A 261,960-nucleotide genomic window follows, 5' to 3' on the forward strand; every position below is an offset into this window, starting at 1 on the left:
TTTTTAAATTTAAGTCAAGTTTTTTTGACTGAAACAACTTTTTTGATTGAAGTCATGTAATTTTACGTTTGGACCACATTTTGGCTAGGACATTTGTGTCTTTATTATTCAATCAAAAAATAAGTTGCTTCAAACAAAACAAAAAAAAAAACATTATCAAAAGAAAAATCACTTTAATCAAAAATTTTTAAAAATCAATTGTAGAAAAGTTTGAATGTGAAAAAATATTTGAGACTCAGAAATTTGCATTTGAACACTTCATTTTTCATTGAAACTGTTTTCTTTGATCGAAGCAATCTTTTTTGTGTTTGAGCCATATTATGGGTAGGACATTTGTGTCTAAATCATTCAATCCAATAAAAGTTGCTTCAATCAAAAAAACTATTTTTAATCAAAGAAAAAAACCTTTTGCAAAAATATTTTTTTTTGAAAATACTTTTTTTTTTTTTTTGAAATATATATATTTTTTATTGACGTGTCAATTTTTTTGAAAAGCAAAAAGTTTTAAACTCTTTTTTTTTTTTTTTCAACACGACTTCCGACATGTTTGAGTGGCAGGTGACTACGCCAATGGCATAAAAGCAGGAAGTAAGAATAATGGCCACCAGGGCTCCATCCAGCCATCGGACTCTGATGGAGTCCAAGCTGAAAATAGGGCACCGCTTTGGGGGTGTGACATCGTTGAGTGCCCGCGATGGTACGGTGCCCTGTCGCGGAGAACACGGGGAACTTCACCCGCTGCCCTGACGTGACGGTTGGCAATCAATATTTTTGCATTCAAAACCATTTTTTTTGATTGAAGTGACTTTTTCTTTGATTGAAGAAACTTTTTTGGGGATTGAATAATAAAGACACAAATCTACCTCCATAAGTATGCGCCATACTAACGTGCTTTTAAGAGCTAAATGGGGTGAGAGCAGCTTTTTGATGTGTTTTCAACTTGAGTTACGTCGCTAACGCTAGCTGCTGCTGGACAATTTCTAATTTTTAATCGTCTGTTATGGCTTTTAGTTTTGGTGTGCCACCCCAAGATTTTAAGCGGCCCCATCTGGCCACCCCATGACGAATTTCTGGAGGCGCCACTGCGTTTGTCGCTCAGGGAATACGCTGAGCTGTTTTTACAGCGCGACTTTCCGTCCAGGTGTCTTACAAAGACCAAGTGGCATGTGGCGGGAACGTGTTCGGCGTGGCGCCGTCCGGCCGAGTCGTCCATCGGGCAGCCGCCGCGCTGCTGAGGCGCTTCGGGTGGACGCGTGTCGGACTCGTTACGCCGCGGGTGGATTCGGAGGTAGCTTACACGTCAAAAAGCATTGCGGAGTACATACTGTAAGTGCATGAAAATAATAACAACAGAAAATTGAATTGAAAATATAACAAAAAAAGGGAAATCCTGCAATAAAAATAATTTTAAAAAAATACGGAAAAATATCTAAAATGCAAAAAATATACATGTATTTTTTGGGGGGGGGTTATAAAAAGAAAGATTCCTTGTTTTTATTTTGAAATTGTAATTTAAATATTTTTAAATGTATTTTTATCAATTTCCTATAGATTTACTTTCATTTCCTATTAATATTAGGGCTGTCAAATGATCAAAATTTTTAATCGAGTTAATTACAGCTTAAAAATTAATTAATCGTAAAAAATCGCAATTCAAACCATCTATAAAACATGCCATATTTTTCTGTATTTTTGGAATGGAAAGATAAGACACAAGACGGATATATACATTCAATATACGGTACATGAGTACTGTATTTGTTTATTATAACAATAAATCAACATGATGGCATTAACATTATTAACATTCTGTTAAAGCGATCCATGGATAGAAAGACTTGTAGTTCTTAAAAGATAAATGTTAGTACAAGTTATAGAAATGTTATCTTAAAACCCCTCTTAATGTTTTCGTTTTAATTAAATTGGTAAAATTTTTAATCAAAAAATAAACTAGTAGCCCGCCATTGTTGATGTCAATAATTACACAATGCTCATGGGTGCTGAAGCGCATAAAATCAGTCGCACCCGAGCGCCAGCAGAGGGCGACAAAACTCCAAAAAAACAAGTAAGTAGACGTTGCACTGTGCTGTCATTTTAATCTGTTTGAGCGGGGCATGTGCGTTAATTTAGTCAAATATTTTAACGTGATTAATTTTAAAAAATTATTACCGCCCGTTAACGCGATAATTTTGACAGCCCTAATTAATATTAACTTGTATGATTTTTATTCAATGTGAAAATGTTTTTCAATTTTAATTTTCGATATATTTTTTTAATATGAATACTATTTTTATATACTTACAGTGTATCACAAAAGTGAGTACATCCCTCGCATTTCTGCAGATATTTAAGTATATCTTTTGATGGGACAACACTGACAAAATGACACTTTGACACAATGAAAAGTAGTCTGTGTGCAGCTTAAAGTTCATTTATTTTCCCCTCAAAATAACTCCAAATATAGCCATTAATATCTAAACCAACGGCAACAAAAGTGAGTACACTGCATGGGAACTACGTACATCCCTAAATTTCCAAATTGAGTACTGCTTGTCATTTTCCCTCCAAAATGTCATGTGACTCGTTACAGGAGTGCTGTCAGCATTGCTGCAGAGATTGTAGAGTTGGGGGGGGGTCAGCCTATTATTGCTCAGAACATACTCCGCACTCTACATCAAATTGGTGTGCATGGTTCTCACCCCAGGAGGAAGCCTCTTCTGAAGACGGTACACAAGAAAGCCCGCAAACAGTTTGCTGAAGACATGTCAACAAAGCACAGGGATTACTGGAACCGTGTCCTATGCTCCGATGAGACGAAGATTCATTTGTTTGGTTCTGATGGTCTCGAGCATGTGTGGCGGTGACCAGGTGAGGAGTACAAAGGTAAGTGTGTCATGCCTACAGTCAAGCATGGTGGTGGGAATGTCATGGTCTGGGGCTGCATGAGTGCTGCAGGTGTTGAAGAGTTACATTCCATTGAGGGAAACATGTACTGTGAACTACTGCAGCAGAGCATGATCCCCTCCTTCCAGAAACTGGGTCGCAGGGCGGTGTTCCAGCATGACAATGACCCCAAACACACCTCCAAGATAACCACTGCTTTACTGAAGAGGCTGAGGGTAAAGGTGATGACCTGGCCGAGCATGTCTCCAGACTTGAACCCAATAGAACATCTTCCTCAAGCATAAGGTGGAGGTGCGCAAAGTCTCAAACATCCGGCAGCTCCGCAACGTCGTCGCGGAGGAGTGGAAGAGCATTGCAGTGGCAACCTCTGTTCAACTCCATGCCCAGGAGAGTAAAGGCAGTTCTGGATAATCGTGGTGGCTACACAATATATATATGGATATATACAGTGCCTTGCAAAAGTATTCGGCCCCCTTGAACCTTGCAACCTTTCGCCACATTTCAGGCTTCAAACATAAAGATAGAAAATTTGAATTTTTTGTCAAGAATCAACAACAAGTGGGACACAATCGTGAAGTGGAACAAAATTTATTGGATAATTTCAACTTTTTTAACAAATAAAAAACTGAAAAGTGGGGCGTGCAATATTATTCGGCCCCCTTGCGTTAATACTTTGTAGCGCCACCTTTTGCTCCAATTACAGCTGCAAGTCGCTTGGGGTATGTTTCTATCAGTTTTGCACATCCAGAGACTGACATTCTTGCCCATTCTTCCTTGCAAAACAGCTCCAGCTCAGTGAGGTTGGATGGAGAGTGTTTGTGAACAGCAGTCTTCAGCTCTTTCCACAGATTCTCCATTGGATTCAGGTCTGGACTTTGACTTGGCCATTCTAACACCTGGATACGTTTATTTTTCAACCATTCCATTGTAGATTTGGCTTTAGGTTTTGGATCATTGTCCTGTTGGAAGATAAATCTCCGTCCCAGTCTCAGGTCTTGTGCAGATACCAACAGGTTTTCTTCCAGAATGTTCCTGTATTTGGCTGCATTCATCTTCCCGTCAATTTTAACCATCTTCCCTGTCCCTGCTGAAGAAAAGCAGGCCCAAACCATGATGCTGCCACCACCATGTTTGAGAGTGGGGGTGGTGTGTTCAGGGTGATGAGCTGTGTTGCTTTTATGCCAAACATATCGTTTTGCATTGTGGCCAAAACGTTCCATTTTGGTTTCATCTGATCAGAGCACCTTCTTCCAAATGTTTGGTGTGTCTCCCAGGTGGCTTGTGGCAAACTTTAAACGAGACTTTTTATGGATATCTTTGAGAAATGGCTTTCTTCTTGCCACTCTTCCATAAAGGCCAGATTTGTGCAGTGTATGACTGATTGTTGTCCTATGGACAGACTCTCCCACCTCAGCTGTAGATCTCTGCAGTTCATCCAGAGTGATCATGGGCCTCTTGGCTGCATCTCTGATCAGTTTTCTCTTTCTTGTTTGAGAAGAAAGTTTGGAAGGACGGCCGGGTCTTGGTAGATTTGCAGTGGTCTGATGCTCCTTCCGTTTCAATACGATGGCTTGCACAGTGCTCCTTGAGATGTTTAAAGCTTGGGAAATCTTTTTGTATCCAAATCCGGCTTTACACTTCTCCACAACAGTATCTCGGACCTGCCTGCTGTGTTCCTTGGTTTTCATAATGCTCTCTGCACTTTAAACAGAACCCTGAGACTATCACAGAGCAGGTGCATTTATACGGAGACTTGATTACACACAGGTGGATTCTATTTATCATCATCGGTCATTTAGGACAACATTGGATCATTCAGAGATCCTCACTGAACTTCTGGAGTGAGTTTGCTGCACTGAAAATAAAGGGGCCGAATAATATTGCACGCCCCACTTTTCAGTTTTTTATTTGTTAAAAAAGTTGAAATTATCCAATAAATGTTGTTCCACTTCACGATTGTGTCCCACTTGTTGTGGATTCTTGACAAAAAAATTAAATTTCATATCTTTATGTTTGAAGCCTGAAATGTGGCGAAAGGTTGCAAGATTCAAGTGGGCCGAATACTTTTGCAAGGCACTGTATATATGTTTTTTTAAACCTGTCATGTTCAGCTGTTTGACACGGAGAATGGAAGTCTAAGTGCCCGGATAGTCTGAACAGTTTTAATGTTTCACATTGAGAGTCTGACATACTCCCATTGTGATCATTCCACATACCTCGTTTATTATGACAAAGCAGCGAACAGGACAGGGTTATGGTCGAACAGAAGAAACACAAGAGAAGAAAGAAAAGAAACACAAACAAGAAGAAGAACTACATTGAACGCCTAACTACACTAACTACTAATATGTTGGTGCTATCGTCAGCTAAATGTATTTCCGGTTGACACCAAGTGGGGGGCCTGTTGACCAGGGAAAGAGGAGGAAGGAGGTGGGGGAGTCTATAAACTAAGTGATAGAAAGGGGTAGCGTGTACACAAATCATCTCTGTGATCTAGAACCCAGTAATCATGTGAATCCCTTGTGAGTGTAAGCCCATTGGCAACCGACCCTACGCCGCTCCATCGCCAACCCCGGCACCGGGACCCGCCGCCCGAGCGCACCCAATCACATCCGGCTGCACGCGAGCCCCGCCGGGCACGCAACAGCCACGCAGACGAGCGGAGACGCCACGTGCGCGCCGACACAGGGCCACGGCCCCCACGCAGCCAGCCCAGGGAGTGAGGGTGGGGTCACGGGGGTGGGGCAGCGCAGCCCATCCCTCCCCTCACTGCCCAGCAAAGGAGCCCTCGCCCCTGGAATCCAGGATGGTCGCCTGGGCCACCCGCGCGCCCATCTACCGGCCTTCAGGGATGGCAAGAGGGGACACACCACCAACCCCACGCCCGTCCCCAATCCCGTCCACCCACCCGGGCCACGAGCCGCCGCCACAGCCCCCCAGCTGGCACGCCACGCCACGCCACGGGGCCCCCAGCGGCCCACCAAGCCCAGTGCAGGGCAGGGTCCCCCGCCGTGGCAGGCAACATCCAGCCGATACACTGCCACCCAGCCAGCAATCCGCGGCGGCGCACAGGGCAGATACCCAGTTAGAGAAGAGAGGGGAAGGTGGAGGCAGGAGAACGCCGAGGAGCCGCCGTGGGGTGACGCGAGACCGGAGCCCCGACCTCTCCCCACTCCCGCAGCCGGCAGCCCAGGCAGAGAGGAGGCCACGCCTCGGGAGCCATGCCATAGGAAAAAAAAGTGTGGGACCCACCTACCACCCTATTACTGTGGCTGCCAGGTTCCCGGCTGACAGCCATAACCCAGCACAGTGATGGAATACACAAAATATTGACAGTTGACATGTTGTACGGATGCTAATATTGACAACTTTCACTAAGGGGTGTACTCACTTTTGTTGCCATGGGTTTAGATATTAATGGAGTTATTTTGAGGGGAAAATAAATGAACTTTAAGCTGCACACAGACTACATTTCATTGCGTCAAAGTGTCATTTTGTCAGTGTTTTCCCATGAAAAGAAATACTTAAATATCTGTAGAAATGCGAGGGCTGTATGTATTCCTCCAATGCTTTATGTATACGTATTTCTTGACCATATACATTACGGCATCAAGGTTTTTTTTCTAACTGGTGAGCTGCCATTGACGGCGTTAGACGTCCAATCCATTTTTTGACCTCGTCGAGTGCCATCAATTGCACTGAAACACGAGTCAGTCCTGCCAGTTGAAATGAATTGGACATATACTATAGTTGTCAATAGGTTCAAAAGTCCTAGCTTAACTACAAGACCCCTGTAAAGTGATAACACATCGTGATTGGTTTAGATGACCGAGGACTTGATGAGTCAGATGGACGTCCGGCCGGTTTCCACGGCGACACTTCCGGATCTCGACTGCGGTGGCCTTCTGGAGATGCAGGTGCGTCTCACCTCGATGTTATTCATTTTTCAAATGTCATTTTTTTCCATGGGTAAGTGATAATCACTTCACCGAGATGTCCATTAAGGGCGCGCAAAGTACTCTCCCGTGGATCGCAGTTCGGCCCATGGGTCGCATGTTTGTTACTACTGGAGAAGAGACAATTATTCCCTAAAGATGGCCCAGATCCAAACAAGAACTATACAGAAATGTTGTCAAAATTGGATTTTAGCAAGAAACGTGGATACACAAAATGATACAGTCGGCCAGATCGGGCTCCCGGGCCGTCACTTTGATACATGTGTTCTACAGAAACGCGACGTGCGCATCATTGTCATCATCGTCGGCCTCCTTCAAGCGAATGAAGATTGGCCCGCTCAAGTATTCTGCTGCGTAAGTTGAACGTTTTTCGATGGTTGTTTGAATGGTCACGTGTCGATGGCGTGTTCAGGCTTCCAGGCTGGGAATGTTCGGCGCGCGCCATCAGTGGATCGTGGCGGGGGGACACCCGACACGGATGTCCGGGTCCCTGGTTGCCGGTTGCGCGTCCCACGATTTGACGGCGGCGGCAGACGGCGCCATCTGGCTGTCCGACACGCTTGACGGACATTCTGATACCCCGAGCATTTCTGGACGGGTAGGTGGCATTTTCGTTTTGATTAAAGTTGCGTACGTAGCGCATTTTGCCCACGCTTGGCATCAACAAAGAAGTACCGTAAAGCTCTACAGTGGTCCCCAGACTATTCCACATAGGGCCGCAGTGGGTGCAGGATTTTGCTCCAGCAAAACAAGAAGACACCTTTGCACCAATCCGGTGTCTTACAAGTGTAATCAGTTAATTGCAGTCAGGTGCTGCTTGCTTTAGCAGAAACCTCATTGGTTAAACCCTCTGTGCTTGATCGGTATGAACAAAAACCAGGACCCACAGTGGCTCTTGAGGACCGGTTTGGAGACCCCTGCTCCAGAAAGTCCATTGAAAATGGAGCAAGTTACTCAGTGTCCGCATGGTGTATTTGATGGAAATGTTGCCCTTACCAACATGGGCGCCGTGTCGCCACACTTTGCACACACATATTCTTAGGCTTCACTTCAACCACCGTGAAGTTGGCCCCTTCATCGGATGCAAATTCATATAAAATAACCCTAACCCGGGGGTCGGCAACAGGCGTCTCTCTGTAGCGCTGCCGTAGTGGCTCCCTGAAGCGTTTCAAAAATGTTTGAAAATGAAAAAAGATGAGAAACTGTAATATATTTCTTGTTTTAATATGGTCTCTGTAGGAGCACAAACATGACACAAACAATTAAAAATGTCCCGATCGATCAGGTCCAATCATGTCATTTTCACAGTATTGGGATTGGCAAAAAAATATCGGACATGCCTTTTTTTGATATATGCAGAGTAGTTTTGGCTTAAAGTAGGGCTATCCAATTTATTGCGTTAACGGCGGTAATTATTTTTTTTCGATTAATCACGTTAAATTATTAACGCATGCGCTGCATGATCCACTCAAGCATTGTCGCGTTCAATCTATAAAGACGCCGTTTTATCTATAGATAGTGCTAAAAGGTAGCGTATAATGAGTAAGAGAATTTTGACAGCCTTTGGAGCCATTTTTATGTTGCTAAAGCCTTACAATACCTCTCTCAGCAATTAAAAATAACGTGGGAGGCAATGTGGGGAAGAAAGGTAGTAGTTGATCATCTTTCCCAACGCAGAGAAGATATATTGGTGCTCCTACGCACAGTCATGGTTGCACTTCTCATCATGCATTTGGGCAGAAGTTAAATAGCTGCAGTATCATTTACTGAAAGCTCAGCAAATACACTAGATGGCAATATTTAGTCACAATATACAAAGTCACATTTATCCTTTAAGAATTACAAGTCTTTCTATCCGTGGATCCCTCTCTCACAGAATGAATGTTAATCTTGAGGATTTATTGTCATAATAAACAAATACAGTACTTATGTACCGTATGTTGAATGTATATATTCGTCCGAGTTTTATTCATTTTTTTCTTAATGCATTGCCAAAATGTATATGATCGGGAAAAATTATCGGGAATGATTGGAATTGAATCAGGAGCAAAAAAAAAAAAAAGCAATCGGATCGGGAAATATCGGGATCGGCAGATACTCAAACTAAAATGATTGGGATCAGATCGGGAGCAAAAAAACATGATCGGAACAACCCTACAAACAATCTTAATGTTTTCCAATGCTGTAAAAATGTGTAGAATAACTACAGTCCCTGACAAAAGTCTTGTCACTTATATGTTTTGTAGAAACAATTGCTAATAACCTGACTTTTAATGATTCAATTGGTTGGCTCATATGAAAGCTAAGACCCTCCCAAATGATGTTGAATGTACAAAAATAGATTTGTTTCAGTGTAAAAAGATTTATCATTTAATGAAGACATAAAGGTCCAATTTTGGCAAGACAAAAGTTTTGTCGCCTACAGAAAGTAGTGTGAAAATTCAACAAAAAAATGTACTTCAAATACAAAAATATGTTACATAGCATAAGTGAACTAAGTAGTGGTGCTGTGAGATCCAAATTTCATATTTTGTACGACTTCCATGGGCTTCGGCAAGGATTCATACAATTTATTGATGAAGTCATCAGGAACATCAAAGAAAGCAGTCTTGCATCCCTCCCTCCCTCCCTCTCAACATTCTTGGGTTTCGTCTTCCATGCTTCCTCTTTCATCCTGTTCATATCTGGTGACTGGGCCGGCCAGTCCTGGAGGATCTTGATCTTCTTTGCCTTGAGGAACTTTGAGGTAGAGATTGAAGTATGCGATGGAGCACCATCTTGCTGCAGAATGTGTCCCTTTTCCTATCCTATCTCCTATTTTTATCTTCATATCTGTTGCAATACATTCAGAGGCTTTGCTTCTGTGACAGACTACAGGTATAAAATTTTGATACATTACTGTTGCGAGGGTTCTTTGTGGCGGCCATGTTGGTAAGGGCAAAGTTCTCATCAGGTCCAGTGAGTTTATGTGTCATGTTGATGAGAATGACTTCCTACAAACAAAGGTGAGCTTTTCTCCCCCTCTATCTTAGTGTTGTGCAATTCCACAATTGGTTGCCATTGACAGCAATAGACGTCCGATCCATTTGGATGGGGAAAGGCTGGAAGCATATGATTTGTGACTCATTTAGAGGTGCCTCATCTTCTTATTCTTGACTCCGCAGACTCGCGGAGACCTTGAGCGGGCATACAGGCGAGAGGTCCGACGCCACGCGGGGAGTCAGGCCGGTGCTCTTCACGCCTACGCCTATGACGCCGTGTGGGTGGCGGCCATAGCGCTGAGTCGCCTGGCGGAGGCCCAAAAGCGCCGCCGGATACTTGAGGGAAATGTCGGCGAGGAGGACGCGATCCGGGCCTTGAGGACCGTTCTCGCGCGCACGCGCTTCCGAGGCGTCACGGTGAGGCGGGGTGAAGGGGACAAATGGAATCGGGTCACCGCCACCGCCACGTCACGTCACGATCTCTATCTCAGGGAAGCGTCTCCTTTCGGCGCGGCCGACGACTCTCCTCCATCCACGTCGTCCAGACTCAAGGTGCGTACGTCTCGCGCGGTTGCCCGTCACGTACCTTGGCGTGATTGTCGCGTCTGGCCCTCAGGTCGCGCCGGCGTGTCTGTTGGCGAGTTTGACGGCGAGACCGATCGGTTGCGACTGTCCGCGCGTCAGCTGAAGTTCATAGGTTCTTCCGCGCCCAGAGACGGCACGGAGGGCGTCGGCATTCTGGGTTACGGCATCCTGTCAACGGCGGCCGCGGTCACGGGGGGCGTCTCGCTGATCGTCCTCTGTGCCGCGCGCAGACCCTCGTCCCGGGACGCGCCGACGACGACCGCCGCAATGGCGGCCGTCCTCCTCTCCGCCGCGTCCGTCGTCGCCGCCGGTCCCGACGGAGACGTTCTCGGACGGGAGACGGCACACGCGCTCTGCTCGGTCAGTGAGCTCACGCTACATTTTCGTTGGCCCGATGTGCTTTGTTTCTTCTTTGTAAAATTGGCATCCCCCTAGCTAGTCGCTCCACGACGATGGGCGTCCACTTTGGACTTGGAAAGTCAAATGAATCCACATCAGCAGCATGTCAGTGTCTGCAAATCAACTGAACTCATTATGATGGGACGGGGTCACCGTGTTGGAGGTGGCAAGTCAACTGGAGTCTTGGATGACCATTGTTGTGTTTGCCATATTAGATGTGGCAAGTAAAAATGAACTACCGCGTGTCAGCCTCACAATGTGGCAGGTCCACTGAACTTAGATGAACGGTCATTGCGTCTGCCACATTGGAGGTGGCAAGTCAACAGGACGCTCGTCCAGCATGCTGGATGTGGCAAGTTGACATTTAATTTCCACATCCACTGAACTGAGATGAATAGTCAGCGCGTCTGCCATTTTGGATGTGGCAAGTCAATTTGACTCTAGGGTAGCCGTTTCTTGTGACTGTCATATTGGGTGTAGCAAGTCATCTGGACTCTTGGTGACTGGTGTTTGTGTTTGCCACATTGGTCGTGGAAAGTTAACTAGAAACTCGTCTTTATGTCCGTCATATTGGGTGTGGCAAGTAAAAATTAACTACCACATGTTTGCCTCATTTGATGTGGCAGGTCCACTGAACTGAGATGAACGGTCATTGCAACAAGTCAGTTGGACTTTTGGGTGACCAGTTATTGTGTCTGCCATATTGGGTGTGGCAGGTCAACTGGACTCCCAAGTGACGATCGTGGTGTCCGCCATATTGGAGGTGGCAAGTCAACGAGACACCCGTCATTAATCCGCCATATTGGATGTGGCAATTAAAAATGAACTACTGCGTGTTCGCCTCACTTCATGTGGCAGGTCCACTGAACTGAGATGAATGGTCATTGTGTCTGCCATATTGGAGGTAGCAAGTCAACAGGACTCTTGTCCGCCATACTGGATGTGGCAAGTGACAATTAATTCCCACGTCTCTGCCAAACTTGGTGTGGTAGTCCACTGAACTGAGATGACCGGTTATTGTGTCTGCCAGATTGGATGTGGCAAGTCAGCTGGACTCTTGGGTGACTGGTTATTGTGTCTGCCTTATTGTGTGTGGCAAGTCAACTGGACTCCCAAGTGAAGAGTGTTGTGTCCGCCATATTGGAGGTGGCAAGTCAATTAGACACTTGTCATTATATCCGCCATATTGGATGTCGCAAGTAAAAATGAACTACCGCGTGTCCGCCTGACATGGATGAATGATCATTGTGTCTGCCATATTGGAGGTAGCAAGTCAACAGGACTCTTGTCCGCCATACTGCATATGACCATTAATTCCCACGTCTCTGCCATACTTGATGTGGCCAGTCCACTGAACTGAGATGACCGGTTTTTGTGTCTGCCATATTGGATGTGGCAAGTCAGCTGGACTCTTGGGTGACTGGTAATTGTGTTATGCCATATTGGATGTGGCAAGTTCCCCGATATGAAAAGGATCACATCTCCGGTTTTCCATGGTCTATTGGTGTAAAATGAAAACTGGGAGAGGTTGAAAACCATTGCCAGAGGCACTTTATGTAATGTAGTTGATTTTTTACAGCACTTTAAAGACACAAAGTTTTTGATTATGCCAGACTCAGAGGGCAACATGCGACTGCAAGCTTCTGTAGGGTCATTTGACTATTTTGTTACATCTGATTGGTATTATCCCATGTCATATTTGCGGTTGTAGCTGCGCACGTGTCTGCTATGTTCGTCTCACACGCTGGCGTCGTCGTGGCTCTTGAGCTACATGTGGCGCCGCTCGGCAAGCGGAGCCGATGCCCCGGCCGCGTGGCGCCTGGCGCCACTCTTCACCTCGGCGGACATCCTCCTTCTGAGCGTATGGCTGACGGCAAACCGTTCGCAGGTGGGTCCGTCTGCCTGTGCCGACCGACGGAAACGTGACCGCTCCCTCTTTCAGATCGATCTGGCCATGCGGAGCGCATCGGAATGCCGCGGCGACGGCGCAAATGCCTGGTCGGCGGCCGTGTTCGCTTATAAGGCGCCGCTCTTGGTGTGTGCACACACAATACACACATAGACAACGTGTCGTGTACTGTGAATTTTATTCGTACCAGCATTAAGATAACTTGTGCTCACGTGTTTTTTAGGCCTGTGGCTTTTTGCTGTCCTTCCTGACGCCCGGACAAAACCACGTGGATGCGCGGCCGGCCCACGCATGCGCCGCCTGGCTGCTGTGGGCCAGCACGTGGGCAACTTCGGCGCTGCCGGCATTCGCCCCTTTACCGGAATGGCGCGCCCTCGACGCTGCAGCGCTTGCCTGCGACGTCGTCGTCATCACAGTCTTTGCCAGGCTACTCTTCGAACGTGACGGCGAGGTGAGCCAAGCCGTCGTCCTGCGGATCTGTTCCCTGGTCTTTATGACGGACGGTTTTGCGGGCAGCTCGTCGAATCGGAGGACGGCGCAGTGGAGGATGAGGAACTCCTGAAACTCAGGTGGCGCCTGGAGCGTCAAAACGCGGAGGTGAGCCCGCAGGCGGTGTCACGGGGGTGTTGAACGGAAAGTGACGTGCCTCTGCGCTCATGTAGCTGGACACGCAAAAGCAGGCGCTGTGCGCACAACTCAGCGAGGCAGAGATCGACCAGCACCGGTCAAGAAATAGCGAGGCGACGTCATCGTGTGACAACCACGACGTCAATTCTCCTGAACTGTGAGCGCACGCGTGCACACTTCCTGCTGCTTCCCTTCCGGTTAAATGTCATTTCCTGCACAGCGTAACCGCTTCCTCCTACACTTTAAACATCACTTCCTGTCAAACTATATTTCTCCTTGATTCATCGGCTGCCATTGACAGTGATAGAAGTCAAGTCTATGTGAACTCGGGATGTCGGCCATATTGGACGTGGCAAGTCAACTCAATTCTAGGGTTGCCACCTTTCAGAAATAGAAATAAGGGACGCCCCCCCCTTGCGCCCAAAGCCTTCCGTGCCAAAAAATAGGGGCATCCCCATGGAGAATTGAAAACTTTATTTTATATATATATATATATATATATATATATATATATATATAGGGCGCCACCACTGTGTGTACTCTTTTTGCTAAGCTGAGCTCGCATACCACGGTAGCGCGTCGGCTATGAACGAACACTTGACGCGCCGTCACCCAGGTGTATTTCGGAAGACAACAGGAAACAACAAGCTAGCAGATTGTAAGTCCATACAACTTTCTAACGATTTTTTAAAAAATTGAAGTTTCCTTTAAGTGCATCGTATCAACGTGCATTTTTATTTAATAATAATAATAAATAAATAAATAAATAAATAAATAAAAAATATATATATATTATATATATATATATATATAATGCAATTATATAATATTTTATTATTATTAAATGTATTAGGATCATGAAAGGTCCCACTTGGGCAGGGGGGGAAATATATATATATATCCTGTATATACATAATATAATAAAAATATATATATGGAAACACAGCACTGGCCTGCTTACTGAAATCCATGACTGCACTAATGTTAGTTACTTTATATCATAAAGTATTATTGTATTATTGTATATATACATATAGTGACTGCATCAAGATATAGTCATTTTAAAAATTTAAGTGACGGGTAAAAATAGATTCTAACCGGATTTTTATGACCCTGTCAGTCAAAATGACAGACAACGAAAAAGTCTAGCGCAACCTCTGATATATATATATATGATATATAATAAAATTTGTCAAATTTTTAATCAAAAAATAAACTAGTAGCCCGTCATTGTTGATGTCAATAATTACACTATGCTCATGGGTGCTTAAGCCCATAAAATCAGTCGCACCCAAGCGCCAGCAGAGGGCGAAAAAACTCCCAAAAACACAAGTAACAAGTTGGCATTGCACTGTGCTGTCATTTTAATTTGTTTGAGCAGGGCATGTGCGTTAATTGCGTCAAATATTTTAACATGATTAATTAAAAAAATTAATTACCGCCCGTCAACACGATAATTTTGACAGCCCTAGTTAAGACTAAGGTGAATGTGCAAAACTTGGCCTTTTGGCTGTGTTGTTGGGGTTCAGCCGGCCCAGGTCGTTGGAGCTGTGCCAGCGCGGGTCCAGCGGTTCGGCTGGTGTGATTCCGGCAATCTGGCTAGAAGGTCAGATTTCTTCATACCTTACTTTGATTAAAAAAAAAAAAGTCATCTGTAAAGTCACTGGATTACTTTTTGAGGCGTATTCATTGTTAAATTACTTAAAGTAATCTGTGACAACACTGGTGAAGGCACCATTAGACAATCGGTCACTGTGTCCTCCACATTGGATGTGGCAAGTCGAACAAATTCCCGTTTTCAGCCACACTTGATGTGGCAAGTCCACTGAATTTAGATGAACAGTCAGTATGTCTGCCATATTGGATGTGGCAAGTCAACAGGGCTCTCGAGTGACCGGTCATTGTGTCCGCCATATTGGATGTGACAAGCCAACTGAGCTCCCTTGGGCCGTGTGTCCACCATGCTTGATGTGGCAAGTGAACTGGACTTAGATGAATGTTCACTGAGTCTGCCCTGATGGAGGTGCACATCGCTTCCTGTTCAACGTCTTTTCACACGCCGCAACTTTCTGTTGTCTATCCCATTTTTTTTTTACAGTGTGCGTCGGCGTTTGTCGCTGCAGCTTCCGATCCTCCACCTTTCCTACCTTCCCGCCGTGGGCGGCGTCAGCGCCAGTAGCTCCGCCCACTTCGACGCTTAAACGCTTGTCCGACGGGCCCCGAGAGAACTCGTTTCCAAAAAGTCACGTTTGCTTGTTTTGTGAATGATGCTTTGATGTGTTTGACGTTTCAATAAATGTGTTTTTTACAATTGACATTACTTTTTACTCTTTAACTGACTGGCTGCCGTTGGCGGCCATAGATGTCTAATCCATTTGGACTGGGAGGGCTAGTTTATGTGGCTATATACATATATTTAAAGAGATTGTCAATTTATATGTTTTCATCGTTATTTGATCACGTTGTCAAGTCGCCTAGCCACAAGAGGGCGTCACTGACCGATTCCCGAGAACTGAAACAAAATTGTTTTTTTTTTTCAAAGTGGATGATACAGTAGAAACTGACACGTGCGTACATGCAAGTGTTGTTGATGGGCCGAAGATGATGCCAGAGTGAACAATTGGCTGTTTGCGCACGTGCTCATTAGCGCCGAGCTTGCTCTAATTTCTCGTTCGCCGCGGCAACATGGCCGCATTCCGAAGCTCGCTGCACGGAACTTCTTTTGTGGTGGTCCTGGCGGAGTTGGCGCACGTGACGCTCATATCATCCGGATTGCACGTTTTGGCTTCGTGACAGGAAGTTCTCATTGGCGGCCATTATGGCGCTAGACGGCCAATTCATTTGACCTTGGAAAGAGCTGGCAGTTATCGTTCCTTAAAAAAAAAATCACCATGTGTTGTAAGTCTATCCGTCCACCTTCTTCCAATTCTCTACGGTAAGTTTTTTTTTCTTAAACAGCCATGTATAATAAGGCATTTTTATTTGGGTTTTTTTTTTCCGGAAAGACCATGTATACTAGGTATTTTATGAAAAAATGTCCATATATGATTTTTTTTTTTTTAACAAACTGTTTAGAAATCACTACCATATATAGTAAGGCTTTTTTTATTTTCATATTTTATTTGAATAAAACGTGTACAGTAACTTTTTTTAACAGCCATGTATTCAACAGCTTTTTTTTTTTCTAAAAAACAAACAAAAAAAACGACTACAGTAGCGCCGTTTTTTAAATTAAAAAACAAAACCAACTACATACAGTGTAAGGCATTTCCTTATTAAATTAAACGAACATGTATAATAAAGTGTATTTTACTGGAGAAAAAAAAAACTGACCATGAAAAGAGAAACGGCCACATATACTAAGGTTTTTTTGGGGTTTTTTTTAAGACCATATAGTAAGACATTTTTCATTTATTAAAAATAAAAAATATATATAATTATTTAATATTATAGTAGTAATTAGTATTTTAGTATAAAAGTATTTTTATAATTAAAAAAAACATGTATATTGAGGGCTTTTTTTTTTATTACAAAAAAGTAATGGCTTTTTAACCCTGAAGTATGACACTGTCCCATTATTTATTTTAAAAAACACAAACCTTAACAACGAACAATGTACAGTAGGACTAAAAAAAAAAAAAAAAAAAAAAGCCATATATAGTAAGGCGTTTTTGATTTTACTGTATTTTATTGAAGGACCATGTATACTAGGTATACTTAAAAAAAAAAAAATCGACCATGTATGTTTTTTCAATATGTAAAAAACCCCAAACCATTTTGAAAGAATGACCATGTATAGTGTTTTTTCTCATAAAGGCCATGCAGTAAGGTGTTTTTTCTAAAAAAAAAAAACAACAACAAACAACAACAGTACAGTAAAGACTTGTTTTAAACAGCCATGTAAATGTAAAGTAAGGCATTTTATCTTTTTAAAAGACCATGTATACTAGGTATATTTTATTTAAAAAAAAAAAAAAAAAAAAAAAAATCGACCATGTATAATGTGTTTTTTCTTTAACAAAATCCAAAATCAAAATCACCGCCATGTATAGCAGGGCTTTTTTTTTTTTGTTATGTTAAAAAAAAACTTTTTTTAAACAGCCAGGTAAAGTAAGACTTTTTTTTAATTATTAAAAAACAAGACACGACTATCATATATACTCGTATTATTATTTTTTTTTAATTAAATAAAAACGGCCATGTAGTAAGGCATTTCTTTTATAAAAAAAAAATACCATACTAGGAGTATTTTATTTTAAAGAATGACTATGTACAGTATGGCATTATCTTATTTAAAAAATGACCTTGGATAATAATCCCGACCGTTTAAAAAGAACAACCATGATAAGTAAGGCTTAAAAATAATAACAACAAAAAAAATTAAAAAAAGGTTTTTATTGAAAAAAAGCTGTGTATAGTATTTTTATCTAAAAAAGTTTAGAAAGGCATTTAAAAAAAATGACCATGTATAATGCTATTTTTTAAACGAGAAACTAATGTGTAGGGCATTTAAATATATTTTCTTACAATGTCCAGTTGTAAAGTGTCTTGTTGATGTCTTAATGGCAGCATTTACAGCACGATGGCAAGTAAAAGGTCCTCGAACAACTGCAAAGATGATGCTTTCTCATTCAAGGGAATGGTGAAAAATACAGTTGTCCGATTCTATCGGGCAGCCGATAAAAGCATTTTTAAAATGATATTGGATAATATCGATATGTGATTTGGGCCAACAGGCATGTTGCCTTCAAAGTGAATGTAGAAGCCTCCTGCCTTTGTACACAGCACTTACACTTATTGACCATGAGATGTCTCTAAAGTAAGATGCTTGGGATTTGTGATGCGAGCAGGCCATTTGACCTGGGCATCGCATTCGATATCGGTATCGGATTTTTGGGTTTGGACAATATTGGTCAAAAAGTCATTATCGGACCATTTTTGGACAATTCTCACCGTCAAAGGCAGTTAAACACGATCACTCGGTGCCGGCTGTTCCCGTTTCTACGAATCGGACGTTTATCGTCGTCCTCGAGTCACGTCGGCCTCGTCGACGTTGTCGTCGTCCTCTGCGCCCGCAGCAGCGGCGTCTGCGTGTCGGCGTCGCGCCACGACAAATCCCGCGTCGGCGAGCCTCGCGCGCACGTCAGCGCGGCCAAACGGAGGACGCCCGGCGACGCCGACGTGACGGCCTGCCCGCACACGGTGCCCTTATAAATTGCTGTTCGCCAGCAAAATAGGCTGAGCTAGAGAAGGAACCCACCCGCGTGGCGTACAGGACGTCCGACGGAGACCCCGTGGCCACCAGATACGCCGCTGATGACAGAAGCATGATAACTTACCACAGGGGTTATGCCTCGGAATGTCAACGGACGCCGTCGGACTTACTTGGACCCCAGCACACGACCAAGATGAGCGAATACGCCAGCAGCCGCAAGTCGAGAGCTCGCAAGGACACCCGCTGCCGGTTGCCCAGGTAACCGTGCGACGTCACCACACGCCGGTAAAGCTGACGGCACTTGCCCACGAGCACCTGCGCGGGGCGGCGCAAACTCAGTCAGTGCACTTCCTGTACAGTACGGTGTACTTCCTGTTAGCTTTGTGGGTACTACCTATTTTTGGAGACTTTCTGTTCATTTTGGCACAGTTCTTGTTCATTTTGGGGCACTACGTCTTCATTTTTTGGTACTTCCTGTGTATGAAATGATACGTCTAGTTCATTTTGGGGTACTACCTTTTGTTTTCGGGACACTTCCTGTGGAATATAGGGTACTTCCTGTGCCTGTTAGCAAACTATAGTGGTATGAAAAAGTTTCTGAACCTTTTGGAATTTCTCACATTTCTGCATAAAATCACCATCAAATGTGATCTTTGTCAAAATAATCACACAGATGAAAAAAACTGTCTGCTTTAACTGGAATCACCCAAACATTTATAGGTTTTCATATTTTAATGAGGATAGTATGCAAACAATGACAGAAGGGGGAAAAATAAGTAAATGAACCATCACATTTAATATTTTGTGCCCCCCCTTTAGCAGCAATAATTTCAACCAGACGCTTCCTATAGCTGCAGATCCGTTTGGCACATCCATCTTGGCCCATTCTTCTTGGTCAGATTCCTGGGATGTCTGGCATGAATCGCTGTCTTTAGGTCACGCCATAGCAATGGGGTTCGAGTCTGGACTTTGACTTGGCCACTCCAGTATTTTGTTCTTCTGACGTTGATTTACCTCTGTGTTTTGGATCATTGTCTTGTTGCAGCATCCATTCTCTTTTTAGCTTCAACTGTCTGGCGGACAGCTTAAGATTTTCCTGCAAAACATCCTTTTGAATTCATTCTTCCATAATGATTGCCAGTTGTCCAGGCCCTCGGGAAGCAAAACATCCCCAAATCATGCCGCTCCCTCCACCATGCTTCACGGTGGCGACGAGGTGTTGATGTTCCATTTTTCCTTCACACATGACGTTGTGTGTTACTCCCAAACAATTCAACTTTGGTTTCATCAGTCCACAAAATATTTTCCAAAAACCTCTGTGGATTGTCCAAGTGCCTTTTTGCAAACAATAAATGAGCAGCAATGTTTTTTTTTTTTTAGACAGCAGTGTCTTCCTCCATGGAGTCCTCCCATGAACACCATTCTTGGCCATATAGCTGATGTGTGCACAGAGATATTGGACTGTGCCAGTGATTTCAGTAAGTCTTTAGCAGACAGTCTAGGGTTCTTTTTGACCTCTCTGAGTATTCTGCGCTGAACTCTTGGCATGATCTTTGGTGGACGGCCACTTCTTGGAAGAGAAGGAACAGTGCCAAACTTTTTCCATTTGTAGACAACTGTCGATTGATGAACATCCAGACATTTAGAGATGGTTTTGTATCCTTTCCCAATTTTATAGAAATCAACAATCCTTGATCTCAGGTCTTCAGACATCTCTTTTGACCGAGCAATGATGCACATGAGACAATGCTTCTCATCAAGACAATTATTACCAGGTGTGTGCTTTATAGTGGGCAGGGCAGCTTTAAAGTGCATGTGACACAAAAAAGCATGTTTATTTCATAATACACGCGGTATTTTATGCTCCTGAATGATATGGACCGCTTGGATGTGTGTGGAAGCGATGGTTATATTTATTTAGTTTTTTGAATCCCGCGCCATGAAAATGAGTGACTTCCGGCTTCGGTCTCGCATTGAGGAGTAGGGCGCTGTGATGTGTACGGTTGAAGGCGTCCTCTTCCCTTTCCAGCCGTACTGTTGTGTATGAGGACTAAGGATTCAGCTGATTTTGTGGATTAATACGTTTATTTTTCGCATCACGCCAGCCAAACGGCTGCAGAAAAATCTTGCCGTATGAGGGAGAGGCGTGTGCGCCTTTTTGGAGTTTCAAAAGGTTCCCATTCACCGTGGATATTGGCCAAAACAAGCCCGACTACTGTGGGACCATTGGACTTACGAGGAAGTGAGTAAACATCTTGTTTTGTATTATGTCAAATACGAATACAGCGATTACAAAGTAAACACTATAAACTTACTTTAAATAAAGGACTACTTACGTTTGATCATTGATAGGCATGTAAAAAGCTCTCCTCATGCACATTAGCGGCACGTTAGCTGCACGACAACTGCATCCGCCCTCCTCCGGGGAACGAGCTGTAAATTGCTCTCCGCCGGGTGGTTTGCCGGTCCGCGAAGACAATCGACAACCCAGTCGTCATTTCAAATAATCCGGGCTAGTTATGTGTGATTTTGCGCTTCGAAGACTTTGAAAACATCACTCGGTTCGGGTTGTCACGCCGCTTGGTTTGTTTCTCCGAAGCCGGGGAAGGGAAATGACATATGTTCGATTTAGGTGTCATAAAATATCGTACGGGAGGTGCGACATTAAAGGTGAAGTCGACAGTTTTGACCATTATGGAGAAATTTTGCCATGTCGTCCTGAATAAGTGCATTTTTATGATTTCATATTCCATTTAGCACAAGACTGTTATTTGTTATGACCATGCCATTTATTTAGCAATTGGGGAAAATACTTGGATAAAAAGAATATCCTGTAAAAATATTGAAGTAAAGAGACAGAAACAATGACATTTTGCGGCTCTCTTTGTCGCGTTTTCCTCGTTCTGAATAATTCCCCCTCAATGGGCTGAATAGTAAAACCGATGAGCCCAGTCTCCCGCTGACGTCATCCACCTGTTGGGGACGCTCGAGCCCTATAACGGTAGGCGTGGCTAACCGGCAGATTAAAAGACTAATTTCTCGTCATCTGCACTTTGCTAAATTGTTGTTTATAGTCGAATCGTATCCAAATATGATTCTAATTCAAATAATAATGCTATTTAAGACTTTTTTTATCCTGTCGTATGCTCTTTAAACCACTCATCAGTGATTGGGCACACACCTGACTTCAATTGTTTGGTAAAATTTTGTTTTAATTGCTCTTTAAGTCTCCTTAGGCAGAGGGTTCACGTACTTATTTTCCCCCTTCTGTCATTGTTTGCATGCTATCGTCATTAAAACATGAAAACCTAAAATTTTTCGGGTGGTTTTTATTTAAAGCAGACACTGTATTTTCATCTGTGTGATTTTGACTAAGATCAGATCACATTTGATGGTGATTTTATGCAGAAATGTGAGAAATTCCAAAACCTTCAGATACTTTTTCATACCACTGTACAAGTTAATTTTGAGGAACCTCCTGTGCCTTCCAGTGCCAGTGTGGAGTACTTCTAGTTAATTTTTGGGCACTTCCTTTCCACGGTGCGTTATTGTGAGTAATAGAGTACATGATAATATCATCATCATAGTGGCGCGTCGCGTAGCTTCACTCACCGAGACACCGAAGAGGGTGATGAAAAAAGCGGTGAGGAATACTGCGCCGCTGTAGGCCCGCAGCAGGCGGCACGCCGGGACGGGCGTCTCCGCGGTGACGGGAAGCGCTCCGAGGAGCGTCAGCAGACATCTGCAATCGTTATCGAGTCGTCAAGACGTCTGCGGCCGCCGCGCGTCCTTCGTCCTCACCTGTCAGCGTCGCCGCAGCCGGCCCCGCAGCCATCGATGCGGGCTCTCGCCAAGACGGGAGCCATGAGGAGAAGCGGCAGGACGCTGGGCGGGCGCGAGACGAGCTCGTCATTTTGTACGCTAATGAGCTAACGGGTCAACTCACCCAGAAAGCGACGCCGTCAGGTTAGCGCTAGGTATTGGGTGCTTGACAATCTAGCGATGAAAAGACAAAAGTCAAATCCAAACAAGATGTCTGCTAGGAATGGGCAAGCGGGTCTGACCATTGAACTCATTGGCCGCCATTGACGGCCCGAGACGTTTTTGACTCGGAGTGGCGAATAAACAAAGGTCCATTTGCCTCTCCCAGTCTATGAACATCAGCCTCTCCTCCCAATTAAAATGAAATGTATGTCTGTTGTTGCCAATGGAAGGCAACAAGTTAATTGTGGGTCACTTCTGGGACATTTACGGGTCACTTCCTGTACATTTAGGATCATTTCCTGTTGATTTTAGGACATTTTTTTTGGGCCATTGAAAATGAATGGGAAATTTGGACGTCAATGGCTGTCAATGGCATTGACTTACATTCACGTCAATGGAATCCAAGTACATTGGCATCAATAGAATCGACAAACATGGCCGTCAGTAGCATTAAACAAAGTGAATGCCATTAAAAATGAATGGGAAATTTGGACGTCCATGGCCGTCGATGGCATCGACATCCATATGCGTCAATGGAATCCAAGTAAACTGGCATCAATAGAATTGACATACAAGGCCGTCATTGGCATCTGTCTAAATTGGCCTCAATGCAATGTTAATGCCATTGGAAATGAATGGGAAATTTGGACGTCCATGGCCGTCAATGGCATCGACTTACATATGTGTCAATGGAATCCGAGTACATTGGTGTCAACAGAATCGACATATATGGCCGTCAATGGCAAGGACGTGCACAGCCCTCATTTGCAATTGTGTATTTGAGCGTCAATGCAATGTGAATGATATTGGAAATGAATGGGAAATTTGGCCGTCCATGGCCGTCTATGGCATGGACTTACATATCCAAATCCAAGTACATTGGCATTAATAGATTTGACATACATGGCCATCAATGGCATCAATGCAATGTAAATTCCATTGAAAGTGAATGGGAATTTTGGAAGTCGCATCCCATTAAAAATGAATGGGAAAGTTTTGGCAAATTTCCGGGGAACCGTAAATTTTTTCCAAATTCTGTATACAGAATTGTAGATTTTGGCCTTTTCTCAGGTCACTTCGTTGAATGAAATGTTTTTGTCAAATTTTTGTGGGACTGTATGTTTTGACAAAAACTATTGTACGCCTTGATTCCCTGAAATTTTCACTTTATTTTGGGGAATTCCGGGAACACTTCCTGTACATTTTGGATTATTTCCTGTGGACTAGGGTCACTTCCTGGATATTGGTTTGTTTTTTTCCCCCCATTGAAATTAAATGGGAACTTTTTAGTCAAATTTTGGTGGTGTTAAGATGTGTTTTTGGTAAAAACTGTATCCAACTTTTGTGCGCCTTGATTCCGGAATCACTTCCTGTACATTTTGGGGCATTCTAGGGTCATTGCCTGTACATTTTGGATCATGTTCTGTTGATTTTAGGGCATTTTTTGGTTACTTCTAGTACATTTTGGGACACTTCCTGGATATGTTTTCCCCATTGGAAATGAATGGGGTCATTGGGAAAGAATGGGAATGTTTTTGTCAAATTTTGGGGGTGGGACTTTTGGTTTTTGGCAAAACCTATACAACTTTTGTGCTTTTTTGATGTAAAAATGTAACAGAAGATACATTTTGAAATTCCAATGTTGTGAAAATGAGCCATAGTGTGCGTGACGCTACCTCAGCAGGAAGTTGGTGACGGACACATCTGAAGTTGAGCCGCAGCCGAGCGTAGGCGTTCCACACGTAGTCCAGTGTGTAGAAAAAGGACATCATGCCCACCACCTGCCACGCACATTGCGTGTTAACGCTTATTGTTTGCTGCCAAAACCTCCCAGCCTAAATGGATTGGTCGTCTATCGGCGTCCACGGCACCGAAACGTGACCATCCTTTCCACCCCAAATGGATTGGACGTATAGCACCATCATTGGTAATGAAGGAGTTTGTGTATGTAACATATATTATCGCGGACACCATGACCTGCACTTCAGTGAGTTCAGGTGGCTTGCCACATCCAATATGGTGGACATAAGGACACCTGCCACTTCACTGAGTTCAACAGACTCGCTACATCAAACTCAGGAGATACACTGACCAGGTGCTTCTGAAATTTGAGCTGAATTGCCACAGCTAATATGGCAGATACCATGATTTGACCATTCAGTGAATTCAGGTGGCTTGCCACATCCAGTATGGCCGACACAAGGACACCTGCCACTTCAGTGAGTTCAACGGACTCACTACATCAAACACAGGAGACACACTGACCTGCCACTTCAGACATTTGAGTTGAATCGCCACATCCAACATGGCAGACACTGAACTCTCGTACTCATTGCCTAACTCGCTTAACAAAGGATTACAAAAACGAATATATATCATTTAAACGGAGGGGAATACAACTCATCCCCTCTTTTGATTTTTCATGATTTTTTTGGGAAAACTATTTCTAATTAATTTTCTTATACGTTTCAGGATTTTCTCACTTTTAGCTATATTTTTCAATTTCATTTTGTTTTAGCAATTCTATGTTTTATGTACTCATGCATTCATCCAAGGTTTTATGTATATTTGTCAACTCTTTGTCTGCCATTGACGACACTAGACGTCCACAAGTGATCAATTTCTTCAATTCGCAACAGAAAGGGGTTATATTGCTGACACTATTCTGAGCGAGCAATAATGGAAATTGAGCAAAAATAACCTAGATTTCGAGCACAAAATAACTATATTGAGCGAGCAGTTAAAGATTTTAAGCGAGCAATCGTTGATTTTGAGCACAGAAAATAATATTGAGCAAAAAAAATCTACTCTGTGCCGCTCAATTCCCCCCTCCTGCTCTCGCTCCGTATCTCAACTGCTCTGCTCGTCGGGTTCTTTTCTCTGCGCGCTCGCCGCGCCGAGTTGTAGGGATGGACGGATCGATACCAAAATATCGATATTTCGATATAGTGTATTAAATTTTAGGTATCGATTCCTAAGCAGAAGTATCGATATCTGGAATTAATATATTATATGTTCTTTGTCAATTTTTGGGTGTATTTTTGTGCACACTTTTTGTACTACTTTTCCCTTTCGCATTCTACACGCACGTAATCAGTGCACACACATAAGCAGTGCACCGGCGTGTGCTCCCGTCCCCATTCACGTCCCTACCCTGTGTCCAACAGCATGCTTTTCCTCCGCCCCTCTCACGCCTAATTTCTTACTTAACCTTTTTATTATTTCTTATTCATTTATTATTATTTCTTGTGAATTTATGTTTCATAATATAATTTTTTCATGAAATGTTTTTCCATATTTTTTTATGTTACAAACAATTAAATGCTTGATTTCTTATGTTTTGTTGCTACTTATTTTTATTCTGTTAAAGGTCTGTTTCAACTATTTCAAGATCTGTATTTTTTAAATTTATTTATTTTTATTATATATTTTTTTTCAAAATCTATTTGAAAATTGTGTTAGTAAAATAAAACTCAAAAACGGAAAGTGACTATTGATTATTGGATTTGTTTTTAGTGATCTACCATTTGAGGGTGGTAACGTGCTACTATTAATTTGTTCTTTAATTAGATCAAAAATCTTTATTTAGGTAGATTAAAATTTGATCAAATACAACGTGTAGCAGGGAAATGTTCTGTGCATATGAATTTAAGGGTCATGGTTAAAGAGTGAGACTGACTAATCAGAGTTTGTTGTTGATGGATTGGTTTGTGAGTTTGAGGGAAACTGCTTTGCTCGTTATTAAAAGCTGCAGTTTTCCATTGCAAAGCATATTTGACACAAAGAGACTAAATAGTTTTTGAGTGCTTGATGTAGTTGTACATTACATATCATCAGAATGGCTGAGAACACTGCAGGATTGTCTATATATATATATATATATTAGGGCTGTCAAAATTATCGCGTTAACGCGCGGTAATTATTTTTTTAAATTAATCACGTTAAAATATTTGACGCAATTAACGCACATGTCCCGCTCAGAAAGTATTCTGCCTTTTGGTAAGTTTTACAGCAAGGCTTTTTGCGCTGTCCAACAGCGAACTCTTGTGGTCGCTTTGCGACATGGTTTATCATTTTCTTCTTTTCTTTCTTCATTATGGCTGCACGACGTCTCGGGCTGATAATGTTGTGCTTATATGATCCTTGGACAAAATTTGTCCGTAAGTATGGCTGTTGTAAAGAATTTACATATTATGTTAGTAAGCGAAATGTTATATTTTTTGTATGAGACGCTTTTTGTTTATGTTTAGTGAACCTGTATATTGTGCTAAGCTAACGTTGTTGCTAATGCAATGCTTGTGTACTTTTATTTTGTAGTTTTACCACGGTCTAAAGAGGACAATGGTTTGAGGCCATTTTATTAATGAATCAGATGAAAAAGGAAGAAGTCTAATTATTAAGGCGTCGTTCACTAGCTGTCTAGCTTTGGAAAAAGTAGACGCTTCGGAGTGAGGACAGCATAGACAGATTTAAATGGCAGTAGAGTGAAATGCCCACTACAGTCCGTATGTTGAATGTATATATCCATCTGGTGTCTTATCTTTCCATTCCAACAATTTATTTTACAGAATATATATATAATTTACAGAAAAATATGGCATATTTTATAGATGGTTTGAATTGCGATTAATTTTTAAGCTGTAATTAACTCGATTAAAAATTTTAATCGTTTGACAGCCCTAATATATATATATATATATATATACATATATATATTTTATATATTATGAACTTCCGGTTTCGATATCGATTGGGATCGCAATATTTAGCCTTGGTATTACTTGGTATCGGATCGAAACCAAAATCACTGGTATCGCCCATCTCTAATCTCGACTCCTCTGCTCGTCCTTTCTTTTCTCTGCGCGCTGAGTTGAGCACATGCGTCACCACTGTGTCACGAAGCCAACCAATCAGAGAGCTGGCGGTATTTCCGCGGAAATACCGCCAGCTCTCTGATTATCGTTGGCGTTGAGATACGTAGCGAGAGCAGGAGGGGGAATTGAGCGGCACAGAGTAGTTTTTTTTTTGCTCAATATTATTTTCTGTGCTCAAAATCTACGATTGCTCGCTTAAAATCTTTAACTGCTCGCTCAATATATTTTTTTGTGCTCGAAATCTAGGTTATTTTTCAATTTCCATTATTGCTCGCTCAGAATAGTGTCAGCAATATAACCCCATACTACTGTGATAGCTATATTTGTGTCAAGCACCTGAGTGGCGGCGCTGAGCGCGTACCAGGCTCCGTCCTCGGCCTGCCCGGCGAGTAGCGCGCCCCCTAGCAGACCACAGAGGGAGAGCAGCAGGTCGGACGCGGCCAGCAGCAGGAGCGGCCGCAGCTGCGACGACAAAGGCGCTCGGTGACGTCATGAGCGCGCTGAGGGGAGGGTCTTCCGCTCACCTCGGAGGCCGCCCCGCCCAGACGCCACTGCGACGTCACCCAGGTGAGCACGGAGACGGAGCCTAGCCCGCTGCGGTGACATCAGCGGCGGTGTAAGCGACGTCACAATAGTGGTATCAATCTATCGGAAGTCACCTGATGAACGCGGTGGTCACATGGATCCAGGGCAGCGCGCTGACAACCTGCACGTGCGCAAAGCTTCGCCTCGTCAAGCTTCCTGTTCGTCAGAATTAAGCCCCGCCCACGCCCATTGCCCTACCTGCGTCCAGTCGTGTGCTCCGCTCGCGTTGCTGGCCATCATTGTGTGTGTCTGTGTCACTGTCCGCCTGCGGCTCACACGCTGCTTATCTCAGGGGCCTTAGGCTCCGCCCACGTGACGTCAGCGACCCTTCTGCAGCGCTCTCTGCTGGATTTCATGTGCGCTACAACTGTTCATAGCCTTCAAAAGACGTTTTAGGATTGCAAATGAGGCTTTTCTGGCAGTACTGCCGTTTTCCTGAAGGCTTCAACTAGAGGAAATTAAAATTAAAACACATTGACTTTAGACACCAATAGGATTTTCTTTCAAGTTAAAAAAAACAAAGGCGGCTATGTTGACTGATTTTATTCAAGAAACTTAAAAGTGCGTTCACTCGTTAGCTGCCATTGACGGCGCTAGACGTCAAATCCATTGGAATTCATTTGGATTTGACGTCTACTTTTCATAAACGCATTTCAATTCACAATCGTCCGAGCTATTTGAACAGCTGCCAACCCTCCCAGTTCAACCTATCACCGTCAGCCCACGGTTTCTGCACTGACAATTCATGTAAAAGTGACAATGTTCACTCTTTGCATTTAATGTTGCCCCTACCAACAGGGCGGCGGTGTTGGCGCATCTTCATAACATTTCAAGGCCTCATTTGGCGGACTTTAAACACCCACGGGACACAAAATCGTTATCTGCCATTGACAGCGCTAGACATGCAATCCATTTGAAGCATGCGGAAAGTTCATTCGCTGCCTTCAAATGGACTGGACGTGTACTTGTGATACACTCAACTCACAGATGTCCAAGCTATTTGAAGTGGGAGGGGGCCAACGACTGCTGCCGGCCCTCCCAGTTTAAACGAACTGGACGTCAATGGCACCGAAACGTGATCACTCACAACTTCCCTGTTGAAAATTGAGTTAACAAATGAATTTCAATATTCACTCATTGCGTTTGATGGGAACGTTGCCCCTACCAACATGGCCGCCACGTTGACAGGTCTTCAAAACATTCAGGGCACGTTTTGTGTCATTTCGAGGCCTTGGCGGATGGACATTCATCTGACAATACTGAGGGACCGTCAGAACGTTGAAGTATTGTCCGTCATTGACGATTATAGATGTCCGATCCATTTGGACCGGCCAACGACGGATGGTTGTTTTACATTTGAGTCCAAGAAAGGTAACGCGTTCAAAGAGGCGGCGGGTCACCGTCCACAATGCCTGCCGGGTCACCCGGCGGGTCACCGTTTGCGACGCGCTCCGGCAGCCCCGCCTCCTGGTCTTTAGCCGCTTTGGCAGCATCCCAAACCTCGTGCCTTCTGAGGTGCTTGCGGAAGGCCCGCGCCCCGCTGAGGTTCTTGCGGCACAGGCGGCAAAAGTAAGGGCGGCTGGCGTCGTGCACGTCCACGTGGTAGCTGAGCTCCAGCGGCCGCGTGAAGGCCTTGCGGCAGACGGGACAGTGGTGGCGCACGTCCGAGTGCACCAGCATGTGGCTCTTGAGCGAGGCGGCCTGCTTGAAGGTCTTGGCGCACACGTCGCAGGCGAAGGGCCGCGCGTCGCCGTGCAGCCGCACGTGGCGACGCAGTGCGCTGGAGAAGGTGAAGGTCTTGGCGCAGAGCGGGCACGTGTAGGGCTTCTCGCCCGTGTGGATGCGCCGGTGCTCCTTCAGGTGCACCTGCTGAGTGAAGGTCTTCTGGCAGGTGGCGCAGCGGAACGGACGCTCGCCCGAGTGGATGCGCAAGTGCTTCTGCAGCGCCGACGCCTTGAAACAGTCGCGCCCGCACACCGGGCACGCGTGAGGGCCGCGTTTCTCCTCGCCGGCCGACTGAGTCGTCTCGGTGCCGTCTGATTCTGAAAAACGGGGAGGGTGAGGGAAAATTGTCAAAGATTTCAACAAACTCATTAGCTGACAATCGACGTCAGATACCGGGAGGGTTGGCAGCGATCGAAGGATCTTGCAAAACCTGCCCTTTCCAACATGGTCGCCACGTAGGCACATTGCTACCCCGGCGGGCTTTGTATCGGTGGCATTCACGAAGCCTCCGAATGACAAAAAAATACAATGACTGGTATTGAAGCGTGGCTGTTCAACGGCCATCTTGGTAGGGGCAACGTTACCACCGAAACAAAACGATGTAATTCGCTCCCCATCCAACCAATTGTCATCGGTTTGATCGTTGCCAACCCTTCCAGGCAAAACAGATTGGATCTCTATGCAGGGCCGGCCCAGGCCGTTTGGGGGCCCTAAGCAAAATAATGCAAAGGGGCCTATATTTTTGGCCCACCATTTCGTCACAGTGTACTGTGAAACCCACACCTGCAATCCAACCCATACGTCCATATTTTGTATATTAATCAGATTTTGTTGCACTGCATACTTCAAACTTCTCACCCCGAATGATTGTCAGTACTTACAGTCGATAGCGCTAGTGCTGCAACGATTAATCGATTAACTCGAGTATTCGATTAGCAAAAAATATTCGAATTAAATGTTTTTGCCTCGAGTATTCGTATAAATAAAGTGGCGTTGTAATGGTTTATTTTGAAAGTGTTTGCATTTAGTTTTATAGATTAGGGTGGATACACTGCCCTCTGGTCTGCCTCTTTTCACATGGCTGAATCCAACTGCTCCCTGTTAAGACCAACGTAAGTTAAGTTTTTGTTTGAGCTAATGTTTTTTTAATACATTCATAAATTAGTTTATATATATATTTAGCCCTTTTTTGTGCGAATATGTGTCTGAACCATTTGTTTAGAGCATTGTAAAAAAAACTTTAGCATTTTGTAGCATTTAAGCTAGCGGACTTTTTCTATGTAAATTAGCCAATTGTTCTTTTGTTTTACATAGATCCTCATTTTTTTAAATTTATACTGTTTGAGGCTCAGCTCAGGTATTTTAATTTTTCATGTTCCTTATCCGATTACTCGATTATTCGAACTAACTAATCCATCGATTAATCGACTACTAAAATATTCGATAGCTGCAGCCCTAGATAGCGCCAAACCTTTTTCTAAAAGAGAAAAACAATTAAGCTAAGGAAGAACTTATATTTTTTTTAAACCTTGTAATCAAGTATCAAAACTCACAAAAGTCAAATAAAGCTAACTGTAGTAAACAAAATAGAATATAAATCAAACAATTGCCAGATTGGGGCCCCCCTAGTGGTCAGGGGCCCTTAGCAGCTGCATAGTCTGCGTATAGGCTGGGCCGGCCCTGCCTCTATGTCAAAATATGAGGACAAACATCACGAAACACAATGAAGAAACTACGAGCGGGCGGGCGGGCGGACGTACGTATAAGGGCGGGGCCCCAGTCCTCTTCTTCGCCGTCGGAGTTGATGAGACCGTTGACTGTGTCCTCCTCGCTCGCCGGCTTCGCTTCCTCCTCCGCGGGCGGCAGTTGTCCTTCGGGAAGCTCCTCCTCCTGATCGCGACAGGAGCGTCATTGAAACGGCCGTCGGGCACGTCCTAATGTTTCTGACAAACTTACGCGAGCGTCTCCGCCCTCCGGACGCGGCGGCGCCATCAGATCCAGGAGGCTCTGCCGCTCGTGCGTCTTGACGTGCTTGCGCAGCTCGTAGGGCCTGAGGAAGCACTTGTCGCAGACGTGGCAGTGGTGTGGCCGCTGTGCCGTGTGGATCTTCTGGTGGGCCTTCAGGTTGGTGGCGTTGGCGAAGCTCTTGCCGCACATCGAGCAGCGGTGGAGCCGCGTGGCGGCGTGCACCTCCAGGTGCTCCTTCAGCTTGTACGGCCTGGAGAAGACGCGGCCGCACAGCTCGCACTCGTGGACCTTCTTCTTCTTTGTTGTGCTTTTCTTGGCTGCAAACAACGGCTCGGTCAGTCGTCGCTCAAGTAGAATTCAATCAATTAGCAATAACTATATCATTTTATTGCTTTCCATTTTTGGGGTGAATTATCTGGGTCTTTAAAAAAGAGCCAGACAGTGTTACTCTGATTTTTGGCACCGTTCAAATATGGAAACGACCAGAATTTTCACGCGTCGTAGGGAATTTTTCGAACAACCCCGAAAAATTTTCCATTCAATTTTCAAAATGTATCTAGTCTTACAATTTTTGACCAAACCACGTAATTTGGACATCAAAAATTCTCGGACGGTGAGGGGCATAAAAGCTGTATACAGAAAAAAATATACGGTTCCCCGGAAATTTGCCACAAACTTACCCCTTCACTTCCAATGGAATTTCCAATGGAATTTACATTGCATTGATGCCATTGACAGCCATATATGAGGAATCTACTGATGCCAATGTACTTGGATTATATTGTAGCATATGTGAGTCGATGCCATTGACGGTCATGGATGTCCAAATTTCCCATTCATTTCCAATGTCATTCACATTGCGTTGACGCACAAGTAACGTAATTTTCAGCCTATAAGCCGCTACTTTTTTCCTTCATTTTGATACCTGTGGCTTATAGTCCAGTGCGGCTTATTTGTTGATTTTTTTTTAGGTAACACTTTATTTGACAGTGGTGTCATAAGACTGTTTTAAGATCATCAAAATTATGAGATGACACTATCATGGACGTGAATGAATGCTTATGTCATTAAGTGCCATTTGGCAAATTATGTCACTAACTCAATTTTTGTCCATCTTGGATCTTTTGCATCTATTCAAAAGTGAGATCATTTGCCAGATAACACTTAATGACATCTGTTATAAACATTCATGAATGCTCAGGACAGAGACATGTCATAATTATGATTGTGTAATGACAGTCTTACGGCACCACTGTCAAATAAAGTGTTAGCAAATACCATAACTAGCAATTGATGAAACAACTGGAACAGTAACTGAAGAAATATTTAGCACAGAACATGATTTTTGATTGTTATTTACACCTGTAGCACTGCAATGCATGCTAAGAGGCATGTTGGATGACAACAGCATTGACAGCAGATGGCAGCAGAGGTTGACTGTCTCCCTCAAGGGAGCAGTGATGGCCAAATGAAGCTTCTTGAAGCAATACAGCTTTGCAGCCAATTGGTTCAAAACTTCATGGTGCTTCATTTGGTCTTTTGACGGTCGTATGATGCTGCTGTCAAATAAAAATTTACCGGCTAATATCTTTTGGTGTAAATATCCCATGATACAGTGAGGACAGCTGCGGCCTATAGTCCAGTGCAGCTTATCTATGAACAAATGCTGTTTTCGTGCCAAATTTGGTGGGCTGCGGCTTATAGTCAGGTGCGCCTTATAGTGCGAAAATTAGGGTACAAAATTGCAAATGAGGGCTATGCACGTCCTTGCATGTCATTTCTATTGACGCCAATGTACTTGGATTCCATTGACGCAAATGTAAGTCGATGCCATTGACGGCCGTGGACATCCAAATTTCCCATTCATTTTCAATGGCAAAAAAACAAATGTCCCCAAATCAACAGGTAATAGGATGTGTCCCCCAAATGTCCCCAAATGACCTAATATGACTAGGACATATCTCCCTAATGTCCCCAAATAACTTGATATGACCAGGAACCCCCCAAATCAACAGGAAGCCACCTGATATTGTCCCTGAAATGTCCCCAAACCAACTTGGGCGGGGCTAAGATCTGTATCTCCACACAGCAAAGACCCAGAGTAATTTCTCCAGAAATTGCAGTTTCTAGTTTTTAAAGCAACACAAGATAACTTTTCAGATTTGGTTGATTTTAGCCACGCAGGTGAACAAAAGCGCTGGTGTTTTGCTTTTAACCTCCACGAAATTTGCCCCCATCAGATACAAATTTATATAAAAATGATGTCAATTGTATGTGCTGTAAAAAAATTGTGCTGCTATCGTTTTTAAGATATTTACAATTCTTTTAAAGGTCAATCTGAGGTCAACCAGCCCGCCATTTTGATTCAAAATGGCTAAAAATGCTGTCAATCGTTTACGATTCATTTGTGCTGTAATAATTTTCGTTTGTGACGCTATCGTTTTTGAGATATTAAGTTCGAGTGATGACGTCACACAGGTACCCTATTTAAACGGTGGCATTCGTTTATGCTACGCTTGTACTGGGAAAAATTTTCATTTTCTCTGTCCCGATCCGATCACGTGATCGGAAATTGGGCCGATCGCACCATATATCGGATCGAAATCGGGTGAAAAGGATCGGGTTTTGAATTTAAAAAAATATATTTGTTTTTGTGCTTCATGCTCGTACAGCATCCTACCCTCCCTCCTGCTTAGCAGAGTGGCCAAACTGTCCAGCTTGCGTTTGGTACTTAAAGTTAACGATGATTGACAGGTTTGTAGCTTTGATCTGGTCAGAGAAGCTTGGAAGCTTTACCATCAAAGGCACAAATGTGTCAATCATCACTTAGCTTGTTATACACTAGCGGTAGTGCGCTGTGGCAACTCATTGTGCAGCCGTTTATATAAGTAAATACTAAAATATGAACATTTACACAATGCACACGTCTTGATTTAAATGTTTTTTTTGGTAAAGAAAGTATTAATAATATGTAATAATAATGATATTTTGGTAAAGCACTGAAATGGAACCATTTTGCTATGTTTTGTCGGGGGCCGACGCTAATAGCGATAATAATTTGGGACGGCGGCGGCGCTCCTCACCTGGTGACAAAGACCCGTCCCGCGAATGCCCGTCTTCCTCACCGTCACGCTCGTCGTCCTGTGCACACGGTCGTGTCAGTGACAGGGGCAGACAAGCGATACGAATGTGTGCATCACATCGGATGTGGCCAGTCGACTCAATTTAGCCGACCGGTCGGCATGTCCGCCATATTAGATGCGGCAAGCCAATTGAACTCCCTCAGGGAAACGGTGATTGTGTCTGCCGTCGTGCAGCATTTCAGCGCGTCGGCCGTATTAGACACGGCGAGTCGACCGAACTCAGACGGGTGAAAGGGCGGTGTGTTCGCCGGATAGAATGTGGCAAGTCAACTAAACTCGTGACCGCTGATTGTGTCCACCATATTGGATATAGCGAGACAGCAGAAACGGCATATTGGACGGGGCAAGTCAACTGAAATCACCTAGGTGATCGGTCAGCTTGTCTGCCGTATTGAATGTGGCAAGTCAACAGAACTCATTTAGGTGCCCGGTCAGCAACTAAGGCAAGCTTGTCCACCATATTGGGTGTGGCTAGTCAACTGAACTCATTTAGCCGATCAGTGAGTTTGTCCGCCATGCTGAATGTGGCGAGTCAACTGAACTCACTCTTGCGACCGGTCAGTGTGTCTGCCATATTGGATGTGGAAAGTCAACTGAACTCATTTAGGCGATCGGTCGGTTTGTCCGCCATACTTGATGTAGCAAGTCAACTGAACTCACTTCGGCAATTGGGCAGTTTGTCCGCCATACTGAATGTGGCATGTCAACAGACCTCACCTAGGCAATCGATCAGTTTGTCCACCATGTCTGATGTGGAAAGTCAACTGAACTCATTCAGGCAATTGGTTTGTCCGCCATGCTGGATGTGGCGAGTCAACAGAACTCACACAAACTGTGCATGGCAACTCAACTCATTTAGGCGATCGGTAAGTTTGTCCGCCATACTGGATGAGGCGAGACAACTGAACTCACTCATGCAACGGGTCAGTGTGTCTGCCATATTGGATGTGGAAAGTACACTGAACTCATTCAGGCGCCCGGTCAGCTTTTCCAACATACTGGATGTGGCAAGTCAACCGAACTCGCATATACTGTGCGTAGCAATTCAACTCATTTAGGCGATCGGTCAGTTTGTTCGCCATACTGGATGTGGCGAGACAACTGAACTCACTCATGCAACCAGTCAGTGTGTCCGCCATACTGGATGTGACAAGTCAACTGAACTCACTTACGCAATCGGGCTGTTTGTCCGCCATACTGGATGTAGCAAGTCAACTGTACTCACTTAGGCGACCGGTCAGTTTGTCCACCATACTGGATGTGGCATGTCAACAGACCCCACTTAGGCAATCGATCAGTTTGTCCACCATGTCTGATGTGGAAAGTCAACTGAACTCATTCAGGCAATTGGTTTGTCCGCCATGCTGGATGTGGCAAGTCAACTGAACTCACTCAGGCTACCAGTCAGTTTGTTCGCCATACTCGATGTGGCGCATCAACAGACCTCACTTAGGCAATCTGGCCGTTTGTCCGCCATATTGGATGTGGAAAGTCAAGTGAACTCATTTAGGCGATCGGTTTGTCTGCCATACTGGATGTGGCGAGTAAACAGAACTCACATAGGCTAGGTTCATACCACAGGTCTTAATGCACAAATCCGATTTTTCCAACTCTAGTGAGGAATTAACTTGACGGTTTGAATGGGACGGGTTGCATAACAGTGGATAGTTCCAAAGCCGATCTAGGTCACTTTCCTTTGAGGTTAAAATCCGATCTGGGCCACATTTTTCCAGAATGTGGCTGCGGTCTGAACTGTCAAGTCTCCTAAATTGGAATTCCTGCAGCAATTACGTCAGCAAATAGCGCGCGGCAGGGAGCTACAGCAGTGATGGAGCTGTGCATTAAAATTAACACCTAGCTCGAAGTCTGGTTTAAGGGAATAGGCGGATTTGATAAGTCAAAAAAATAAATAAATAAAATGGAGGGGGGGGGATAAGCCTGAGAAGGCTCCGTTTTCTTTCTGTGCGCCAAATGAGCAATATTGCTTACATGACAGAGTCGTAGCAAACCGTGCGTTTTATCAATTCATATATGTTTGTTATTTGTGTCCTCTTTTTGGAAATCAAAATATGATCACCCTAGAACGACGTAGAGCCAGCCTGTGTAATCATTTCTTTTGATGCTTCTGTGCATGCGGGTCAGTTTTCTCGGCATGCGTATTACATTTACGAGCTCAATGGATAAAAGCAGTCTAAACGGGCACGCCAAAAAAAAGCTGCTTCGAAGAAAAATCGGATTTGTGCGGTATGAATCTAGCCATATTGTGTGCTGCAAGTCAACTGAACTTAATGCCATTGATGCGGACAGATGACCGTGAACATATGTTCCTCGCTGCCAACCCTCCTACTTCAATTGGATCGAACGTCACCGAGTGACAAACTCATTTCAATTCACGGCGTCAACGGCAGCCCGCCAGTTAATACGACAGATGGCAATTTTAAAGGCCTCACCGCGGCGTCGCGTTCCAGATGTTTCTGTAGATGCTTTCGGAGCAGGCCCGGCCGGTTGAAGCTTTTGCTGCAGACGGAACACGGGTGCGGCTTGCGGCCAGTGTGCAGCGTGGCGTGGTCGCGGAAGGCCGACGGCGTGGTGAAGGCCTTGCGGCACACCGCGCAGGTGTAGGCGTCGCCCGAGTGCGTGCGCTGGTGCTCCGAGCGGCCCGCCGTGGAGGCGAATCGCTTGGGACACAGCGCGCAGACGTATGGGCGCTCGCCCGTGTGGACGCGTTGGTGCTGGAGAAGGACAACGTCCCATCGTTAGCGCTTGAAACTATATTTGCCAATGCCAGAGTCAAAGTTAGTGAAATTAGTTTTTATGTAAACCTTGTTAAACGTCAACCTTTGTTGTTGTTGTCTGTCCTGTGTTGTGGAGTGATTTGTTATTTACCTCCCTACTGTTTTTTTTCAGTCAGGTATTAGGGCTGGGCGAAATGGCCTAAAGTACGTATCGCGGTAAATTGAGCAGATTTACCTCCATAACGATAAATGACAATAAATTCGCCTAAGCGGACTGTTATATAATTTTAAAATCCGAATCAATGCGTGAAATACAAATGAACTGTTTCCCATTTCTTTATTTACCAGATTTCAATGTAACATATTTAAACAATTGTACACGCAGTGTAAACATTAAGTATATAAGAATTTTTTGTAAACATAAGAATTCAAATATGAACATTCATAACAGCTTGTATGACTTGAATAATGTAAAAATCAATATGATGACTGTGCAAAAATGTCATTGTAACACAAATGACTTAGTTTGAACAAAACACTTCAGACAACTTATTTTAATGGCTTCTGTGACATAATTACTCAACACACATATGCACCCACCACACAGACACCCCCACGCACGCACACACACACACAAACACACACACATTAAAGCTATGTTGCTCTTTTGCCAGTGAAACATCTAAGATTTTATCATGGCAGTAATGACACAGAATGAAGCAAGCACATAAACTAAAATAGCTGTGGCCATTAAACGGTCATATTATAGGTTTCACTGTTGTATTATAATATATGCCGAATGCTTTACCCTCATAAAAGATATCAAAGAAATCACACACACACACGCACACGCACACGCACACGCACACGCACACGCACACACACACACACACACAGATAAAAAAATAACGAGACATACATAATTGCTAGATGCAGTCCGTGCCCAATCCACTCATTAAGTTCAGCCATTTTGACAAGGTAAGCGCCGTTATCCAACTCCATCACATTCATTTTATAGCATTAGCCTGCTAACGTTAGCCTGTGGCCTGGCTACCAGTAGTTTGGAGGTTACCAAGAGTCTACTTAATGTCGAGTGAAAGTTTGGCAAAGCTCCCTTAAGCCCGACTCCATCACGTTTGCTTGTAGCGATAGCCGCTAGCGTTAGCCACTAGCGTTAACCTACCGGGGTTCTGTTTGTTTGAGTTTCTGATAACCATGTGACTTCATACGTAAGCACACTGACTGCTTTCTTAAAAGGGAATGAACATAGCTCAACAACACAGAGTCAAAGCGGGATGAAAAGACTACATTTTACTGAATTTACCGATATGGTCAAAATTACGTCGAAAATTACGTCGGTCATCGTGAAGAATTTCGGTAACCGCCCGAGTCTAGTCAGTATGTTGAATTATGTCTGTTTTAGTGTGTGAATTTTCAAGATAAGAATGTAGTCTTTTCTTCCTTTTATATATAGCCTATGTTGATGTCTTGTTTTATGTTTTGTGTGGACCCCAGCAAGAGTAGCGGATGTGTTCATCAACTAATGGGAATCCTAATAAAATACAAATACATTTGACTTATTTGGCATTACGTATTACATATCAAGACATGACACACCTGCAGCAGGTAGCGTCGCTGCAGGAAGGCGCGTCCGCACTGGTCGCAGACGTGCTGGCGATGCGGGGCGTGGCAGAGGCGGTGTCGGCGCAGGGAACCGAGCTGGGTGTAGCGGGCGCCGCATTCCTGGCAGGCGTAGGGCTTCTCGCCCGTGTGCACGCGCTGGTGCACCTTGACGTTGATCTTCTTGCTGAAGCGCTTGCCGCACAGCGGGCAGGCGTGCGGCTTTTCGCCAAAGTGCGCCGCCACGTGGTCCGACAGTCGCGACGGGCACGAGAAGTCGCGATCGCACAGCGAGCAGCTGTGACGACGCTTCGCGGGCGTCGCCGAGAGGTCCTCGCCTGCGGGAAGGCCCAGTTAGTCCTCGGTCGACCGGTTAAGGAGCGAGCGGCGACGATTACCTCCGGCTGGCGACTCGTCCAATTTTTCTTCCGCCTCCATTTCATTCATCTTCGCCCCTCTAAGAGCAAAAAACATCAGAAAATTCCATGGTTCGCGCAGACAAATAATTTTTCAGCCTCTTCATAATTAATAATGCTAACGACATTGCTCTTTCTGTGGATAATGGAAATCCGGCTATCCTTGTTTTACTGGACCTCACAGCAGCATTCGATACAGTTGACCATTCAGTCCTTGTATCTCGTTTAGAACATTTCATAGGTATCCGTGGTAACGCTTTAAAATGGTTTAAATCGTATTTACAACATAGAACATTCTTGGTAATGATTGGGGAATTTTCCTCCACACAATCTTCTCTGTCTTGCGGAGTACCGCAAGGCTCTATTTTAGGGCCTGTTCTTTTCGCGCTTTATCTTCTACCTTTAGGATCAATTATAAAAAAACATAATATCGCTTTTCATTTTTATGCTGATGACCTGCAGCTTTATCTGCCCCTGAGACCTAACAAAAAAACTGCTCTTGCTAAATTGATGGAGTGCATATCTGATGTGAAGCAGTGGCTTGCACAAAACTTTTTACACCTTAACAAGAGCAAAACTGAATTTATTACTTTTGGCACACCTTCCATGATGAAAGCCCTTGAGCCCAACTCTGGTGCTCCGGCTGACATTTTTAAGACACACGTTAAAAATCTCGGAGTGATATCCGATAGCAGGCTTAACTTTGAAAAGCAGATTAGTTCTGTTGTAAGAGCAAGTTTTTTCCAGCTCCGTCTCTTAGCCAAAGTGAAGCCTTTCCTTAGTCGCCACGACCTTGAAAAAGCAATTCACGCTTTTATAAGTTCAAGGCTGGACTACTGCAATGCACTTTATGTTGGCCTACCCAAGTCCTCGATTTCTCGGCTCCAACTTGTTCAAAATGCTGCTGCTCGATTTTTAACAGGTACACCTAGACGTGAGCATATTACCCCTGTGCTATCATCACTCCACTGGCTTCCAGTCCATTTTAGAATTGATTTCAAACTTTTACTGTTTGTTTTTAATTCTATTAATGGCCAGGCTCCATCTTATCTATCGGAAATTGTAACTTTTCGTAACTCTGGCAGGACTCTTCGCTCGATCGGCCAGCTTCTTTTAGATGTTCCGAGGTCAAAACTTAAACAGTGGGGAGACCGATCCTTTGCGGTTGCTGCCCCCAGGCTGTGGAACAGCCTCCCCCCCGAAATCCGCACCACCACGGATGTAGGTCTTTTTAAATCTCGGCTAAAAACACACCTTTTTAGACTAGCCTTTTACAAAGATTAGGATAGCCTGGTTTTATTAGCTTAAGGGCTTTTTTAATGTTTTTCGATTTTATCGGTTTTACTTGTTGGACTTTTATTGCGATGCGCTCTTTGTTTTATTTTATTTTTTAAATGTCATTGTATAATATTTTCCTGCCTTTTATTTATCTTGAGCCATGTTTTGTTGTAAAGCACTTTGAGGGCCTTTCGGGTTTTGTAAAGGGCTATATAAATAAATTTGATTGATTGATTGAATAATAATTTTCTATTCATTTTTATTTTAGTTAAAGATTTTCCGTTTTTATCTGAACTGAAATTCTTAAATTAAAAATATTCATTTCAGGGGCTGGGATTGACGTCTTCACATCAAATTAAAGCAACACCATGTAACTTTTCAGTTTTGGTCAATTATAAAGACGCCAGTGGACAAAGGCGGTAGTGTTTTGCCTTAAAGAAGATTGCCTTTCCCATGAGGACCAGCGCACACTCGCACAGTGTCGTGAAATCATTGGTCAATCAATCAAAAATTGGATTATTTTACAAAAGTGGCTTTAATATACTGGTGCATGATAATTATTGGTCCGATAATTATCGGTCCGATAATAGGAATTACTACGTCATCACAATAAATCCAATAACATTATTAATAGGACCGATAATATGTACTGTGCTGGCTGGTTTGACATCAGTTGACCATTTGCGGGGCATTGCTGCCACCTGCCGGTCAGAATAATTCACTGCATCTATAATTTGGCCCACAAACTCATTCACTTTACACAATGCTGTGTCTAGCGGTAGCATTGACAATCGTGAATGCTTTCTGTTACTTACGTTTCCGCCTAGGAAATATGTCTGTAAGTATTTATGTTTACAATAAAATATGGATGTGCAATATATGTTTACTTTGGTGGTGAAGCGTCATATGTACACAACTTCATAAGTTGTTGTGTTATAGAAGCCAGCCAATGCTTAAGGCTAGTAGCTCAAGCTAGTGTGCTATGCTATACATACATATAATAGTTGCCGTGTAATGTTAGTCCTGTCAGCATGCTTGGTAGGATTTTATACTATGCGGAGAAGAAACCTCATACTTATTTGAATATGGGTTCACTCACTGCTGTTTATATTGATTATTATAAGGCAAGCCATTAATCCTTTTTGTTCTACCATATTTTTGTTGTGAGGAATGAGTGATAAACCTTACTATATAATGTTTGCGTTTTACAGTGTTATAAGTTAGTAAGTTATTGAGAGGCCTTTTGGTTATTGATAGGCTTGCTGTCCTAACCTGTCTCCCAGGTTAAGAAAATTGTTTCATGGACCAAGACCACAACAGTCTCCTGTAGCACCAAATATTTTTATCTGATGACAAAGCACAATACCTGTTGGGTTTATGTTTTAGTTCAGTGTTCATTGTTCAGGAAACACATCTTTAATTATATTGACTAATTGATTGTGATTGACTCAAATTATATTTGAAAAAATATTGGCACTTTATTTGAAGTCAAGACTGTTCTTGTCTTTGTTTTGTTCATTATAATAATGTTCATGTCATTATGAAAATTCTGGTGAGGTCAAAGGCAAATCTATGTTGAATCCACCATTATTATTGTTTTAAAACTCCTGGTGTTCAAAAACTCCGGTGAATACACATTAAAAAAATTTTTATTTATTATCAGTTATAGATATCGGTATCGGCTTTGAGGAGCAGGAAGTTATCGATATCGGTTTCAAAAAATGGATATCGTGCACCCCTACTTTAATATCTCAGTACAGTATCTGTAAAATGATAGCAGAACAATCAAAATTTTTCACAACACAAACGAATGGCAGCATTTCGGGTCCATTTTGCAATAAATGGGGTGTTGCGTGTCGTCACCACTCGAAATTAATATGATCAAAAATGATAGCCGCACAAAAGAAAACTTTTCAGGCACAAACGAAGTATCAACGATTGACACATTTTTTAGCCATTTTAAATCAAAATTCCTGCTGGTTGACCTCAGATTGACCGATAAAAGAATTGTTAATATCTCAAAAACGAAAGCAGCACGAACAAAACTTTTTACATTTTTATACAAATTAGCGTCTGATGGGGGGCCAACAAACCAAACACAGAGGTAAAATATTTTCCATTTTTTGAAGTCCTCGAGATTTAGAAGACAACATTCATTTGATATTGGTACATATTTATTTAAGTTTATGAGAAAGTTGAAGTTGATGCACATTCGCGGGCCACACAAATAATTGCTGGTGGCTTTGGCGTTCATAGGAAACCCGAAAAAAAGCTTCTTCCTTCCTAAATAGGCTTCAAACGCCAGCAAAAAGCATCTCCTCAAACTGTGTCAACCCGAATTAAAGGAAGCTAGCATCGGAAGAACACACTAGCTCCTTTCAACTCGCGCGTCTTTCAAGAACGACTTTTGAATTTATGAAGGATGACGAGCGAAAAGTACGTTTGACAAAGCCAACGCTTGAAAAATGAGGGTTTCCTCGCCTTTCTCCCTCCGACATAGGCTAATTTGCGGCTAGGTTAGGCTAATGCTTTAGCCGCAAACTGAGTACAAGACGCGGTGCCGTGTCTGACGCGCGAAATTAGCCTATCCGACGACGACTCGGCTGTCAACTCGTCATTCCGATTGTTGACAGGGTTCGGGGGGGATTACCTTCGGCTTGTGCACGCACGTCGTCCGCGTCGCGAGGGGCGTCGGGCGCTTCCAGGCCACGCGCACGCGAGCGCGCACCAGCCAAAATGACGTCATGGAGGGAAGTAGCCTATTTTGCCGTTGCACACCGAAATACTAGATGCGAAAAGCTCGCCGTGAGCCAAGCGGGACGGCCGTTATCATTTGTCGGCCATCTTGTGTCAGTGCAAAACTGTTTTAAACTAGATGCCACAAAATGTCACTTCTTTCTCGGCATTGTTGCAACACTTGAGACAGGAAATTTCATAAGATGTCATTGACAGCAATGGACATGGTGTCTAATCATCTTTGTTCTGTGACCGGTAGTCCAATCATTTTGAAGTGGGAGGGTCAGGATGATAGAAGACAGACCCCCCCCCCCCCAAAAAAAAAAAATCACAAAAACGTTTTACACATAAAACATTTTATATACTCAAATATGAGAAATATAAGTACTATATAGAAATAGTTATAAGTATTTATTTAATTACAATAAGATGCACAAATATTTAAAAAATAAAAACAATAAAAACACGCAAATCTTACAAAAAATATTCAAACTAAAAAACAAATATTACGAAGAAATACACAAATAAGACACAAATTTTGGATAAAAAAACTGAATTATATATATATATATATATATATATATATATATATATATATATATATATATATATATATATATATAAGTAATATATATAAGTAAACGGGTGTGGAGACCCACAAATAAAGAAATACATATATTAGGGCTGTCAAAATTATCGCGTTTACGGCGGTAATTAATTTTTTAAATTAATCACATTAAAATATTTGACGCAATTAACGCACATGCCCCGCGCAAAATGACAGCCCAGTGAAATGTCCACTTGTTAATTGTGTTTTTTGGAGTTTTGTCGCCCTCTGCTGGCGCTTGGGTGCGACTGATTTTATAGGCTTCAGCACCCATGAGCATTGTGTAAGTAATTATTGACATCAACAATGGCAAACTACTTGTTTATTTTTTGATTGAAAATTTTACAAATTTTATTAAAACGAAAACATTAAGAGGGGGGTTTTAATATAAAATTTCTATAACTTGTACTAACATTTATCTTACCTTTTTATCTTATCTTTATCTAACTACAAGTTTTTCTATCCATGGATCGCTTTAACAGAATGTTAATAATGTTAATGCCATCTTGTTGATTTATAGTTATAATAAACAAATACAGTACTTATGTACTGTATGTTGAATGTATATATCCATCTTGTGTCTTATCTTTCCATTCCAACAATAATTTACAGAAAAATATATTTATAGATGGTTTGAATTGCAATTAATTGCGATTGTTTACGATTCATTAATTTTTAAGCTGTAATTAACTCGATTAAATTTTTTTAATCGTTTGACAGCCCTAATATATATATATATATATATATATATATATATATATATATATATATACACAGTGGGGAGAACAAGTATTTGATACACAGTCTATGGGAAAACCCATTGGCAGTGTATCAAATACTTGTTCTCCCCACTGTATATGTATATATACTGTATATACAGTACTGTGCAAAAGTTTTAGGCAGTACTGTACTGTACTGTATATATATATATATATACAAAAATATCACAAAAAATTTACATTTTAAAAACGCAAAAGTGAGAAAGAATACATAAATATCATACTGGATTATTAAATCAACAAGCACAAATATTGAAAAAAAAAAAAGCGACATGTAAATTATTCACAAAAATATTACATTAAAAAAATATGAAGAAATACACAATTAATAAAAACAAAAAATAAATGATAGAAAAAAAGTACAAATATTTTTTACCCGATTAATAAAAAGTAGACACAAAAACACACTCTTGTTAAGAATTGAATTATTTATTCGTGAATTGATTTAATTTCTAACTCCCGATTCACCCGCCCGAAAAATATAAATTTTTCTGGTATTCAAAAGAAAAGAAAACCAAGCAAAAACATCCCGAGGATCACAACGCGGTCATCATCGACTCAACCCACAAAAGCCAAGTATTATTACCGATATTATTCATATTATTGTTATTATTGTTATGACAGCAATAATGAAATTGTCAGAACAGCCACATTCATGTACATCACTCTTCCACAGCACTCTTCCAATAATATACACCAAAAAAATAGCCGTCCTGTCCCGAAATAACACCAAAGGGAGGGGGCGGGGCTAGTCGGACGGGGCGGGGTCAATATGGCTTGTCAGAAGGGAGGAGGCGGGAGGGAATGAGTAAATAAGTGGAGACGGAGGCTACGACCGACTTTTAGGCCCACGCTAAGAAAGAATACAAATTGAGAAAAAAACTTACCACAATAAAGTCATACGGCGTAATATTACCAGTGAAAAGTCGTCATGTTGCGTAATTTTACCTCATATTACAAAATTAGTCGTAGTTTAAGAGAAAATTTCTCTCGTGGCGATCAACATTACAAGATTAAAGTAGAATTTCAACTTTTTCTCGTAATCGTACGTCAAATTACCTTTTTTCACGTAATCGTACGTCAAGTTATGTAACGTTACTTTATTCTTGCAATATTACAACTTTATTCTCGTAACAGTTGATCGTTGTCGTAAGATTATGTAAACTCACGTAACATAATTTAACCTTAAATAACATTACGTACAACTAAGACTTTATTCTCGTAAGTCTCATAAAATGACGTTTCTTGTAATTGTACATCTAATTACGTCATGTTACGATTTTGTTACAATATTACGACTTTAATCTTGTGACATTAAGTGTTGTCATAAAATTACGTAAACTCACGTAACATGATGACATAACCTTAAGTACGACAACAACTTTTTCTCGTAATCGTACGTCAAGTTATGTAACGTTACGACTTTATTCTTTAATCACGTAACATTGATGATCGTTGTTGTAAGATTACGTAAACTCACGTAACATGATGTAACCTTACGTAACATTACGTACGACTACGACTTTTTTCTCATAATTGTACGTGAAATTACGTAACGTCACGAGTTTATTCTTGCAGTATTACGACTTTAATCTTGGAACATTGATCGTTGTTGTAAAATTACGGAAACTCGCGTAACATAATGTAACCTTATGTAACATTACGTACGACTAATTACAACTTTTTCTTGTAATATACAATTACCTTTTTTCTCGTAATCGTACGTAATGTTACGACTTTATTGTTGCAATATTACGATTTTAATCTCATGACAATAATCGTTGTCGTAAAATTACGTGAACTCACGTAACATGATGTAACCTTATATAACATTACGTAAAACCACGACGTTTTTCGTGTAATGTTACATTAAATTACCTTTTTTCTCGTAATCGTACGTCAAACCACATAACGTTCCGACTTTATTCTTGCACTATTACAACTTTAATCTCTTAACATTGATTGTTGTCGTAAGATTACGTAAACTCACGTAACACGATGTAACGATTTTTTTTCGTAATGTTCCATAAAATTACCTTTTTTTCTTGTAATCATACGTCAAATTACGTAACGTTATGACTTTATTCTTGCAATTTAACAACTTTAATCCGGTAAAATTGGTTGTGCTAAAATTTCTTAAACTCATACAACATGATGTAACCTTTCATAACATTACGTACAACTACGACTTTTTTTCTCTTAATCATACGTAAACTTACGTAACCTTGCAACTTTATTCTTGCAATGTTACTTTAATCTCTCGACATTGTTCGTTTTCGTAAAATTATGCAAACTCACGTAACGTTACGTAACATTACGTACAACCCCGACGTTTTTCGCGTAGTGTTACATAAAATTACCTTTTTTTTCTCGTAATTGTATCGTAATCGTGACATTGATAGTTTTGAGATGACGTAAACTCACCTGACATGATGTAACCTTACGTAACATGTATGAATACGACTTTTTTTCTCGTAATCGTTCGTCAAATTACATAACGTTACGACTTCATTCTTGCAATATTACGACTTTAATCTCGTAACATTGAGTTGTCATAAGATTATGTAATCTCACATAATATGATGTAACTTTACATAACATTACGTACGACCACGTTTTTCGCCTAATGTTACATAGAATTACCTTTTTTTCTTGTAATCGTACTTTAAATTACATTACGTTACGATTTTATTCTTGCAGTATTACGACTTGAATTTCGTAACATTGATTATTGCCATAAAATGACGTAAACTCACGTAACATGATGTAACCTTACGTACGACTTTTTTTTTTCTCGTAATCGTAAATCAAATTACGTAACGTTATGACTTTATTCTTGCAATTTAACAACTTTAATCCCGTAAAATTGATTATGGTAAAATTTCTTAAACTCATGTAACATGATGTGACCTTTCATAAAATTACGTACAACTACGACTTTTTTTCTCTTAATCATACGTAAAATTACGTAACCTTATGACTTTATTCTTGCAATATTACTTTAATCTTGTAACATTGATCGTTTTCGTAAAACTATGAAAACTCAAGTAACGTTACATAACATTACGTACAACCCCGACGTTTTTTGCGTAGTGTTCCATAAAATTACCTTTTTTTTTCTCGTAATTGTGACATTGATAGTTTTGAGATGACGTAAACTCACCTGACATGATGTAACCTTACGTAACATGTACGAATACGACTTTTTTTCTCGTAATCGTACGTCAAATTACATAACGTTACGATTTCATTCTTGCAATATTACGACTTTAATCTCTTAAATTGTCATAATATTATGTAATATCACGTACGACCACGTTTTTCGAGTAATGTTACATAAAATTACCTTTTTTTCTTGTGATCGTACTTTAAATTACACTATGTTACGATTTTATTCTTGCAGTATTACGACTTGAATTTCGTAACATTGATTGTTGCCATAAAATGACGTAAACTCACGTAACATGATGTAACCTTACGTACGACTTTTTGTCTCGTAATCATACGTCAAATGACGTAACGGGACGACATTATTCTTGCTATATTTTTTATACATTTACTCTTTTCCTGGCAGTACAACAAGGTATGACGTTATCCTCCAAATATTCCAATTTGAATCTGCTCCTATTTATTCTTCTTCCTTTTCGTGGCCCTAACACTCGGTCGTAGAGGCACGCTTAGCATGATGAAATGAAAAAAACCTCACCAAAAACGAACGAATCGGGTTTGTCGGAATAAATATAGATCTCTGAACGACAACCCGCGACCAATCAAGTGGAAGATGACGACGATGGAGAAAAGAATCTTTTAGAAAAGTGCCTGGAATCCGCACATCTTGTGTTTATTTTTCTTCTCCGCGTCGTCCGTCGGTAGAAAGCTTCCAGAGATAAACGGAGGGACGGACGCAGGGGAGAAAAGTCTGCCTGCCTGTCTGCCTGCCTGCCTGCCTGGTATTACAAACAAACATATACATAGCATATATACTGTATACCTGTACACACACGCGCGTGCACATTGGTTCCGGCTCAGGAGTATCTCAAAAGAGTCCCAAAAACGTCCAAAAGTGGATCCTGCGCCGAGTAGAAAACAGCCATCCTCTTGTTTGTAAACGGAGAGCTCCATGGCGACTGTGCAAATTTCAAGGGTTCGTCGGGATTGTCTCGGTAAGAAAAAGAGCTAACGGGAAAAACAATGCCATCCAAAACTTTCTGGAAGATGTCAGACCAGGGTATTACTCCGTGAATAAAGAAGTAGAAAAATAGGAAGTAGTGCTGGGCGCCACCAAAAATTTGCTCGGTTCGTTGAAATCAAAATGGAAAGACGTTCAATCCATACAAATGGAAATAAATAAATAAATAGATATGAAGAAATCAATCAATGCATTTTGTCATAAATAAAATAAATACAAAGGGAAATGTATAATACACTAATAAAAAGTTTTCAAGTATAAACAAATAAAAATAGAAAATAATTTTAAAATTTGAAAGAAAACCAAAAAATATTTAAAAAAACAAAAACAAACTGAGAATAAAACAAATATAAATGGACGGTCAATTGATAAAAATGAAGACCTGTAAATGAATAAACATTGAAATCAATCAATATTGATTGAATTGAAATATTGAAAGATTGAATATCTTTGAAATAAATATTGTCAGAAATAATGGAAAGGCATTCAATCAATACAAATGAAAGTAAATATGTAGAAATGAATAAATCAATCAATACATATTGTAAAAAATAAAATGGAAAGACAATCAATCAATAAAAATGGAAATAGATGCTTAGGAATGAGTAAATCTATGAATACATTTTTTCATAAATAAAAAAAATAAAATTCAAAAAATTCAAACAAAATAAGAAATGTATAATGTACTAATAAAATAGTAAAAATAAAAAATAACTTTAAAACATTTAAAAATTGAATAATAAAACAAAAAATATGAAAAAAAACCCCACCAGAAAATAAATAAATAAATAAATAAAAATGGACGCTCAGTCAATAAAAATGGAAATGAAAGCATGGAAAGACAATCAATCAATAAAAATGGAAATAAATGCTTAGAAATGAGTAAATCTATGAATAATTTTTTTTCATAAATAAAAAAAATAAAATTTAAAAAATTTAAATAAAATAAGAAATGTATAATGTACTAATAAAATAGTACAAATAAAAAGTGAAATCAATCAATATCGATTGAATTGAAGGAAAATATTAGAAAGAAAAGAAAAATCAATCAATACGTTTTGTAAAAAATACAAATGCAAAGACATTCAATCAATAAAAATGGAAGTGAAATACACAGAAATGAATAGCTACATTAAAATCAATCAATAAATATTGAAATAAATAGTAATGGAGACATTCAACGACTAAAAATGAAAATAAATGCGTAGAAATGAATATATTGTCATCAATTAATGAATATTGAAATAATTAAAAATACAAAGACATTAATACAAATTTGAATAACTATTCAAACAATGACATTTGTGTATTTAATTATAATATCAACAATAACTATCATTAAATAAATGTTAGAATCCATTTTCATCTTGAAGTATGAAATCGATGAATATTGTAATAATTGAGAAAAGAAGAAAAAAACTATAAATAAATGATGAAATTAGTCTTGAAACAATTCCATTAAAATTGGAATCCATGGTATTATAATGTCATTGTATTTTTGCATTTAATGATCATATCAAAATAACGTGAATAAATAAACGTTGAAATGAATTTCAAAAACGGAAAATGAACACATCTTGAAATCATTTAATAGCAAATGAAACAAACTTCAAAATCATGACATTTAAATGACAAAAAGATGTTTCAGTGACTTTGACGGTGATGGATGTCCTATCTATTTGAAATAAATATTTGAAATCAATCAATATGTATTTCGGAAAAATGGAAATAAATACGTAGCCGTGAATACGAACGAAACATTTTTTTTTAAAAATGAAATTAAGAGCGCCCAGCACTAGTTCCAGGTTAGGTTAACGTTAGGGAAACGTTGACCCGTGCTCAGGATGATCATTTCAAAAAAGACTACAAGTGAGAAAGAGAGAGCGAGAGAGAGAGATAAAGAAGCGGTAAATGCTTTGAAAGTCAAATCAACTCCAACCCTCCTGTTACGTCGGCAGCTGGGTCAATTTGACCCAAAAAATCTCAGGAGCCCTTTGGTCGGACCCCCAAAACTATTGCAAACCCTGCTGAAATCGCACCCAAGCAGACAAAAAAACCACACTTTCAACACTCTACGTGCAAGCTATCGGAAAGCTATCTCTAGCGTCGCACCCATACGGCACTAGAATGATCTCAACGATATCGGAGAGTACTAAGAAATCACACTATGCAAAATGTACTCTTCGAGCTCGCCGGTCGTCAGCTAAAAAAAGTGGCCGTTTTGAGTCATAGCAGCCATTTTGGGGACAAATCATCCGCTAAAAATGCTCTCCAAATGTTAGAAAAAATGAGCCCCTGTCACCAGTTTGGCACAGAATTAGGTAGTCTTCTATGTCGTAATAGGACGCAGCAAAAAGCCTCACGGTTTTGGTTGATAGCAGCCATTTTGGGGACAAATTCCATGAAAATGGGGCAAAACCCCAGCCCTGTTAGCAGTTTCACTAAGGGACACCAAATATGGTAGACATGTCTAGCGCCATAAGAAAAAGTGTGTGTCATTTTGTTGCTAGTAGCCATTTTGGGGACAAATTCCATTGGAAATAGATAACGGTTAACTGTTTTAGCAAGAGACATTTGTAGACATGTCTAACGTGACAGGATGCGCGAAAAAGTCTATGAAACTACTAAAGTGTGGCATTCTGGTTGTTAGCAGCCATTTTGGAATGAAAATGTAACCTGGAAAATAAAAAAGAAAAAGAAAATAAGAAGAAACTAGAAAATGCTGATACCAAGGCTTTGTTTGGGAGTCACTTCCTGTTGATACCAGATCACTTCCCGCTGATATTAGATCACTTCCTGCTGATACCAGGTGACTTCTTATTGATTTGGGGGTCTTTCAGAGTCACTTCCTATTGATATCTGATCACTTCCTGTTGATAACAGGTCAATTTCTGTTGATTTGGAGGTGTTTCAGGGTCACTTCCTATTGATAACCGGTCACTTCCAATTGATTTGGTAATGTTTCAGAGTCACTTCCTGTTGATATCGGATCACTTTCTGTTGATTTGGAAGTGTTTCGGAGTCGCTTCCTGTTGATATCAGGTCACATCCTGTTGATAATGGGTGACTTCCTGTCACTTGCCTTGGTAATCAAACGGAGAGAATGGAACTTTTTGTGCTATTGAAATGAATGGCGAACAGGGCAATTGGAAATCAATGGGAAATTTCAGCCTTTAGAAATGAATGGGTATGTTTTTATCCATACAAAAACTGAATAGAACTTTTGTGCCCCTTGGTGCCTGAATTTTTAGATGTATAAATGATGTGCTTTGGCCCAAAAATGGTAGGCTAAGTAGCATTTTAAAATGTCACTTTTTTGTCGAAAAAACACCATATTTTTGGGCGAAGGGTCATATTTGGGGTGTCAAACGAAAAAGAGCCCGCGTTGCATGAGAATTCGTTTTGGTGTATGAACGGTGTCAGTGGGTCAAACGGTTTTGGCTGGGAAGGAACACCATTGAAATTTGGGCTATTACAAATCAATGGGTTGTTTTTGGCAAATTTTGGCTGAACCATACGGTTTTCGGAAAAAACTAATAGAACTTGTGTGCACCTTGGTGCCCTGTATTTTTACGTATAAATAATGTGATTTGGGCAAAAATTGTAGGACAAGTAGCGTTTTGAAATTTAACGTTTTTTTTTTTTTTTCAAAGAACTTGCGTTTTTGAGTGTATGGTCATTTCTGTAGCAGGGCCGAGAAGTGGTATTTGCCATGTGGCCAAATGGATTTTGCCATGTGGCATTTTTTTTTGCCATGTGGCATTTTTTTTTGCCATCTGACATTTTTTTTTTGCCACGTGACAAAATGAATTGTGCCATGTGGCATTTTTTTCGCCATGTGGCAAGATTGATTTTGCTATGTGGCATTTTTTTTTTTTGCCATTTGGCAAAATAGATTTTGCCGTGTAGCATTTTTTTGCCATGTGGCAAAATTGATTTTGCCATGTGGCATTTTTTGATTACATGCGTGCATAGCCATCAATGGCATAACCTGACTTGGGTGTCAGTTGAATGTCAAGGTGCTGTAATGGTAAGTGGATGGTCAAAAATCACAGCCAAACTTGTTTTTTTTTCTGCCATTTAAAATGAATGGAAAATTTGGACATGCACAGCCGCCAATGGCATGGACGTGCATGGCCTGCAAAACTGCCATATCCACCCCAAAATCCCCCAAAATGCCACAAACTAAAATCTGTTTTGCCACATACGAAAAAAAATGCCACATGTCAAAATCCATTTTGTCACATTGCAAAAAAATGCCACATGGCAAAATTCATTTTGCCACATGGCAAATATCTCCATTTCTGAGGTGTCAAACAAAAGAGAGCCCGTATGGCATGAGGATTCCGGTCGTTTTGGTGTATGAACGGTATTGGGTCAAATGGTTTTTGGCCTACATGTGCTATTTTGGTTGTTAGCAGCCATTTTGGGGACAAATTTATGAAAATGAGGGCCGAAATGTTTAAAAAATAAATAAATAAAAGCAACAACACCCTGTTGGCAGTTTCACCAAGGGACATTGAAACAACATGTCTTCCAAAAAATCTCATGGACCCAGGGTTTTCATTGTGGTTGTTAGCAGCCATTTTGGGGAAAAATTCCATTAAAACGGAGCTAGACAGACAGAAACCACAACAACAACAAAAAACGACCTTCTGTTACCAGTTTCACAGAGAGATTCGGTAGACGTGTCTATCATGAGTGGACGCACCAAAAAGTCTCACCGGGCCACGCGTCATTTTGGTTGTTAGCAGCCATTTTGGGGACAAATTTCATATAAATTGGGCTTGATAATGAAATGAGCCTTTTTTTAACAGTTTCATCGAGAAACATGAAATACGGTACAGTAATTAGACGCTCCAAAAAGTCTCACGGGGTGACGTGTGTTATTTTGGTTGTTAGCAGCCATTTTGGGGACAAATTCTACTAAAAATGGGGACTGGAACATTAAAAAAACAACAACACCCTGTTACCAGTTTCACCAAGGGACATGAAACAGGGTAGACATGTCAACCAAAAAGTCTTATAGACACAGGCATGCCATTTTGCTCGTTAGCAGCCATTTTGGGAACTAATAAAAAAAAAAAAAAAAATTTGGGCTTGAACCTAGGCCCGTTACCTGTTTCACTGAGTTCGACAGAATAGACGTGTGCCATCTCGGGGGAAAATTCCATGAAAATGTGGCCTGGATCGTTACTAAATAAACGAAACAAAAAAACACCCTCTGTTCGCAGTTCCACCGAGGGACACATCTAGACATGTCTATCATAATAGGACGCAGCAAAAAGTCTTAAGGTCCTATAGCCTAAACTGATCAGGGATGATTCCATTTTGGATAGTGGCAATTGGTTGACCTAACAGGAGGGTTAAGAGCGGTCAAGCACCTTGGAAATACAATCCCCACAATGCACCTCAGCCGTCTCCCCTTGAATCCTTTCCTGCATAGTCATACGCAAATGTCCCGTCGTCCTACCGCGCCCTTCGAAAAAAACAACAACCAAAAACGAGGACCCGCCGCGGCTCCTCACGTGATCCGCCGGGGTCCTCAGAGTACACAGACCGGGACGCCCGCGTTGTCCCTTCGTCAGCCCACGGCGTCGCGGGAAAGCGCGCGGGACATTTGGCTGCGCCAGCCCGCCGCGAGGCGCTGTTGGCGTAGCAGCCAGTTAGCTTCCACGCTGTCCTCCATGAAGCTTTGCGAGTGGCTAAAGAAAGACAAGGGGGCGGAGTCATTTCAGCAGAAAACTACTCTATTGGCTATCGACATGCGGTATACTTTGGAGCCCAAAAATTTGTGGCCATTTTTGCCACTCAGATGGTTATTCGTAAAAACTAAGGGTGGAACTTTGAAAGTGCTATGAACAGCAACATATAGCAAATGACTTAAAAATGGTAGCAGAGCATACTGTGGACACAAATCCATCCATAAAAGCTTCGTCTTTTTTGGCCCCGCCCACTAAACGCATCTCCCAACAGAAGATGACCCAGAATGAGCAGCTAGCATGCTACCCAAGGGTGTGCCATTCTCTTGTTGCCTCGTGATCGATTTGTCAATGTGTGCTAGCTCGCTAACTAGTACAGCGCTAGAAAGCTAGATATCAATTCTGGTTGTGATGTCATAACAAGAAATACTGATGTGTTTCGGAATCACTTCTTGTTGATATCGATCACTTCCTATTGGTATCGGGTCACTTCCTGTTGATAGCTGATTACTTCCTGTTTATATGTGGATGTTTCGGAGTCACTTCCTGTTGATATCGGGTCACTTCCTGTTGATATCGGATCACTTTCTGTTGAAATCTGATCACTTCCTGTTGATTTTGGGTCACTACCTGTTATATCGGGTCACTTCCTGTTGATATCTGAGCACTTCATGTTGATATTGGATCACTTCCTGTTGATATCAGATCACTTCCTGTTGATTTGGGGGTGTTTCGGAGTCACTCGTGTTGATTTCAGATCACTTCCTGTTAATATGGGGGTGGTTCGGAGTGACCTTCTGTTGATATCGGGTCACTTCCTTTTGCTGATCCTAATTTGTCATTTCTTGACCCCGCCCAGTAAAAAACCAGAAGTTGAGGTCACACTGAGAATGAGCTGCTATTATGAAATCCATAGGTGCGCTATTCTCTTGTGTGAGTGTGAGCCTTTTGTCAGCATGTGCTAGCCAGCTAGCGCAGCACTAGTCAGCAATTGCATTCCAATCACGGATTCATTGAACTCATTGGCTGCTATTCTTTCATTGGCTGCCTGCCCTCCACTTCCAATGGAATAGACCTACAATAGCAGTCAATGAGTTAAGACCCCACCCCCATTTGACCACGCCCCCTAGAGTGTGAAGGTACAGAGAAGCAGAAGATGAGCACGAAACATTTAAGATGTCATTCACTGCCATTAAAACAAAAACAAAAAAACATTAATGGCAAAGGGCGTCCAATCGATTGCAAGTAGGAGGGTGAGAAATAAGCAGGTTATGACGTCATTTCAATGTCAATGCATTGACTTTGATGGAAACATGGCCTGAAGGCGGCCATCTTGGTAGGGGCGACAAAAGGTCTTTTCATGCTTCTGCCGTCAAGTGAAATTACTTTATCGCTGATAGACAACCAATCCGTTTACACGTTCCACGTACCCATCAAAGTCAATGCATTGATGTTAATATTATGTCATGTTCCTTTAAAAGAATATTTTCATTCATTTCATTTCATTGTCAAAGAATCTGCCATTTGCGCTTTGGCTGCCATTGACAGCGGTAGACGTCCAATCCATTTGAAGTATGAGGGCTGACAGTGAATTAGCGATCATTCATTTGGTGCCAACCGTCCCACTTCAAATGGATAGGACATCTACTAGCAATGAACTCATTTCAATTGACTGCGGAAGCAGGAAAAGACCTTTCATGGACCCTACCAGCATGGCCACTTTGAGGCCACGTTCCCATCAATGTCAATGCATTGACGTTAATATTAAGTCATAGCTAGCTTGTTCCTTTAAAAGACAATTTTATAATTGTCAAAGAATCTGCTAATTATTTTTCGGCTGGCATTGACAGTGCTAGACTTCCAATCCATTTGAAGTGGGAAGAATGGCAGAGAATTAGCGGTCATTCATTTGCTGCCGACCGTCCCACTCTAATGGATTGGACGTCTACTAGCGATAAACTCGTTTCACTTGACGGCAGAAGTAGGCGTTCACGGCCCCAACCAACATGGCCGCCTGGAGGCAACATTCCCATCAAAGTCAATGCATTGACAAACAAATGAAGTCCTAACAAGCTTATTTCTCTACCGATTTTTTTCAAAAGGTTATTTTATCATTTATCGTTAAAGAATCTGCTATTTGTGCTTTGGCTGCCATTGACGGCGCAAGACGTCCAATCTATTAGAAGTGGAGGACTGACAGCAAGTGACCGATCGTTCCTACTTCAAATAGATCGGACATCTACTAGCGATGAACTCATTTCAATTGATGGCAGAAACATGTAAAGACCTTTCATCGCCCTGGCCAAAATGGCCGCCTTCAAGCTACGATCCCATCAGAGTCAATGCATTGATGTAAATATTAAGTCTTAACTAAGTTGTTCTTTTAACACAGGAAGTCCCAGGGTCCCAGAAAGGCGTCAAATGACCCTGATACCAAACTAACTATTTTGCTTTGCAAAAATTAGACCACTCAAACAAGCAATCAAGCAGCCGAGGAGTGAAGGGGTGGGGGGCCACTCTGGATTGCTGCAATTAGCATCTTGAATATTTGCAAATCCAGTCTTGTAAACTCCTGGGTTAGTGTAAAAATGATGAGAGGGCCACGTGGCATGAAACTAAGACTAGCATCCAGAACTGTAGCTAAACCAGACTGTCTACATTTTAGAAAATTGAGTGTTAGAACATCTGGGAAAAATCCCATCAAGCACCTTTACTTGTCTTGACAAGTCCAACATTCAGTTGTCAAGGTTCACAGTTTATTATGTTGAAGCACACAATGACCAAAGAACTTTCCACAGCAGCTCAAACAGCTGTTTTGTCACAGCAAACACAAGCTTCAGGATACTGTTCATACCGTAAAAAGGTTGTCCGCCCGATTGCCTGCCTGAGCGGTCCACTGTCCGACAAAGCCAAGGCAGCCCTGCGCTGCGAACACTCAAGATGCTATTTGGAGCAATTCAACTCTGTGGTTTTGCGAGTGTGAATGGGAATGAGTAATGAGGACCTCAATGCTCACAAAAGATATGCTGATTAGAGTCAGATGAGCCTTCTCTGGTAACAATTAATCCACCCTTGGTAGTTCTAGTGTTAAAAGACTTTTATCAGTGTCAAAGAATCTTCAATTTTTTTTGAATACTTAGCGTTATTATTATAAACCTATTCAATGTGAAGTTAGGTCAAGTTAGAAGAGCAACATATTAAAAAAACTGAAACAAATAATATTGAATGATATATAGAAAAGGAGAAGCATTGGACACAAGACGTCAGCTGACAGACAAAGCGGACAGCGAGCCAGTGGCATGCAAAAACTCTCAATTGCACCATTTTCTCCTGTTTAGCACCAGTTTTGGGTTCTGATATTGAGAAGAGAAAACAACCTGTTCTGCAGTCAATATAACCCTGACCGGAGGGGCCTTACGAGCCAATCTCAAGGCACTGAGGACCACTCAAAGGGTGCCCGACCTCCCGCCGCGAAACCTGCCTGCGTGTGCGTGTGTGTGTCGCCATCTCGTCCGGCAAGACAGCAAAGTTGAAGAAAGCCCTTTGATTTGGTTTTTTTTTTGTGTTGTGTGAGCAGGAAAAATACTTTCTGAGCATCTCTCTCTCTCTCTCTCTTTTTGTCTGTGTTTTTATCGGTCGCCCGCCCGCCCACCCCCGGGTTCCGCGCCGGGGGTTCCGGTCGCCACGGAGCTCTCCAGGCATCGAGGGCCGCTTTCCGGCTCCGGCGGGATTTTCACACCGGGGTCTGCTGAACCCAAGGAGGAAAGCTGGTTCTCCTGGCCACACACAAAAAGGGGGCGGGGCAGGGCAAGGACAGGGGGCGGGGAGGGAGGGGCGTGTAGAAGAAGAAGAAGAAGCCATTCAATGACCGATGAGAGGGAAGAAGGGCACAATTCGGGAGGAAAAGGAGGTTGGAAACTAGTGTTGCACCGATACCATTTTTGGGCTCCAGATACCAATTCCTGTGTGATACCCATTTCCCGTTTTGGAAAAAAAATAACATTTTTCTTTGAATATTGAATAACTCACTTGACTGTAGAGTCCTTGCTATTTTGGCTCGGCCAAACACTGCTTAACTCATTGGCTTGCCACTCGACATCCAATCCATTTGAAGTGGAAGGACTGGCAGCGAATTAGCGTTCGTTCATATGCTACCAACCATCCAAATTCAAATGGTTTGGACGTCTACTAGAATTAATTCAATTTAATAGACGACCGAAGCATGAGAAGACCTTTCACAGCCCCTACCAACATGGCCGCCTTGAGCCCACGATCTCATCAAGTCAATGACGTAACATGTAAATGAAGTCCCAACTAGCTCATTCCTTCAAAAGATTATTTCATCGATGTTAAAGAATTTGCCCTTTATTCTTTGGATGGCATTGACGGTGCTAGATGTCCAATCAATTTGAAGTGGGAGTTCTGGCAGCAAATTAGCCTTCTTTCATTTCCTGCCAACTGTCCCGCTTCAAATAGATAGGATGTCTACTAGCGATAATTTCATGTCAATTCACTGCAGAAGCATGATGGCATTTCACTGCCCCTACCAAAATGGCCGCCTTCAAACCACGTTCTCATCAAAGTCAATGCATTGACATTAAGTCATAGCTAGCTTGTTCCTTTAAAAGAATATTTGATCGTTGTTAAAGAATCTGCTTCTTGCGCTTTGGCTGCCATTGATGGCAGTAGACGTCCAATCCATTTGAAACGGGAGCGCTAGCAGCGAATTAGCATTCGTTTATTTGCTGCCATCCGTCCCACTCAAATGGATTGGACATCTGCTAGCGATAAATTCATGTCAATTGACTGCGGAAGCATGAAGACCTTTCACTGCCCCTACCAACATGGCCGCCTTCAAGCCACGTTCCCATCAAAGTTAATGCATTGATATTGATATTAATATTAAGTCAAAGCTTGCTTGTTCCTTTAAAAGAATATTTTATCATTGTCAAATAATCTGCTATTTGCGCTTTGGCTGCCATTGACGGCGGTAGACGTCCAATCCATTTGAAGTGGGAGGGCTGGCAGTGAATTAGTGTTCATTCACTTGCTGCCAACTGTCCCACTTCAATTGAATAGGACATCTACTAGCAATGAACTCATTTCAATTGACTACGGAAGCATGAAAAGACCTTTCGGCTCCTACTAACATGGCCGCCTTCAAGCTACGTTCCCATCAAATTCAATGCATTGACGTTAACATTAAGTCATAGCTAGCTTGTTCCTTTAAAAGACTATTTTATCAGTGTCAAAAAATCTTCTATTTCCTCTTTAGCTGCCATTGACGGCGGTAGACGTCCAATCCATTTGAAACGGGAGCGCTGGCAGCGATTTAACAAACACTGCAACCCTCCCGCTTCAAACGGATTGGACATCTACTAGCGATAAACTCATTTCAATTCACGGCAGAAGCATGATAAGAGCTCTTGTGGCCCCTACCAACATAACCACAGGGCGGCCATGTTGGTAGGGGCAACGTTCCTGTCAAAGTCAATGCATTGACATTCAAATCAAGTCATAAATAGCTTATTTTTCAAGCGAGATGATTTTAAAGCATCTGCTATTTACTCTTTGTTTGCCTCTGACGGCACTAGACGTCCAATCCATTTGAAGACGGAGGGCTGGCAGCGAATGAACAAACTTCCCGATCATTTTCATGCCGTTTCGAGTAGCGGTATTGGTGCAACACTATTGGAAAGACGTGACAAAAGAGTGAAAGGAAGAAGGAGAAAGGGAGAGAGAGAGAGAAAAGGAGTCACAAATAAATGCTGATGGAAGGACGACAACAAACGCACAAACAGACACAAACGTTTCGCTGCTGCCGCGACGGAACATTTTTTTTCAATAAAATGTTATTTTGACAGGGGAAATTCCGCGTTTTCGTGCGATCAATTTACCGTTTGAAGGTTGAAGGAAATCCAGTCAAATTAAAACCAAATGACCTCTGTGAAGTCGGCACCCCATCAGACGCAAATTCATATAAAAATGATGTCAATCGTTTGTGCTACGTTTGTGCTGTGAAAAGTCTCGTTTGTGCTATCGTTTTTAAGATATTTACAATTCTTTTACAGGTCAAACTGAGGTCAACCAGCTTCCCCATTTTGATTCAAAATGGCTAAATATGGTGTCAATTGTTTAGGCTTCGTTTGTGCTGCTATCGTTTTTCAGACATTGAGAAATTTTGTGAGATAATTATGAAAGCGATTATTATATATTTGCTTAAATCAATGACTGCCTGAAAGCTACGGCTTGCTCTTAATAAAAAATGCTTTGTCATTATACCGGTTCAAAGCGGCCTTCATTCCACAGGTCAGATTGGGCCAAGCCGCAGATGTTGGATAATCACTTACCAAATGCATATTGCTACATTAAAACATTTTGACGCACATGTACTAATTCCACCTACATGCACACACATAGAAAAACCGTTCACTGGGTGTCGTCATCTCTTGCTCCCCAATTCCTTTTAAGGTAAGAATCCCTTTTGTAGGCAGGGACACCCCAAATAAAAAGGGAATGGAGGGTTTAAGTTTAAAAAGAAAGCAGAAGCTGTATCGTGTACTCTTAGTATTGCATTGTATAGCTTCCCTTCGTTCTCCTTGCAAACCCTTCAAAACGTTGAGTGCCCTCTCTACTTATTCTGGGTAATATTCATAAATGTCCTAAGGATTTGTGTTTGAACTTGACATTTTAATGGTCCTTCGAGCCGGATTTCAATATATCCGGAGGTACTGGCCTCAGCTTCCCGTCTGGGGGACGAAGATTGACGCAAAACCAAAGGACTGAAGGCCTCTCTCAACGTTGGAAATTCACTCACCCATACGTTATGAGTGATTTGATTTTGGCGTTTGACTAAATTTCAAGCAATGACGTCACGCAGCCCCTCATTTATTGCAAAATGGACCTGAAATGTTGGCAATTGTTTATACTACGTTTGTGCTGTAAAAAAAAAAAGTTTCTGCAGCTATCATGTATCGTTTTATACAGTATATCATTTTCTAGTGTTGACGTCACTCGCATCTTTTTCATGTCCGGCTCCCGCTGCTGACAGTGCGTACCAACTCTCTCAATAACAGAGTGATGTCCCGACAGTGAAGGAATAGCACATTTTCTCCTATTTACTGTTTGACGGTTTGTATTCCTCTGACACACCTAATATAAAATCAATAGAATTTATATCATGGATTAAGAAAAAACAAGAATATATTTGATATTATGAACAGTTGCACTTGGAATAATTAGAACTTGCAGCGCCAAGACAATGTGCAAATAAAGATGCCTTCTGACCACTGAAGTCCAACGCGTGCGTCATGCAGCTGACTGAGCAAAATTGACGCTGACTACCAGGTGATAGCCCACGTCTGCAACACCAAATCTAGCAATCAGCTCTTCAGGACAGTCCAGAACAAATGGCGGGACATCCTGTACTACCACAACACCCAATAACAAAAAGAACTCCAAGTTTGATAGCTCAGCGCCTTTCAGACGATGAGGCGCGCTGAACCTCCCACCTCAGTTGCCTCATTAACCATGACCCAGCAACGGTGACACATGAACTTGAGTGCCCAAATCTGCCACAGAAGAAGACCCGAACACAGCCACTTCCTGCCCCGCGACAGCCTTCAAAAAGACTGAATGTTTAACTAATCGGTGTCATTTTTCTCGGGAACCTTTTGTTGACTTGTAATATGGTGACCCTGGAACGAGTCTGCTTCCTCGCCTGGGTCTGTTGCTATTTTGCCGTGCCGTTTGATCGCCGTCGACCAGAATAAATTGTCAACTTGTGTTTCGAAGCCTTTTTCCAGCTTTCAAAATGGAGTCAGTACAAGGGGTTAAGACTAAGGTGAAAGCGCAGAGTTTGGCCTTTTGGCCGGGTTGTCCGAGTTTCGCAGGCCCAGGTCGTTTGGGCTGCGCCAGCACGGGTCCGGCGGTTCGGCTGGCGTGATTCCGGCCATCTGGCTAAAAGGTCAGATTCCTTCAACTGCTCGCGCAAACATAGCACTAATGTAGGTGGAATTAGTACATATGTGTCAAAACATTTATGCAACATCTGCGGCCTGGCCCAATCTTGACCTACGGAATGAAGGCCGGTTTGTACCGGTATAATGACGAAGCAGTTTTCATTAAGAGAAAGGCATATATTTATTGCAGGCAATCATTGATTTCAGCAAATATATAATAATTGTCTTCATAATTATCTCATGAAATATCTCAATACCTCAAAAACGATGGCAGCACAAACAAAACTTTTTACAGCACAAACGAAGCATAAACAATTGACACCACTTTTAGCCATTTTGAATCAAAATGGGGGGCTGGTTGACCTCAGATTGACCTATAGAAGACTTGTAAATATCTTAAAAATGATGGCAGCACAAAAAAAACTTTTACAGCGCAAACATAGCACAAACAATTGACATCAATTTTATATTAATTTGCGTCTGATGGGGGGCCAACATCACGGAGGTCATTTGTTTTTAATTTGAACGAATTTCCCTTTTCAATACATATAAGTTACCGTTTTGGAACCCCCAAAGTTGTGAAACAGTACATGTTTCCCATTAAAATTGTGTGTTTTTGGACCCCCAAAATAAAGAAAGCATCACTCATAAAAGGCCGATAGAGGGAAGAAGGGAGGGAGGAGGCGGGGACGTAGGGTTGGGGCTTGTTTGAAGTACAGCCGAGAAATGGACAAGCAACCAAAAAAAAAAAAATCAACTGATGTTGCGTTTTGTGTTGGAACAACCAAAACCCTTATGGTGCTTTCTCTTCTCAGAACCAGAACCAAACCCTATTGTTTTTTTGTCAACACAACAAACAGCGCTTTGAGCTCATTGGCTGCCATTGACGGCGACAGATAAACCAGAGTTGGTTTAAAATTAGCTGATTTGTTTTTTACCATGACTATTTGGACAACAACTGGTTTCCTGACTTTACCTTCACTTCGCCATTGACGGTGATAGACGTCCGATCCATTTGAACTCACAGGGACTGGCAGCCATTTATCGAATTCAAACGGATCGGACGTCTATCGCCGTCCGTGGCGACAAATAAATGAATTTAAGAAACAACATCAACGCCATTAAAATAAGTGGAAAGTTGTTGACCAGTTTTCTGAATTTCAGTGTGGTAAATGCGAATATACCATCATTAGCTGCCTTTGACGGGAACAGTCGCCCTTACCAATATGGCCGCCACATCTAATGGCTGCTCCGTAGGCGAGTCGCTACTACAGCTTGCATTTTCATGACGTCTACAAACGATGACGTGAAACGACAACGGTCTGCGTGGCGGCCATCTTGGTAGGGAAACTTTACCATCAAACGCAATGAGTGGATGTTGACGAGAACTTGAAAGTTTCTCCATTGCCATGAGGTGAACCATCGAGTCATTGGCCGCCAGTAGTGGATGAAGTACTCACTTTTTTTTTTTAATCAAATAAAAGTACAGATCCTGGGGCAAAAAAATATGTAAAAGTACAAGTGTCTGAGAAAAAAAATTACTCAAGTGAAAGTACAAAAGTACTTGCTTAGAAATACACAACTAAAAGGTAAAAGTGTTTTCTCTCGATGCAAAAATGTGATATATTTTATATTTTAACTATAAATGCAGGTAGTCCCCGGGTTACGACGTATTCGACCTACGCGATTTTGACTTTACGATGCCGGAGTCTCGTCTGCCATTTTGTCTCCAGTCGTTTTTTTTTTTTTTTTGTTTTAACTCGTTTAAACAGTACCTTATTGTACCTCACAATATTTAATTTTTTACTTGACTTTAATAATATGATGTGTTCTGTCCTCGCTAAGCATGAAGGTGTTCAGCTTGACAGACAGCAACAAGGCAATTGTGCTTTTTGAAGCTTTTGACCTCCTTCACTTTTTACAATTTGTGTAAAGCTATAACACACATGTTCAAAACAACACGCATTTAAACAATAAAACACTTGATACAAAACAACTGGTGTTCACACATCCATCTAGTTTGATCAATATGTAAATTTAGCACTAGATTAAATTAGCCTAATTTGCCTAACAAAAGTCCACTAGCTTAAATGCTACGAATGCTAAGGTACCGTATTGGGCCGAATATAAGACGGCCCTGATTATAAGACGACCCCCTCTTTTTCAAGACTCAAGTTTGAAAAAATACATTTTGAACACCAAATTATTTTTTATACAGAAAATAATTACAGTACATCTGAAACAAATGATTATAACAATATATTTGAGAGAAAAAGCATGTTATTTTGTCACATTTAAATATGTAAACTAAAGTGCAACCACATTCGTAAATGAATGCCTTCTGGTTTTTTCAAATGTAAATAAACCACCCTATTGTGATAAAACAACAAAATTGCAATAACTGCATTCACCATAAGGGGCTCGCTTTGGCCTGAGGAGTCAAGTTCAGCATTCGCTTCAATGATATCTGGCGCCATCTAGCGTCGTGAATGTGTATAATGTCTAGACCCCGAATATAAGACGCCACTTTTTCAGTCTTACTTCAATGCGAAAAACACCATTTTAAATTCGGGCCATTACGGTATTTACAATTCTCATCGCAAATCACCTACACGTAACTCCACAAACTGTAGCTCTAAACTTAATTTCAAATGCATACACAAACATATGAGCTGAAACAACTTACAGCCTTATGAGGACCAAACCAGAGCACAGCTGTCATTTATCCATCCCTGCCACCCGTCAACAAGGCGACATATGAATCCAGCCATACCCAACACTGCCACCAGACGGCAGTCTATCCCCCATAATTAAACAAAATACAATACATTTGGACGTTTTGGATAGTTGTTTTGAGGAGGTACCTAAAGGGTAATTCTGACTTATGTGGAAATTCGGGTTACGTCACCAGCGTAGGAACGGAACTTGTTCATAACCCGGGGACTACCTGTATATTATACAACCGTGCGGAATGGGAAAAAAAGAAATAAAATTGACTGGACTGTAAACGGAAGCTTAACAACCTCAAAGAACTCCAAAACTTATCTTAATGGCAGATTGCAAGCAACCATTAGGTACATATTGCCACCTACTGTTCAAGAGGTACCCATTTGAAGGTGCGCAGCTCTCACTGTTGTTTTGTTTTTAATTGGTCAATATCTTGTTCACCTGACTAATCATGCTGGCACTCGTGTCGCTCCCTCTAGTGCTCAATAACTATATAGTTGCACGGGGCTTATTGATTACGCATGAAAATGAAACTATCAATTCACAATGAGAGAAAAACAAACAAAAGTAACGTTTAACCCAGGTGACAATTTGAAAAGTAGTGGAGTAAAAAGTATAGATGTGTGCTATAAAATGTAGTAAAGTCAAAGTACCATATTATTTTTGTACTTAAGTACTGATACACAAAAACGTACTTAAAAACAGTAACGAAGTACATTTACGTTGTTATATTCCACCACTGTTGGCCGCCATTGAGTTGCTTTCAATATCATCTGATTTGACATTGTAACTTGGTCTAATTAGCACTTAGAACACTGAAATTCAGGAAACACTTTCACCACCTTTCTACTCCTCCATTCGAGTCCGTAAATCAACTCGGGCTGCCATTGACGGCGATAGACGTCCAATCCGTTTGGACCGTCTACCGCCTTCAATGGCATTCAAACACTGTTTGTTACACGGCAGTCTACATGATTTCGACGTCTATCGCCGTCAATGGCGGCGAATGAGTTCCAGGTCAAATACAAAAGCAAAAACAAAAACGTACCCACCTCAGCTTCACACTCTGCAGGGGCGCCGCTCTTTGTTTATTAGCACAAAATTGTTTTTATACGACTAAAAGTACAAACAAAAGACAAGACCGGAAGGTCACATGACCGCCACTCAAACACACACACACAGACACACATATAGAAAATCAACAGAGAGACATGTGTTCTCCAGGGAAGGTCGGGGTCAGATACGGAGATTTCCCATGATTCCCTTCTTTTAGTGCTCGGGTGACATGAGTGGCATGAATATGGAAATGAATTTCAACTTGAGTATCAAAAATTGGGGGTAAAAGTAGTTTTTTTTTTTTTTTTCAAAAATCATTTGAAATTCAGCAAACAGAAATTGTGGATTTTTCATTTTTGTAGGGGAGATATTCTTTCACCAATTTTTTTCTGGAAACTCGGGCTGTCAAACGATTAAAATTTTTAATCGAGTGTATCACAGCTTAAAAATGAATTAATTGTAATTAATCGCAACTCAAACCATCTCTAAAATATGCCATATTTTTCTGTAAATTATTGTTGGAATGGAAAGATAAGACACAAGACGGCTTCAACATACTGTACATAAGTACTGTATTTGTTTATTATATCAATAAATCAACAAGATGGCATTAAGATTATTAACATTCTGTTAAAGCGATCAATGGATAGGAGGACTTGTAGTTCTTAAAAGATAAATGTTAGTATAAGTTATAGAAATTTTATATTAAAACCCCTCTTAATGTTTTCGTTTTAATAAAATTTGGAAAACTTTCAATCAAAAAATAAACTAGTAGCTTGCCTTTGTTGATGTCAATAATTACACAATGTTGCTGAAACCCATAAAATCAGTCGCAACCAAGCGCCAGCAGAGGTCGACATAACACATGTAACAAGTGCACATGACACTGTGCTGTCATTTTAATCTGTTTGAGCGGGACATGAGTGTTAAATGCGTCAAATATTTTAACGTGATTAATTTTAAAAACCGTCCGTTAACGCGATAATTTTGACAGCCCTAGTGGAAACGCATATTAAGTTTCAATGCCAGCCCAGGTATATGTATAATATTTACCGAGTATGTGTTGTGGTAGCTAAAGTAGCAAACGAAGTTTCCAGTAAAAATCAGCAATAAAATTGCTGTCAAAGCAGTGAATGAGTTCACCAATTAATAAACGGTTTCCTATATTCATCCCAATTATTAAATTATTTCATGTATTATATACATGTATATACAGTGGTATTAAAAAGTATCTGAACCTTTTGGAATTTCTCACATTTCTGCATAAAATCACCATCAAATGTGATCTGATCTTTGTCAGAATCACACAGATGAAAAAAAACAGTGTCTGCTTTAACTGAAACCACCCAAACATTTATAGGATTTCATATTTTATTGAGTCTGCCTAAGGAGACTTAAATAGGAACTGAAATCAATTTTTACCAAACAATTAAAGTCAGGTGTGTGCCAAATCACTGGTGAGTGATTTAAATCTGCCCTGCCCACTATAAAACACACACCTGGTAAGAATTGTCTTGATGAGAATCATTGTCTGATGTGCATCATGGCTCGGTCAAAAGAGCTGTCTGAATACCTGCAATTGTTGATTTGTATAAAGCTGGGAAAGGATACAAAACCATCTGTAAAAGTCTGGATGTTCATCCATCGACAGTCAGAGAAGGTGTCTACAAATGGAGAGAGTTTGGCACTGTTGCTTCTCTCCCGAGGAGTGGCCATCAACCAAAGATGAATTCAGCGCAGAATACTCAGAGGTAAAAAGGAACCCTAGAGTGTCTGCTAAAGACTTACAGAAATCACTGGCACAGTCCAATATCTATGTGCACACATCAACTATATGTAAAACTATGGCCAAGAATGGCGTTCATGGGCGGACTCCACAGAGGAAGCCACCGCTGTCTAAAAAAAACTGTTGCTCGTTTAATGTTGGCAAAAAGGCACTTGAACACTCCACAGAATTTTTGGCAAAATTGATTTTTTTGGACATGTGTGAGTGGTTTTAGTTCAAGTAGACACTGTTTTTTCATCGGTGTGATTTTGACAAAGATCAGTTTGTTTGTTTGTTTGGTTTGTTTTAATAACCCTTTAATTGTAAGATATTGTAATTGCAATAAATGGTATTTGTCAAATTTGGATCATGTTTATACTAGGGCTGTCAAACGATTACATTTTTTAATCGAGTTAATCACAGCTTTAAAATTAATTAATCGTAATTAATCGCAAGTCAAACCATCTCTGAAATACGCCATATTTTTCTGTAAATTATTGTTGGAATGGAAAGATAAGACACAAGACGGATTCAACATACTGTACATACGTACTGTATTTGTTTATTATAACAATGAATCAAGAAGATGGCATTAACATTAACATTCTGTTAAAGCGATCCATGGATAGAAAGACTTGTAGTTCTTAAAAGATAAATGTTAGTACAAGTTATAGAAATTTTATATTAAAACGCCTCTTAATGTTTTCGTTTTAATAACATTTGTAAAATTGTCAATCAAAAAATAAACTAGTAGGTCGCCATTGTTGATGTCAATAATTACACAATTCTCATGGTCATAAAATCAGTCGCACCCAAGCGCCAGCAGAGGGTGGCAAAACTCCCAAAAACAAGAAACAAGTGCACATGACCCTTTGCTGTCATTTTAATCTGTTTGAGCGGGACATGTGCGTTAATTGCGTCAAATATTTTAACGTGATTAATTTTAAAAAATAATTACAGCCCGTTAACACGATAATTTTGACAGCCCTAGTTTATACATTTTAAGTTTGTATTGTTTTTTAAAAATTTGAAAGCAATTTTTTCCCGTAGAATTTGTACTTTCATGGTTAGATGGGATATTTGGAGAGGAATGAATGAGTGAGTGACTGAGTGACAGCGACAAATTGACGGGAGGATGAAAAGAGCGAGAAAGAGAATCCCGAGAGAGTTATTACCTGGACACTCGGGGTGGGACGGGGGCGAGACGAGGCTGCGCTAGGATGGACGGACGTCTCCCCTAAGAGAAATCACCGTATCTCGTCAACGAGAGGAGCAAATAAGGAGGAGGGCCGGGAAGACGAGGACCGGAAAAAAAAAAAAAAGAAAACAGCCGCCCCCAACCCCCCGTCGCGTGAGGATCATGACGTCAACGGCGATACCGGACCACATGCCATGCAACGTCATCGTGCGCTGACCCGGAAGCACAAACTCCACCAACAAATCACTCAGAAAAAGAAGATGAAGAAAAAGAACAGACAGAATTAGACATACAATATTTAAAATAAATAAATAAGAGAGTGATGAGGAAGGGAAAAAACAAGAAGGGTAGGGAGAAGAGGAGGAGGGGGGGGTAGGACAAATAAAAATAAAACAAAAACAAAGGAGGAGGAGTCATCAGACCCGCCTACCCACACCTGATAGGGCAGTACTTCTCAAATGGTGGGCCGCGTCCCATCTGGGGCCGCAGAGCGATGCTGGGGTTGGCGCATATAACATGGGGGAACATACTTTGCCGTACTAGAATAAAGTGTAATTGCACATCCACTCAGTGGGTGGCAGTGGCGCTCTCATTTTCAGAATGTGTGCAGTATTTCTGAACCACAAAAGAGCACACAGCAAAGAGATAGGAAGAGCTGGGCGCCATTTTCGGGTCAGGCCCACGCAGCGATCCACTGTCTTCTTTGGTTCTCTCGTGTCGCCAGAGAAGCGCCATTTCTGGCTTGGGAGCAACCGCCCTCACGTTCGGTTCTCCCCCGGTGGCTGAGAATGCGCTGTTTTCAGGCCGTTTTGCTTTGACTTTTAATCCAGTGGGAGATGAGGAAAGACCATTCTGTTTATTGCGTCTAAAATGTTTGTAGCGGGAAGCCAAATCAATTAAGACGTCACTTAAAGACATTAGACCCCAATCTGATGTAGTTCTAGGCTGAGCCCTCACTGTCCTCATCATGAGTGATGCCCCACGAAGAGAAATTTTGGTAACACTTTACAATAAGGGTCCCTTAGTTAACATTAGTTAATGCACTCATGTTTAAGTAACATGACAATAATTCATTTAATCCGTTATCTAACATTTATTAATTAACATGAGTTAATGCATTAGCTAATGCATTTTAAGACAATAACTAATGTTTAAGTAACATTACAATAATTAATATAATTGCTTATCTAACATTTATTATTATATTAATTAACATGAGTTAATGCATTGGTTTTAATGCATTCGTTAATGCATAACAAGACAGTAAGTAATGGTTTGGTAAAATTAAAAAAATATATAGGCCTATTTAGGGTTGGGTTTGTTAACTTAAGCATTTATAATTACTTCGTTAAGGGACACATGTGCTACACTTTACAATAAGGGTCCAAAAAACATTCAGTAATGGTTAATTAAGGTTAAGTAATACTTAACTAAGAAATTTATCAATGCTAAGTTAACAAACCCTAACCCCAACCCTATATAGGCCTATATTTTTTTTTATTTTATTTTACCAAAACATTAGTTACTGTCTGGTTATGCATTAACTAATGTATTATGTAATGCATTAACTAATGGATTAGCTAATGCATTAACTCATGTTAATTAATATATTAATAAATGTTAGATAAGCAATTATATTACGTAATTATTGTAATGTTACTTAAACATGAGTTATTGTCTAAAAATGCATTAACTAATGTTAATTAAGGGACCCTTATTGTAAAGTGTTACCGAAATTTTACATGGAGCCCCAGTCCGAGGTAGACTATCAGTCATGTTTAGCCTTTTCGATTTTCTAACAATTGCTGCCACTGTTAATTTATTCTCACCAAGCTGCTTTCCAATTGTCTCGTAGCCTTTTACAGCTTTGTGGGGCTCAACTTTTTTTTCCTCTGGTGTCTTTTGAAAGCTCTCTGGTTTTACCCATGTTAGCAGTTGGATTATGACTGACTGTGGGGTGCACAGGTGACAACATTGAGCTCAAACATTGGCGGGTGGGTGGTTACTCATGGGGTAAAGGTGGACTTCTTTGAGTGTCATAATTATTGCTGAATCTCAGGGGGACAAATACTTATGAACCCCGGGCAATTACAAATATATTATTTTAAAAATCATACACTGTGATTTCTGGATTTTTTTAGATGAAATTTCAGACCTCTACCTATTTTCTAAGTGGGTGAACTTGCAAAGTCACAAGGGCTGCAAATACTTCTGCTCCTCATTGTATATATACAGTGTAAAGAAATAGAAAATAGGAAGAAGAAAAAGAGGAAGAGGGAAAAGAAGAGGAGCAGGAGGAGGAGGGGAAGGACAAAGGAAAGAAAAACAAATAGTGCGGAAAAGGTGGTGTCATCATACCAGCACCTGATAGGGGAAAACCCTGCTTTTTGGTTTAAAAAAAAATAAAAAAACTGAAAAGAAATTGTATATACTGTATACTATTTAAAATATATATATATTAGGGCTGTCAAACGATTACAATTTTTAATCGAGTTAATCACAGCTTAAAAATGAATAAATCGTAATTAATCGCAATTCAAACCATCTCTAAAATATGCCATATTTTTCTGTAAATTATTGTTGGAATGGAAAGATAAGACATTCAACACACGGTACATAAGTACTGTATTTGTTTATTATAACAATAAATCAACAAGATGGCATTAACATTAACATTCTGTTAAAGCGATCCATGGATAGAAAGACTTGTAGTTCTTAAAAGATAAATGTTAGTACAAGTTATAGAAATTTTATATTAAAACCCCTCTTAATGTTTTCGTTTTCATAAAATTTGTAAAATTTTCACTCAAAAAATAAACTAGTAGCTCGCCATTGTTGATGTCAATAATTACACAATGCTCAGGTTGCTGAAAAACCCATAAAATCAGTCACACCCAAGCGCCAGCAGAGGGCGACAAAAAACACAAGTAACAAATGGACATGACACTGCTGTCATTTTATTCTGTTTGAGCGGGGCATGTGCGTTAAATGCCTCAAATATTTTAACGTGATTAATTTAAAACATTAATTACCGCCCGTTAACGCGATCATTTTGACAGCCCTAAAATATATATATTAGAACAATAACAAATGTGTAGGAAGAAAAACTAATCAAAAAGTCAAAAGAGAGAGTTAGGAAAAAAAGAGGAAGAGGAAGAGGACTGGAGGACAGGAAAAAGAAAAAAAAACAAATATAAGAAGAGGAGGAAGTGATGTCACACAAGATGGGGGAAATCCTGCTTTTTGGGTTAGGAAAAAAAATAAATGATATAAAAACAATAGAAGAAAAGAGTAAGGGGAGCAAATGAAGGAGTAGGAAGAAGAAAATGAAGAAGGCGGTGCCATGGCGGATTGTGACGCTCATGCACACCTGATCGGGGAAAATCCTGCTTTTGCTCTCAATGACGTGTCCTCCTCGAATTTCATCCTCCACGGCCATCAGTCTTGCATGGGAGAAGACAAGGAGAGCCGGCGTTAGCAAACATCATCATTTCATTTTCAAAGGACACTTCCTTCCGTTGCTTCCGGCCTGCCAGCCAGCCAGCCAGCCAGCCAGCCAACCAGGTATAACCTTTCATTCGGGCTCTTTTATTTACTCCGTGTAGGATATGGAGAATGGGATTTTGGGGGAGTATCCATAGCCATATAGGGCGAATTTCCGGGTTGTCCCCTGGGAATCGGTGCGGACGAGGTCAAAAATCCCCCAGAGCTGACGGACGGATGCCCGTTTTTTTTCAATCGTCCGAAGGATTTGAATTTGAAAGGTTAGCTCCCGTTTTCATTTTGCATCCGGACGTCCACTTTTGCCCGCCATTCACGCTGGGAAAAAAAATCTTGTATCTTGCCAAGAAAAAATAAATCTCTTCACACTTCAAATAAAATGAAATCTCTTCAAAAGTATCATTTCAATTAGATATATAAAGGCTTATTTAGAGACCATTTTGATATGTTCCATTGGAATATATATATATACATATATATTACATGTGATAGGCAAAAAGTAAAATATTTTAATGACATTTTTATTCTTTTTTTTCCCCACTTACGGGTCACTTTCAGTTCATTCTGGGGTTACATGATGTACATTTTGCATCAATACATGTTGATTTTCACGTCTTGTTCATGGGTCACCAACTGTTGATTTTGGGCAATTCTGGGACATTTCCTGTGGGTTTGGGGGAATTACTTCCAATACATTTTGGGTCACTTTGTGTTGATTTAAAGCTTTCTGGGCTGGGGATACGTGATGTACGTTTTGCATCACTTCATGTATATTTTAGAGCATTTTGCACCACTTCCTGTTCATGGGTAACTTCCTGTTGATTTTGGGGAATTCTGGGACATTTCCTGTGGCTCTGGTTCACTTCCTGTTGGGTTTTGGGGCACTTACGAGTCAATTTCTGTTCATTTTGAAGAATTCTGAAGTGACATGGTGTACGTTTTGCATCACTTCATGTATATTTTAGGGCATTTGGACCACTTCCTGTTCATGGGTCACTTCCTGTTGATTTTAGGGAATTCTGGGTCATTTCCTGTGGACTTTGAGCGACTTCCTGTTGGTTTTGGGGCACTTACTGGGGTCACTTCTATTTCTTTTGTGGTATTCTGGAGTTACCCTATGTACATTTTGCATCAATACCTGTTGCTTTTAGTACATTTTTAGATCATTTCTTGCTCATGGGTCACAACTGTTGATTTTGGGCAACTGTGGGACTTTTCCTGTGGATTTTGGGTGACTTTTTGTTGGTTTTGGGGCACTTACGAGTCACTTTCTGTTCATTTTGAAGCATTCTGAAGTGACATGTTGTACATTTTGCATCGATTCATTTTTATTTGAGGTCATTTTTTTGGTCACTTCGTTCTCATGGGTTACTTCCTGTTGATTTTAGGGAATTTTGGGTCATTTCCTGTGGACTTTGGGTGACTTCTTGTTAGTTTTGGGGCACTTATGGGTAATTTCTGTTTCTTTTGAGGAATTCTGGGGTTACACGATGAACATTTTGCATCACCCCATTTTGATTTTAGGGCATGTTGGGGTGACTTCATGGTTATTTTGGGGAATTCTGGGACATTTCCTGTGGCTCGGTCACTTCCTGTTGGTTTAGGGGCACTTATGAGTCACTTTCTGCTCATTTTGAAGCATTCTGTAGTGACATGTTGTACATTTTGCATCAATTCATTCTTATTTTAGGTCATTTTTTGGTCATGGGTTACTTCCTGTTGATTTTAGGGAATTCTGGGTCATTTCCTGTGGACTTTGAGCGACTTCCTGTTGGTTTTGGGGCACTTACTGGGGTCACTTCTATTTCTTTTGTGGTATTCTGGGGTTACATGGTGTACATTTTGCATTAATACCTGTTGATTTTAGTACATTTTTAGGTACTTTCCTGTTCATGGGTCACCTACTGTTGATTTTAGGGAATTCTTGGTCATTTCCTGTGGATTTTGGGTGACTTCTTGTCTGTTTTGGGACACTTATGGGTCATTTCTGTTCCTTTTGAGGTATTCTGGGGTTACATGATGCACAATTTGCATCACCTCATGTTGATTTTAGGGCAATTTGGGGTCACTTCATGTTGATTTTGGGCAATTCTGGGACATTTCCTGTGGATTTTGAGTCACTTCCCATTTTCGGGCACTTACTGGTCTTTTTTCTGTTCATTTTGAGGCATTTTAGAGTCACATCCTGCACGTTTTGCATTACCCCATGTTGATTTTAGGGCATTTTTGGGTCACTTCATGTTTGTTCTGGGGCACTTAGGGGGTGACTTTCTTGGGGCATTTCCAGCTCACTTTCAGTTAATTTTTGGGCATTTCTGGTTTAACTCCTATCCATAGGTCATTTTACTTTGATTTCATGGCAATTGGAGGACGTCTTTTAGTCGTTGTCCAAAATAATCACCACCAAAGGAGATGAAAATCAATATAGGAGCAAATTAAAGAGTTTATGAATGTGCCTTTGGAAATGCATGGAGCCATTCAAAATGTATGGTCAAGTTTGAGTGTGGTCCAATTTTTGATTGAAATTGCCAAAAACTGGCTCATCACTTTTTGCGCACCTTCATTTTCAGACTTTTTTGGGGATGTGTAAATCATGTGAGTTTGACAAAAACTGAAGGATAAGTAGCTTTTTGAATTTTTTTCTAGTTAGAAATGACTGGGACTTTATTTGCCCCCCGCCCCAAAAAATTGAACGTTAGTGGTGGAATCCAAAGAGATGCGTAAATTTTTGGAGAGTTTCTGCAACTTGACACACACACGCAAACACGATAATTCCATAGACACAATGTAAAAAAAAAAAGCAAGAGGAAAAAAAAAAAGCAAATTGAAACATGAGCGTTTGGATGTTTTATTGGCGAATCAGCATGTACAGCGTTGAAATCTTGTACAAAAAAAGATTGAGAGACAAGACAGCCAGAGAGAGAAAAAGCATTTGGACATGACAAGCATGCGTATGGCGAAAGATTAGGGAGGGAAGACAAGAAGCGTCTTCTTACATTATGACAAGAAGAAAAAGATGGAATATTAAATCATTGGCCAATCCCATCTGCTTTTTGCCCGTCGCCAGGCAGATTAGTGCACACAACCTTCTTATAGAGGACCAGCAAATAAATACGCAATAAATAATTAAATGTGTCATTAAAAACGTTTACACTGCTGGCCAAAAGTATTGGCACCCCTGCAATTCTGTCAGATAATGCTCAATTTCTCACAGAAAATAATTGCAATTTCAAATGCTTTGGTAGTAATATCTTCATTTATTTTGCTTGCAATGAAAACAACACAAAAAAGAATGAAAAAAAAAAAAATCCATGATCATTTTACACAAAACTCCAAAAATGGGCCGGACAAAAGTATCGGCACCCTTTGAAAAATCGTGATGCTTCTCTAATTTGTGTCATTAACAGCACCTGTTACTTACCTGTGGCACATAACAAGTAGTGGCAACAACTAAATCACACTCGCAGCCAGTTAAAATGGATTAAAGTTGACTCAACCTCGTTCCTGTGTCCTTGTGTGTACAACATTGAGCATGGAGAAAAGAAAGAAGACCAAAGAACTGTCTGAGGACTTGAGAAGCGAAATGGTGAGGAAGCACCGGCAATCTCAAGGGGACAAGTGCATCTCCAAAGACCTGAATGTTCCTGTGTAAACCGTCTGCGGTGTCATCAGTAACTGTCGAGCCCACGGCACTGTGGCTAACTTCCCTAGATGTAGACGGAAAAGAGAAACTGAGGAGGGATTTCAACCAAAGATTGCGTGGATGGTGAATGAAGAACCTCGACTAACATCCAAACAAGTTCAAGCTATCCAGCAGTCCGAGGGTACGACATCGTCAACCCGTACTACCCGTCGGCGTCTGAATGAAAAGGGACTCTATGGGAAGATATCCAGTGAAGGAGGTAGTACCTTTTCTCATAGGCACCGTATAACTGTTTGCAATATTCTAACACATTTGTTATAATAAAGCATTCAACCATAGTTTAAGGAAAACAAGCAGCAAATATATTTGACATAGGACATAAGAGATACATGACGCCTTCTTATCACGGAAGCCCAACGCGTGCGTCATGCAACTGACTGAGCAAGATTGACGCAGGCGAGGCAAGACATCTCCAAGGCCACATCTGCACCACCAACTCCCGCAATCAGTTCTTCCGGACAGTTCAGAACAAATGGCAGGACATCTTGTCTTGACAAGGAACATTTTATAAGAAGGAACCCGCGACCGAGCTGTGAACTCTCAGCACTCTCATAGCGCTGAAGTGGCAAAATCCACAACCCTCGTTGCCCTGACAACAGTAACTCCCGAATCCTCCTGTCCAATCCACAAACAGACAATAATCCAAACAACAATGCCCAAACACACCCTTCTTCTGCCCACAGCCCGCCCTGAGAGAGCCTTCAAAAAGACAATATTTAACTAATTGCAGTCATTTTTCTCAGGAACCTTTAGTTGACATGTGATATGGTGACCCTGAATCCTCGCCTGAGTCTATTTTCTGTTTGTCTTACCATTTGATCGCTGTTGAACTGAATACATTTTCAACTTGTGCTTCAAAGCCTTTTTCCAGCTTTCAAAATGGTGTCAGTACAAGGGGTTAAGACCAGGGGTGAAAGTGGGCCAGAACTGTCACGAACGCAGTTTTTGTATAAGATTCAGGGCTGGAATGCTGTTTCGGTACACGGTGCTTTGATTCCAAAAATATGACGGCAACTGTCAAAACGCTATGTAAAAGAGTTGAGGAGGCTTATTTATCATATTTAGTTTTATTTGCTCTGATGGGGAGTTTCAGAACATCTTAGCTGTCAATGTGCACTTTGGATTTATATTTGTTCATTTATGTTAGGCTACTTATTCATTTCCTTATGATTTAAAAAAGTCAATGTTTGCGCGGTATTCAAAATATATTCCATTTCCCTCTGCAAAATAAAAGTCATTTGTACTTATTTTTCTGAATGGATGTTACTTATATCTTTATCATTAAAAAAAAAAGAAAGCATAAGTAAATGTTTACAATAACTTCAATTTTAATATACGGCCTATGTTCTTAAGTAGTTAAAATTGAGATTTGGCATTTAGTATGTGAGGAAATGAGGAAAAATAAAAATTAGTAGATGGAGGTTGGGGTTATTGCTGTTTTTAAATTTGCAAATCATTGAAAAAATACAATTTTGAATGAAAATCTGTTTTTGTATGTGTTATAGAACAGTTTTCTTTGCATTTCAGTAGTTTTAGGAGATTTGAACCCCCCCCCTTAAAAAAAAAAAAAAAAAAAAAAGAAAGAAACATAATTTCTGGCTCCGTGGCGACCTTCACGTCAGGGAATTCCGGCAAGAAATTCTAGCCACTTTCACCCCTGGTTAAGACTAAGGTGAACGCGCAGAGTTTGGCCATTTGGCTGGGATGTCGGGTTCTCGCCGGCCCGGGTTGCAGGAGCTGCGCCAGTGCGGGTTCGGCTGGCTTGATTCTGACAGTCTGGCTAAAAGATCAGATTCACTCACCAGGAAGACCCCATTTCTGACTCAAAGACATAAAACAGCCAGGTTGGAGTTTGCCAAAACTTACCTGAGAAAGCCAAAAATGTTCTCTGGTCAGATGAGACAGAAGTAGAGCTTTTGGGGAAAAGGCTACAACATAGAGTTGACGGGAAAAAAAACAAAGCCTTCAAAGAAAAAACACGGTCCCCACAGTCAAACATGGCGGAGGTTCCCTGATGTTTTGGGGTTGTTTTGCTACCTCTGGCACTGAACTGCTTGACCGTGTGCATGGCATTATGACGTCTGAAGAATAGCAACAAATTTTCCAGCATAATGTTATGTAGGGCCTGAAGGGAAAAGCTACCGTCATCGCACACACCATATACTTGTTTGCATTAGTCTAACACATTCATCTAACTATTGTTTAAGCAGACTCCACTACGTGCCCTTTGACACAGTGGGGTGAATCACCTTATCCGGGCTAATGAGGGGGAGATGAGAAAAATGATAAAGTTTCTCGTAGGCACCGTCTAGCTGTTTGCATTACTCTAACACACATAATATAATAAATCAGGAGATAGTATCATTTTTTATATTTACGGTAGGACTACATTACTAATATAAAATAAATAGCACACCGTAGTTTAATGAGAAGAAATAGAAGAGATACACAATGCCGTCTTATCACAAGATTGACGCACCAACTCTTGCAATCAGCTCTCCCAGCAAGCTCAAAGGACAAAGCGTTTAGTCCTAAAACAAGTACAGCCAGCCCAGACAGCAAAGTTGATAGCGGGCGTCCCATCCGCGCACGAACCTAAGCCGCCCAAAACCGGCCACCGAGGGGAAGACCCAAAAGCAACGCCCAGACACACCTTCGGACACGCCTTCGACACGGCTTCAGCAGAGACTTTAAAAAGACTGGACACTGAGATAACACAGATTTTTGCTGCTCGGAAACATGTAGCCTTGTTTTGGATCCAGAATTGTCCCTCCGTCGTCTGTTTTTGCCTTGTTTTTGACCATTGTCAACGAATAAATTGTCAACCTGTTTTCGGTGAGTGTTCTTCAAACTTTTGAAACATGGAGTCAGTACAAAGGGTTAAAATAATAAGAGGACGCACGAGATTCCGCCCGCCCGGCGGGCGCATGCTAGGCAGCGTCAGCCGAGCGGCACTTGTTTTGGCTGGCGCTGTTCCTGAGTGCGTCTTGGCCGGGGGGGGGGGGGGGGGGGGGTCAATTTCAACAGGCTCAGTACGAGAAAGCTGGGTCTCCCTCAGAGGTCATGGCTCTTCCAGCAGGAAAATGACCCAAAAAGCACTAGAAAATGGTTTGAGAGAAAGCACTGGAGCTTCTTAAGTGAGTCCAAACCTGAATCCCATAGAAGACCAGTGGAGAGATCTGAAAATGGCACCCTTCAAATCTCAGAGACCTGGAGCAGTTGGCCAAAGAAGAATGGTCGAAAATTCCAACAGAGCATTGAAAGAAACTCATTGATGGATACCGGAAGCGGTTGTTCGTAGTTATTTTGTGCTACCCAGTATTAGGCTGAGGGTGCCAGTACTTTTGTCTGGCCCATTTTTGGAGTTTTGTTTAAAATGACAATGATTTCATTTTTTCCCCCATTCTCTTTTGTGTTTTTTCATTGCTAGCAAAATAAATGAAAATATTACTACCAAAGCATTTGTATTTGCAATCATTTTCTGGGAGAAATTGAGCATTATCTGACAGAATTGCAGGGATGCCAATACTTTTGGCTAGCACTGTATGTATTTTCTATTTATTTGTTGATTTTTCAATTTTTAGTTACTCTTTTGTCATTTACAGGTAGTCCTTGGGTTACGAACGAGTCTCGTTCCTACGCTGGCGACGTAACCCGAATTTCAGCGTAAATCGGAATTAACCCTTTAAAAATTCAAATTCAAAACAACTATCCAAAAAGTCCAAAACTTGTATTTTGTTTAATTGTGGAGGATAGACTGCCCTCTGGTGGCAGCGTTGGGTCTGGCTGGACTGTCGTTCATTAATGCTTCCATACAGTAGCACTCACACGTCTGACATGGGCAAACGATAGCTGCACTCTGGTTTGGCCCACATAAGCCTGTAAGTTGTTTCAGCTAATATATGTTTGTGTATGCATTTGTAATTAAGTTTACAGCTAGTTTGTGGAGTTATATGCGAGCGATTTGGTAGAAGAATTGTAAATATATTCGTAGCATTTTAGATAGCTGACTTTTGTTCGGCAAATTAGGCTAATTTAAGCTACTAAATTTACATATTGATCCGACTAGATGGACGTTTGAACACCAAACGTTTTATGTTGAGTGTTTTATTGTTAAAATGCGTATCGTTTTGAACATAAGTGTGTGGTACAGCTTTACAAATTGTCAAAAGTGAAGGAAGTCAAAAAGCACAGTTGTTTTGTTTGCTGTCTATCAAGCTGAACAACTTCACATTTTGTGAGGACAGAACAAGTCTTGTTAATAAAGTAAAGGCGAGATAAAATGGCGGACAACACAGCGTCGTGAAGTCAACATCGCTTAAGTCGAGTACGTCGTAACCTGGGGACTACCAGTATTGTATTTCAATTTGGATTCAATTCATTTGAAATAAATCTTACGATACGAATGAAAATATATAAATATTAAAATAATGACATCATGATTAAAATACCGTAATTTTCAGCCGCCACCCACCAAATTTCACACGAAAATTGCATTTGTTCATAGATAAACCGCACTGGACTATAATCCGCAGCTGTCATGACTGTATTATGGTATATTTATTCCAAAAGATATTTACCGGTAAAACTTTACTCGATAGCGGGATCATAAGACTGTCTAAGACCAAATGAACCACCGTGAAGCTTTGAACCAATTGGACGCAAAGCTTCATTGGTTCAAGAAGCTTCATTTGGCCATCATTGCTCCCTTGGGGGTGACAGTCAACCTCCTGGTGTCAACAGTTTTTTTGTCCAACATGCCTCCTAACATGCATTGCAGCGCTACAGATGTAAATGACCAATCAGAATTCATCTTCTGTGCTAATTATTTCTTAAGTTACCGTTCCACTTGTTTCCCTAATTGCCAGCTACAGTATTTGGTAACACTTTATTTGACAGTGGCGCCATAAGACTGTCAGAAGACCATCATAACTATGACATGACACTGCATTGAACATTAATGAATTCTTATGACAGATGTCATTTTGTGTCATTCGGCAAATGATCTCTCTTTTGAATGGATGTAAAAGTGCCGAGCTGGACATGAAAGGAGTTTGTAGCATAATTAGCCGGATGATACTTGATGACATCGGTCATAAGCATTCATTAATGCCCATGATGGTGTCATGTCATAATTATGACGGTCTTCCGGCAGTCTTACGACACGCCGTCAAATTAAGTGTTGCTTATTAACCCAAATAAATCAACAAATAAGCCACAGAATTCAAAATGAGGGATAAAAGTAGCTGCTTACAGTCTGAAAATTACGGTAAATTGATATTTTTTTATTTACATGGGGAAAAAAATTGAATGACACATTTAATTGTTTATTTAGTGGTCTGGCTTTCATGTTGATTTCGTCAATTCCTTAGCAAGAGACTTGACTGAAAAACAAAGACAGCTCGGATGAGTCAGAACTATACTGTGGTCTGTCTCACTTTGGTACATATTCATATTGTACTACTATAGTTATGGCTCTTGCATCTCACACACACACACACACACAATTAAATATGACCTATAAAAATAGATGAAACTATGAGCCCATCATCACATACGTACATACAGCATATTGCGGCAGTATAAACAATTTGATGGCCGTTGATGACCAAGAGGGCCAACATTCATTCACTGTGTCCTTAAAACGTTATGATTTCCAGATTTACGTATTCATTTCAATTTGTATTGAATTATCACAAGACGTAATCTATGGAAACCCAAAAGAGTCCAAATGAAATAAATAAAAACAACATTTTGAAGTAAATATGACTGCTAAATAACAGATCAAATTGTGCAATATTGCCCTTCAATTGAAAAACAAAGCAAGATTATTATGAAAAAGCTTTTACAAGATAAAAAGCGATTTTCACAAAGTATTGTTTTTGGTATCTAGGGTTTTGCCTCGCAAAGGCCAAGATAGGTATATTATTCATTATGTATTTGCCGGGTTTTTTCGGGGCGCCGCGCAGCCCAAACCGTTTGACCGATCGGCACCGTTCACGTATCAAAACGACCGGAATTTTCGCGCGACACAGGGAATTTTTCTAACGGCCCCGAAATTTTTTTTGTTCGCATGTAATGCCATTGACGGCCATGGACGTCCAAATTTCAATGGCAAAAAATAAAAATGTTCCCAAATCAACAGGAAATGACCAGATATCAATAGGACGTGTCCCCCAAATGACCGGATATGACCAGGACACGCCCCCCCCCCAAATGACCTGATTTGACTTGGACATACCCCCCAAATGTCCCCAAATGACCTGATATGACCAGGACACGGCCCCCCAAATGACTTGATATGACGAGTTCCCAAATGACCTGATATGACAAGGACACGTTCCCCAAATGATCTGATATGATGAGGACATATCCCCCAAATGTCCCCAAATGACCTGATATGACCCCCTCCCCAATGACTTGATATGACCGGGACACAGGCCCCAAATGACCTGAAATGACCAGGACACGCCCCCCAAATGTTCCCAAATGACCTGATATGACCAGGACACGGCCCCCAAATGTCCCCAAATGATCTGATATGACCAGGACATATCCCCTAAATGTCCCCAAATTACTTGATATGACCAGGACACGGTCCCCAAATGACCTGATATGACCAGGACACGCCCCCCAAATGTCCCCAAATGACCTGATATGACCAGGACATGCCTCCAAATGTTCCCAAATGACCTGATATTACCAAAACACACACCCCAAATGACTCGATATGACCAGGACACGCCCCCCAAATGCCCCCAAATGACCTGATATGAGCAGGATGTGTCCCCCAAATATCCCCAAATCAACAGGAAGTGACCTGATATTGCCCCCCAAATGTCCCCAAACCAACCTGGGCGGGGCTATGATCTGTATCTCCACTCAGCTAAGCCCTAGAGTAATTTCTCCCGAAATTGCAGTTTCTGGTTACACCATGCTTTTTTCCACAATGGCCTTTTCATAATGTCGTTTTTCAGGACAATAAAGCACGTGCTGTCAATCAAATATGTAAGGCAGAATATGTTAAGCGAATGGCTTGATCGTGGAGTCTGGCTAGCTGCGATAGCATTTGGTAGCGTCGATGAACTGTTAGGTAAACCTCCAGAAAGCGTCTCATCAAAAACACACTACTGCTGAAATCCTCGCTCAGGCCGGGGTAAAAACCGTACATTACTATCCAACCGGTTTGCAACTTCTCTGAGTAACTCTGTAAGTGAAAAAAAATTAAAAATATGTAAATAAGCCCCGCCTTTATTTTGCGGATTACGTTCTCTTGCAATCATTCAATCAAAATGGAAATGAAATAAAAGGACACATTGAACTATTGATGGTTGTTGAATTTTGGCCCTCTGCAATCCATTTGTCCATTTGAGGCTGGCTAGCTGGGACGCTAGCCTTCCTTACCTGTTGATGATGCCTTTAATTTGAGAGTCTTTCTCCACCTGCTGCTGGCGAAGGCGGCGCTCGCTGTCCTCCAGCCGATTCTGGTACTGGAGGAGGATTTTGTTGGTCTGCTGCTCCTGCGTCAGGAGGCGGCGCTCGTACTCCTCCAGCTTCTTGTGCGACATCACCAGCCGCTCCTTCAGGCAGTTGATCTCCTCCTCGTACTCGCGCACCTGCCACATTCCGCACGTTTACAAGCGGTCTTTTTCCAGGCTCGCCCACCGGCCTGACCCACCCTACCCTGTCCATGCGCGACTCGTCCATGCTCTTGGAGTACTCCTTGAGCTTGAAGTCCTCGCGGTCGATGCGCGAGCTCTCGATGTCCGCCGACAGGTGAGGCATGTTGGACACCCAGGCCACCGTCCGCTCGTTGGCCGGCGTCCCCGCCGTCAACCCGGAAGGCGCCTGCGTAAAGTAAAACGCGTCGGGTGAGCTCCATCGCAACGTATGGCGTCTAGGGTCACTTCCCGGTGGTTTTCCAGGTCACGACCTGCTGATTTTCCGCATATCCCATTGACAGTCATGGACCTCCAAATTTCCCATTCATTTTCAATGGCATTCACTTTGTTTAATGGCAGAGACGGCCATGTTTGTAGAGTCTATTGATGCCAATGTACTTGGATTCCATTGACGCAAATTTAAGTCGACGCCATTGACGGAAATGGACGTCCAAATTTCCCGTTCATTTTCAATGGCAAAAAACAAATGTCCCCAAATCAACAGGAAATGATCAGCTATCATAGGACGTGTCCCCCAAATATCCCCAAATGACCTGATATGACAGGATACGCCCTCTTAAATGTCCCCAGATGACCCGATATGACCAGGACATGTCCCCAAAGTGTCCCCAAATGACCTGATACGACAGGACACGCCCCCCAAATGATCTGATATGATCTGGACACATCCCCCAAATGTCCCAAAATGACCTGACATATGACCAGGACATGTCCCCCAAATGTCTCCAAATGACCTGATATGACCAGGACACTCCCCCCAAATGACCTGATATGACCAGGACATGTCCCCCAAATGACCTGAGATGACCAGGACACGCCCCCCAAATGTCCCCAAATGACCTGAGATGACCAGGACACGCCCCCCAAATGTCCCCAAATGACCTGAGATGACCCGGACACGCCCTCCAATGTTCCCAAATGACCTGATATGACCAGGACATATCCGCCAAATGTCCCAAAATGACTTAATATGACCAGGACATCCCCCCAAATGACCTGATATGACCAGGACACGCCCCCCAAATATCCCCAAATGACTTGATATGACCAAGACACGCCCCCCAAATGACCTGTAATGACCAGGACACGCCCCCAAATGTCCTGATATGACCAGGACATGCCCCAAATGTCCCCAACTCACCTGATATGACCAGGACACGCCCCCCAAATGTCCCCAAATCAACAGGAAGACCCTGATATTGTTCCTGAAATGTTCCCAAATCAACCTAGGTGGGGCTAAGATCTGTATCTCCACAAAGCAAAGCCCCATAGTAATTTCTCCAGAAATTGCAGTTTCTAGTGACATTTGAAATCATTTTTTAAAAGTGATTCTTATTTATGCAGTAATATGAGTGATGTTTAACACAATCTATTTTCATTTGGAAGTACAAGTCAATGATCCTGTACTAAGATGGCTCTCAAAGTGAAATGTCATAAAATGCTGGAGACGCTCAACTGGCCTGTTTTGCGACGTTGGGCTTGAGTAGATGCTGCTGAGGCGGAGCCGCAGGCGTCTGCTGGGACTGCTGGGGCGACTGCTGCGTGGCGGGGCTGCCGGTCCCCTGCGGACTCCCCGACTCCCGGACCGAACTCTGCTGACGGGGCAGCCCCGGCGCCGCGTTGTCCTTGCTGGACATCTGGCGGCCGAGCCCGCCGCCGCGCGGCAGCTGCTGCCGCCCGCCCCCGAAGGCCGACTCGGGCGACTGCAGGAGGTTGCCGCTCGGCGGCCGGGACTTGGCCGGGACGGCGCCGCCGCCGACCGACAGCTGGTGGGACGTCTGGGACTTGACGCGTTGGGCGGGAAGGGGCGGCGCTCGAGGTTGCACAGTGGAGGGAGGTGTGGTAGCCAAAGAGGAGTGGGAGGTGCCCGTCTGCGACGTCAGGCCCCCCGTCATTTGATGCTGATGATCCTGACAGAATTAAGGAAACGGCTCATCTTAACTTCATTCTTGACATGACGTATCAAACGCGTGGCTCCGGGGCCAAATCCGGACCGCCGCATCATTCGGTGGGACCCAAAATCAACAGAAACAGACAAGTCAACAGGAAATGGTCCAGAACTGACCTAAAATCAACAAGAAATGGTGCAAAATGTACAGGATGTGACCCCAGAATGTCCCAAAAGGTGACCCAAAATCAACGGGAATTGACAGGTCAACCGAAATGGTGCAAAATGTACAGGATGTGACCCTGAAATGTCCCAAAATGTGACCTAGAATCTACAGAAAATGAGCTAAAGCACCCCCAGGCAATCTCTCCAAAAAGGGCATTTTCTAGTCCCGCTTTGTCCAAAATGTCTCCCGGGCCAGGCGTACCTGCATGTGCACGGACATCTGACGTCGGGCGTAGTCGGCCCTGCCGTAGTCGTCGCTGTAGCTGTGCGAGTGGATGATGCTGGGCTGGGTCAGGTGGGCGTCGCGGGCGCGAAGGGTGGACAGGTCCTCGCTGCGAGAGAAGCCACCGTGGGCGAACTGCGGCACGTAGCCGGCGGGCTCGGGGGTCAGCAGCAGGGGCGCGGGGGGCTGAGCGCGATGCTGGTGGTGTTGGTGGTGCTGCTGGGGCCGGCGTTGGGGCCCGTCGGCCGTCGCCGCCAGGTGAAAGAGGGGATTCTGGAAGGAAAGCGGGTAGCGCATGGCGGCGGCCTGCAGTTGTTGCTGCCGGGACAGCGAGTCGACGGCGGCCAGCCGGCTCAGGCGCAGGCCGCCGGAGCCGCCCGACAACCTGCCGCCGCCGCCCGGGCCCCCGAAGCTGCCCGTGCCGGCGACCGAGGCCTGGGAGGAGTTGAGCATGTCCACCGACATCAGGTTAGACACGCTGTTCATTCGGGAATCCTGGAGGTCCATCATATAGATAGGCTTTTACTGACACGGCCCTCCGCCCCCCGGCCCCGACCCACTGCATGATATGGCTGAGCCTGGCTGTTGATGTCACATGTACAAAGAACTAGATCGCCGCGCAGACACAAGCCTATTGGGACCGCCTTTGGCCACGTTAGGATAGGACAGTTCCAGCCACGTAACAGCCGGCGAATAAGTGCTCGATTTTCAACCCACTTGCTTTTTCATAAACGTCAGTAATGAGCTAAATTAACCGCATACTCTTGCGGTGCCACTGACGATGATAAATGTCCAGTCGGAAGATGTGTAGCCAAAAAAGACCCTTTTTTTTTCTTCTTTCTTTTAAATACCCATTTTTGACCAAACATTCAGTTTTCTACCCAAAAAAATAATAATTTGGAGCAAGAAGTTTTTCTGTCCAGAAACAAATGAATTTTAAAAAAATCTTATTAAAAATGAACCATTTTTGACCAAAACCAACTTTTTTTTCATCAAACATTAACATTTTTTTCTGACCAGTTTCTAACAATTTTTTTCTTAACAAAAAACCAAAAGTCCTGTACCAAAAATCTTGGGACCCAAACCCTAACCCAAAAAAAAATTCTGACCAAAAGTGAACCATTTTTAACCCCCAAAAACTGTTAAACAAAATTTTACTTTTATTCTTACAAAAAATGACCAAATTTTGACCAAAAATCATTTTTTAACCCCAAAAAATTAAAATTTTGAGCATGTAGATTTTTCTGACCAGAAACGAACCAAATTATTTTTAAAAAATCTTTCATCATTTTTGACCAAAACCAACTTTTTTTTCAACAAACATTAAAAACTTTTTCTGAACAGAAGCGAACCAATATAGACAGTTTTTTTAAATTTATGTGTAATTATTTAATTAATTCATTTATTTATTTTATTTATTTCTTTTTACCAAGAACACAAAAAAAGAAATTCTTACCTGTACTATTTTTGCAAATATTCGTTTTAACCATTAAACAATTTTTAACCCCCAAAAGCTTTTCAACAAAACTTTACTGTAACCCCCAACCAAAAAAAAATTTGAGCAAGAAGTTTTTTCTTACCAGAAACGAACCCAAAAATTTGGGGGAAAAAAATAGTTTGGACCAATACCTAATGATATTTGACCAAAAATTTATTTTTTTTCTCCTTTCAAAAAAAAAAAAAAAATTTTTTTTACCAAAAATAAACCTTTCAATGCCATTGATGATGATAGACACTCAATCAATTGGCATTTAATCATCCGAACAGAAGTGAGCCAATTTATACCAACATTTTTTTGTTCTTACCGGAACCCAAAATACCTTACCAAAAATTTTTGGACCAACATTTTTTTTTTTTTTCTTACTAGAACTATTTTTGAGAAAAAATGTTTTGAACCAAAAGGGAATCAGTTTTAACCCCCAAAAACTTTTCAACCAAATTTGACTTTTTAAAAATTCTTATCACAAACGACCCTTTTTTTTTTTTTACCCCCCCAAAAAAATCATTTTTTAACCCAAAAAATAAACATTTTTTTTCTTAACAGAAACAAAGAAAAAATCAAAATTGTATTAAAAATGAAACATTATTAACCCAAAACTTTTTTTTTTTTTTTTTGTCCATCAAACGTTAACATTTCATACCAGACCAGAAGCGAACCATTTTATACCAAAAGAATTTTTTTTCTTACCAAAAACCAAAAATGCCTTACCAAACATTTTTGGACCAAAATTTTTTTTTCTTACAATGACTAATTTGTAACCAAAAGTGAACCATTTGTAATCCCAAAAAAATAACAAAAATTTACAATTTTTGAAAAAAGAAAACAAAAACTATAACTAGTTTTTACCAATGATGAGCAATATTTGACAATTTTTTTTTTTCCATAACCCAAAAAATAACTGAATTTTCAGCAAAAATGAACCATTCAATGCCATTGATGAAAATCAATGCTCGATCATGAGGCATCCAATAATCTTGCCGGGATCCGGCTTTTGGCATCTAGTTCTTATATTCATGTGATATCTAGGCTTGTGCCAAGTGGCTAATTTGGACGGGGAATGGACAAACAAGCAGATGTCATGGTACAGTGTTCCCCCGCTCTATCGCGGTTCATTGCCAAAAATTCAAATATATATACTGTATGAACTGCCAGTGACGGCCATGGACGTCCATTTTTTTAGGACAGGGAGGAAATGGACTTGGACGTCTTTTGGGGTCTTTTCAGTTTTTCCAATTTCTCTTTTTGACTATCTACCGCAACACACACTGAGCAAGCATTGAATGAGTTAACTCGTTGACCGCAATAGACGTCCAATCCGTTTGAGCCGGAAGGGGCTGACCGTGTTTCAGCACCATTGACGGTGATAGACGTCCAATCCATTTGCAGTTCAAACGGATTGGATGTCTCTTGCCATGTATGGAGGACCAGGATTGCCAAAATTCAATAGATAATTTGAAAAAAATCGACGAGTTGTCCATTACTGATTGACGACGTAAAATGTCACAGGTTGGACGGAACGGCGGCAGACTTTGCGATCTAGCTAAATGTCATATTGGCCAAGGAATGGGCGAATTTCCGTAAGATTGGTCTCCCCCGATAAAGGCGGGTTCACTGTAGACTCGCTGATGGGAGATCGGGCGGAATGTGAACGGCGCATCTCCCGACGGGCTCGGCCGCCACTCACCTTGCCGTCGGGTTCGGTGATGTCCGAGCTGCTGGTGCAGTAGGCCGGACTGGAGCGGGCCAGCGGGGGGCGGGACGCGTAGTACGCGTCCTTGGACGGCTCTCGCCGGAGGAAGCGCTCGCGCTCCTGAAAACTCATTTGCGAGCGGGACGCCATCATCCCGCCGGTGGAGGTAGGCGAAGGCAGGCGGCTGGTGTCCATAGAGCTGCGGAGTAGGAGCAGTAGGCGGAGTCAATCGCTCGCTCTTCGTCACACATGCACCGCTAGCTAGGCTCAAATTCCACGTGAGGTCACCCGGAAATACTCTCTAATCAACAGGAAGTCCACCCATATCGACCGGAAGTGACAAACAATTGTCCCAACATAAACAGGAAGTGACTCGGGCAGGGAATGCACCCCCAAAAAACGGGTCAAAACCCAAAATTAACAGGAGGTGACTGGCGGGTGTCACAAAATCCGATAGGAAGTAACGTGAAATCAACAGGAAGTCAACTAAAATCAGAATGGCCAACACGACCTGGAAATGACCCAAAAATCAAGTAAGTCGCCCAAAATGAACAGAAAGTGACCCCCCCCCCCCCCCCATAAAGAGCATAATCAACAGGAATTAATCAACACAAAGTGGCCTATAAATTACCATGACATGACCCAAAATGAATAGGAAATGAACCTGAAGTGACCCAAAATGAAAAGGAAGTGACCCAGAAATGCCCCAAAGTCAATAGGAATGCACCAGCATCAAAAGGAAGTGACCCGGTAACACCCAAAATGAACAGGAAGTGACTGATAAATACCCTAAAACAAATAGGAAGTGACCCAGAAATGTCAAATCAATAGGAATGCCCCAACATCAAGAGGAAGTGACCTGGTAACACCCAAAATGAACAGGAAGTGATTGATAAATTCCCTAAAATAAATAGGAAGTGACCCAGAAATGTCAAATCAATAGAAATGCCCCAATATGAAGAGGAAGTGGCTCGGGAATGGCCCAAAAATCAATAGGAATGCCCCAACATTAAGAGGAAATGGCTCAGGAATGCCCAAAAAAGAACAGAAAGTGACTGATAAATGCCCAAAAACAGGTGTCTCGAAATGAACAGGTAGTGGTCTTATAATGCCCCAGAATTTTTTTTAAAAATCACCTGAAATAAAAAGGAAGTGACTCGGCAATGTCCCAAAATCAATAGGAAGTGACCCGGGAATGTCTCAAAATGAACATGAATTGACTGATAAATGCCCCAAAATCAATTGGAAGTGACTTGAAATGAATAGGAGATGACTGATAAATGCCCAAAATGAACAGGAACAGAAATGTCCAAGCAATAGGAATTCCCCAACATCGAGAGGAAGTGACCAAGGAATGCCCTAAAAAGAACAGGAAGTGACTGAAATGCCGAAAAATTCAATAGGGAGTGACCCAAAATGAACAGGAAGTGATCCAGAACTGTCAAAGCCATAGGAATGCCCCAACATCAAAAGGAAGTGACCCGGTAACACCCAAAATGAACAGGAAATGACCCATAAATACCCCAAAACAAATAAGAAGCGACCCACATTGAAGAGGAAGTGACCCAGAAATGTCAAAGCAATAGGAATGCCCCAACATAAAAAAGAAGTGACTTGGGAATCTGGTTAAAAAGAACTCAAAGTGACTCGAACTGAACAGGAGGTGACTTGGATATGCCCCAAAATAAACAGGAAGTGACCCAGAAATGTAAAATCAAGAGGAATGTCCCAACATCAAGAGGAAGTGGCTCAGGCATGCCCTAAGAAGAACAAAAAATGACTGATTAATGCCCAAAAATCAATAGGAAGTGACTCAAAATAAACTGGAAGTGACATGGATACCCCCCAAAATCAATAGGAAGTGACTTGAAATGAACAGGAAGTGACCAAGAAATGTCAAAGCAATAGAAATTCCCCAACACCGAGAGGAAGTGACCTAGGAATGCCCTAAAAAGAACAGGAAGTGACTGATAAATGCCGAAAAATTCAATAGGGAGTGACTCGAAATGAACAGGAAGTGACTTGGATATGCCCCCCAAAAACTAGGATGTGACCCAAAATGAACAGGAAATGACCCAGAACTGTCAAAGCAATAGGAATGCCCCAACATCAAAAGGAAGTGACCCGGTAACACCCAAAATGAACAGGAAATGACCCATAAATACCCCAAAACAAATAAGAAGCGACCCACATTGAAGAGGAAGTGACCCAGAAATGTCAAAGCAATAGGAATGACTGTTTTCTGAAATTTCCGAGATCGCGGTGAGTCAGCAACCAGGCACACTTTTGCTCAATAGACGATGTTTATTGATTAGAAAATGCAGAATAAATTAGATTTACTGATTACAATCCCACAAGAGCAAGCAACAAGCATCAAAAACAAGCATAACAAGGGTAACGATGACGCTAGATTGATTTTGTCAATCCCAGAATCCCCGCGCTACCGTTACAGCACAACCCGGTGTTCCTTGGCAATGAAAATCACTTACCGTGACAAATGAGCGGGAGCCAACGCTCCGGTAAGGTGGCGAAGGAACAAAGCCAGGCGATCCGTACGTGACCCGCTTGCGGACTTCACGTACGGATCGCCCAGCTTTGTCATTTTGCCGCTTTACCGGAGTGTTGGCTTCCCGCTCATTTGTCACGGTAAGCGATTTTCATTGCTAAGGGACATCTTGTTGTGCTGTAACGGTAACGCGGGGATTCTAGGATTGACAAACTCAAATCTAGCGTGATCGTTAGCGTTTCTTATGCTTGTTGCTTGCTCTTGTGGGATTGTAATCAATAAATCTAATTTATTCCGCATTTTCTAATCAATAAACATCGTCTATTGAGCAAAAGTGTGCCTGGTTGCTGACTCACCGCGAACCCGGAAATTTGGGAAAACAATGACCCGACACCAAAAAGAAGTGACTCGGGAACCTGGCTAAAAAGAACGCAAAGTGACTCGAAATGAACAGGAGGTGACTTGGATATGCCCCAAAATAAACAGGAAGTGACCCAGAAATGTAAAATCAAGAGGAATGTCCCAACATCAAGAGGAAGTGGCTCAGGCATGCCCTAAAAAGAACAAAAAGTGACTGATTAATGCCCAAAAATCAATAGGAAGTGACTCAAAATAAACTGAAAGTGACATGGATACCCCCCAAAATCAATAGGAAGTGACCCAGAAATGTCAAAACAATAGGAATGCACCAACATCAAAAGGAAGTGACCCGGTAACACCCAAAATGAACAGGAAATGACCCATAAATACCCCAAAACAAATAAGAAGCGACCCACATTGAAGAGGAAGTGACCCAGAAATGTCAAAGCAATAGGAATGCCCCAACATAAAAAAGAAGTGACTTGGGAATCTGGTTAAAAAGAACTCAAAGTGACTCGAACTGAACAGGAAGTGACTTGGATATGCCCCAAAATAAACAGGAAGTGACCCAAAAATGTCAAATCAAGAGGAATGTCCCAAAATCAAGAGGAAGTGGCTCAGGCATGCCCTAAGAAGAACAAAAAGTGACTGATTAAAGCCCAAAAATGAATAGGAAGTGACTCAAAATGAACTGGAAGTGACCAAAATCAATAGGAAGTGACTCGAAATGATCAGGGAGTGACTTGAAGATGCCCCAAAATCAATATGAAGTGACCTAGAAATGTCAAATCATTCCAAATGCACCAACATCAAGAGGAAGTGACCTAGGAATGCCCCAAAAAGAACAGGAAGTGACTGACAAATGCCCCAAAATCAATAGGAAGTGATTCAAAATGAACAGGAAGTAACTTGGCAATGCCCCAAAATTAGCAGGAAGCAACTAAGCGAGCAGTTTGGACCATTACCTGTTGAGGTCCCTCATGACGAGGTTGTGGAAGTCGGAGGAGCCCTGGCGGTCGAAGGCGGGTCGGGACGGGGGTCGCTCTGCTTGGTGGCTGGGTTGCCGCTGGAGGTGCGGGTTCCGCAGCGCCACGCTGATGTCGTTCAGGAGGCGCGGCAGAGGGCCCAGCTTGACGATGGCGTCCTGCGCCGAAACAAAGATTCCCTGTTTGCGGTCGGTCGGCCACGGGAGGCCGGTCCTCTCTGGACGCTACCTTGCCCAGCTGTGCCACCGCCTCCCACAGGAGGCCGTGCAGCACGGAGAGCTCGCGTCCTAGGTCCACGTAGCCCTCGAAGGCGCCGGCGTTTCCCGCGCCGTCGGCGTTGGACACGTCGTAGAGGAAGTGCTGCATGGAGCCCCATTCCAGCTCCACAAACTCGTTCATGAAGCACATGTGGTCCTCCTTCACGCCGAACCTGAGTGGCAAAATAGCAAATGTCCGCGCTTTCTTTGGCTCTGTCACCCAAAAAGCCTTTGACAACAAATGGGGAGACGCTAACAATAAATGCAGCAAAATTTCCTGAAAAAAAAAAACCTCAAAAGATAACAAAAAAGTCATAAGTACAGCAAATTTTACAAAAAAAAACATTCTAAATTTTAGAGGAAAAACACCTTTTACCCCCCGAAAAAATCTCAAATTGGAGAAAAAAATCTCTAAAATTTAAAACTAATAGCACTCCAAAAATTGACTGCAAATACAACAAAATCTGCTCTAAAATGATCAAATCTCACCAAATACAAAATTTAAAAATTGAAAAGAAAAATGAACCTTTTAAACAAAAATTATCTAAATTTAACAAAAAAAAATTTTTTTTTACTATACACACACATACATATATATATATATATATATATATATATATATATATATATATATATATATATATATGTAACAAAGTCAAAAGTACTACAAATTTGACAAAAAAAAAAAAAAAACCTTCTACAGTTTAGAGGAAAGAAAACAATTTTACTGCCCAAAAATCTAAGAATGAAAAACAGAATTAAGATAAACCCTTCTAAATTTCACAGAGGAAAACAACTTTATAAAAATTAAAATGAAAAAAATTGACACCCTAAAAAATCTAAGAATCAAGGCATAATTTGGGAAAAAAGTCTTTAAAATTTGACACAAAAAAAATTCTAAAAACTGACTTCCAATACAGTAAACCTTGCTCCAAAATGATCAAATCAGACCAAACACAAAGAAAAAAAAATATAAAATGAAAACAATACATTTTTAGACCAAATATCCAAATTTAACAAATATATTTTTGAAACTACATTAAAAAAAAAACAAAAGTACTACAAATTTGACAAAAATAACATTCAACCGCACCCCCCCTCCAAAAAAATCTAACCATCTAAAAAATTATATATATATATCGACAAAAATCAAGGCAAAATTAATTTTTTTTTTTTTTTAATAACATTTGACACTAAAAAACCCACCGAAAATTGGCTTCAAATACAGAAAACTTTGCTCTAAAATTATAAAATCTGACCCAACACAAAATTTTAAAAAATATTGGTTAAACAAAAACATTTTTTCAATTATCCGAATTTAACAAAAACATTTTAAACTAAATAAAAAAAAAACAATGTACTACAAATTTGACAAAGACAAAATTCTTAAGTTTAGAAGGAAAAAAAAACAACCATTTATGCCCCCAAAAATCTAACCATTAGAAAAGGAGAACAAGGAACATCTAAAAAAAAATATCAACAAAAATCAAGGCAAAATTTGAGAAAAAAATGATCAAAATCTGACTATCATTAAAATATGACACTAACAAAACTGCAAAATCTGCCCCAGAAGTATAAAATGTGATCCCACAAGAAATTAAAAAGAAAAAAAAATTGCAAAAGGAAAATGACCCCAAAAAAAGCAAAAATTATCCAAATTTAACTAAGACATGTAATATCTGTAATTGTTTAAAATATATACATATATTAGGGCTGTAATTAATCGCAATTCAACCCATCTCTAAAATATGCCATATTTTCTGTAAAATATTGTTGGAATGGAAAGATAAGACACAAGACAGACATAAACCTTCAACATACTGTACATAAGTACTGTATTTGTTTATTATAACAATAAATCCACAAGATGGCATTAACATTATTAACATTCTTTCTGTTAAAGGGATCCACGGATAGAAAGACTTGTAATTCTTAAAAGATAAATGTGAGTACAAGTTATAGTAATTTTATATTAAAACCCCTCTTAATGTTTTCGTTTTAATAAAATTTGTAAAATTTTCAATCAAAAAATAAACTAGTAGCTCGCCATTGTTGACATCGCTGAGCAGTGACCTCACACGTGTTCCCTGCCGTTTTTCCACAGTGTCTTTAACTACATAAGGTAGTGATTGAAATACACCACAAGGTGTCAATAGCGAGAATTAGAGATCTAGCCAAGGCAAAGTCTGAGTGAGTTTTATGTGTATTTTGCATAGCGTTTTTGATTGGGAATGCCAGTTCTCGTTGCATTGAGCGCTTTTCTTTTTGTGAACATTATTTTTGTTGTGCTTTCACTAAATGATACTGTAGCGACTTAACTGTTCCGCCCAAATGCAGGATGGGAAGTTGGGCAACCATGACTGTCAGTGGTGGCTGCAAATGGTATACAGTATGTTCTGCGTTGTGTTCAATTAGGCGTGTTAAGAAAAAGATCGTCTCTTGCTCTGCACAAATGCATGATGGGAAGTTGGGCAACCATAACTGTTAGTAGTGGCTGCCAAAGCTTAAGCCAATTAAAGGCGCGGTCCAATGAACGCCTGTGTCCACTCGCATTTTTCTGCTTTTTCGCTCTCAATGTGCTAAAAAGAGGTCATTGTAAACTGTTTGAGACAACGCATTAACTGTGTCAAATATTTTAACGTGATTAGTTAAAACAATTAATTACCGCATGTTAACGCGATAAATTTGACATATATATATATATATATATATATATATATATATTAGGGCTGTCAAACAATTAAAATTTTTAATCGAGTTAATTACAGCTTAAAAATTAATTAATTGCAATTAATCGCAATTCAAACCATCTATAAAATATGCCATATTTTTCTGTAAATTATATATATTTTCTGTAATATAAATTGTTGGAATGGAAAGATAAGACACAAGATGGATATATACATTCAACATAAGGTACATAAGGACAACTATGTATTTAACTATAACTATGTATTTAAACTAGCTTTTAACTTATAATTATTTTCTTTGTTTTGTTCTGTTCACGTTGTTTGCTGTTTCTGTTCCTACTGTAAAGCGTCTTTGAGCATTGGTAAAAGCACTCTACAAATAAAATGTATTATTATTTTTATTATTATTATTATAAGGACTGTAGTGGGCATTTCACTCTACTGTAATTTAAATCTGTCTATGCTGTCCTCACTCCAAAGCGTCTACTTTTTCCAAAACTAGACAGCTAGTGAACGACTCCTTAATAATCAGACTTCTTCCTTTTTCATCTGATTTATTAATAAAATGGCCTCAAACCATTGTCCTCTTTAGACCGTCGTAAAACTACAAACAAAAAAAAAAGTACACAAGCATTGCATTAGCAACAACGTTAGCTTAGCACGCTATACAGGTTCACTAAACATAAACAAAAAGCGTCTCATACAAAAAATAGAACATTTCGCTTACTAACATAATATGTACATTCTTTACAACAACCATACTTCCGGACAATTCTTGTCCAAGGATCATATAAGCACAACATTACAACGTAGGCGTCAGCCCGAGACGTCGTGCAGCCATATTGAACTGGCAAGAAAGCAATAAACCATGTCGCAAAGCGACCACAAGAGTTCGCTGTTAGACAGCACAAAAAACCTTGCTGTGAAAGGCAGAATACTGTCTGAGCGGGACATGTGCGTTAATTGCGTCAAATATTTTAACGTGATTAATTTAAAAAAGTAATTACCGCGCGTTAACGTGATAATTTTGACAGCCCTAATATATATATATATATATATATATATATATATATATATATATAAAAACAACAAAAATTTGACCCCTCTACCATCGAAAAGTTCCAGATTTGACTAAAAATAAAATTGGACTTCGAATCCGCACCCAAAACCGAGCTGCTTTTGTCCAAATGAAGCTCCACAACTCACGTCGACATAGTTTCTTCCTCGGCACCAAGGTGCTTACAGTTTGCGTTTGCTACCGGGACAAAAAAAGCCCCCCCTCCCCCCTCCCTAAAAAAATTAAAAACCTACTTGGAAAAGTTGGCGAGGTTCTGCAGCACTTTGGCGATGAGCGTGAGGGTTCTACTGGTCTGCTCGTCGGGATATTCCTGCGTCAGGTTGAAGAGTGACGGCGACATGATGGCGGGACACAGGAAGCGCAGGAAGAGCGAGCCGCTGATCAGGCGCTCGGCGATGTCCTCGCGCCCGCGCTCGGCACAGCGCACGCGCCACGACGCGAACACCTCCTTCAGCTCGCGGGGGAACACGCTGCCACCGCAAATAAGCAATCAAACAGGAAATTGAGGAAAATATCCCCAAAAAATAGATTAGAACAGTTGCGCTCACAATTTTTTTGTTCCAAGATCGAGTAATTTCAAGGAGACAACCTCTGGACATCTAGCTTTTTTTCCGAACAAATCGAACACTCCCCTCCCACTAGCAGATTAACAAAAACCAAAGTAAATTTGACAAAAAAATATCAAAAAGTAACAAAGGAACATTTTTTTCCCAAAATATGACCAAACAAAATTAAAGGGGAAAAAATCTGTAAAACAAAAATCAAAGCAATACTTAACAAAAAAATCTGGCAAACAAATAGGGGGAAAAAAATTTGACCAAAACAAAAAAAAATGTCAATTTTGCATAAGAAATACCAAATGGATGAGGGTGACTGACCATTGTGAATTGAGGATCTTGCAGAGGGCCAGCTCGCAGCACATCCTGAGGTTGGCCTGGTGGTCGGGCAGCACGGAGGGGGGCGTCCGTACGGGGTCCACCTCGCAGTTTTCCTCCGATTCGTACAAGGCGCGGATGAACTCCCCTGCGCTCGCAAAAATCCAAATCAAGCAATTTAAACCAACGTAGCGTGGCGCTAGCCCCGTCAGATGAGGTCGGGAAGGTACAAACCGATGGCGTCCTTGAGGTACTTGTGTCCGATGAGCTTGAGGTACTCTTCTATGGCTTTGGTGGCCAGCGTGTTCTCTCTGAAGATGAGGTGCTCCCGGTCGATGAATCGGTCCACCTCGCACATGGCCATGTCCGACAGGAAGTCCTGAACGGAAAGGGCTTCAAAAACAGGAAGAGCTCCACGTGTCCTTCCAATATTTTGTCAGGCTTTTGGCCGCGACTTTGACGTTGGCCGTCAGAAGCCAAAACATCTCATGAGACTGCAAGATTTTGACTTAGCTTGTTGGACTTTTCATTTTACTTTGACATATGAGACCAACTTTTCTTGAGATATCTCATAACTGTTTGACAAATCTTGTGAGATTCGACAATCTTGTCAGATATGACCTGTTTGGTAAGACTTGCACGAAACAAAAATCTCATAAGAAATTTAAATATCTCAAGAGACTTTGTAAGATTTTGACATATCTCATCAGACCAACTTTTCAGAGATATCTCATAACAGTTTGATTAATCTTGTGAAAGTTAACAATCTTGTCTGATTATGCCTATTTGGCAAGATTTTGTTAAATCTCATGAGACTATTACAGCTTGAGATTTTGACATGGCTGGTGAAACTACTACTTGGATTTGGAGTTTGATATATTATCGCGAGAAATTGAAAATATCTCATGAGACTAAGATTTTGACATAGCATGTTAAGACTTTTCATTTTATTTTGCAATATCTCATGAGACCAACTTTTCTTGAGATATTGAGATATCTCATGAGACTTTGTAAGATTTTGACATAGATTGTTGGACTTCTCATTTTACTTTGACGTATCTCATGAAACCAACTTTTCTTGAGGTATGTCATAACGGTTTGACAAATCTTGTGAGATTTAACAATCTTGTCAGATATTACCTGTTTGGTAAGACTTTCATGAAACAGAAAAATTTCATGAGAAATGGAAATATCTCATGAGACTAAGATTTTGACATATCTTGTTGGACTTCTCATTTTACTTTTACATATCTCATTAGATTGAACAATCTTGTCAGATTATACCTCTTTGATAAGACTTTCACTAAACAGAAAAATCTCATGAGAAATTGAAATTTCTCTTGAGACTAAGATTTTGACGTATCTTGTTGGACTTCTTATTTTACTTTGACATATGTTAAGAGACCAGCTTGTCTTCAAATATCTCATCACCGTTTGGCAAGTCTCGTGAGTTTTAAAAATCTTGTCAGATTATACATATTTGGTAAAATTTTTGTTAAACCTCAAGAGACTTTTACATCTTGAGAGTTCGACATGTCTGGTCAAACTACTACTTGGATTTGGAGTTTGATATATTATTGTGAGGAATTGAAAATATCTCATGAAACTTTGTAAGATTTTGACATATGTTCTTGCACTTGTCATTTTACTTTGACATATCTCATGAGACCAACTTTTCTTGAGATATCTCATAACAGATTGACAAATCTGGTGCGATTTAACAATATTGTCAGATTATACCTATTTGCCATATCTCATGAGACCAACCTTTTTAGAGATATCACATAACTCTGACAAATCTTGTGAGATTTAACAATCTTGTCAAATAATACTTATTTGATAAGAATTTCACGAAACAGAATTGAAATATCTCATGAGACTTTGTAAGACTTTTGACATATGTTCTTGCACTTGTCATTTTAATTTGACATATCTCATGAGACCAACTTTTCTTGAGATATCTCTTAACAGATTGACAAATCTGGTGCGATTTAACAATATTGTCAGATTATACCTATTTGCCATATCTCATGAGACCAACCTTTCTAGAGATATATAACGCTGATAAAGCTTGTGAAATTTAACAATCTTGTTAGATAATATTTATTTCATAAGAATTTCACGAAACAGAATTGAAATATCTCATGAGACTTTGTAAGATTTTTGACATATGTTCTTGCACTTGTCATTTTACTTTGACATATCTCATGAGACCAACTTTTCTTGAGATATTTCATAACCAAATCTTGTGAGATCTAACAATCTTGTCAGATTATACCTATTTGGTAAGACTTTCACAAGACAGAAAAATCTCACGATACTTTAAGAGGTATAGGTATGTCGTCTGATTTGACATGTCTTGAAATTATTTTATGAAAATTCAACTTTGAAAAATGTAGTGAGACCTCGACCCATCTTGTGAGACTTGGACAAATCTCATGAGACTTTAACATCTTTTGGCTAAAACTACTACTTGGATTTGGAGTTCATGTGAGGCTTCAAAAAATCTTGAGCGATGACTACACGACAGTAAAAAAAATTTCGAGAGGAACTGAAATATCTCATGAGACTTTGGAAGATTTTGACAAATCTTGTGGGACATTTCATAAGAATTCAACTTGACATATATCATGAGACTTCATTTTCATTTCATGAGACTTTGACGTAAAGCGTCCCGTGCCTTGTGGCAGATAACGTGAGACTGCTGCTCAGATTTGGAGATAGCAATAACAATTCTGGTGAGAAAATCTCCATATTTGTTGGTCCAACGAGAAGGCTTCTCTATGGGGCTCCAAAACTTGATCATCTAAGCTAGCGTTAGTCAGCAAGAATTCGCGGTATCAACTACCAAAACTTGATTATTCAGGCTAGCCGTTGCCAACAGGAATTGGCGGTAACTAGTGAGAGCTGGGGATAACTCGCAGGAGATGGCGATAACAAAACCTTGATCATTCAAGCTAACAAGAGCAAGTGGGAGCTAGCAGTAGCTAGCAGGAATTGGCGCTATTAGTGGAAGCTGGCAGTAACTGGTCGGAGCTAACGATAGCTAGCAGGAGCAATTGTCAAAATTTGATCATTCAAGGAAGCTAGCGGGAACTGGCAGTAGCTAGCAGGAATTGGTGGTAATTAGTGGGAGCTGGCTGTATGTACTGGGTAGCTCGCAGAAATTTGTGGTACCTAGCAGTAGCTAGCTGTAGCTAGAAGGAATTAGCATTAACTAGCAGTAGCTAGCAGGAATTGGCGGTAACTAGCGGGAGCAATTGCCTAGATTTGATCATTCAAGCTAGAGGAAACAAATGGGAATTGGCACTGACTAACAGGAGCTAGCAAGAGCAATTTCAGATTTTGTGAGACTCCTGCTCAGATTTGGAGATAATTCATGAGATTTTGTGGGACAATTCTGGTGAAAAAATCTCCATATTTGGTGATCCGAAGAGAAGGCTTCTCTACGGCCCTCTAAAACCCTCTAAATCATTCAAGCTAGCGGTAGCTAGTGGGAATTGGCGATAAATTGCAGGAGCACGTGGTGAGAAATCTTCACATTTGGTGGTCCAACGAGAAGGCTTTTCTCGGAGGAGGTCTTGGTACCTTGGCTTTTCCGGTGCTCTGCAGAATGTGCACCAGGGCACAGGCCACCTCCTCTTTACTCTTGACGCTGAGCACGGGCTCCAAAACGGCGCAGAGGGTGCGGTAGTTGTTGGTGACGTACTCGGCGAACTCCTTGTAGAGCTCCATGGGCAGGATGTTCATGGTCTGGAAGCGCGACTTGAGGCGCAAGGAGGCGTTGATGATCTTGCCGCCGCCGCCGCCCACGCCCACTCCCGCCCCCTTGGTCAGGACGCTGGGCTGGATGACGGGGTACCACTGCTCCACGAACTGACGCCCCGTGATGCTGGAGATGGGGATGCTCACCAGCCCTAAATAGGTGCTTTTTTCCTACAACAAAACGCAAAACGTCTGTTTGGACCGGGGGCGGAAATACATTCAAAAAGAATAGCAGTTAAAAGGAGAATATTGATTGCGGGTTTTATGCAATTGTGTTTTTTTAAATATATTTTTAATATTGTAGACAAGTAATTATTAAATTTTTTTTTATTTTTTTTTAAGATTTACTTAAACATAATTCCTCAAATTTAAAAAAAATGTAAAAAAGAATAAATAAAAGAATAAATGAACCACTGATGTTGATAGACATCCACACCTTTTGGTATCGGAGGATTTTTAGTGGAAAAATAATAAATATAAAGGAATACAAACAGCTCTAAAAGATCCTTTAGTAAGTTTTCACAATAAAAAAATAAATAAATAAATATAAGAAAATATAGAGTTAAAATAGTTGAAACTTTTAATTTTTTTCAATCTAATTGTTTATTATTTTTAATTAAATTTTATTTGATTTAATCTTTTTAAATTCTAATTTATAATTGAATTTTAATTTTTTGAATTCAATTCATTTTTATTTTATTTATTTACTATTTTATTTATGATTTTATTATTTTATTTTAATTAAATTTAATCAAATTTAATCAAATTTACTTACAAGATTAATAACTTTTAATTTTTAATTTAAATTCAAATGTTTCTTAAATGTCTTTTGATTTAATTTATAATTTAATTTCCTTTTTTCAAATCTAATTTATTTATTTATTATCTTATTTATGATTCTATTTATTATTTTATATCTAATAACATTTATTCTATTTTTTTTCTAATTTCTAATTTAAATTAAAAATTTTCAAAAAAATTAAAAAATTAAATTTATAATTTTTTTTAAATTACATTTTTACCATAACATTTTCAACAGTTTTAAAAAAATCTTAGAAAATGAGATATCAACAGGATGTGACCCACAAATGTCCCATAATAAACAGGACGTAATACAAAATGTGTGAAGTGACCCAGAAATGTCCAAAATCAACACTAAGTGACTTGGTATTGAACCTAAATCATCAGGAAGTGACCCAAAAATCTACAGGAATTAGACAAAAATCAAAAGGAAAGAGACTAATGTGACTGGGAATGAAAAATAATATTTAAAATACAATTATTATTCATAAGGAAAATGATAACACATTAAAGAAGATAACAAACATAACTTTAATATCGGTAATTAACTGAGCAAAATTAGCCACTTGCGCTATCGAAGGATATGACGAGGTGGCTCACCTTGCGTCTTTTCTTGTCAGTCTCCTTGTAGAGGTGCAGGCGTAGGTTTCGCACGGCGGGCAGGTTGTTGAATTCAAAGTGCTCCCCCCAGAAGACGGTGTCGGTGCGCGGCTTGCTGGTGGTGCGCGCGTACAGCATGTCGTCAAGGCACAGCTCGCAGTAGTAGCGCTTCTTGGCGGGCAGCTCTCGCGCCTCGATGATCCACAGCTTCAGCACGTTGTCCACGCGGCGGCTGTTGTCCTGTTGTCAACAAAGACGAAAACATTGACTCAATGGCAGGATTAACCAGAAAGTAACAGCAAGTGACCAGGAAATGCCCTGAAGTCAACAGGAAGTGATTGAAAATGAACACAAAGTGACTCTAGATGGCCCAAAATGAACAGGAAGAGAACAATATCATCATGAAGTCACCCAGAAATGGCCCAACATAACAGGAAGTCACCCTTAGTGACCTGGGAAGGCATCAAACATGAACAGGACGTGACCTGGAACTGCCTCAAAGTGAACAGGTTCAGTGATTCAAAATGGACATGAAGTGACCCGGTATGACCCAAAATGAAAAGGAATTCTTCAACATCAACATGGAGTCAGTCAGGAATGGGCCAAAATAAAAGGCCCAGGACCCAGAAACTCCCTTAAGTGAACGGGAAATGATTCAAAATCAACATGAAGTGATCTGGGGATGGCCTAACATGAACAGGACCTGACCATTATGAATAGAAGATCACCCGGGAATGCAGCATAAATGAATAGGAAGTGACCTGGAAATGCCTTAAAGTCAACCGGAATTAATTCAAAATGAACATGACGTGACCTCGGATGAAGGAAAATGACAAGAAACTGACAAATATTAACATGAAGTAACCTAGGAATGGCCCAACATAAACAGCAAGTAACCTAGAAACTCCTGGAAGTGAACCTGAATTGATTAAAAATTAACATGAAGTGACCTGGGAACGGCCTAACATGAACAGGAACCGACCATTATGAATAATAGGTCACCCGGGAATGCACCAAAAATGAACAGGAAGTGGCCTGGAAATGCCCAGAAGTCAACAGGAAGTGATTCAAAATTAATATGATGTGACCTGGGGTTGACTCAAAATGACAAGAAAGTGACCAATATCAACATGGAGTAAGCCCAGGAATGGCCCAAAATAAACTGCAAGGGACTGAGAAACTAACTAAAGTCAACGGGAATTGATTTAAAATTAACACGAAGTGACCTGGGGATGGCCTAACATGAACAAAAATGGATAATTATGAATAGGAAGTGACCCGGGAATGCAAAAATCATGAAGTGACCTAGAAATGCCCTAAAGTCAATAGGAAGTGATTCAAAATGAACATGAAGTGACCTAGGGATGGCCTCAAATGACAAGGAAGTGACCAGTATCAACATGGAATCACCCAGGAATGGCCCAAAATAAAAAGCAACTCACAAAAGTCAACAAGAAATGATTCAAAATTAACATGTGACGTGGAGAGGGCCTCACATTACCAGGTTCTGACGATAATGAATAGAAGATCATCCAGAAATACACCAAAAATTAACAGGAGGTCAACTGGAAATGCCTTAAAGTCAACAGGAAGTGATTCAAAATAAACATGAAGTGACCTAGAGATGACCTCAAATGACTAGAAAGTGACCAATATCAACATGGAATCACCCGGGAATGGCCCAAAATAAACAGCAACTCACAAAAGTCTACAGGAAATGATTCAAAATTAACATGAAGTGACCTGGAGAGGGCCTCACATTAACAAAAACTGACGATAATGAATAGAAGGTCACCCAGATATGCACCAAAAATTAACAGGAAGTGATTCAAAATGAACATGAAGTGACCTGGGGATGACCCGAAATTACTAATATCACCCAGGAATGGCCCAAAATAAACAGCAAGTCACCCAGAAACTCCCTAAAGTCAACAGAAATTGTTTCAAAATTAACATGAAGTGATCTGGGGAAGGCTTAACATGAACAGGAACCGCCCACTATGAATAGGTCACCCGGGAATGCACGAAAAATGAACAGGAAGTGACCATGAAATGCCCTAAAGTCAACAGGATGTGATTACAAATGAACATGAAGTGACCTAGGGATGACCTCAAATGACAAGGAAGTGACCAATATCAACATGGAATCACCCAGGAATGGCCCAAAATAAACAGCAACTCGCAAAAGTCAACAGGAAATGATTCAAAATTAACATGAAGTGACCTGGGGAGGACCTCACATTAACAGGAACTGACAGTAATAAATAGGCGGTTACCCAGAAATGCACCAAAAATTTACAGGAAGTCAACTGGAAATGCCCTAAAGTCAACAGGAAGTGATTCAAAATAAACATGAAGTGACCTGGGGATGACCCAAAATTTACAAGGAAATGACTAATATCAACTTGAAGTCACCTAGGAATGGCCCAAAATAAACAGCAAGTCACCCAGAAACTCCCTAAAGTCAACAGAAATTGTTTCAAAATTAACATGAAGTGATCTGGGGAAGGCTTAACATGAACAGGAACCGCCCACTATGAATAGGTCACCGGGGAATGCACGAAAAATGAACAGGAAGTGACCATGAAATGCCCTAAAGTCAACAGGATGTGATTACAAATTAACATGAAGTGACCTAGGGATGATCTCAAATGACAAGGAAGTGACCAATATCAACATGGAATCACCCAGGAATGGCCCAAAATAAACAGCAACACACAAAAGTCAACAGGAAATGATTCAAAATTAACATGAAGTGACCTGGGGAGGGCCTCACATTAACAGGAACTGACGATAATGAATAGAAGGTCACCCAGAAATGTTTACAAAAATTAACAGGAAGACAACTGGAAATGCCCTAAAGTCAAGAGGAAGTGATTCAAAATGAACATGAAGTGACCTGGGGATGACCCGAAATTACTAATATCAACTTGAAGTCACCCAGGAATGGCCCAAAATAAACAGCAAGTCACCCAGAAACTCCCTAAAGTCAACAGAAATTGTTTCAAAATGAACATGAAGTGGTCTGGGGATGGCTTAACATGAACAGGAACCGCCCATTATGAATAGGTCACCCGGGAATGCACAAAAAATGAACAGGAAGTGACCTTGAAATGCCCTAAAGTCAACCAGAAGTAATTAAAAATGAACATGAAGTGACCCAGGGGATTCAAAATGAGCATGAAGTGACCTGGGGATGACCCAAAATGATCAGGAAGTGACCATTATTAAGAAGTGACCCAGGAATTCACATACAATGAATGGCTTTGGATTGTTTTTTTATTTGGGGGTCTCCCCTCACCTTGTTGGGCTTGACGGCTCTCTGCAAGTTCTCGATCCACTTGTCTCTCTCGGCCGCCGAGCGACACGCGAAGCACTTGGTCCCCGACGCGGTGGTCACCTGGGGCGGCGCCGACGGTCAGCGTGGTCTAGTGTTTCTCTGCCAGGCTAGGTCGGTCCGGGCTCACCTCGAAGCAGTACTCCTGGCCGAGGATGCTGGAGTGGACCGGCTTGATGACGGCGTCCTCGTCCAGCGTCAGGTCCAGCGCCTCGGCCGCGCCGCTGGGCGACAGCAGCGACTCGTGCGAGTGCGACTCCTTGAAGCTTTGCATCAAACGAGTCCTGCCCGAGTGCAAGAATAGGAGTTCGAGTTGATTAGCTGCCGGCCATCTTGGAACAGGAGACTTGAATGCTAGCATGTGTAAGGTTCAAATACTCGTTGGCCGCTACGGCTAAGCCACATGGACCGGGAGGATGGGTTGCCATCGAACAGCAAACAGTTAAAAATATTCTGTGTCTATCCAGCCATCCTTTTTTTTAACTACATTTAAAAAAAAAAAAATGTTTATGATTTTTTAACAGTAAATTTCTGTAATAGAAACAGTAAATAACATCCAAATGGATTGGACGTGGACTGCCATCAATGGTGGCCAAAGCGGTAGCTAGCAGTGGCAATGTCCAAAACTTGATATTTTAAGCTAGCAGGAGCTAACGATAACAATTGCCAAAACTTGATCATTCAAGCTAGTGTTAGCCGTGAATGGCAGCCAATGAGTTTGAATCTTCGGTTTAATTTTTTTCCCAGTGTATGTTCAGGATGTAGCAGCGGCGCCACACACCTGTCCTGGTCGGCACTGCGGAAGCGGGGCAGGATCATCTGGCGGAAACTGCTGCTGCGGTCCAGTTTGGGCTGACTCTTAGCCCTCTTGATGGAGCCCTTCAACCTCCTGCTCAGGAAACTCTGAACGACGGAAAAGATCGCAAAGATTAGCTGCGCGTCGATTTAGCGAGGGGATGTGGTGGTTTTGGCCTGCCAGTTGATGTCCAGGCTTCTTTGATCCAAAACGGGTGCAAAGTACTGTATTGAAAACGAACGCCGCCTCATTTTCCATCAGGGCAGGGTTTTCAAACCTGCAGCCCACAAGCCAATAGCGGCCCACGAGACAATATTGTGTGTTGCCCATTTGATATCCGATTGTAGCATTGGTGTTGCCTGCATCTATTTAAACTTTTAAAAAGTTTTAAAAAATGTAAATAAATACTATTTTTTTAAAATGAAAATGAGCAATATAAAGTATAAATAATTCAAAATGTCAAATGATGTCAAAAGTTATATATGTCGATTGCGAACATAACGTTAGCATTTAAAACGATGCTACTAATCGGGGAGGGGGCGGTCCACATACCTCCTCTGGGGGCAGCGATGCAATTAAGCTTCCTCCCGCCACGGGGCTGCGGGCGGCAACCCTCCGGTCTCCGCCCCGGTACGAGAATGGGAGGGAGGAGGAGGACGAGCGGGACAGGGGGAGCGACACGCAATGGGAGAGGGGAACGCGGAGGAACGGACCCGGGGTGGAGAGCGGGAAGGCGGGAGGCGGGGGCGTGCCAGCGCGGGGGCGGGAAGGCTTAGGGTTACTCACGGATTGTCGGAAGGGTTGGAGGGGGGCGTTGGGGGGGACGTCCATGCTGGGCTGCTTCCCAGTGGCGATGCTCTTCCGACGAGGTCGCTGATCTGGCGCCACAAAAAACACGTCATTGACATTCATTCATAGAATCACAAAAACTTTTCAATTATCTCCCATTCATTTTCAACCAAAAATTCTCTATTGGTGGACCCACAAAAATAATAATTAAAAAAATTACCCGTGGTGGTGATTTTTTACACCAAAATCAAGCCCATTCCCGACACTTAAAAAAAAAATAAATTCTCAACCTAACAAAAAGCCTCATTTCCGCCACTGGAAAATATATCTGCATTGAAGGGAACAGTATCTTTTCTCGTCTTTACCGATCAACTGTTTGCATTATTCAAACACACTTAATTAGGGCTGTCAAAATTATCGCGTTAACGGGCGGTAATTATTTTTTGAAATGAATCACATTAAAATATTTGACGCAATTAACGCACATGCCCCGCTCAAACAGATTAAAATGACAGCACAGTGCAATGCCAACTTGTTACTTGTGTTTTTTGGAGTTTTGTCGCCCTCTGCTGGCGCTTGGGTGCGACTGATTTTATGGGCTTAAGCACCCATGAGCATTGTGTAATTATTGACATCAACAATGGCGGGCTACTAGTTTATTTTTTGATTGAAAATTTTACTAATTTGATTAAAACGAAAACATTAAGAGGGGTTTTAATATAAAATTTCTATAATTTGTACTAACATTTATCCTTTAAGAACTACAAGTCTTTCTATCCATGGATCGCTTTATCAGAATGTTAATGCCATCTTGTTGAGTTATTGTTATAATAAACAAATACAGTACTTATGTACAGTATGTTGAATGTATACATCCGTCTTGTGTCTTATCTTTCCATTCCAACTATAATTTACAGAAAAATATGGCATATTTTATAGATAGTTTGAATTGCGATTAATTACGATTAATTAATTTTTAAGCTGTGATTAACTCGATTAAAAATTTTAATCGTTTGACAGCCCTAATATATATATATATATATATATATATATATATATATATATATATATATATATATATATATATATATAGTGTATATATATATTAAACAATTATAGATATTACATGTATTAGTTAATTTTTTTTTTACTTGCTGGTTTTTCCACTAGCGGAAACGGGCACCAGCAAGTAAAAAAATAAATAAATAAATAAATAAAATAAACACTTTTTTTTTCTTTGGCGGACATAGGTGTTTTGTTTTGTTGAGGGGGAAAAAAAGATATATATATATATATATATATATATAAAGATAAATATTTTGGGGGGGGGGGGTAGCAGGAACGGGCTTCCATACTAAGTAACTTGAAATTAACAGGAAGTTTTCCATATTCAACCAGAAGAGACAAAATTGCTGCAGGATCAACAGGAAAATCATTAGGAAATGATAAAGAATTGCTAATAATATTGATGCTAGTGTTAATGCTAAGAATAAAATTATCCATTGGTGGACCTACTAAAAAAAAAAAAAAAATACTGTAAGTGACACAAAAGACAACCTTACCTGAAATGAACCCAAGCTTCCCCTGACTCTGAGCAAGCGACTGTAAATAGGCTCTTGCCTCCCTTTTGTTCGCCCAATTAATCATGGAACAAAATAGGACATTGCATGGACGTATGGGGGGGGGGGAAGGAAGCAAAGTGCAGCGGCAACTTGACCAATTCCACCCAGCAGACAACAACATGACTTTGAAGGGGAAGGACCCAGAAACGCCTCCAAATCAACAGGAAGTGATGCAGAATATGACCCAACATATGAAGAAGTGACCCAAAATGCCCCAATAGCACCCGGCAACAACAGTAGGGCATTTTCAGGTTACTCCCTGTTCATTTTAAATAGCAAGATGATCAGAATGAAGTTCATTTTGAGCAACTTGCCATTGAAAACCAACAAGAAGTGACCTATGAACAGGACGTCAGTGGCCCGGGAATGCCCGAAAATCCACAGGAAATGATCCAAAATGCACAGGAAGTGACACTGAAATACCACAAAATGTACAGAAAGTGACGACATCAATAGGGAGTGACCTGGAAATGTCCAAAAACTAACAGGAAGTGATGCAATATCAATAGGAAGTTACTCTAAAACGTCTCAATATCAACAGGAAGTGACCCATAAACATCCCGAAAATGAACAGGAAGTGAACTCATATCGACAGGCAGTGACCTAGAATTGCTCAAAATCAAAGCGCCCTAAAATCAACAGGAAGTTACCCAAAAACAACAGGCTTTGACTTGGACCTACCACAAAATGAACAGGACGTGAGCCAGATATAAACCCCAAATTAAAAGGAAGTGACCCAAAAACAACAGGAGGGACCTCCAATTGCTCCAAAATGAGCAGGAAGTGACGCAAAAACAACAGGAAGTGACCTTGACATAGCCCAAAATGAACAGGAAGTGACGTAGAATTTCCCAAAATCAAAATGCCCTAAAATCAACAGGAAGTTAGCCCCCCAAAAAAACAACAGGATTTGACCTGGACATACCACAAAATGAACAGGAAGTGTGCTAGGAATATCCCAGGATCAACAGGAAGTGACCCCAAAACAACAGGGTATGGCCTAGAATTGCCCTAAAATTAACAGGAAGTGATCCGAAAATAACAGGAGCTACCTAGATTGCTCCAAAATCAACGGGAAGTGACCCGTACATAGCCCAAAATCAACTGGAACTGACCTAGTATTCATCAAAATGAACAGGAAGTGACCTAGAATTGCCCAAACTCAAAGTGCCCTAAAATCAACAGGAGGTTAGTTAGCCAAAAACAACAGGATTCGACTTAGACCTACCACAAAAATGAACAGGAAGTGGGCTACAAGTGTCCCAAAATGAACAGGAAGTGACCAAAAAACAACAGGAAGTGACCTAGAAATGTGCCAAAATGAACAGGAAGTGACAATAAAAAAAACCCAAAATCAACAGGAAGTAACCCAAAAACAATAGGAGATGACCCGGACATTCCCTGAAGTGACCTAGAAATGCACCAAAATGTAGAGGAAGTGAGACTGAGATTCTCCAAAATATACAAGAAGTGACCCTTAATGTATCCAAAAAATGACAAGGGAGTGACCCAAAATGAACTATTTGGCTGACGTCCAATTGACTCGGAGGACTGACTGTGAATGCTCCGGTTTCCAAGAAAAGAGGAGAAAGCGTGGACGAATGGCATGACTCACCGTGCATGTCGGGGTGCGGGCGTCCCTCAACGGGAACGCTGACCGTACGGCGTAGCAGCTTGTTCCTGTGCGACTCGGAGCGCCTCTCGCGCATCAGCAAAGGGTGAACCTGCATGTGCACGCCGCCAGAGGGAGACAAAGTGCCAAATTAGTTCTGGAATAGAAAAAAGAAAAAGTCCAGCTAAAACTGAAAAATACCAGCGTTGGCTCCCTCTTGCGGGGCTCGAAAGAATGACTGAAATGCTCCAAGTACAACAATTCACTTGTATTCAAAGATTAACATTCACTGCTTCTTTTCCAAAACTCCGGGAAAACCTCTACTTTTGAAAATGTAGTTTTTTAAAATTATGTATTTATTCCTAATATGAAAATAAAACTATTTGTATTGCATAAATAGTCATTTTATGAATTTATTTATTACTACTGTGAAAACAATGAACAAAAAAAAAAAATGATGAGGAAAAAAAAAAACATTAAAACCAAAAATAGTCACTTGCCCGACAATAAATAAATTACCATATAATTATTTTTTTCATTAAATAATAATAAAAAAATTAATTATTATTATTATTATTTTTTTTTTTAATCAAGGTGAGGAATATTCAAACAAGAACATGGGAATGATTCAGGCTACACGTTGAAAAAAAAAATGTTTAGATTATTTTGAAGTTCAACTACAAAATTGACTGCATCCCTGACGCTGACCCAAAATGGCCGACGAACTCTAACGGTTTTTACCTCTATGCAAACTTTTGGCCTTTACTCTACCTCTTCCTGGTCCAACATGTGTTGCGGCTTTGCGGGGCTCACGCGCAGACGGGCGTTCCAGCGCTCGTTGGACGGCTGCTCGTACGGGAGCCGGCTGTAGGCAGGCGGGAACCCGTGCTGCCGATACTGCTGCTGCCGATGGTGGTGGTGGTGATAGGACGGGGGGGCGATGGCACACCTTGCATCTGCGGAAGCGGTGAAAGCGCACATGTCAAAATGTTAAAAATGCTCCCGAATACACAGAAATTGACCCAGGAAATGGCTTGGAAATGTCCCAAAATTCAGGAAGTGACCCCATATTGACAGGAAGTGACCCATGGATGTCCCAAAACAAACAGGAAGTAAATAAGTGACCCCAAATCAGCAGAAAGTGATGTGCAATTGCCCAAAATGAATAGGAAGTGACCCAACATCAACAGGAAGTGATCTGGAAATGTCTAAAAAAAACTATCAGGAAATGATGTGGCATCAATAGGAAGTTACCCCAAAAGGTCCCGACAGCAATAGGACGTGACCCATAGATGTCCCAAAATCCACAGGAAGTAAAGAAGTGACCCCACGTCAACAGCAAGTGATCCGCAAATGTCCAAACAGGAAATGATGCAGTATCAATAGGAAGTTACCCATAAAGGTCTCAATATCAACAGGAAGTGACCCATAAATGTCCCAAAACGAACAGGAAATGACCTGATAGCCACAGGAAGTGGCTTTGAAATGTCCCAAAGTCAACAAGTAGTGACATACTCATGCAACAATCAACAGGAAGTGACTCATAAATGCCCCAAAATCAATAGGAAGTGACCCAACATCAGCGGGAAGTAACTTACAATGAAATATCCAAAAACTAACAGAAAATGATGACGTATCCATAGGAAGCTACCCAAAAAGGTCCCAATATCAACAGGAAGTGACCCCTAAATGTCCCAAAATTAAAAGGAAGTTACCTAATATCAACAAGAAGTAACTTATAAATGTCCCAAAACGAACAGGAAAGTACCTGAGAGCAACAGGAAGTGACCTCCACATGCCCACAATCAACAGGAACTGACCCGACATCAACAGGAAGTGATCTGTAAATGTCTAAATACTAACATGAAATGAAGCGGTATCAATAGGAAGTTACCCAAATGGGTCCCAATATCAAAAGGAAGTGACCCATAAATGGCCCAAAATCAAAAGGACGTGACCTCATATTAATAGGTAGTAACCTAGAAATGTCCCAAAATGAATAGGAAATGACCTGCTAGCATCAGGAAGTGGCCCTGAAATGTTCCAAAGTCAACAGGAAGTGACCCCCACATGCCAACAATCAACAGGAAGTGACCCAACATCAACAGGAAGCAACCTAGAAATGTCCCAAAACAAACAGGAAATGACATGACGTGAAGTGATGCGATAGCAATAGTAAGTTACCCAAAATGGACCCAATATCAACAGGATGTGATCCATAAATGTTCCAAAATTAAAAGGAAATGACCTTATATCAAGAGGAAGTAACCTTGAAATGTCCCAAAATAAACAGGATAGCAACAGAAAGTGACCTCAATATGCCAACAATCAACAGGAATTGACCCGATATCAACATGAAGTGACTCAGAAATATCTCAAAACTAACAGGAAGTGATGCAATAGCAAGAGTAAGTTACCCAAAAAGGTCCCAGTATCAACAGGAAGTAACTTATAAATGTCCCAAAACGAACAGGAAATGACCTGATAGCAATAGGAAGTGACATCCACATGCCCACATTCAACAGGAAATGGCTTGATAGCAACAGGAAATGACCTCCACATGCCCACATTCAACAGGAAGTGACGCAATAGCAAGAGTAAGTTACCCAAAAAGATCCCAATATCAACAGGAAGTAACTTATAAATGTCCCAAAACGAACAGGAAATGACCTGATAGCAACAGGAAGTGACATCCACATGCCCACATTCAACAGGAAAGTACCTGAGAGCAACAGGAAGTGACCTCCACATGCCCACAATCAACAGGAAGTGACGCAATAGCAAGAGTAAGTTACCCAAAAAGATCCCAATATCAACAGGAAGTAACTTATAAATGTCCCAAAACGAACAGGAAATGACCTGATAGCAACAGGAAGTGACATCCACATGCCCACATTCAACAGGAAATGGCTTGATAGCAATAGGAAATGACCTCCACATGCCCACATTCAACAGGAAGTGACCCAGAAATATCCCTATGTGGTATCAATAGGAAGTTCCCCAAAAAGGTCCCAATAGCAATAGGAAGTGACCTATAGCTGTCACAAAATGAACAGGAAGTAAATAAATGACATCATATCGACAGGAAGTGACCTATACATGAGGCCAAATTAACAGGAAGTTACCCAACATCACCAAGAAGTGATGTAGATTTGCCCCAAATCAGCAGGAAGTGATTCAGAAATGTCAAAAAACTAACAGGAATGATGCGGTATCAATAGGAAGTTACCCAGCATCAACAGGAAGTGATCGATAAATATCCCAAAATTAAAAGGAAGTGACCTCATATCAACAGCAAGTAACTTATAAATGCCCCAAAACGAACAGGAAATGACCTGAGAACAACAGGAAGTGGCCTTGAAATGCCACAAAGTCAACAGGAAGTGACCCGACATTAACAGGAAGTGACTCAGAAATATCCCAAACAGGAAGTGCCACCAAAGTTACCCAAAAAAGGTCCCAATATCAACAGGCAGTGATCCATAAATGTCCCCATATTAAAAGGAAGTGACCCCATTTCAACAGGAAGTAACCTACTATAAATGTCCCAACACAAACAGCAAATGACCTGATAGCAACAGGAAGTGATCTCGACATGCCCACAATTAACAGGAAGTGACCAGACATCAACAGGAAGGGATCCAGAAATGTCCAAACACTAACATGAAATGATGCGGTATTAATAGGAAGTTACCCAAAAAGATCCCAATATGAACGGGAAGCGACCCGTAAATGTCCCAAAATCAAAAGGAAGTGACCTCATATCAACAGGAATTAACCTATTAATGTCCCAAAACGAACAGGAAATGACCTGATAGCAACAGGAAGTGGCCTTGAAATGTCCCAAAGTCAACAGGAAGTGACCTACACATGCCAACAATCAACAGGAAGTAACCTAGATATGTCCCAAAACGGTTTAGAAATGACCTGATAGCAACAGGAAGTGGCCTGGAAATGTCCCAAATCAGCAGAAGGTGACCTACACATGCCCCCTATCAACAGGAAGTGACCCGACATCACCAGGAAGTGACTCGGAAATATCTCAAAACTAATAGGAAATGACGCAATAGCAATAGGAAGTTACCCAAAAAGATCCAAATAGCAGTAGGAGGTGACCTGTAAATGTCCCAAAATGAACAGGAAGTATAGAAGTGACCTCATATCAACAGGAAGTGACCTATACGTGACCCCAAATTAACCGGAAGTGACCCATAATCAACAGGAAGTTACCCAAAAAGGTCCATTATCAACAGGAAGTAACCTATAAATGTCAATAATACCTGACTGCGGCCGCCAGCCGCTACAAGCAATGCCCAGTTGCTATAAACTACACCCACATGATGCTACGCTAGATATCATATGTACAGAGAAGAGAAATTAATGCGAAATGATGGACTCGCCTGCGTTCACAAACAGCCGCCATCTTAAAGCAGTAGACTTCTTAGGAAGGCTCTGTTGTAGAGAACCTTCTTAAGTTACCCAAAAAGGTCCCAATATCAAAAGTAACCCAAAAATGTTCCAAAATTAAGTTTAAAAACTAAATTATACTTTTAAAAAATAGTCAATTACATTAAAAATTGTGAAATGGTTTAAGCACCATATCAGAAAACGTCATATTAAAACAAAAACATCTCCGTCTATCTTATGGATGTGTTGGCGTTGCGTTCTGGAAGAAAGATAAACGAGCGTCTGTCTTTCTTGGTCCCAAATGAATCCATCAGATTGAGAAGCTTTAGCGACCAAAAGGTTAATCCGAGCGGTCCGCGCTAGAAATGAATCATCCGGCTGCCGCTCATGAATATGGCCGCCTCATTAGGATACATTAAAACTTGATGAGCCGCCGCTGACGGACAGCGGATTTTTTTTTTTTTAATAACTGCCAGCGGTCGGAGAATAATAGCGACGCGCGCAAAAATCACTTAACGACTCCAGCGCCCGTTTCCTTCCGCTAAACGACAGAATACACTTTGACCGACTCCGATTTAGAGGTATGTTTAATCGGTGGGAATGGCCGCCGACAACTCGGGCCGACGCGGGCAGAACCAAAGGATAGGAGGGGCCGGTCCTATGCGATTCGTGGCCCAGGAGCAAAACCAGCGCAAAGGTTGCAGTCATTATATTTGACCAAAAAAAAAACCAAACATCTCCAATTTCCCCTAAATTAAAAGGAAATAAGCCAAAATGGAAGCGGCCCGGCAATACCCCAAAATAATTAGAATATGAGCCCAACTTAAAAAAGAACAGGAAGTGCCCAATGATCATGGAATGGTCCGTAAATGCCCTAAAATCAACAGGAAATGATCACGATGTGATCACGTAACCCCCCAAAATGTACAGGAAGTGACCCAATATCAACCAAATGTGACTGGTAAATGTCTAAAAATCAACAGGAAGTGACCGATGAACAGGAAGTGACCTGGATAGGATCCAAAATATACAGGAGTGACCACAGAATGCCAAAAATATACAGGAAATGATCCAAAATAATGAAATAAGCCAAATTATAAAGGAAATGATCCAAAATAATGAAATAAGTGTAAAAAAATAAGTACCCTAAAATCAACACAAAGTGACCTGGAAGTGTCCCGAAACAAACAAAAAAAAATTACAAAAAGTGACCTGACACCAACAAGAAGTGACCCAAAATCAATTAAAACTCACTTGGAAATGTCTCAAAATCAACATGAAGTGACCAATAAACAGGAAGTGACTCAGAAAGGCCTTCAAACCATCAGAAAATGATCCAAATGTACAGGAATGTAAAGGTCCCAAAATCACCGGAAAGTGAGCCAAACATACCCCAAAATAAACAGGAAGTGACCATTGCACAGGAAGTCACCCAGACATACCCCAAAATGAACAGAAAGTGACCCTAGAACTGCCCTGAAATCAACAGGAAGTGACCAATAAACAGAAAGTGACCCAGACATACCCCAAAATCAACAGGAAGTGACCACATATCAACAGGAGGTGACCTGGAAATACCCTAAAATCAACAGTAAGTGACCCAAAAACAATAGGAAGTGACTTAGAATTGCCCCAAAATCAATAGGAAGTGACCTCCTATCAACAGCAAGTCAACTAGAAATACCCTAAAATCAACAGTAAGTGACCCCCAAAACAATAGGAAGTGACCTACAATTCCCTCAAAATCAATAGGAAGTGACCTTTTATCAACAGGAAGTGAACTATAAATATTCTAAAATAATTAGAAGTGACCAAAACATTATGAAGTAACCTACAAATGGCCAAAATCAACAGGAAGTGACCTCATATTAATCGGAAGTCAACTAGAAATACCCCAAAATCAACAGGAAGTGACCTCATATCAAGCAGGAGTCAACTAGAAATACCCTAAAATCAACAGTAAGTGACCCCAAAACAATAGGAAGTGACCTAAAATTGCCTCAAAATCAACAGGAAGTGAACTAGAAATATTCTAAAATCATTAGAAGTGACCCAAAAACAATAGGAAGTTTCCTAGAATTGCCCAAAATCAAAATACCCTAAAAACAACAGAAAGTGACTAAAAAGCAACAGGAGGTGACCTGGGAATACCCTAAAATCAACAGTAAGTGACCCAAAAACCGTAGGAAGTGACCTAGAATTGCCCCAAAATCAATAGGAAGTGACCTCATATCAACAGGAAGTCAACTAGAAATACCCTAAAATCAACAGGAAGTGACCCAAAAACAATAGGAAGTGACCTAGAATTGGCCAAAATCAACAGGAATTGACCCAGTACCCTAAAATTACAAGGAAGTGACCCAAAATGAAATCATTGCATTTCATTGACAACAATATCTGTCCAATTCACGTAAAGCAGCACTAGGTAACTTTTCAACCTTTATAAAATATTTTCATAACATTTTTGATGATATGTCGACTGACAACTAGTTGAATGACACCCCTTTTATGTCTTGAGGGAGATCTGTATTGCTTCACCGGCACTTATTAACTTTGAGGAGGGTGCAGGAACCACACAAAAAAACTACAAATGTGCTAACTGCTTTACGGCATACGTCGATACCTCCTTTCATTATAAAGACGGAAGTCGATTCAAATGCTTTCGCGCGAATTCTGCATTGGCCTGGCTTTCACTCGCTGGCATGATGTCCCCCCCCCCCCCCCCCCCCCGGTTGGCCAGACTAAACCACACGTTTGCTAACCGTCATAAGCTATTGTTTAGCCACAACTGGATTCATTACATTATTAATGAAGGGAATAGTATCTTTTCCCAATATAAAATCAAATAGCATTTATATCATAGTATAAGGAAAAACAAGATGAACAGTTGGACTTGAAATGATTAGAATTCAAAGCGCCAAGACAAAGGGCAGAACAGATACAGGACGCCTTCTGACCACGGGAGCCCAATGCGAGTGTCATGCAGCTGACTGAGCAAGATTGACGCGGACAAGCAAGTGAATGGGCAAGACATCTACAAGCCCACGCCTGCACCACCAAATCCCGCCGTCAGCTATTCTGGAGGCCAACAATGGGCAGTCCAGAACAATGACGGAACATCTCGTCTTGCCACAAGGAACACCTGCTAAAGAGGAACCCGCGACTGAGAAGTTGACACTCAGCACTCACGTGGCGCTGAGGTGGCAAAATCCTCAACTCTCATTGCCCTGATAACAGTAACGCCTGAAACCCTCCTGCCCAATCCACAACAGAAAATAATCCTAAACAACGCCCAAACACACCCTCTTTCCGGTCCACAGCCCACCTTACCAGAGCCTTGAACTCATTTGCTCTCCAAAAACGTATAAATATGTATGTTCTATTTTTGTTTCAGTGTGACCAAGACGTATTTATACGTCGTTAATGTGTAAGAGACATCTCTGGCTTCTGATTCAACTAAGCTCCAAAGCACAATGCTGAAAATCCATTTTAAAGCAATAAAACTGGCCACAGGAGGGCAGTAGCGCATTTGGTAAGACCCGCAACCCGATTCAACGGAACAAACGGCCGGGGCGCCGGCAGAAGATGACCGAATGGATGTCCAGGATGCCAGGCGGCGGACCACCGAGCAGAACAACCGGGAGGACGCCCGGGATGCCAGGCGTTGGACGACCGAGCAGAACGACCGGGACCACCGGTGCAGCGGACGATGCCGTTGAGTCCGTGCTGCTCGCCGAGCAGAAACGGGCGGCAATGAGGGAAAAGTTTACCACAACAGCGTCATCTCTCAGTTAGTTATGTGTAAATAAATTGTTACTTTGCTATCAAAAGCTCTTTTTGTCTTGTTGTTTATGTTATTTTGTAAAAGGAAAACATTATTCAGATGTTTGGGATGTCACAAAAGCAAAAAATAGCTGTGTTAAAGTCAAAGAATTGTATGCTTTCACAAAAAGCTCAATTTCTCCATTTTTTCATCAGAAATTGGAAAATTGCTCAAACTAAGCTATTTTCTAATGCTGGTTTCTAAAGAATGGAAAAAGATATGAACTAACTTTTTTTTCCTGCTGAAAGAAGAAAGTATCATCTTTCTTTTGGTGGGTCACATGTTTATATAGCAATAGAACAGAATTTTCTGTGGACCTTGCAAAATCAGTCAAAATCCAGTAAAACGGCCGGGAGCGAAGGGGGTTGCACCGGTGAAAATGGCTGGGAGTGAATGAGTTAAAAGACTGAATGTTTAACTAATCATTGTTTTTTTCTCGGGAATCTTTTGTTGATTTGTCATATGGTGACCCTGGATCCAGTTTGCCTCCTTACCTGGGTCTCTCTGTGCTGTATGATTGCTGCCAACTTGGAATAAATTGTCAACTTGTTTTTCAAACCCTTTTTCCAGTTTTTAAAATGGAGTCAGTACAAAGGGTTAAGACTAAGGTGAACGCGCAGAGTTTGGCCTTTTGGCCGGGTTGTCGGGATTCTGCCGGCCCGGGTCGTTGGAATTGCGCTAGAGCGGTTCCGGCGGTTCGGCTGGCGTGATTTCAGCAATCTGGCTAAAAAGTCACATTCCCTTATTACTTTTCATCCTTCAGACAGCCGCTGGACACAAAAATGTTGTTTAATCCATCTGCAGGCGACCATCATGATTGGGGCGCTGATCCTCATGGGAAGCGCAGTCTTCCTTAAAGCAAAACACTATCGCTTATGTCCACCGGCGTCACTAAAATTGACTAAAACTGAAAAGTTACCAAGTGTTGCTTTAAACCAGGAGGACTGGCTGTGAATGCTCATCTTTCAATGCTACTGACGGCACTGGACGCCAATTTGGAGTCATTCGGCCGCTCCCAGTCAAAATGGATCAGACGCAGGGGCAGAACCGCACCTGGGCCCTAACCCTAAACCCTAACCCTAACCCTTCAAGGACTCAAGGTAATTATTATATTTTTCGTACCATGCGTGCAGTTTTGAAAAAAATCAATTGGAGGAATTAGCCACTCCATACCTCGCAATATTTACATATAATAATTGGCAACTACCCGGTTTTTGCTTTCAACCAAGAAACAAGGCTGTTTTACGTCCCTATCTGTAAAGAATTCAGGGACTGAAGCCTTTATTTACAAGAATTTTCACCGGAAAAGCTTTGTTTACATCAGGCGGCCGCTAGCTACATTCACTAACAGACTAGCATTGTACTTCGACACATTTATTGCAGAAAACACAGACGCGAGAGAAAAATCAGTTTCTGCTCTTGCACTCCTCTTTAAAAGAAACTGCTGTATTTTAAGCCAAAATAACCGTTGTGTTTGATAGAACAATATGTCTATATGCTGCCATAGCAGATTCATGGTGCATGAAGCCCCTGAACTATTTTTAATTTGTCCGTTTTACCCTGGAAACCCCTGTTTACAGACGTCGCGCAACCGCTTTTGTTTCAACCTAGCCATAAAAAGAAGGTAAGAAATCGTATTTATTACTCAAAATGTCTGACATTTTTAGCTTAGAATCATTAATTGATGTCTAATATTTAGTTTAAAAAAAAAAAAAAAAACTTAAAAAAATTATTTGCTCGCATATTTAAACTTTTAAACAAATGATGTCACAATGAAAAAAATGGCGTCTGTAAAAAAGTCACGGATATCTACCTCATAACTATCGCTTAACTGTATTTTTTTTTTTGTTACTGTCGCATTTTCTCCGATATGTTAGATGATAAATAATCAGTCCAAACAAAGAAAATTAGAAAAAGAAACGTTTAAAAGAGAAAATATATGAAAAAGTAAATCTCGACCACTCCTTGATGTCTGCGATTTATGCATCGTGACCTTTGTTATATTACTGTGTTTCACCCATAAAATCCCCCCCAAATCCGCCTGTGGCCACTCACAGCTGTGTCTTGACACTCGGTGAGACATGCTACATGGAGTTTTTGGATTGAAAAGAGGTAACTACGCGATAATATCTTGTTAAAATCATGGCGTTTTTAATTATGCTCTCGCGTGCTCTCACCTCCAGATAGGGGTTCGTTGTTTTAAAAATTATTATCATTTTTAAATAATGCCCTCTTGTTCAAAATTTTTCTTCCTACAGAAAATTCAGATTTTAAGCTTTCCAATGACGTATCACACATGCATATCGGACAATTTTGAAATTTGCCCAAATCGTGGGTTACAGAGCGGAACTTCAAGTCACCTGAGTGTTTTCTGCCTTATGTAAAATAAATGCTAACTGCACTTTTTTTTTTTTGCTTTTAAGTTTTAACCAACAATCGAGACTGTTTGATTTCCATGTCTATACAGAATTGAGGGATTTAAGCATTTATTCACAAGAATTTTCAATGGAAAAAGCTCTGTTTCCATATGGCGGCCGCCACATTGACTGACAGACTAGCATCATACTTCTACATATTTACGTAAAATAAACACTAACTGCACTTTTTTTGCTTTTAACCAACAATCAAGACTGTTTGATTTCCTTGTCTATACAGAATTCAGGGATGTAAGCATTTATTCACAAGAGTTTTCAACGGAAAAAGCTCTGTTTACATATGGCGGCTGCAACATTGACTAGCATCATACTTCGACATATTTAAGTAAAATAACTGCCAACTGCCCGGTTTTTGCTTTAACCAACAGGCATGAAAATGGGTCAGGGGTTAAAAAGGTGAGAAGGGTGTGGAGGAAATATGTTCCGGCGTTCTGCCAAAATGTCCTCCGTCGGCGAAACATGAGGCGAATTTGACAATTTTAATTTTTCACATAAGGCTTAATATTCAAATTAGCAGGGGTTTAATTAGTTGAAGGAGTTGATTTCAACCACCATTGACTTGCGCTCTCACTCCGAAGCCCTGAAACTATCAAATAACTGGCAAACTGCACAGAATTTGTTCAAATCAACTCCAGCGACTAATTGAACCCAGGCTAACTCAAAGATTAAGCCTAATGTAAAAAATTCTGAACTTCCCCTTTAAAGTATAGACCATTGAATATGACCATTAAAATGTTGTCTATAAAAGTTTTCGAGCAATAAAACAACAAAAATGAATGAAATGAATAAGAATCCTTCAAAGTATTTCATAATGGGTCCAAATTATTTTTCGAACAGATCCTGTGACTATAGCACCTGAGAGACAGCCGTTTGCTTTGCTTAGCCAAAACTACAGCTGAGGAGGCAAGATGGATATTTAGAATTTCTTTAAACCTAAGCTTTCAAAACCCTCAACAACAACTGAGCTTGAACAGAGGATTGAGCACGAGCAGTATCAAAAAGTCCTGGCTGTCTTGTTACCTGTTGTGCTGTAATTCCAGGTGGTGCTTGAATTGGATGCTTTAGCGGTCAACAGTCTTTTAGAGCCAGCGCAAGGAGATATTTTTGTCATCTTTACTGGACAAAAATGTGAAGTAATGGCTGTGTTTCCAGTGTGCAAATGCAGCCGTTTGTAGTATATCTCCTGCCTATTTAATTGCATCCTGGCGAGATAGCAAGGCTATGTTGTTTTGACCGCAAATTCCCAGCGCTCACGGCTCACGCATCATGGTAAAACACGTCACCTGTTTTTTTTCCATACCCGATTAGAAAATGTGACACGTGCTGTCACTCCCATGACTACAGTATTCTTCATTATACATACATTATGGGGCAATAACAAAATAGTAACGCACAGGCATCAAGGAAAGTAACTTTAATCAGATTACGGATTTAGAAAAATGAACACGTTAGATTGCTCTTTACTGAAAGAAAGTAATCAGATTACAGTTACGCATTACTCACATAACGCGTTACTGACAACACTGCTTTTATATTACCATTAAATACACAAGCTTGACGCTAACTTAACAGGAGCTATTTTTTTCACCAGAGATTTGGCTAGCTCTGGCAGTATTCAATGCAAGCTGGAACGAACGGCAGTAACTTGTCATAACGCAAAATATGAAAACGATTGAAACCATTACTCACCAAATTCAATATGCTGGCAAATGCATTCATCTAAAAAAAAATTGGGAGTGAGACCCCTCCTCTTCCAGCGAACGTGATTTTGTACTTAGAACAAGATCATCTGTCGCAATTAACGATCTTTGACGCTCTTTTCTCCCCCCTGCATTCAAACTTGTTTCTCTCTCAGCGGCTGTGATTAACCTCAATGAAGTTGCTCTCCTTGCTAAGCCTTGCCTATCATTCTGCTTTGTAAGTTTTTAGTCACTTTGTGTATTGAATTTGAAAGGAAAATGTGTGGGGGGTTTTTTTGGCGAACTTTTTCATGAAGCTAAACTGTTGAAGCTACTCACACTTGGAAAAATACGATTGTACAACGTTTTAAATGTATTCATTTGGTATATTTCAGTTGCCACGATGTGAGAGATCAATAAATTGCAGAGAAGTACGCCTTGCGTTTAGAGTGCTTGTTTTTGGGTTTGCTGGAATAGCGTCACTGGCACACGCAGCATCAAACAGGGGAAAGGGTAAGCGCTGCGGCGCCAAGCCACTTCTGGCTGCATTTTTGACACATGAAAAATAACGATTACGTACTACTGTATGACGAAAAATTTTAGTGGTTTTGTAACCGCGACGTTTTAATAGCATGATAAACCGTGAAGGTAACCGGCACATGCCTGCACCCGACCCCCCCCCCCCCCCCCCCCCCCTAAAAATTTTCTCCTCGGATCTACACGATTCACGTAGGTCATCCTTTTTTACTTCAAAACGGCAAATTTCGCCGAAAGGTGAGAGATTTTCATGCCTGAAACCAAGAATCGAGGCTGTTTTACGCCCATATCTACTGTATAAAGAATTCAGGGATTTAAGTATTTATTCACAAGAATTTTCACCGGAAAAGCTCTGTTGACATAAGGCGGCCGCTAGCTACATTCACTAACACACTGGCATTGTACTTCGACATATTTATGTAAAATAAATACTAATGGCACATTTTTTAAAAAAAAATGTTTTTGTACTTTTAACTAGGGCTGTCAAACGATTAAAAATTTTAATCGAGTTAATTACAGCTTAAAAATTAATTAATCGTAATTAATCGCAATTCAAACCATCCCTAAAATATGCCATATTTTTCTGTAAATTATTGTTGGAATGGAAAGATAAGACACAAGACGGATATATACATTCAACATACGGTACATAAGTACTGTATTTGTTTATTATAACAATAAATCAACAAGATGGCATTAACATTATCAACATTCTGTTAAAGCGATCCATGGATAGAAAGACTTGTAGTTCTTAAAAGATAAATGTTAGTACAAGTTATAGAAATGTTGTATTAAAACCCCTCTTAATGTTTTCGTTTCATTAAAATTTGTAACATTTTCAATCAAAAAATAAACTAGTAGCTCGCCATTGTTGATGTCAATAATTACACCATTCTCACTCATTGTGCTTAAACCCATAAAATCATTTAGACCCAAGCGCTAGCAGAGGGCGCCAAACACCAAAAAACAAGTAACACTGCTGTCATTTTAATCTGTTTGAGCGGGGCACGTGCGTTAATTGTGTCAAATATTTTAACGTGATTAATTAAAAAAATTAATTAATGCACGTTAACGCGATAATTTTGACAGCCCTACTTTTAACTAAGAATCAATTCTGTTTTATTTCCATATCTATACAGAATTGAGGGATTTAAGCACTTATTCACAAGAATTCTCAACAGAAAAAGCTGTTTACATATGGCGGCCGGCACATTGACTGGTAGACTAGCATCATACTTCGACATATTTACATAAAATAAATGCTAACTACACGTTTTTTTGCTTTTAACCAAGAATCGAGACTGTTTTATGTCCATATGTATAAAAAATTCAGGGATTTAAGCATTTATTCACAGGAATTTTCAACACAAAATGCTCTTTGTCTGTGTTTCCACTCACTCAGCTTTGACAGAGATAGGTCCTCTATAAATCGGCCCAGTGTCAATACATTATGAAGTCTATGGTGTTAAAATATCTCTGCCAACCCCTATGCTTGGCCAGTCGTCTGGAGAGGTCCGCCCCAAAAAATTCCACTAGTACCTACCAGGGGTCGCGTTAAACGAATATTTTCCGCCGTTGACCGTTTTTTTAAAACGGTGACGGAAAAAAATGAAGTCCGTCCGTCATTTTGACAGGTTGCAATTCACACCCCAGACCACAGGGTGGCGAGTGAGCATATTAATTAGCTATTGTCTTAATGCATGACGTCGTTGGCTATTCTGTCAGAATATTGTAGCGTCACCGGGGTCTGGCGGCGGCACCGTGATTGACACATCAACGCGAGGTTCTTATTGGTGCACCCGGTGTGCCAGCGCGTCATCCAATTGGTGGACTAGATTGCCGCCTGTGTATAGACCCCAATCACATGACGTCACAACTCCGCCCCCCTGACTGGATTCGCCATATTGTCCATCAGCTCCTCATGTTTACACATTACCGCTACGTACACGCCTCCTATTACGGCGTGTTTTTCTGCTCGTTAACATTAATAATCAAAATGGTGAAGGCGTGTGTGGCGGTTGGTTGCAGTAACAGAGAAGATAGATGGACAGACTTGAAGTTCTACCGTATTCTGAGAGACCCGAAGAGGAGAGCGAGATGGACTGCTGTATTTCGACGAGAAATCTGAGCACCAAACGATCACCACAGACTATGTAGTAGTCATTTTATATCTGGTAAGATGCATTTAATATATATTTAGAAGATTTTGGGCTGACAACCACAATTAAGATCATTGTGTGACGTTGGTGATTGGGGTCTATATAGTTGCCTCTTTTTCTTTGGGGGCGGAGTTGTTGTTTTGTTGGTGTTGTTGGCGGTAAGCAGTACTCGGGGGGTCCCATTTATGCTCATCGCACCCAAGCCCTGTTCACATTTGTTCCGCCACTGATCGGACGTCTAGTGCCGTCAATGGCGGCCGGTGAGTTCAATTCTTTGGCCAAAAATAAACAGGTCCTGTTCAAGTGAGATCTAATTGCTATGAATGTAGCCCTCGGACCAAACTAAGTTTGACACTACTGCTATAGCGGAATGCATAGCGCCGTATATTTTTGGGGGGGTTCCACCTATGAAGCAGGATCAAAGTGGATTGGATCTTTCCTAGATTTATATATGGAATATACTGTAGTATGTTGGTAGCTTGAGTTGTCCTGGGACCCAAGGGTCAGCGGTTCGATACCCGGCCCACTGTCAAAGTGCCCTTGGGCAAGGCACTGAACCCTAACTTGCCCCCAATGGGTTGGCAGCGCCCTGCATGGCAGCAGTACCATTGGTGTGTGAATGTGTGCTTGACAGGTTAAATGTGTACTAATGTAAAGTGCTTTGGGCATTGTAACAATGTAGATAAAGTGCTATATAAGTGCTCTCCATTATGTATGGAACAATCAAACTGGCATACCAGGTTAGCACTTTGGTGTTGAATCCTGCTATAGAAATCAATTAAAACTGATGAATATGCAGAAAAAAAATCTAAATAGGCTTATTTTTCCCCCTTTTCCGTCCTTTTATCCACACGGCGGCGCCCCCAGCCCCCGACGCCGTGCGGCCAGCGCACAGGAAACCAGGTTAGCGCCCGAGAGATGTCACTTCCGATACGCCCACTCCTTCGCTCGCTCGCTGGCTCTCGCACGCCCCCGGCCTATCGCCATGACAACCCAGAAGAGAATAGAAAAGAGCGGCGAGGTGTGCGAATTAGGGATGGAGGAGATGAGAGTGGGTGGCTGGCTGGCTGGCTGGCTGGCTGGATGGATGGATGGACGGATGACTGGGTGAGGAAAGAAAAGGAAAGGAATGGGGGGATGAAAAAGAGAGGGAGGGAAGAGAGTTTTTTGGGAATAGGGAGCCCATGTCTTGTTCCCATAGCAACGCAGCCATCCGTGAAATACTCGCGCTCGTCGTTTATCTCTTCGTCCCTTCTCCTCCTACTTACTATATATACACACACACCACAAGCACGCACCGAGCGTCAAGTCGGCTTGACGACGACGCGCTCGTCCGAAGGCGCTCGACGGAGCCGTGTTCCCCTTCCACCGGCGGTCCGTCGGCACAGTACCACCCAGTGCCACGAGGTCAGCGGCGAGCTCGGCCAAATGATGAGTGGCCGATATGTGTCTTGGTACGGCTGATGTTTTTGGTCCCCCCACCAAAAACAAAAGTTAATTTTGGTCAAAAGTGGTTGACTTGGACTTTAAAATGGTTCATTTTTGCTGAAAAATCTTTTAGATGTCCCAATCAATATTAGTCCAAAAAGTTGAATTCATACCATGGACAGCTCTAGGGTAACAAAAAAATTTGGGGTCAAAAACAGTTTATGTTTTATGCAAAAAGAAAATTGTTAATTTTGGTATTTAAAAAATGGTTGTGTTGGGGTCGAAAATGGTTCATTTTTTCTCAAAACAGTTCATTTTTGTGTTTAAAAAAATAAAATTAAATTAAAAAATACATTTTCGGCCCAAAAAGAAAATGGTTAAATTTGTTTTGTTTTTTCAAACGGTTGTGTTTGGGTCAAAAGTGGTTCATTTTTGCCCAAAACGGTTCCTTTTTGGGAAGACATATAATGTTAATTTTGGTGCAAAAACAGTTCATGTTTGGTCCAAAAAGAAAATGATTAATTTTTGCTTTAGAAAAAAAAATTGTTCATTTTTGCTCAAAATAGTTCATTTTGGCATTTTTTTTTTTTTTTAATGTTCCAAAAATACAATGTTTAATTTTGGCTGAAATGGTTGACTGCGGCTTCAATATGGTTCATTTTTGCTGAAAAGTCTCTAACTAAATGTACAAATGAATAGTACTCCAAAAAGTTTAACTCTCTTGCTGCCATGGACTGTACTAGGGATAAAAAAATAAAATTGGGCCAAAACAGTTTGTTCCAAAAAGAGTATTATTAATTTTGGTAAAAAAAATTTAAAAAAAATTGTGTTGTGGTCAAAATCGTTCATTTTTACTCCAAACGATAAAAAATACAAATAAATTTTTTTTTAAATGCTATTTTTTAGGGGGGCTAAAACATTACACGTTTGGTTCAAAAAGAAAATAATTAATGTCTGTGGGTTTTTTTTATGGTTGTGTTGGGGTGAAAAAAAATTACACATTTGCTCAAAATGGTTCATTTTTGGTTAAAAACTAAAATTGAAAATCTATTTTGGGGGCAAAAACAGTTCATGTTTGGACCCAAAAGAACATGGATAATTTTGGTTAAAAATGGTTGACTCGGGGTTCAAAATGGTTCGTTTTAGCCGAAAAATGAGGTCCAAATGAATGTTTGTCCAAAAAGTTGAACTCATTGACCGCCATGAATAGCGCTAGGGTTACAAAAAATTCAGTGGGAACAAGCGGTCCCTCAGATAGCGATAGCGTCGAGGTCTGCCAGATGATGTTCAACCGCTGAGTGTCGTGGTGTATCTATACTTCATTTTTGGGCAAAAAATGGTTTGTTCCTATTTCAAATATTTTTTGGGGGGCAAAAACATTAGGAAAGAAATTTGTAATATTGTCTTTTAAAAAATGGTTTTATTGGGGTCAAAGGTGGTTAATTTTTGCGAAACGCGATTTGTTTTTGGTAAGACATAAAATGCTATTTTTGGGGCAAAAACCGTTCTTGTTTGGTCCAAAAAGAAAATGGGTAATTATGGTAAAAATGGTTGCGCTGGGGTCAAAAATGGTTCATTTTTGCTCAAAATGGTTCTTTTTTTTTGTCAAATAAAATAAAATTTTGAGGGACAAAAACGGCTCATGTTTGGTACAAAGAGAAAATGGTTAATTTTGGTCAAAATTGTTGTGTTGGGGTAAAAAAAAATTGTTAATTTTAGCTCATAACGGGTCGTTTTTGTTTAAAAAAGTTTGTTATTTGTTGTTTTGGGGTAGAGGGTCAAAACGGTTCATGTTTGGTCCAAAAACAAGATGGTTAATTTTGGTCAAAAATGTTTGACTTGAGGTTCGAAATAGTTCATTTTTGCTAAGAAATCTTCCGTATGTTTGAATGAAATGATTTTTTATTCCCAAAATGTATTTTTATAATTGATGATTTCATTTGGTGTAATATTTCTATGTGGCGGAAAACACTCAGGTGACTTGAAGTTCTGCTCTGAGACCCCCAATTTGGCCAACTTTCAAAACTGTCCGACATGCATGTGCGATACGTCATTGGAAAGCTTAAAATCTCAATTTTCTGGGGGAAGAACATTTTTGAACAGGAGGGCATTTCCCCCCCCCCAAAAAATTTTTTTTAAACGGCAAAACGCTATCTGGAGGTGAGAGCACGCGAGAGCAGAATTAAAGACGCCATGACTTTAACGAGATATTATCACGTACCTAACTTGTTTTGATCCAAAATCTCCATGTAGCATGTATCACCGAGTGTCAAGACACAGCTGTGAATGGCCAGAGCTGGATTTTGGGGGGATTTTACGGGTGAAACATGGTAATATAACATGGGGTCGCGATGCAGAAATCGCAGACAACAAGGAGTGGTTGAGATTTTCTTTTTCATATATTTACCCTTTTAAACTTTTTTTTCAATTTTTCTTTCTTTGGATCGATTATTTATCATCTAACATATCGGAGAAAATGCGACAATAACAAAAAAAAATACAATTAAGCGATAGTTATGAGTTAGATATCCGTGACATTTTTACAGACGCCATTTTTTTCATTGTGACATCATTTGTTTAAAAGTTTAAATATGCGAGCGAATAATTTTTTAAAGTTGTTTTTTTAAAAAAACTAAATATTAGACATCTATTAATGATTCTAAGCTAAAAATGTCAGATATTTTGAGTAATAAATACGATTTCTTACCTTCTTTTTATGGCTATAGGTTGGAACAAAAGCAGTTGCGTGATGGTTTTTTTTTTTTTCTTTGTTTGGATCGATTATTTGTCATCTAACATATCTGAAAAAATGTGACACAAACAAAAAAAAATACAAATAAGCGATAGTTATGATGTAAATATCCGTGACATTTTTACAGACACCTTTTTTTTTTTTCTTTAAAAGTTTAAAATATGCGAATGAATAATTTTTTAAGTCGTTTTTTTAAACGAAATATTAGACATCAATTAATGATTCTGAGCTAAAAATGACAGACATTTTGAATAATAAATATAATTAATTACCTTCGTTTTATGGCTCGTTTTATAAACAAAAGCCATTGCGCGACATCTGTAAACAGGAGTTTCCAGGGTAAAACGAACAAAATGAAAATAGTTCGGGGGCTTAATGCGCCATGAATTTGCTATGGCAGCATATAGACATATTGTTCTGTCAAACACAACAGTTGTTTTGGCTTACAGTAAAGCAGTTTCTTTTAAAGTGGAGTGAAAGAGCAGAAACTGCTTTTTCAGTCTTGTCTGTGTGTTCCGCCATATACATTTTTTAATTGTCCAATTCAATTTTAATTGACGCTAATATTACATTTAATGCCAAATAGGCCGTTGGCCTCAATTGCCAAATTTTTGAGACCCCTGGCAGAATTGATGACCATTATTTTCTAATGTGTGATCTAAGCTCCGATTTGAAATTGTTTCATGTGATGTCAAATCATCTTGATGTTGAGCATTTGTTTCATAAGCGTCCTGTAGCTTAGCTAGCCGAGCACCAAACCAGGCTTCCTTTCTCCCTCCCACTCGCTCGCACTCGCTTCCTCGCTCGCTCACTCCCACAACTCCTGGCCACTTGATTTCCTCCCACGTTCCTCGTTTGGTCTTTCTTTCAGCTCATCTCGCCGGGAAAATGTCAAGTCCGGCGCTCGTCACGTGCGCCCGCTATCCCGCCGATCGCCGATTGAATTTGGCGGCGGCCGTCGACGTCCAATCGTTTTGACTGGCGGCGAATGACAAACGTGACAAACTTAAGACTAAAATGGTCACTTTGGATGAAAATGGCGTCTTTTCGGGCACGGATGAATAGGGGTGGGAACCTCAGGGGAGCTCAGGATTCGATTTGCGATACAAGGCTCACCATAACGACGATCTCACGATATTGCGATACAATGATTATCCATACATTGGTCAGGAAATCATTGATTTTTGGTCACTTCCTGTTGATCTTGGGGAATTTCTGGGTCACGTACGGGTCACTTCCTGTTAATTTTGAGTTACTGAACTGGAAGTGGCTGATTTTCTGTTTCTTTTTGGGAGGTCTCCTCATTATAGACATGCCCACCAAATTTCATGTTGCTTAGTCAAACTGGTTTCAAGGGCTGAATTTTACAAGCATCCAACACACTCCTGAACATAGCAACATTTTTCAAATGGCCACATGAAACAAATATGGCTGACTTTTCGGTGTCATTTTAGACATGCCTTCTTGAGACTTTTTTTGGAGGTCTACTCATTATAAACGTGCCCACCAAATTCCATGTTGCCGAGTCAAACTGGCTTCAAGAGCTGAATTTTACAAGCATCCAATACACCCATGAACATAATAAAGTTTCAATTGGCCACTTGAAACAAATATGGCTGACTATCAGTGTCTTTTCAGGGATGGCTTCGCGAGACTTTTTTGAAGGTCTGCTCATTATAGACATGCCCACCAAATTTCTTGTTGCCGAGTCAAACTGGCTTCAAGGACGGAATTATACAAACATCGGCTGTATCCCTGAACATTCCAAAGTTTAAATTCCACTTGCAACTTGAAACAAATATGGCTGACTTTCTGTGTCATTTTAGACATGGCTTCTTGAGACTTTTTTGGAGGTCTACTCTTCATAGACGTGCCCACCAAATTTCATGTTGCTGAGTCAAACTGGCTTCAAGAGCTGAATTTTACAAACATCACATGCATCCCTGAACATGGCAAAGTTTCAATTCCACTCGCCAATTGAAACAAATACGGCTGACTTTCTGTATCTTTTTAGATATGGCTTCTTGAGACTTTTTGGGAGTTTTACTCATTATAGACGTGCCCACCAAATTCCATGTTGCCGAGTCAAACTGGCTCCAAGGGCTGAATTTTCAAACATCTGATTTATCCCTGAACATGGCAAAGTTTCAATTCCACTCGCCAATTGAAACAAATATGGCTGACTTTCTGTGTCACTTTAGACATGGCTTCTTGAGACTTTTTTGCCCACCAAATTTCGTGTTGCCCAGTCAAACTGGCTTCAAGGACTGAAGTATACAAACATCTGATGTATCCCTGAACATCGCAAAGTTTAAATTCCACTTGCAGCTCGAAACAAGTATGGCTGACTTTCTGTGTCACTTTAGACATGGCTTCTTGAGACTTTTTTGGAGGTCCCTTCATTATAGACGTGCCCACCAAATGTAATGTTGCCGAGTCAAAGTGGCTTCAAGGGCTGAATTTTACAAATTTCAGTTTTTTCCCCCTGAACATGGCAAAGTTTAAATTCCACTCTCCATTTGAAACAAATATGGTTGACTTTCTATATCTTTTTAGACATGGCTTCTTGAGACTTTTTGGAGGTCTTCTCATTATAGACGTGCCCACCAAATTCCAAGTGGCCAAGACAAACTAGCTCCAAGGGCTGAATTTTACAAACATCCAATACACCCCTGAACATAGCAAAGTTTCGATTCAAATGGCCACTTGAAACAAATATGGCTAACTTTCTGTGTCTTTTTAGACATGGCTTCTTGAGACTTTTTGGGAGGTCTACTCATAATAGACATGTCCACCAAATTTCATGTTGCTAAGTCAAACTGGCTCCAGTGGCTGAATTTGACAAACATCTGATTTTTCCCTGAACATGGCAAATTTTCAATACCAATCGCCACTTAAAACAAATAGTGCTGACTTTATGAATCTTTTTGGATATGGCTTCTTGAGACTTTTTTGGAGGTCCCTTCATTATAGACGTGCCCACCAAATTGAATGTTGCCGAGTCAAAGTGGCTTCAAGGGCTGACTTTTACAAATATCAGTTTTTTTCCCCTGAACATGGCAAAGTTTAAATTCCACTCTCCATTTGAAACAAATATGGTTGACTTTCTATATCTTTTTAGATATGGCTTCTTGAGACTTTTTTGGAGGTCTTCTCATTATAGACGTGCCCACCAAATTCCATAAGGCCAAGTCAAACTGGCTCCTAGGACTGAATTTAACAAACATCCAATACACCCCTGAACATAGCAAAGTTTCAATTCAAACGGCCACTCGAAACAAATATGGCTAACTTTCTGTGTCTTTTTAGATATGGTCTCTTGAGACTTTTTTGGAGGTTTACTCATTATAAACTTGCTCACTAAATTTCATGTTGCCGAGTCAAACTGGCTTCAAGGGCTGAATTATACAAACATCTGATGTATCCCTGAACATAGCAAAGTTTAAATTCCACTTGTAACTTGAAACAAATATGGCTAACTTTCTGTGTCTTTTTAGATATGGCCTCTTGAGACTCTTTTGGAGGTATACTCACTATAAACTAGCCCACCAAATTTCTTGTTGCCAAGTCAAACTGGCTTCAAGGGCTGAATTTTACAAGCATCCAATACACCCATGAACATAGCAAAGTTTAACTTGAAACAAATATGGCTAACTTTCTGTGTCTCTCATTATAGACGCGTCCACCAAATTTCACGTTGCTAAGTCAAATTGGCTCCAAGGGCTGAATTTGACAAACATCAGATTTTTTCCCGGAACATGGCAAAGTTTCAATACCAATCGCCACTTAAAACAAATATGGCTGACTTTATGAATCTTTTTAGATATGGCTTCTTGAGACTTTTTGGGAGGTCTACTCACTATAGACGTGCCCACCAAATTTCATGTTGCCAAGTCAAACTGGCGTCAAGGGCTAAATTTTACAAGCACCCAATACATACCTGACCATTGCAAAATTTCAATTCAAATGGCCACTTGAAACAAATATGGCTGACTTTCTGTGTCTTTTCAGGGATGACTCCTTGAGACTTTTTGGGATTTCCACTTTTTACGGACTTTGCCGCCAAATTTCATGACATCAATTCAAGCTGGCTCACGTGGCCAAATGTTACAAGCATCTGACATGCCCCAGAACATGACGAACTTGTAACTAAAACGGTCACTTTGAAAGAAAACACGGGAGACTTCCCATGACTTTTCGAGCACAGCTTCTCGAGAATCTTTTGTGAGGCTACTCGTTATAGTTGCGCCCATCAAATTTCACGTCGCTGAGTCAATTTGGGAAATATTCAAAAGATCTCCGGAAACAAGCGACGGACAGTAAAGTAGCCACTTTGCACTTTCTCTTCTTTGTCACGGCTTCTCGCGGGTCAAGCCGCGATGGACGGGGCTATCAAATTTCCGTCCTCGGGGACCGAGGGATTTTGTCTGACAAAACAATTGGACGTCGAGGGAGAACGAGAGCGAGCGCTGACTCTGTAAATAAATCCGGGCTAACTTTGCCCAGCGTTTGAAGCGGTCATCGCACTTGACAGCTCAGCTCGGCGGCAAAAGCGCCAATCAGCATATTCTGCATGGGAAGCATCGACTCCTTTGGCAGCCGTTCGCGCCGACCGCCGTTGCATTCAAAATCAGCTGATTTTACATCCGCTAATCAACCACGTTAGCATATTCGCACTTACGACGCTCCAACTAAGGACACGCGTCAACAACCTTCCTACTCTTCAAATATCTTTTTTTTTTCTTTTTCTTCATTGGCTCCCATTGACGGCAATATATGTCCAATTATGGAATAAATGTGCCACCAGAGTTTGAATTTGACTTTCTAACACAGTTTTTTTTTTTTTCAGCATCAAAATTCAGCCACACACTCGGTAACAAAAATTATATCATCAAACAAAAATCACTCGCTAAAATTCATTTGCAAAAATCTTGAAAAATTCACCTACAAAAATGATGTTACGGTTAAATTCGGTTGAAATTTTTGCATTTGAATTTTTAACTCCCCATCAAATTTTGAATAATATTTTTTTTTAAATTAACAAAACCTGCTAAAAAAAATTGTTGCGAAAATTCAGTCAAAAAATTGATTGAAAAAAAAACAGTTGTCGCAGAATTTAGGTTGCAATAAAATTCGGTAAAAATATTTGTCACTGATTTAAACAAAGGTTTTTTTTTTTTTTTTTTAGTTTTTCTTTACAAAATTGTAACAAAAATTCAGCTGTAAAAAAATCCAGTCGCAAAAATATAGTTGCAAAAAAATGAAGTTGAAAATTTTTGGAGCTCATTTTTTTGAAAAGTGGATGAATTTTTGCAGTGGAATTGGTTTGGGAGTGAAATTTCAATGGTAAAAAATTTTGTTGCTGGAATTTTGGAGCAAAAATTCAGTCACTAAAAATTCAGAGTCAATAAATTTCTGAGAAAATATTTATTGCTGAATTTTTAACAAAAGTTTATTTATTCAATTTTTTTATTTTGCAAAATTTTAACAAAAATTCAGCTGCAAAAAAATTCTGTCAAAATTTTTGCATCTCAATTTTTTGGGCTAGCGACTGAATTTTTGCAACTTGTTTTTATTTCGGCTGAATTTCAATGGTGAAAAAAATTCAATATTAGAATTTCGAAGCAAAAACTCAGTTGCTCAAAATTTAGTAGCAATAAAATTCTTTGTTGCTGAAGTTTATTTATTTATTTTTAAATTGTGACAAAAATTCAGCTGCAAAAAAAAAATCAGTCTCAAAAATGCAGTTGCAAAAAAATTGTCAAAATTTTTTGGAGCTCATTTTTTGAGAGAGCGACTGAATTTTTTAAACGGATTTTTTTTTCCGGCTGAATTCGGTCGCTAAATATTCTGTGGCAAAAATGTAGTCAAATCATTTGTAACTGAATTTTTTTTGCGACTGGGTTTTCCTGGCTGAATTTTGCGTCTTTTAGTGGCTGAAAAAAATTTCAGCGTCGAGGTATCAAATTTAAATTCTGCTGCCACAGATTCATTCCACATTTCAATCTATTGGACCGGCAGCGATCCCATTCTAAATGGATTGGATGACTGTCAATGAGTCGACAACGGTTTTTAAGGTAGCACATAGCGTCGTCAGAGCATGAGCCACGCGCTTAAAGATGTTATGCTAGCTAGCTAGCTACGTACATTCATTCATTCATTTTCCATGCCGCTTTTCCTTTCCTCCCAATAACAATGTCAGAGGAATAACCGAGACTTTATGGCCGCTTTGAATCACTTGCTCTTGATTTTGGGGTTATTGCGGGTGACTTCGTGTTGACTTTGAGACATTTTGGGGTCAGGTCCTGTCAATTTTTTGTAACTTGGACTATGGACTTTAGGGTCACTTGGTCTTGATTTGGGGGTCAAATCCTTTTTGAAAAGATTTTTGGATCATTTGTTGTTGATTCTGGCTCATTTCCTGTTGACTTTAGGAGCTTTTTGGATCACTTGTTCTGGGGGGAATAACGGGTGATTTTCTATTGATTTAGGGCAGGGGTCCCCAAACTTTTTCCTGTGAGGGCCACATAACTTTTCCCTTCTCTGATAAGGGGAGGGGGGGCAGTTTGTAACAGAAAAAGTGTGACGATTGCAGGAGTGCCTAAATGTAAAAATTCATAGTTCGTCAGAGAGCCACAATCAAATAACCCTTTCTGGATACTTCACGGAACAAAATAAATTAAAATAAAATAAAAATAATAATATAATATAATAAATAATAATAACACTATTAATTAAATAGATAATAACCAAATAACCCTCTCTGAGTTCTTCACAGAAAAAGGCCAGGAAATAACACTATTGTGAAAAAAATTGAAAATGCTCTCTGGTATTGTTCAGGGGGCGGGCCGGATAGCCGTAGTTTGGGGACCCCTGATTTAGGATATTTTGGGGTCACTTGGCCACTTCCTTTTGAAAAGAAACTTGTGGATTTTGGCCCACTTTCTTTGGATTAAGAGGCAAATCTCAGTCACTTCCTTTTGATTTCGGCTCACTTCCTGTTGATTTTGTGTCACTTCCTGTTGCCCATGATTTGGGGGCAATTTCGGGTGAGTTCCGGTTGACTTTGGGACATTTTGGGGTCACTTGCTGTCGATTATTGGTCCCTTTCTATCGACTTTGGGCATTTTGGGGTCACTTGTTCTTTTCGAAAAGATTTTTTAGGTCATTTCCTGTTGATTCTGGCTCACTTCCTCTCGACTTTGGGGCCGTTTTTGAATCTATCGCTCTTGATTTGTGGGTAATTCCGGATGACTTCGGGACATTTTGGGATCAATTCCTGTTGATTTTTGGTTACTTTCCATTTAACTTTGGGCATTTTGGGGTCAGTTGCTCGATTTGGGGTCACTTCTTTTTGACTTGTTTGAGTTTGGATCGCAGCCTTTTGACGTCGGAGCATTTTTGGCTCGCTTGCTTAGGATATTATAGAGGATCACTCGCTGCCAGCTCATTGGACGTCTACCGTCGTCAACGGTGATGAATTACTTCATATAAAATGTTAACTTCTATTAATTTAAATTTTTTTTTAATCAATGATTTATTTTTGAAAATATTTATCGTCACCTGTTATTTATTTATTATTATTGAAACATTCGACCCCCCCTCCCCCCAAACTATGGAAATGCTTGAGTGTTGCACTCATCACGTTTTAACGTGATCCTATCGACAGAATATTGAACTTTTGGGGGGGGGGAGTGCATGGGACTTCCTGGTGATTCGAGGAACACGTCGCGTAGGCAGGATGCGTGCTTGCCTCGAACCCTTTTCTATCCTCCAAATGCCGCATGGACCCACGCTGCGCTAGCGCGCGCGTGCACCTTCATCTCCCCGCAAATTACTCACGAGTGGATGTGACGCACCTGTCGACCGTGCTGCCGCTGCTGCTGGTGCCTTCACATGCATGTCAGCCAACGAGCGGGCGACGGCGGGCGTCATGAGGAATGAAGGAAGGATGCGGTGCGGTACGGTGCGGTGCGGAGGATGACAACATGAGAGAGAGAGAGGGAGAGAGAGAGAGAAAAAAATAGATATATAGGCGTCCGTCCCTACCTTGGATGGGAACATAGGACATGTTCCAACTGCATTGAACGGAGGTTGCGGCAGGTCTCGGCGTTCCAGGAAGCAAAGAGTGCACTCAAAATACCAAAAGAGCGAGAAGGGGAGAAAAAAAAAATCAAGCAAAAGGAAAAAAAAAAAAAAAGACAGGCGGCGTACTCCTTCCTATGGGAGCCGATGATGATGGTGGAGATGCCAGTAGTCCGCCGCCGCCGTCTTCGACATCGGCGTCATCGTCACAAAAAGCACCATATTAAGAAGAAGAATCCAGCACCCCGAAAGCGCGCGCCTGGCATTAAAAAAAAAAATGACAGGATGCACAAATGTGTGCGTGTGTGGAAGTGTGGGAGGGGAAGCGAAGGGGCACGAGTGGGTGAGAAACAGAGAGAGAGAGAGAGAGAGAGCGCCAACTGGTGTTATCATAGAGAGCACATATCTATTGGGCTTAGATGCGTAATGCATGTTGTCAGTCCGTGATTCTTATCGGCCATTTTGGGTCAGAGCCGTTGCTCCGTCGATTCTGACGAAGACGTCGAGGAAACCAAGTTAGAGAGAAAAGGGAAAGATTACAGCTTAGCTCGCTGTCTAGCTAGGACTTGCAACGTCTTGGCGAGGAAAGTATATGTTTTTGGAGTTATTTTGAGATTTGGGGGGTATTTAGGGGTTCTTAACGTACGCCCCCCCCTCCCCCCGGTGGCTGAAAATGTCATTGCATGTATTCGACTTTCCTATATATGAATTTAAAATGAAGACTTTGCCAGTAAATGTTGTCTATAAAAGTTGTAAAGCAATAAATCAACAAAAATGACTGAAATGAACAAAAAATATATTTTCTCGGGCTGTCAAACGATTCAAATTTTTAATCAAGTTAATTACAGCTTCAAAATTAATTAATCGCAATTCAAACCATCTATAAAATATGCCATATTTTTCTGTAAATTATTGTTGGAATGGAAAGATAAGACACAAGATGGATATATACATTCAACATATGGTACATAAGTACTGTATTTATTTCTAATAACAATAAATCAACAAGATGGCATTAACATTATTAACATTCTGTTAAAGCGATCCATGGATAGAAAGACTTGTTCTTAAAAGACAAATGTTAGTACAAGTTATAGAAATTTTATATTAAAACCCCTCTTAATGTTTTTGTTTTAATAAAAGTAGTAAAATTTTCAATCAAAAAATAAACTAGTAGCCCGCCATTGTTGATGTCAATAATTACACAATGCTCATGGGTGCTTAAGCCCATAAAATCAGTCGCACCCAAGCGCTAGCCGAGGGCGACAAAACTCCAAAAACATTGCACATGGACACTTGGACATTGCACTGTGCTGTCATTCTAATCTGTTTGAGCGGGGCATGTGCGTTATTTGCGTCAAATATTTTAACGTGATTAATTTTAAAAAAAAATTACCGCCCGTTACACGATAATTTTGACAGCCCTAATTTTTTCATAATGGGTCAAAATTATTTTTCGAAAATTTGTGACTAGCACCTTATAGACGGTTATTTGCTTTGCTTAGCCAAACCACATGAGGACAGAAGATGCAAGATGGAAATGACTGATAAACCAATAACGATACCAGTATCGGGGAGTGTGTGTGTGTGTGGGGGGGGTGATCCGGCCCGAAATGGTGGTATTGCTATCGGCGAGTACCCACAATCAGGGCGCCGATACCATTTACCAGTCCGGTAACACTGAACGCAGCTTTTTTTCTCCTGACACTCACTACAGGCTGTGTTGTGTGATCACACGTGATTGCATGCCAAGCAGCTATCGCTATTGACCTGCTCCAGACCAATGAGAGCGGGCCAATAGTTGCTCTTAACCAATGCTAACCTTTTCAACCAACGTATGGCGCAGCCAAGTCTCCCAACTTTCCCTGCTTAGCTTGACAGCCGACTGGACAGCGTAGCTTCATGCGAATGAATTCAAACGATCACACACACAGTCAACACTGTAAACAAAACTTAGTGTTCCCAAAACAAAGGAGGGGTAAAAAAATGTTAAATGCAAACATGGTTAAACTTGACATCGGTCACAAGGACAGACAATCATTTGGTTCTGTAGGCCCTCGAATAGACAGCAAACTCTGTTGATAATAAGTATTATACCAAATCTGTAAAGACATGGAACTGGTAAATTGGTCACGGAGTGCTCTGGACAAGATCTTCTCTACAATGCGAACAGAACCTGGACAATGCCATGTCCGCGCAAAACTTTTAAGTCTGGATTTATGAAGGATAGCTGGGGAAAATGGCGGCCGCTGTGTCTGACCACACTCGGAGTTGAGGACGTAGAGGACATCTACCTGTTCATCACGCTGATGGCTGTGATTCTTCTGCAAGGGCTTGGTGCCCACTGGATTCTTCGGCTCATCATGAAAGTGCTGGAGGGCCAAAGAAAATCAGTGGAATTGACCACTACAGCCATCTGTCCTCAGAACACTCCATTCTCAGAATGCAGGTCTACTGGTAGTTCCCAGGGTTTCTAAATGTACAGTAGGAGCTGGAGCCTTTAGCTACCAAGCTCCTGTCTTATGGAATCAGCTTCCAGCTAGTATTAAAGAAGCCGACAGTCTTTACATTTAAGATTAGACTAAAAATGTTCCTATTCGACAAAGCTTATGGTCAGGCTAGTTGAAATCGGACTAGACTCCCAGTTCAGTCTAAGCTGCACTAGAAGCTATCATGCTGGGGGAAGTACAGCCACTGAGTCCTATCTCCTTTTTCTCACTCTACCTACCACTTGTCTTACTTTATTCCTCTTTTCTAATTTTATTATCTAGTTGACTAGTCTCTTCATCATTAGCCACCCGGTGTCACTTTTCCACCCTCCCCTCTGGGAAGGGGCTATTTTTCAGCTGCAGCCTCCTGATTATACAGACCCCTGGCTGAATGGACGTCCTCGTTCCCCCCCCCCCCCCCGTCTCATCCGGCTAGATGGACCTCCTCTTGTTCCCTCACTCTATTGCATGTCTACAAACTGTAACTCAGTCTGCTAATTCCCATTAGCAGTCCTGGTGCATCTTGTCTATCCGTCCTGGGAGTGGATCTCTCCTGACTGTGGTTCTCCCCAAGGTTTCTCATTTTTTCCAAAGGGTTTTTGGAGTTTTTCCTTGCCGACATGGAGGGTCTAAGGATGAGGGATGCCCAGGACTTGGACTTTATGTAATTCATCTACGGTTTCTGACTGTATCATATTGCCTCTGCAAAGCCCTTTGAGACAACCTTGTTATGATATAGGGCTATTCAAATAAAATTGAATTAAATTGAATTGAACCTACCGGATCGAATCAACAAAACGAACTAATTGCCGTGATCGACAATAACTATTGGGAAGATGAACATTTACAAACTCAAGGGGAGGGGAGAAAAAAAACTTGTAATCATCACACAATCTGAAATGTCAAAATTGTTATTGGCTAAGTTGCGTCCTATGGTATACTGGGGACGGAATCTAATAAGCTTCGGCTTCTCCCGTCAGCCCTTTTCTTTTCGGGTTTAATTGAATGTAAACACAAATGAATGCTGTACGTTTGGATTGTTGCCTGTCCACACCTGAAAAGGAAATAAATAAATAAATAAATAAATAACACCATCCAAGGAATTTCTGCTCAACTGGAGCATCCTGTGGTCAAAGGTACTTTACTTTTCTTGTCTTGTCCCTGAAAAAAACGCCGCAGTAATTTGACACCCATTTCAAAAGTACTGTATAAGTAAGCAAAGTAAGCTAAGCTAAGTGGCTAAACTGTGTTTAAGTGTGTGTGCTATATATATTCATCTTGACTCCTTCAGGTCAATAAAGGTGGTGGAGTGATTATTATTAGTGTATTATTATGACCATCCAGTGATGATAATCATACAGTAAAGGCCAGAAGTTTGGACACATGTTCTCATTCATGCGTTTTCTTTATATTCATAACTATTTACATTATGAATTCTCACTGAAGGTAATGAAACTATGAATCAACATGTGTGGAATTATGTACTTAGCAAAAAAAAAAAAAAAAAAAAAAGGGGAAATACCTAAAAACATGTATCATATTCTAATATCGTCAAAGTAGCCACCCTTTGCTCTGATTACTTTTTAGCACAGCCTAGCCATTTGGGGTTGGGACCTTCATTTGTGTTGCATTGAACGAGGTGTGTCCAAAACTTTTGGCCTGTACTGTACGTGAATGAGCTCAGCTTTGTACTCATCTATGCGAAGGCGAGAAACAGCTGATGCTCCAGATTCAAAGGAAGTCACCCCAAAGATAGTTGTAAAAAAGACTTAACTCTATAAACAACCTGGACCTTCACAATGCATTTCAGACTTATTAGCTAGCAGTCGCCAAGTAGCAGTGTTATCTTCGCTGGGATGTAACTTTTGACCGGAAAACAAAGACGACTTTATATGTCAAACACAGAGCATTTGGTTTATTGATTACATAGGACTTTTTGCTCTTAGCTGGGGGTTGGAGCTAACTAACTGTTACTCCCAGCAGTGATAAATACTTTCTTGAAATGCGTCTTTATGTCCATCATTCATCCATCTATTCACGTTCAAGCTCTACTCGATACGGTGGGCGTCAAAGGTACACACGCACACAGTGCCCGTACGAGCAAGTCACAGGGAAAACGCGGACTGGCGTTTTAGTGATGTGGGCGTTCTTTATATGAACAAGTGGAATGGATTGGATAAGTACTGAAGTCAGTATGCATCTCGCCTAATGTAATCACGTCCACAAATTGAGTTGTTTTTCAAAGAAAACCGCTGACAGTTAGTTTTGCCTCAGATAATCATGGACTTTTAACTGCCAACGCAGCAAGACTCATGACCTAATCACCACACGTTCCAGACACACCTCCTTTTATGTACAGCATATAAGCAATGCCGAGCCATCTGTCTAGTGTGCATTTACATCTACACGGCTTGTTTTGTAACAAAATGCAACAAAAAAAAATCTGAAATTAAAACTGTGCAGTATTGATCTCTTGCCTCCAGTCTTTATTTAGCAATCCAGTCCAGCCGTCTCACCTGAATTGAAAACGAACATGCGGAGGACCTGAAAGACTGCCTCCAACAGTACGGAGTGATGCGGCTCTCTACCAGTGAGGGGAAACTAACAGATTTATGATCATATTTAAATGAATAATGACAGGTTAAATGATTATTGATTTAAACTGATATTCTGGCAACTTGAGGCCCCCCTAAAATAGGCCTAACGATGCCAGTGGCACTGATTCAGCCTCCTACTTCATATGGATTGGATGTCTACTAGTGCTAAAGTTTAGATCATGGGACATCCATCCTGTTCAATGACAGCGAAAGATTTCCCCCCATAAAAATTCAACATAGTAATGTCCACGTTCTGTTTGCTCTAAACCAAAATTTTTGAGAAACCGTCTAGAATTCTCAGAATATTTTAGCGGGGAAATTCACTCACCTTTGGTTGACTGCAACAGAGCCCAGCAGAGAAGTCCACTGCCTCAAGATGGCCGCTGTTTACAAGTGACTGACAATTTCCCATCTTGCGCTCTATATATGGGATTTCTATTGGAGTTATGATCAATCCCACTGGGGTTTTAGGCAAGACCCCCCACCCCCCGCTGCAATATGATTGGCTGCTAGAATGTAGGCAAAAAAAATAAAAAACTTGCTTCCTTGTGATTCTTATCATTTCTGTCGTCCCCTCAAATATCGTAAGAGATGAGTTCAACATATTTTGGACTTTTGACGGCAACATACGTCCAGTTTATTACGAATTAAAAATGCCCTACAATCACCAAAAATGACACAAAATGTACATGAAGTGAATGCTCATTTTTCATTATTTTTTGACCCCCCCAAAAAATTGGACTGCTCCAAATTGAACAGGAAGTCTTCCATAACCTAAAGAACATGACCTGAAATCAACAGAAAATGACGAAAAAAGGCACCAAAATCAACGGGAAGTGGTTCCTGAACAGGAAAAACTCTACAATCAACACGAAATGAATGTTCATGTTCATTCATTCATTATTTTTGACTTCCTTGAATTGCCCCAAAATAAACAGGAAGTGACCCAAAACCAACAGAAAGTAACCTGAAAGTGACCCAGAAATTTCTGCGAATGGTCATCTTTTAAAACCACGGACGGCGCTAGACGTCCAATCGATTTTGACGTTCGTTGGCCCCTACCTCCCAGTCCAAACAGACTGGACATCAAGTACCGCGAATAACAGACAAAGAGTTAAATGAGTGCCCGGTTCGCCAAAAAAGTGAAGCATTTGGTGTTTTTATTCCATCCTACAAGCTAAAACGAGCACTTGACAAGTACATCCATCCATTCATTCATCCCATTAAAAAAGACATTCAACAGCCTTTAGTCTTTCTAATACAAAGTCACGTTTGGAGGTGATCTCAAAAAAAAAAAAAAAAAAAAAAAAAAAAAAAAAAGCGCGTGCTCCAGTAAAGCTTTTGTACAAATATAAAGGTTTGATTTTTCTCAACATAGATGTGGAAAATAGGCCCCGCCCCCCCTAAAAAAAAGTGCAATATCAACTTTTACCAAGACAAATGTCACACTTTAACCAAAGTGACTATTTATGGTTATTAAAAAAAAAGATGACTATTCATTAATTTTAATTTTATACATATACAGTGGGGTAAATAAGTATTTAGTCAACCACTAAATGTGCAAGTTCTCCCGCTTGGAAATATTAGAGAGGCCTGTAATTGTCAACATGGGTAAACCTCAACCATGAGAGACTGTTGCTAGTATTTTGGCCTATTCCTCCATGCAGATCTCCTCTAGAGCAGTGATGTTTTGGGGCTGTTGTTGGGCAACACGGACTTTCAACTCCCTCCTCACTCCGTGGCGTCAAAATGATAACAAGAACGGTGAGCAAAAATCCCAGAACCACACGGGGGCACCTAGTGAATGACCTACAGAGAGCTGGGACCACAGTAACAAAGGCTACTATCACTAACACAATGTGCCGCCAGGGACTCAAATCCTGCACTGCCAGACGTGTCCTCCTGCTGAAGCCAGTACACGTCCAGGCCCGTCTGCGGTTCGCTAGAGAGCATTTGGATGATACAGAAGAGGATTGGGAGAATGTGTTATGGTCAGATGAAACCAAAATAGAACTTTTTGGTAGAAACACAGGTTCTCGTGTTTGGAGGAAAAAGAATACTGAATTGCACCATACCCGCTGTGAAGCATGGGGGTGGAAACATCATGTTTTGGGGCTGTTTTTCTGCAAAGGCACCAGGACGACTGATCTGTGTAAAGAAAAGAATGAATGCGGCCATGTATCGAGAGATTTGGAGTGAAAATCTCCTTCCATCAGAAGGGCATTGAAGATGAGACGTGGCTGGGACTTTCAGCATGACAATGATCCCAAACACACAGCCAGGGCAACAAAGGAGTGGCTTCATAAGAAGCATTTCAAGGTCCTTGAGTGGCCTAGCCAGTCTCCAGGTCTCAACCCCATAGAAAATCTACAGAGGGAGTTGAAAGTCCATGTTGCCCAACGACGGCCCCAAAACATCACTGCTCTAGAGGAGATCTGCATAGAGAAATGGGCCAAAATACCAGCAACGGTGTGTGAAAAGCTTGTGAAGAGTTACAGAAAACGTTTGGCCTCCATTATTGCCAACAAAGGGTAGATAACAAAGTATTGAGATGTACTCTCTCTCATGGTTGAGGTTTACCCATGTTGACAATTACAGGCCTCTCTAATATTTTCAAGTGGGAGAACTTGCACAATTAGTGGTTGACTAAATACTTATTTGCTCCACTGTATATATATACAATTCAAATTAATAACAATTATTTTATAATAGGAGTAACTAGAATTTTATTTTTGTTATTAAATATTATGAATACATTCATAAATTAATATATTTAAAATAAATTTTTAAAAAAAGAAAGAAAGAATGAAAGTGGTTATGGCACATAGAGTGGTATGAAAAAGTATCTGAACGTTTTGGAATTCCTCACATTTCTGCATAAAATCACATCAATGATCTTTGTCAAAATCACACAGATGACAATACAGCATCTGCCTTAACTAAAACCACCCAAACATTTATAGGTTTCCTTATTTTAATGAGGATAGCATGCAAACAACGACAGAAGGGGGAAGATAAGAACGTGAACCCTCTGCCTAAGGAGACTTAAAGAGCAATTGAAACCAATTTTTTAACCAAACAATTTATCACTGATGAGTGGTTTAAAGCTTCCCTGCCCACTATAAAACACACACCTGTAAGAATTGTCTTGATGAGAAGCATTGTCTGATGTGCATCAAAAGAGCTGTCTGAAGACCTGCGATCAAGGTTTGTTGATTTGTATAAAGTTGGGAAAGGATACAAAACCATCTCTAAAAGTCTGGATATTCATCAATCGACAGTCAGAGAAATTGTCTACGAATGGAGAGAGTTTGGCACTGTTGCTTCTCTCCCATTAAGTGGCCGTCCACCAAAGATGACGGCAAAAGTTCAGCGCAGAATACTCAGAGAGGTAAAAAAGAACTCTAGAGTGTCTGCGAAAGACTTACAGAATTCACTGCCACAGTCAAATATCTCTATGCACACATCAACTGTATGTAAAACTATGGCAAGGAATGGTGTTCATGGGAGGAAGCCACGGAGGAAGCCACCGCTGTCTAGAAAAAATATTGTTACTCCACAGTTTTGGCAAACTATTTTGTGGACGAATGAAACCAAAGTTGAATTTTTGGGGAGTAACACACAACATCATGTGTGGAGGAAAAATGGAACAGCTCTATGGTGGAGGGAGCATCATAATTTGGGGCTGTTTTGCTACCTCAGGGCCTGGACAACTTGCAATCATTAAATGAAGAATGAATTCAAAAGTTTATCAGGATGTTTTGCAGGAAAAACTGAGGCCGTCTGTCAAAGAGTTGAAGCTAAAAAGAGGATGGATGCTGCAACAAGACAATGATCCAAAATACAGAGGTAAGTCATTTTCAGAATGGTTTCAGAAGAACAAAATACACATTCTGGAGTGGCCATGTCAAAGTCCAAATTTGAACCCCATTGAGATGCTGTGGCATGACCTCAAGACAGCAATTCATCCCAGGAATCTGACTGAACTTCCACAGTTTTGTTGAGAAGAATGGGCCTGATTGATGTGCCATACTGATCTGCAGCTACGGGAAGCATCTGCCAAAGGGGGGCACAAAATATTAAATGTGATAGTTGACTTACTTATTTTTCCCCCTTCTGTCATTGTGTGTATACTATCCTCATTAAAATATGAAAACCTATAAATGTTTGGGTGGTTTTAGTTAAAGCAGACACTGTTTTATCATCTGTGTGATTTTGACAAAGATCATTGATGGTGATTTTATGCAGAAATGTAATTCCAAAAGGCTCAGATACTTTTTCATACCACTGTAATAACAAATACTAATTTTATAGTATCGCAAATGAAATAAAAGGCCTTAAATAAAGTAAGTTTCACCTTTTAACCTTAAAATGTTGGTATTTCACACCAGTGTACTGTCAAAAGATGTATTAATCATTAAAAAAAAAAAAATTACGAATAATGATTATTAGTTTGAAATAAATCATACTTATTTGAAATTTTTTTAAAAATAATTGTATAATTAAAATTTTATTCAAATATTTATTATATTAATTAGATTTAATTAACTCATTAACTCTATTTTATTAATTGCCAAATATACATATCATGTACATCACTAATAAGTGAGTTTTTTAGTTAATTAAACTTTTAAATTCTAATTAATAATGATTATTTTATGTTATATAATAGGAGTAATTAGTATTTTATTTTGGTGTCATTAAATATTTTTTATGAATACATTCAGAAATGAATATATTTTAAATGGATTTAAAAAGACATTAAGTGGTTATGGCACATAACAAATATTTTCTAATTGTTTAGTATCGCAAATGAAATAAAAGGCCTTAAATTGAAGTTTGAAGTTAAAGTTTTAACCTGAAAATGTAGATATTTTCCTTCACTGTACTGTCAAAAGATGAATAAATCATTCAAAATTAAAAAAAAAATTTTTTTTTACAAATAATGATAATCATACCTATTTGGAAAAAAAAGTGATACAAAAATATAATTGTAATCATGTAAATTTACTCATTGTGAACATTAATCATAAATAAAGAATACCTATTTGAATAAAATATAAATTAACACAAAAAAAATAAACACATCATTTGTTCACTTTTTTATAATAGGTATAATAAATATATGACAATAAATACATTATTTAAAAAAAAAGAATCATGGTAAAATACGTTTAAAAAAAAAAAATCTTTTAAACTTTTTTTTCCCTTTTTTTTTTAAAACAATAGCTGTGTAGTTGATCGCAAGTAGCGTAAAACAACATAAAAAGACTGACACTCACCTCAACCTTAGTACGTTTTATATCAAGCGCTTCGCCGTCCGAGCCGCCGACGGCACCGATACGGACGTTTTGTCTCTTTTGGACAGACGGCCGTCAAAGTTCAGTACAAGCCCACGTTGTCCCACTCCACCAGGTACTGCACCTTCCCGTCCGGCGTGACCCGTCGGGCCAGGATCCTCACCGCCTCGCCGCCGCCCCAGCTCCTGGGAAGTGCGTTGTCCTCCCCCGCGGCGCCACTGGCCGCGTCTGTCAACGTTACTGCGTCCGGCGGGGAGGATTCAGCTTGCTTTTGTCCCACCGGGTGTTCACCGGCATCTGTGACGTACGGGACTCTCCAGCCGTCGTCCGTGCTGGGAAAGGGACAGAGAAGCTAGCAGCCGGTTTTTGCCAAAAAATTCTAACAAATTCCCCCCCATCATTTTCAATACCTCCATTCAATTCCAATGGCAATCTGAACTCCAACAAACAAGTTGTATTCACTTCGATTGATTTTCAAATCAGAACCGCAAAACAAAAAATAAAAAAGCCACATTGGTGGTCATTATTTCTGAGCAAAAAATAAAATCATTGGGAGTGTACCAAAATCATGAGTCGATGGCAACCAAAGAGTTAACGAGAAATTGACCCAAAAATGCCCCAAAATGACTAGGAAGTGACTGAAAATTGAATGAAAATGCCCTAAAAGCAGTAGGAAGTTACGCAAAACACTCTAAAATCTACTGTACATCACTGGTTGTTACTTTTGAGAGGAAAAAAATCCCTAAATTGCTCCAACATGAACAGGAAGTGACCCAAAAAGGTATAGGAAGTGACTTGGTTCTGCCCAAAAATCATCAGAACGTGGCACAAAATCCAAGAGTCAATGGGAGCCAACAAGAGGTGACCCAAAATCTTGAGGAAGTGATCCAATATCAACATACAACTCAATTCTATTGATTTCCAAATCGGCCCTGAAAGTAAACTTAAATTGTTGGTGATTATTTTTGCCCCCACCACATAAAAAAGGTGTGTGTGGGGGGGGGGGGGTCCCCCAATTGCCCCAAAATGAAGAGGAGGTGATGCAAACATACAGGAAGTGACCCAAATCATCATTAATTAATGGCAGCCAAAGTGACCCAAAAATGCTCCAAAATGATTAGGAAGTGACACGGAAACGACGGGATTCACGCATGACTAGGTGTAATTAGACACACTCAAGCAGAAAACCTCGGTGTCAGGATTAGCGATGAGACAGCATAGAATAGTATGCCAACATAGACTCACAAGGGGTTCACACAAATACTGGGTTCTAAACCACATGGCTGATTTGTGTACACTCCGCCCCTCCCAATCACTTATTTTGCAGACCCCCCCTTTTTCTTGGTCATCAGGCCCCCACATGGTGTCAACCAGAAATACAACCAATATATTCATAGTTAAAGTAGGCGTTTAAAGGGGAAATGTGAACTAAGGTTGGCCAACCATGTTTTTGAATAATATCGATGGCTAAACAATTATAAGCATATTTTCATTATTTTTTTAAACGCAACCCTTCCAGATTCTTTGTTTAACCCATAGCAACGCCCTTGACAACGAAAATGCTTTTCTTCGGCAATCTTCGGAAATTACGTCACACCTAGACGTGCGAGGGAAGTCCACCATAGAACAGTATTGTTTGTTGCATTGCTTCTCGGTAAGATGCTACGGCGGTGTGTGCCGATGTTTTGTTCTCACTCAAACGAAAAGTTGTATGAGTGGTCAAAGGATAGCGGGGCACGTAAATGGACATCTTTCGTTCGCACGAAGCGAATGAATTTCACGCCATCATCGAGTAGTGTTCTCTGCTGCAAACACTTCGAAGATGCCTGCTTCCTTAACCGGTCTGCTTATGATCAAGGATTTGCCAAAAAGTAAGTGCGATTTTTGGATAGATGACTGATGACTTTGTCAAAGCAGAGCTGCCAACTGTTGTGGAATGAACAGTATAAGCTAGCGACGTTAGCCGAGGCTATCCCCGATGATAGTTGTTGTTGCGTTCGCTAGGTTAAGCGTGTTTAAATTGTGCGTCATCTACGATCTTGTCCGAAAGGGTTAATCCACTGTCAATCGGGATGTGCACATAAGCAGGTCGGCGTCGCGGTAATTCACGGTCACGTTGCAGATAGCCTTCTAGTTTGTGTTTTGCCGCTTCGCGAGAGCCGCTGACAGGTGACAAGTGTTGCTTTTAATGTCTGGCAGCGAATCAGCGAGCGCGCAGGCCACGCAGTGAATCATGGGAAATGTAGTCTCGGGACAACACTGAAGTGGTGCTTTGTAATCTGTTCGCTTGTGTGAAAAAACGACATTTCCTCACGCCATTAGACGCCACTTTGTTTTCTTAGTGTTGCCACAATAAAGTGGAGAAAGCCATCGGCGACTGTGATATTGTGGATATTATTTAGTTGTAATACGGGAGTTCACCAGTAGAGTGTACGCATGTCATTTAGATGTGTTATTGTTTGTGCCTTACTCCTTCACTAAGAGAGAAAAGTTGTTGTTCAGAGTCACTTGGCAAGACGTTGAGTAAAGTTGTAAAAGCCAATAAAGGTGTCGTGTGGGTCACTCGGTCAAGATATAACAACGACTCGTCTCCTTCTTTCCCCCCAACGTTTTTATATTATTATTTTATACGCACGAGAGCTGCTGGATCTGCCAAAATGAACATGAAGTCTGATTATTATTTTTTTTAACAATGTCATCAGATAGACAAAAACATAAAATGATGTGCAAATGCCTGCATCTTCAAATCATGAAAATAATAACAGCCTACATCTTACCAATGTTGTAATCTCGATGGGTCTTGTATCCATTCCATGTCAGGAAGTCTAGGCACATTGTTTGCATCCTGATTAGCGTCTGGCTAGTAACATAAAATTCCAATCTCCTCTTCTTCCTCCAACTCTTCAAAAACTTGGATCTCCTCCCTCGCGCTCGATCTATCGCTTATATCGCTGTTTGAATCATTGTTTGAAGGGCTTTGTATGGCGGCCGTATGTATGGAGGTGCCTTCGCGTTCCCGGTGTGACGTATCACTTCCGGGTTCGTCCCCTTTCAGGCTCGAACTTCGGAAACGCGATTATTTTGTCAAATATACAACATATAAATGATTTTTTCATGCTTTATTTGTTGGACAATGTTTAATTACTTTACTTGTGACCCTATTTGGCATGTGAAGAAATTACTTCACATTACTGCTTTAATGTATTTCTTGTTGTTGTTGTTTGTGCTTCTTCTGTCTCTCTCCATCTTTTCTTCTGTTCCCCCTTAAACCCTTCCCGTTTGCTGCTTTCTCCTAATAAACGAGGTATGTTAAAAGACCACAATGGGAGGTGTACGTCATACTCCTATGTAGTGCTGCAACGATTAATCGATTAACTCGAGTATTCGATTAGAAAAAAAAATTCGAATTATATTTTTCTGCTTCAAGTATTCATTTATAGTGGTGTTGTAATGGTTTGTTTTGAAAGTGTTTGCATTTAGTTTTATTGATTTGGGTGGATACACAGCCCTCTAGTCTGCCTCATTTCACATGGCTGAATCCAGCTGCTCCCTGTTAAGACCAACATAAGATAAGTTTTTGTTTGAGCTAATGTGTTTTTTAATGCATTTGTAATTTAGTTTAAAGGTGTATTTAGCCAATTTTTGTGTAATATGTGTGAACCATTTGTTAAGAGCATTTTTTTTTTAAATGTTAGTATTTTATAGCATTTAAGCTAGCAGACTTTTGCTAAGTCAGTTAGCCAATTGTTCTTTTGTTGTACATAGATCCTTTTTTTTTAACCATCTGAGGCTCAGCAAAGGTATTTGAATTTTTTATGTTCCTTATCCGATTACTCGATTATTCGAACTAGCTAGTTCATCGATTAATCGACTACTAAAATAATCGATAGCTGCAGCCCTACTTCTATGTGATACATTAAAACTGATCTCCATTCTCCGTGACACAGAAATGCCCCCAAAATCAACAGGAAGTGACCCAAAATCCAACGGTAAATGGAAGCCAATGAGAAAGTGACCCAAAATTATTAGACATTTGTTATCAAACAAGTGGTTTGATTGGATGGTTGAAGTTTGCCATTGTTGAAACATCTTATGCACAAAAACCTGTTGGCGTGATGGAGTCCTCTGGAGAGCGCCGTGTTTCTGCCGTAAGCCGTGTGGTATAGCGCGTACATCCGCTTCGGGGGTGGACTGCCAAACAAATAGCTTATTAATCAAAAAAATCTAAAATCTTCAATATTGAGATCATTTTGGAAAAAAAAAAATCATTCATTCAGTGGCGTGGGAAGGGGGATGCTGCAGCACCCCCTGGTGTTGAGGAAAATGTTTTTGTTAAAGGGAACCATGGATAGAAAGGTTCAAAGGTTTGGGGTCGCTTTGACCCTAAACCTTTGAACCGATGATTTTTCATTATGTAGAATCCGGTTCAAAAGTTTAGGGTCACTTTGACCCCAAACTTTTTTTAACGGTAGTGTAGTTCTTAAAAGATAAATATTAGTACGGGTTATAATAATTTGCTATTAATACCCCTCTTAATGTTTTCATTTTAATAACATTTGTAAAATTTTAAACCTAAACAATGACAATAAAGACCTTTTTTATTCTATTCTTTTAACTAGTAGGTCGCCATTGTTGTTGACGTCGCAGGGCGGTGACGTCACATGGGTACACTGCCGGCCAGTGGCGGACTTGGCAATTTTGGGGCCTAAGATGAACATATCCAGGGGCTCTATTATTGGCTCAGGGGTTAAAAAGGTGAGAAGGGCATGGAGGAAATATGTTCCGGTACGCTAGGGCTGTCCTGAACGACAAATTTTCTTCTAATTAGTCAGCCGACTAGTTTTACGATTAGTCGACCAATCTAATAATTTTCTTTTTTTTTTTTACTAATTTAGCAATGAGATTTTTGTTGAAGCTTATTAATTCACAAAACCATTTTGGAACACTTAAATTCTTTATTAAAGTACAAATAATCATGTAAATAACAATAAATAATCAACAATAAACAATGAGGTTAAATGCTGATAGCATTTACCAGTGCAAAAGAATGGAAAGTAAACAGATTCAGAACACTGACTTTGTCTTTCCAACATTATTCAAAGCAATTCTTAAAAAAAAATTCTAGCATTATTATAATTATTATACTACTATATATAATAGTAGTATAATAATTTTAATAGTTATTCATTGTCAATCATATTTGTAATAAAGAGTATCATTTGAAAGCTATTCTTAGTGTAGAATCTGTATTCTGTAGTATTTACTCAATATATTATGATATTAATTCTGAACTATGTTGGCTTAACTCCAGAAATCGTTATTTATATGATGAACGTGACGTGCTTTTATTTTGAAATGTTCCCCGGAGGTACGTTCGCTAAACCGCTAACCGAAAGCTTTACACTCTGAAAAAAAACATTCTTCGTCATTGCTTGTGGTGTCACTAATAGATTTGATTTTTTTTTTCGTTAGCAAATGCTGTTAACCAGCTCTTGAGTGCTATCGTATGACTGATTGGAACTGTACTGCATTGTTTCGCCACAGGGTGTGCTGTCGTGTATTTTATGTTCGGTGTGAAGAAGAAGAAAAAAGTTAAAAGAGGCATTAGCGGCCTGTTCTCAACTTCTCCCTCACTGCACTTTGGCTCTCATGGAAAGCACGTTCGCTCATGTGTTCGAAATAAACAATAGCCGACGTGCAAAGTAGCAAGTGAGCTGTAAAAATAGCGAGCTTAGTGGCGTGAAAAACGTGGGAGAGCTAAGTGAAGCTAACGAACAGCTAAGCGGAGCTAAGCGAAGCTAAACGGCGCTAAATGAAGCTAAGTGACTGATCGTGCGTGTGTGTGGGGGAGAGATGATATAAATGTAGCATTCAAATGGCTTTCTTTTTGTTTTGTTATTTGTTTGTTTGGTATGCTGACATAATTATACATAACGAATAGTTGGGGGTGCTGCTGGCTCTGGTGGCCCAAGCCCTTGCTCGTTGGGGCAAGGCCAGCTGGTTGGGGGGCCCCCTACTATTTGGGGGCCTAAGGCGATCGCCTACTTCGCCTGAATAGTAGATCCGCCTATGCTGCCGACCTTCCACAGTGTCACCCTTTAACTATGTAAGGCAATGATTTAAGTACACCACAAGGTGTCAATGGCGGAGGTTTCGGGCGCGCTACGTCGTGCAGAACTGACGAGAGCAAAATCTTGTCAAATATTCCCTCTCGGTTCCAATTTGCCACACAAAAAGCGGCGATCCGAAAAAGCGAACGAACCTGAGGTGGAGCTCCTCTTCGGGGTTCCCGGGGGCGAATAGGCCGTCTCCTCCGGCGTAGCCGCGGCAGCACGGCATTATCTGGACGGGCTGGGACGAAACGGGGGGCGGACAAACCTTGACGGGACAGATGACCGCCGATATCAGAAGTTCAGACAAAGACTGTGCAAGTAACTGTTGGCCATCTTACAACAGGGGCCATGCCTCTAAAATACTCACTGATCTTTTGGCAGATTTACAAAAACAAAAACTATTAGCCTTTCTATGATTCATGTAATATTACGTTGATTGAATAAATATATGGCGGAAAACACTCAGGTGACTTGAAGTTCTGCTCTGAGACCCCCAATTTGGCCAATTTTCAAAATTGTCCGATATGCATGTGCATCATTGGAAAGCTTAAAATATCAATTTTCTGGGGGAAGAAAAATTTTAAACAGGAGGGCATTTTTTTTTATTTCAAATATTTTTTAAGCAGCAAAACCCTATCTGGAGGTGAGACCACACGAGAGCAGAATTAAAGACTCCATGATTTTATCGAGATATTATCGCGTACTTTCCTTGTTTCGATCTAAAAACTCCACGTAGCATGTATCACCGAGTGTCAAGACACAGCTGTGAATGGCCACAGCTGGATTTTCATGAAATTTTATGGGTGAAACATGGTAATATAACGAGGGTCATGACGCAGAAATCGCAGACATCAAGGAGTGGTCGAGATGTTCTTTTTCATATATTTACCCTTTTAAAACTTTTTTTTGTGTTTTTTTTCCCCCTTAAAGATAGATATCCGTGACAGTTTTACAGACGCCATTTTTTTCATTGTGAAATAATTTGTTCAAAAGTTTAAAATATGTGGTAGGGTTGTTCCGATCATGTTTTTTTGCTCCCGATCCGATCCCGATCGTTTTAGTTTGAGTATCTGCCGATCCCGATATTTCCCGATCCGATCGCTTTTTTTTTTTGCTCCCGATTCAATTCCAATCATTCCCGATCATTTTTCCCAATCATATACATTTTGGCAAGGCATTAAGAAAAAAATGAATAAAACTCGGACGAATATATACATTAAACATACAGTACATAAGTACTGTATTTGTTTATTATGACAATAAATCCTCAAGATGGCATTTACATTATTAACATTCTTTCTGTGAGAGGGATCCACCGATAGAAAGACTTAATTAGACGTAATTCTTAAAGGATAAATGTGACTTTGTATATAGTGACTAAATATTGCCATCTAGTGTATTTGTTGAGCTTTCAGTAAATGATACTGTAGCCATTTAACTGTTCTGCCCAAATGCATGATGGGAAGTGGAACCATGATTGTGCGTAGTGGCACCAATTGATATATCTTCTCTGCGTTGGGAAATAACATAGGGTGTTAAGAAAACAAGATCAACTACTACCTTGCTTCCCCACATTGCTCTCCACGATATTTCTAATTGTTGAGAGAGGGATTGTAAGGCTTTAGCCAATTAAAAAGAGGCTCCAACGACTGCCAAAATTCTCTCTACTCATTTTACGCTGCCTGTTAGCTCTATATATAGGTAAAATGGCGCCATTATAGATTGCACGCGACAATGTGTGAGTGGGTCGTGCAGCGCATGCGTTAATTGCATTAAATATTTTAACGTGATTAATTAAAAAAAATTTAATTACCGCCGTTTACGCAATAAATTTGATAGCCCTACTTTAAGCCAAAACTAAAGACTCTGGATGAATGTAAGACATTTTGTCTGTAACTTTAAAAACAATTAGAAAACGATTTAATAATAATAAATATATATATATATATATTAAAAAAAAAAAGGCATGTCCGATATTTTTTTGCCGATTCCCATACTTTGAAAATGACGTGATCGGATGCCGATCGATCAGGACATCTTTAATATGTGGGTGAATAATTTTTAAAGTCGTTTTTTTTTTTTTTTTTTTTTTTTTTAAATGAAATATGAGACATAAGTTAATGATTCTAAGCTAAAGAGGATAGACATTTTGACTAATAAATATAATTAATTACCTTCGATTTATGGCTGGGGTGAAACAAAAGCGGTTGCGCGACATCTGTAAATGGGGGGTTTCATGGTAAAACGGACAAATTAAAAATAGTTCGGGGGCTTAATGTGCCTTGAATCTGCTATGGCAGCATATAGACATATTGTTCTATCAAACACAACAGTTGTTTTGGCAGTTTCTTTTAAAGAGGAGTGCAAGAGCCGAAACTGCTTTTTCAGTCTTGTCTGTGTTTTCCGCCATATATACTGTATGTTCAAGGCCACTGAGTGAAGTCTGCCTAAACTGTAGTTAAATGAATGTGTTATACTAATGCAAACAATTATATGGTGTGTGCGAGAACGGTACCTTTTCCTTTCAACATGTACTGGCTTCAACACGGGAACCTTCTGACCAATGCATGTTTTTAAACCATTGCACCGTCGTGTTCTCCTGACAGTAGCCTTGGAAACTGCATCCAGCTCTCTTCAGGTCATTAACCAACTCCTGCCGTGTAGTTCTAGGCTGAGCCCTTACTTTTCTCATCATGAGTGATGCCCCACGAAGAGAGATTTTACATGGAGCCCCAGTCCGAGGTAGATTATCAGTCATGTTTAGCCTTTTCCGTTTTCTAACAATTGCAGCAACTGGTGATTTATTCTCAACAAGATGCTTTCCAATTGTCCCATAGCCTTTTTCAGCTTTGTGGGGATTAACAATTTTTTCTCTGCTGTCTATCCGAAGCTCTCTGGTCTTGCCCATGGCAGCAGTTGGATTATGACTGACTGTGGGGTGCACAGGGGACAATAATGAGCTCAAACGAGTCGTGGGTGGGTGGTAACTCATGGGGTAATGGTGGACTTTTTTTTAAGGTAGACTGACAACTCTGAGTCATAATTAATGCTCATTTCCAGGAGTACATATACTTATGAACCCCAGTAAATTACAAATAAATTATAGAAAAATCATACAATGTGAGTTACGGATTTTTTTTTTTTTTAGATTATGTCTCTATGATTGAAATTTCAGAGCTCTACCTATTTTCTAAGTTGGTGAACTTGGAAAATCACAAGGAGTGCAAAATATTCTGCTCCTCACTGTTTATAAATATATACCGTATTGGCCCGAATATAAGACGACCCCCTCTTTTTCAAGACTCAAGTTTGAAAAAAGACTTTTTGAACACCAAATTAATTTTTATACAGAAAATAATTACAATACATCTGAAACAAATGATTATAACAACATATTTGAGAGAAAAGGCATTTAATTTCGCATTCAAAACTTAATATCTGAACATTTAAACATTTAACATTTAAATATGTAAACTAAAGTGCAATCAAATTCATAAATGAATGGCTTCTGGTTTTTTAAATAGTCGCGTCGCGTTCAGCATTCGATTCATTGATGACTGGCGCCATCCAGCGTCGTGAATGGGTATATGTCTAGGCCGCAGTTTTGTTTTTTTTTTTTTTTTTTTTTTTAGGCCGCAGTTATAAGACGCCCCCCAGGTTTTCATTCTTACTTTAATGCAAAAAACACCGTCTTATGTTCGGGCCAATACGGTATATAAAATTGAGGCTGTGTTGCGCTATTGGTTTGTGTTTCAGTGCCATGGACGGCACTCATAGTCTGATCCATTCTGACCGGGAGGGGTTAATGAACCAACGACCCTCCTGGTCCAAATGGATCGGATGCTTAGCGCCATCAACGACTGCGTGTGACTCAACTTGAGTTCAATGGGACCGACTGACCTGCGTCTCCATGAGGCGGTGCTTTAATTTGCGTGACTCGGTCCCGGACGACCTCCTCTGGCAGGGGAGCGACAACGGGCTGGGGAAAAAAAAGACACAAATCAAACGCACCCATTTCAAGATCGTAAAGGCCTTCTTTTCTGCCTTTTGGTAAAGTTTTCCAGCGGGGTTTTTTGTGCTGTCCTACATAGCCCTCTTGTGGTCGCTTTGCGACATGGTTGATTGTATTCTTGCCAAGTCAATATGGCTGCACGGCGTCTCAGGCTGACGCTTTCGTTATAATGTTGTGCTTTCATGATCCCTTGACAAGATTTGTCCGTAAGTGTGGATGTGTAAAAGAATACACATATTATTTTATTGCGAGAATTTTTTTATTTTTTATATGAGACGTTCGTTTGTCTATGTTTAGTGAACTTGTCTGGCGTGCTAACGTTGTTGCTAATGCGAATGCTTGTGTACTTTTTTGTAGTTTTAAGACGGTCTTAAGAGGACAATAGTTTGATGCCATTCTTTCAATAAATTAAATCAAAAAGGTAGATATCTGATCATTAACTAGCTGTTTAGCTTGGGGAAAAGTACACACTTCGAAGTGAGGACAGCATACCTTCTGTAGTTGTATTTTCCTGCTGTCAAAGCATTTTTTTTTTTTTTTTTTTTTTTAAAAAAGCTCAATTCAAAACAAAACATTTACTGGTTCTATTGTTTTATCAAAAACAATTTGAAATAACAATCTGAATTAAAATAGATCTTTTTTCCCCCCTTTTCACATGACAAAATAAAAGGATGTTTTTTTTCCCAATAAAAAGCATGTAAATAAAACAAATACAAATACATTTTATGATTCAAAACATTTAAATTTGTCAAAAAAAAATTAAATTCAATTAAACATTTTTAAAATAATCAACATTTTCCCCCCTTTTTATGCCCCTTTTTTCTTTGCTTTCTTGTTTTTCTGTTAAAAAAGCTCAATTAAAGTGGTACTGTTTTTTTTTATTAAAAATATTTAAATTTGAAAAAAACTAATCTCAGTAAAACTTTTTTTCCTTTTTACTGAGAAAACAAAAAACAATAAAAAGAGTGAAGATTTTTCCCTTTTCTCAACATAAATAAAACAACACAAAATAATTTTTACCGCTTCCCCCACAATTTTATGAAAAACATCTAAATAAATTTGTGAAAAATATTAAATTTAGAAAAATAGCTAACCATTTGTTTTTCTTTTTAAATTAAGAACAAAAACTATAGTGTCCCCCCTTGTTTTTTTTTTAGTTCAAAAATGTCAATTAAAAAAACAGAAAAAAGACATAAAACAGATACAAACACGTGAATTTGTAATGAAGCCATTGACAGCTGTTAAATGGCTAAAAAAATAAATAAATAAAAAGAGAGAGGCGTACCTTCGTCGGTGGGAGATGTCGAGTAGCGTTTCGGTGACCAGAGGAGAAGAATCGGACGTGGGCGGCGGCGGGGCTCGAACCTGAAGCCCGAAAAGACACTTCTTCTTCTTGATCTCTTTCCCGGACACGAATCTGCCACAAATCAAATGGAAAATGGCCATCCCTCCCACGTCCGATCCGTCGGGACGGCGTCTCACCGGTCCTTGTGGGAGTTGAGGGCGTCCAGCAGCTTTTGGCATCGCTCTTGTCTCGGCGTGTCCGACAGCTGCGCCGCCAAACACACACAAAAATCAACTTTGTGTCTGTCGCCAACATAAAATTGTCATAAAATTGGAGAATATTGACTGTTTTTTTATTCACAAAATCTAAAAAAGGAAAGAGAATATTAACTGCTTTTTCCATTTTTTTCTTTTATAAAATAAAAAAATTTCCCCGATTTTTTCTTTATTAGCGAATTGTGTATTTAAAAAAAAATAATAATAATAATTTGCAGTGAATTTGTTTTTAAATTAATTAGGGCTGTCAAAATTATCGCGTTAACGGGCGGTAATTAATTTTTTAAATTGATCACATTAAAATATTTGACGCAATTAACGCACATGCCCCGCTCAAACAGATTAAAATGACAGTACAGTGTAATACCCGCTTGTTACTCATTTTTTGGTGTTTGGCGCCCTCTGCTGGCAATTGGGTCCAACTGATTTTATGGGTTAGTACCATGAGTAAGCATGGTGTAATTATTGACATCAACATTGGCGAGCTACTAGCTTATTTTTTGATTGAAAATTTTACAAATTTTAATAAAACGAAAACATTAAGTGGGGTTTTAATATAAAATTTCTATAACTTGTACTAACATTTATCTATTAAGAACTAAAAGTCTTTCTATCCATGGATCACTTTAAGAGAATGTTAATAATGTTAATGCCATCTTGTTGATTTATTGTTATAATAAACAAATACAGTACTTATGTACCGTATGTTGAATGTATACATCCGTCTTGTGTCTTATTTTTCCATTCCAACAATAATTTACAAAAAAATATGGCATATTTTATAGATGGTTTGAATTGCGATTAATTACAATTAATTAATTTTTAAGCTGTAATTAACTTGATTAAAAATTGTAATCGTTTGACAGCCCTAAAATTAATTTTACCTTAAAGTTTAAAAAAAAATATATATATATAAATCAAATAATCATAAATCAATAACAACAATAAATCAAAGGGGGAGGGGGGTTGGTTGACCTCAGATTGACCTATAAAAGAACTGGAAATCTCTATGTCAAACACGATAGCAACACAAACGAAACTTTTTACAGCACAAACGTAGCACAAACAACTGACATCATTTTTATATAAATTTCCATCTGATATGGGGCTAAGGAGGGCATACCACTACAGGGAGATACTGCGAAAAAAAAAAAAAAGTGCCAGCAGCATTTCAGCCGATTTCATCACGACGGCGGATAGTGCGTGCGTGCGTACCGCGCCCAGGAGCAAGGAGTCCCAGTTTTCGTTGGTGAAGGACAAGATTTCGTGGTCGAAATCAAAATACTTCCTCTTGCAGCACAGAGACAGGTGGTACAGCACCAAGTGGGCCAAGTCCACCCTGCGTGCGTACAAGACAAAGGCAAAGCAAGGAACATTTATTTGTATAGCAAAATTCAACACAAGGTAATTCAAAGTGCTTTACATCACATGAAGAACCACGAGCACAAATACAATGATTGTTAAAAACCACATCAAATAAAGCACAAGACACACAAAAACAAAGACACAATTAGTGACAAGAGGGTTGCCAGATAGGGAAAAACTTTCCAGCCCGATCACTGTAAAACCTGCCTGTTTCAATAAAAACTGCTCCCATTCAAGATGTTTCCCTGATAAAACTCAATCTATATTTTCATATTATAACCAGGAAAAAAAGCATCAATCAAGTGAGGGGGACACCATGTACAGCAGAAGTGTCAAATGTATGACAAGCGCTGCCAGGGGGTCCAATCCGGCCCCCGATGGGGTTGCTCTGCCTGATGGGCACCCACAAGGTGCACAATAATTAATCATAATAACTAGAGGCGTGCAAAATTTCCGATTCTTAGATTATTTGCGATTCGGCCGTGGAAGAGTCGAGAACGATTCAGAAACTTTCAAATTCCGATTATTGAATTATACCAGGTAAAGCGGAAGTAAAACACAGTCAGCGCGGTCTTTGGGACGCAATGAGGAATGGAACGAGAGTAAATATCATCTTCAACTCATGCCGCTAGATTAGAAAAACAATCATACCTGGCTGCGGCCGACAGCCGCTACAAACAACGCCCGGTTGCTAGTTGCTACGAACAAACGGCTAGAGTAGATATCATATATATGTAGAACTAGATGCAAAATGACAGACAACGGCGGCGTTAGAACATGTATTATTGAACAGAGATGCGAAATGACGGACTTGCCGTAGTAAAGCCGCCATCTTAAAGCAGTAGACTTCTCTAGAAGGCTCTGTTGTAGCGAATCTAATTAACTTTTTATCTAAAATACTCCTAAATCGGCAAAATCTTGTCTTGAATCTATCTTTAAATGATGAAACAGTTTTAAAACTTTGACATGTCAAAAGTAGACAGAAGGGAAATTATGGAATAACGGGAGCAACTTTAACAAATTGTAACGGTTTATTCACAACAATAAATGAATTGAATGTAGTTTAAAGCTGCTGATACAGAATGGGGACTGGAGTATTTTATTTACTGTTATTTTTGTATATTTGTTTACTGTTATATGTTAACTTGATACTGAAATAGTAGTTTGGTTTAGCCCGAGAGGATTTTTGAACAATTTTGGAACTAATGTACAAAACATTAAAAAAAAAAAAAAAAAAAGGAGGGGGGTGCATCAATAATCGTTTTATAATCGAATCGGAGCCTCTGAATCGTAATCGAATCGTTAGGTGCCCAAAGATTCCCAGCTCTAATAATAACGGCAAAGCATTAAAATGCGTTAGATGTAAAGTAAATAATAACAAAATATGTCTTTTTTATTGTTTTTTTTTTGGGGGGGGGGGGGGGGGGGGGGGGGGGGGTGACACTCTCCTCTTGTTGCCAGGGCCATTCCAAATAAAAACAAAGGGGAAGGAGGGCTTAGGTCCTTAACGATTGTGGAAACAGTTTATAAATGCCCTCCAAAGGATTTGTATTTGAACTTGACATTTAAATGGTCCTTCGAGCCGGATTGTAGCAATTCCACAGGTAAATTTGCTCTCCAACAAAATATTTGACCCACAATTCACTTTAAACATCTGGATAGCTTTGTATTTTGGCAGTGGTTTCAATTGGCAAACATGTATTTTCCCGTGTAATAAATGTCATTAAATATTGTGTTTATTGAAATGAAAATAAAGAAAAACATATTGTATTGAGTATAACTACATCTCCCATAATGCCTATCGGGAAAACAGCATGATTCCTCTATATGATGTGTCCCTTTTGATTTATTCATTTTTTTACAATGGTTATAATAGTAAAAAAATATATAGATTGAGTTGAGACAGTGTGATCGATTGGGCCGGAATGTGTCTTTCCACATCTGGCCAAACTGCGCTACACCAGGAAAACAAAGGTTTAACGTCACCAGTTCATGGGGAGTCGTTTGACAGTCTCCGCTCCTTTGTTGCACACCGAGCACTGGAACTGATAAAACCTGAAACGAAAGCGTACGTCACGTTTCAGCGCCGTCGACGGACGTCTGATCTGTTTCCACCGGCTGAAGGACATTTATTTTCCCCCAAATTGTGCACAGAGCCCCCCTACAAGAAAAAATTCTCAGACATATAACATCTTTAGAAAGCGGCGATTGTTCTTTTCAGGTCGGAAAAATCAATACGTCCCAGAAAGGCCCCAAAATTAACAGAAAGTGACCCAAAACCAATAGGAAATGTCCTGAAATTGCCCCAAAATCCAGAAATACCCTAAATAAAACAGGAAGTAAGATCCAAAATCAAGAGGAAGTGAACCATTAATTTTCCAAAATCAACAGGATGTGACCCAAAATTGATAGAAAGTGACCTGAAATTGCCCCCCCCCCCCCCACAAAAAAGATACAGAAATGCCCCAAATTAAACAGGAAGAAACATCCTAAATCAAGAGGAAATGACACATGATTGTCCCACAAAGAGGATGTCCCCCAAAATCAAAAAAGAACATGAAGTACAGTGTATCACAAAAGTGAGTACACCCCTCGCATTTCTGCAGATATTGAAGTATATCGTTTTATGGGACAACACTGACAAAATGACACTTTGACACAATGAAAAGTAGTCTGTGTGCAACTTATATAATAAAGTTAATTTATTTTCCCCTCAAAATAACTCAAAAATGTATATCTAAACCCCTGGCAACAAAAGTGAGTACACCCATTAGAAACTACGTACATCCCTAAATGTCCAAATTGAGTACTGCTTGTCATTTTCCGTCCAAAATGTCATGTGACTCGTTACAGGAGTGCTGTCAGCATTGCTGCAGAGATTGAAGAGGTGCATGGGGGGTCAGCCTGTTAGTGCTCAGACCATACATCAAATTGGTGTGCATGGCTGTCAGCCCAGGAGGACGCCTCTTCTGAAGACGGTACACAAGAAAGCCCGCCCGTCTCATCAGACCATAGGACATGCTTCCAGTAATCCATGTGCTTTGTTGACATGTCTTCAGCAAACTCTTTGCAGGCTTTCTTCAGAAGAGGCTTCCTCCTGGGGTGACAGCCATGCACACCAATTTGATGTATGGTCTGAGCACTAACAGGCTGACCTCTTCAATCTTTGCACTCCTGTAACGAGTCACATGACATTTTGGAGGGCAAATGACCAGTGTTGTTAATCTTACTGAAAAAAAGTAATTAATTATAGTTACAAATTACTTCTCCCAAAAAGTAATTGCGTTAGTAACTCAATTACCTGAATGTAAGAGTAATTAGTTACTTGGCAAAGTAATTGGTGATAATTACTTCTTTTTTTTTTCCCCTCAAAAAAAAAAAAAAAAAACATTGGCCACACTATGTGAAGTTTTTTGTGAAGGTTTTTGGTACAATTGGCCCGAGCCCAATTCTTTACCCTAATTTACCCTTTACCCTGGATCAACTGTTAAAAGTTGTTAAAATTGCTCCCATTATTGCATTTCTTCCCTTCTCTCGACTTTCGACATATGAAAGTTTTAAAACTGTTTCATCATTTAAAGATAGATTCAAGTCAAGATTTTGCCGATTTAGAAGTATTTTAGATAAAAAGTTACTTAGGTTCGCTAGGAAGGTTCTCTACAACAGAGCCGTCCTAAAAAGTCTACTGCTTTAAGATGGCGGCTGTCTACTAACGCATTTAGTGCCATGCAGTGTTGTTAATTTTACTTTAAAAAAGTAATTAATTACAGTTACAAATTACTTCTCCCAAAAAGTAATTGCGTTAGTAACTCAGTTACCTGAATGTAAGAGTAATTAGTTACTTGGCAAAGTAACTAGTGATATTTTTTTTTTCTCAAAAAAAAAAAACAAACAAAAAAACACACAGGTCACACAATGTGAAGCTTAAAGTGTTTGGGGGACAATTGGCCCTAGCCCAATTCTTACCCTCCACTTAACTAGACACAAGGTTATTGCGATAACTAGCTAGTAACCTTTGCTATGTGTGGAAGTCATTTAAAGTTGTGAATCAATCGTTAAAGTTGTTAAAATTTCTCCCGTTATTGCATTAGTTGCCTTCTGTCTACTTTAAACATGTGTAAGTTTTAAAACTGTTTCATCATTTAAAGATAGATTTAAGTTAAGATTTTGCCAATTTAGGAGCATTTTAGATTTTAAAAAATTACTTAGGTTCGCTAGGAAGGATCTCTACATCAGGGCTTTCCTGAGAGGTCTACTGCTTTAAGATGGCGGCTGTTTACAAACGCATGTAGTCCTTAAAACATGTTGGCAGTGCAGCAGTGTCTGTCATTTGCATCTAGTTCTATAATATGATATCTACCGTGTCATGTGGGCGTAGTTTGTCAGCTATGGCTGCAGTCAGGTATTATTGGAGCCACCTAGCATCGCGGTTGGAACGGCGTCTTCCCCACTCCTGCTCTGCTCTGCTCTCGTCCCCGTGAGTCCGTTTCTCTCAGACTTTTTTTTTTATTCAACCAACTTAGTAACGCATAGTAACGCACGCCTTTCCCGCCTCAGTAACGGTAACGGCGTTGCCAAGATGAGAAAAGTAATTAATTAGATTACTCATTACTGAAAAAAATAACGCCGTTAGTAACGCCGTTATATTGTAACGCCGTTATTAACAACACTGCAAATGACAAGCAGTACTCAATTTGGACATTTAGGGATGTACGTAGTTCCCATGCGGTGTACTCACTTTTGTTGCAAGGGATTTAGGTATTAATGACTATATTTTGAGGGGAAAATAAATGAACTCTATTATATAAGCTGCTCACAGACTACTTTTCATTGCGTCAAAGTGTCACTTTTGCCACTGTTGTCCCATGAAAAGATATGCTTAAATATCTGCAGAAATGCGAGGGGTGTACTCACTTTTGTGATACACTGTACTTTAGTCCAGAAATACCCCAAAATTGTGACCAAAATCAACAGGAAGTGTCTCTGAAATGCCTCTAAAATCAACAGGAAGTAAGATCCAAAATCAAGTGGAAGTGACCCATGATTGCACCAAAACCAACCGGATGTGAGCCAAAATCAAAAATTAACATGAATAATTTAGTCTACAAATGCCCCAAAATGAACGGAGTGTGACCCAAATCAACAGGAAGTGAGCCGAAATCAACAGGAAGTGTCCCAGAATCTACAGGAAGTCACTGGAAATGCCACAAAATCAAACAAATGTGACTCAAATCAACAGGAAGCGAACCGAAAACAGCAGGAAGTGTTCAAGAATCAACGAGAGATCCATAAATGCCCCAAATTAAACAAAGATTTGAAATCAAGAGGAAGTGACCCATGATGGTACCAAAATCAACCGAATGTGACCCAAAACCAAAAATGACAATGAAATAATTTGGTCCAAAAATGCCCCAAATCAACAGAATGTGACCCAAATCAACAGGAAGTGATCTGAAATCAACTTGAAGTTTATTGTCCCCAAAACCAACATGAAGCACGTGAGCCAAAATAAACAGGAAGTCCCTGGAAATACCGCACAGTCAACAGGAAATGACCTCAATTGAAAGGACATTAGAGCATGGTATTTAGGTGGCGCTCGCCCACCTGTCGCCGTAGAGAAGAGGCTTGGTCAGGCACTGAGTGCAGGCCTCGTGGAACCACTGGCCGCAGTTTCCACACTGAAGCATCTTCAGGTTCCACCTGCGTGACAAACAAATCAGAATTTAGAATGTCCTACGCACGCACGCGGGCGGGCAGGCACGCACTCTCCGGGTCCAGCGCAGTAGCAGTAGCACTGCTGCTGATTGGACAGATGCTGCGCGTCCCAGTCCAAAGACGTCAGCTGATAGGGCAGCCGCAGCTTCATCAAGTGCATCAGGCGGGCGAAGCGGCCTCGTTTAATGGCGCCGCCTCTCTGGAGGGAAAATACGTTATTTAAATAAATTTTAAAAAAATTTAAATCACTGTCAATTTTGCTACTTGCTTTGTCAGCCACCACTTCAACTTATTGGCTGCCATTTTGACAGGAAGTGACCCGAAATAGTGACCCAAGAATGTCGCAGAACCAAAAATTGACCCGAAATCAACAGGAAGTGACTCAGAAATGCGATAAAATTCATGTAGAGGAAGTGACCCAAAATCAACGGGAAGAGGATCGTAAGTAGCCTAAAATTAAAATGAACTTCGTTACAATGATAGCCGTCTAATTCAGAAGATTGAAAGTGAATGCTCACGTCACGTGTCAGCGCCAAAGACGTTTAATCCATTTTAAAAGTGAACCGAAATGTACAGGTAATTACCTGACAATGCCCCAGAAACCTCAGAAAGTGACCCAAAATCAACAGGAAGTGACCTCTAAGTAACTTTAAATTTACAATTCAAATGGATCTGATTGACGGCGCGCAACCTCTAATCCATTTTGACCCAAAGTGACCCAAAATGTACAGGAAATAACCCAGCAATGCCCCCAAAACATCAGAAAGTGACCAGAAATCAACAGGAAGTACAATCAACTGAGAGTGACTAATGAACATAACGTGATTTGGAAATACCCCAAAATTAACAGGAAATGAACCAACATCAATAGGAAGTGACCCAAAATCATTGGGCATTGACCTGAAATTGTCCCTAAATCAACTGGAAGGGACCAATGAACAGAAAGTGATTTGGAAATGCCATAAAATTAACAAGAAGTGACCCAAAATCGTTAAGAAATGACCTGAAATTGCCCCTAAATCAACAGGAAGTGAGGAATGAACAGAAAGTGATTTTGAAATGCCCTAAAATGAACAGGAAGTGACCAAAAACCAACAGGTAGTGACCCAAAATCAACAGGAAATGACCTGAAATTGCCCCTAAATCCATTGGAAGTGAGCAATCAACATTTACATGATTTGGAAGTGACCCAAAATCAACAGGAAGTGACCCAAAATCGACAGGAAATGACCTGAAATTGCCCCTAAATCCATTGGAAGTGAGCAATCAACATTTACATGATTTGGAAGTGACCCAACATCAACAGGAAGTGACCCAAAATCGACAGGAAATGACCTGAAATTGCCTCTAAATCCATTGGAAGTGAGCAATCAACATAACATGATTTGGAAGTGACCCAAAATCAACAGGAAGTGACCCAAAATCGATAGTAAGTGACCTGCAATTGCCTCTAAATCAACAAGAAGTGACCAATGAACAGAAAGCGATTTGGAAATGCCCTAAAATCAACAGGAAGTGACCCAAAATCGATAGGAAGTGACCTGTAATTGACCCTTAATCAACTGAAAGGGAGCAATGAACAGCAAGTGATATGGAAATGCCTTAAAATCAACAGGAAGTGACCCGAAATTGTCCCGAAATCAACCGGAAGTGACCAGTGAACAGGAAGTGATCCGGAAATGCTCTAAAAACAACAGAAATTGACCTGTAAGTACCCTAAAAATGATCAAGGAAGTGATCCAAATTAATGTACAATTCATTTCAACTGGGAGGACTGCCTGTGAATGCTCATTTCTCAGTGCCATTGACGGTGATAGACGTCCAATTCAATTGGACAGGGAGGGGCTGACCTTTGTGGCGACGGCGAAGACGCACTGGCGACAGATCCACGATTCGTCGTCATCATGGACCTCGATGCAGGGCGTGTGGCACTCGGCGTGATAACCTGTCGTGGACATTCGCGTCAACTAGCTTATTTTGCAACCGCGGGTGTCATCAATGTCAAACCATCTGCTATTTACCCAGCGGGGGCACTCCACGTGCAATCCATTTGAAACGGGAGGGCCGGCAGCGAACGGACGGCCACCCATCCGCTTCAAAATGATTGGACGACTACTACCGACAAACTCTTTTCAATTGATGGCGGAAGCATGAAAAGAGCTTTCGCGGCTCCTGGCAAAATGTCGTCAGGGCGGCCATGTTGGTAGAGGCAACGTTCCCATCAAAGTCAATGCATTAAGTCAGAATGATCTCATTTCTCAACGGATTAGATTATTTCATCAATGTCAAAGCATCTTCTATTGACTCATTTCCTGCCATAGACTTGGATAGACGTCCAATCCATTTGAAGCAGGAGGGATGGCAGCCTCCCTCTTCAAATGGATTGGACGTCTACTAGCGACAAACACACTGAAATTCACAGCAGAAGGATGATTGTCGATCGCCACGTTATTTCTTACAACTCCGAAGATGACGTCGTTTTAGTTCCGAATCGGTACAGAGATTAGTGCTGCAATGACTAATCGATTAACTCGAGTAATTCCATGAGAAAAAAGCTTTGAATTTAATTTTGCTGCTTCGAGGATTCGTTTAATATGAGTGGTGTTGTCATGGCTTGTTTTGAAAGCGTTTAGTGACGATTAGCTTTATTGATTTGGGTGGATACACTTCCCTCAAGTGGCGACAGTGAATATGACATAACTCATTTAACACGGCTGAATACAGCTGCTCCCTGTTGAGACCAACATGAGGTAAGTTTTGTTTGAGCCAAAATGCTGTTTTTTATGCATTCGTAATTTAGTTTAGAGGTATATTCAGCAGTTTTTTGTGGGAATATGTGTTTGAACGATTTGTTAAGAGCATTGTAAAAAGAATGTGAGCATTTTATTGCATTTAAGCTAGCAGACTTTTGCTATGCAAGTTAGCCAATTGTTCTTTTGTTGTACTTCGATTGTATGGAGCCCCTAAAGGTACATCGTCAGAAATAAAATGAATTTAAGCAATCTGGTGCACACCAGAAAATATCTGGTAAACATTAGCATTATATATAGCCAATTTGGCTAACTTGCATAGCAAAAGTTCACCAGCTTAAATCCTATATAATGTTGATGTTTACAACAATGGGCTAACTTGTATAGCAAAGGTCCACCACCTTGAATGCTATATAATGCTAATGTTTGCAACAATTGGCTCACTTGAATAGCAAATGTCCGCCAGCTTAAATGATACATAATGTGTAAAATAATTGACTAATTTGCATAGCAAAAGTCCGCTAGCTTAAATGTTATTTATGCTAATGTTGCCAACAATTGCATCAATGCAACAATTGTCTAACTTGTATAGCAAAAGTCCGCCAGCTTAAATGCTATAGAATACTAATGTTTACAACAATTGGCTAATTTGCATGGCAAACGTCCGCTAGTTTAAATGCTATGTAATGCTAATGTTTAAAACAATTGGCTAACTTGCACAGCAAAGTTCACTAGCTTAAAAATAATGCTAACGTTTACAATAATTGGCTAACTTGCATTGCCAAAGTCCGCTAGCTTAAATGCTAAATAATGCTAATGTTTACAATAATTAGCTAACTTGCATAGCAAAGTCCACTAGCTTAAAAGCTATATAATACTAAGGTTTACAACAATTGGCTACCTTGCACGGCAAAAGTTTGCTAGCTTAAATGCTACAAAATGCTCACATTTTTACAATTCTCAACAAATCGTTACCTACACACATTCCCAAACATATATTCCCACAAAATACTGCTAAATATACCTCTAAAACTAAATTACGAATGCATAAAAACAGCATATTAGCTCAAACAAAACTTACCTTAAGTTGGTCTTAACAGGGAGCAGCTGGATTCAGCCATGTTAAATGAGTTATGTCATATTCACTGTTGCCACTAGAGGGCAGTGTATTCACCCCAATCAACAAAACTAAAGGCAAACACTTTCAAAACAAACCGTAAACATACTAGAAACTATCTGGTAAACATTAGCATTATATAGCATTTAAATTCCTCTCAATGTCCCTTTATGGGCTCTGTACGTTTGAGGCTAAGCTCGGGTATTTTAATTTACTTTTAAATGCATTTTTTGCTCTTATGAAATGAAAGTGCAATTCTGCATAATTTGAAAAAAACACTTGGGAATTTTATTTTGTTTTCACTTTTAATGCTCCTTTGAAAGTGCAATCTTAGCAAGCCTTTGTTTTACGTCTTCTAAATTTATTCTGAAACATGTTACATCTTCCTAATTGGATTACTGGATCATTCGCACTAGCTAGTTGATTAATCTGCAGCCTTAACTTATATTTATGCCACAAAATCAACAGATAATGCAGAAATGCCCTAAAATCAACAGCAGGTGACCCCAAATTAGCAGGTTTTGACCTGAGATGACCCACCGTAAAATGATAATGTCATCATCTTCGTGCTATATCGGAGCCGATACTAGTATCGGTGTAACTCGAGTTATTAGCGAGACACGTTAATGCCTTTATCTGACAGCCAAAACCATCACGCATCAGTCAACGTTTCAATTTGACGCTTTTTTCCTCTAACCCCGCCAAATGTATCATCGGCGGACTGCCACGCCGATGATTCACGACAGCGCCTTGTTTGTTTTCCGTTCCGTACGGGATCTTCAAGGTCGGCGCGGGAAGGAACGGAAGCGAATGAGGAGCTGCTGCTTACCGTGGCGACATTTCAGACAATTTACGAGGGGCTCTTTAAGAGGCGGGGCCTCACAGATGCAACACACTTCCTCCACACCGGCTGTGACTGCATGGGGAGAAAGAATGGCCGCAAACAAAAGAGTACAAGGCAAAATTAGGAGGCGTCACCATTCAAATTGACAACATTTCTGCGCTTATATTTTGTCATCAGGCTAGTGTACAAAACACATCTTATTTACTCTTTTGATTTTACTCCGCAAGCCACGTTTTAGCCGGAAATATGGTATTGTTAGCCTGTTAGCATCATTGGCCAACTCATTTTTTTGGGCAAATTGTGCTCACTTTCTGCTCTTTTCAATTCTGCTTTTCTGCTTCTATCCTCGGCCAATCAAAACACTTTATAAAAACCAAAACAATATCAACAAAAAAAGGACAACCCCCCCCAAACGAGTAAAATGTAATTTAGGCAATGATGCAAGGAGGCTAACGCTATATATAGTATAAACATTAATTTTGTTTCAAACTTTCATTTTTCAATTAAAAACAACAACAAAAAACACAGCATACATCTTAAAAACCTTATAAAGTAAACCAAAAAAAGAACATAAAACATGAAATATTCTCGTGTTTACATTTTTTTTTTTTTTTTAAAAACAGGAATTTTTTTTTTTTTTTTTTAAAAGGAAAAAGTATATACAGCGTATGTTTTTTAACTATAAATCGCACAGTGAAAAGGAAAAAATATTTACTGGATTATACTGGATTTATACTCCATTTACTTGATTTAAATATATATATATATTAATATATATATACAAATATGAAATTAATTTGTTTCCTATCATGATTTTTTTATATAATGAATTGCATTTTTCATGTCAATGGTCTCATTCTTCTAAAACACCACATTTAATTTGCGGTCATGTCCTCTTATTGGCCATCTTTATGTGTAATGCTTTGTCGACCTCTAGTGGCCCTTAAGTGTAACAAGTTTGTACAGATGTTAACACATGACCTCTGGAACTTTTGGCAAACACAGAGCACTAAAAGACCAACTAACTACGGCTTGCCTGCTTTGCTAGCTAGCATTGTTTGTTTACATTTGATGTTTGTTTACATTTATGGTCAAACGTAGTTGCATGGCTGCGAGCGGGAGCAAACGATTACAGTACGTATTATCTTTGGTATGATGAATCATTTTTTGTAATACGAAGCGGAAAAAAAACGTTTTTTTTCTCTCATTGACTAAGCCGGGTTTTGTGTACGTCTTCCGCTAGTGGTTGGCGGACATTACTGGGGTGTGTTTGCAGACCAAAGCAGCCCAGCACCTGTCAATGTAAACAATAACGTTAGCTGCTCTTGGCTATGTGCTGCGGGCGGCGGACGGGGTAGCTCTTTTGCTTGGATTAGTCAACACCGAAGCTTTTGTATCTCGAGGTTCCGCTGTATAAGTCGCATTGGAGCGCAGTGATTCCTCAGTTATCGCTGGTAATAGGGACCAGAACTGACTGTGTAAAGTGAACTAGTGTCACCCCCACTATTTTTAACATACATTTGTTCTTGTGTATACGTATATAATATACAACCAGTGTTGTTAATCTTACTGAAAAAAAGTAATTAATTATAGTTACAAATTACTTCTCCCAAAAAGTATTTGCGTTAGTAACTCAATTACCTGAATGTAAGAGTAATTAGTTACTTGGCAAAGTAATTGGTGATAATTACTTTTTTTTTTTTCCCCTCAAAAAAAAAAAAAAAAAAAAAACATTGCCCACATTATGTGACGTTTTTTGTGAAGGTATTTGGTAAAATTGGCATGAGCCCAATTCTTTACCCTAATTTACCCTTTACCCTGAATCAACTGTTAAAAGTTGTTAAAATTGCTCCCATTATTGCATTAGTTCCCCTCTCTCTACTTTCGACATATGAAAGTTTTAAAACTGTTTCATCATTTAAAGATAGATTCAAGTCAAGATTTTGCCGATTTAGAAGTATTTTAGATAAAAAGTTACTTGGGTTCGCTGGGAAGGTTCTCTACAACAGAGCCGTCCTAAAAAGTACTGCTTTAAGATGGCGCAGTCTACTAACGCATTTAGTGCCATGTCTGTCATTTTGCATCTAGTTATATCTATATACAGTACATGTGATATCTACCATGTCTACCATATCTACCATAACATGCGGGCGTAGTTTGTAGGCTATCGGCTACAACATGTATTATTGGAGCTACCTAGCATCGCGTTTGCTCGGCGTCACAACTTTCTTGCCTGCTCTGCTCTGTCGTCTCGGTGAGTCCGTCTCCCTCAGACTTTTCGACCAATATAGTAACGCATAGTAGCGCATGCCTTTCCGTCCTCAGTAACGGTAACGGCGTTGCCAAGATGAGAAAAGTAATTAATTAGATTACCCACTACTGAAAAAAATAACGCTGTTAGTAACGCCGTTATTAACAACACTGTATACAACCCTGTAAATACCTATGTTATCAATAGAACATTAAATTGTTTAAAACGTGAACATTAATACTATGAATATCATAATACATAAAATACAAATGTTATCACATAACTACTGGAACTCATAGCAAACACGGAGCACTAATAGACGAGCTAACTTCGGTAGACATTGCTTGCTAGCTTCTGCGAGCTGCAATGATCTATTACAGTACTGTTATCTTTGATATGATGAATCGTTTTTTTGTAATATGAAGCAAAATAGCAACATCATCGTAAAATGAGTTTTTGAGAAACTATTGTATCTTGGAGTATCGCTGGATAAGTCGCATTGCAGTATAAGTGACAGGACGGTCCAATCAAAAGGTGCCGCTTATGGTACGGAAAATACGCAATATATTTCCTAATATAAAAATAAGTAGGGCTGTCAAACGATTAAAATTTTTAATCGAGTTAATCACAGCTTAAAAATTAATTAATCATAATTAATCGCAATTCAAACCATCTATAAAATATGCCATATTTTTCTGTAAATTATTGTTGGAATGGAAAGAAAGATAAGACACAAGATGGATATATACATTCAACATACGGTAAATAAGTACTGTATTTGTTTATTGTAACAATAAATCAATAAGATGGCATTAACATTATTAACATTCTGTTAAAGCGATCCATGAATAGAAAGACTTGTAGTTCTTAAAAGATAAATGTTAGTACAAGTTATAGAAATGTTATATTAAAACCCCTCTTAATGCTTTCGTTTTAATAAAATTGGTAAAATTTTCAATCAAAAAATAAACTAGTAGCCCGCCATCGTTGATGTCAATAATTACACAATGCTCATGGGTGCTTAAGCCCATAAAATCAGTCGCACCCAAGCGCCAGCAGAGGGAGCCAAAACTCCGAAAAACACAAGTACACGTTTCACTGTGCTGTCATTGTAATCTCTTTGAGCGGGGCATGTGCGTAAAATATTTTAACATGATTCATTTAAAAAATTAATTCCCGCCCGTTAACGCGATAATTTTGACAGCCCTAAAAATAAGACAACATTAATGTTGTGCATGGCTGAAATGTTTTTGTTATTCTAACAATTAATAATTCACATCTTGAGAAATGGTGAATAATATTTGGCTTCATTGTAGCGCTCTTTACATGTCAAATATTTCAAGTCACGCATTTACGTTTCCTCCCATTTGCTTTTCATTTGATAAAAATGTGTGCAGCGCTTTGCCTCGCCATCTTACAGGAGTGGATGTCTTTTCTCAGGACCCAAAACTCGGAGTTGTCCTCGAATCTGACCAGGCAGCAGCGCTTGACACCGTCCACCTGAGAACAAACGGGCATAGGAAAATAATGACGACATTTTGTCACGTTTGGTTTCAAACGTGGGTTTTCTGTGCATTTTTGGGTCACTTCCTGGAAATTTCCTATTAACTCATTAACATGTCCAATTCACTTAGACCGGGAGGGGATGAGTGCCCTAAATTCAACAGGAAATGATCCAAAAAACATACCAGAATGCCCCCCAAAACTTACAGGAAGTGACATGTAAGTAAGTACCACCAAAATGAACAAGGAAGTGATTATCTCATTGCCTGCCATTGACAATGACCGACGTCCAATTTACTTCAACCGGGACTACTGGCTCATGTTTGAAAGCCATTGATGGCGCTAGATGTCCAATCCATTTTGACATGGAAGTGTGGCTTAATAAATTGGGCACATGGCACCATCAGTGGCTGTCAATATATTCATATTTATGTGACCTGAAAATGAATAATGAGTGACACAAAATTTACCGCAAGCGACTTGAAAAGGGTCCAAATTTAATAAGAAATGTATAGAAAGTGACCTCAGAATGTTCCCAAATGTACAGGAATTGACACAAAATCAACAGGAAGTGACCAATGAACAAGAAGTGGCCCCAAGAAGTGACTTGGGAATGGCCCAAAATGAACAGGAAATGACCCATAAATGCCCCAAAATGAATAGCGAGTGACCAGTCAACAGGAAGCCATTTGGAAATGGCCTAAAATCAACAGGCAATTGCCAAAAAAAAAACAAAAAAAAACAGGAAATGTAAAAAAAATAAATAAAAAATAAACTGAAAAAAAAAACTTGTAAGTACCACAAAATGAATACAAAGTGACCCTAAATCTACAGGAAGTGATGCATAAATGCACAAATATAACTAGGAAGTCATCTAGGAAAGGCCCAAAATGAACAGGAAATGACCTGTAAATGCCCCAAAATGAATAGCAAGTGACCAATGAGCACAAAGCAATTTGTAAATGCCCCAAATTGAACACGAAGTGACCCTAAATCTACAGGAAGTGATGTGTAAATGCACAAAAATGGATAGGAAGTGATCTAGAAATGGCCCAAAATGAACAGGAAATGGCCCGTAAATGCCCCAAATTGAATAGCAAGTGACCAATGAGCTCAAAGCAATTTGAAAATGCCCTAACATCAACGGGAGGTGAGCCAAAAATCAAGAGAAAGTGACCCGTAAGTACCCTAAAATGATCGAGGAAGTGACCCGCAATTGCCAAGGCTGATCTGAGCGCCAATGACAGCGCCAGACGTCCAATCCATTCCGATAAATGTGAGAAAAGGTTGCTTTTATGGTTAGCACGAGGCCCCGCGAGCACTCACCCGTTTGACGTTGCCCAGGTAGAGGAGCCCGTCGCTCCATCTGGCTAGCACGTCGTCCCCCTCGCTAACTCCCCCCATTCCTCCAAATGCCGAGCTTCCCTGGCTAATCGCTTCCTTCCTCCGGCTCCTGCTGCTGCTGCCGCTGCATGATGGGAAGCCAGCGAAAAAGCCCGACGCCTTTTGCTTGCCGTCTTCTCTTTCGGCCTCGAGCCAGCGGGTGCGCGCGCCCGCCCGGTCGACCGACTGACCGACCGACCGACCGACCGGCCGGACGCCCTCGCTGCCGTCAAGCCGCCGGAGACGCCATCTTCATCCGTCCTCCTCCTGCGACTTGTTGTGACGCAGACGTAAAAAACGCCGAGATGGAGAGAAAGAGAGAGACGGAGAAAAGGAGACAGATGAGGAAGAGGAGGAGGAGAGGGAGAAGGAAGAGGGGCGGCAGGCGCCAAACGCTCAATTAAGCGGCCAATTAGGAAGTCCGGAAACGCCTCGTTAACCCCTTGGCCACCGTTGACGGCGATGGACGTCTACTCCGTTTGAAGTGGGAAGGCTGGCGGAGGCAGGCAGCCATCATTCCAACGCGCGCCCCCCACCCCCCACTCTCCAGTTGCTTGCGTGACGTCACCGCGTCTATTATAAAAAAGGGATGCCTCGACAAATCCAATTATCCGAGTCATTTTTGGACAATAAGACACACCTGACTACAGTATAAGTCGCACCCACCGAATCTAGCCCGGACAGCCTATTGTTGTCACGATACCACCATTTTTAACTCCAAATCAAGACTCAAAAATAATACTCGGTACCACTTTCAATACAACATCAATAAATAAATAAAACATTCACATAGGAAGTGACCCAAAATGTACGGTATGTGACACGTAAATGGTGGGAAAGTGGCCCAAAAAAAATCAACTGGAGGTGAACCAGAAAATGTTCCAAAATCAATTAAAAAAAAACGTGACCTAGAAATGCCTTAAAATTAACAGGAAATGAGACAAACTGATGAAAATCAACAGGAAGTGACATGTAAATGCCCAAAACTCAAGAGGAAAATGATCACAAAATGTACAGGAAGTGCCTGAATGCCTCAAAATGTAATAGGTGGAAAACACTCAGGTGACTTGAAGTTCCGCTCTGAGACCCCCAGTTTGGCCAAATTTCAAAATTGTCCGATATGCATGTGTGGAAAGCTTAAAATCTCAATTTTCTGTAGGAAGAAAATTTTGGAACGAGAGGGCATTTAAAAAAAAAAATAATAATATTTTTTTAAACAGCGAACCCCTAACTGGAGGTGAGAGCATAATTAAAAATGCCATGATTTTAACAAGATATTATCGCATACTTACCTCTTTTCAATCCAAAAACTCCATGTAGCATGTCTCCCCTAGTGTCAAAACACAGCTGTGAGTGGCCACAGCCAGAGTTTGGGGGGATTTTATGGGTGAAACACGGTAATATAACAAGGGTCGCGATGCAGAAATCGCAGAAATCAAGTTGAGATTTTCTTTTTCAAATGTTTAATCTTTAAAACTTTTTTCTTTTCATTTTTCTTTGTTTGGAGCTATTATTATGTAAAATATCGAGGAAAACGGGACAGTAGAAAAAAAATACAATCAAGCGATAGTTATGAGGTAGATATCCGTGACTTTTTTACAGACGCCATTTTTTTCATTGTGACGTCATTTGTTTAAAAGTTTAAAATATGCGAGTGAAAAATGTTTTTGTCTTTTTTTGTAAACTAAATATTAGACATCAATTAATGATTCTAAGCTAATAATGACAGATATTTTGAATAATAAATACTGCATAATTACTTCCCTTCTTTTTATCACTGGGTTGAAACAAAAGCAGTTGCGTGACGTTTGTAAACGGGGGTTTCAACGGTAAAACGGACAAATTGAAAATAGTCCGGGGGGCTTAATGCGCCATGAATCTGCTATGGCAGCATATGGACATATTGTTCTATATAACACAACAATTATTTTGGCTTAAAATACAGCAACTTATTTTAAAGAGAGGTGCAAGAGCCGAAATTGCTTTTTCATTCTTGTCTGTGTTTTCCGCCATCAGAAGCCCAAAATGAGTGAGATGAACGAGAAGTAAATACCCTAAAATGAATAAATACAGGCATAACCCATAATGAAACCCATGTCTGCCATTTACAATGATAGACATCTGTGCCTTTGACGGTATTAGACGTCCAATTCGATTGGACTGGGAGGAGTGACTAGTTTTTTTTTGTTTTTGTTTTTTTTAAATAAAAGGTAAAATAAATACGTTATATCTGTGGTTCTTAACCTTGCTAAAGGTACCAAACTCTACTCATTTCACATGTGGATTGAGCGAACCCTTCGGAATTAGATAATAATGCACTTATTTTCAAATTCAAAACCGATATATCTAAGCTAATAATTTAGCAAATTTCCGTTCAAAATTCTTCTCATTTTGAAAGCATGTTTTATAAACAGGTCAAAATTTGACACCATGCTGCCCATTGGTGTGTTGTATTCCCTCTTGCCAAGTGCGAGTCAAACTTCCACTGAGCAAACCAGTTCCTCCTCCCATCAGATCGAGGACTAGCAGTTAAAAGAAATGGATTAAGCCTGAAAATTGGGAGCAAAGCAGTCCAAAAAAGCCACTTTGACTAGATTTAATTAGCGTACAAAAATAGGGCTATGTGTATCTTAACCTTCGCCAAACCCCTGGGGTTCAATCAAACCCAGGTTAAGAACTACTGCTCTATATTGAAAATGTTTGTTAGTTTTTTTTTTTTTTTTAACCATTTTTACTTAGCGCACCAGGGCCTTGTTTACATTTGTTCCGCCACTGGTTGGACGTCTATGGTTTTCAATGGCAGGAAATGAGTTAAGTGACCAAAAATAGTCACTTGCTCCATAACGGGTTGGAGTTCTTAAAAAGAAAGAAAAGAATCTGCTATCAGCTGCTCGCAGAAGCCGCGCAGATAGACGCGAAAAGAGGGCGGGGCTGACCACTAGGATGACCCTCCCCCTCCGCCCCCCAACAAACTTCCAGGAAGCAGCGACAGGCAGCCACAGGCTGCACTTCCCGATGGGCGCGACTCTCCCGTCGCCGTCGCCGTCGTCCTGCACTCGCGACCCGGGGCCGCGGGAGGGGACAACCTGCTGTTACTGTAAGTTGCTCCCGTTTCCCCCTCCCCATCATCAGCTGGCTGTCTCTTGAGGTCACGTGGCCCGGGGGAGCCTTCAAACGCGGAGAGCATTCAGACGGTAGATATCAAATATATCAAAAACTAGATGCGCAAAGCGCCCTGTCACCCCATCGGGATGGCTGTGATCACTTGCGGCCATCTTGCGTCAGTACTGTTCGAGAAACAACATTGTAGAAATTATCCCGTTTTCAAACGGCTCGGTTCTTCATAAACGTCAGGAATTAAGCATGCTTTAATTTTTTTTTTTCAAGCATTCAGTCTGAATCATAGCCACGTCAATACATTTTGTTACAAACCAAACCGTCGAGATTTCCCCGAGTTAAAACTATTTTAGTGGATAAAAGTAACTCGCCCAAGGTGAGTTGTTGTAGAGCTCGTCTCTGCTTTAAGATGGCTGCCGGTTACTGAAGCCGCCGAGTCCAACTTTTTTAATCTAGTCCCATATATATGATATCTTTCTCTCGGACGACAAGTTGTCAAGCACAAGTTTGCCGACCGCCATAAAACAACACTAAACAAGTTGTCAGTAAATAAACGCTTGGTCGAAGAAACCAGCGAGTTTCCATAGCAGACTCTTCCCGCCACTTTTTTTCTGGTGCAGTCGTCAAAGCTCAAGCTGTTTTATTTGACGTCCGCGTAGGAGACAAGACGCTTTAGAAATGTTTGCGTTCAAATTTCTGCGGAAAAACATTATTGTGCTGCTTTTGGTCCAACATACCTCTTTATGTACTTCATATTCTCACTGTTTTGACTGTATTTTGTGTTTTCTGATTGTAATCGAAAGCATCACTATGCATTAAAAAATACTGGCAGACAAGTTGTTACCGTGTTGCTTTATTGCCGCTGTTTTGTTTGACTGGTCTTTGTGTTTCCGGGTTGTACTTGAAAGCATCACATTCGCCTTAGCAATAACTACGCTCAAAATGTTGCGAAACATGTTGTAATTGTCCTGCTTTTGGTCCACACGCACACCTTTATGTACTTTATTTTCACTGTTTTGACTGTCTTTTGTGTTTTTGCATTGTAATTGAAAGCATCTGATAGTGTTATTCGCCTGCCAGCTTTGAACGCAACTCGGTCTCATGTTTCCTTGAGCGAGCATGCGGGGAGGAAATATGAGGACAAAAGCTTGTTTGTACATTGTTTGTCCTTACAAATTAAAAGTTCATGCTGTAAAGACAAACTGGAGTTCCTTTGTGTCTCCTAGCTACAAAATACAGACAACCACGAATTGTGTTTCGAAAGAGCTCCTACTGCTTGCCGGATGCTAAGGCTAATTGGCATTGCTGGTATTTTTTTTTTCCGTTAAATTGCTAGGGAACCACTTTGACAAAGGTGAAGGCAAATTGTTCGTGCTTACAAATTAAAATTCATGCTGTAAAGACAAACCAGAGTTCCTTTGTGCCTCCTAGCTACAAAACAAAAGACAAGTACGAGTTCTGTTTTGAAAAGAGCTCCTACTGCTTGCCGAATGCTAAGGCTAAACAACTGCTAGCCAGATGCTAAGGCTAAATGGCATCGCTGATATTGTTTCCGTTATATTGCTAGTGACCCACTTTGACAAAGGTGAAGGCAAATTGTTTAATGATACCCGTAAAAATACATTTCAAAAACTTGAAGCGGCATCTTTGCTGCCACAATTTTATGAAAATGGATTGGACATCTTTTGCGGTCAGTGGCAATGAAACAATCATTTAATTCCAGACCATCCCGGTTCTAATGGATATGATGTCCATCACTGTCATGTCACTGAATGAGTTTGTCTTTTGTCATATTTTAATTGATATTTTATTACAAACGTTTATATTTTTCATTACCGAGCTATTCATGACTACAGTGGTATGAAAAAGTATCTGAACCTTTTGGAATTTCTCACATTTCTGCATAAAATCATCAAATGTGATCTGATCTTTTTTCAAAATCAGACAGATGAAAAAACAGTGTTTGCGCTAACTAAATCCACCCAGGTTTTCATATTTTGATGAGGATAGTATGCAAACAATGACAGAAGGGGGAAAATAAGTAAGTGAACCATCACATTTAATATTTTGTGGCCCCCACTTTGTCAGCAATAACTTCAACCAGACGCTTCCTGTAGCTGCAGATAAGTCTGGCACATTGATCAGGACTAATCTTGGCCCCTTCTTCTCTACAAAATTGCTGTAGTTCAGTCAGATGTCTGTCATGAATCTAGCTGTCTTTAGGTGATGCCACAGCATCTCAATGGGATTCAAGTCTGGACTTTGACTTGGCCACTCCAGAACATGTATTTTGTTCTTCTGAAGTTGATTTACTTCTGTGTTTAGGATCATTGTCTTGTAGCAGGATCCACCCTCTTTTTAGCTTCAACTGTCTGACAAACGGCCTCAGCTTTTCCTGCAAAACTTATGAATTCATTCTTCCATTAATGATTACAAGTTGTCCAGGCCCTGAGGCAGCAAAACAGCCCCAAATCCTGATGCTCCCTCCACCATGCTTGACGGTGGGGATGAGATGTTGATGTTGGTGAGCTGTTCCATTTTTTCTCCACACATGACGTTGTGTGTTACTCCCAAACAATTCAACTTTGGTTTCATCAGTCCATACCTGTTAAGTTGTAGAAATTGCAAATAGGGAGATTTCTGTTTGCCAACCCCGATGACGCGCGCGCGCGCGACAATCGCTAAGACAAAATGCAACCATTTTTTTTCAAGTTCATTTTGGTCACAACACTTGTGTAAAAATGAACTACACTGTCAAAGAACCTCTTTTTGGTGGCATCAGAGATAGTCTTCAACTTGCTCCATGTATTGATTGGCATCATGTGATACTGCTATGTTGCCTGTGTCATGCCAGTTCTCCTTGTTCCTGTAATCAACATCTAGGATATCCTCAGCTTTCCTGATCACGTCCATTTGCACAAATTTGGACATCAGCTTCCTCAGCAGCCTCTTCATCTCATCAACCATCACTCCAATTAGGGTTTCGTCAGACTAAATCAGCAAGATTAAAAACATTAATTACATCATTTAGAAAATTAATCATATTTCTTTTTAAAAGTATCTTTGTCATGGCAGTTTTTTAATTGAATTGTAACCTAGAATTGAAACTTTATATTTTTTGTTTCAGCACAGTAATAATGATATAATGTAATGAAGTGTATAGTATACACTTTAGCTTTAGCATAATAGCGAATCTAAATGATTAAACTTCAAGTAAGTAACGATATGCTTTCTCACTTAAATTCATATATTGTGGGGGTAGGACCGCAGTGGTTTAATATTCCATGATGTTTGATCCACGAAAACACAGAGTAAAACAGCGACTTCTTCCTCATCGTTCTCCCATCATTAGCTCTGATGCTATTAGCATTAGGCTAGTTAGCTATCGCTGGCAGGTAAGACTTCCGGCAATTACGTTGACGAACGTCGTTTTTCCCGAATACTGGAGGCCGACCAGGGTCAGCTCCATCTCTTCCTTCCAAAATAAAGACTTGAACCAGTCTAAAAGCCGGTTTATTAGTGCCAGCATCTTGGGAAGTCGGTGGTGCTTCGCCTCTTCCCTCCCTGTCAGATGATTGGTTGGGCTTTTCCAGCTCTGAAGGGGAGTGAGGGCGGGGAAGTCGGAGAGGGCCAGGCTATTCGTTGTTGGTCACTTTCCGAATCGGGCCGAATGGTATCGTTACAAAACGGTGACAAACAAAAACGTAAAAAAAAAAAAAGAAATTGACATTTTTGGAAAATCGGGAGATTTGGCTTTCTAATCGTGAGGCGTGAGCATTGGGGTCAAAATCGGGAGTCTCCCGACCAAATCGTGAAACTTAACAGGTCTGTCAGTCCACAAAATATTTTGCCAAAACTTCTGTGGAGGGTCCAAGTGACTTTTTGCAAACAGTAAACGAGCAGCAATGTTTTTTTTTAGACAGCAGTGGCTTCCTCTGTGGCGTCCTCCCATGAACACAATTCTTGTACATAGTTTTAGATATAGTTGATGTGTGCACAGAGATATTGGACTGTGCCAGTGATTTCTCTAAGTCTTTAGCAGACAATCTAGGGTTCTTTTTTTACCTCTCTGAGTATTCTACGCTGAACTCATCTTTGGTGGATGGCCACTCCTTGGGAGATAAGCAACAGTGCCAAACTCTCTCCATTTGTAGACAGACTTTTAGAGATAATTGTGTATGCTTTCCCAGCTTTATACAAATCAACAATTTCCCAATTTGGTTTTAGTTAAAGCAGACACTGCTTTTACATCTGTGTGATTTTGACAAAGATCAGATCACATTTGATGGTGATTTTATGCAGAAATGTGAGGAATTTCAAAAGGTTCCGAACTTCAGATCCTTCTTCATACCCCTGTATATTTCTAATTTTTAAATGTATATATTTTGAAATGAATAAAATGTGAATAATAACAAAATGTATACCAATAAAATATAAAGAAGCTGATAATAGCCCCTAATAATACGCTAATGGGTTCTTTTGAATTTAATAGCTATTTTAATCCCATTTTTAAAAAGCAAGTCAGAGGAGCAGTAAGTTAACAGCATACTTAAAAATAATTTATATAAAGATATATATTTTTAACATTCAGCCTGAATCGTAGCCACGTTAATATGGTCTCTTATAAACCAACCTGTTTAAAAATCTTCACCGATTTAATTAGTGGAAAGAATCATTACAATCCAGCCCGTCACTGCCTTAAGATGGCCGCCGGTTGCTAACGACTTTTCGCTCTTCAGTTTGTGTGACGTCTTTGGGAGAAATGGCGGCAATTTCAAGTTCACTTTCCGTGGTAAAAAAAAATAGTTGCGGCGGCCATTTTGTGACTGTCAAGTCGGTCAAATATCCTTTTCATTTTCCGTAGAACGCAGCATGCTGCCTCGCCACACGCGAGCAGGCGCCTACGACCTGCCGGGCTCCGAGTCCGGCGCCGTCCCGCTCGTCGGCTACCGGATCCTCACCGGCGACGGCGGCCCGTCCGACCCCGCCGATATTTGCGCAACTCCACAGGTGAGCCTCAGCCTAGGTGTTGCGTTCACCCAAATCTGTTAAAAAAAGTGACACGCCACCTTGCGCTTGCATCCCAGGTGGAGTCTTCGCCCATGAAGAAGACCACGTGGTACTGTCCGTTGGATGCGGTAAGGACCTGGCTCGCAACTCTAAAAGACTGTTGTCATTTTTTTTTTTTTTTTTTTGTTCCTAACGCTAAAAGCTTACTTCGTAGCATATTGACTGGGCTAGACACACGATCCCTTTTGAGACAGGCAGTAAGTTCATTGTGGGTCACTTCCTTGTTCATTTTAGGGTACTTACAGGTCACTTCTTGTTGATTTTGGCAATTTCAGGTCACTTCCTATTGCTTTTGGGTCACTTTCTAATGATTCTGAGGTCACATTTCTTGTGGTTTTTCGAGCATTTCTGGTCACTCTCTGTTTATTGGTCACTTCCTGTTGATTTAGGAGCATTTCCAGGTGACTTCCTATTGGTTTTGGGTCACTTCCTGGCAATTTCGAGTCACTTTCTGATGGTTTTGAGTAGGGCTGTCAAACGATTCAATTTTTTAATTGCGTTAATTACAGCTTTAAAATGAATGAATTGTAATTAATCGCAATTCAAACCATCTATAAAATATGCCATATTTTTCCGTAAATAATTGTTGGAATGGAAAGATAAGACACAAGACGGATATATACATTCAACATACGGTACATAAGTACAGTATTTGTTTATTATAACAATAAATCAACAAGATGGCATTAACATTATTAACATTCTGTTCAAGCGATCCATGGATAGAAAGACTTGTACTTCTTAAAAGATAATTGTTAGTACAAGTTATAGAAATTTTATATCAAAACCCCTCATAATGTTTTCGTTTTGATCAAATTTGTCCAAACTCCAAAAAACACAAGTAACAAGTGGGCATTGCGCTGTACTGTCATTTTAATCTGTTTGAGCGGGGCATGTGCGTTAATTGCGTCAAATATTTTAACGTGAATAATTTTTTTAAAAAATGACCACCCGTTAACGCGATAATTTTGACAGCCCTAGTTTTGAGGCGTTCTGGGTCAACTTCCGACACATTTTGTATCATTCCTGTTGATTTTAAGGCATTTCCAGGCCATTTTTTGTTCATTGATCATTTCCTGATCATTTCGGGTCACTTCATGTATATTCTGCGCCATTTTCAGGTCACTTTCCATACGTTTTGATATCTTTTTTGTTGTTGTTGATTTTAGAACATTTCTGGGTCACTCTATTTATTGATCACTTCTTGTTGATTTGGGGTCACTTTCTCATGATTCCAGGGTCACATCCTGAACATTTGGGATCATTTCTTATGATTTTTAGAGCATTTCTGGGTCACCTCCTGTTGATTTTGGGGCATTTCCAGCACGTTTCCTGTTGATTTCGGGTCACTCCTTGTATATTTGGGGGCATTTTCAGGTCACTTTCCATACATTCAGATCATTTTTTGTTGATTTTAGAGCATTTCTGGGTCACTGTGTTTATTGTGGATTGACGTCCTGTTGATTTTGGGCCATTTCCAAGTCACTTCCTGTTGAATTTGGGTGACTTTCTAATAATTCTGGGCTCACATCCTGTACATTTGGGATCATTTCTTCTGATTTTTAGAGCATTTCTGGGTCACTCCCTGTTTATTGGTCACCCACTGTTTATTTTGGGTCACTTCCTGGCAAATTCAGGTCACTTTCTGATGGTGGTGAGGAATTCTGGGTTCACTTCCGACACATCTTGAATCATTCCTATTGATGTTAGGGCATTTCCAAGCCACTTTCAATTCATTTTGGGGCATTTCTTCCCTCTTAATTTTGGGTTAGTTTCAGATGACATTTTTTTGTTAATTCATTTATTAATTTCAAGGTGTTTAGGGGTCACTTCCTGTTGATTTTGGGGCATCGTTAGGTCACTCTGTTTATTTTTGGTCATTTTCTAATCATTCTGGGGTCATATCCTGTACATTTTGGATCATTTCTTGTGATTTTAGAACAAATCCTGGTCACTCCCTGTTTATTGATCACTACCTGTTGATTTTAGGGCATTTCCAGGCAATTACGGGTCACGTTCTGATGGTTAGAGGAATTCTGGGTTCACTTGCTACACATTTTGTATCATTCCTGTTGATTTTAAGGCATTTCCAGACTAGGGCTGCAGCTATTGATTATTTGAGTAGTCAATTAATCGATGAACTAGTTAGTCCAAATAATCAAGTAATCGGATAAGGAACATAAAGATTAAAATACCTAAGCTGAGCCTCAAACGGTATAAAAAAATTAATAAATGAGGCTCTAAGTACAACAAAAGAACAATTTGCTAGCTTGCGTAGCAAAACTCTGCTCGCTTAAATGCTACAAAATTCTAATTTTTTAACAATGCACCTAATAAATTCATCAAGTTCAAACACTTATTCGCACACAACAGCTAAATATACCTATAAACTAAATTACGAATGCATAAAAAACATTAGCGCAAACAAAAACTTAGCTTATCTTGGTCTTAACAGGGAGCAGCTGGATTCAGCCATGTGAAATGAGTTATGTCATATTTGCTTTTGCCACTAGAAGGCAGTGTATCCATCCAAATCAAGAAAACTAAATGCAAACACTTTCAAAACAAACCATGACAACGCCACGTTAATTAAACGAATACCCTAAGCAACAAAATTTAATTCGAATCCATTTTCTAATCGAATTACTTATTATATTTTTTACCCAAGGAAAAAAAACTAACAAACTTCTGGCAATTGCCCCATAATTACCAGGAGGTGACCCAAACTGTACAGTGAATGCCACAGAATCATCTGAAAGTGTCCCGAAATTAACAGGAAGTGATGTGGAAATGCCCCAAAATCGACAGGAAGTGACCAATAAACAGAGTGACCCAGAAATGCTCTAAAATCAACAAGAAATTGAGATTTCAATGGAGATTTTTTTGCAGGTCTAAGTGGAAAATCAATGGGAGTGAATGGAAACTTTTTTTTTGGGAGATGAACGTGACATTGAAAATGTATGGGATGTTTTTTGGTGGAATTGTACATTTTTTTCCCCCCAAAACAGACTGACAACCCTTGTGCACCTAGACTGTGATTGTTTTATCTTTGAATTTGACAAAAAACTAAAGTAGCATTTTGGACATTTGAGGTGCTTTTGCCGTAGGAAATGAATGCCCCCCCAAAAACGGAGTTCAAAATAGTGGTTTTTTTGCACTTGCCTGTGTAGTCCACAGCGGCGGCGGAAGAGGAAGAGCAGGAAGAGGACGGCATCATCTACACGGTGGCACTCAAACAACCTCCCACGGTAAGATGGGCACCTCAGATAACGGGAAGGGATTTCACCGGTTGCCGTTCGTCGCCGACAGTATTGCGTGAAGGCGGGCACGGAGGAGAAGTTGGCGCTGCATCTTCTGAGCGCCTTCGCTCTGGGTGACCCGTCCTACGTAGCCGTCTTCCTGGCGACCTATCGCTCCTTCACCACCACCCAGAAAGTGTTGGACGTCCTGACCGATAGGTAGGAAGAAGGTCTGTCCTGTCCGAGCTCGTGCTACTCACGCCGTCTCCTTTTTTTTTTTCGAGCAGGTTGGAGCGGCCGCCCGGAGAGGACGAGGGCCGGCAACAGCGGGAATCCTTCAACAGGTCGCTATGACATTTCACATGGCTGAATCCAGCTGCTCTCTGTTAAGACCAACATAAGTTTTAGCTTGAGCTAATATGCTTTTTTATGCATTCGTAATTTGTAGGTATGTTAAGCCGTTTTTTTTGGGGGGGGGGGGTTTGGACCATTTTCCAAGAGCATTGTAAGAAGAAAAAATAGCATTTTATAGCATTTAAGTTAGCGGACTTTTGTTATGTAAGTTAGCCAATTTTTTTTTTTTTTTTTTGTACTTAGATCCTTCCCATGGGCTCACCACCTGTGGGAGGGGCCAAAGGGGTCGGGTGCGTAGGGAGTTGGGCGGCAGCCAAAGGCGGGGGCCTTGGCGGTCCGACCCCCAGCTGCTGAAGCTAACTCTTGGGACATGGAATGTCACCTCTCTGGCAGGGAAGGAGCCTGAGCTGGTGTGTGAGGCAGAGAAGTTCCGACTAGATATAGTCGGACTCTCCTCCACACACAGCTTGGGTTCTGGTACCAATCCTCTCGAGAGGGGTTGGACTCTCTTCCACTCTGGAGTTGCCCATGGTGAGAGGCGCCGGGCAGGTGTGGGCATACTTATTGCCCCCCGGCTTGGCGCCTGTACGTTGGGGTTTACCCCGGTAGACGAGAGGGTAGCCTCCCTCCGCCTTCGGGTGGGGGGACGGGTTCTAACTGTTGTTTGCGCTTATGCACCGAACAGCAGCTCAGAATACCCACCCTTTTTGGAGTCCTTGGAGGGTGTGCTAGAGAGCGCCCCCTCTGGGGACTCCCTCGTTCTACTGGGGGACTTCAACGCTCACGTGGGCAATGACAGTGAGACCTGGAGGGGCGTGATTGGGAGGAACGGCCCCCCCGATCAGAACCCGAGTGGTGTTATGTTATTGGACTTCTGTGCTCGTCACGGTTTGTCTATAACGAACACCATGTTCAAACATAGGGGTGTCCATATGTGCACTTGGCACCAGGACACCCTAGGCCGCAGTTCGATGATCGACTTCGTAATCATGTCATCGGACTTGCGGCCACATGTTTTGGACACTCGGGTGAAGAGAGGGGCGGAGCTGTCAACCGATCACCACCTGGTGGTGTGTTGGCTCCGATGGCGGGGGAAGATGCTGGCCAGACCTGGCAGGCCCAAACGTATTGTGAGGGTCTGCTGGGAACGTCTGGCAGAATCCCCTGTCAGAAAGAGTTTCAACACCCACCTCCGGCAGAACTTCTCCCTTGTCCCGGGGGAGGTGGGGGACATTGAGTCCGAGTGGGCCATGTTCCGCACCTCCATTGTTGAGGCGGCCGATCAGAGCTGTGGCCGTAAGGTGGTTGGTGCCTGTCGAGGCGGCAATCCCCGAACCCGCTGGTGGACACCAGCGGTAAGGGATGCCGTCAAGCTGAAGAAGGAGGCCTATCGGGCCTTTTTGGCCTGTGGGACTCCGGAGGCAGCTGACAGGTACCGGCTGGCCAAGCGGACTGCGGCCTCGGCAGTCGCCGAGGCAAAAACTCGGACATGGGAGGAGTTCGGTGAGGCCATGGAAAACGACTTCCGGATGGCTTCGAGGAAATTCTGGTCCACCATCCGGCGTCTGAGGAGAGGAAAGCAGTGCACTATTAACACTGTGTATAGTGAAGATGGTGTACTGCTGACCTCGACTCGGGACGTCGTGAGTCGGTGGAGAGAATACTTCGAAGCCCTCCTCAATTCCACCGACACGCCTTCCTGTGAGGAAGCAGAGTCTGGGGACTCTGAGGTGGGCTCTTCGATCTCTGGGGTTGAAGTCACTGAGGCGGTTGGTAAGCTCCTCGGTGGCAAGGCCCCGGGGGTGGATGAGATCCGCCCGGAGTTCCTAAAGGCTCTGGATGTTGTAGGGCTGTCATGGCTGACACGCCTCTACAACATCGCGTGGACATCGGGGACAGTGCCTCTGGATTGGCAGACTGGGGTGGTGGTCCCCCTTTTTAAAAAGGGGGACCGGAGGGTGTGTTCCAATTATAGAGGAATCACACTCCTCAGCCTCCCCGGTAAAGTCTATTCAGGGGTGCTGGAGAGGAGGGTCCGTCGGGAAGTCGAATCTCGGATTCAGGAGGAGCAGTGTGGTTTTCGTCCCGGCCGTGGAACAGTGGACCAGCTCTACACCCTCAGCAGGGTCCTCGAGGGTGCATGGGAGTTCGCCCAACCAGTCTACATGTGTTTTGTGGATTTGGAGAAGGCGTTCGACCGTGTGCCTAGGGGAATCCTGTGGAGGGTGCTCCGGGAGTACGGGGTACAGAGCCCCTTGGTAAGGGCTGTTCGGTCCCTGTACGACCAGTGTCAGAGTCTGGTCCGCATTGCCGGCAGTAAGTCGAATTCGTTCCCAGTGAGGGTTGGACTCCGCCAAGGCTGCCCTTTGTCACCGATTTTGTTCATAACTTTTATGGACAGAATTTCTAGGCGCAGCCGAAGCGTTGAGGGGGTCCGGTTTGGTGACCTCAGCATTGAATCTCTGCTTTTTGCAGATGATTTAGTGCTGTTGGCTTCATCAAGCCGTGACCTCCAACTCTCACTGGAGCGGTTCGCAGCTGAGTGTGAAGCGGTTGGGATGAAGATCAGCACCTCCAAATCCGAGACCATGGTCCTCAGTCGGAAAAGGGTGGAGTGCCCTCTCCGGGTCGGGGATGAGATCCTGCCCCAAGTGGAGGAGTTCAAGTATCTTGGGGTCTTGTTCACGAGTGACGGTAGGAGGGAGCGGGAGATCGACAGGCGAATCGGTGCGGCGTCTGCAGTAATGCGGACGCTGCACCGGTCCGTAGTGGTGAAGAAGGAGCTGAGCCGAAAGGCAAAGCTCTCGATTTACCAGTCGATCTACGTTCCTACCCTCACCTATGGTCACGAGCTTTGGGTCGTGACCGAAAGAACAAGATCCCGGATACAAGCGGCCGAAATGAGTTTCCTCCGCAGGGTGTCCGGGCTCTCCCTTAGAGATAGGGTGAGAAGCTCGGTCATCCGGGAGGGACTCGGCGTCGAGCCGCTACTCCTCCGCGTAGAGAGGAGCCAGCTGAGGTGGCTCGGGCATCTGGTTCGGATGCCTCCCGGACGCCTCCCTGGAGAGGTGTTCCGGGCATGTCCCACCGGCGGGAGGCCCCGGGGACGACCCAGGACACGCTGGAGAGACTATGTCTCTCGGCTGGCCTGGGAACGCCTTGGGATCCCGCCGGAGGAGCTGGTTGAAGTGGCTGGGGAGAGGGAAGTCTGGGCTTCCCTGTTAAAGCTGCTGCCCCCGCGACCCGACCCCGGAACAAGCGGAAGATAATGGATGGATGGATGGATGTACTTAGATCATTAATTTTTTTATACCGTTTGAGGCTCAGCTCGGGCATTTAAATTTTTTTATGTTTCTTATCCGACTACTCGATTATTCGAAATAACTAGTACATCGATTAATCGATGACTAAAATAATCAATAGCTGCAGCCCTAGAATTAAAACAAAGTGAAATTGGAGGAGCCCTCTGAGAAAGTGGACCTCTGCCTATGAAGCTAAATTCAATGGGGACCTTTGACCTCATGACCTGTAAATTGAATCCCCTCTTCCATTTCATATAACAAACATATCGAAGTTTGATCATAATCAGGTTGTTCGTTCGCTAGTTCTGTGGAGCAAAAACAAATTCAATTTGACCCTGTGACCTCTGAACTTCAAGTTCAAGTTCAGCTTTATTGTCATATATGTAGAACATACAGCACAGATGAAATTACTTTCCCCTCTCCCCACGTGCAAACACGCAGTATCAAACACAGATCATAAAAAAATTAAGAAATAATAGACAATAATAGAAAAAATAAAATAGCACTGGACTGTACAAACAAAAATAAATATAATATAAAAATGTATTATGGCGCAAAAGATATGTACAAAAGTGACTGACCTATTCCGTCTTATATTACAAACATATCTCGCGGGGTTTGCGTTTCTTCGTTTTTGAGTAATATTCAACATATCCTGCAAGTTTGATAGTAATCCCATTCTTCGTTTTGAGTTCTCTCTAATCCAAACTTGCCGTATTCTGTCGTGACCTTTGACCCCGAATCTGGCGCTCGGATGTTTTGGCAGGGCTGCGCGCTCTGTGTTTAGCGCGTGGCTATCGGAGTACCCCGAGGACTTCGTGGCCCTGAAGGAGCCGTCGCGCCTCCTGCGACTGGCGCCGCTTCTCCCTCCGGAGCCGCCGTCCGCCGCCCGGCTTCGCGCCGCCGTCCTGCGCCTGGCCGAGGAGCTCAGCGAGAAAGAGCTGCTGCCGGACGGCCGTACAGGTTCTCGACAAACCCGCCTTTCCGCCGTCCCCTTCGGGAAATGTTTGCTTGAAATTCTGACTCCCCGTTCTGTGCGGTACCGGCCGACACTGCACCAGTACTTTTAAAAAAACAATGTCATACTGAACTACAAAAATGCAATTTCTGGAGAAATGCCGATGGTACGTAGCTTGCCAGTGATTTCTAAAACTGTGTTGAGACCGGCGATGATGTTTGGTCTTCTGCATAATGACTGCAGATTCTCTTGAATGGAAAAGCATTGCAATCATAGTCAAGGCTTAATTGATTCATTTTTTTATTTCGAGCAGTAATAACAAAAACGGCAAGAATAGGTAAAACATAACAATAGCAGTAGTGTTGATTACAACAAAAATTAATAACAAATATACATACATACGTAGCTCAAAAAGGAGTGGGAAGAAGCCAAGCTTTTTTTGGGTCCAACCCCCAATTCACTCCCCAAAAATTCAATGTGACTCAGTCAATGTGACTAATTTTCTCCCGATTAGTCAGCCGACTATTTTTACGATTAGTCAACTAATCTAATAATTTAAAAAAAATCTTTTTTTTTTTTACTAATTTAGCAATGAAATTTTTGTTGACGCTTATCAATTCACAAAAAATATATTGGAACACTTAGATTATTTATTAAAGTACAAATAAGCACGTAAATAGCAATAATAAATCACAAATAAACAATGAGTTCAAATGCTGATAGAATTAACTAGTGTAGCATCCCGATTGGAAAGATGGTCTCTTAAACTGATGGTTTACAACTTTTATTCCATCCTTGATGTAAACAGACCGTAAGAGCTACGGTGCACACAAATAAAACAACACAATTAGAAATTAACAAAAACTTTTCACCTTTTTCCTTTGAAACCTTATTTATATATCAATGAATTGCCTATATGAATTGCCTTTACCTTAAATTATTACCTTATCATTGACAATCTCTCCCTTGAGTGCAATCACTGTATATACTGTATATATTTATGACCCTTTAACCTTATATAATTTTCTATACCATAAAATAAACCATAACGTGAAATAAACCTTTCAATTAGCATTAAGAACAATACTAATAGCACTTATAGGCCCATTGTCAATGAAACATCATTATTTAGTATGGCGACAGCACCCTCTAGTGTACAAAAAATGAAAAAAATATAAAAAATTACAAACTGGGTGACGGCGCTTGGTGTTTATTCACGGCCGACGTGCAGCCAAGCTTGGCATTTAAGAGACAGGACAGAAGAGCGTACCCTCCTTTGTTTCTTTGAAATAAGTCAATGTTTTGGACACTCTGGTGCACTTTTTTTGGCTTTGTGCTGCTTTCCCCGCTTGCATAAAGAGCATCCAACATTCTGAACTTTCCGCACATTTATTTTTTTAACCCTTCATTAACCGTCGACGGGATGTTGTGCTCATCGACGGATTTACGTCATCGATGACGTCGACTAGTCGGGACAGCTCTAGAATTAATTCATTGTGTACCACTGAGGTCGGTTTGGAGCGGTAGGCCGGCCTTCAAATCGTGAAATCTTTTGTCTTTCGGCAGACGCCGAGCTCTCCGGCGCCCCGGCGGCGGACGCGTGCGGGTTCGAAGCCGGCGCCATCCTGGGCTTCCCGTCGGCCGTGATCGCGGAGCAGCTGACTCGCATCGAGACGGTGGGTCGGCCGTTTCGGACCGCGCGGCGCGGAGCGATGACGGCGCTTCCCCTCCGCTCTCCCGTCAGGATCTGTTCGTGCGCCTGGTTCCGTACCACTGCCTGGGCTCGCAGTGGTCCCAGCGCGACAAGAAAGGTCGCGAGGGCGCCTGCGGCTCCGTTCGGGCCACCGTCCGCCAGTTCAACCGTCTGGCTAACGCCGTGCTGGCGTCGTGCTTGAAAAGCGGTCGGCGCACGGTGCGCCTGCTGGAGAAGTGGATCAAAGTGGCGCAGGTGAGTTAACTCGCGTCGCTTCCTGACTAGCGTCTAACTCGCATCGGTACCGATACGGCATTAAAATGACTCGATCGTATCGGAGGAGTACACAGAAATAATGTGCCGATGCTGCACGAAATGTACTCTTCCAGAACTAAATTGCCACTCGTGGTTGCCTTATTTAAGATGGCCGCCACCTGCGCATGCCGCTGTAAAATAAATAAATTCATTTTTAACATAAGGTGATCGAAAATTGAAAAAAGAAGTGACCTGGAATGCCCTGAAACAACAGAAAGTGATTAAAAATGAACACCAGGTGAACAGGAAATAGCTTCAAATCAACTGGAAGTGACCCGTAAATGCCCCAAAATGAATACAAAGTGACCCTAAATCTACAGGTGATGCATAAATGCTCAAACAATGAACAGGAAATAACCCAAACTCAACAAGAAGTGATCCGGTAATGGCCCAAATGAACAAGAAGTGACTGGGAATACCCAAAAACAAAAAGAAGTGACCCGAAATGATGTGTAAATGCCCCATAATGAATACAAAGTGACCTGGAATGCCCCAAAACAACAGAAAATGATTCAAAATTAATACCAGGTGACCAGGGAATGGCCTCAAATCAACAGGAAGTGACGCATAAATATCCCAAAATGAATACAGAGTGACCATAAATCTACAGGTGATGCATGAATGCTCAAAAATAGAGACACTGCGAGAACCAAAAGTGTTATTTGCCATGTGGTTCCCTCCCTATTGTTTTTGTCACCTTTCCGGGTCACTTGAAATTAATTTGTCGACTAATGTGAAGGAATCTGACCTTTTAGCCACATTGCTGGAATCAAGCCAGCCGAACCGCCGGACCTGGGCTGGCGAGACTCCGACAACCCGGCCAACAGGCCAAACTCCGCGCGTTCTCATTAGTCTTAAACCCTTGTACTGACTGCATTTTGAAAGCTGGAAAAAGGCTTTGAAGCACATGTTGACAATTTATTCAGGTCGACAGCGATCATACAGCACAGAGGGACCCAGTCGAGGATTCAGGATCACCATATCACACGTCAACAAAAGGTTCCCGAGAAAAACGGCAACGATTAGTTAAACATTCAGTCCTTTGAAGGCACTCACGTGGCAGGCTGTGGGCAGAAAGAAGGGCGTGTTTGAGCGTTGTTTAGGATTATTGTCTGTTTGTGGATCAGACAACAGGATTCGTGAGTTACTGTTATCAGGGCAACGAGGGTTGTGGATTTTGCCACCTCAGCGCAATGTGAGTGCTGATATTCACTTCTCGGTCGCGGGTTCCTCCTTATCGGATGTTCCTTGTCAAGACAAGATGTCCCGCCATCTGTTCTGGACTGTCCGGAACAACTGATTGCGGGAGTTGGTGGTGCAGACCTGGGCTTGTAGATGTCTTGCGTTGTCAGCGTCAATCTTTTCTCAGTCAGTTGCATGATACACACGTTGGGCTTCCGTGATAAGAAGGTGTCGCGTATCTCTTATGCCTTATATTCTGCTTGTTTTCCTTAAACTATGGTATTAGTGTTATTTATTTTATATTGGGTGTATTAGAGTAATATATACAGTCAAACAGTAAATACGAGAAACGATACTATTCCCTGATTAATTATATTAAGTGTGTTAGAATAATGCAAACAGTTAGTACCTTTTCACGTAGACACCGTCTATCTCCTTCATTGATGTTTTCCGAGTTAGAGGCCAACTTTTTCTCGCTCGTTTTATTTTCTCAAGGCATGTCGCGAGCTGAAGAACTTCTCGTCGCTGTACGCCATCGTGTCGGCGCTGCAGAGCAACCCCATTCACCGACTAAGGAAGACCTGGCAGGACACCGACAGGTGAGGCTTTTTTCCAGCCGGCGGTCGGTCGGTCGGCCTGCCTGCAGATAAATGGACTTTGGCTGCGGTCAAACTGCAAATGGGGTTCCTTCACGAATCTGATTTTCAGGGCTGACCGTTCACACTATTTTTAGCAAGTGTCCAAATCAGATCTGGGCCTGTTCGGACTGAGCCACACGAATGACACACCTGACAAGTTGCCGTGAAAACATCGGCGTCATCCGGCACACAGACTGATACCATCTGTTTTTGACATGAAACGACCTGCTGTATGTGGTTTCAAATATTTTCGTTAGTCATCTTTAAAGAAAACTATGCTGTACAAAACGCGACAACAACAAAAAAGACATAGAATATTCACAGTTTACAGACATCAGACTACCATCCAGGCTATAAATCAGATTTTGGCCGCCAGTCCGAACAAGGTCCTTGAGACCTGTGGCGCAAAGAAATATGACGTTCCTTTGTTTTCGCGCTTCGGATTGTCAGGGAGGCCACTCGGAAGTACGAGGAGCTGCGTGACATCTTTTCAGAGCGGGACAACTACTCTCACAGTCGAGAGTTGCTGAAGGAGGTGGCGTCGTCACGATTGCTATCGCTAATGTACCCGCTGTGGCTTGAGCGCTGATTTTTAAAAAAAAAATCTTCCAGGAGGGCACCTCCAAATACGCCAACCCGGACCACCGGCACAAACACGGCACCGGGGTGAGTCCGACATTCACGCAAAGTTGCATTTTCTCATCTCATCTCATTGTTTTTGTTTTTTTTTTATGGCGGGCAGAGCGCGGCGCGCGGCACAGTTCCATACCTTGGCCTTTTCCTGACCGACCTGACCATGCTGGACGCGGCCGTCAAGGACCGACTGGAGGTGAGCTAGAGAGAAAGACCGTCCGACGCAGCTACGGCTTTGTCACGCTCGCGCGGTCTCTCCGCAGAACGGCTACGTCAACTTTGACAAGCGGCGGCGGGTGAGCGGCGACGACGGCGGCGAGAACGAGCGGACGACGGCCAACGCTTTTCCTTTCCCCGCAGGAGTTCGAGGTCCTGGCGCAAATCCGCCTGCTGCAGTCGTCGTGCAAAAACAGCGTCTCGGTCCCGGACCGGGCCTTCCTGCGCTGGTACCGCAGCGTACCCACGCTAACCCAGGAGCAAAGGTCAAAGCCGAGCCGATTTTTCACTTTTTTGCTAAAAAAACAAAAAGTGGCTCGTTGAGTCTGAAGTTGAGACTTTCATTCTCTAAAATATTATGAAAAATCAAGTGTTTTGTCTGCATTTTAAATGATGTATTTTGCTAATAATTACATAAAGGTTATTATATAACTTTCTATGGAAATTACATTATTGAAAAGAGATATTAATGTTACGTAAAACATAGGGATTTTTTCTTGGGAGGTATTAACATTTTTTTAATTTACAAAAAAAGGCTGAAACTGAAAATTAAAAAAAAAAAAAAAGAAAATACTGGTAATACTTCTCATTTTTCAATTCTTTTTACAATAAAAATAGACTTGATTTTAATCCATATTTGTTTTACCGTATATATAAAATGTATTGTAAAATATAAATTATTTTGGAATGCATTGAATAGAAATATTATCATTATTATGCAAGATATAAAAAGGTAAAAAAAAATGTTGAAAAAGGCTAATTTCTGATTTTTTTAAATGAAAAAAAAAAAAGAAATTAATGAAATCTGGGGAAAAAAAATCGACTTTGAAAATTCGTTTAAAAAAAGGTTAATAATGTTTGTACCTTTTATTTTTCAATTCTTTTTATAATTAAAATAGTAAATATCCTTTTTTAATTCATAAAATGTTTATATGTTTATAATTACTGTGTATAAATATACATATATATATATATATAACATGTAAAATTGTACTTTCAAATTTATTGTACAGAAATATTAATGTCATAATTATTATGCAAGAAATAAAAAGTAAAAGGTTAAATGAAAAAAGCTAATTTCAGATTTTTTAAAATAAAAATTATGAAAATGAAAAGTGAAAAAATAATCAACCATGAAAATTCCCATTTAAAAAAGGGAAAGTACTACTTGCACCATTCATTTTTCAATTCTTTTAAATAAATGAATTTAAGGTTCAAGGTTAGATTAAAATTTTAAATTTAATCCAAACAAGATTTAAATGTTAAATATCCTTGTATTTAATTTATAAAATGTTTATAATTACTCTATATATGAATAATAATGTTATGCGTGAAATAAAAGTTAAAGGAAAAAAAATGTTGAAAAAGGCTAATTTCAGATTTTAAAAAAATTTTTAAATACAAAAAAAAGTTATTAAAATTTTTTTAAAAACTAAGAGGAATGGAATGCTCAGCTATCACTGCCATTGACATTTTTGGTGAAAAAGTTTCTACTAACTTGTGTGCATTTGTTTTAGTGACGCGCTGTCAAATGAAATCGAAGCGCCCGGCGAAGCGGCAGCGACAGCGCCGGTCGTGGTGGTCACGGAGTGTCCCGAGTAAGCCCGGGTGGGCGGGCGGGCCGGCGGGCGCTTTCGGACGCCGGCCGAGAATTTGACGCCGCTTATTTTGTGTTGTGTCCAAGCGTTCCCGACCCCGACGCGACCGTCGACTTATCCTCGCCCGTCAACAGCTTGATCTCCAAACTCACTAAGGTGATGCCAGAAAGCCTACACCATTTGACTGCTCCAAAAAGTTCTCTGTCAGTTTATGGTCAAATTCTGGAAAAATTTGAACAAAAATATAAAATCTCCAAACATTTTCAATGTCACATTCAACTCCCACCAAAATGTTTCAATTCACACCTATCCCAAAACCATAAGAAAGTAACCTGAACCCAACAGGAAGTGACCAATGAACAGGAAATGACCTAAAGTAAACAAGAAATGAACCAGAATGTATAGTAAGTGAACCAGGAATGCCCCAAAATCAACAGGAAGTGACCCAACATCAACAGGAAGTGACCTGTGAATCATCAGAAAGTCACCAAAAATCAACAAAAAGTAACCAATGAACAGGAAATGACCCAGAAATGTCCTAAAGTTGACAGGAAATGATCTAAAATGTATAGTAGCTCAACCAAGCGTGCACAAAAGCAACAGGAAGTGACCTAGGAATGTCCATAAATCATCAGAGAGTCACTCAAAACCAACAGGAAGTGAAGTGAAACCAATAGGAAGTGACCAATGAACAGGAAGTGACCCAGAAATGCCCTAAAGTCAACAGGAAATGATCCAAAATGTATCGTAAGTGAACCAGGAATGCCCCTAAAGTAACAGGAAGTGACCTGAACCCAACAGGAAGTGACCAATGAACAGGAAATGACCCAGAAATGCCTTAAAGTAAACAAGAAATGTATAGTAAGTGAACCAGGAGTGCAACAGGAAGTGACCCGACATCAGATGGAAGTGACCTGATAACATCCCAAAATCATCAAAAAGTCACCAAAAATCATCAGGAAGTGACTCAAAATCAACAGGAAGTGGCCCATACATGTCCTAAAACTGACATGAAATGATCCTTATTGTACGGTAAATCAACCAAAAGTGCTCCAAAATCAACAGAAAGTGACCTGGGAATGTTGCAAATTCATCAAAAAGTCAACAAAAATCAACAGGAAGTGGCCCAGAAATGCCCTAAGTCAACAGGAAATGTATAGTAAGTCTACCAATAAGGCCCCAAAAGCAACAGAACATGACCTGGGAATGCCCCAAAATCATGAGAAAGTAACCAAAAATCAAAAAGAAGTGACCTGCGAATGCCCCAAAATCAACAGGAAGTAACCAATGAACAGGAAGTGAACCAGAAATTTCCTAAAGTGGACAGGAAATGATCCGAAATGTATGATAAACCACCCAAGAGTGCCCCCAAAATCAACTGGAAGTGGCCTGGGATTGTCCAAAAATCAGAATGTCACTCAAAACCAACAGGAAGTGACCCAAAAATGCCCTAAAGTCAACAAGAAATGATCCAAAATGTATCGTAAGTGAACCAGGAATGCCCCTAAAGCAACAGAAAGTGACCTGGGAATGACCCATAATCATCAGAAAGTCACCAAAAATCAACAGGAAGTAACCAATGAACAGGAAGTGACCCAAAAATATCCTACAGTTGACAAGAAATGATCTGAAATGTATCGTAAATCAACCAAGAGTGCCCAAAAAATAAACAGGAAGTAAGCTGGGAACGTCCCAGAATCATCAAACATCAACAGGAAGTGACCTGTGAATGTCCAAAAACAACAGGAAGTAACCAATGAACAGGAAGTGACCTGGGAATGTCCCATAATCATCAGAAAGTCACCAATAATCAACAGGAAGTAACCAATGAACAGGAAGTGACCCAAAAATATCCTACAGTTGACAAGAAATGATCTGAAATGTATAGTAAATCAAGCAAGAGTGCCCCAAAAAATAAACAGGAAGTAGCTGGGAATGTCCCAGAATCATCACTCATTAACAGGAAGTGAACTGTGAATGTCCAAAAAAACAACAGGAAGTAACCAATAAACAGGAAGTGACCCAAAAGTGTCCTAAAGTTGACAGGAAATGATCGGAAATGTATAGTAAGTCAACCAAGAATGCCCTAAATTAACAGGAAGTGACCTATAAATGTCCAAAAATCATCAATAGGTCACTCAAAACCAACAGGAAGTGACCCAGAAATGCCTTAGTCAACAAGAACTGATCCAAAATGTACAGTAAGTGAACCAGGAATGCCCCAGAAACAACAGGAAGTGACCAAACATCAGCAGGATGTGACCTGGGAAGTAAATTCAAATGTTTATTAACAATTGGTTTCAATTGCTCTTTAAGTCTCCTTAAACAGAGGGTTCACTTACTTATTTTTCCCCACTTCTGTCATTGTTTGCATACTATCCTCACCAAAATATGAAAACCTATCAATGTTTGGGTGGTTTTAGTTCAAGCAAACACCTTTTTTTTTCATCTGTGTGATTTTGATAAAGATCACATCACATTTGATGCAGAAATGTGAGGAATCCCAAAAGGTACAGATACTTTTTCCTACCACTGTAAACCACGTTGTCGTTGCGTCCTGTCCAGCACATGCGATCTCCGTCGGTGTCGTGCTTAGACGTGGACACGTCGTCGCCGCCCGCGGCGCCGGCGTCCCCCGGAACGGCGGCCAAGTGCCACCGCCGCTCCGTCTCTTGCGGCAACAACACCGCGGGTTCCGCCGCTGCCGGTTCGGGGCCCGACATGCGCATCGTCAGGATCCGCATGGATCTGCATGATGGAAACCTGTACCGCAGCATCCTGGTGGCTCCTGTTTTAACCTTCTAGATTTGAAAAATTTGAACTTTTTTTTTCATTGTGCATTTTATTTTTATTTTGAGGTGACGAGCAACGACAAGACGCCGGTCGCCATCCGCTCGGCGCTGGAAAAGCACAACCAGGACCCGTCGCAGGCGTCCTCGTACGAGCTGCTGCAACTTCTGCCCCAGGGAAAAGGTGAGCGCAAGCCCCGCCCGCTCGCAGTCACCTTTGACCTCTGGCCACCTCTGACGGCTCTCAGAGTTGCTGATCCCGTCCACGGGCAACGTCTTCTACGCCATGACGCCGTCCAGCGTGGACTTCCTGCTGAGGAGGAAAGCCCCGTCGGAAAGCCCCGCCCCTCCTGCCACGTATCCGCGAATCAAGGCCAAGGGGAGGAGACTGGCCAGAACGCTCTTTTGACACGCCTCATCGTCCAAAGATATGTGATTATTTTTGGTCGTGGGAAAAACATTTTTTTAGCTAACCATTTTATTTATATTAGGATTTTATTATCAACTCAGTGGCTGCCATTGACAAGAATAGACGTCCAATTCATTGAAACTGAGACATCTTTCAGCGACGGTAGTAGACGTCTACGGAGCCCCCCGGGTGCCAGGATAGAAAAAATAAGAAATCATAGCTAATCTGTACCCACAGTTTAGTAATCTGTGGGTACAGTCTAGTAATCTGTACCCACAGTTTACTAAAACTGTACCCACAGTTTAGCAATCTGTACCCACAGATTACTGAACTGTACCTACTGTTTACTAAACTGTACCCACAGTTTAGCAATGACCCGGAAACAGTAGTCACCAATGTTTGGCGGGGACTCCGAGTCCACGCCGAGGGACCGACCGAGCAAGCATCTGCACCATTTGCCCTCGGCAAACAAAAGGGTTTTAAAAGGTAACTATTGCACGTTTTCTTTGGTAGCCGTCTATCAGGTGTCATCAATCAATATGGTATGTTGTGTTCGCACATTTTCTGTGCTCCTGTCGTGTCCGTGCGTGCTTAATGGCGTACCGCACGCATGCTATTTTTAGACCGTGACGTCGCATCACAACATGCCATAATGATTGATGACACCTGAAAGACGGCTACCAAAGAAAACGTGCAATAGTTACCTTTTAAAGCCCCTTTGTTCGCCGAGGGCAAATGGTGCAGATGCTTGCTCGGTCGGTCCCTCGTCGTGGACTCGGGAGACCCGCCAAACATTGGTGACTACTGTTTCCGGGTCATTGCTAAACTGTGGGTAAAGTTTAGTAAACTGTGGGTACAGTACCCATCGATTACTAAACTGTACCCACAGATTACTGAACTGTACCCACAGATTAGCTATGATTTTTTATTTTTTCTATCCTGGCACACGGGGGCCTCCATACAATTTAAACAATATTGGACGTCTAGCGCCGTCGGTCATTATTGTATTTATTCCCTTAAAAACAGAAATACACTTGTTGTCGCCCCAATCGCACACTAAAGTGGACTTTTCAAGAATGGATTTCATCGTATTCGTCATTGCTCGCCAATGACAAAAATAGACATCCAATTCATACGACTGATTGCTAATGTTTCACTTTTTTTTTTTTTTTAAACTCAGATAGTCCTCCCCCTTTTTTTGATTTTTAAAAAAGGATATTTACTGTTTATTTGACTTAAAGTGGAAGTTCAAAATTTTGGACAATAGGCTTAATCTTTGAGTTAGCGGGGGTTTAATTAGTCGGTGGAGTTGATTTCAACAAATTCCGTGCAGTTAAGTTATTTTAGTTTCAGGGTCCCAGAGTGGCTAAGCTAGTGCAAGTCAATGGTCCTGTCTTAGCATGCCAATAAATTACCAAATCGAACATAGTCAAATAAATTCAAAATACAGATCATTGTTCCAAAACACCCATGCGGCCAAAACAGTGTCACACCGAACTGCCATAAGTCATTTCATTCTGCATGACTATATATATATATATATATATTTTTTTTTTAGATGCGTATTACGACCAGAAGGAATCTGACTTTTTAGCCAGATTGCCGGAATCACACCAGCCGAAAGACTCGTGCAGCTCCAACAACCTTGGCCGGCAAAACACCGACTACCCGGCCAAAAGGCCAAACTCCACCCGTTCACCTTAGTCTTAATTCATTTCAATAAACTTTATCCCTTGGGAGAATTCCCTCAGGGAAATTAGTTCCAGTGCCCATAACAACACAGCAGCAAGAATAAAAAGGATAAGGTGCAGGATAGTAAAATAGTGCTAGAGTAAAAGGGATTAAGAAACATGACATTTAAAAATGAAATAAGTACAAATGATACTAATTAAAACGTACAATAAAAGGAATAATAACACCAGCCAGACACTAGCAGAAGGGCCAAGTTACGTAGGTGCTAAAGTGCTAATAGTGCAGTACTGTCCCTCCCCCTCCCACCTAAATTGGAGTTGTGGAGCTTGATAGCTCGTGGGACTTAACCCCTCTTACTGATTCCATTTTAAAAGCTGGAAGAATGCTTCGAAATACAAGTTGACAGTTTATTCAGGTCGACACCAATCAAACGGCAAGGCAAAACCAACTCAGGCGAGGACGTAGAGTTGTTCCAAGGTTACCATATCACAAGTCAACGAAAGGTTCCCGAGAAAAATGACAATGATTAGTTTAACATAATCTTTTTGAAGGCTCTCGCAGGGCGGGCTGTGGGCAGAAGAAGGGTGTGTTTGAGATTGTCTGTTTGTGGATTGGACAGGAGGATTCGGGGGGTTACCGTTGTTAGGGCAAAGATGGTTGTGGATTTTGCCACCTCAGCGCAACGTGAGTGCTGAGAGTTCACTTCTCGGTCGCGGGTTCGTCCATATCAGATGTTCCTTGTCAAGGCAAGATGTCCCGCCATCTGTTCTGGACTGTCCAGAAGTACTGATTGCAGGAGTTGGTGGTGCAGACGTGGGCTTTTAGATGTCTTGCCTCGTCAGTGTCAATCTTCCTCAGTCAGTTGCATGATGCACGCGTTGGGCTTTGTGATAAGAAGGCGTCATGTATCTCTTATGCCCTATATTCTGTTTGTTTTGCTTGAACTATAAGTGCTATTTAGTTTATATTGGGTGTGTTACGGTAATTCAAACAGTCGCTCGGTAAATACGAGAAACAATACTATTCCCTTCAGACCACAATAGAGGAGTGCTTCGCCCACTCATGCTCACGTTGCATTCGAGGAAGGTGGGAAGTCTCGGAGGGTACAAGTTGCAACCTCAAAGCGTTCCGAGGAAATGTAAACAGCAAAGATGGCTGATAACGACAAGTTGTTTTTTTTTAATTTTGGCCATCAAAAGACATTTTGACCTCCAGCAAACCTGCCTTCTTATAAGCCATCAAATAGTGGAGGCGTTACAATGAAATTTTTCCAGATCAGCGGTTGGAAACTCTGACTTCCCACCTTCCTCGAATGCAGCAGCAGTCTGCTGAGTTAACTGACGGCCGGCAACATGGTGAGAGGTGCCTTTACAGGCGGTGGAAACGGACAGAAGAAATGGGCAAGGCAAGGTTTCCACAAATTCCCTATGAAGAATGAAGGACAATATAAACAGGTTACTTGCTGCTGGCTACGACATGAAAAATCAGTGGTGAGGAAAAAACGGTGTGATATCACTTTGCCCTGCTCCTCTGCAGAGCTGCTGGTTTACAAATGTTGCTGTTCATACTGCAATTATTGACATGCAACAGTAAGTTACTATAAGCAAAAAGTTACAACCCCTTTATATCAAAAACGTAACAAAAAGTTAAGCAACTTGTTGAAATCAACTCTACTGACTCATTAAACCAGGGCTGCAGCAATCGATTATTTTAGTAGTGGATTAATCGATGAACTACTTAGTTCAAATGATCGAGTAATCGGATAAGAAATATGAAAAATTAAAATACATGAGCTGAGCCTCAAACGGTTTAAAAAAAAAAAAAAAACTACATGAGGATCTAAGTACAACATAAGAACAATTGGCTAACTTACATAGCAAAAGTCCGCTAGCTTAAATGCTACAATACTTTTTTTCTTTTACAGTGCGCTTAACAAATGGTTCAAACACATATTCCTGTATTCCATTTCTTTTGACTGCTAGCCCTCTAGCTAATGAGATAAAAAACTGGTTTGCTCAGTGGAAGGTTGACTCGCACTGGGTATGAGGACATACAGCAGACTTTCGGTCTGCGTGTACTCAAACTTTTGACCTATTTTAAAACATACATTAAAAATCTGAAGTAGCATTTGCTTAGTTATTAGCTTTCTAGCGTAGCTATAACAGGATCAGAATTTTTTTTTTTTTTTTTTTAATTATTATTTATTTTTATCCAGTTCTGAAGTAATTATTTATTTTTATCCAGTTCTGAAGTGTTCGGTGAATGCACAAGTGAAACTTGTGGGGTTCGGTACCTTTAGCAAGGTTAAGAACCACTACATTAGCTCAAACAAAAACTTAAGTTTGTCTTAACAGGGAGCAGCTGGATACTGCTATGTGAAATAAGTTATGTCATATTCACTGTTGCCACCAGAGGGCAGTGTATCCACCTAAATCAATAAAACTAAATGCAAACACTTTCAAAACAAACCATGACACCACCACTAATTCAACAAATACTCGAAGCAGCAAAATTTGATTTGAAGCTTTTTTCCAATCAAATTACTTGAGTTGATTGATTAATCGTTGCAGTATTGCATTAAACCCTCGCTAACTGGAAGATTAAGCCTGATGTCAAAAATTCTGAACATTCCATTTAATATATATGACTTGCCTTGAAAAAATGGCCTTATTTTTTAAAATTAACGTTTATTAGGAAAAACACAATTTTGCCTGAAATAAGCGTATATATTAATTCAAAAAAGGAGTGTATGTTTTTTTTTTACTCTATATTTTAAAAAAATATGTGTTTACTGTTCAATTTTAATTGGAAAAATGCATCATTTATACTTCCATATTTTGTTATTTATAAGTTTCCCCCCTCCTATTGTTAAATAGAATTTTTGGGGGGGAATTATGTTTTTTCCTTTTTTAAAATGAATATTTATTTCAATTGTTTTTCATTGAATTTTTTTTTTTTTTTTTTGCTTGGACCTCATTCCCTTTCCGATTTTGTTTTAGCTATTATGACATGCAGTTTCTCGAAATGTTCTGTACTTGTAGCCATTCTTTGGAAGGTGGACTTAAAAATGTCAACTCGCCGGTGACGCCTCTCTCTCTCTCATTGGCAGAGGCGAGTGTATCTTTTGTAAAAGGTTTCCAGAGCAGCCTTATTTTTTGACATGTTTTTTATTCAATATTTCAAATGATATATTATCCTGTATGGTTGGGATACAAAGAATAAAAAAAGATCAACATCTCATATTTTTTATAGCTGTATTTTCACTCATTGATATTGTTCCCCTACAAATTATATATGTTCATTTTTATTCCTACAAATCTTTCCATTCGCCACACACAGTGGTTCAAAATACTTTTTTTCCTTAATGTTAAAGTGCACTATAGAGCCTACCCACGTACCACGTGCTCGCTGTATGGTTCCGCCCACTTGTCCGTCATTTTGACTCTGTATTAGCATTGTTTTCAATTGATGGCGGAATTTAAAATGCATTTCATGGAAGACCCGGTGCTTTCTGATGCCGCAAACTCACTGGATCTGTTGCATAAAAGGCGTTATGAGGAAAAGCTTCGTTCTATACAGTCGCCAGATCCATATTTGATGCCCAAATCGATGTTTTTCGACCCACTGTCTTCGTCCTGTCTGCCTGACATCTGCTACGCTGATATTTACAATGATCTTGTCCACACAAAATCAGCCTATTCTCACAAAAAACTTCAAGAGCTTGGACACTTATAAATACTTCGTTGCTGGTTGGGTGAAACAGGTCCTCGTTTGGCAGGAATCTATCTTGTGCTTGGAAAGGTGAGTTACGAAATTTTCAATTCGAATTCTTTTGTTATTGCTAACATCCACTGTCAAGTCTAATGTATTTCATGTCGTTTGTCAATGGAGTTAAGGCTTTTAATGTTTATATGGTTTAGCGATAGCACTCACTACATACATACGTGTATGTTGTCGGCGATTAGCCTAGCAATGATCTTAATTGTGGTTATTTGTCAGCCCCGTAGACGAGGCCAGTTTCTTTTACTTGGTACCAGCTAAATATTATTCAAAAAATAACGATGGTGGAAGAAAGGGAAGTCACAAACATCTTGAATTTGAAACTATGTCGTACTACGTCGTATGTTGTCGGCGATTAGCCTAGCAATGATCTTAATTGTGGTTGTCAGGTCAAAACCCTCTAAATATATATTAAATGCATCTTACCGGATATAAAATGACTACTACATAGTCTGTGGTGATTTTTTGGTGTCCAGTTTTCACATCGAATTGCAGCCGTCGATTTCGCTCTCCTCTTTGGATCCCTCGGAATACGGTAAAACTTCAAGTCTCTCCTTCCATCTTCTCTGTTAGTGCAACCAACAGCCACACACGCCTTCACCATTTTAATTATTAATGTTAAGGAGCAGAAAAACACGCCGTAAATAGGAGAAATGTACGTAGCCGTAATAGGTTAACACTATGTTTTGACGGACAAGTGGGCGGAACCATACAGCGAGCACGTGGTACGTGGGTAGGCTCTATAGGTATAAAGTCTCCAAATTTTGTGGTTCTGTTTTACCTACATCCCTAAAAAAAAAGACGTGAGGCACAGGTGCGATTGACCGAATGCGAATCCCTGTTGAATTTTTGACGTGGACCGCACAAGCGAGGACGTCGCGGTCAAGAAGCGGACCCGCACGGCTGAAAGTCCACCGCGGCGGTCCGGTACGCTTTCCAGACGGCGGCGTCTCGTTGACAAAGCGTGCCGCCGCCTCGCTTCTCCTCCGCTCTGTTGCGGTTGATGTCGCCCACGCACAGCCAGCCTCCACCTTCGGAGTCGAACACCGCCGGCCCGAGGCTGACGGCCCACTTGGAGTGGTCCTTGGTGTGGTTGTAGGCCGGCGACCCGGAGGGCGAGACGCGAGTGACGCCCAGCACCTTCCAACCGAGGCTGCAGTCGGACGGCAGGATGCCGCCCGAGCGGTTCCAGTACTGCACCAGGAGGTCTGACCGCAAGGCAGGGGCCACCCAGGAATGGTAGAGGTCTACATAGCCGCAACAAAAAAGGAAAATAACCTAAATTTGCCCAAACTCGAGTAATTTGCTGTCATGTGGCTTACAATTTGCTAGCGAAAAGACAACACTTTGTCCACTTCAAAGCAGAATGGCAGAGTTCCAGTATCTCTTGGGGTGGGGCTTCTTGAGACTGTTTGGTGGGCCGGCACGTGACGTACACACCTACCAAATTTCAAGTCGCTACATCAAATCGGCTTCAGGGGCTGAATTTTCCCAAAAAAATGGGTGATATCCTTTAAAGGATGGCCTGAAAAACAGGCCTAAAATTCTGCAGTTTCAAAGCAAAATGGCTGACTTCCTGTTTCTTTTGGGGTGGGGCTTCCATCCAACCCCCATCAAATTTCAAGTTGCTGCGTCAAATTGGCTTCAGGGGCTGAATTTTCAAAAAATGGGTGCTAACCTTTGAGGGGTTTTTTGAAAAACAGACCGAAATAGTGGCTGCTTCAAACCAAAATGATCGACGTCCTGGGTCCTTACGCACACGCCTACTAAATTTCATGTCGCTACGTCAAACTGGCTTCAGGGGCTGAATTTTCCCCCCCAAAAGGGGGCTAACCTTTGAAGGATGGCCTGAAAATCGGACCTAAAATTCAGCTGCTTCAAAGCAAAATGGCCGACTTCCTGTGTCTTTTGGGGTGGGGCTTCCTGAGACTTTTTGGTGGGTCTACATATGACGCACACGCCCACCAAATTTCAAGTCGCTACGTCGTTTTCGGGGGCTGAATTTTCAAAAAATGGGTGCGAACCTTTGAAGGATGGATTGAAAAAAACAGGCCTAAAAATTGGCTGCTTCATAGCAAAATGGCCGACGTCCTTGGTCCTTTGGGGTGGGGCTTCCGGAGCCTTTTTGGTGGGTCTACACATGATGCACACGCCCACCAAATTTCAAGTCGCTACGTCGTCTTCGGGGGCTGAATTTTCAAAAAATGGGTGCGAACCTTTGAAGGATGGCTTGAAAAAACAGGCCTAAAAATTGGCTGCTTCATAGCAAAATGGCCGACTTCATGTGTCTTTTGGGGTGGGGCTTCCTGAGACTTTTTGGTAGATTTGCATGTGACGTACATGCCTACCAAATTTCAAGTTGCTATGTCAAGCTGGCTTTGGGGGCTGAATTTTTATTTATCTTTTTTTTTTTTACATGAGAATAGATATCGTATTTATAATAATACTGTACATTTAAAAAATGGATGGTTCATGTGTACTTCGCCCTGGTAATTTTGTTTTGTTCTTTTAATCTCTAAGATAGCTCAAGCTAATGCTAACGTTCGCTGGTGTTTTTACCAACAAGCGAGCCAAAGTTAGTCCCTCTTTTGGGGAATCTTGCTGCAGCGCAGACTCCGTTCGATTGGATTAGAGCTGCCCGCTAAATAAGTCCACTTACCGTCGTTGAAAGCGGCTCCTTTGGCGAAGTCGACAAAGCGGGTGCCGCCTACGGACGTCAGCGCCACGCTACGATTAGCGGGAGGGACCCACGTCCCGTTTTTATGGCACGCGGCGGCCAGAGCGGGAACGGCCGCCGCAAACGACGGCGGGACGTCGCAGCTGTAGACGTTGGGCTGGTTGATTTGCAGCTGCTCGCCTGCGTGGGGAAGGAAGGATCTGATTGGCTCTCGTTAGAAAAAAAGAAATATGAGGAAAAAAAGAAATTTGCTGCAATTTTGTTGCATTTATTTTACCGATGGTTTGGAAGCTCTTTAGCGGGAAGGTGACACACAGGAAGTTCTGTCCGTAATGGACGCCGCTGTCGGGGTAGCTGTAGCCTCCCATCGCTCGTGGCGAGGCGGGGAAATAGGGGGTGCTGTGGATCAACCAGAAACCCTGCGTGGTGTCCAGCAGAAGCACGCCTGCAAACATCCTCCTCCTTTATTTCACTTCCCGTTTTGCTTTGCTCGCTCATGAAAAAATCAAAGCAGAGGTTCCTAAACATCTCATTTGGAAAAGTCCGCTAGCACCGACCTTTTGTGTGTCCTCCTCGGTGGTGGATGGGGCGAAGCGGCGGCGGCTGCGGCTCCTGGTCGTTGTAAAGAATGTACGCTACTTCCGTCTTCTGTCCCAAAAGGAAAAAGTGCATCCGTTACTCCCAGTCCAAATTTAAGATGAGGGTTGCCACAATCATATCAAATTCACAACAACTTTGATAATGGATTCATCTAGATTTGTAAGCAAGACGGTACTTCCTGATTGATCGATTGATAATACAGTAGCGTCTTGGGAAAAAAAAAAATATATATATATATATATTTAAGCCAAAAGAACGGTTGTGTTTGACAGAACAATACAGTGCCTTGCAAAAGTATTCGGCCCCCTTGAATCTTGCAACCTTTTGCCACATTTCAGGCTTCAAACATAAAGATATGAAATTGAATTTTTTTGTCAAGAATCAACAACAAGTGGGACACAATCGTGAAGTGGAACAACATTTATTGGATAATTTCAACTTTTTTAACAAATAAAAAACCGAAAAGTGGGGCGTGCAATATTATTCGGCCCCTTTACTTTCAGTGCAGCAAACTCACTCCAGAAGTTCAGTGAGGATCTCTGAATGATCCAATGTTGTCCTAAATGACCGATGATGATAAATAGAATCCACCTGTGTGTAATCAAGTCTCCGTATAAATGCACCTGCTCTGTGATAGTCTCAGGGTTCTGTTTAAAGTGCAGAGAGCATTATGAAAACCAAGGAACACACCAGGCAGGTCCGAGATACTGTTGTGGAGAAGTTTAAAGCCGGATTTGGATTTCCCAAGCTTTAAACATCTCAAGGAGCACTGTGCAAGCCGTCATATTGAAATGGAAGGAGCATCAGACCACTGCAAATCTACCAAGACCCGGCCGTCCTTCCAAACTTTCTTCTCAAACAAGGAGAAAACTGATCAGAGATGCAGCCAAGAGGCCCACGATCACTCTGGATGAACTGCAGAGATCTACAGCTGAGGTGGGAGAGTCTGTCCATAGGACAAAAATCAGTCGTACACTGCACAAATCTGGCCTTTATGGAAGAGTGGCAAGAAGAAAGCCATTTCTCAAAGATATCCATAAAAAGTCTCGTTTAAAGTTTGCCACAAGCCACCTGGGAGACACACCAAACATGTGGAAGAAGGTGCTCTGGTCAGATGAAACCAAAATTGAACTTTATGGCCACAATGCAAAACGACATGTTTGGCGTAAAAGCAACACAGCTCATCACCCTGAACACACCATCCCCACTGTCAAACATGGTGGTGGCAGCAGCATCATGGTTTGGGCCTGCTTTTCTTCAGCAGGGACGGGGAAGATGGTTAAAATTGACGGGAAGATGGATGCAGCCAAATACAGGAACATTCTGGAAGAAAACCTGTAGGTATCTGCACAAGACCTGAGACTGGGACGGAGATTTATCTTCCAACAGGACAATGATCCAAAACATAAAGCCAAATCTACAATGGAATGGTTCAAAAATAAACGTATCTAGGTGTTAGAATGGCCAAGTCAAAGTCCAGACCTGAATCCAATGGAGAATCTGAGGAAAGAGCTGAAGACTGCTGTTCACAAACACTCTCCATCCAACCTCACTGAGCTCGAGCTGTTTTTGCAAGGAAGAATGGGCAAGAATGTCAGTCTCTGGATGTGCAAAACTGATAGAAACATACCCCAAGCGACTTGCAGCTGTAATTGGAGCAAAAGGTGGCGCTACAAAGTATTAACGCAAGGGGGCCGAATAATATTGCACGCCCCACTTTTCAGTTTGTTAAAAAAGTTTAAATTATCCAATAAATTTTGTTCCACTTCACGATTGTGTCCCACTTGTTGTTGATTCTTGACAAAAAATTAAAATTTTATATCTTTATGTCTGAAATGTGGCGAAAGGTTGCAAGGTTCAAGGGGGCCAAATACTTTTGCAAGGCACTGTATGTCTATATGCTGCCATAGCAGTTTCATGGCGCAATAACCCCCCCGAAGTATTTTTAATTTGTCCGTTTTACCCTCGAGACCCCGGTTTACAGACACCGCACAACCATTTGTTTCAACCCAGCCATGAAAAGAAGTTAATATATTACTCGAAATGTTTATCATTTTTAGTTTTGAATCATTATTTGATGTCTACTATTTAGTTTAAAAAAAAAAAAAACTTTATAAAATTATTCACTCGCATTTTTACAAGTTACGTCACAATGTCTACCTCATAACTATTACTTAATTGTATTTATTTTATATTTTTTTTGTTACTGTTGCATTTTCCCGATAGTTTAGATGATAAATAATCGATTCAAACAAAGAAAAATTGGAAAAAAAAATGTTTACTGTAATTTTCGGACTATAAGCTGCTACTTTTTCCCTTCATTTTGAATCCTGCGCATTATAGTCCATTGAAGCTTACTTATTGATTTATTTGGGTTAATGCTAATGTTAATTTGGGGTAATGCTTTATTTGACAGCGGCATCATAGGACCGTCATAATTATTACATGACACTATCATGGGCATTGCTGAATTTTTTTGACAGATGTCATTAGGTTTCATCTGGCAAATTATGTCACTAACTCTATTTAGGTCCAGCTGGGATATTTTACATCCATTCAAAAGTGAGATCATTTGCCAGATAACACTAAATGACATCTGTTATAAGCATTCATTAATGCTCATGACAGTGTCATGTCATAATTATGACTGTCTAATGACAGTCTTATGGCGCCACTGTCAAAAAAAGTGTTACAAAATACCATAACTCGCAATTAATGAAACAACAGTAACTGAAGAAATTAACAGCAAAGAACATGCATTTTGATTGTCATTTACCGTAGTTTTCGCACTATAAGGCGCATCCGACTATAAGCCGCCATCCACCAAATGTGACACGAAAACGGCATTTGTTCATAGATAAACCGCACTGGGCTATAAGCCGCAGCTGTCCTCACTGTATTATAGGATTTTTACACCAAAGACATTAACCGGTAACACTATTTTACAGTAGCATCATAAAACTAAATGAACCACCATGAAGCTTTGAACCAATTGGCTGCAAAGCTTCATTGCTTCAAGAAGCTTCATTTGGCCATCACTATTCCCATGGGGGAGACAGACATACTCTGTCGCCACCTGCTGTCAACACTGATGTTGTCCAACATGCCTCCTAACATGCATTGCAGCGCTACAAATGTAAATAACAATAAAATTCATGTTCTGTGCTAATTATTTATTCAGTTATTGTTCCATTTGTTTCATTAATTGCTATTTATGGTATTTGGTAAGGCTTTTTTTGACAGTGGGGCCATAATACCGTTATTAGACAATCATAATTATAACATGACACTGTCATGAGCATTAGTGAATGTTTATAAAGATGTAATTTAGTGTTATACTACTTATGAACCCAAATAAATTAACAAATAAGCCGCACTGTCCTATTAGTCGCAGGATTCAAAATGAAGGGAAAAAAATTATGGTACATCTGTAGTGCTGCAGTGCATGCTAGGTGGCATGTTGGACAACAACAGTGTTGACAGCAGGTGGCGGTAGAGGTTGACTGTCTCCTCCAATGGAGCAGTGATGGCCAAATGAAGCTTCTTGAAGCAATAAAACTTTGCAGCCAATTGGTTCAAAGCTTCATGGTGGTTCATTTTGTCTTATGATGCCGCTGTCAAATAAAGTGTTACCGGTTAATATCTTTTGGTGTAAATATCCCATAATACAGTGAGGGCAGCTGCAGCTTATAGTCCAGTGCGGCTTGTCTATGAACAAATGTGGTTTTCATTTCAAAGCTGGTGGGTGGCTGCTTATAATCAGGTGCGCCTTATAGTGCGAAAATTACTGTAATAAAGTCATGCGCGACCATTTTGCAGAGCTGTGCGTTTTTGTACCTGGGTGTAGAGTTGCCCCAGCGTCCTGCCGAGAGCTCCCGACGTGTCATTAATGTCGCCCTGCCCGGGCGCCCAATCCGCGCCTCCCCGGTCCAACAGAAAGTACCTCAAACCCGACGCGGTGCCGTGCTCCTTGGGCAGCTTGTACATGTAAAACCTTACAAGCGAGCAGAAATAAGCGCCTCCTACTGTAACTTTGGTACATCACACGGCAATTATGTACCAGTCGGTGGCTTCTCCCCGGTCGTTGTAGCAACTTATAGGGGAGGCGTCGCCCCCGTGTGGTGAGCAGGAAATCAGCAGCCACAGGAACAACATCTGCACAACCAAACGCAAAAGTTTTCACCACTTATTCATTTATTTCAAGATTTATGGATACGTTTCTTAATGTAAGTGCTAAATATATTAAAAAGAGCTTATTTTTAAAGTAGGCACTTGTGAAACCCCGGGTATTTATAAGCAGGAAATCGGCATGTTCCTTATTGTTGTCAGAAGCAGAATATTAGTATCAAGTGTCTTTTTTTTTTTTTTTTTTTTTAAGTAGGTCATTTTACTGGTCAAAGGTCAAGTCATTGCAAGGTCACAGGTTAAGTAATGTGCCATTATTCTTCAGAAATACAATATGTCAAAGAAGATGATTTGACACCAAAAATATGGAGCTATTTGTGTATCTTAATTTTGATTGGTAAGAGGTCAAGGGTTGTGCCTAATTAGGTTAAAGATCAAGCTGTCAGGTCAAATGTCAAATACACTTCATAAAAATTCTGTACTGAAGATTTGATGAAAGAAAAAGAAAATTTTGACAGGGGTGTAGCATAAAACTCCACTATAATTCGTCGTTATTTGGATCACAAAATGTAATGGGGTTTAATCATTGTGTGAAAGTGCCAATTTAGTGCCCTTTTCCTCCCTAGAACTTTTTTCTGTTTGGAATTTTGAACGAAATGAAAAGTGACATCATTGTGTCAGCATGCGTTGTAGGATTCAGCAAGAATGAATGAAAAGGATGACTTCAATTGCCTGTCAGGCGCGTCGATGGCGGCAAATGCGTTTGGAAAACAACAACAAAACAAACACAAGACGTGACGGAGATGACGAAAATACACAGTAATGATGTCAATAACTTCCTACCCTTTTAGAAGTGACTTTTCTCCGTAGCAAGTCGGAAACGTTGAAATAAACTTGCTTCGGAATGTGCTGGTCGTTCTCGTCTTTTGCTTCCTGATTGAAAGCACATCTCGCTTACTCAGTTTATTTCGTTTGTCGCTGCTTCCCCTTTTTATTTCATTTCCCCTCAAATTTATAACTACATGACAAATTCTGTTTTCACTTTTGTCGCCACTGCCTAACGAGTGCTTATTTTTCTGCTTTATTTCGCAGTTTCATCCCAAAACTCCGCTGAAAGTGTGATTCGAATAAAGTTTGTATGCAGGGAAAAATGTCTTCTTCGGCGAAATGCAGGCTTCAGTAAGCAAGACGGCTCGCGGGCGCCACCTGGCGACTACTAGTATTTCTGATTTCGTTCCTTTTTCATGGTCTGTCCTAAAATCAACAATCAATGCCCTCAGTCCGAACAGGAAAACCCCATAGGCGCCCTAAAACCAACAAGAAGTGACTTGGAATTGCCCCAAATTGCACAGGAAGTGACCAGTGAACTGGAAATGCCCTAAAATCAACATAAAAGTAGCCATAATGTACAGGAGGTGACTCCAGAATGCCCCTAAATGAACAGGAATTAGTGGGCCAGAACGGTCAGGAACACAGTTCCGGTATAAGATTCAGGTACACGGTGCAATGATTCCGAAAATATGACAGCAACTGTCAAAACGTTATGTAAAAAAAAAAGTGCTAAGCTCACACACATGCATTTCAGCTCCAAGAAGAAAACAATCTACCAACATCAAATTTACATACACAAGTGTTAACAACAAGCATAATAAAGTGCTTGTGTAGCGTAATCCTTTTCCACCGATATTTATTATTGATTTTATTCCACGGACGGTGATGAGTCACGTCAATGTGCGAATGCACGCAGCAAAGCTAAACGCCTGGACTCATTTATCCGTTCAATTGGCTGACATACTGACATGTGATCAGCAGAGATGGTTAGCTCTGATTGGTTCAAATGTGCATGTTTATGTTGGGCTACTTATTCATTTCCTTATGATTTAAAAAAGTCATTATTTGCACGATCTTCAAAATATATTCCATTTCACTCTGCATAATGTAAGTCATTTGTACTTATTTTTCTGAACCTATGTTACTTATATCTTTATTATTAAAAAAAAAAAAGTAAATGTTTACATCAACTTCAATTTAATATATACCGTAATTTTCGCACTACTAGTATAAGGCGCACCTAACTATAAGCCGCCACCCACCAAATTTGACAAGAAAACAGCATTTGTTCATAGATAAGCCGCACTGGATTATAAGCCTCAGCTGTCCTCGCTGTATTATGGGATATTTACACCAAAAGATATCAACGGGTAACACTTTATTTGACAGCAGCATCATAAGACCAAACCATTGCTTCAAGAAGCTTCTTTTGGCCATCACTGTTCCCTTAGGGGAGACAGTCAACCTCTGCTGCCAACACTGTTTTCATCCAACATGCTTCCTAGCATGCATTGCAGCACTACAGTTGTAAATAAATCAAAATTCATGTTCTGTGCTAAATACTTCTTCAAGTACTGTTCTAGTTGTTTCATTAATTGCTAGTTATGGAATTTGGTAACACTTCATTTGAAAGTGGCGCCATCAAACTGTCATAAGACCAACATAAATATGACATGACACTGCCATGAGCATTAATGAATGCCTATGACAGATATCATTTTGTGTCAGCCGGCAAATTAGCTCCATTTTGAATGGATGTAAAAGATCCGAGCTGGACATAAATGGAGTTAGTGACATCATTTGCCGGATGACACTTAATGGCATCTGTCATAAGCATTCATTAATGCCCATGATAATGTCATGTCATAATTACGACGGTTTTATGATGCCGCTGTCAAATAAAGTGTTACCTATAAACCCAAGTAAATCAACAAATAAGCCGCACTGGACTATAAGCTGCAGGATTCAAAATGAGGGAAAAAAGTCACGGCTTATAGTCCGAAAATTACGGTATCCAATGTTCTTAAGTAGTTAAAATTGAGATTTGGCATTCAGTATGTGAGGGAATGAGGGACAATAAAAATTAGGAGATGGAGGTTGGGGTTATTGCTGTTTTTTTAACTTTTATTTTGTATATCATTGAAAAAATACCATTTTGAATGAAAAATAAATAAAATTTCTGACTCCGCGGCGATCTTCACGTCGGGGACTTCCGGCAAGAAATTCTAGCCACTTTCACCCCTGCCCGTAAGTGCCCTGAAACCAACAGGAAGTGACTTGGAAATGCCCCATATTCTAAAGGAAGTGACCAATTAACAGGAAATAGCCCGTAAGTGGCCTAAGTCAGTTCCTGTGCATTTCAGGGCATTCCCGAGTCATTTCCTGTACATTTTGGGTTACTTTCTGAGGATTTGGGGGTATTTGAAAGTCACTTCCTGTACATTTTGGATCTTTTCCTATTGATTTCAGGACATTTTTGGGTCACTTCCTGTTTTTTGTTCTCTTCCTGTGCAACCTGTAGCCTTTCCAAGTCACTTCCTATTAGTTTTAGGGCACTTGCAGGTTATTTCCTGTTCCTTTTAGAACATTCCGGGGGCAGTACTGTAGATTTTAGAACATACCCTGTTGATTTCAGGGCATTTCTGAAGTTAGTCTAAATGGACTGGATGCATGGCAGCTCATGAGTTACCCAGCGAGTGACCTGAAATGAATAGCGAGTGAGCAACTTGCATGAAAGTGAATGGTCATCACTTGGGTACAGTAGAAGAGATTCAGTCATCGCTTAATTATTGATGAGCATCAAATTGTTATCAGCTCGGCCGATAACGCGGACCCTCAACGACACGTGAACCCGTCATAAATGGAAATCCAAGACGGTGCAAAGTCTCAGACGGGTGTCCGGCCTCGCCACTCGCAAGCGTGGCGCCATGTCGAACGCAGTCTTCCTGCTCCTTGTTGCGCTTATGGCGCGGAGCGCCGCCGCACCCGGCGGCCGCGCATCCCAACCCGCCAAGCGTCTCCTGCTGATCTCCTTCGACGGCTTCCGTTGGGACTACGACCGGGACGTGGACACGCCCCACATGGACAGGATGGCGCTGGACGGCGTCAAGGCTAAATACATCACGCCACCCATGCTCACCATGACCTCGCCGTCGCACTTCACCACCATCACAGGTGTCTTTTTGTCCTGTCACAGAGTAGCCTTCCCAAAGTATGACAGACGTCCAATCGTGTGGCGTCCAATGATCCTTTCGCCGTCAATTGAAATGATTTCATCGACATCCAATTCATTTGAAACAGGGATTTTCAGTCCCTCCCACTCCAGATGGATTCAACGTCTATTGCCGTCAGGGGCAGACAATGACTAAATAGAAGATACATTGACAAAAATCGGTTAATAAGCTAGTTATGACTTAGTTTGAATGTCAGTGTATTGACTTTGAAAGGAAAGTTGCCCCTACCAATATGGCCGCCTTGAGGCCATATATTAGATTTGATAAAATGCCAACTGTCAAAGGCCACTTCCTGTCTAAATTTGTGTCTTCTGTCCTGTGGTATCAAATATCCTGTCTTAATGTGTTCTGTGCTGGCTGCCCTGTCGTATCGTATCCTGTCCTGTCACCCCTCTTGTAGCGTGCGGTAATATTTCCTATCCTATCCTCTGTCCAAGAACTTGTTCTTGGTTGAACTTCAAGTTTGAGCTAACAAGCTCCGCCGCCCCATCTAACGCCGCATGCTGTCGCGCAGGCCGCTGGGTGGAGGACCACGAGGTAGTCCACAACATGATGTTCAACGCAAAGACCAACCAGAAGGTTCCTCACAAGGAGACCTTGAAGCGCTCCGAGTGGTGGGACAATGGAGTTCTGCCGCTCTGGATCACGGCACAGAACCAGGTGACTAATGCTCCATCCGCGTAGGCCGCATTAGCGGAACGCTCCATCCGCATTTGCTGCAGAACATCAACCAAAGTTTTCCTTCAGGGTTTGAAGACGGCCTCGTTCTACTACCCCGGAGGCGGCGCCACCTACGGCGGGCGGGCGGTCGACCGGGCCGTGGTGGAGGAGGCGGGGCGCCCCGACGACAACGAGACCGAATGGCGGCAAAACATCGACACGGTGCTGAGCTGGTTCTCCGAGGAGGATTTCCACCTGGTCACCCTGTATTACGGAGAGCCCGACAACGTGGGGCACGCGCGGGGCCCAGACCACGAGGACCGCAAGGCCATCATCCGGCAGATCGATCGCACGCTGGGATACCTTCGGGACGCCATCGCGCGTCGCGGTCTGGACGGCCACCTCAACGTCATCGTCACATCTGACCACGGGATGACCACCGTCAAGAAGCGCCCCCTGGTGGACGAGATCGTGCTCAACAAGTACTTGAATCTGCTCAAGCTGGCCAGCTTTGAAATTCTGGACTACGGCGGCTTCGGGATCCTGACGCCGCGGCCGGGAATGGAGGCCGAAGTGGTGGCGGCGCTGGCCAAGGCTCCCAACCTGACCGTCTACACCAAGGACGACATGCCCGAGAGTTTCCGCCTGGCTCGGAGCCGACGCTTGCCTCCAGTCGTGGTGGTGGCAGACCTCGGCTTCAACCTCAACTCGGTCCGTGCGTTCAGGCTGACGCGTTAATGACACGAACTGCACGCACGACAATGTAGCTACTAGCCGAACTCGTCGGCTAATCTCGGTTTTGACCTCAATTCGGTAAATGTGCTCATGCTGAGTCGCTAAAGACATCCACAATAATATAGCTCGCTGGCTCTTCAACTCAGTACATGTGCTAATGCTGACATGCTAATGTTGCTAATGGCATCTTGGTCATATGCTAATGGCTAGCAGCTTAACTCATTGGCCAATCTCTGCTCTAACCTCACTTCATTCCCTGAACTAACAGTGACATGCTAATGTAGCTAATAACGCATTTCCAATTTTGGCCTCAACCTGAATTTGGTCCCTGTGCTAATAATGACATGCTAATGTAGCTAGCTTAATAACTCACTGGCCAATTTTGGCCTCAACCTCAATTCGGTCTTTGTGCTAACACTGACATTATAGCGGTATGAAATGTTAAGAGTCTCGCTAGCTCGTGTTACTGTGTCCAGCCACTCGTAACTCTGCTGCTCTCTGTGAACTCTTGTGAACTCTGCACTCAGCCAGAACTCGCACGGCTCTTAAGTATCTGTCACGTGACTGTGACGTAGCCGGTAACGCGCTCAGCCAAGCGTACACACAACTTCCGTGGGTGAATTATGTCAAACAATAAAGGGTCACTACAACATGCTAATATAGCTAGCTAATCAACTCATTGGTCAATTTTCACCCCAACCTCAATTTGGTTCCTGCGCTAACGCTAACATGCTAACGTAGCTTGCTTATTAACTTGTTGGCCAATTTCTGCGCAACCTCAATTTGGTCCCTGTGCTAACACTAACATGCTAATGTAGCTAGTTTATTAACTCATTGGCCAAATTTGGCCTCAACCTCAACTCGGTCCCCGCGCTAACGTTGACACGCTAACGTAGCTAGCTTATTAACGCATTAGCCAATCATGGCCTCAACCTCAATTTGGTCCCTGCGCTAACGCTGACATGCCAATATAGCTAGCTTATTACCTCATTGGCCAATTTTGCTAATGTTGCTAATGGCATTCACATCCATGTAGCTAGCCAATTAACTCATCAGCCAATCTCTGCTTCAAACTAAATTTGGTCCATGCTAGGGTTGCCAACAGTCCCAGATTGTGCGGGACAATCCGCAATATAGGGAGCTCCGATTGGTTCCGTCGTGGCGACGCTACCAATCAGAACTTCCAGGCGGTCCCGCACAATCCGGGACTGTTGGCAAACCTAATATTGCTAATGACACGTCCATGTAGCTAGCCAATTAACTCATCAGTTTCAACCTCAATTCGTTCGCTCTGATGATGCTGACATGCAAATATTGCTAATGGGAGTCACCTCCATGTAGCTAGCCAATTAACTCATCAGACAATCTCCGCTACAACCTTAATTCTGTCCATGCGCTAACACTGCCATATTCCATGCTAACAGCAATCACGTCCCTGTAGAGCAAGACAATTGCCTAATTGGCCGATTTCAGCTTCAACCTCAATTAGGTCACTGTGCTAATGCTAATACACTAACATTGCTAATGGTATTCGCTTCAATGTAGCTAGCCGCTTAACTTATTGGCCGATCCCAGCTTCAACCTCCGTTCAGTCCTTGTGCTCACACTGATGCTAACATGCTAATGCAGCTAACAGCCTCCACTTCTACATAGCAATCCGCTGAACTCATCAGCCACTCTTGTCATCTGCCACCAGAGATTCATCGTGTACGTGAACAAAGGCGACCACGGCTTCCACAACGGCGAGATGGACATGAAGATGATCTTCAGGGCCTTCGGACCAGACTTCAAGAAGAACTTTGTGTCCGAGCCCTTCGACAGCGTCCACATTTACCCGCTCATGTGCCACTTGCTTGGCATCCGGGGTGAGCCCAACAATGGATCCCTGGAGCAGACCGCTGATATGCTAGTCACCGCCCATGGCGGAGGTGAGGACCGCCGGGGAACGCTTGCGACCGAACGCTCGGCATCATCCGCTGTGTTTGTCCAGCAGGAGGACGGGGAACGAGCTCGCCGTCGCCGGTGACCGTGACGTTAGTCTTCATCTTCATCTCCGTGCTGACGCTCTAACGCTCAGAACCGCCACGATGTCATCGCTGGCACCCTTGACCATCGCGGAGTCATTCACTAACAATGAACCATTTAAAGGGCATTCGGTGAACTGTAAATGCCCCAACAGGCAATGGCAGCCAATGAGTTAATTTATGAAAATGGTAATGAATAACTTAACTGTGTTTTGTGCAATAAAAAAAACACATAAACAATTTACGATTAGTAGTACTTCTTTTACTGTAAGTAGTTTTCGTCAAATATTTTGACTCCGCCTCCGAAAATACCCTCCCGTTTCAAACGGATAGGACATCAATTGCCGTCAATGGCGCCGACACATGACCGTTTACTGCCAGCCACGGACGTCTGTCGCCGTCGATGGCGGCCCGCGGATCAAGAGTTCTCCCACGCACCGCGTCTTCCAATCATTTGGTCTTGAAGAGCGAGTCCAAGTCGGTCGAGTCCGATCCCGCCGCATTCGACTTTGGGATGGCCGGGAACAACGAGGCCATCTTCCGCCTCAGGTCAGACAGCTGAAAGGAGACCAAAGACGTGTCGATTTTCACTTCGTTCCGGGAAGGCTTACGTTATCCAGATGACGTACGCTGCCGACTCCGAGCAGCTTGCAGACGCCGAAGCTCAGAAGGCCCACGCCGCAGCAGGCGTACGCCGAGCCTCGTCCCAGAGCCCGCAGGGCCAGCGCCGCGCCGCTCTCGGGAAGCGCCGCTGTCGCCGTTGCGCCCTAGGAGTTGAAAAACACACACCCGATCACCATTTTGCAGAAGTCTGCGGCTCGCGAGATGGGAAGCGTCTGCAAACGGGGACGTCACTGGCAACGCATCACTGGCACGTCGTCGCTAACCCGATGCGTAACCCTAACTTCAACCATGACCTCATCTACACTAGCTGGTTGAGGTTAGGAGTAGGCTAACGGAAGCTAACGGAAGCTCCATCAATGCTAGCTAGCGAGCTCCCGCCAGCTTCTACTAGCTAACATTGATGGGAGTGTTGTTGAAGTTAGGGTTACGAACGGGCTAGCGGGAACTCCCACTAGCCTCGACTACATAGCGCTGAAAGAGGCTAGCCTAAGCCTATTTGTAACCCTAACCCAGGTGTGTCAAAAAGGTCCCCAAAGGGCCGCAACGGGTGCAGGGTTTTGTTCAAACCCATCATGAGGACAGCCTTTCATCAATCTGGTGTCTTACAAGTGCAATAAGTTGATTGCAGTTAGGTGCTGCTAGCTTTAGCAGAAACCTCATTGGTTGAACTGTCTGTGCTGGATCTGTTAGAACAATGACCAGGACCCACTACGGCCCTTTGTGGAATCAGCTTGACACCCCTGCCTTAACCTCTACCACGCTCCCCGTCGATGCTAGTTGAAGCTTGCGGGAGCTCCTGGTAGCGTCTGCTAGCTAGCTCCAGCTACTAGCCTAATTGTAACACTAACCTCAACCACGCACCCCCACCCGACTCTCCATGAACACCATCTGGAGTTTGCTACAGCTCCCTTCCATCAGGCTAGCACCCGCCAGACTATTAGCGATAGCGGGGCGCCCCGGGCACTGTACTGGCCCCCCTTCTCTTTACTCTGTACACCTTCTGCTTCAACTCAAGAAGAGCGCCGATGACATAGCCATCGTTGCGTGCATCAGGGATGACATAGAGGAGGTGTACAGGAACCTGGTGAGGGATTTAACTAATTGGAGCCATGCAAACTATCTGCAGTTCAATAGCGCCAAGACAAAAGAGCTGGTCATTCGCAACCCTAACCTCAACCACACCCTGTCAATGCTAGCGAACGGAAGCTAGTAGGAGCTATTCGGAGCTAGCGGATGCAGTGAGAGCTAACAAAAGCCAGCAGGAGCACCCACTCGCTGTTGAAAGGGGCTCATGGTAGCTCCAATTAGCTAGAATTGACAAGAGCGTGATGGAGGTTAGGGTTACGAATAGGCTAGCTAACGAAAGCAAGCGGGAGCTAGCTAATTGGCCAATGATTTTTAAGCAAGAGAATTTTGCCGGAATTGCAAAAGTGCAAATCCTGAGATACGTTTATGTTAACAACCTATGTGTGTTATTGTAAGCACTTTGTCGTGACACGCCCCCATTTCTAGATGTTGCAAGTCGCGGACAGATTTCGATCAAGTAGGTCCAGCTGCGGCCCGCATTGCTCGCCCATCCAACCACGTCCCTTGACACAGTAAAGGGGTTGGGTTATAAGGTTTAGAGGTACGGGAGGTACGGGTTTAGGGTCGTTGAAAGCAGGGGGCGTGGTTGGCGGATCACGAACGCTTCATCTGATTGGTCACTGAAAGCAGGGGGTGCGGCTGGTGGATGACGAAGCTTGATGTAATTACTTGTTGAAAGAAGGGGGCAGGGGCGTGGTTGGCGGTGGGCTGCAGCTGGACCTTTCTCAATGATGGCCATTTTGGACCTGTGGTGCAGGAAGCAGTCGGCGATCGGTATCACCTTGCTGAAGCAGTCCGGGTTGTTCTTCTTGGCCAGAGCCAAAGTGGAGCCAAACCCCGCGATCAGGCCCAGCGACGACACGACGGCCAGGAAGACGGCACCTACACGCCGGAAGTACACAAGAGGCACACTTTCACGTCACGTGACCTTGAAAAAAGTTCACATTGGACTAGTACGTCAAGAGCAACGTCATCACGACCTTCCACAAATGAATAACAACATTTTTACATTCGCCACAATCACGTTGTTGAATGACAACTTACGACATTCAAATTCTTGGACGACATTCCTACTGTTCAATCGTTTGTATAAAGTAACTCATTAGCTGCCATTGACGTCCAATCCATTTGGACTAGGGGGGTGGGCTGCTAATAGACCCTCCCAGTCCAAATGCATTGGACGTCTACCTTCGTCAATGGCACGGAATCATCATGTTCACCTCTAATCAATTGCAGTTTGTCCTCGTCCTCATTCTGAGACGCTTTAACGAGCCGATCCTCCGCAGCGGACATGGTGTGTGGGTCCGTCTGCATCGCTGGACCGATAGGCAACAACACCCGGCGTGAAACGTTAAAAGATATTTAACAGCATTTCATAATAATTTCCTCTGTTGTTGCGTATTCATCAAATTTCGCTTCTAACGTCTTCTATTCAGAGAACAAAGGCGCAAAATTTCACCTTGAAATCAGCTGCAGTTTGCCTCCGTCCTCATCGTCTTCATTTTTTGAAAGGTTGCAAGCAACTTTCAGGTGTATACCGACAACTACTGTACAAGACCTCCACCCTTACAATCTAAACAGATCAACTTCGTATCTGTCAAGAATTTAAAATGTGCTTCACTTACACGTCCGCGTCGTCGTGTTATATATACAAGCTTAGATGTATAAATGCGGATTCGGCGTTGTGAATACCTGGCGGCCATCTTGCGTCGGGGAACGTCTCGGTGAGTGATATTCCCCATTAAAATAAGCTTAATTTGCCCCATTCTTAACTGATTTCCAAATGGTTTGTTTTATAAATTGATCCTGGCTGGATGTAGAAGTCATGTAATGAATTTTCCGACGCATGATGTAAATTTAAAGAATTTCTGACGTTTTACGTGGCACTGTTGCAAGATGGCCGACGACTGACGACGCCTGTACTCGTTGACTTACAGCGCGTAACAGGCATCCAGTTCGATATAATCACGTTTGATGGCGTTGTGACCCAATGGGGACCAGTGTCGTCAATTGTCGGCCATTTTGCGTCAGAGCCATTCTTTGAACGTCAAATAGATTTTAAAACGGTTTGTTATTTAGACGCTGAAAAGATGCCGTTATTTAAAAGTATTTGAAATGGTTTTCTTTTTTTTTAACTTCCTGCCTGAACCATAGCCACGTTATTATTCTTTAAACATCAGGGTTTCTACAGGTATCAGCAAGTCTAATTTAGTGCTTTTTAATGCCACTTTGAACTAATTAAATGCCCACACCAAACTGCAGATAGTTTCACACACACACAAAGTTTATGTAGAGTTGTCTGATAATGACTTTTAAATCGATATTGTCCAAACTCCCAAAATCAGATAACAATATCAAAATGATACGGTCAAGCCATACAATATTTTAAAACGCGTTTATCAGCCGACATTGTCAGGTAGCCGATAGTATTGGCTCTCTTATCCTGTAATGATCTTATGTTATCTTATCCCGGCTACCCGATAATATGAGAAAACTAATAAATCATGTAAAAAAAACGTTTTAACCTTCAAGTTTACATAATTTTTAATGTTTCAAACATTTAGTTTAATGCTTTTTATGGTCTGAAGTTTGACAAAATCTATTGAATGAATTTTATTTCTTTTTAATGCTTTTTGGAACCTTCCATCTAAATTTAGTACACCCAACTTCTGCTTGCTTTTACGCAGGTTGTTTCTAAATAAAAAGGATTAAAAAAAAAAAAAAAGTTAAAAGAATTCTAAACGAAAATATAAAAATAAAAACAAATATTGAGGGGGGGCCCAAACGGTGAACATGCTGGGGTCACTTCTGTGAAGTTGTTGTACCTCCACTCCACTGCTTCAAGTAAATCCGATGTTCCAGCCAAGTGTGGCGCTTAACAACAGCACCACCCTGTGGCCGTTAAAGGGACCGGCACGTTTTGTTGAAACGTCTCACGTGCACACAATGAGCTAATAAAAAAAAAAATACTGAAGAAAAAAAGGAGGCTTCAGGCTCACTTGTTTTATTTGCACGTCAATGAGAAGGTTAGCATCATTCGGGAGTACAGCAGGGGGCGCTCCAATGCGCGGAAAGCTTTCAGGACATTTAGGAGGATATCCATACAAAATCGACACGTCAAATCTCCATTGACGTCTCACGCGAGAAGGGAAGGGCTGGGGTGGAGGGCGTGGTCAAAGCTCGGTCCGGCGCGCCGGTCGGTCGGGTCACGCGACTGCGTCGACGGGCACGCCGAACGGACGCCGCGCTGTGCTTTTCAAGGGGGAAGGGGGGGACAGCGCCACCTACCGACTGGCAAAATATGGATGAAGGCTCCTAAATCAATATACAGCCACTTTGATGTACTTGCAACCATTCACGTATACTCCATAAATACCAATTTGAATGTCCACATTTGATGGACATGTTGCCCCCACCAAAATGGCCGCCGCACAGCCACGCTTTCATTTGGTGCCATAATTTCGGAGGCTTCGCTTCAATGTCATTCAACGGAACCCAATGGCATGAAGATGCCAGACGTCGTGGTGGCGACGTGGCGGCCATGTCGGTAGGGGCAATGTTTGCCCCCTCTATCTTACACTTGTGCAAATCTGCGACGCTGATAAACGTCCAATCATCTTTTCTGCCGTCAATTGATTTTAGTGAATGAACATTCATTCATTCACTCACTGCCATCCCTCCCACTTCAAAAGGATTGGACGGCAGTGCCATCAAAGGTAGGCAATCGGTTGAGACATAAGCTAGTTACGATTTGATTTTAATGTTAATGCACTGACTTTGATGGGAATGTCGCCCCAACCAACATGGCCGACAAAAGGTAACTGCGGGTCCTTGAACTAACCTTTTTAGAACCTGTGGAGTATTGGATGAATGTTTCCAAGGCTAAAGTCAACTACATAATAAGCCCGTGGACCACGTAGACCGGACGGGGACCCGGAGGCATCGCGTTCCCGACGCCGCTCACCGACACGGTACCCGACGGACAACGGCATTACATCACACGCACGGTTATGACATCATCAATACGGAAATAGGAATAGGGAGCGTCCGGGAAGGGAGTCACGTCACGTCACGTGGCTCGGAAGGAGTCCAGGAGCCACGAAAGGAAGCGTACAGGAAGTCGTTCATGCCACCGACGAGCACGCGCGGGAATTTATTTACACAAGTGAGCCCGGCAACCCGGCCGGCGTTGCTTACTCCCCGTCCAGCTACCTAAAGGTCCGGCTACCGGTACGCCCTTTGTCGAAATACAAGAAAACTCAGCAGGGGAACCATCTGGACCTGATAACTTTCCTGTTAGTACGTATATCCTACACTTGTGCCATTCTGCAACCTTTAACTGGGTCAACCATCATTTTCCCGACATCTCATGGCGCGTTTCTAGCTCATAGCTCATCAGCTGCCACCGACGGTAATGGACAATAGTCAATTTGTCCTAGAGAGTATACTTGGATGAGTCAAAACACGCTCTATTTTAGGAATGTTTTAGGTCAACTCCTGGAATTTTTTTTTTGTCACGCTCACGAAAATTTTCTGTGCATTTCTAGAAATCACTTTCTAAAAAAATCAGGTCCATTTCCAACTGGGAAGACTGGTGGTGAATGCTCGACTTTCAAGGCCATTTGGAGAACATGACCTAAAATCAACATGATGTGACACAGACAAAAAAACAACAACAACAACAACAACAAAAAACAAGAACAACAACAGGAAATTAAACCTACAATGCCCCAAAATGTACAGAAAGTGACTCAAAAGGGGTGACCGATGAACATGAAGTGACCCAGAAATGCCCAAAAATGAAATGTGACTCAAGAATGCTTCAAAAAGTCCAGGAATTGACCAAAAAGTCCCTTAAAATTAACATGGACATTAGCAAAATTAAAAATGAATTAATCTACCATTGACGTCCATTCCCTTTTGACCGGAAGAGGCGAATGAACATCGGACGTGTGGCGCCATCTATGGCGGCCGGCTAGTTACGAGTGTGAAATTGTCCTGAAGAGCATACCGGAGCCAGATCTGAATGACACGGGATAAAATGGCGTCAGGGCCGGTTTGCGTCCAAAACTTACCGGCGGGCGGGCGGCAGCAAAGCACGATGGGAATCGTCCAAAGCGATCGGGGGACGTCGCCGTCGTCCGGACAGAGACATGCAATCGACCGCAGGGGGGGGGAGGGGGGCGAGGACGGACGGGGACGGGCTTTTTCTCAGTACTCGGCGAGGGCGTGCCATTTGGAGATCTGGCGGCGGGGGTTGTGGCAGACCTCCCGCCAGTGGGCGGCGCCGGAGGGCGGGGCGCCGTGCGGCCCCAGCAGCAGGCGGCCCATGACTTGGTTCTTGGCGGTGCGGTCGAAGTCCACCACCAGGAACTCCAGCGAGATGTCGGGCAGCAGCTCGGGCGGGATGTCGTAGATGAAGGACTCGTTGAAGACCGGGTTCAACGTGCACTTCTTCACGTGCGTCTTCTTCTTGGCGATGCGTTTGCGCCCGTAGAACACGTTCACCTTGACGTACGGGTCTGCGAGCGCATGATTAGATAGCGATTATTTTCATTTCCTTCTTTTGTCGACTTTTCTAGTGACAGTGGGGCGGACTCACTGGCAGAAAGTCCGGCGACGTCCATCTTGGGGAGGTGCCGAGCCTTGAGGACCACCACGCTAAGGCGATGAGACACGGGTTGGTAGGACAACGACGCCAGCAGTTCGCCGCGACTCTCGCACTGATCGCACACAAAATGCAAAGTCACTTCCTGTCCAGGCCTCAACTCGTCACGTGAAGCATTTAAGTAGATAACTAGTAGATAAATAACGAATGAGTGGTAAATAATACACCGCACGACTCTATACAAGTGAAACCTGTCACAGATGGTGATAGTTGCCCTTACCAAGATAGCCGCCACGTAGACATGTTGTTACAACAACCTGCTGACGTATCTTGTGGCATTCAAAGATATTCACCTGAGTGATGACACAAAATGTGCGCTAACGGGTGTAAGGGCGTGCCCGTGCCGCTTCCATGATAGTAGGCACAAACATTCCAATAGTAAGTAGACAGATAACACAGATGAGCGGTAAATACGCCGCAAGGTGCTACACACGTGAAGCCTGTCATGATGGGGATAGTCGCCCTTACCAAGATGGCTGACACGTAGGCACGTTGCGACTACAACCTGTTGCTGTAGCTTACGTTTTGCATTCAAAGGTATAAGCCTGAATGACAACACGAAATGTGCGCCAAGAGGTGTAAAGATGTGCCAGTGTGGTGGCCATGATGGTGGGGGCAACAATCCCATAGTAGAAAAGTAACAGATGAGTGGCAAATAGTACGCAACACGATGCTATACGAGTGAAGCCTGTCGCAAATGGGGATAGTCGTCCTTACCAAAATGGCTGCCACATAGGCATGTAGCTACTATAACCTGCTGACGTATCTTACTTGTGGCATTCAAAGGTATACGCCTGAATGACGACACAAAATGCGCGCCAACAGGTGTAAAGGTGTGCCAGTGTGGCGGCCATGTTAGTGGGGGCAGCATTCTCATAGTAAGTAGATAGATGAATGGTAAATACGCTGCAATACGCCACACATGGAAGCGTGTCACGGATGGAGAATTGTTGCCCCCCACCAACATGGCCGCCACTTAGGAACTTTGCTTCGACATACGAGGCATACGTCTGAACGGTGCCATAAACTGTGTGCCGATGGATGTAAAAGCATGCCTGTGCGGCGACCATGTTGGTAGGGCAACACTCCCATCAAACGCAATGATCAAACACCGAAATCTGGAGTGGGACTTCTTTGTCGATGTCCAAACGCGAGCTACGATTAGAAAACAATAGGTCAACGGACGGGTATTTCTCCTCACCTGCGTGTTGCGCTTGACGATGGGCCGGCTGAGGTGGACTCGTCCCGTGCCGGGGTCCACGCCGGCCAGCGGCACCAGGGCCTCGCCGATGACGTCGTCGCGGGCGAACCGGTCGAAGCTCAGCACCAGGAAGTGCAGCGTGAGCTCGGGCAGCGAGCTGTAGGCAACGCCGTAGAAGGTGAAAGTCTCGTCGAAGAGCGGGTCCAGTGTCTTCCTCAGCACGCGGGTCTTGACGCGGTGCTTCTTCTCGGGCAGGACGGTCATCTTCACGTATGGGTCGGAGCTGCCGGCCTGCTCATCCATGGCCGGCAGCCCCCGCGCCCCCACTACCGTCACCACCAGGGCCTTCTTGGGGAAGTTGTAGTCCACCGTCAGGCTGATGGAGCCCAGGTCGGGCGGAGCCTCCGCTTCCGTTGAGCAGGAAGTGACCTGAAATGAAAGAATATGACCCACGAATGGCCGAAAATGAACAGGAAGTGACCCAATATAAATGGGATCTTGTTGCATATCACGACAGACTTACCGAGGAGGCTGGCGTCAAGGGCGAGGCCGACTCGCCGCTGCTCTGCGTGCCTTCCGGGCGACGCGGGGTTGGCGTGCGCTCAGTCCCGCGGCGGGCGCCCTGAAGTGGGAAGTCTAGGACGTTGTTGTCGGCGTCCACCAACACCATGCCTCCGGCGCCGTCGCGCTGGGGCCGGCCGGCGCCGCGCACGATGCGCTTGCTGCCGCTGAGCGACTCAGGGTAAATGCTGATCCCCTTCAGCATGTGGATGAACTTGTAGGGCGGGTCCTCGGCATCGCAGTAGCGGTCGCCGCGTAGCTTGTAGCGCCCCGACGCGCGCAGGTAGCGGCGCTGGCAGAAGGACCACAGGGCCAGCACGGCCAGAACCAGGACCACCAGAACGCCCGCGCCCACAAAGCCCGCCAGCACCGGAGACATGGCTGTCGGGCAAACGCAACGTAAGACGGGAGCACCTCCTAGCGCTAAATTCTGGATACTACATAAATAAAACATACAAAATTACATGCTTTTATTTTGACGTTGCTGCCATAAAACCGGAGCTTAGTGTAAATGCCCCAAAATGAATACAAAGTGACCCAAAATCTACAGGAAGTGATGCATAAAAACTCAAAAATGATTAGTAAATGGCCCAAAATCAACAGGAAATGACCTGTAAATGTTCCACAATGTATAGGAATTGACCCAAAAGCTACAGAAAGTGATGCGTAATGACTCAAAAATGAATAAGAAGTGATCCAAAATCTACAGGAAGTGACCTGGGAAAGGCTCAAAATCAACAGGAAGTGACCCAAAATGAACAGCAAATGACCCATAAATGTTCCGCAATTTATAGGAAGTGACCCAAAATCTACAGAAAGTGATGCGTAAATACTCAAAAATGAATAAGAAGTGACCCAAAATCTACAGAATGTGACCTGGGAAAAGGCCCAAAATCAACCAGAAGTGACTGGGGAAAAGCCCAAAATCAACAGGAAGAAACACAAAATCTACAGGAAGTGATGCGTAAAAACTAAAAAATGAATAGGAAATGACCCAAAATCTACCTTAAGTGACCTGGAAGAGGCCCAAAATCTACAGGAAATGATTCATAAGTACTCAAAAATGAATAGAAAGTGACCCAAAATTCACCCGAAGTGACTTGGGGAAGGCCCAAAATCAACAGGAAGTGATGCATTGATGCACAATAATGAATAGGAAATGACGCAAAATCTACAGGGAGTTACTGGGGAATGACCCAAAATCAACAGGAAGTGACCCAAAATCTACAGGAAGTGATGCGTAAAAACTCAAAAATGAATAGGAAGTGACCCAAATTCTACCTGAAGACCTGGAAAAGGCCCAAAATCTACAGGAAGTGATTCGTAAGTACTAAAAAAATGAATAGGAAGTGACCCAAAACCTAGAGGAAATGACTGGGCAAAGGCCCAAAATCAACAGGAAATGACCTGGGAAAGGCCCAAAATCAACAGGAAGTGATGCGTCGATGCACTAAAATGAAAAGGAAATGACGCAAAATCTATAGGAAGTGATGCATACTCCAGAATGAATAGGAAGTGACCCAAAATCTACAGGAAGTGACCTGGAAAAGGCCCAAAATCAACAGGAAGTGACCCAAAATCTACAGGAAGTGACCAAGGAATGGCCGAAAATGAATAGGATGTGACCCAAAATGAACAGGAAATGACCCGTAAATGTTCTGCAATTAATAGGAAGTGACCCAAAATCTACAGGAAGTGATCGGGGAATGGCCTAAATCAGGGTTCACTAAATCCGGACCTCGGTGCCACTTTTCCTGTCGTGTTTTCCACGTCTCTCTCCCCTAACACACCTGAATCAAATGATTATGTCATCAGCAACCTTCCCAGAAGCCTGATAATGATCCTGATTATTTGGATTCAGGTGTCTTGGAGGAGGGAGACATGGAAAACACGACAGGAAAAGTGGCACCGAGGTCCGAATTTAGTGAACCCTGGCCTAAATACACAAAAAAGAATAAGATGTGACCAAAAATCTACAAGTGACCTGGGAAAGGCCCAAAATGAACAGGAAATGACCAGTAAATTTTCCGCAATTAATAGGAAGTGATCCAACAGCTACAGCAAGTGATGCATATATACTCAAAAATGAATAAAAAGTGACACAAAATCTACATGCAGTGACCTGTAAAAGGCCATCAATCAACAGGAAGTGAACCAAAATCTAGAGGAAGTGATGCTTAAATACTCAAAAATGAATAGTAAATGACCCAAAATCTACAGGAAGTGACCTGGTAAAGGCCAAAAATCAACACGAAGTGACCCTGAAATCTACAGGAAGTGATGAGTTAATACTTAAAAATGAATAGGAAATGACCCAAATCTAGAAGTGACTGGGGAATGGCCCAAAATCAACAGGAAGTCACCCAAAATGAACAGGGAATGACCCGTAAATGTTCCGCAATTTAGGAAGTGACCCAAAATCAACAGAAAGTGATCCGAAATCAACAATATGTGACCATTAAAAAGAAGGTGACCCTATGATCAACAGGAAATGATCCAAATTGTACAGGATTTGATCCCAAAATGTACAGGAAGTGACGTGTAAGAACCCTAATACTACAAGCAAGTGACCCAAAATGAACTTCTTGGCTTTTATTGACAACGATAGACGTCCAACTGACTTCAACTCCGAGGACTGGCTGTGAATTATCATCTTTCAGCACTAGTGACAGCACTGAACTTCTAATCCATTTGAACTCCTTTGCCCCGTCCTGGTCAAAATGAATTGGACGATTAGCTGTTTAAGAAATGAGTTAGTTTGGATTTCATTTGAATGTCAATGTATTGACTTGGATGGGAACATGGCCCCTACCAACATGGCTGCCCTGAGGCCATGTTAATAGGAGCACTGAAAGGTCTGTTGACACTTCTGCTGTCAGTTCAAGTTTATCACACGTAAATGTGCAATCCATTTGAAGCGGGAGGGTCGGCAGCGAAAGAATGTTCGTTAGTCAAGTAGTGACATACTAATTTTAATTGACAGCAGAAGCATAAAAGAGCTTTCATCTCCCCCAGCAAAATGGACTTAGGGAGGCCATGTTGGTAGGGGCCACCTTTCCCACCAAAGCCAGTGCATTGACATTAAAATGAAGTCATAGCTAGCTTATTTCTCAAGCGTTTGTTTTTGTCAAAGAATATGCTATTAACTAATTGGTGGCACTATAGACGTCCAATCCATTTGAAGCAGGAGGTTCGGCAGCAAACAAACGTTTGTTCGTCTACTAGTTGAGAAACTCGTTTCAACTGAGGCTGAAGCTAAAAAGAACTATTCTTGCCCCCACCAACATGGCCTCAGAGCGACCATGTTGGTGGAGGCGACGTTCCCATCCAAGTCAATGCATTGACATTCAAATAAAGTCAAAACTAGCGTACTTCTCAAGCTAAAGTTGTCATAGCATCTGCTATTTACTAATTAGCAGCCGCTGATAGACGTTCAATCCATTCGAAGCGCGAGAGTCGGCATCAGATGAACGGATGTTGGATTGGACGTCTAACGCCGTCAATGAATTTCAGAGAGTTAACTGAGTAAAAGTCCTTTTGGGAGTAGCTAATGTGCGCAAAATTGCTAAGACCGGCAGGACAAACCAGCCAGTGTCTTAAAAACAATGACGTCATGCCACTGTGAGGCCGCACTGGGACCACCGCGTACAGACGTGACGTCAACGCTAGGCCCAATAAAACAAAACAGCAAAATATGTTTTGCGCTTATCCTTTCGAACGTCTGACGTGGGTCGATAGTGGAAAAATAAGAGTAGAAAAGCGTTGTCAAGTTCCAAAAAGAACAGAAAAGAAGCCCGAAGGAAGCGAAATGGCGGCTCATCGTCGACCGGAGAGGCGGCGGCAGGTGGAAAGAGCACCGAGCCGCAACGGGAATTCGTGGCCGAACGCGACGACGCGACAGCGGCCGCGGAAGGGAGGCGACGCCCGCACGTTTGCTCACCGTAGGGGGCTCGCAGCTCTGTCACGTCCGCCATTTTATGGCAGGGCAGGGCAGGGCAGGGCGGGAAGCGTCCAGACGACAATGACGAGGAAGGAAAAAAGGAAGGAAGGAAGGAGAGAGGAAAACGCAGCGCTCGCTTGATTTCACATCCGTCAGTCGAAAGCTAGCTGTCTGCTCCGCTTCAGTCCGGTGCGGTTCGGTTCGGGCGTCGTCTAGTCCCGTCTCGTCTGCTGTCGACCCGACTGACTGACTGACGGATGCTGAAAAGATGCAGCGAGTCTGCGCACTGAGGCCGCGCCAAGATGCTCTATTGCGCAGACGTCTCACTCGCTCGCTCCATCCACCCTCTCAAAATTCATTGAAACGTTCAAGTCATTCATTCGTTTTAGGTGTTTGTTTGTTTGTTTGTTTGTTTGTTTGTTTGTTTGTTTGTTTGTTTGTTTGGATTAAAATTTTAAATTAAAAACATAAATAATATTATAAAACAATTAAAAAAATATATAAACAATTATATAAAAAAACACTTTATTAGACATTTTATTAGAAGTGCAACAATTAATCGATTAGCTAATTAACAACTATTTTAATAACCAATTAATCGTTTAGGACCTTCTTCACCTTAAACTTGTCTAAATTCTAGAAATTATAACAAATTTCAGACATCTTACGATCTAAAGTAGCTTCTTAATGAGGCTGCAACAACTAATCGATTAAAATCAATCAATAAGTTAGTTGCCAACGAATTTGATAATCGTTTTTTTTGCCGGCAGTTATAAACAGTCCCATTTTGGTCCTTGTTTGTGTATGACGTGAGGCTGCACACGTGTGCCTGTGATTAGATCAAGAGCGAGAGAGAGTTCACTGCTACACTCAGGTTGGGTTGCTGAATCAATAATATTACAAAATGTCAAGAGTTAAATTGTCTTTTGTGTTGATAGATCCAGTGGGCCTCTGTCAGAGGTGAGTAAATGAAGCATTGTTTATATTCTTTGTTGATGAGACGTTACTACTTATCACAGAGCGCTAAGCTGGTTAGCGATCATGCTAATCAGTGTCCTCAGCATCCGTTTGTATTGTTTTGGAGAAGCATATTAGCGCTTGAGTTATTTTTAGATACAAAGTTGATTGTACATTTCTTTTTATATAGAAACCACACATATAACCCATTCATATAACAGCTTGGAGTTTAAACACGAACCCCCATTCAAACTGTAAATTGTCATACAAGAGAGTGTGCTTTGATTTTGGATTTTGTCTTCATTGTTACTCACAAAATGCCTCAAGTTTAACTGTGAAGGTAATTGGGAAAAAAGTGACATATATCCGATGAATCGAATAATCGTTTAATTAATTGGCCGATTAATCGATTATGAAAATAATCGTTAGTTGCAGGCCTACATTTTAGTAATTTATAAATGAAGTCATAAAAACAAAGAAAAAAATTTTTTTATCTTTTTATAGTGTTTTTCTTCAACAATTTCTTAATTTATAAGTGTACTTATTTTTTTTTTAAAAACTAATGAATAAGTCATATTAAACGCAACATAAAAATCTTTCATTGAGTTTTTTTGTTAGCATTTTATTAATTTATGTATAACATCAATAAATTACAATACTATTAAAACACAATAATAATCTTTGATTTATATACTGCATACATGATAAGATGATCATTAACAATATTAATTAAAATAATGTATTCATTGAAAGTGTATGTAAATGAACATTTGTTCATTCGCTGCCAACCTCCCACTTCAAATGGATTGGACGTCTACAAGTGGGAAGGAGGCTGCATCTTGACCACAGGAAGGGCACTAAGATGATTAGACGCCACATGATTGGACGTCTATCATCGTCAATGGCAGCGAAAAAGTCTCTCACACGTGTGCTCGGAAAAGTAAAAGACGTGCATCACATGACGCTAAGAGGAGTGAAATGAAATTTGAGCAGAGTGAGACCTCTGTGCAACATCCTCCTTCCAGCACTGGTACTTCTAGGCCCGACCTAAGCCCCGCCCCTGACGCAACAAAAAGAGAAAATGGCTATTTGTGGGAATGCCTTGCAAAAAAACATACAGTTCCGCTTTAGTTGGACATTAAGGTCCCCATACATTTCCAAAATGCATGTTCAGCTCCCTCCCACACAAAAGTTTCCATTCACTCCGATTGAATTTCAAGCTCGGACTAGCAAAAATGTCTATCAAAGGTTATTTTTGTTGTCCCAAAATAAACTTCCTCAAATAGCCAAAATGAACAGGTCATGACCAAAAATGTGAGCCAAAATCAACTAAAACTGACCGGATATGCCCCATAATTGAGAGGAACTGACCAAGAAACAGGAAACAACCTGGAAATGCTGTAAAATCAATAGGAAGGCATCCGAAATATACAGGTAATGATCTCAGAATGCCCAAAAATGTACAGAAAATGACTCTAAATCATAAGGAAGTAACTATTAAACAGGAATTAAAATAGCAATGGCCAAAAATGGAAAAGAAACTATGTAAATGTACAGGCATAGACCCAGGAAAGCCCCAAAATCTATAGGAAGTGAATAACTGCCGGACCTGGCTGGCTAAACTCCGACAACTCGGCCAAAAGGCCAAACTCCGCGCATTCACCTTAGTCTTAACCCCTTGTACTGACTCCATTTTGAAAGCTAGTAAAAGGCTGCATAACACAAGTTGACGATTTATTCAGGTCGACAGCGATCAAATGGCAAGGCAAAACAGCAACAGACCCAGGCGAGGAGGCAAAACGGTTCCAGGGTCACCATACAGTGGGGCAAATAAGTATTTAGTCAACCACTAATTGTGCCAGTTCTCCCACTTGAAAGTATTAGCGAGGCCTGTAATCGTCAACATGGTTAAACCTCAACCATGAGAGACAGAATGTGGGGGGAAAAAAACAGAAAATCACATTGTTTGATTTTTTAAATAATTTATTTGCAAATCATGGTGGAAAATAAGTATTTGGTCAATACCAAAAGTTCATCTCTCAATACATTGTTATGTACCCTTTGTTGGCAATAACGGAGGCCAAAAGTTTTTTGTAACTCTTCACAAGCTTTTCACACACTGTTGCTGGTATTCTGGCCTATTCCTCCATGCAGATCTCCTCTAGAGCAGTGATGTTTTGGGGCTGTCGTTGGGCAACACAGACTCTCAACTCCTTTCGCAGATTTTCTATGCGGTTGAGACCTGGAAACTGGCTAGGCCACTCCAGGACCTTGAAATGCTTCTTACGAAGCCATTCCTTTGTTGCTCTGGCTGTGTGTTTGGGATCATTGTCATGCTGAAAGACCCAGCCACGTCTCATCGTCAATGCCCTTGCTGATGGAAGGAGATTTTCACTCAAAATCTCTCGATACATGGCCCCATACATGGCGATTATTTTGTCAAATATACAACATATGAATTATTTTTTTCATGCTTTATTTGTTGGACAATGTTTAATTACTTTAATTGTGACCCTATTTGGCATGTGAAGAAATTACTTCACAGTACAGCTTTAAGAGAATGCCAATAATGTTAATGCCATCTTGTTGATTTATTGTCATAATAAGCAAATACAGTACTTATGTATTGTATGTTGAATGTATATATCCGTTTTGTGTCTTATCTTTCGATTAAAACTTTTAATCATTTGACAGCCCTAGTTTTTAGTTATCTGAGTGAAAGCAGTGAATTTGTTGTTTTTTCTAGTCACATCTGAGATGCAATTGTTAACTGTTTTCAACAATGTACATCTAAAATAAAGACATTGATTGTCTAAAAATGGTTCAATATTAGGTGAAATGTCTTGTTTTCTCATGTATACCGTAATCTTCACACTATAAGGCACACTTGATAAGCCGCCACCCAAGTTTGACACGAAAACGACATTTGTTGATAGATAAGCCACCCTGGACTATAAGATGCAGCTGTCCTCACTGTTTTATGGGATAGCTACACCAAAAGATATTAACTGGTAACACTTTAATTGACAGCGGCATCATACAAGTGTCATAAGACCAAATGAACCACCATGGAGCTTTGAATCAATTGGCTGCAAAGTGTCATTGCTTCAAGAAGCTTCATTTAGCCATCACTGCTCCCTTGGGGGAGACCGTCAACCTCTGCTGCCAACACTGTTGTTGACCAACATGCCTCTTAGCATGCATTGCAGTGCTACAGATGTAAATAACAATCAAAATTCATGTTCTGTTCTTATTTATTCAGTTGCTGTTCCAGTTGTTTCATTAATTGCTAATTATGGTATTTGGTAACACTTTGACAGTGGCGCTATAAGACTGTCATAGACAATCTTAGACAATCCTAATTGGGAAATGACACTGTCATGAGCATTAATGAATATGTATAACAGATGTCATTTTATGTTATCCGGCAAATTGTCTCACATTTGAATGGATGTACTGTAAAAGATCCGAGTTAAGTTAGTGACATAATTTGCCGGATGACACTTAACTCATTCACTCCGGGCCATTTTCACCGGTGCAACCCCCTTTGCTCCCAGCCGTTTTACTGGATTTTGACTGATTTTGCAAGGCCCACAGAAAATTCTGTTCTAATGCTACAGTGGGGCAAATAAGTAATTAGTCAACCACTAATTGTGCAAGTTCTCCCACTTGAAAATATTAGGGAGGCCTGTAATTGTCAACATGGGTAAACCTCAACCATGAGAGACAATGTGGGGAAAAAAAAAACAGAAAATCACATTGTTTGATTTTTAAAGAATTTATTTGCAAATCACGGTGGAAAATAAGTATTTGGTCAATACCATCTTCTCAATACTTTGTTATGTACCCTTTGTTGGCAATAACGGAGGCCAAACGTTTTCTTTAACTCTTCACAAGCGTTTCATACACTGTTGCTGGTATTTTGGCCCATTCCTCCATGCAGATCTCCTCTCGAGCAGTGATGCTTTGGGGCTGTCGTTGGGCAACACGGACTTTCAACTCCCTCCTCACCCCGTGGCGTCAAAATGATAACAAGAACAGTGAGCAAAAATCCCAGAACCACACGGGGGGACCTAGTGAATGACCTACAGAGGGCTGGGACCACAGTAACAAAGGCTACTATGAGTACCACAATGTGCCGCCAGGGACTCAAATCCTGCACTGTCAGACATGTCCCCCTGCTGAAGAAAGTACACGCCCAGGCCCATCTGCGGTTCGCTAGAGAGCCTTTGGATGATCCAGAGGAGCAATGGGAGAATGTGTTATGGTCAGTTGAAAACAAAATAGAGCTTCTTGGTAGAAACACAGGTTCTCGTGTTTGGAGGAAAAAGAATACTGAATTGCACCATAGCCACTGTGAAGCATGGGGGTGGAAACATCATGCTTTGGGGATGTTTTTCTGCAAAGGGACCAGGACGACTGATCTGAATGGGGCCATGTATCGAGAGATTTTGAGTGAAAATCTCCTTCCATCAGCAAGGGCACTGAAGATGAGACGTGGCTGGGTCTTTCAGCATGACAATGATCCCAAACACACAGCCAGGGGCAAAAAAGGAGTGGCTTCGTAAGAAGTATTTCAAGGTCCTGGAGTGGCCTAGCCAGTCTCCAGATCTCAACCCTATAGAAAATCTGTGGAGGGAGTTGAAAGTCCATGTTGCCCAACAACAGCCCCAAAACATCACTGCTCTAGAGGAGATCTGCATGGAGGAATGGGCCAAAATACCAGCAACAGTGTGTGAAAAGCTTGTGAAGAGTTACAGAAAACGTTTGACCTCCGTTATTGCCAACAAAGGGTACATAACAAAGTATTGAGATGAACTTTTGGTATAGACCAAATACCGTAATTTTCGGACTATAAGCCGCTACTTTTTCCCTTCATTTTGATACCTGTGGCTTATAGTCCAGTGCGGCTTATTTGTTGATTTTTTTTTTTTAGGTAACACTTTATTTGACAGCGGTGTCATAAGAGTGTCATAAGATCATCGAAATTATGACATGACACTATCATGGACATTACTGAATGCTCATGTCATTAAGTGTCATTTGGCAAATTATGTCACTAACTCAATTTTTGTCCATCTTGGATCTTTTGCATCCATTCAAAAGTGAGATCATTTGCCAGATAACACTTAATGACATCTGTTATAAGCATTCATGAATGCTCAGGATAGAGACATGTCATAATTATGATTGTGTAATGACAGTCTTATGGCACCACTGTCAAATAAAGTGTTAGCAAATACCATAACTAGCAATTGATGAAACAATTGGAACAGTAACTGAAGAAATATTTAGCACAGAACATGATTTTTGATTGTTATTTACACCTGTAGCGCTGCAATGCATGCTAAGAGGCATGTTGGATGACAACAGTCAGCAGCAGGTGGCAGCAGAGGTTTACTGTCTTCCTCAAGGGAGCAGTGATGGCCAAATTAAGCTTTTTGAAGCAATAAAGCTTTGCACTAATTGGTTCAAAGTTTAATGATGGTTCATTTGGTCTTATGACAGTCGGTCATATGATGCCGCTGTCAAATAAGTTTGTACCGGTTAATATCTTTTGTTGTAAATATCTCATGATACAGTGAGGACCGCTGCGGCTTATAGTCCAGTACGGCTTATCTATGAACAAATGCCGTTTTCGTGCCAAATTTGGTGGGCTGCAGCTTATAGTCAGGTGCGCCTTATAGTGCGAAAATTAGGGTACTTATTTTCCACCATGACTTGCAAATGAATTATTTAAAAATCAAACAATGTGATTTTCTGGCTTTTTTTTCCACATTCTGTCTCGCATAGTTGAGGTTTACCCATGTTGACAATTACAGGCCTCTCTAATATTTTCAAGTGGGAGAACTTACACAATTCGTGCTTGACTAAATACTTATTTGCCCCTCTGTATCACAAGTCAATAAAAGATTCCCAAGAAAAAATGACAGCGATTAGTTAAACATTGTCTTTTTGAAGGCTCTCGCAGGGCTGGCGGTGGGCAGGAAGAGGGGTGTCTTTGGGTCTTCTTCTGTTGCAGATTTGAGTGGTCAAGTTCGTGCGTCAGCGTTTGTTGCTGAGTCATGGTTACCGAGGCAGCTGAGGTGGGAGGTTCGGCCTGCGTTGACGTCCGAGAGGCGCCGAGTTATCAAACTTAGAGTTGTTTTTGTTATCAGGTGTTGTGGTAGTACAGGACGTCCCGCCATTTGTTCTGGACTGTCCTGAAGAGCTGATTGCGGGATTTAGTGTCGCAGACGTGTGCTTGTAGATGTCCTGCCTATCACCCGATAGTCAGCGTCCATCTTGCTCAGTCAGCTGCGTGACGCATGCGTTGGGCTTCCGTGGTCAGAAGGCATCATGTATCTCTTATGCCCTATGTCAAATATATTCTGCTTGTTTTCCTTATACTATGATATAAATGCTGTTTATTTTATATTGGGTACGTTAGAGTAATACAAACAGTCAAACAGTAAATACAAAAAAATATACTCCTTCAGAAGTGACTTGGAAATGCCCTACAATCAATAGGGAATGACACAAAATGTTCAGAAACTGACCAACAATCAACAGGAAGTGGCTCATAAAAAGGCAGTGGCCCAGAAATGCCCTATAATTAACAGAGAATGCCCCAAAATGTATAGAAAGAGACAGAAATCAACAGGAAGTGTACTGAAATGCCCCAAAACCAACAGGAAGTGACCAGTAAAAAGGAAAAAAACCTGGGAATACCCTAAAATTATTAAGACAGGACCCTAAATAAACAGGTAGTGACCTCAGAATGCTCCAAAATGTATAGGAAGTGACTTTGTAAAGACCCAAAATGGACAAGTCACCAAAAACAAACAGGAAGTGACCCGGAAATAACCTATAATCAATTGGAAATGTTGAAAATGTACAGCGTAAAGTGACCTAAAATCATCACAATGTGACCAATAAAGAGGAAATAACACTGAAACGCCCTAAAATCAACAAGAAGGGATCCAAAGTATAAAGGAAGTGACTCAACAATGCCCCAAAATCTACAGAAAATGACTTAAAACCAAAAGGAAGTGACTACTAGACAGGAAGTGACCCAACATTGCCTTAAAATCAATAGGAATACAGAAACTGATACTTGAATGCCTCAAAATTAATAGGAAATGACCTGAGAATGCCCTAAAATCACCAGAAAATGATCCAAAATATACAGGACATGTATAGCGTAATCTGAGTAGAGATGTCACTCTCTAGTGGTGGCTGCCATTACTGGGGTGTTAACACACCTCAGTAGCAGCCCAGCGTCAGTCAACATAAACCGTAATGTTAGCTGCAAGGGTTGCCAACTCCCTAAAAATAGTCTACCATAGTGACCCAAAATCAAGAGGAATTTACTTGAAAGTACCCTAAAATGAACACGGAAGTGACCCGAAATGAACTCATTGGCTACCTTTGACGTCAAGGGCAGCCAACGAGTTAACACGCAAGTGACCCAAAATGTACGGAAAAACCTACAGGAAGTAAGGAAGTCAAGTCAAGAGTGACACTGAGCTTTTCTTGCTTCACTTTCTTTTAATTTCACCTTCTTCCTGTTTCTCACCAGTAGACGAAAAGAGGAAGAACAACGTTTTCCCAACTTCTCTTTAACCTTCCTCACTCGGCCGTCGTTTTCATTCAACTTTGGTCTTTTGGTCGGCGTGGCGTGTCGTGGCGTGTCGTGGCGTGGCGGCATGTCTGTCCGCCTTTTGTTTTTTTTGCTTCTGACAGGTGAGTCGTCCACCTCTGCGTGCGTGGCTGTTGGTTATTATTTTGGGGAATTTATTTCCTTCAATGTTTATTTCTTCATTTTGCTATTTTTCTTTTAGTTCTCATGATTTTGTTTTCCAATTCATTGAAAATGTTGTTTATTTCAATTTGTATTGGTAGTTATTTCATTTTTTTCATTTTAACAAAAAAAAAAACATTAAAAACATTTTTAAAATGTTTCTTAATATTCTTACATTTATTTCAATTGTTATTTATTATTTATACAATTTAATGAAAATGTTATGTCAGTTTGTATTTTTTTTTTCCATTTTCACTTTGATTTAATATTAATTCTAAAAAAATAACATTTCTAAAATATATTTTCTTATATGGGGCTTTGCATTGCAAAGGCCTACATAATAAATTTCCTCAACTTTACCCTTATTTATTTTTAAAATTATTTCCACATGTTGGTACATTTATTTCATAATTTTTATTAATATACACTTCATTGAAAATGTCATTTATTTCCATTTGTATTGTTATAGTTATTTCATTTTTATTTTTTGTTTTAACTTTATTTTAATATAAATATTTTTTTTAATATTGAAAATGTTATTTCAATTAGGATTTTAATGTCATTTTAACTTTTATTTAATATTAATTCTAAAAAAAATAACATTTCAAAAATCCATTTTCTCATATGGGGCTTTGCGTTGCAAAGGCCCACATAATAACATTCCTCAACTTTCTTCTCATGTATTTTAAAAATTATTTCCTCATTTTGCTACATTTATTCCAGTTTTTTTTTTTAACTATTCATTGAAAATGTTATTTATTTCAGTTTGTATTGGTATAGTTATTTCATTTTTATTTTTCGTAACTTTATTTTATGTAAATAAATATATTTTTAAATAACATTAAGAAACATTTTTTAAAATGTTACTTAATATTTGAACATTTATTTCAGTTGTTATTTATTTTTTTATACAATTTATTGGAAATGTTATTTATTTCAGTTTGTATTGGTATAGTTATTTCATTTTTATTTTTCGTAACTTTATTTTATGTAAATAAATATTATTTTAAATAACATTAAGAAACATTTTTAAAAATGTTTCTTAATACTTTAACATTTATTTCAGTTGTTATTTATTTTTTTATACAATTTATTGCAAATGTTTTTTATTTCAGTTTGTATTGGTATAGTTATTTCATTTTTATTTTTTGTAACTTTATTTTATGTAAATAAATATTTTTTTAAATAACATTAAGAAACATTTTTTTAAATGTTTCTTAATATTTGAACATTTATTTCAGTTGTTATTTATTTTTTTACACAATTTATTGGAAATGTTATTTATTTCAGTTTGTATCGGTATAGTTATTTCATTTTTATTTTTTGTAACTTTATGTAAATAAATATTTTTACAAATAACATTAAGAAACATTTTTAAAAATGTTTCTTAATATTTTAACATTTATTTCAGTTGTTATTTATTTTTTTACACAATTTATTGGAAATATTATTTATTTCAGTTTGTATTGGTATAGTTATTTCATTTTTATTTTTTGTAACTTTATTTTATGTAAATAAATATTTTTACAAATAACATTAAGAAACATTTTTAAAAACGTTTCTTAATATTTTAACATTTATTTCAGTTGTTATTTATTTTTTTTGGAAATGTTATTTCGATTGGGATTGCTTTTTTTGTCATTTTAAGTTTTATTTAATATTAATTCTAAAAAAATAACATTTCAAAAATACATTTTTTGAAAATCATTTCCTCATTTTGCTACATTTTTTCCACTTATTATTTTTTATACAATTGATTGAAAATGTAATTATTTCTTTTTATACAGTTTTTTTTCCATTATAATTTTTATTTAACGTAAATACTAAAAAAACAACATTTTAAAAATACATTTTTTGAAAATCATTTCTTCATTTTGGTACATCTATTTCCGTTCTTGAATCTTTTTTGTACAATTCATTGAAAATTTTCATTTCACATTTCATTTATGTTTCCATTTGGTAGTGTTAGGAGGGAGGTGTTTTTTCCCTGACTGTACGACAGCCATAACAATGCGTTTGTTTTTTTTTTTCAGTTGTTTCGTTTCAAGTAACTTAAAGTGGTTTCTTTCATCATTGAATAACTACTAAGTTCCTGACGTACTTTTCCAGAGTAGTAACTGTAACGCTTCACTTTTCAAAAGTAGCTTGAGCAACTGGTGCTCCTAGCAAACACAGAGCTCCAACTTGAGCCATTGTTTGCTCGCTATTTCACCTGGGTGTTTGCAGGTTATATTTTTCTTTTGTTTCATTTACATGAGCCCTAATAGGTGTGTGTATATTTCATTTCTTTACATTTATTGCAAACGTAGTTATACATTACAGCACGTACGGGGGGGGGGGGGAATCCTCTATCACGATATTGGATTTTTTTATATCACGACAGATATGCCTCGAGAACATGTATTTTTTTATGAAAAAAAAAAGAAACATACTATGTCAGCTTTCCCTCCTCACTTTTCTTATTTGATACATAGATAAAACTAGTTGGTTTTCCTTTCAAAATAAAGCACTTTTGTCAACGAGGATCACGGTTATTATATCAAGGTGAAATGTTATGAAAAGCAATTTTATTTTCCCTTTTTTTTTTTTTTTATCATGAACGGATAAAATATTTATATACTTTTTTCATGAGCTTGTTAAGTCCATGCAGAAAAATGACAAACTCAGTTTGATAATTGATATTTTATTGTTAGTGTCGTGAAAAAACACGAAAAACAAATGGTGCACTTACTACCCATTGTTTATTCTCAAATGTCTGCCGTATTGGCCCGAGTATAAGACGGCCCTGATTATAAGACGACCACCTCTTTTTCAAGACTCAAGTTTAAAGAAAGACTAATTAAACACCAAATCCATTTTTATACAGAAAATAATTACAGTACATCTGAAACAAATGATTCTAACAATATATTTGAGAGAAACAGCATGTTATTTTGCCTCATTCAAATCTTAATATCTGATCATTTAAATATGTAAACTAAAGTGCAATCACATTCGTAAATGAATGGCTTCTGGTTTTTGAAATGTAAATAAACCAATCTATTGTGATAAAACAACAAAATTGCAATAACTGCATTAACCATCAAAGTGAAGCCTAACTGTAACTGTAGTCTTGAAACAAGTCTGAATAAGGAAAAACATTGCAATAAAATAATGCAAACTGGTTAAACTTGAGAGTAGCCGAGATCTGTCATGACAGAACATCGCTTCAATGATATCTGGCGTCATCTAGCATCGTGAATGGGCATAATGTCTTGACCGGAATATAAAACGACCACTTCTTTTTCAATCTTTTTTCAATGCAAAAAACACCATCTTATACTCAGGCCAATACGGTACATGTTGCGCCCAAATTGGTGAATTCTCGTGAGAGCCCCCATGATTCCCTCTGTCTGATTGCCGCAGACATTGGTAGCGCAAACGCATCCTGTAGAAATTGACCTGACAAGTTTTCGTAGTCGTTACGCAACTGTGTCGCAGCCGCAGGCGGTGTGAATTCGGGGTAAGTGCATGAGGGCTGCAGGCTTGTACGTTTACTATCTGCCCAACGTACAGTGCTGGCCAAAAGTATTGGCTTCCCTGCAGTTCTGTCAGATAATGCTCAATTTCTCTCAGAAGATGATTGCAATTACCAACGCTTTGGTAGTACTAATATCTTCATTTATTTTCCTTGCAGTGAAAAAACACAAAAGACAATGAAAAAAAATGAAATCATTATTATCTTACACAAAACTCCAAAAATGGGCCGGAGTAGCACATAGAGCATGGAGAAAAAGAAGGCCAAAGAACTATTTGAGGACTGTCAGGGAAATCCAACTTTGAACTCCAAGACAAGTGTTACCTCGAAAGCTCGATTAGAGAAATAAATACGACCCCAACCATGGATTGATTTTCTTCGAAGGCTTTATGTACAAGACCTCTCGGATACAGACGCGGAGCCATGCACAAAGCGCCTCTCCGCATGTGGACAAAAGAGAAATGCAGGGCATGCCTCTATTTATGGGTTGACATCATAGAAACAAAACTGAAACTTATTAAGAAACAAAACTCATCATCTCACAAACCTGGGTATTTTTCCATACAAAAACATCTTTGAGACCTTGAGCACCGATCCCGGCTGGAACAAAGATAAGAAACCAGTCCTCCCTTGTATTCATTCAGGGCATGTTGAAAAACAACGGAACATAACAGTCCATATTTGGGCATATGGTGATACCGTCTATGATCATCAAGGCCATGAGGAGGCACACTCAACAGATTAATGCTACAATGTTCTCATGCAAGCATAACAAAAAGCATACAAAATATGATGTATAATCAGGGGTGCACATATTTTTTTGCCCAGGTTCTCAGAGGAGGACCTGGAGATGTGACTTGGTCCTCATTGAGCTTGATAGCCGACCCGCCTGATGCGATAAAATTATGACAAGCTTTACTTAGAGCCAATTACCTTTAATTAATTATATTAACAATGAATGCTTGATTAACATCAACTGGCACAACAAAATTGCCATTACTTTGAAGTGAAATGTAAAGAAATAAACATAAAAGCACCAATTCAAAATAAAGGGCATTATGCGGCTCCCACATGGATGTCCTCCTCATAAGACCTCATTGAACGTGCATGTTTAGCTTTGTAAAATGCGAGCAAAAACACGTTTGTCAGTGCATGGCGCTGTTTTCATTACCTTTATTCCGCCACTTGTACATAGTGCGAGTGGGGTCCTGTCTGACATGATGGTTTGCTTAATTGCCACATGCTCTGTTTTTTTCGTGCTTTTCAAAGTTTGGATGACTGAAATTCTTTGACCTTACATAAAATGCGCTGCTCTTATCAGCGACATTGGAATTCTCCCGGCACATTTTGTACCGCATTTCCGTGCGAGCATCATTTACTTCTAGCCGTGGTACCTCCTGCAGCCACTTTTCAGCAAAAGTCCTTTTTTTCGGTAGCTCCGGTGACGTCTCTGTCGTCTTTCCGTCTTTTGACGGGGGTGGGAGAACACGGAAGTAATTACTCAGTGGGGGCTGCCTCTTCGACATTTTGAGAAGTGATTTTCTCGTGTCCGCCGCAAATACAGTGGTCAGCCATCGGTACGCAAAAGCGTATGTAAGCCGTTGAGGGCCAGCGCGTTTGTCTACGTCCAGTACGCATGCGCGCATGGGGACCATTTATGTGCACCCCTGTTTATAATGGTTGTGTTTTAAGCATGAATAAAATTCTCTCACAAGGACTTGAGAAGCAAAATTGTGAGGAAGCATGGGCAATCTCAAGTCCATCTCCAAAGACCTTAATGTTCCTGTGTCTACCGTGCGCAGTGTCATCAATAAGTGTAGAGCCCACGGCTAACCTCCCTAGATGTGGACGGAAAAGAAAAATTGACGAGAGATTTCAGACGGAGAGATTGTGCGGATGGTGGATCAAGAACCTCGACTAACATTCAAACAAGTTCAAGCTGTCCCACAGCCCAAGGGTACAACAGTGTCAACCCATACTATCCGTCGACGTCTGGATGAAAAGGGACTCTATGGTGGCATACCCAGGAAGACCCCACTTCTGACCCACAGACATAAAAAACCCAGGCTGGAGTTTGCCAAAACTTACCTGAGAAAGCCAAAAACGTTTTGGAAGAATGTTTTCTGCATGATCTGATTAGACAAAAGTAGAGCATTTTGGGTAAATGCATCAACATAGTTTCCAGGAGGAAAAAAACGAGGCTTTGAAAGAAAAGAACATGGTGCCCACAGTCAAACATGGCGGAGGTTCCCTGATGTTTTGGGGTTGCTTTGCTGCCTCTGGCACTGGACTGCTTGACTGTGTGCATGGCATTATGAAGTCTGAAGACTACCAACAAATTTTACCGCATAATGTAGAATGATGGGTCTCCCTCAGAGGTCATGAGTCTTCCAGCCGGACAATGACCCAAAAGCACTAGAAAATGGTTTGAGAGAAAGCATTGGAGAAGTGGCCAGCACTGAGTCCAGACCTGAATCCCATAGAACACCTGTGGAGAGATCTGAAAATGGCAGCCTTCAAATCTCAGAGACCTGGAGCACTTGGCCAAAGAAGAATGGTCTAAAATTCCAGCAGAGCATTGGAAGAAACTCATTGATGGATACCGGAAGCGGTTGTTTGCAATTATTTTGTCTACCAAGTATTAGGCTGAGGATGCCAATACTTTTTTCCGGCCCATTTCTGGAGTTTTGTGTAAAATGATAATGATTTTTTTCCCATTCTCTTTTGTGTTTTTCACTGCAAGCAAAATAAATGAAGATATTACTACCAAAGCATTTGTAATTGCAATCATTTTCTGGGAGAAATTGAGCATTATCTGATAGATATGCAGGGGTGCCAATACTTTTGTCCAACACTGTATCACGATATCGGCGATATGAGGTCCTCGTAGCGATTTTATGTAGTCATATTGTACATCTTTTGTATGATGAATCATTTTGGGTAATATGAAGCGAAAAACATTTCGTGAAACGAAGTTTTCGTATCTCGAGTTACCGCTGCGTGTACATCGGTATCTGAAAAAAAAGACCGACTGTGTTTGTATTTTTCCCTTCTCCGCGCGGGCCAGGTTCGGCCGTCCAGCTGCAAAGGGTTAACTACCCGCCGCCGACGTGCGCGGCCCGCGGTTCCACCGTCACGCTGCCGTGCTCCTTCAAGCCCCATGCGCTGGTGGTGCGGACGCTGTGGTGCATCAAGCACCAAATCTGCCAGGGCACCACGCCGTCCGCGTTCGTCACCCACGTGGTGTATGACAGCAACATCACTAAAATAAACTCGCGCTACGACTACCTGGGAGACTTGAAGGGAAACTGCACGCTGCGGATCCGTGACATCCAGCAGGGTGACAACGAAATCTTCCGATTCCGGATGGAAACCATTCATTGGACTTTCACTCAAAGGAGCGGGGTAAATGTCACCGTTGTCGGTAAGAATGACTTTCTCATTGACGTTACAAATCAACTCATTGGATTTGATGAGAACATTGCCCTTACCAACACAGCTGCCAGGTAAGCACATTACGGCTTCATATCTGTGCCATTCCATTATATGGACAATATGGACATCAAAGTAAATATGCAAAATAAATATTAAAGCATGTCAATGTGGCAGCCATGTTGGTAGGGGCAATGTTCCCATCAAGCGCAACGCGTGGATGGAATGGTAACAAGTCTTTCTCATTGACATTTTAAAACAACTCATTGGGTTTGATGAGAATGTTACCCTTACCAACATGGCCGCCAGGTAGGCACATCGCTACCACGGCTTTGTATCTGTGGCGTTCCGTTGATCAACGTTGAAGTGAGGCCTCTGAATCACTGCGACCTGGTATAAAAGTATGCCTATGCGGGCGGCCATGATGGTAGGGGCAATATCCCCATCAAACACAATGCATGGATGGACTGCTCAAAAGTTTTTCTCATTGACATTACACATGAACTCATTGGATTTAATAGGAACATTGTCCCTCCTTACCAACATGGCTGCCATGTAGGCACGTCATACTACAGCAAATTACCACTGGCGTTCCTTCGATCGATGTCAAAGTGAAGTCTCTGAATGAGGACCTATATAAAGGCTGGCCAATGTGGCAGCCATGTTGGTAGGGGCAACATTCTGACCAGACGCAATGCTTTGATGGATTGGTGAGAAGTCTTTCTCATTGAATTTACACATCAAATCATTGGAATTTGATTGGGTTTAATGGAAGAGATACCTTTACCAACATGGCCGCCACATAGACACGTCATTACCACAGAGTATCACAGCTCCATACCTGTGGAGTTCCGTCGATTGACGTCGAAGTGAAGCCTCTGAATGAGCACAGATTTCAAGACACGGCCACAGCCATGTTGGTAGGGGCAACATTCCCATCAAACGCAATGAGTGGACGTTGAAATTAATTTGCAACTGGTTCTCATCAGTTTTACTGCTTTATCATTTACAAAATGTGACCTATCAGTACGGGCTTTGGGCGATCGTGTTTCAGTGCCACTGACGGCAACAGACGTCCAACACACTGTAACGTCTGTTGGCGTCAATGCTTCCCAATGACTTTTTTCTTGTTTTCCTTATGGTTTTATACACACCGGGATCATTTTTCATACCCCAAAAAAAGGCATTTCAATTGCGAGTCCCGTTCTAGAAGGCGAACCGATGCGGGTGCTGAGCGTCGACCCCGGATGGGCCCGCGAGGGCGAGGCGGTAACACTGAAATGCACGTCGCGCTGCTCCTTCCTGGGTCTGGATGTGATGTGGCGACGGAACGGAGGCGAGCTCCCGGAGACCGGCCCCGTCCTCCGGCTGAGCAACCTGACGGCGTGCGAGACGGGCAACTACACGTGCGCCCTCCGCAGGGACCCCAAAACAATGTCGCCACCCTTCAACCTAACCGTGGAACCCCGTCTAATTGGTAAATGACATTTTATCGCCGAATCATCAATAAAGTTGCACCGACACTAGTATCATATCGGTACCGATACAGCACTAAAATAACCTCGTCGGTACCAGCGAGGACTTAAAAATAATGTGCCTACGATGCCTAATGTGAACTCTTCGACATTTAGTCTCCAACTGTCGGTTGCCCTACCCAAGATGGCCGCCAGCCACACACGCTGCCGTTAAGATTTAAAAAAAAAAAAAAAAAAAAAGATGTGCTTGTGTCACCCTTCCTGAACTGATGATACATGTCCAATTGTGTTGCGTCCAGTCATCTTTCTGCTGCAAATTTCAATGAGTTTATCACTAGTGAACATTCAATCCATTTGAAGTAGGAGGTCTGGCAGCTGGTTTATTCAATGCCGTAAATGGCAGATGTTTTGACATTGGTAAATTAATCGGTTGAGAAATATGATAGTTAGGACTGGTTTTTAATGTTAATGCATTAACATTGATGGGAACGCTGCCCCTACCAACATGGCTGCCCCGAGGCCATGTTGGTAGGGGCAACAAAAGCCTTTTCATGCTTCTACCGTCAAGTTAAATGCGTTGACCACCGATCCATTTGAAGTGGGAGGGCTGGCAGCGTCTGTTCAAATGGATGGGTCATTTCAATAGCGTACCGCACGAATGCTATTTTTAGACCACAAGGCTGCGTGACGTCACCATCGTGAACTGGAAATAGCAATATAAATCACCGCAGAACGGTCGTAGAGAGACATAATACAGTCAAAGGATATAAAATATAAGAAAAACAGGGCATATGGTGGTAAAGGATAGCTTGTTGAAACAGGAAAATGTCATTGTCAGTGGTGTAAGGCAATGCACACAAGTGTCGATAAAATAGCTACTCAGATCGGCTTTTTTTTTTTTTGAGTCCTCGAGACTCAAGCCATCTCTTTAATTGAACATTTTTATGTTCTTCCACATCTTTACCAGTGAATTTGGCACCAGGGACAGAATTGCTGCGTTTAGCTCGGTAAACATCTCATTCGTGGATTATTTACATCCATCTAGCATGAGGGACAAACGCGAGCTTGACCCCCCCCCCATAGCAACAGTTGCTAACGTCATAATGAGCAAAAGTGATGTGTTGCGTCCAGTAAGCTATTCGCAGCAAAGGATGATTGGGCGCCACACGATTGGATGTCTGTCATCATCTCATGAAGGGCGACAACTGCCAAGTGACAAGTTCTTTTTTTACTGTGGCATGCATAGCTAGCGGCCATCTTGCATAGGGCGAACAGAAGCCAGTTCTTTAAGGGTACATATTGATCACCATCAACAAGTTACCGATGACATCATTTTAATGCCTTTAACTGTACCGACACTGGTATTGGTACCGATACTGCTATCGGTATCGGTGCAACACTCGTTGTTTATGCTTTTAGACTCATCCGGCGCCTCTGTCGGCCACTGGGCGGCGCGCAGCGCTGTTTTGGTCATCGCAGCCACCGTCGTCATCGTCTTGTTCCTAGTTGAACTGTGAGTGGGCCGGCCGCCGCTTAGCGTTGGCGCACTCATCGTAAGAATGTGTTTGACGTTCCGGTAATAGACGATGGCAGCGGACTCTTGACACCGGAAAGGAGGGACCGGTGAGCCCGCCGCACCGTAACGTACACTAGACGACTCTCTGCAGACTGACGCATGCTTGTAGGAAAGTGAAAACGAGTACGACGACGCGCTGCCGTGGACCAGTCGAAGCCGCCAGTCGAAGCGGTCCGGATGGACAGGAAGTCGGCCAAGTTGCGCGGGAAATCAATTACGCCGCTTATCAGTTTAAACATTTATCTATTTCACTTTTTATTGCTTGTGCTCTTGTTCCCTACAAACGGGAACTAGAGTGCAAGAATGAAATGAAAAAGTGAAATGTTGACATAAATAAAAATTGAAATAAATAAATGTTTAGGAAATAAAAATTGAAATAAATAAAAATGGAATCAAAAAGTATAAAATATAAATATTGAAATGCATAATTATGAACTGAAATAGATATTGAAATGTTGAAGCATTTTAATGACATTTTTAATTATTTATTGAATTGTGTATTTAATTTTTGCACACCTGGCCCTCCGTAGACTACAGCAATCAGAAGAAAATGGCTATATTTACCGTTTATTTTTTGTTTGGATTAAAAAAAATTAAGTGAAATTTTGAAAAGTAAATATATTTTAAACATTTTGCTAAAAGTATTTTTGAAAATATGAATTCTCAAAAGTATATTTACTGTCCTTTTATATTTTCTTTCATTACTTTTATTTCCAATACTTTTTACAAATATACATTTAAAAAATAATATTTAAAATTAATAAATGTAAAAAAAAAAGTTTACAATGTTTAAAAATATGTGGGGAAAAAATTATGAATATTTACTGTTTAACCTTTTTTTTTTTGCTTTTTTAAATTTTAAAATGTTGAAACTAAATACATTTCACTCAAAAATAGTGTCCTTTTTTTCAGATAATTATTAAAGGTTTATTAAATATTTACTTTTACCAATGAATGCTCACAATAGCGTTTAAGTTGTTGATGATTGATTGATATAATTGATTGTAATAAAGAGATATTTTAATGATTGATTACTATAGACATGTTTAGCTCTTGATAAAACTGCATTGTCATTATGACCGGTTCAAACCGGCCTGTGTTCCACAGGTCAACTTTAAGGACAAGCCACAGACAACTAAAGTGTCTGGTACATTTAAGAAATCATACTGTTGCATTTTATTACTTGCCAAATGCTATTGCTTCATGAGATGTATTGGCACACATGAATATAATTTCACCTACATGCACACACATAGCCAAACAACTTCAAGGGGTGTCGCCAGCTTGCTTCCCCTTTCCCTTTCAGGGCAAGACACCCGTCTGTTGCTAGGGACAACCCTCGAATAAAAAGAAAGGGTATGGGAGGGGTAGGTTTAGAACCTTCTTGGAAATTATATAGTGTAGTCTAGTATTGTATTGTATAGTTCCCTCCCATTCTCCTTGCGCAAGTTCTCAAAAGCTGAGTGCCTTCTGTCCTTATTTTGGGTAATTTTATAAATGTCAACGTAAGGATTCTAATTTGAACTTGATATCCTTTCCTGTTCCTTTTCGTTTAAAATAGATTTTTAGCGGTAAAACTGTCTGAACATACAAATTTAAAATAATCAATAAAAAGAATGTTTACTTTTTAGTTCGTCACTTACTGACCTTTTTTGCTTTATTGAAATTTTTTTTTCTTCCAAATTTTCAAAAAATACATATTTTGTATTATTTTGCTTTTCTATTTAAAATGCAAATTACTATTCAAACAATTAATTTGAATAAATGAATTGTTTACAAATGAATAATAATATTGAATTTTTTTTTTTTAACTTTTATTTATTTATTTTTTTTTTCAATAAAGTAATGAAAATTAACACATTTTTAAAAATGAATTAGAGAATAATTACTCTGACAGCCGGTGACAGTGATTAAACGTCATCCATTTTGACTGGAAATCAAAACGGATTGGATGTCCATCGCCGTCAACGGCTTTTTTTTTTTTTTTTTTTTTTTAATATTATTGTTCTTCTTTTAAGAAGTACAACAACACATACTCTGCCAATTATCTAAATATGATGTCATTGTGGCTCTGAGGCCGGACGCGAGGACGTGGTCTACTCGGCCTTCGTCGGAGCCTGCACCTTAGATACCGATGGGAAGAGATGCTGCACGTTGATAGGAATTCACGCACACCCAAACAGAACAGCGTCACGCTCATTAATAACGTTCGGGGTGGTAGAGTAGGTGTCCACGCACCCAGAGGTCGTGGGTTCGAGTGTCCGCCCTGAAGGACTCATCCAAGTATCTTTGAGCAAGATACTGAACCCCACGTTGCTCCTGGTGCTGCAGTAGGTAGATGGCGATGGAGTCTAAAGAGCTTTGAGGGCCTTGAAAGGTGGAAAAGCGCCATACCTGTCAAGTTGTATGGTTTTGGCGTAATTTGTACAAGTGAGCACCGATTTTTAAATGTGTACGCTGTATATTCAAAATCTGTTTGTTTTTTTTCTCGGTTCGGATTTTGTCACCATTTCGGCAACGAGGCAATGTGCGTTACGATGCGTTACTACGTTGGTTGAGTGACACGAGCAAAGTCAGAGACACGGAGAGAGAAGAGCAGGAGTGTGAAGGAGGAAAGAGTGTTGTGACGCTGTTGCAAACGCGATGCTAGGCTAGGTGGCGCCAATATTTCCTGACTGTAGCCGACAGCCTACATTCAGAGGCGTCGCGTCCCATTAGGCAAACCAGGCAATTGCCTAGGGTCCCTGCCAGAGGCCCAACAGATTTAGCACATGCAGCTTTACTGCACTGTCGCAGTGACAAGTGTAGGGAGTGTTTCAATACCATGGAATAATTTGACAGATTATCTAACGATTCTGTTATCAATCCCAATCAGCATTTACCATGTCATGTAGACCATACATGATGTTGAAATTCGCCCCCCCGGCCCAGACGCACCCGGGGACAGCACCAACCAAAACAAGTGCCGCTCGGCTGACGCTGCCCCGCGTGCGCCCGCCGGGAAGGCCGAATCTCGCGCGTTCTCTCTGACATTAACCCTTTGTACTGACTCCATGTTTCAAAAGCTTGAAGAACACTCACCGAAAACAGGTTGACAATTTATTCGTCGACAATGGTAAAAACAAGGCAAAAACAGACGACAGAGGGACAATTCTGGATCCAAAACAAGGCTACATGTTTCCGAGCAGAAAAAATCTGTGTTATCTCAGTGTCCAGTCTATTTAAAGTCTTTGCTGACGCGGGTCATGTCGAAGGCGTGTCCGAAGGTGGGTCTGGGCGTTGCTTTTGGGTCTTCCCCTTGGTGGCCGGTTTTAGGCAGCTTAGGTTCGTGTGCGGATTGGGACGCCCACTATCAACTTTGCTGTCTGGGCTGGTTGTACTTGTTTTAGGACAAAGCGCTTTGTCCTTGGACTTTGCCGGGAGAGCTGATTGCACGAGTTGGTGCGTCAATCTTGTGATAAGAGTAGTGTAGTCCTACCGTAAATATGAAAATGATACTATTTCCTGATTAATTATATTACGTGTGTTAGAGTAATGCAAACAGTTAGACGGTGCCTACGAGAACCTGTACCATATGTATGTGTTAGACTATATATGTTTTAGACTAATGCAAACAATTATATGGTGTGTGCGATGACGATGTCTTTTCCCCTTCAATTCCGATTAATATTTTCATGTGATTAATTTTTTAAAATTAATTACGCGATAAATTTGACAGCCCTACATTTAACAAAACAAAATGCATTCATTTGGGATGAAATGCATAACTGATGCTACAACAATCTAACGATATACTGGCAAGCGGGGTGGCCAGTGGGGTGGCCAACCAAGTAGAGCCTGGATCTTGAGCTCGGGTCGGGCCCAAAATGTCACTCATTTATGTTCGGGTCGGGTCGGGCCGGACTTCTATCGCTAACTTTTTTTAAAAATAAATGTATATTTGTATACGAATGCAGGGCCAGGTCATTTGGGGGCCCTAAGCAAAATAATGTCCATATTTTTGGCCCACCATTTCGTCACAGTGTACTGTGAAACCCATACATGCAATCCAACCCATACGTCCATATTTTGTATATTAATCAGATTTTGTTGCACTGCATACTTCAAACTTCTCACCCCAAATAATTGTCAGTACTTACAGTAGATAGTGCCAAACCTTTTTCTAAAAGAGGACAGAAAGAAGTTGGGGAAGAACTTTTATTTTTTTTAAGCTTGTAATCAAGTCTGAAAACTCACAAAAGTCAAATAAAGCAAACTGTAGTAAACAAAATAGAACACAAACAATTGCCAGATTGGGGGCCCCTGGTGGTCAGGGGCCCTAAGCAGCTGCATAGTCTGCGTATAGGCTGGGCCGGCCCTGTATGGATGTTAAACTAAGGAATACTTGTTATAAAATAAATAAATTGGATAAAACCGAGAAATGGTCATCCCAAACATGAGCCGCAGTAGAGCCAGTGCATTGTTTGCGCACATAAAGGCTCTGGGGCTCTCCGCGAGTCTGCAACTCTGCATCCTGATATTTCCTTTTCGAATTTTGATATGGATATATTAGTCAAACATTATCATTTGTTTCGAGGGCCGCACCTCTTCGTGCAAAGCAGGACTTCGTGGTGTTCTTTAAAATGTTATTTTGTTTCCATGCTCCTTAAGGCAGGTTGTTCTTTTGTTTGTTCTAATGCGAGTCATTAAAGAATGTTATTTAAAAGTATTTTAGTTTATTTTTGTATATGCTGCTGTTCCTCTCCTTGTCAGAGAGGTGCATCCATGAGAGCACAATACCCCACACAGAAATATATTTAACAAACCTATCCAGCGTTATTTCGTTGTGTACATGCATTTATTATGATCATAAGACTATTTAAACATTAAGAAAAATTGCGTTCTTTTCTGCCAACTTGAAGAAATTAAATGTCTTTTGCTGCATTTTGCCAAGGAAATGACGCATGAACTATCCACCTGATAGAACAGACACACAAGACGCACTGTAAATATTTTTCACCCTGGCACTTACATGCTCATACATTTCTCCGGGGAGAGTTGGGACGGGGCTTTACAGTCCCGGCCCGGCTCCCCCCTGTTTTTAATGCACCACACACCTAGGTTGTGGGATGGTTGGGACCTGTTGGGGGGGGGGGAGGGGGTACCTCAAGGCTGCCTGCTCACCACAGGCCCCGCCATCCCTGCACCTTTTTTAAATGCACCACACACATCATACTCCACAGGAGAGCTCCGGCAAAGGGCGGTGGGACGGGCGGCTGGGCAGAAACTCCATGCTGCGGTCCCACTGCCCCAAGCCAAGCTCTCCTATTTTAATGCATACATTGCACTACCCTCCCCTCACACCCCCATCACGGTGCTGGGTGATGGCTGCCAGTCGGGAACCTGGCAGCCACAGTAATAGGGTGGTAGGTGGGTCCCACACTTTTTCTATATGGCGTGACTCCTGGGGTGTGGCCTCCCCTCTGCCTCGGCTGCCGGCCGCGGGAGTGGGTTGGGGGGTCGGGTCTCCGATCTGGCATGGCCCTTGGCAGTTCCTGGGCGTTCTCCTGCCTCCGCTTTCCCCTCTCTTCTCTGGCTGGGCATCCGCCCTGCGCTCCGTCGCGGGTCGCTGGCTGGGCGCCGGTGTACCAGTGGGGTGTCGCCTGCACCGGCGGGGGACCCTGCCTTGCCTGGGGCTTGGTGGACCGCTGGGGGTCCCGTGGCGTGCCGTGCCGGTTGGGGGGCTGCGGCTGTGGCTCGTGGCCCGGGTGGGCGGGCGGGGGTGGGTGTAGGCGTGGGGTTAGTGATGCGTCCCCTCCTGCCATCCCTGAAGGCCGGTTGATGGGTGCGCGGGTGGCCCGGGTGACCACCCTGGG

At 41.3% G+C, this 261,960-nt stretch overlaps 11 protein-coding genes across 24 annotated transcripts; 4 read left to right on the forward strand and 7 right to left on the reverse strand.

Annotated features, from left to right (window-relative positions):
• Positions 1 to 462: 462 nt before the first annotated feature.
• Positions 463 to 16,193, forward strand: LOC130915072 (gamma-aminobutyric acid type B receptor subunit 2-like). Of its 3 annotated transcripts, XM_057834784.1 has the most exons (14): positions 463 to 754; positions 1,142 to 1,288; positions 6,729 to 6,821; positions 7,134 to 7,214; positions 7,273 to 7,458; positions 10,025 to 10,258; positions 10,333 to 10,393; positions 10,458 to 10,786; positions 12,537 to 12,713; positions 12,768 to 12,860; positions 12,958 to 13,185; positions 13,251 to 13,331; positions 13,397 to 13,518; positions 15,460 to 16,193. In XM_057834784.1, the coding sequence occupies exons 1-14, from the start codon at positions 695 to 697 to the stop codon at positions 15,560 to 15,562; spliced, it is 1,995 nt and encodes a 664-aa protein (XP_057690767.1). In that variant the 5' UTR covers positions 463 to 694; the 3' UTR covers positions 15,563 to 16,193. The 3 variants fall into 3 exon arrangements, with proteins under 3 accessions (XP_057690767.1, XP_057690766.1, XP_057690768.1); XM_057834783.1 differs by having other exon boundaries at positions 12,537 to 12,860; XM_057834785.1 differs by lacking the exons at positions 463 to 754; positions 1,142 to 1,288 and adding an exon at positions 2,514 to 2,883 and having other exon boundaries at positions 12,537 to 12,860.
• On the reverse strand, positions 14,717 to 28,352 carry tmem116 (transmembrane protein 116). Of its 2 annotated transcripts, XR_009063051.1 has the most exons (12): positions 28,218 to 28,352; positions 28,094 to 28,140; positions 27,959 to 28,028; positions 27,771 to 27,896; positions 24,237 to 24,341; positions 22,523 to 22,572; positions 22,378 to 22,461; positions 22,189 to 22,318; positions 18,747 to 18,891; positions 18,622 to 18,674; positions 18,315 to 18,550; positions 14,717 to 16,234 (listed from the first exon to the last, which is right to left on the reverse strand). XR_009063051.1 is itself a non-coding variant. In XM_057834788.1 (11 exons), exons 1-11 carry the CDS (start codon positions 28,257 to 28,259, stop codon positions 18,395 to 18,397), a joined length of 1,008 nt encoding a protein of 335 aa, XP_057690771.1. In that variant the 5' UTR covers positions 28,260 to 28,352; the 3' UTR covers positions 17,360 to 18,394. The 2 variants fall into 2 exon arrangements, 1 of the variants encoding a protein (XP_057690771.1); XM_057834788.1 differs by lacking the exon at positions 14,717 to 16,234 and having other exon boundaries at positions 17,360 to 18,550.
• Positions 28,353 to 28,544: 192 nt separating this feature from the next.
• Positions 28,545 to 43,831, reverse strand: LOC130915073 (zinc finger protein 184-like). Its single transcript, XM_057834786.1, has 8 exons — positions 43,555 to 43,831; positions 39,609 to 39,667; positions 39,208 to 39,548; positions 37,306 to 37,587; positions 34,796 to 34,853; positions 31,701 to 32,029; positions 31,505 to 31,634; positions 28,545 to 30,061 (listed from the first exon to the last, which is right to left on the reverse strand). The coding sequence occupies exons 2-8, from the start codon at positions 39,655 to 39,657 to the stop codon at positions 29,400 to 29,402; spliced, it is 1,851 nt and encodes a 616-aa protein (XP_057690769.1). The 5' UTR covers positions 39,658 to 39,667; positions 43,555 to 43,831; the 3' UTR covers positions 28,545 to 29,399.
• A 9,557-nt stretch (positions 43,832 to 53,388) lies between these two features.
• On the reverse strand, positions 53,389 to 139,856 carry syngap1b (synaptic Ras GTPase activating protein 1b). 7 transcript variants are annotated; one of them, XM_057833685.1, is made up of 23 exons: positions 139,381 to 139,856; positions 139,191 to 139,221; positions 112,883 to 113,067; positions 112,115 to 112,223; positions 108,875 to 108,966; positions 108,074 to 108,195; positions 107,423 to 107,576; positions 107,257 to 107,355; positions 103,956 to 104,195; positions 102,378 to 102,725; positions 99,024 to 99,168; positions 98,793 to 98,937; positions 98,148 to 98,384; positions 94,118 to 94,319; positions 93,869 to 94,047; positions 90,032 to 90,236; positions 86,826 to 87,341; positions 85,971 to 86,420; positions 84,512 to 84,676; positions 84,233 to 84,444; positions 72,995 to 73,067; positions 69,602 to 69,663; positions 53,389 to 54,920 (listed from the first exon to the last, which is right to left on the reverse strand). In XM_057833685.1, the coding sequence occupies exons 1-23, from the start codon at positions 139,393 to 139,395 to the stop codon at positions 54,800 to 54,802; spliced, it is 4,107 nt and encodes a 1,368-aa protein (XP_057689668.1). In that variant the 5' UTR covers positions 139,396 to 139,856; the 3' UTR covers positions 53,389 to 54,799. The 7 variants fall into 7 exon arrangements, with proteins under 7 accessions (XP_057689668.1, XP_057689669.1, XP_057689670.1 ...); XM_057833683.1 differs by adding an exon at positions 66,658 to 66,721 and having other exon boundaries at positions 54,775 to 54,920; positions 139,191 to 139,856; XM_057833686.1 differs by lacking the exon at positions 139,191 to 139,221.
• Positions 139,857 to 149,077: 9,221 nt separating this feature from the next.
• Positions 149,078 to 178,974, reverse strand: phf1 (PHD finger protein 1). Its single transcript, XM_057834595.1, has 14 exons — positions 178,359 to 178,974; positions 176,948 to 177,029; positions 173,264 to 173,350; positions 170,418 to 170,512; positions 168,618 to 168,766; positions 168,457 to 168,552; positions 164,839 to 164,907; positions 162,703 to 162,826; positions 161,410 to 161,477; positions 161,213 to 161,344; positions 159,816 to 159,894; positions 156,065 to 156,180; positions 153,907 to 153,993; positions 149,078 to 150,134 (listed from the first exon to the last, which is right to left on the reverse strand). Exons 1-14 carry the CDS (start codon positions 178,434 to 178,436, stop codon positions 149,885 to 149,887), a joined length of 1,512 nt encoding a protein of 503 aa, XP_057690578.1. The 5' UTR covers positions 178,437 to 178,974; the 3' UTR covers positions 149,078 to 149,884.
• A 2,409-nt stretch (positions 178,975 to 181,383) lies between these two features.
• On the forward strand, positions 181,384 to 204,153 carry rgl2 (ral guanine nucleotide dissociation stimulator-like 2). Of its 3 annotated transcripts, XM_057835261.1 has the most exons (20): positions 181,384 to 181,512; positions 186,397 to 186,542; positions 186,620 to 186,670; positions 189,773 to 189,850; positions 189,912 to 190,060; positions 190,129 to 190,185; positions 194,264 to 194,460; positions 196,022 to 196,131; positions 196,200 to 196,403; positions 198,141 to 198,244; positions 198,734 to 198,818; positions 198,896 to 198,949; positions 199,026 to 199,112; positions 199,180 to 199,212; positions 199,277 to 199,398; positions 200,650 to 200,730; positions 200,817 to 200,886; positions 203,296 to 203,511; positions 203,589 to 203,703; positions 203,768 to 204,153. In XM_057835261.1, exons 2-20 carry the CDS (start codon positions 186,405 to 186,407, stop codon positions 203,926 to 203,928), a joined length of 2,112 nt encoding a protein of 703 aa, XP_057691244.1. In that variant the 5' UTR covers positions 181,384 to 181,512; positions 186,397 to 186,404; the 3' UTR covers positions 203,929 to 204,153. The 3 variants fall into 3 exon arrangements, with proteins under 3 accessions (XP_057691244.1, XP_057691245.1, XP_057691243.1); XM_057835260.1 differs by lacking the exon at positions 181,384 to 181,512 and having other exon boundaries at positions 186,310 to 186,542; XM_057835262.1 differs by lacking the exons at positions 181,384 to 181,512; positions 199,180 to 199,212 and having other exon boundaries at positions 186,307 to 186,542.
• Positions 204,154 to 205,877: 1,724 nt separating this feature from the next.
• On the reverse strand, positions 205,878 to 218,066 carry dnase2 (deoxyribonuclease II, lysosomal). Of its 2 annotated transcripts, none has more exons than XM_057835065.1 (7): positions 217,646 to 218,066; positions 216,738 to 216,832; positions 216,515 to 216,671; positions 212,635 to 212,722; positions 212,355 to 212,522; positions 212,060 to 212,257; positions 205,878 to 210,647 (listed from the first exon to the last, which is right to left on the reverse strand). In XM_057835065.1, exons 2-7 carry the CDS (start codon positions 216,830 to 216,832, stop codon positions 210,283 to 210,285), a joined length of 1,071 nt encoding a protein of 356 aa, XP_057691048.1. In that variant the 5' UTR covers positions 217,646 to 218,066; the 3' UTR covers positions 205,878 to 210,282. The 2 variants fall into 2 exon arrangements, with proteins under 2 accessions (XP_057691048.1, XP_057691047.1); XM_057835064.1 differs by having other exon boundaries at positions 212,635 to 212,725.
• Positions 218,067 to 220,248: 2,182 nt separating this feature from the next.
• Positions 220,249 to 224,462, forward strand: zgc:153896 (uncharacterized protein LOC569930 homolog). Its single transcript, XM_057835063.1, has 5 exons — positions 220,249 to 220,807; positions 221,381 to 221,526; positions 221,614 to 222,237; positions 223,958 to 224,189; positions 224,252 to 224,462. Exons 1-5 carry the CDS (start codon positions 220,561 to 220,563, stop codon positions 224,329 to 224,331), a joined length of 1,329 nt encoding a protein of 442 aa, XP_057691046.1. The 5' UTR covers positions 220,249 to 220,560; the 3' UTR covers positions 224,332 to 224,462.
• A 57-nt stretch (positions 224,463 to 224,519) lies between these two features.
• tmem242 (transmembrane protein 242) lies at positions 224,520 to 227,679 on the reverse strand. The gene is made up of 5 exons (XM_057835067.1): positions 227,455 to 227,679; positions 227,216 to 227,311; positions 226,777 to 226,877; positions 224,915 to 225,052; positions 224,520 to 224,843 (listed from the first exon to the last, which is right to left on the reverse strand). The coding sequence occupies exons 2-5, from the start codon at positions 227,307 to 227,309 to the stop codon at positions 224,736 to 224,738; spliced, it is 441 nt and encodes a 146-aa protein (XP_057691050.1). The 5' UTR covers positions 227,310 to 227,311; positions 227,455 to 227,679; the 3' UTR covers positions 224,520 to 224,735.
• A 1,304-nt stretch (positions 227,680 to 228,983) lies between these two features.
• On the reverse strand, positions 228,984 to 237,627 carry LOC130914196 (synaptotagmin-11-like). Its single transcript, XM_057833171.1, has 5 exons — positions 237,366 to 237,627; positions 233,388 to 233,806; positions 232,865 to 233,293; positions 231,598 to 231,718; positions 228,984 to 231,517 (listed from the first exon to the last, which is right to left on the reverse strand). The coding sequence occupies exons 1-5, from the start codon at positions 237,397 to 237,399 to the stop codon at positions 231,207 to 231,209; spliced, it is 1,314 nt and encodes a 437-aa protein (XP_057689154.1). The 5' UTR covers positions 237,400 to 237,627; the 3' UTR covers positions 228,984 to 231,206.
• An 8,326-nt stretch (positions 237,628 to 245,953) lies between these two features.
• On the forward strand, positions 245,954 to 257,545 carry LOC130915139 (uncharacterized). 2 transcript variants are annotated; one of them, XM_057834936.1, is made up of 6 exons: positions 245,954 to 246,047; positions 252,690 to 253,046; positions 254,265 to 254,531; positions 255,949 to 256,042; positions 256,113 to 256,152; positions 256,215 to 257,545. In XM_057834936.1, exons 1-6 carry the CDS (start codon positions 246,011 to 246,013, stop codon positions 256,338 to 256,340), a joined length of 921 nt encoding a protein of 306 aa, XP_057690919.1. In that variant the 5' UTR covers positions 245,954 to 246,010; the 3' UTR covers positions 256,341 to 257,545. The 2 variants fall into 2 exon arrangements, with proteins under 2 accessions (XP_057690919.1, XP_057690920.1); XM_057834937.1 differs by having other exon boundaries at positions 256,197 to 256,340.
• The last annotated feature ends 4,415 nt before the right edge of the window (positions 257,546 to 261,960 follow it).

Source organism: Corythoichthys intestinalis, chromosome 4 (assembly GCF_030265065.1).
Source record: "Corythoichthys intestinalis isolate RoL2023-P3 chromosome 4, ASM3026506v1, whole genome shotgun sequence".
In the NCBI taxonomy this organism is placed as follows: domain Eukaryota; kingdom Metazoa; phylum Chordata; class Actinopteri; order Syngnathiformes; family Syngnathidae; genus Corythoichthys; species Corythoichthys intestinalis.

Excerpts from the sequence above, each read along its gene's own strand:
- LOC130915073 (XM_057834786.1), bottom strand. The coding sequence starts at position 39,657 with ATGAATGAAATGGAGGCGGAAGAAAAATTGGACGAGTCGCCAGCCGGA. Across the intron at positions 37,588-39,207 it reads AGCGACGCTACCTGCTGCAG|CACCAACGCGTCCACACGGG; the intron begins GTGTGTCATGTC and ends GTCCTTCTCCAG. Across the intron at positions 31,635-31,700 it reads CGGAGGGCGGAGACGCTCGC|GAGGAGGAGCTTCCCGAAGG; the intron begins GTAAGTTTGTCA and ends TGTCGCGATCAG.
- syngap1b (XM_057833681.1), bottom strand. The coding sequence starts at position 139,395 with ATGTTCCCATCCAAGGTAGGGACGGACGCCTATATATCTATTTTTTTC. Across the intron at positions 107,577-108,073 it reads CGCAGTGCCGACCAGGACAG|GACTCGTTTGATGCAAAGCT; the intron begins GTGTGTGGCGCC and ends GCACTCGGGCAG. Across the intron at positions 107,356-107,422 it reads GCCAGGAGTACTGCTTCGAG|GTGACCACCGCGTCGGGGAC; the intron begins GTGAGCCCGGAC and ends GCGCCGCCCCAG.
- LOC130915072 (XM_057834783.1), top strand. The coding sequence starts at position 695 with ATGGTACGGTGCCCTGTCGCGGAGAACACGGGGAACTTCACCCGCTGC. Across the intron at positions 10,394-10,457 it reads CCACGTCGTCCAGACTCAAG|GTCGCGCCGGCGTGTCTGTT; the intron begins GTGCGTACGTCT and ends TCTGGCCCTCAG. Across the intron at positions 13,332-13,396 it reads TGGAGCGTCAAAACGCGGAG|CTGGACACGCAAAAGCAGGC; the intron begins GTGAGCCCGCAG and ends GCGCTCATGTAG.
- LOC130914196 (XM_057833171.1), bottom strand. The coding sequence starts at position 237,399 with ATGGCGGACGTGACAGAGCTGCGAGCCCCCTACG. Across the intron at positions 231,719-232,864 it reads TCGTCAAGCGCAACACGCAG|TGCGAGAGTCGCGGCGAACT; the intron begins GTGAGGAGAAAT and ends GTGTGCGATCAG. Across the intron at positions 231,518-231,597 it reads CGTCGCCGGACTTTCTGCCA|ACCCGTACGTCAAGGTGAAC; the intron begins GTGAGTCCGCCC and ends ATGCGCTCGCAG.
- tmem242 (XM_057835067.1), bottom strand. The coding sequence starts at position 227,309 with ATGCAGACGGACCCACACACCATGTCCGCTGCGGAGGATCGGCTCGTT. Across the intron at positions 226,878-227,215 it reads CAAACTGCAATTGATTAGAG|GTGCCGTCTTCCTGGCCGTC; the intron begins GTGAACATGATG and ends TCCGGCGTGTAG. Across the intron at positions 224,844-224,914 it reads AGCTGCTCGGAGTCGGCAGC|CTGTCTGACCTGAGGCGGAA; the intron begins GTACGTCATCTG and ends GTCTCCTTTCAG.
- LOC130915139 (XM_057834936.1), top strand. The coding sequence starts at position 246,011 with ATGTCTGTCCGCCTTTTGTTTTTTTTGCTTCTGACAG. Across the intron at positions 253,047-254,264 it reads GGTAAATGTCACCGTTGTCG|AAGGCGAACCGATGCGGGTG; the intron begins GTAAGAATGACT and ends GTCCCGTTCTAG. Across the intron at positions 256,043-256,112 it reads GTCTTGTTCCTAGTTGAACT|ACGATGGCAGCGGACTCTTG; the intron begins GTGAGTGGGCCG and ends TTCCGGTAATAG.
- zgc:153896 (XM_057835063.1), top strand. The coding sequence starts at position 220,561 with ATGTCGAACGCAGTCTTCCTGCTCCTTGTTGCGCTTATGGCGCGGAGC. Across the intron at positions 222,238-223,957 it reads TCGGCTTCAACCTCAACTCG|AGATTCATCGTGTACGTGAA; the intron begins GTCCGTGCGTTC and ends ATCTGCCACCAG. Across the intron at positions 224,190-224,251 it reads AGTCACCGCCCATGGCGGAG|CAGGAGGACGGGGAACGAGC; the intron begins GTGAGGACCGCC and ends GTGTTTGTCCAG.
- dnase2 (XM_057835064.1), bottom strand. The coding sequence starts at position 216,832 with ATGTTGTTCCTGTGGCTGCTGATTTCCTGCTCACCACACGGGGGCGAC. Across the intron at positions 216,672-216,737 it reads CGGGGAGAAGCCACCGACTG|GTTTTACATGTACAAGCTGC; the intron begins GTACATAATTGC and ends CTCGCTTGTAAG. Across the intron at positions 212,258-212,354 it reads AAAGAGCTTCCAAACCATCG|GCGAGCAGCTGCAAATCAAC; the intron begins GTAAAATAAATG and ends TTCCCCACGCAG.
- tmem116 (XM_057834788.1), bottom strand. The coding sequence starts at position 28,259 with ATGATGGCCAGCAACGCGAGCGGAGCACACGACTGGACGCAG. Across the intron at positions 28,029-28,093 it reads GTGACCACCGCGTTCATCAG|CGGGCTAGGCTCCGTCTCCG; the intron begins GTGACTTCCGAT and ends ATGTCACCGCAG. Across the intron at positions 24,342-27,770 it reads CGCTCAGCGCCGCCACTCAG|GTGGTGGGCATGATGTCCTT; the intron begins GTGCTTGACACA and ends TGTGCGTGGCAG.
- phf1 (XM_057834595.1), bottom strand. The coding sequence starts at position 178,436 with ATGGGGGGAGTTAGCGAGGGGGACGACGTGCTAGCCAGATGGAGCGAC. Across the intron at positions 156,181-159,815 it reads ACCGCCTCATGGAGACGCAG|GTTTGTCCGCCCCCCGTTTC; the intron begins GTCAGTCGGTCC and ends TGTCCCGTCAAG. Across the intron at positions 150,135-153,906 it reads GGACTCCATCACGCCAACAG|CACGGACGACGGCTGGAGAG; the intron begins GTTTTTGTGCAT and ends TCCCTTTCCCAG.
- rgl2 (XM_057835261.1), top strand. The coding sequence starts at position 186,405 with ATGCTGCCTCGCCACACGCGAGCAGGCGCCTACGACCTGCCGGGCTCC. Across the intron at positions 190,061-190,128 it reads TTGGACGTCCTGACCGATAG|GTTGGAGCGGCCGCCCGGAG; the intron begins GTAGGAAGAAGG and ends TTTTTCGAGCAG. Across the intron at positions 203,704-203,767 it reads ACTTCTGCCCCAGGGAAAAG|AGTTGCTGATCCCGTCCACG; the intron begins GTGAGCGCAAGC and ends GACGGCTCTCAG.